Source organism: Chiloscyllium punctatum, chromosome 8 (assembly GCF_047496795.1).
Source record: "Chiloscyllium punctatum isolate Juve2018m chromosome 8, sChiPun1.3, whole genome shotgun sequence".
NCBI lineage: Eukaryota > Metazoa > Chordata > Chondrichthyes > Orectolobiformes > Hemiscylliidae > Chiloscyllium > Chiloscyllium punctatum.
In genome coordinates, this window is record NC_092746.1 from 51,163,070 (window position 1) to 51,430,163 (window position 267,094).

General features: G+C 41.2%; 3 protein-coding genes, 2 long non-coding RNA genes and 3 other non-coding genes across 10 annotated transcripts; 5 read left to right on the plus strand and 3 right to left on the minus strand.

Annotated features, from left to right (window-relative positions):
• Positions 1 to 9,987: 9,987 nt before the first annotated feature.
• LOC140480214 (semaphorin-5A-like) lies at positions 9,988 to 106,105 on the minus strand. The gene is given in 15 exon segments (XM_072574934.1): positions 9,988 to 10,155; positions 30,674 to 30,791; positions 35,695 to 35,902; positions 55,861 to 56,065; positions 56,244 to 56,373; positions 57,655 to 57,674; positions 57,676 to 57,941; positions 60,125 to 60,338; positions 63,819 to 63,917; positions 65,494 to 65,556; positions 79,513 to 79,558; positions 88,758 to 88,889; positions 90,153 to 90,204; positions 94,414 to 94,614; positions 105,997 to 106,105. Coding segments are annotated over 15 exon segments (1,866 nt in total). The 3' UTR covers positions 9,988 to 10,152.
• Positions 10,319 to 10,387, plus strand: LOC140480962 (small nucleolar RNA SNORD123). The gene has a single exon (XR_011961439.1). It is a non-coding gene; the product is annotated as a small nucleolar RNA SNORD123 (small nucleolar RNA).
• An 11,358-nt stretch (positions 106,106 to 117,463) lies between the features above and the next one.
• On the minus strand, positions 117,464 to 121,721 carry LOC140480549 (uncharacterized). Of its 2 annotated transcripts, none has more exons than XR_011961343.1 (3): positions 121,498 to 121,721; positions 120,860 to 120,997; positions 117,464 to 117,740 (listed from the first exon to the last, which is right to left on the minus strand). It is a non-coding gene; the product is annotated as an uncharacterized lncRNA (long non-coding RNA). The 2 variants fall into 2 exon arrangements; XR_011961342.1 differs by having other exon boundaries at positions 120,860 to 121,002.
• Positions 120,901 to 125,973, plus strand: LOC140480548 (uncharacterized). The gene is made up of 5 exons (XR_011961341.1): positions 120,901 to 121,030; positions 123,130 to 123,215; positions 123,571 to 123,973; positions 125,210 to 125,267; positions 125,855 to 125,973. It is a non-coding gene; the product is annotated as an uncharacterized lncRNA (long non-coding RNA).
• Positions 125,022 to 125,090, plus strand: LOC140480963 (small nucleolar RNA SNORD123). Its single transcript, XR_011961440.1, has one exon. It is a non-coding gene; the product is annotated as a small nucleolar RNA SNORD123 (small nucleolar RNA).
• On the plus strand, positions 125,703 to 125,771 carry LOC140480961 (small nucleolar RNA SNORD123). Its single transcript, XR_011961438.1, has one exon. It is a non-coding gene; the product is annotated as a small nucleolar RNA SNORD123 (small nucleolar RNA).
• Positions 125,974 to 189,163: 63,190 nt separating the features above from the next.
• atpsckmt (fATP synthase c subunit lysine N-methyltransferase) lies at positions 189,164 to 197,880 on the minus strand. 2 transcript variants are annotated; one of them, XM_072575519.1, is made up of 4 exons: positions 197,560 to 197,864; positions 192,109 to 192,246; positions 191,959 to 192,009; positions 189,164 to 189,585 (listed from the first exon to the last, which is right to left on the minus strand). In XM_072575519.1, exons 1-4 carry the CDS (start codon positions 197,803 to 197,805, stop codon positions 189,415 to 189,417), a joined length of 606 nt encoding a protein of 201 aa, XP_072431620.1. In that variant the 5' UTR covers positions 197,806 to 197,864; the 3' UTR covers positions 189,164 to 189,414. The 2 variants fall into 2 exon arrangements, with proteins under 2 accessions (XP_072431620.1, XP_072431622.1); XM_072575521.1 differs by having other exon boundaries at positions 189,481 to 189,632; positions 197,560 to 197,880.
• A 10,205-nt stretch (positions 197,881 to 208,085) lies between these two features.
• Positions 208,086 to 228,927, plus strand: cct5 (chaperonin containing TCP1, subunit 5 (epsilon)). The gene is made up of 11 exons (XM_072575522.1): positions 208,086 to 208,278; positions 209,450 to 209,510; positions 216,578 to 216,742; positions 217,070 to 217,268; positions 220,609 to 220,801; positions 223,022 to 223,171; positions 223,301 to 223,420; positions 223,524 to 223,709; positions 225,240 to 225,377; positions 225,633 to 225,813; positions 228,314 to 228,927. Exons 1-11 carry the CDS (start codon positions 208,174 to 208,176, stop codon positions 228,439 to 228,441), a joined length of 1,626 nt encoding a protein of 541 aa, XP_072431623.1. The 5' UTR covers positions 208,086 to 208,173; the 3' UTR covers positions 228,442 to 228,927.
• The last annotated feature ends 38,167 nt before the right edge of the window (positions 228,928 to 267,094 follow it).

The window sequence follows — 267,094 nt, forward strand, 5'->3', positions numbered from 1 at the left end:
TCGATTTCGAAGCACCTTGGATGCTGCCTGAACTGCTGTGCTCTTCCAGCACCACTAATCCAGAATCTGGTTTCCAGCATCTGCAGTCATTGTTTTTACCTCATTACTACCCTCATACTACCCAATTTCACCTCATTCATTTGTGTTATATCGTCGCCAGATAGAAACTCGATACCAAGAATTCCTGACATGAACTCAGGTAGCTGTTCACTCCAGATCGCTCTTCCTGCTCCGAAACTCCACCTTGGACACATGGCACTAACACGTGAGGGCACTCCTCCTGGGCAGAGGCTGCACAAACCCCAGATACAGAGAGATCTGACATTCACCGGTTGAACCACCTCATCACAATACCTCTCCAATTCATGTACAATATCCTTCTGCACTTAATATTGCACTTTGGGAGTACACTGGTACCTATTGCATCACATAGCACCTCTGCTTTCCTTTTCTGTGTTGCCCCTTAGCCAGAACCTAAAGACTTCGAGGGTACATGTGTTGCCTTTCTGTTCAGCATGGACTGAAAGCCAGAGAGCGTGTCATCAATCTAGGGATTGGACGTTTAGGTGTCCGAGATTGTCCTGTCTCAATGTCACACCTAAAGCATATACCAGCAGCCTACATAGCAAATACATTGTATATGCATCAATCAAATGGTCGTGTCTCCAAGTCAAAGTGGAGTAGTCCTCAGTCAAGTCTGGGAGGGCTGCTGTCAGTCAGAGGAGGGGGGTTTCCTGTATGGTCAGTCAAGGGTTTCATCCAATATTAATCCAAGGGTACAAGCACAGTTAGTCAGCACTCAGGGAGGTGCAGTACCAAAGATAGAGTGAGCATGAAGTGGCAGAGAAAAGATGGTGGCATTTATCCTGGCATGGCGGAGATGGAAATTGACCTTTCTATGACAATGCTGCATATTCCTTCGGATAGTTGAAACCTCTGTGACCGTGGCATGTGGGCTGACAAGGAATGGTGACTCTGCTGGTCCTGAGGGGAGAGGAAGGTCCTTCACTGCATTACCCCATCCACAGGACCTCAAGGTCCCTGTCTGCAAAATGTCACACCAATTTGCACTTATTTACCACGTCCAAAGCAAATGTCACGTAGTATGCTGGGAAGCTGTAGATGGCCAGTGATTGAGCAAGTGCAAAATAGCCTTTTAAATAGCACTGGTGCCAGGGATCTTGGAATTTCCTAGTAGTAGCAAGTGGCCTACAGCAGATGGGAGATTTGGGCTAGTAGGGTGCCATGGGGGCATGGTGAGTACTTTGTGTGAGAGTTTAGGGTGATAAATGAGAAAACTCAACAGGCCTCATCAAGCAAAATCCTCCATAAACTGACTGTTAGCCAATTTCGAGTAACATTCAGTCCACTGTTTATGACCACGCTGTACATCAACAATTACAGTTTATTTGTCAACATCTTTTCAAGCCACACCCAATTTTCCAGAATTCATTTAGTTATCTGCGCACAGTAATTAGTTCCCAGTCAGACAATCAGTTATTGCTAATTGAATGTTGGGAGCCAGTGGTGGGCACTGTCAGTTAAGTTTTGCCTAGTTTTACATTATTTTCAGTTCTCAAAACTGTAAATTAATTTTGAGAGGTTAAACTACATTTCAGTTAGAGATTACTTAGTCACAACTTGCCAGAAAATTCCCCACTCTCATCAAATTCTCAATTTTCATCCTTTATGATGCACACTGTTTATGACCACTCATGCTACAATGGTACAAATGATATTACATATCATTAATAATATTCCTTATAATCCACTCAACAATTTACAGTTCTTTGGATATATACATAAATTTACAATGTTATCATTATATTAATTTCACCATTTTCTCAAAGTATAATGTTCTGTTGAAGATGTTATTCTTGCATTGCTTTTTCACCAAAACAGAATCTGAAGTCAACAATTATGTAGCACAGTTGAACTCACATTTTGTTAATACACCAGGAACTGTAAAAATATTGATTGGAGAAAACTACACTCGATATAATAGCAAAGGCAACTTAAATATATGTCACATCTTTAAAATTGTAAAATGGGTGTGTAGTGATTGTAACAAGGTCAGCCAGGTGGACCTCATAGAATACGGGTTCCCTGATTGCGGCTGTTAACTTGATCCAATCAGGGAGCCCTGGCTGACAGCTATAAACAGGGTTTCCAAGGTTCTGCTCACTCTGAAGGCTGGCTCTGAGGAAGTCGGACAAGTACTATGCACACGTAAGTAAAGGGTGATGGAATACCATCCTCTGTGGAATTATTTCAGGGTGCTTTACTGGAGCATGGTGTGACTAAATTTGACACCAGGCCATGTAAGAAAATAAGCAGAAAGGATCCAAAAACTTGGTCTAACAAGGAAAATTAAGGAAGCCTATTAGAGGAGGGACATATAGAGAGATTTGGGAAGGTAATTCCAGATCTTTCGCTAAAGGCACAGTCATTAATGATGGGCTGAAGAAAATCGGTGTTGCGCAAAAGTTTTGATATGAAGAAACACAGAGTTCTTGAAAGGTTGTAGTACTGGAGGAAGTTACAAAAATATGGAGCGTGAAACAATGAAGGGATTTGAAATTGTGAATGAAAATTTTAAATTGGAGACATCACTGAACCAGGAAATGAACCAAATAAGGGTGATTGAATGGAGCCAGATATGAGTCAGAATATTGTACATAAGTAGCATTTAAAATGTTTATTTCCCATGTTAGTATAAAGTTAATTTGAAAATTTCAGTGGCAGCCTCATCAAACAAAAGTGTTAAAGTTGATTTGATTTTATTTCTCTGAAAATGATCTCAGGGATCTGAAATTACAACTATTCATCTATGAGCTTTAATGAAACATCCCTATAGCATCCGAGAAGCATTATACAACTAAGTATCTAAAGTAAACGTGCCATCAGTTTTCTGGTTTACAGCTGCTTCTCTCCAAGCTTCAATTAGAATACTTGGCAATTTGGCAATGAATTAATTCATTCTTAATTCATACGTTTTTATATGTGGATTTTATAGCATCCATTGTAAACCATTAGCACAATGGGATATGATCTCACAAACAAAAGAACAACGATTGCCCAACATTCAATGTTCTTAGAAGTATAATTTAATTTATTCATTCTGATTATACAAAGTATTGAATAAAACTTTTTCTTAGATATAATCTCATAATTTACAATTCTTTGGAATGATAAATTGACAAATAATGAACTATTTCAATAGCAATTACATTAAGGAGAACCATGTTAAATATAAAGGAGCAAATTTTGTTTCCTTGTGAAAATTATGATTCAGGGAATCTAAAATGATTTGAAGTTAAGATGCAATCCATGATCTAATTCACTTTCATTTTCTTTCAAAACAAAAACAATCAGTGAGGAAATGTGTTAATATTAATTGCTATTCTTTCCATTTGTTTTTTATATCTGGAGTTTGCAGCATGCCTAGAAACCTTAACTAAGATGGACTTAATCCTCAAGGTGAAGGTCAAGGTTGATTTGTGATTCTGAACACTGGCTTGAGAAGGTATGGTTTAGTTTAATATTCAAATCATTATTTAGCACAGGTAGACACAATTTATTTATATGTGTTTGATGTTCATTGTGGGAAAACTGTCAACATTTGTGACTCAGCCCAGATCGTTTGGATAAATATGAACTGACTATTGAGAGTCAGCATGGCTTTGTCAAGTGTAAGTCATGTCTGGTTAATCCAGTTTAATTCTTTGAGGATGTCACTAATAAGATAAGCAAAGTATCTACAAACATTATCCATTTGTACTTAGAGAAAACACTAAATATGATTTCACAAAACAAAATTAACAAAAAATGAGTGGACAGAGTTAGAGGTACATGTTGTCTTGGTTTGTAACTTAGCTATAAGACAGGATGAGAGTGAGATAAAGGGAGGTATTCTGATTGGCAAGATGTGGCAAATTATCTTCCCGTTGATTTTGTTCTGGAGCCTCAACATGCCACAATATTTAGAAATGATTTGGATGAATGAATGCAAAGTTGAAAATCTAAAATTACAGAAAAATGGGAGAAGGCAGTTTTAAAAGGGACATTGGCAGATTGATTTGTGGCAGAAGCAAATGGAGTATAATGTGGAAATGTACAAATCACCCATATTCAACCGAGAAGGAAAAATCAAAATATTTTCAAGACAGGCAGAAGATGTGGATGAGTGAAAAGATTTTGGAGTTCAAATGCACAACTCCTTAAAAGTTATAAGGTATAAAAAGAAATGAAAAAAACTAACGGGATATTGGCCTAATTGCAAAGGGCCTGACTTGCAAAAAATAAGATGAAGTTATGCTTTAGTTGCATTGAAACATTGACCCCATCCAAAGTACTAAAGTACTACATTCAGTTTTCAGTTCAACTCAGAAAAAATATATTGGTCTTTGAAGAATTGGAACACAGTGCAGGTTCATCAGATGCTGTTGCATTGTTTTGAAACTTTGTGAGGGAAAAAAGTCAAAACAATGACATTTTAAAGGGAAGAAACACAGACAAAGAAAGAAAGCACATGGTCAGGAGGGAAAGAGAGAAAGAAACCTGCTAACTGACACAGCAGTGAATCTGCACAGTTACTGCCTTTGCTGTTTGAGTTCATGTATCCCTGGACACCGGAGAGCATCTAGGAAAAACTAACAAACAGCGAAATTCACAGCTGACCTTGGAGGAACCAGCACAGGAACAGATATGTGCATAGTTTTTAATGTGTAACCTTGCTGAAAGTCTGCAGTACTGAGTAGAGTGGGTTCTTCCTTGATTATATGTTTTATTGAAATCTGTCTCTTCATTAAATATTAAAAAACATAAACCATAACTACTGAGTTAGCCTGGAACACTGTTTGTTAGGTCAAAAAGACGGTGCTATTTTCTGGGTCTGTAGATTGTGAAGGAGCAAATATGGTCTTTAGTAGAGTAATATGCTCTTCCTGTTAGATGTGGGAGTTTACTGTTACTGATGATTATGTCTGCAGTAAAAGTGTTTGGTTGCGAATCTTATTGGATCACATGGATCAATTGGAGGGACAGTTAGAGGCAATGAGGAATTTACAAGAGCTAGGGGGTATGATAGATGGCAGTTATAGGAAGTGAGAAAAATCACAGATATAGTCAGCTAGATGGGTTAACTCCAAGAAAGATAGGAGGGGTAGGCAGATAGTGCAGGAATTTTCTATGGCTATCCCCATTTCAAACAAGTATGCTGTTTTGGAAAATGTAGGGGGTGATGGACTCTCAGGGTAATGTAGCATGACCAGCCAAGTTTCTAGTATCGAGACAGGCTGTAATGCAATGAGGGGTATTTCAGGTTCCAAGCGATCGATTGTGATTGGGGACTCTCTAGTCAGATGCTTAGACAGACATTTCTGCGGCCAGCAGTGAAAAGTCAGAACAGCGTGTTGCCTCCCCAGTGCCATGATCAAGGATGTCTCAGAGATGGTGCAGAATGTTCTCAATGGGGAGAGGGATCAGCAGGAGGTCATTGTACACATTGGAACCAATGACATAGGAAGGGAAAAGGTTGAGATTCTGAAGGGAGAGTATAGAAAGTTAGGCAGGAATTTAAAAAGGAGGTCCTCAAGGGGAGTAATATCTGAATTACTCCCGGTGCTATGACCTTGTGAGGGTAGGAATAGGAGGATAGAGCAGATGAATGCATAGTTGAGGAGTTGGTGCGTGGGAGAAGGGTTCACATTTTTGGATCATTGGGATCTCTTCAGAGGTTGAAGTGACCTGTACAAGAAGGATGTATTGCACCTAAATTGGAAGGAGACTAATATCCTGGCAGAGAGATTTGCTAGAGCTGCTTGGGAAGATTTAAACTAGTAAGGTTGGGGAGGGGGCTAGGGAGGTAGTGAGGAAAGAGATAGTTGGTACAGTTGGAAAAGGGAGTGATTCAAACAGTCAGGGCAGGACAGAACAAAGTAGGACTGATCAGTTAGGATTAGATTAGATTACTTACAGTGTGGAAACAGGCCCTTCGGCCCAACAAGTTCACATTGACCCTCCGAAGAGCAACCCACCCAGACCCATTCCCCGACATTTATCCCTTCACCTAACACTACAGGCAATTTAGCATGGCCAATTCACCTAACCTGCACATTTTTGGACTGTGGGAGGAAACCAGAGCAAACCCACGCAGAATGTGCAAACTCCAAACAGACAGTTGCCTAAGGCGGGAATTGAACCCAGGTCTCTTGTGCTGTGAGGCAGCAGTGCTGACCACTGTGCCACCTTGCCGCCCATAAACTGTATTTATTTCAATACAAGAAACTTAACAGGGAAGACAGATGAACTCAGGGCATGGTTAGGAACATGGAACTGGAACATCATGGCATTACACAAATGTGGCTCAGGGATGGACAGGACTGGCAGCTTAATGTTCCAGGATACAAACACTATAGGAAGGATAGAAAGGGAGGCAAGAGTGGAGGGAGAGTTTTTGATAAGGAATAGTATTACTGCTGTATTACTTAGGGAAGATATTCCTGGGAATACATTCAGGAAAGTTATTTGGGCTTATTGGGATTGTATTATAGACCTCCTAATAGTCAGCAGGAAACTGAGAAACAAACTTGTAAGGAGATCTCAGTTACCTGTAAGAATAATAGGGTAGTTATGGTAGAAGATTTTAACATTCCAAACATACACTGGGACTGCCATAGAGTTAAGGATTTCGATGGAGAGGAATTTGTTAAGTGTGTGTACAAGAAAATGTTCTAATTCAATAGGTGTATGTACATACAGGGAAAAGGTGCAAAACCTGACGTATTCTTGGGAAGTAAGGCAGGACGGGTGAGGTGTCAGTGGGGGAGCACTTTGGGGCCAGCTACCATAATTCTATTAGTTTTAAAGTAGTGATGGAAAAGGATAGACCAGATCTAAAAGTTGAAGTTCTAAATTGGAGAAAGGCTAATTTTGAAGGTATTAGGCAAGAACTTTCAAAAGCTGTTTGGGAGCAGATGTTCACAGGTAAAGCGACGACTGGAAAATGGGAAGTCTTCAGAAATGAGATAATGAGAGTCCAGAGACAGGATACTCCTGTTAGGGTGAAAGGCAAGGTTGGTAGGTGTAGGGGATGCTGCTTGATGAGAGAAATTGAGGTTTTGGTTAAGAAAAAGAAGGATGCCTATGACAATTATAGACAGGAGAAATCGAGTATAGAAGAGTTAGAAGAGTATAAAAGCAGTAGGAGTATACTTAAGAGGGAAATCAGGAGGGCAAAAATGGGACATGAGATAGCTTTGGCAAATAGGATTAATGAGAATACAAAGGGTTTTTATAAATACATTAGGGACAAAAGGGTAACTAGGGAGAGAATAGGACCCCTCAAAGATCAGCAAGGCAGCCGATGTGTGGAGCTCTTGGAGATGGGGAAATAGATGGTGACATCTTGAAAAATGCCCATATTACAGAGGATGAGGTGCTGGATATCTTGAAATGCATAAAAGTAGATACATCCCAAGACCTGATCAGGTGTACCCTAGCACTCTGTGGGAAGCTAGGGAAGTGATTGCTGGGCCTCTTGCTGCGATACTTGCATCATCAGTGGTCACAGGTGAAGTGCCGGAAGGCTGGAGGGTGGCTAATATGGTGGCACTTTTTAAGATAGGTGACAAGAAAAAGTCATGGAACTATAGACCAATCACCCTGACAGCAGTGGTAGGCAAGTTGTTGGAGGGAATCCTGAGGAACAGGATCTACATGTATTTGAAAAGGCAAGGACTGATTAGGGTTATGCGTGGGAGATCATGTCTCATGAACTTGTTTGAGTTCTTTGAAGAAGTAGCAAAGAGGATTGATGGGGGCAGAGTAGTAGAGGTGATCTATATGGACTTCAGTAAGGGATTCAATAAGGTTCCTCATGGGAGACTGGTTAGCAAGGTTAGATCTCATGGAATACTAGCCATTTGGATACAGAACTGGCTGGAAGGTGGAAGACAGAGGGTGGTGGTGGAAGGTTACTTTTTAGACAGGAAGCCTGTGACCGGTGATATGTCACAAGGATCAGTGCTGGGTCCACTTCTATATGTCATTTATATAAATGATTTGGATGTGAACATAGGAGATATAAATAGTAAGTTTGCAGATGACACCAAAATTGGAGATGTAGTAGACAGCGAAGAAGGTTACCTCAGATTACAAAGGGATCTTGATCTGCAGATGCAGATCAGCAGAGTGGCAGATGCAGTTTAATTTAGATAAGTGCGAGGTGCTGCATTTTGGAAAAGCAAATTAGAGCAGGACGTATAAACTTAATGGTAAGGTCCTAGGGAGTGTTGCTAAACAAAGAGACCTCGGAGTGCAGGATTATAGCTCTTTGAAAGTAGAGTTGCAGGTAGATAGGATAGTGAAGAAGGGATTTGGTATGCTTTCCTTTATTGGTCAGAGCATTGAGTATAGGTGTTGGGAGGTCATGTTGCAGCTATACAGGACATTGGTTAGGCCACTTCGGAATATTGTGTGCAATTCTGGTCTCCTTCCTATGGGAAGGATGTTGTGAAACTTGAAAGGGTTCAGAAAACATTTACAAGGATGTTGCCAGAGTTGGAGGATTTGAGCTATAGGGAGAGGCTGAATAGGCTGGGGCTGTTTTCCCTGGAGTGTCAGATACTTAGGAGACTGAGGAGTGATCTTATAGAGGTTTATAAAATCATGAGGAACATGAATAGATAAATAAATAATGTCTTTTCCCTGGGGTGGGGCAGTGCAGAACTAGAGGGCATAGATTAGATTCCCCAAATCTGGAAGCAAACCTGGGTCCCTGGCTCTGTGAGGCAGCAGTGCTAACCACTGAGCCACCATGCCACCCCATAGGTTCAGGGTGAGAGGGGAAAGATATAAAAGGGACCTAAGGGGCAACATTTTCACGCTGAGGGTGGTGCGTGTATGGATTGAGTTGCCATAGGAAAAGGTGAAGGCCGGTACAATTACAGCATTTAAAAGATATCTGGATGGGTATATGAATAGGAAGGGTTTAGAGGGATATGGGCTAGGTGCTGACAAATGGAACTAGATTAGGTTGGGATATCTGGTTGGCAAGGACAAGTTGGACCAAAGGGTCTGTTTCCATGCTGTATATCTCTATGACTCTGACTCTAATTATGTGGGGATTTAAAGAGTTAAATTAGGAGAACAGTTTGCACAAACTTGGCTTGTATTCCTTTGAGTAAAAAGGACTGCGATATAATTGCATCAAAGTCTTTAAGTTCTTAAAATGATTTGGTAAGGCTTATTTCAAGAAACTATTCCCTCCAACAAGAGAATCAAAACTACACTGACATCATCTTAAATTTGGAATAACACTTTCGCACAATGGTTAGCAGAAATCTGGAATTCTTTCCCTTAAAACATTGTGGATTCAAGAACAGTTTATTTTCAAGGCTGATGTCTATACATTTCTTTTTTTAATCAGGTAATTAAATCAAGGATATGGAGCTAAAGCAGGTGTGATTTAATGAATGATGAAGCAGACTCAAAGATGCTTTTTCCTCTTCCCCTGTCTCAAAATGAGAAACTTCTTTATTTTTAACAAAATAGTAATTATTAACTGTAATTAAAAATAGTATTTTCCTGGTTAGCATAACCTTCAGTTGAAACATTGCAATAAAAGGTCGCATTAAAGAGGAGACTGTTCAAGTTGATGGAGCAGGTTGTTTTTCAGGGATCTGATATTGCCTGAAGTAACGATGCTATCTATTGCCTGATACACATTGTGTTTCTCTCTAAATTTTCATGTATCAGTTTGGAAATTTGTTTGTATTATTATTTCTTATTCCATCTGTTTTTATGTCTGGATTTTGCAACATCCCAGGAAATCTCTAACATATAGGACATCATTCTATAAGCAGTGAGGGAAACGGATTTCCCAACACTTACGCTTTTAAAAGGTATGCTTTCTATTAATGCAAACAATCTGAGGAACAGCATTCACTAATGATACAATGCATCATTCATAAAATATTGTCATGGACAGATCCCATCATTCACAAGTCTTCAGATTTATAAATAACAGATAACTTTACTATCATTGAACAGAGTATATATAACAGCACTATCAAACAGTAATCTTTCAATTGTCTATGTTGTCTCCTTTTTGAATGCTCATAGGTGTAGTGCATTGAATTCAAATCATTATTACTGGAAGAGAGAAAAAAATTAAAGTTGTAGTTATTCTTACCATATGTCAGAATCTATTTAAATTACTGTTTTGCTTGTTCATGTGAAATTAAGTTGAAACATTTTACCAACACTGTAAGAAAAGAGGAACACATTAATTATGTTGGAGCATGTTGTATTCCTCTGTGAAAGTGATGAAATTGGGGATCTGAAATCATCTGAAGTTAAGATGCCATCCATTTCCTGATTCACATTCTTCTTTTGTCTATACTTCTACTGGTATATTTATCAGATTTCTAATTATTTATCATGTTTATTTTATATCTGCATTTTACAAGGTGCTTGGAAACCCAGAAGATGATGACATCCTTCAGACAATAAGGAATTAAATTTAGGAGTCACTGGGGACACTGCCCAATGTAGAAGAAATTTTACTACATTAAATAAACATGCCCGGGAAATAATCAAGTTTTCTTGTTTGTCTTTCCATCAAGGACTGAATGTTTCTTGGGAAATGTCATTAATATTTTATCCGTTATAAAATTCTTGCTAATCTGCCACTCTCAACTCTAGGATGTAGGTACAATTACAATGTTTAAAATACATTTAGATAAGTACATGAATAGGAAAGATTTGGAGGGATATGGGCCAGGAGCAGGCAGGTAGGACTAGTTTAGTTTGGGATTAAGTTGAGCATGGATTGGTTGGGCTGAAGGGTCTGTTTCCGTGCTGTATGACTCTAAATAAGTTACTCGTTTGATGATAGTATTATGTATTAAGTCCAGTTCTTTACAACCTCAGTTGAATACAAAATTGTTGTCTTCATCTGCAAACTTCTCATTGTTCCATTACTTTTAATTATACAACTCATTAAGTCCAATGTGTCAATGTTTATCAATTGTTTTTTCAATATTAGCTATCTTTTGATACCTCTTTCTAATCTCCACAACTATTCATTGAACTTTCAGCCATTTTACCCCATACTCCACAGCTATTTTCCTGAACACTAATGCTTTGCTAATATTTGTGTCTTCTAGCTGTTAACTCCCCTGCCAGTGAAAACAGTTGGTCCTATTTAACCTATTAAAAACCTGGATTGTCTTGGAATGTAAGAACCTGTATTTAATACCCCCAAAACCTTCTATGCTGTAGGAAAACATTCCAACTTCTGTAGTCTTTTCACTAAACAGAAGACTCTTATCCTGATACAATTCCAGTAAATCTTGGCGCATTTTCCAAGGCCTTGGCATCTTTCTGAAAGAATGGTGTCCAGAATTGGACGCAATGTGACCGATTTTGACTTGTGCAAGTGGGTGGGCTTTGAATAGATTAAAATTAGGTCCAATGTATCCACTTATGCCTAACACATGAATTATACAGCTTTAGCATCACTTTTTTGCTTTCACAATCTACCAACGTTTATAAAACCCAGAATCTCATAGTCATTTAATAGGTTTATCAATTTGTCAGGCCACTTTTGAAGATTTCCACACCAGAGTGTTTTTGGTTCTTCTATAAATGACTGAGATTGCCAAGAGGTAAAAAGTGCTCTATTGCCATGTTCATGCAAATTAAAAGTTATTAGGCTCAAATATTCTCTGAAAATAAACAAACTGCCTTGGTTCCAGGAGTACACTGTGATAATTCTAATGTTTTTGTACAGTTATAATTATAGATATTGTTTTCATTAGATCTCCAATGTGTTATATAAGTATATTGCAATAATATTGAAACAGTACATCCCAAACTGGATTCAAATTGAAGACAATTTAATTATTTCACATTAATAGCTCTCACAAATCTTTGCATTTAACATATTTTTAACAATGTGAAAATTTGTTTTTCCTGCATTTCATATTCATTATGTATCATAGCTTGAAACTTTATTAATTTCTAAACTGTGTGCTATCTACGTAAAATAAAATGAAAAGTGAATAATTCGGTTTGCTGTCCATTAGAATGGTAGTTATCAGCATTAGCTGCCTCAGATCTTCTATTTCCTATTAATTCTTTAACTACATAATGAGAGGACAATTTATAATCTCTGGGATATGAAGTAAAATACAGAGTGTACTGTTTACAAGAGTCTCCAAAACCAAAAGATAAAGTTATGTTTTGTTATTATTTAGTTTTGGGATTGAACCCAAGAGACAGAGTATTTTTATTGACCTACTTTACTGCAATTCAAAACTGACATAGAGTCATAGAGATGTACAGCATGGAGACAGACCCTTCGGTCCAACCCGTCCATGTCGTGTTTCATGATTGCTGAGAACAATGTAATTCCATCACACAAAAAATCTTGTTTTTTAAGAAAACAGTTTAGTAGGGCTGACGCAAGTTCACAGACTCATCAATAAAATTGTTTCTGATTTCTGCAGTAGTGTTTGGCAATGTAATTAAAATAACATCAATGTTGGAAGACCGATACAATGATGGGAAAACTAAGTTTAATCTCTTTCAGTGTGATGGGGAGAGATCAAGAATATGAGAAAAATTTGGTAATAAAGTGGGAAAAATATAGTGAGAAAAATATGAGAAGAATTTGGTAATAAACTTATAGTGTAAGATACAGGAAACAACATTTAAATTGTGATTGTCTCTTATACTTCAAAAGGTCTGACAGAAGAAACAAGTCCTCAGCTCAGAACTAAATCTTTTAGTTTTCTCTTAATGCTCTTTTATTTCACAATGTAAACGCTTTCAGCACAGATAATAAGATACTAGACACTTCATCTATCTCAACCTAATTTTCTAATGAAATGTTTGCATGTAACATTCTCCACAAGAATTTGAGAAGTTCAACTTTTCAAATATTTACCAAATTCTTCCTTTACTGGCCTAATGCCAAAATGCTCCAAGAGAGAGATCCTGTCAATATAAAGTATTCTCTCAAAGCCTTCACATTTTTGGCCTTGTATTTCAAACTGAAAAAAAAGTATATTTCAAACTGTATAAAGAGACATGGTAATAATACCAAAATGCATTGAAAATTTCCATACCACAGTAAGTTTTGAGTAATAATTTTGAAAAATTGTTTAAGAAGCACTGTATTCCTTTACAATGGAACCCCTTCATCATTGACTCTGATATTGACAAATCTTCTAAACTGAAACCCTTACAACTGTATCTTTTAACATGAGACGTGCTTTTCTAATCAACCTATTTAAGGTTGTTATTATATACCTTTGGAGCAGGTGGGACTTGAACCCAGGCCTCCTAGCCTAGGAGTAGGATCACTACCAATGTGCCACAAGAGGGCCTGACTGTAGATTTTACAGAATCTTGAAAGAACTGCGGATGCTGGACATCAGTAACAAAAGCAGAAATTTCTGGAAAGGCTCTGCAGGTCTAGCAGCATCTGTGGAGAGACATAAGAGTTGATGTTTTAGGTTCAGTCACCCTTCAGAACAGTTCTGAGATGTTCCGGTACTGAGGAAGGGTCACTGAACCCAAAACATTAACTCTGATTTCTTTCCACAGATTCTGTCAGACATACTAAGCCCTTTCCAGTAATTTCTGTTTTTGTGTAGAATTTATAGTTCAATAAAAGATTAATGTCAGGTTTATCTTTTAAATTCGGATTAGATTGAACTTAGGTCAGACTAAACTGTCAGCACATGATTCCCACACACAAAGCCATGTTAACTAACCCTAACCAGTTCTTGTCTTTCCAAATACATGTAACTCCTGATCCTCCGGATTCCCTCCAACAACTTGCCCACCACTAATATCAGGCTCATCAGTCTATAGTTCCCTGGCTCTTCTTTACCACCTTTCTTAAATAGTGGCATCATGTTAGCTAACCTCCAGTCTTCTGACGCCTCACCTGTGACTATCGATGATACAAATATCTTAGCAAGGGGCCCAGCAATCACTTCCCTAGCTTCCCACAGAATTCTAGGGTACACCTGGTCAGGTCCTGGGATTTATCCGCCTTTATACGTTTAAGACATCCAGCACCTCCTCCTCTGTGATATGGACATTTTTCAAGGTGTCACTATCTATTTTCCCACATTCTATATCTTCCATGTCCTTCTCCACAGTAAACACTGATGCAAAATACTCATTTACTATCTCCTCCACCTCCTGCAGTTGCACACATAGGCTGCTTTGCTAATCTTTGAGGGGTCCTATTCTCTTCTTGTTACCCTTTTGTCCTTAATGTATATATAGAATCCCTTTGGATTCTCCTTAACCCTACTACATACAGATATGGACTGCTTCAGTGTTTGAGGAATCACAATTGGAGCTGAACATTGTGCAATCATTGGAAACTGTCCCCATTTGTGACCTTAATTATAGAGGGAAGGCCATCATCAAAACATTTAAATCTGGTTAGACTTAAAACATAGCCCTGAAGAACTGATCATTATTCTGGCACAGTAGTAATGTCCCTACCTCTCTGCCAGGACACCTGGGTTCAAGTCCCACCTATTCCAGAGGTATGTAATGATATCACTGAATGCATTGATTGAAAAGTCAATCTCTACCATGAGGTATTAGTGCAATGATGCCCTAAAGCTATTCTGCCACTTTGCACAAATGAGTTTTGCATTGACAAGCCTCTACAGAAGATTTAAACAGCACATTAACCATTCTGACAATGGCAGCAGTTTGAACTGAGTTATGTTAGATGATTGCTTTGCTGCAGTTGGAGCATCACCCAACATTGAAATCTAAAAGGTTGCTTTGTTATTGATTGTGAATAGTAAAGCTTCAAAATTGTTTGTGAACTTGCATTTGAACTTGAACCCTCAGAAGCAACTTTTTCACTGGGCAAGGAAGCCCATAATGTCTACCCGAAGATCATTAATCTGGACCTGGAAGCTAGGAAAAGGAATGAATTAGTGTCAACTGTAGCTGAGTAATAACACTCTTGTCTCCAAGGCAGAAGATTACAGATTTAAGACATGTTCCAGAGGCTTAAGAACACAACTCAGTAGTGAGGGAGTACTGCTTTCCCTTTTGCGGATTGCGCATCAACCTGAGGTACTGCCTATCCTGTCAGGTGGATCTGAAAGATTTCATGGGACCATTTGGAGGATGATCAGGAATATTTATCTCTCAACCAATAACACTAGAACAGATGATTTGGCCATTATATATTGTAATCGGTAGGACTTTGCTGTGCTCATATTGGCTGTCATGTTTACATTATTTCAGCGGTACTACAGGTGCACAACTCATTTGTAACCAAAACCCTATTGGCTGTAAATGAAGTTAACACCATTCCCGTTTACTAGTTGTAATTGCTGACAATTGTGAAGTTGTGAAAAGTTCTACATAAATGTAAGTCTTTTTAAACTTCTTTTGAGTAATTTTGACATTAATAAAAAAACTGGTTTATTACTATAACAAGCTAACTATTTAAACAGAAAATTCATCATTATCTTTAACAACACCAAGGATTTGAAATGACTTACTTTCAAATCAACACAAGTTGTTTCTGAAGTGTATAACACTGACATTATTGCCCAAAGTATTAGACTTATTGATTATGCAATATAACAGTAAGATCACAAATTTGGATCATAAAAAGAGTTTACTAAAACAAAATTATTTTGAAGCTACATTCTTCAAGTTATCTACTTACATTTACAACAATAAAATAGAACTGTTATGCTACAATTTCAGTTATTTGTTTGCACTAATAAATTGCCAAAATGGTCATGGCCACAGTGTAGGTAAAACTACAATAATCTTCATGTGGATTGGAATAGCCAATTGATAAAGGAACCCTGAGAAGAATTCATAGATTGCATTTGGAACAGTTTCTTGGAACAATATGTTGTAGATCAGCCACAACATTACTACTTTAGGCTATTTGAGATTTGGAAATGCATTGTGAGGCAAGTTTAATAAATGATGTCAGAGTAAAAGATTCTCCAGGAAACAGTGACCGTAATATGGTAGACTTCAGACGTCAGTTTGAGAGGGAAAAACATGAGTCAGATACAACTGTTAAGCCGAAATAGTAAGGAGCTTGTTCAGTGTTGGATGCAGCAGAGTGAGATAAAGGCTGAGTAAGTTACTGACAATACTGTTGGAAATTTGATCTAGTTTGGAAATTCTGGTCAAAGTGGGGCAGAGGTGCTTTTAACTAGTGTTTACTGCACAAAGTAAACTCTCCAGAGCTAGAGGTGAGTAGGATAGGGTAACAGATGTGGATCAAGAAGCTTGCCTGCAGTGAGACTATCAGCGGACTGTTGTCATGAACCACAACATGATGTATGCACCGGTAAAGAAATTGATTGGTGTGTAGGATTGATGATTGTTTCTAGTCTTTAAAGTAAAAGTAAAGTCTTTTATGTTTAATTCTCTAGTGTTTCGTTTTCTCATTTCTTTAAACTGCTCAAGTATTGGATTTCTCTTGTGGAGTTTTTGTTTTTAGTTTATAAGACTGAAATATCATTGCAGTAAAGTGTAAAGGGCAGAGAATCTCAAGTAACAAAGTCAAATACAATAGCGATGATAGAATGGGTGATGTGTTGCTGCTGAAATATGTACAAGTAGCTGGACACCAACATAATCCAAAACAAATCCATCCATATTGAAGGGAAAACTTTGGAGTGGAGTTGCAAAGCTGGAATTTCAGTTACTATGTCAGGGAAGGGCAAAGTTACCTGGACACTTTGATGCAGAAGGTGGTCACATCCCTCACACCAAGTTCAACAGGTAGGTGTGACATCAAGTGAGGCAAGTTTCAGGACCCAGGAGTAACAATTGAGGTGCCTTCGCCCCTTCAACTGTCCAACATTACAAGGTTCTTGTAAGCTGTGCAGACAAAAGTGTGCACTGCAGGGAGCATGAGTAAAGTGACAATGGCACCTTGGTACAGGGAACTATTGGAGAAGTGAGAGGAAACGGAAATGTAGCCATGCAAGGGAGGCACAAGGGATATAAATACTGTTCTCTGTAGCTGAGAGTGGGAGTCCTGAAAATTGTTGTCTGCCCAGTGCCAAGGTTAAAAACATTTAGGAGCTAAATTAGAAAGAATCACAAGGTAATAATCTCTGCACTACAACCTGAGCCACAGACAAACTGGCATAGGGTAAATAAAATTAAGGAGTTAAATGTGCGGCTATAAGGTTGGGGTAGGTGTAACGGGTTTTAGTTTGTGTGCATGAATCAGGTAGATGGGAGCTCTTCAAGAGGGATGGGCTTCAGTTGAATTAGTCTTCTGGTGAATCAAATAATTTGGGCTGTAAAGAAAGCTTTAAACTGATTAAACTGGGAGGATGGTTTGAGAGAAGGCAAAAGGATGTGGTAGCATTACGTAACAACTATTTGGATAATACTACTCAGAGTGAGACAGGATGGGACAGAACACACAAACATAGAAAACCAGAGTAATTAGTCAAAAGAGAAAATAATGGCATAAAGGCAGAATTAAGGGTTCTTGAGTGCTTGTAGTATTAGTCAGAGCAAAATAAATGAATTAATACTACAAATACAGACTAATAGAGGTAAAAACAATGACTGCAGATGCTGAAAATCAAATACTGGATTCGTGGTGCTGGAAGAGCACAGCAGTTCAGGCAGCATCCTGAATGCTGCCTGAACTGCTGTGCTCTTCCAGCACCACTAATCCAGTATACAGATTAATAGAGATGAGCTTAAAGCCATTACAGAGACATAGATACATGGATATCAAAAATAGGAACTAAATATTCAGGGGTATGTGAATTTTCAAAAGGACGGGCAGAAAGGAAAGTGTGATGGGTGGTATTGTTGGTATAGGAAGAAACAATCTTGAATCAGGAGACGTAGAGCCAATATGGATGGAGGTAAGAAATAAAAAGAGGAAGGTGGCGCTGGTCTGTAGGTCCACTAACTATTGCTAAATGATGGGATAGCACATAAATCTGGAGATTATGAAGGTGTATAAGAAGGCACTTTATTCACCATGGATGACTTTAATCTTCATGTAAATTGGAATAGGCAGATTGACAGCAGTAGTCAACATGAAAAATTCATGGAGTGTATTTGGGACAGTTTCCTAGAACAATACGTTGTGGATCCAACCAAGGATCAGTCTGTTTTGGATTTAGTGATATATAATGAGGCATGGTTAAAACTGATGTCAGAGTAAAATATTGCCCTGGAAACAGTGACCTTAACAGTAGAATTTAGCATTCAGTTTGACAGGGAGAAACTTGGGTCAGAAACAATTGTGCTATGCTTAAATAATTTGTAATTATAAATTTACGAGGGCAGAGCTGGCTGGAATGGATGGGGAAAGGAGTTTAGCAGCAAAGGTGGTTGAGGAACATTGACAAACATTCAAGAATATAGTCCATGACTCACAGCAAATATATAACCCAGGGAGCAATAAGAATTTTAGGAAAGGGATGAGCCAATCATGGTTAACCAGGAAAGTTAAGGATAGAACCAAATTGAAAGAAATAACATAAAATGTGGCAAAGGTTTCTGGTGAACCAGAGGATTGAGAAAGTTTTAAAACCCAACTAAACATGACCAGAAGCAAAAAAGGACAGGCTAGATAAACTTTGAAAGTAAACTTGCAAGTAATATTAAGACAGACTACTAGAGCTTCCTAAATAGATCAAAAGGTTGAGAGAAGCCAAATTGCATTTTGGCCCCTTAGAGACTGAGGCTAGGGATATAACCAAAAGCAGAAATTGATGGAGACACTCAGCAGGTCTGGTAGCATCTATGGAGAGAAAGCAGAGTTAATCTTTCAGGTCCAGTGACCCTTCTTGAGAAGTGATTGTAGATAGCAAAAGGTTGATATATCTGCTAGGCAAGGGGAATGGGAAGGAGTAAATGATAGGTGGAGATGGAGCCCAGAGAGAGAGAAAACAGTTGGGCAGACAAAAAAATGGTAAAGGTCAGCCCAGGAGAAAGAATGGTCTGAGACCATTAGTGGCTGACAATGTGATGACAAGGCCTGATGTGTGGGGATTGAGGTAAGGACATGGGAGAAGGTGCTCAGGCCAACAATTATTTAACTCAATATTGATTCCAGAAGGTTGCAAGATTCTCAAGTGAAAAAATGTCATGTGCTCAAGGGGTTAAAGATCAATAGGTCCCTGGACCTGATAGGATGCATCCTTAGATATTAAAAGAAGTAGATAGTGGATGCAATAGTTCTAATCTTCCAAGAATTCTCAGATTCTGGAAAATGCCAGAGGACTGGAAAACTGCCAATATAATATAATTCTTAAAAAAGGCAAGGAGATTAAAAAAAAGTAATAATCAGACAGTTAGCTTCACAACTGATTTGGGAAAAATGTTAAGAGTCTTTTATAAAGGATGTAATAGCAGAGTATTTAGAAATACATACTATGTTCAAGAATAGTCAACATGGCTTCACACTGCAGGATGGTACCAGACAATTTTTAAAAATCCTTTGAGGAGGTAACAAGCAGGATAGATAAAGGGGAAGCAATGAATGTGATTTATTTGGATTTTCAGAAGATGTTGGCTACTTAATATGATAAGAGCTCATTGTATCAGAGGCAGTATGTTTCAATCGATGGAGGATTGACTAACAAAGAAAGAGGAGAGTTGAGATGGAGAGGTGCATTTTCAGGATTGCAACCTGTAACTGTTGGAGTGCAACATGGATCAGTGCTGGGGCCACATTTATATCATTGACTTGGAGAAACAAGGTAAATGTACTATGTCAACATATAATCAACACAAAAATATTTGTAAGGGTGACTCAAACAGTGTACAAAATGACATAGGCAGGCTAAGTGAGTGCATAAAAATGTTTGCAGGTGTAATATAATGTGAGAAATGTGAAATAATGAACTTTGGCAGAAAAAGAGAAGATGAATATTATTTAAATGGATACAGAATTTGCAGAAAGCTACAACACAGAGGGATTTAGGAGTCCCTGTCCATAAAGGACAAAAGGCTAGCATTCACATACAGTATGTAATGGGGAAGGCAAATGGGAAGGAGTGCAGAGAACATTGGCCAAATTGATTCCAGGGGTGGCAGGACTGACATATGAGGACAGATTGAGTCAGTTGGGATTGTATTCACAGGAATTCAGAAGAATGAGGTGGAGATCTCTTAGAAACTTATAAAATGTTAACAGGACTAGACAGGCTGGTTGCAGGAGGAATGTTCCTGATGATGAGGGTCTCGAATCAGGGGTCATAGTTTAAGGATAAGAGATAAACCTTTTTAGAACTGAGATGAGGAGAAATGTATTCACCTAGACAGTGTTGAGTCTGTGGACTTCATTATCTCAGAAGGTGGTTGAGGCCAAAACATTGTGTGTACATAAGAAGGATGTAGATATTGCTCTTGTGGCTAAAGGTGTCAAGGGATATCGGGGGAGTGCGGGATTAGGGTATTGAGCTTGATGATCAGCCATGATCATATTGAATGGTGGAGCAGGCTCAAGAGGTGGAATGGCCTACTCGTGCTCCTAACTTCTATGTTTCCTCTCTGATAGTTTTATCCCTTTGGAGACTGTTCCAGGATATTTGCAAATTAGGGAGATGGTTAGACGTTATGGATCAGGTCATAGGTGTAAATCTTACCATTACATGCCTTCAGTAACAGAATGGCTGATAGAAAAAGATCCAAGTCAGTCTTGAATTTTTAAGCTGAGCTAGTTTCACGCTGCTTAAGTTTTTAATTATGTGCTCTGACAATCTGTTCTAAATGTCAATAAACCATCACTGTACATGTTCTGTAAGAAGCTACATGGAGTCTTGAATTAGCCTAGTCTTCAAAATACAACCTATAGGAAATAATGCATTATTATTCATGAACCTTGCTCGTTATTTTAAATTTTAAGAATCGCTGATACTGGTGTGTGATCTAGTGGGAGTTCTGAAGAAGGGCCACTGGACTCAAAAGTTAATTCTTATCTCTCCACAGATGTTGCCAGACTTGTTGAGTTTCTCCAGCAATTGCTGTTTTTGTTTGCTTGTTTGTGACTTGTGTGTGTTTTAGCATTATTTGTCACATTGTACATATTCTACTTAGACGTACTGATCACAGTTGATTCCTTGTGTATTGATGCCGGTATTTTACTTCAACCATTGAATTGCTTAAAGAATATTAACCATGATCAATCTCTGGAAAAGAAACCCTGGGGAGTCATTGGAAACAATACTTACTTTAAATCAGATAGATTTTGTTTAAAAAGTACTGGTTTGGGATACAGTGAGTAATTTGAAATGTGACATGGTAAAGGAAAGGTGAACTCGGGTCTATATTTTCCAAAGTTCTCCAACATTTAGTGGTTTCCACATGCTATCACAGGACACTGTTCCTGTCCAACTCGAGCACTTGGGATTGATGGAAAAGACACTAAAGTCTACCTTATTATGTACAATGTCAGCTTGTCAAACAAGACGGTTTTTAACAGAACATCAATGAATCTTAATATTAGCAAACAAAATTAATCTCTGAAATAAATTAGTTCAGAGGTCATATTGCAATATCATTATCAAAGAAGGCAACACTCTTATAGATTCAGCTTGTTTTAACTTCCTTCAAACTTCTGTATTAAACTACTAAACAATATAAATGGACTCAGACAACAAGTTGCTTCCTGCCAGATAAGATGTGGGGGAAGGCCAACTATTTGTTTATCTATCTGTTTGTTTATCCTTGTGTAAATAACTTCTGTAGCATTTTGTCAATGTATTCAGAGATAATGCACGTTGCAAGAACATTTGGGAAATCAGATTCTCATTGGGTTCATCCTAAGAGATTAGATTCCCTACAGTGTGGAAACTGGCCCTTCAGCCCAACAAGTCCACACCAACCCTCCAAAGAGAAACCCACCCAGACCCATTTCCCTCTGACTAATGCACCTAGTACTTTGGGCACTTTAGCATGGCTAATTCACCTAACCTACTCATCTTTGGACTGTGGGAGGAAACCAGAGCACCCGCACACAGACACAGGGAGAATGTGCAAACTCCACATAGACAGTTGCCCAAGGCTGGAATTGAACCTGGGATCCTAGCACTGTGAGGCAGCAGTGCTACCCACTGAGCCACCATGCCATCCTATCCAAAAAGCAAGAATCAGCTGTGTAAAAAAACTGAAAGAACTGTGGATGCTGGCAACCAGAAACAAAAACAAAAATTGCTGGAAAATGTCAGCAGGTCTGGCAGTATCCGTGGAGAGAATGCAGAGTTAATGTTTTGGATCCAGTGACCCTTCTTCCGAACTGATAGTAGCTAGGAAAAAAGTTGTTTTTTTATGCAGAAGATAGGATTGGGGGAGGTAGAGTCCAAAGAGAGAGAAAAACAGTTGGACAGTCAAAGGAGCGGATAACGGTCAGCCTAGGAGAATGAATAGCTACTAATGGGGACTATTAGTGGCTAACAATGAGTGGTGTATAATGGCAGACCATGTGATAACAAGGCCTGGTGTGTGAGGGTTAGGGGAAGGACATGGGAGAAGGTACCTCAAGCCCTAAAATTGTTGAACATGATATTGAGGCTGTAGAGTTCACAAGTGGAAAATGAGGTGTTGTTCTTCCAATTTCTGCTGAGGTTTGCTGGAGCACTGGAGCAAGCCTGAGACAGAGATGTTGGCCAGGGAGCAAGGTGGTGTTAAAGTTGCGGACAACTGGAAGCTCAGGGTTGTTTCTGCAGACAGAATGTAGGTGTTCTGCAAAGCGATCACCCAATTTATGCTTTGTTTCCCCAAAGTAGAGGAAACCACATTGTGAGCAGCGAATACAGTAGATTAAATTGAGTGAAGTACAGGTAAAGCACTGCTTCACCTGGAAGATGTCTTTCAGCCCTTGGATACTGAGGAGGGAGGAAGTAAATGGGCAGGTGTTAGAACCTTCTACAATTGCAGGGGAAAGTGCTATGGGACTGGGGGGTGTTGGGAGTGAAGAAGAGGTGGACCAATGTGTCTCGAAGGGAACAATCCTTGTGGAAGGCTGGTAGGGAGGGGAAAGAAATATGTGTCTGATGGTGGTATCCCGCTGGAGGTGGCAGAAATAGTGGCTAATGATCCTCTGGACGTGAATGTTATTGGAGTGGTAGGTGAGGATAATGGGAACGCTGGGAGGGAAGAAAGGGGGTGAGGACTAAAATGTGGGAGATAGGGCAGACCCAGCTGAGGGCCCTGTCGAATATGGTGCTGGGGAATCCTCAGTTGAGGATAAAGGTGGCCATTTCAGAGGCTTCCTTGTTGAAGTTGGCATCATCAAATGCAACAGAGACGGAGAAACTAGGAGAAGCTATAAAATTACAGGAAGTAGGGTGTGAGGATGTACAGGGCTAAAGTGGGTACTGAAGATGCTGGAGACTAGAGTCAAGATTAGAGTAGTGCTGGAAAAGCACACCAGGTCAGGCAGCATCCGAGGAGCAGGAAAACCAACATTACGGACAAAAACCCTTCACAATCAAGGTAACAATGCGAGTCAGTTGGTTTGTAATGTAAATATTTGCAAAGCAGAATTTACTTTTCAGTAAAGGAAAATGAGCGGGGAAAAATTAAAAAGAAAAATTAGGCAACATGCCTTAATGACCACCTCCCCTTGGTTCTGACATCCAACATTATGAAATTCTTTCAGAGATTAGTAATGGTAACATCAAATCCAGCCTCCCGATCACCTTGATCCTCTACAATTCATCTACTGTCACAATATGTCCATGGCAGACATCATCTCCCTGGACCTATATTCATGCCTGGAACATCTGGATAATAAGAACACCTATGTCAGACTAATATTTATTGCCTTTAGCTCTGCCTTGAACACCATAACCCCAGCAAAAACCCATCTCCAAACTTCAAGACCTTGGTCTCTGCTCCCCTCTCTGCAACTGGATCCTCAACTTCCTTACCCATAGACCGCAATCAGTTAAGATAGGCAACAACACCTCTTCCACAATAATCCTCAACACCAGTGCCCCACAAGCTGTGTACTCAGTCCTTACTATACTCCTCATTTACACATGAATGCGTGGCTACATTCAGCTGTAACTCCATTTACAAATTTGCTAATGACACCACTGTAGTGGTTTGGATCTTAAAGAACAGGACACAGTACAGGAAGGAGATAGCTCAGTAGCATGGTGTAATGACAGTAATCTCTCCCTCAATGTCAAAAAAACAAAGGAGCTGGTCATCAACGCCAGAAGCGTACTGAAGGACATGCCCTTGTCTATATCAATGGTGCAGAGATGGAGGTGCTTCAAGTTCCTCAGAGTAAATACCACTGACAATCTATCCTGGTCCAGCTACAGACAAGAAAGCACACCAACGCCTCTACTTCCTCAGAAGGCTAAGGAAATTTAGCATGTCCACAACTGGTGAAAAGTTTAAGGGGGATACACATGGCAAGTACTTTACCTGGAACACATTGCTAGCTGAGGCAGTAGAGGCAGGCATGGTAGATTCATTTAAGATGCATCTGGACAGATGCATGAGTAGGTGGGGAGCAGAGGGATACACATGCTTAGGAATTGGACGACAGATTAGTCAGTAGATTTGGATTGGCTCAGGCTTGGAGAGCCGAAGGGCCTGTTCACGGGCTGTAAATTTTCTTTGTTCTTTTGTTCTTTGTAATGCTTACCAATTTTTATAGATACACCATAGAAAGAATCCTATCTAGATGCATCGCAGCTTGGTATGGCAACTGCTACACCCAAAACCACAAGAAATTACAGAGTTGTGAACACAGACCAATCCATCATGTAAAAAAGCCTGCCTTTCATTGACTCCATCTACACTTCCCACTGCCTCAGGGAAGCAACCAACAGAATCAAAGTCCCCTTCCATCCCAGTTATACAAAAATAACAGAAGAAAATACAAAAATTGGAAAACATGTAGCAATAGATTTTAGAACAGTTTCTCCTCCTGCTGTTATCAGACTTATGAATGGACCTCTCATATATTAAAGTTGATCTTTCTCTGCGTCTTCTCCATAGCTGTAACATTATATTCTGCATTCCATCCTATTACTCTGATGTACTTATGTAAGATATGATTTATGTGGTTAGTTTATAAAATAATACTTTTCATTGCATCTCTGTATAGGTGACAATAATAAATGAATCAAATCAAATAGGTCACAACTCCAGCAGACATATCTTGTTCTCCTGTGCAGCTAGATCTCACCATCTGCTGTGGTGGTGGTTGAGAGTTGATATGGTGGCAAAGGGTGTCCCATTTCAAACCTCTCCCTCATCATGGATCCATAGAACTGTTACTGCACAGAAGACTATTTGACCTATCATGCCCAAGTGGCTATCCTAATGAGCAATTCATGTACTGCTACTCCCACATATTCCTTCTCTTTAGATATTTAGAATATTTAGCAAATATAGAAAAAAAAACAGGCATCGTGGTTCTGCCCAGCATAACGACCCAGCTTAATCCCATTTTTCGGTCCTTGCTCCATGGCCTTCGAGATCACACTTTAGGTGCATATCCAGACACTGTTTAAATGAATCAAGAGTTTCTGCTTCTATTCCCCTTTTCAGGCTGTGAGTTCCAAACTCCTATCACCTATTGAGTGAAAAATGTTTTTCTGATTCCCCCTGTAAACCTTCTATCAGTCATTTTACATCTATGCCCTATAGTACTAAACTCTCTTCTAAGGGAATTAGGTCCATCCCATTTATTCCAACCAGTCTCCTCAAAGCTTTGTAACTCTCAATCAAATCTTCCTCAGCCCCCTCTGGTGCAAGAAAAACAGCCCCAGCCTACCCAATATTTCCTCACAGCTATAATTTTCCAGTCCTGGCAACATGCTTGGAAACTCCCCCATCCCTGTTTAGGACAATTACTAACATAGCTAAATTTCGAAGACGTTGTATGAGGAAATGGTTCCGAAAGAGTTAATATTGAAGATGCACTGAGCTCCAGCCTATCTGATGATGTCACACCAACTTGGCTGAAGAACCAGGGAGTTTAGCACGAGTTTGTAATTCTGGCTCCTGGCCACCTTCGTAAATAAATCTAACAAGCCAAATTAAACGGCATCTTGATCAGATGGGCCAATGGGCTGAGAAGCGGTGTATGGAGTTTAATTTAGATAAATGTGAGGTGCTGCATTTTGGAAAGGCAAATCAGGGCAGGACCTATACACTTAATGGGAAGATTCTGGGGAGTGCAGGTTCATAGTTCCTTAAAAGTACAATCACACGTAGATAGGATAGTGAAGAAGACATTTGGTATGCTTCTCTTTATTGCTCAGTATGTTGATTATAGAAGTTCAGAGGTCATGTTGCAGCTACACAGGACATTGGTTAGGCCACTATTGGAATTTTGCATGCAATTCTGGTCTTCCTGCTATAGAAAGGATGTTGTGAAACTTGAAAGGCTTCAGAAGAGATTTACAAGGACGTTGCCAGGGTTGGAGAGTTTGAGCTATATGGAAAAGCTGAATAGGCTAGGGCTGTTTTCCCTGGAGCATCGGAAGCTGAGGTTTGTAAAATCATGAAGGGCATAGATAGGGGGAATAGCCATGTGTAGGGGAGTCCAAAATTAGGGAGCATAGGGTTTAAAATGACAGAGAAAATATTTAAAAGAGACTTAAGAGCAATGTTTTTACACAGAGGGTGGTGCATGTATGAAATGAGCTGCCAGAGGAAGTGATGGAGACTGGTACAATTTAGAGGGATATGGGCTAAATGCTGGCAAACGGGACTAGATTTATTTAGGGTCTCTGGTCTGGAAGGTTCCCCCTCCCCCCACCTCATTTTGACCATTGAGGTAGCAGCTATAGCAGAAGTAGTTAGTGACCCATTCTTATCACTGCATCCAAGATATATGGGAAGGTGATGTTCTTCCTCACGACCAGGTAGCAATGCACAAGGGGGCTTACTGTGGATGAGACTTTCCTGTCAATAGAATCTCTCTATTGAACACAGAGAGCTGCCTACCACATGTTCTGATCAGTAGATGGTGTGCAGTACCATGCCTGTAAGCAGGTGGTAATTATACGAAGGAACTGCCTCACACCTGAGGCAGCCACATCCACCGGGGCCGCTATGGCTGGTACCACCATAGAAGGGGACTGCACCAGCTGCCATTGTGGAATTTGAACCTGTGTCCCCAGAGCATTAGACCAAGTCTCTGAATTATTAATCCAGCTGACATTATCACTACACCACCTCATGCCCCTTATGCAATCATTTAAAAACAATTGGATTCAAAGTAAATAAGGTATAATTGTCCGAAATTTTGCACAATTATATCAATCTATTTATTCCAAAGATTAGGCTGAATATAATCATCCTATGATGCCCATTGGTTTGTAATTTGTGCAAACTCACTGCACAGCATACAAAACTAAAGCAGTTACTTTATTGATGGTTCAAACCAATGTGACAGCATTACAACATTTGATAGTTGAAAAGGTGAGACACCTCATGGGTTCCAAATTAAAATCATTTTGGACTCAAAACATTAACTCTGTTCATCTCTGCACAGATGCTATCAGACCTGCTGATTTTCTCCAACACTCTGTTATTAATTAAGATCTCCAGCTTCTACTTTGACTTTAATACACTTTATAAATGAACCTGATTCAGGAAGCTTCAACTCTATAGTCAACATGAAACTGAAGCACTCAAATTGCATCATCTGGGCTACAGATTAAATGCAATAACCTAAAAACTTAGTTTTATTTACTAGATGTGTAACAGAATTATTATTTTTCCATTTGTTAGTTCAAACCCTGTCTGTCATATCCTGTGATATTTTAGGTAAAGTCCATAACCCAATCTTTGCAATGCTTCTTCTGCACCCTTCACATGACAATGTGAATCGTGTAGCCATTGTACATAGATAGAATGCCATTTAGTTATTCTTTAAACTTCAACTCTATCCTATCCTGAAATCAAATGCACTATTTAAAGTATACTCTTTTGCAACCTTATATTTTTAAACACTTAACTGGGTCTTAGAACTAGTACATCCACCGACATCATAGTTGTCTTCACTACAGTATACAATGCACCCTTTTCCCAGTAAGATAATTTTAATAGGATCCTTTTTCAAGTAAAAGAATCTTGGCTGTCTTTTAATCTTGATCACTTATCTCCCAGACCTGTTGTCAGACCGACTTCAGTGCATGCTACCATACTCCTTTATTTCACTCTAAGTTTAAAGACGCAGTTCTAAAATATGATCTTATAAACCTAATAATTGTAATGTGTATATTGTGGAAGTACTGAAGCATTTTTAAGTTACAGAACATTAAGCTTCAATTTTCACTCAAGTGGAACTGTGAAGGTGCCAAGGGTAGATAAACTTACCTGTTCAGCATTCTTTACCACTTCCTGCACAGAGTTTCTTGAACTTGGATCATAACTCTAAACCAGCAAGACCTGCCCATACTTACTAACCACATTCCTCTGTCAGGAGCATTCAACTTCATTCTCTGGAACGTGTTTACTTGTGCATTGTAAACAAGCTTTTGAATTTTATTTAATGATTCTAAATAAACTGTAATCACTTCACTGACAACAACCAAGATATTGCTCAAGCAATGGGCATCCAACTAAAATCTGTCAGTCAATTTAAGGATGTTTGCTGTTTGGGTCATGCCACATAATTATAATTTTCCAAAAAAATAATTAATGTCATTCTTGTTGGATGTATAAATATTTTGAATTAACAAATGGAAAAATACTAATTCTGTTCCATATAGTTAAAAACTTAGCTTTACAACAAGAATCCAGGAGAGGGAGAGAAGCCACAAGCACCAAGATGCTGTGGTTCACCAGACAAAGCTAGTGGGAGCTTACGCTCATTAGTGAAACTAAAATAATGAGTTTAGGGCAGCATGGTGGCCCAGTGAGGACCTGCATTTGATTCCATCCTTGGGCAACTGTCTGAGTGGAGTTTAGACTTTCGCCCTGTGTCTGCGGGGGTTTCCTCCAGATGCTCTGGTTTCCTTCCACAGTTCAAAGATGTAGAGGTTAGGTGGATTAGCCATGCTAATTTGTCCATAGTTTCTAGGGATGTGCAGGCTAGGTGGATTAGCCATGAGAAATGCAGGGTTACAGGGATAGGGTACAGGGGTGGATCTGAGTGAGATGCTCTTTGGTGGGTTGGTGTGGTCTCAATGGGTTGAATGGTTTGCTTCCATACTGTAGAGATTCTGTTATTCTATGATAAACAGTCATAAAGTCATACAGCATAGAAGAGACCCCTTCAATCCATCCAGTCTGCACCAGCCTATCTATTAACCTGACTTTCCAGCAACTGGCCCATAGCTTTGAATGTTATGATATTTTAAATGCTAATCCAAGTACTTTTAAAGATGAAGTTTCCTGCCTCCACTCCCCTCCTAGGCAGTGCATTCCAGAATCCACCACTCTCTAGAAAGCAGCAGAGATAATGGTAGGTGGAAGGTCTGAGGTGCCCATTGTAATCACCTCAGTAGTTTTAGACATCTTGAGGATAAAGGAGTGCTTTTGTTTGTTTGTTTGGACTGCAGTATGTAAGTATGTGCTTGATGCGGTTAGACTCCCATTATCTGTGAATTATCTTTATGGATATCTCAGGAATTGGATCATAACAACAAAAGCTCGGATCCAAATACTGAGCTGTCAAGAACTCCATCACAAAGCTTCTTCCAGCCTCAAATGCACATTTAAAAATTATTTTTTTTAACCCTTTAGCTAATTTGGTATCCACATTGCTAATGTGCTTTTTATTGCACGAGCTATGCCTTTCCTCGCAAGTCTGTTGTGTAGCATTGTATTGAAAGCTTTTTTGGGAGTTCAAGTGCAACCATCAACAGCCTTCCCTTCATCGAGATTTTGTTACCTCTTCAGAGATCTGAGGCAAGTTAGTTACATGTAGTTTTTCTTTACTGAATCTGTGCTGACGATTCCAAAGACTTCACTTCACACTTTAGCCATGCCTCTCATTTCCTAGTGTAAATGCATTTTTTGTCCTTAATCACCCCTACACCTTTTTTTTTGGGTGCCAGTCTTTTCTCAATCATGGTATAAGGATCCTTCACTTCCTAGAAATCGTTTTATTCGAAAGGTGATGGCTATGTGGTAGAAAAAATTAAAATATTTAATACAACGAACCCAAGAGTTGGAAAGAGGGCAGAATTCCCCCTCCTCACTTGGTCATAACAAGTGTTTGCAACATTTTATTAAAGGATAAATATTAGTGTCTTTGGTGCAGTGGTAGTGTCCTTACTACTGAGCTGGGAGACCTAGGTTCAAGTCCCACGTGCAATAGCATTCTCTGAGCAAGTTGTTATAGAAATATAAAAAAATGATTTTTCTCCACATTTAATCATTGGTATACCTCTTCAGTGAAGAACCAAAGAAGAATAATGAGTCAGCAACACGTGAACAATTGCTTGAATCAACCAACTCAACTATGTTTCATCAAAATGTTTGAAGATTTGAAAAGATGTGGAAATTTTGTGAATGAAAATAAAGGTCAAGTCACCATTTTCCTACCACACCATTGGGATCCACTGTAACTCACATGAAAGAGAGAGAGAGAGAGAGAGAGAAACATGACTGGTGAGTGGAGAGGTTAAGAAAACGATTCATTCATGAATATCAGCCAATGTGGGAATATACTCACTGGGCACAAATCGAGTTCTTGCTCCCACTTATTCATATTTGTGCTTTCTTCTAACGTTGTGCATTTCTTTGCGGTCAGATCCCAGCCACAGTGAGGGTCATGAGCTCCCACACATGAACTGTAGGCACAGGATAATGAGATCAAACTTTACATCTCTGCTTTAACCCATACATACAATTGCACAGTACAACATTAGAGTACGTATACGCAATGTTTATTATCCATACGTGCACGTCTGTGCTTGGGTGTCAGCTTGAAATAAATTCTGTTGTTTGTCAGGGAACTGCAAGGACTGAAATTTGGGACAAAATCAATCTTAGAATCTATTTGAGAACAAGATTAAAAATTATATTTGCAGTGATCATGAACACTTTTTTAAATGTTTATTTTTGATAATGGCTTGCATAACAAAACAAATTGATCCGGCGTTTCTCCAGGGATCTAATCCCAATATTTATACGCTGATTGTGCCCTCCTATGACCTCCATCAGCCAAGAGCCTGGGCTACTGCATAGCTAATGAAGCTTGAGAGGGGAACTGCTAGACAGCCGGATCGCAATGGCAGCTAACATTTCTTCCTTGATCCAGGCTTAATTCAGGGAAACCCAGCAGAGTATTTTAGAATGCTTCTCAGTGAAAGGAAAATGTCCAAGTTAAATCATTACATAAGTCTGAATGGCCAGTGTTTTTTATTAGATTAGATTAGATCCCGTACAGTATGGAAACAGGCCCTTCGGCCCAACAAGTCCACACCGACCCTCCGAAGAGTAACCCACTTAGACTCATTCTCCGACCCTATATTTACCCCTGACTAATGCACTTAACACTTTAGTTTGGTCAGTGGATATGTGCACATGAAGAAACAGGTGATATTGATAATATTTAATTCAATGCAAGGTTAAATTGAATGCAATTGGAGCTTTGAGAACCTACAAAATACATGTTGAAGTGCAGATTCCATTGCTCCTTTGCATATTGGACATATACAGAAGCAAAGGTTCCATCCATTCCTTTCAGCTACCACGATCCTGGCTAAATCCCAGAGCCAACATCATTCAAATAATAAAAATGAACACCAAACCTGTAATGGTACAACAGAGAAACTTGTTCCACATCAGCTGGAGCATGGGATCATTGCCTAGCCATGAAGGTGACTGTGAGCCTGTCAGGAACATTCTCTGCTTGGCTTAATGAAAGTCCCACCTTTGAGAATTCCAAACTTACTATGTGAACACTCACAAATTTTGCTCCATTCCCAAGACAAATATTGACCTACAAGCAGAATGGCTAGACCCAAACCCCTCCACTGTTCCCTCTTCCTCAGACTGGAGCTTACTGTTTTCTCTGTGAATGAAATGGCAATCCACCAGATCTAGCTCCTGCTGCTGTCAGAATCATTCCTGAATTGGGCAGTTTCATTTACTTTCTGGAGAATTTTTAATAATGTGAGTTTAATGCTAACATGACAGAATGATTTAATGGTCTATAATCAACACTGCATATTTACAGCAACATCTATTTCATACATACAGTCAACAAGCAACCTCCGTCAGTGTAATGATTACTATGGATTCAACTCTCATTAGTATAAAACAAGTTTGTTTCTTCATTGACTTAATTAAAGCCTGTACCACAACAAAAACAAAATACATTCTGTAATAAAAGTGATAAAGTTTCAATGGAATGAAAACTAGGAAACTCAAAACCCAATATAAAATATTAACAAAGATTATATCAAGGTGCAATAATATGCAATTATCTTGTATTGGTAAATTTTTTTTTTTAAAAGTATCACCAAATAATTCAGAGGAGGTAAATTATTTTTGACAACATATGAAACACTGCCATTTGTAAAGTTTGTTTTTCATAATTCTTTCACATAATCTCTCGCCTTAACATTTCTGCTGATAAACTGTACCAGCACAGCCCAGACATGGCCTTTGTGATCCTTGCTTTGAAAATGCTAATCCAAATGAGGTTTAACTGCCTCAGAACTGTCTGACATAGAAAAATCAAAACATGGACTACGACTAAAAACCTGCAAAGATGCTTTGATGAGAAGCTGACTTGATGGGTGAAATGAAATGAAAAGTCAATGACTCGTCACTATATCATTAAGCACCGCCATGTGCTGGCTCAGTCAGCGTGTCCTATTGAGTGGTTCCTGCCCTCAACTTCCAAATAGCGGAGAAAAATTGAAAAGAGGGAAATTGGAATCATCAACCTCTGCTTTTAGTGGTCTCCACTCGATACCTACAAAGCGAACTGCAGCTGTCAGCATTGATCCACTCCAGACAACAAAACAAATAAGATAAACTTACCTATTACTGGAGCAGCAATCCCTTCAATATACCACTGTGTAACAACTGCAACTACATTTCTTAATGCTACATGATTGCAAACTGACAACATCTCTGGCCATTGTGTGCAATGCTCACAAAGACGTTCCTTTCCCCTGAGGCTGTTGCAATGGAGTAGTACAGGTTTTCTGTGAATGGTTTATTTTTCCATCATTGATGTGCACAATTTGCTGTACTTTCATTTTTGGAGCGATTGGGATAAACGCCAACCACCACAGAGAACTTTAGCATTATAACCCTATGTTATAATGTGAATCACATGTCCCAATAGATCACATCCATCTCTAACTACAACTGGTCTCTCCTTCTTACTATTTGGGGGGGTCTGTGATGTTAAACCTTAAGCTGCACTGGCTTCCTCTTCCTGATGTCAGATGGCGCACCTTTCAGGAGTGACCAGCAATAGCTGTCATTTGTGGAGAGGTACTGAGAAAGGCTGAGATGGATGAACAGGGACTAGGGGAAGGAGATTGGAAGTCCAAAGTTTGGACAGTTTTTGGAGTTTTTGAATGTACAAAACTTGAATGCTCAATTGCCTTTTCTAAACAGTCATTTGCAGAACCTTCATAATACAACCACACACCCCCACTCCCTCCCCACACCTGTATTTTGGTTCTCCTATCCTTTTGGACTTAAATGCTAACGTCACTTTATAAGGGCTTTCAGACTGACCACATATTTTTAATTTTTTTCAACCTTTGCAGTTTCTTTGCAATACAGTTTGGCTCTTTATGTTCATTTTGCAATCTATAAGACCTATACAGTGAATTCAAAAGGAGCAGGTACCCAATGAACACAGTCTGCCGATTTCTCAGCAACAAACTCAGACAAGCAGACAAAACAGAAACCCTAGCCAGTCTCCCCTACATCAAAGCCATCTTGGAAATGATTGCCAGACTACTCAGACCTCTTGGCATCATGGTAGCCCACAAACCCACCAACACACTAAAACAGCAGCTAATGAACTTGAAAGACCCGACACAGGCAACAAGCAAAACTAATGTCATTTACAAAATACCTTGCAAGAACTGTAACAAACGCTACATTGGACAAACAGGCAGAAAACTAGCCACCAGGATACATGGACATAAACTAGCCACAAAAAGACATGATCCTCTCTCACTAGTATCTTTACATACAGATAAGGAAGGGCAGAACCTTGACTGGGATAACACATCTATCCTAGGACAAGCCAAACAGAGACACATGCGAGAATTCCTAGAAGCATGGCATTCCAACAAACACATTGACTTGGATTCCATTTACCATCCCTGAGAAAAAAGAACTGGAAATGACATCACCACAGGAAATGACATCACCCAAACCAAGGAAACCTAAACACATAAATAAAAAGCGGGCCATACCACCAGGTGCTTCACCAGAGGCTCACTGATGATGTTACTTAGTATGGTGATGAAACATCTGAAAACGAACCTTCAAGCTGAGCAAGCAACTTACATCCATGATCTCTGAAATATCCTAAGAAGCAACTTCTGGGGATAATACTTGTGACATTTATATTACAATAGGTGCCCCCCTGAGAGGAAATGATACTTAAAGTGAGATCAACTTCCCTAATCCCCCTATTACCTTGCCATTGATGCTGAGCAACAAGAGCAAGAGTGTTAGAGAGAGCAGGTCTGTGCATATATCCAGCAGATGACTGCATATGCTGGATCTGGCCCTCGATGGTGGTAGTCAGCCTGTCCGTGGGGGTAGCTGAATGCATGCATGCCGCGGCCAGCACAGAATTGATAACAAAGATGGATCCCTCCAATCTTCAATCCAGCTTACTAGCTGCCTCTGACAAACTTGCCATGCTGTTGCTAAGCCTTTGTGTGCATTTTGATGAAGTAGAAATATTGGATTATCTCAGGCTTGTGCCTGGTCTCCAGCAATGCTCTGTGCATCAGCAGCCTGGGGCATTTTCTTCTTGAGCAGCTGTGGAGATGTGTCAATATTGTGCTCATTAGAAATGTGCTCCCCAGTCTTTGATAGATAAAGGTCCCACTGAGGTGAAAGTTCGTGAGCTGGTGGATAGTGCAGGTAAAACTTACCAGAACTTCCTCAGAGGGATCAGTGGCTTGCTCCTCAGTGATAGAAGAGAACTGGAGGTCTCCAGTACCTGACCTCTCTGTGCTGGTTCACAGGGCACTGTCTGTGTCTGCATGTGAGGGAATTAGTTGTGTAAGATGGATAAAAGCTTGAGCAGATAAAGAATGTGTTAATGGGAAAGCAGCACAATGAAGCTCACTGAATCAGTTTGCCATTGAAGTCTCCCTGTTCCTATATAAGCTGCTATGCTCTTTTCTAGCTAATTCAAGAATGTTCTTTTGGCACAGAATAAGGAGCCTGATATCTGCCACCACAAAATCTAACCACACCATGGTGTGAAGGACAGTTCCTCACTTGCAGTTGTGTGACATTTTGATCTCTCTTTTCTCAGTTTCCAAGAGAGTTGCAGAATTAATGAGGTGGAGAGCTGCTCATGAGAAAAGTCACTTGGAGCCACCATGGACTGAGCCATCACTCAATGGAACACTCCCTCAAAAAAGGAACATTCTGCCCATGTGTAACTTGTCATTAGTCAGAAGAGGAGAATGAAATTCTGTCACAACACAACTAAAACCTTCTTCATTCCCTAATATTCAAAAATCTTACCTCTGACTTCTGTAAAAGCTGCAGCGTTTCAGAGGGAATCTTATCACATGCTCCTGTAGTCCAACAAACAGAACACTCTGACTGTGTAGGATTTGAAGGTTCCTTTTACGGTCTCGCTGATTGATTGGAAAGAGTTCTATTTCCTCCAACAAACAACCACTCTGACCTTGATTCACAGGGGCAAGAGCTTTCTTAATAGTTCCATAGTCTGAAAGATATTAACAGGAAAAGGCAGAATAAATAAAGATAAACTATTTCCATTGGATGGTGATCCTAGACAGACTGAGAATTAAGGCCAGCTGAGATATTGGGAAGCATGTCCACACACAAACAGTGTTAGTGTTAGTTGTTTGAAACTCTGTTCCACAAGCAGCAATGGAAGCTGTTATTTTTAAATTCAAGATAATTTTTCGTAAACCAAAAATATTAAGGGTTATGGGCCAAAGGCAGGTATATGGAGTTAGACCGTGGATCAACCTCGATCACACTGAATGGTGGAACAGACTTGAGGGACTGATGGCCTCCTCCTGCTTCTATGTTCCCAAGGGTAAAGCATGAACAAGTTGAGTAGAAGGCAAAGTGGGAATAGTAGCTGGTCGGACAAAGATAATACCTCACTTGACTCCAATAGGAATCATGAAATAGAGGCCCATTATAAAAAGATAATGTTTTTTTTTCCATGGCTAAACAATGGCTCACTTTCTCTCTGAATTCTACACAGTCAAGAATTTACATATTGAACATTTCAGAATGGAGGCTGGATTTGCTGAAAGACTCAAGATCAGTAAGTTCATATTGTGTGATGTGTGTACAGTCAATATTAGGTTCTGCTTCACCTAGTGCTTCTGAAAATATATTGCTCCATAGTGGCATTCAGTAAAATCAATACAGCTCAGAAGTGTGTAAGTTCCAGTAAAAAGTAAATTGATTTACTTTTCAAGGCACAGAAATAAAAAGTTCAGCAGACTTTAGTGAGGATGTAAGGAAAACAGAGGTTCGGGGGGGGGCTGGGGCGTGCACCAAGACCTGGGAGGAGCGGATCAGGAAGATGAGACAGAAACTAGGCAGATGGGGGCAACGGTCACTCTCCATCGCGGGAAAAAACATGGTCATCAGGTGTGAGGTACTCTCAGTATTGCTATATGTGGCACAGGTCTGACCTATCCCCAGGACCTGTGCCGCCGCAGTCACCCGGGCCATCTTCCAATTCATTTGGAGATCAAAGATGGACCGGGTTCGAAGAGACTCTATGTACAAAGACCGGTGCAATGGGGGAAAAAACACGCCCAATGCCACCCTCACCCTGATGGCCACCTTTGTGTGTGGCTGCATCAAGCTGTGCGTGGATCCCCGGTACGCAAACACCAAGTGTCACTACTTACTGAGGTTCTACCTGTCCCCGGTGTTGCGAAGGATGGGCCTGGCCTCGCTGCCGCGGAACACTCCGAGTAGTTGGACCGTTCCGTATCACCTGTCCTTCATGGAGAAATTTATGAGGAAAAACACCTTTGGCCACAAGTCCATCAGGAAGTGGTCAGCACGTAGCGTCCTTGAGACCCTTCGGGAAAAGGAGAGGGCGGATCCTGTCGAGCGGTTCCCTGAGCAGACTGTCAAAGCCATTTGGCAGAATGCCTCATCGCCAGAACTTTCCAACAAGCACCAAGACGTGGCTTGGCTGGTGGTGAGAAGGGCTCTGCCTGTGAGATCCTTCATGCACGCCCGGACTCTCTGCCGCACCGCACGCTGCCCTCGAAGTGGCTGCGGGGGGGACGAGACTGTCACACACCTCCTTCTGGAATGTGCCTATGCAGAGGAAGTCTGGAGAGGAATGCAGTGGTGCTTATTGAGGTTCGTCCCGAGCAGCGCCGTGACGCGGGACTCCGTGCTCTACGGCCTGTTCCCCGGGACTCACACCGAGACGAACATTAACTGCGCCTGGAGGATCATCAACTCGGTAAAGGACGCTCTCTGGGTGGTCCGAAACCTGTTGATCTTCCAGCTGAAGGAGTTGACCCCGACCGAGTGTTGCAGACTGGCACATTCCAAGGTCCAAGACTATGTGCTGAGGGACGCGCTGAAGCTTGGGGCAGCTGCCGCCAAGGCGTGGTGGGGAAAGACCACCGTGTAAGATCAGCCTGCCTAAAGGAGAACAGGGGGCCCATGCGAACGTTTTTTTGGGCTCTGCTGATGCCTCAGCCAAATATATGTATATGTACAAGATTGAAAAATGCGCAGGCCTGTAAATGACATTGATAAATTCGAATCTGTGTTTGTAAATGTGGACATATGTATGGCATGATCAAATGTACAGACCATCAAATCATTTTATGAATAAAGTATATTTTTGAAATAAAAAAAAAGGAAAACAGAGAAATCGGGTTGTTACAATCCATATGTACAACACCTACGTTCCAGCGGCTGATGTCCTGACCTTCCTGGGAAGGTACGTCCAAGTTGAGGGAGAAGCCACTGATGTGATCGACCCCTTTGGGATCTGGACCAGTAAGCGGCAGGTCAGGGTAACTCTGAGGGCCGATGACAGTGGGAACATCCTCCACCCACCCTCGAGCTTCGCAATCGGAGGGAGCAGAGGCTACCTGACATATGCAGGGCAGCCGAAAGTGTGCCGAACCTGCGGGAAGTCGGGACACGTGGCGGTGGATTGCAAAGTGACCTTCTGCAGGAACTGCAAACAGGAGGGTCACTTGACTAAGGACTGTCGGGAAGAAAAGAGCTGCAACCTGTGCGAAGAGGCGGGCCACATGTACAAGGCCTGCCCAAGACGAGGAGCTGCCACCTACGCACAGATGGCTGGAGGTGGCAACACGAGCCGCGGACCGACAAAGTCCAGCGAGGAAACGCGAATCAGCAAAGGAACGGTGTCTGGAGGCACCCAGAAGGAAGGGAAGGTTGTAGAGGAGCAGGCGGCAGACAGCGGGGAGATGCAGCAGCCGACCCAAGCTTCTGCAAGACAGACGGAGGAAATGGAAGAGGAGGGATCAAAGGAGGCAGAGCAGTGGATTATCGTCAAAAACAGGAAGAGGAATCCTCTCGAGGGCCCCAAAGCCACCAAGCGAAGGGGGAAGAGACACCTCCTAGATGAGGATACAGGCAGCTTCTCCGAGGGTGAGGACGGGCGCAAGAAGGGTCGCCACCAGAGGAAGAGGCAGAGCGCCGTGGGGAGAAAGGAGGGCAGCACCGCCCAAGAAGGAAAAGACGATCCCTCTGAGGGGATGGGTGAAGGCCTCCCCCTACCCGGAGAGAACCAAGGGGTACCCACCGGCCCACAGCTCCAGGGAACTGGGAGCAGCGTCCCAGTGACAGCCCTGCTGTCAGATGGAGAACGGGGCGATGCGGACCCTGGGTCTGACACGATGACACCAGAGCAGGGAGCTGGACAACTACCTCAGCCCTGGGAAGGTCCAGCAGTTTGCTGTCACCACGGGGATGCACGCAGCTACCCCACTGGAGCAAGACCAGAAGAAAATGGACACTGGTAACCCCGTAAACTGGTAAAATGGGGTTTAAAATTGCCAGCATAAATGTGCGCAGCATTAAATCGGCTACGCGATGTGTTTCAACGCTGGCCTTCCTGGCCAACGTCAAAGCCGATGTCCTGTTTCTGCAGGAGTGTGGGATACCGCACCTCAGCAGTTACAGGAGATGGTCGAGCTTGTGGGCCCACGGGCCGTCAGTGTGGTCGGGGGGCAACGATAGCCGCGCCTCCGGCCTGGGTATCCTGTTGCGGGGAGGCAACTTCACCATCTCCGAGGTTAAGGAGGTGGTGGGCGGGCGCCTCCTCGTCGCGGACGTCAAATACAGAAACGCTCCCGTGAGACTAATCAACGTGTACGCCCCAGTGGGTAAGAGTGAACGGTTGGCCGTCCTGCAACAGCTTCCACTACTGCTGGCTACGTCCAGGCCGGTCATTCTGGCCGGAGACTTCAACTGCATCATTGATGCAGATGGACGATCCGGCGGGGGGGACAGTAAACCGGACGCTACGTCCAGAGCCCTGATGGAAACGGTCAAAGACGCCAAGCTGCACGACGTCTTCAGCACCCCTGCAGATGGAGCGCAGCGTAGATACACCTGGTCACGGGCAGACGGGTCTATCCGCTCAAGGATAGATTACCTGTTTGTGTCCCGAACGCACTCGGTCAGATCCACCGACGTCAAGCCGGTGTTCTTCTCTGACCACTGCCTCCTGCTGGCCGACTGTCACCTACAGGACGAACAGCGGGCGGGCAAGGGAACGTGGAAACTGAACACTAAGCTGTTGACCCCGGGAAACATCGAAGAGCTCAAGAGGGATTACGCAGGTTGGAGAACCGTGAAGCCCCTCTTTGAGTCTCCAGCGGACTGGTGGGAAATGGTAAAAGGGAACATCAAGAGGTTCTTTATCCTCAAAGGTGTCCAGGAGGCGAGAGAGAGGCGGGGAAAACTGTCCCAGCTCCAGGAAAGTATGCAGAACCTGCTCCTGCTGCAGACGATGGGGGTCGATGTCACGGAGGACCTCAAGGAGGTGAAGGGCCAGCAAGCCTCGCTCTTTGCCTCGGAGGCCTCCAGGATAATCTTCCGGTCCAGGGTCCGCTCGATGGAGCAGGACGAGACGTGCTCACGTTTCTTCTTCCAGAAGGTGCACAAAGAGAGCTCCGTGCTCAGCAGCCTGAAGAAAGAAGATGGCTCGGTAACGTCATCTCAGGCTGACGTCATGAGGATCAGCAAATCCTTCTACGCCAGCCTGTATGACTCGAAGCCAACCGACAGCGCGGCCTCCCAGTCGTTCCTGTCCTCTATCACGGAGGTCCTAGATGACAGAACATGAGAGAGGCTGGACCAGCCGCTATCTCTGGATGAACTGACCAAGGCCCTCGAGTCCTTCGAAAAGAATAAAACTCCCGGAAGCGACGGCTTACCGGTCGAGGTTTATTCCGCTCTTTGGGACTTGATCGGCCAGGACCTGCTGGAGGTGTATGTCAGTATGCTTCGGGCAGGTACCATGAGTGAATCCATGAGGAAAGGCATCATCACCCTCGTCTACACGCGGAAGGGGGAGAGGGAGGAAATTAGAAATTGGAGACCGATCTCACTGTTAAATGCAGACTACAAAATCTTGTCAAAGGTCATCGCCAACCGGGTCAGGTCTGCTCTGGGATCGGTGATCCACCCGGACCAAACCTGTGCTGTACCGGGCAGGAAGATCTCTGAGAGTCTCGCACTCCTCAGGGATACGATCGCCTACGTGCAGGACAGGGGGGTGGACACCTGACTCATCAGCCTGGACCAGGAGAAAGCCTTTGACAGGATATCGCATACATATATGAGGGATGTCCTCTCCAAAATGGGCTTTGGGGAGGGAATCGGAAATTGGATCAGACTGCTCTACACCAACATTGTCAGTGCAGTCTCAATCAATGGGTGGGAATCAGATAGCTTCCCTGTAAGATCTGGAGTCAGGCAGGGATGCCCCCTCTCACCCGCCTTGTTTGTGTGTTGCATAGAGCCATTTGCCGAATCCATCAGGAAGGATGCGAGCCTGAGAGGGGTGACTATTCCTGGCAGCGGGGGCCTGCAGGTTAAGGCCTCCCTGTACATGGATGACGTCGCTGTTTTCTGCTCGGATCCGCTGTCCGTGCACAGACTCGTGTGCATCTGCGACCAGTTCGAACGGGCCTCGGGGGCCAAGGTAAACCGAGGCAAGAGCGAGGCCATGCTCTTCGGGAACTGGGCCGACCAATCCTCTATCCCCTTCACCGTCAGGACTGACCACCTGAAGGTGCTGGGTATTTGGTTCGGGGGGGCTGGGGCGTGCGCCAAGACCTGGGAGGAGCGGATCAGGAAGATGAGACAGAAACTAGGCAGATGGGGGCAACGGTCGCTCTCCATCACGGGAAAAAACCTGGTCATCAGGTGTGAGGTACTCTCAGTATTGCTATATGTGGCACAGGTCTGACCTATCCCCAGGACCTGTGCCACCGCAGTCACCCGGGCCATCTTCCAATTCATTTGGAGATCAAAGATGGACCGGGTCCGAAGAGACTCTATGTACAAAGACCGGTGCAATGGGGGAAAAAACACGCCCAATGCCACCCTCACCCTGATGGCCACCTTTGTGTGTGGCTGCATCAAGCTGTGCGTGGATCCCCGGTACGCAAACACCAAGTGTCACTACGTACTGAGGTTCTACCTGTCCCCGGTGTTGCGAAGGATGGGCCTGGCCTCGCTGCCGCGGAACGCTCCGAGTAGTTGGACCGTTCCATATCACCTGTCCTTCGTGGAGAAATTTATGAGGAAAAACACCTTTGACCACAAGTCCATCAGGAAGTGGTCAGCACGTAGCGTCCTTGAGACCCTTCGGGAAAAGGAGATGTCGGATCCTGTCGAGCGGTTCCCTGAGCAGACTGTCAAAGCCATTTGGCAGAATGCCTCATCGCCAGAACTTTCCAACAAGCACCAAGACGTGGCTTGGCTGGTGGTGAGAAGGGCTCTGCCTGTGAGATCCTTCATGCACGCCCGGACTCTCTGCCGCACCGCACGCTGCCCTCGAAGTGGCTGCGGGGGGGACGAGACTGTCACACACCTCCTTCTGGAATGTGCCTATGCAGAGGAAGTCTGGAGAGGAATGCAGTGGTGCTTGTCGAGGTTCGTCCCGAGCAGCGCCGTGACGCGGGACTCCGTGCTCTTCGGACCCGGTCCATCTTTGATCTCCAAATGAATTGGAAGATGGCCCGGGTGACTGCGGTGGCACAGATCCTGGGGATAGGCCAGACCTGTGCCACATATAGCAATACTGAGAGGACCTCACACCTGATGACCAGATTTTTTCCCGCGATGGAGAGCGACCGTTGCCCCCATCTGCCTAGTTTCTGTCTCATCTTCCTAATCCGCTCCTCCCAGGTCTTGGTGCACGCCCCAGCCCCCCGAACCTACGGCCTGTTCCCCGGGACTCACACCGAGACGAACATTAACTGCGCCTGGAGGATCATCAACTCGGTGAAGGACGCTCTCTGGGCGGTCCGAAACCTGTTGATCTTCCAGCTGAAGGAGTTGACCCCGACCGAGTGTTGCAGACTGGCACATTCCAAGGTCCAAGACTACGTGTTGAGGGACGTGCTGAAGCTTGGGGCAGCTGCCGCCAAAGCGCGGTGGGGAAAGACCACCGTGTAAGATCGGCCTGCCTAAAGAAGAACAGGGGGCCCATGCGGACGTTTTTTTTTTGGGCTCTGCTGATGCCTCAGCCAAATATATGTATATGTACAAGATTGAAAAATGCACAGGATTGTAAATGACAAGGATAAATTTGATTCTGTGTTTGTAAATATGGACATATGTATGGCATGATCAAATGTACAGACCATCAAATCATTTTATGAATAAAGTATATTTTTGAAATTAAAAAAAAGTGTACTGCCTGCAGGATTTCCCTGGGGCAGGCTACTTTGATGTGACCTTCAGAAGCGTGAAGCAGTGCGAACAGCTCCTGAAGGTCTTTAAGGAGAAGGAAGGGGAGCCGCTGTTTTCCATCTTGTCAGCGACCCCATTGTGTGTGCTTCCTGCACAGAGAAATCGGGTTGTTACAATCCATATGTACAACCCCTACGTTCCAGCGGCTGATGTCCTGACCTTCCTGGGAAGGTACGTCCAAGTTGAGGGAGAAGCCACTGATGTGATCGACCCCTTTGGGATCTGGACCAGTAAGCGGCAGGTCAGGGTAACTCTGAGGGCCGATGACAGTGGGAACATCCTCCACCCACCCTCGAGCTTCGCAATCGGAGGGAGCAGAGGCTACCTGACATATGCAGGGCAGCCGAAAGTGTGCCGAACCTGTGGGAAGTCGGGACACGTGGCGGCAGATTGCAAAGTGACCATCTGCAGGAACTGCAAACAGGAGGGGCACTTGACTAAGGACTGTCGGGAAGAAAAGAGCTGCAACCTGTGCGGAGAGGCGGGCCATATGTATAAGACCTGCCCAAGACGAGGGGTGGCCTCTTACGCACAGATGGCAGGAGGTGGCAATGTGAGCCGTGGACCCCCAAAGACCAGTAAGGTCCACCTGGACAGCAAGGAAACGGAGTCTGGTGGCACCCAGAAAGAAGAACAGGCTGGAGTGGAGGAGGCGGCAGCCAGCGGAGAGACACAGCAGCCGATCCTAGCTCTAAACGGGCAGATGGAAGAAACGGAGGAGGAGGAGGTAATCAAGCAGGCAGAGGAGTGGATACCTGTTAAAAACAGGAAGAGGAAATCTTGCCAGGCTCCCAAAGTCCCCCAGCAAAAGGGGAAAAGACAGCTGCACGAGGGAGGGACGGCCAGCTCTTCGGAGGGGGAAGATGGACGCAAAGAAGGCCATCACCACCAGAAGAAGAGACAGAGCGCCGTCGGTAAAGAGGAGGGCATTTCCTCCCAACCAGGAAACGACGGACCCCCCGAAGTCCACCCTCCACCCAGGGAGAACCAGGAGGTACCCACTGGCCCACAACTACAGGCAACCGAGATCTGTGATCCTCTGACAGTCCCACTGTCAGACACAGAACTGGACAGGGAGGACCTTTGCCTTGGCTCAATGACACCAGAGCGGGCAAATGACCCCAGCGAGGAGCTGGATAGCTACCTCAGCCCAGCGAAGGTCCAGCAGTTCGTGCTCACCATGGGGATGTAGACAAGCTACCCCAGAGACAGGACAGTCAAATGGACAATGGTAACCCCATAAACTGGGGGTTAAAGAAGTTTCATTTGCTTTCATATAACAGGGCACCCACTCTTTAGGTGGGTTCCGCTGAAGCCACAGCCAAATACCAAGAGACTGGATAGTTAATAAAGGTAACTGTTAATAGGATAACTGTGAATTCGATTAATTCAGTTTGTTCTTTGTAATGTTAAGACATGCAATGTATATAACTATGAACAACATGGAAAAATTGTACAAGTACCAGAGATTTATTTACATGAATAAAGTATATTTTGAAATTAAAAAAAATGTAAGGAGAGCCTTTTTCACCCAGAAGGTGGTGGGAAACTGGAACTCACTGCCTGTAAGGGTGGTAGGCATAAACCCTCACAGTCTCTAAGTATTTAGATGTGCATTTGCAATGCCAAGGCATATAAAACTCTGGGCAAAGTGTTGAAAATTGGATTACAACAGTTAGATGGCTGTTTTTGACCTGTGAAGATCCTTTTCTGTGTGTGTTCTGTAGACCTTCAGTTCTAGTCTAAATTTAAAACCACTTTCTTCATTTGAAGGCTGTTATGGTATGATCTGGTGAGATTTGGTATGGAGTGCCACTATATTGGAAAATAATTGAGGCTTTAACATGTTTACAGTTGAAATTTAATAGAACACTGTCAGGTATGAGGATATACAAATACAAAGTATGATTTGAAGAATTAGGGCTTTGTGCATTAGAACAATTCAGATTACAGGGCTTTATGATACAAGTCTTTAAAGTTACTAAAGGATAGGATAAGACAGGTAAAAGTAAGATTGTTTCCAATATTTCAGAGAGAAAGAAGATGTGACAATAAATAAAAATCTAGCAAAAGAAAGTTAAAACAGAGAGAGAAAATTTCTCAGGAGTTGTGAGATTCACTTAAAGGGTAGTGGTTGAAACAAATAATGTCAATGTTCAGGATTAGATTGAATAAGAAAAGGAAAAGGATGATAATGGGATTTAGTTTTTTACCTCATCTTATTTACCCCTGGGAATAAGCACTAACATGGGTCATGTGAGCTGGTTCATGTTGATATTTTGTAATAGTTTCCCTTAGCTGATGGGGTAGCAGTGAGGCAGGACTTATGCCCATTTATTTGACTCTGTCATAACTTTGATCCATTGTCTTGGATCAGGGCTGTTGGGACATGCACAGCAGTCTGCCAGAGGCATCTCATCGCTGAAATCGTAGAAATTCTGCTGATCGTACAAGACTCTCAGTAAAGTGTCTGAAGAAACAGACAAAACTCAGAATGGGTAGACAGGTACTGAAGACAAGGTAAAAAAATGCAGATGCTGGAAACCAGAGTCTAGATTAGAGTGGTGCTGGAAAAGCACAGCAGTTCAGGCAGCATCCGAGGAACAGTCAAATCGACGTTTCGGGCAAAAGCCCTTCATCATGAATACATGCAGAGAGCCTGAAGGGTGGACAGATAAGTGAGAGGAGGGTGGGGGTGGGGAGAAAGTAGCATAGAGTACAATAAGTGAGTGGGGGAAGGGATGAAGGTGATAGGTCAGGGAGGAGGGTGGAATGGATAGGTGAAAAAGAAGATAGGCAGGTAGGACAAGTCATGGGGACAGTGCTGAGCTGGAAGTTAGGAACTGGGGTGAGGTGGGGGAAGGGGAAATGAGGAAACTGTTGAAGTCCACATTGATGCCCTGGGGTTGAAGTGTTCCGAGGCAGAAGATGAGGCGTTCTTCCTCCAGGCGTCTGATGATGAGGGAGCAGCGGTGAAGGAGGCCCAGGACCTCCATGTCCTCGGCAGAGTGAGAGGGGGAGTAGAAATGTTGGGCCACAGGGCAGTGTGGTTGATTGGTGCGGGTGTCCCGGAGATGTTCCCTAAAGCACTCTGCTAGGAGGCGCCCAGTCTCCCCAATGTAGAGGAGACCGCATCGGGAGCAACGGATACAATAAATGATATTGGTGGATATGCAGATACTGAAGACAAAGACTGGACATCTTTGTTAAGCTACAGTATTGTTAAAGACCAGCAGGGAGTCAAGGGCATTGAGAAGGAGGTGTTGGAAGAAAATGTATAAGCACAGAATGATTTTAGTTTGGGCCTGGAGTCCAGAGGCTGAGACCCTCCTGCTGCTGCTGGCAGTCCGTTAGGTTAAGTGAGGAGAGCCTCAGTAAGCATGAAAACCCAGAGGCTTTTAGATTCCCTACAGTGTGGAAACAGGCCCTTTGGCCCAACCAGTCCACACTGACCCTCCGAAGAGTAACCCACCCAGACCCATTTCCGTCTAAATGATGCACCTAACACTATGGGCAATTTAGCATGGCCAAATCACCTGACCAGCACATCTTTGGACTGGGGGACGAAACCGGAGCATCCGGAGGAAACCCACGCAGACATGGGGAGAATGTGCAAACATAGCACTAGGAAGGAAATTGAAGTACAGGTCCTCAAGGGTCATAATCTCTGGATTACTGCCCGAGCCATGTGCCAATTGGCATTGGGATAAGAAAATTAGGGAAGTAAACACGTGGCTAAGGGATTGGTGTGGGAAAGAGGGATTCCACTTCATGGAGCATTGGCATCAGTTTTGGAACCGGGGGGGATCTGTACCATTGGGACGGTCTCCACCTGAACCAATCAGGTACCAATGTTCTAGCGAAGAGGATAAATAGGGTGGTCAGTAGGACTTTAAACTTCTGAGTTGGGGGGAAGGGAAAGTGTAGGCGACAGGCAGTATGGAGTTAAATAGAAAGATAAGCGGCAGGATAGTATATGTGCAGACAGACTTAAACTTGAGACAGACTGGGAATGCAGCAAAAAGGAAGGATAACTTAGGACATCTTATGACTTCCAATATCTCTAATGATAGGAAAGTTAGCATTAAGGCACTTTACCTGAATGCTCGTAGCATTCGTAACAAAGCAGGTGAACTAATGGCACAGATCATCGTGAATGATTATGATGTGGTAGGCATCACAGAGACGTGGTTACAGGGGGGTCACGACTGGCAGTTAAACATCCAAGGGTTTTCAACTTATCGAAAAAACAGGGAGGTGGGCAGAGGTGGTGGGGTTGCTTTGTTAGTTAAGTACAAAATTAAATCTATGGCACTGAATGACAGCGTCGGATGATGTGGACTCTGTGTGGGAGGAATTGAGGAACCACAAAGGCAAAAAAACCATAATGGGAGTTATGTACAGACCTCCTAACAGTGGTCAGGACCAGGGGTGCAACATGTACCGGGAAATAGAAAAGGCATGTCAGAAAGGCAAGGTCACGGTGATCATGGGAGACTTCAATATGCAGGTGGACTGGGTAAATAATGTTGCCAGTGGATCCAAAGAAAGGGAATTCTTGGAATGCTTACAGGATGGCTTTTTGGAACAGCTTGTCATGGAGCCCACAAGGGAGCAGGCTATTCTGGTCCTGGTGCTATGTAATGAACCAGACTTTATAAAAGATCTTAAAGTAAGGGAACACTTAGGAAGCAGCGATCATAATATGGTAGAGTTCAGTCTGCAGTTTGAAAGAGAGAAGGCAAAATCGGATGTAATGGTGTTACAGTTAAATAAAGGTAGTTATGAGGGCATGAAAGAGGAACTGACGAAAATAGACTGGAAGCAGAGCCGAGCAGGGAAGACAGTAGAGCAAAAATGGCAGGAGTTTGTGGGTAAAATTGAGGACACTGTACAGAGGTTCAGCCCCAAGAAGAGAAAGATTATCCAAGGAGGGATTAGACAGCCATGGCTGACAAAGGAAGTCAGGAAATGTATTAAAGAAAAAGAGAGATCCTATAAAGTGACCAAGAGCAGTGGGAAATCAGAAGATTGGGAAGGCTACAAAAACAAACAGAGGATAACAAAGAGAGAAATAAGGAACGAGAGGATCAAATATGAAGGTAGGCTAGCTAGTAATATTAGAAATGATAGTAAAAGTTTCTTTGAATACATAAGAAACAAACGACAGGCAAGAGGAGACATTGAGCCACTTCAAACTAATGCTGGAAGCCTAGTGATGGGAGATAAGGAAATAGCAGGAGAACTTAATAAGTACTTTGCATCAGTCTTCACAGTGGAAGACATGAGTAATATCCCAACAATTAAAGGGAGTCAGGGGGCTGAGTTGAGTACGGTTGCTGTTACAAAAGAGAAAGTGCTAGAAAAGCTAAAAGGTCTTAAAATTGATAAATCTCCTGGCTCCGATGGTCTACATCCTAGAGTTCTGAGGAAAGTGGCTGAGGAAATAGTGGAGGCATTGGTTGAGATCTTTCAAAAGTCACTGGAGTCAGGGAAAGTCCTGGATGATTGGAAGATCACTGTTGTAACCCCCTTGTTCAAGAAAGGATCAAGACAAAAGATGGAAAATTATAGGCCAATTAGTTTAACCTCGGTTATTGGTAAAATTCTAGAATCCATCATTAAGGATGAGGTTTCTAAATTCTTGGAAGAGCAGGGTCGGATTAGAACAAGTCAGCATGGATTTAGTAAGGGGAGGTCGTGCCTGACAAACCTGTTGGAGTTCTTTGAAGAGATGACAAGTAGGTTAGACCAGGGAACCCCAGTGGATGTGGTCTACCTAGACTTCCAAAAGGCCTTTGATAAGGTGCCACATGGGAGGCTGCTGAGCAAGGTGAGGGCCCATGGTGTTCGAGGTGAGCTATTGGTATTGATTGAGGATTGGCTGTCTGACAGAAGGCAGAGAGTTGGGATAAAAGGTTCTTTTTTGGAATAGCAGCCGGTGACAAGCAGTGTCCCGCAGGGTTCAGTGTTGGGGCCGCAGCTGTTCACATTATACATTAATGATCTGGATGAAGGGACTGGGGGCATTCTAGCTAAGTTTGCCAATGATACAAAGTTAGGTGGACAGGCAGGTAGTACTGAGGAAGTGGAGAGGCTGCAGAAGGATCTAGACAGTTTGGGAGAGTGGTCCAGGAAATGGCTGATGGAATTCAATGTGAGCAAATGCGAGGTCTTGCACTTTGGAAAAAAGAATACAAGCATGGACTACTTTCTAAACGGTGAGAAAATTCATAAAGCCAAAGTACAAAGGGATCTGGGAGTGCTAGTTGAGGATTCTCTAAAGGGAAACATGCAGGTTGAGTCCGTGATTAAGAAAGCAAATGCAATGTTGTCATTTATCTCAAGAGGGTTGGAATATAAAAGTACCGTTGTGCTACTGAGACTTTATAAAGCTCTGGTTAGGCTCCATTTGGAGTACTGTGTCCAGTTTTGGTCCCCACACCTCAGGAAGGACATACTGGAGCGTGTCCCGTGGAGATTCACACGGATGATCCCTGTAAGGGTAGGTCTAACATATGAGGAATGGCTGAGGATCCTGGGATTGTTTTCATTGGAGTTTAGAAGATTAAGGGGAGATCTAATAGAAACTTACAAGATAATACATGGCTTGGAAAGGGTGGACGCTAGGAAATTGTTTCCATTAGGCGGGGAGACTAGGACCCGTGGACACAGCCTTAGAATTAGAGGGGGTCATTTCAGAACAGAAATGCGGAGACATTTCTTCAGCCAGAGAGTGGTGGGCCTGTGGAATTCATTGCTGCAGAGTGTAGTGGAGGCCGGGACGCTAAATGTCTTCAAGGCAGAGATTGATAAATTCTTGATGTCACAAGGAATTAAGGACTACGGGGAGAATGCGGGTAAGTGGAGTTGAAATGCCCACCAGCCATGATTGAATGGCGGAGTGGACTCGATGGGCTGAATGGCCTTACTTCCGTTCCTATGTCTTATGGTCTTATGGTCTTATGGTCTTATAGTATTGGGCAGAATACTCGAGAAAAATCAAGCCCCATATTCTCAGTGGAATAAAAATGTGCATTCTTCACTAATTCCATTACAATATGAAAGGAGAAAACATATTTCTACAGTATTACTTTATTCCAATATATGTGGGATTGATTTTCCTGTCCCTGAACAAAGTATTTAACAATTTATAACCTGACTGATGTTTTGTAATTAGATCAATGGCAGAAACAAGCTATGATAACTATCTTTACATAAGGAGCTGGACATATTCCACTTGTGGTTTTGTTACGTGTTAGTCATATTTTCAGCTTCACTTGTCGAGATAACATCCAGTCAAAACAATATACCTGAACCAGGATATCACCATTTGTTGGCAGTAAACAGTCAAATAGGAGAAAGTGAGGACTGCAGATGCTAGAGATCAGTGTGGTGCTGGAAAGGCACAGCAGGTCAGACAGCATCTGAAAGCAGGAGAATTGATGTTTCGGGCATAAGCCCTTCATCAGGAATTCCTGAGAGATGATACAGGTTTTATGGAGCATGACGTTGAAGCCATTTGGATGGATATTAGGAATTCCAAGAAGAAAGCGTCACTGATAGGCGTAGTCTATAGGCCACCAAATAATAACATCACATTGGGGTGGGTAAGGAAGGAAATACAAAAATGTTACTGCTATTATCATGGGGGATTTTAATCTGCAGAGATTGGTCAAACCAGCTCGGTCAGGGTACCCTTGAGGAGGAATTTGTTGAGTGTATCTGTGATAGTTTTCTTGAACAGTATGTAATAGAACTGACGAAGGAGCAAGCTATCCTAGATCTGGTCCTGTGTAATGAGACAGGAATAATTAATGGCCTCATAGTTAGGGATCCTTTAGAAAAAAGTTACCAGAGTATGGTTGAATTTAAAATACAGCTGGATAGTGTGAAGATAAAATCCAAGACCAGGGTCCTGGAACTGAATAAGGGGGACTATGATAGGATGAGGGAGGACCTGGCTAAAGTAAGACTGGAAACAGAGACTTTATGGTATGACAGTTGACGAGTAGTGGAGGATCTTCAAAGAAATTTTTCAAAGTGTTCAGCAAAAGTGTATTCCAGAGAGCAGGAAGGACTAGAAGAGGAGGGGTAATCTGCCATGGGTGTCTAAGGAAATTAGGCAGGTTATCAAAGTGAAATAGAAGGCATATAAAGTGGCCAAAAACAGCAGGAATCTAGAAGATTGGGAAAACTTTAAAGGCCCACAGAAAGCCACAAAAAGTAAAGAAAAGTAAGATAGAGTATGAGAAAAATCTAGCATGTAATATAAATACAGATAGCAAAGGTTTCTATAAATATATAAAACAAAGAAGAGTGGCTAAAGTAAATGTTGGTCCGTTAAAGGATGAGAAGTGGCAGTTAGTTATGGGATATGATGAAATGGCTGAGGCATTGAACAGGTACTTCGCATCTGTTTTCACAGTGGAGGATGCTATAACATGCCAGTAAGTGATGAAGAGACGAAAATAGGTAAGGACCTGGAAACAATTATTATTACAGAAGAGTTGGGTTGGGTAAGCTAATGGAGCTCAGGATAGATAAGTCTCCTGGCCCTGATGGAATGCATCCTTTAGGGTACTAAAAGAGATGGCAGGAGAAATAGCAGGTAGACTGGCACTAATTTTCTAAAATTTGCTGGACTCTGGGGCAATCCCAGCAGATTGGAAAATAGCAAATATGACATCAGTGTTTAGAAAGAGAAGTAGACAAAAGATGGGGAATTATAGACCAGTGAGCTTAACCTCTACAGTGGGGAAGATGCTTGCATCTCTTATCAAGGAAGAAATAGCAGGGCATCTCAAAATAAATTGTCCTCTTGTACAGCCGCAGCCTGAGTTTATAAAGGGCAGGTCATGCTTCACAAATCTTTTGGAATTCTATGAAAACATTTCAAGCAAGGTGGACAATGGGGACCCAGTGGATGTGGTGTACCTAGATTTCCAAAAGGCCCTTGACAAGGTGCTGCACATGAGGCTGCTGCATAAGAATGCATGGTGTTAGGGGTGGAGTATTAGTGTGGATAGAGGATTGGTTGACTAACAGGAAGCAAAGAGTAGGGATAAATGAGTGCTATTTGGCTGGCAATCAGTGACTAGTGGTGTGCCTCAGGGATTGGTGTTGGACCACAATTATTTACAATTTATATAGATGATTTGGAATTGAGGACCACACGTACGGTGTATGGTGCAAAAGTTGCCAATGACACTAAGACGAGTGGCAGAGCTAAGTGTGCAGAGGACTGTGAAACTTTGCAGAGGAACATAGATACATTGAGTGAGTGGGCAAAGATCTGGCAGATGGAATACATGTAAGTAAATGTGAAGTCATATATTTTGGTAGGAGTCACAGAAAAATAGATTATTACTTGAATGGTAAAAACTTGCAGCGTGCTGATTTGCAGAGGAACCTGGGTGTCCTTGTGCATGAATCGCATAAGGTTGGTCTGCAGGTACAACAAGTAATTAGGAAGGCAAATGGAATTTTGTCCTGCATTGTTAAAGGGTTGAGTTTAAAAGCAGAGAGGTAATGTTACAGTTGTACAAGGTGCTGGTGAGGCCACACCTGGAGTACTGTCTTCTTACTGAAGGAAGGATGTACTGGCACTGGAGGGGGTGCAGAGGAAGTTCACTAGGTTGATTCCAGAGTTGAGGGGGTTGGCTTATGAGGAGACACTTAGTAGGGTGGGATTATATTCATCGGAATTCGGAAGAATGAGGGGGATCTTATAGAAACATATAAAATTATGAAGGGAATTGATAAAATAGAAATGAGAGGATGTTTCCACTGGGGGGTGAGACTAGGACAAGAGGGCATGCCCTCAAGATTAGAGGAAGCAGGTTTAGAACTAAACTGAGAAGGAACTTCTTCACCCAGCGGATGTTAATCTGTGGAATTACTTGCCCAGAGAAGTAGTTGACGCTACTTCAGTAATCACTTTTAAAGCTAAGATAGATACTTTTTTGAAAAATAAAGGAATTAAGGGATATTGTGAAAATTGGAGCTGAGTCCATGAAAAGTTCAGCCATGATCTTATTGAATGGTGGAGCAAGCTCGAAGGGCTAGACTGCCTATTCCTGCTTCTAGTTCTTATGTTCTAAAGACATTTGCAATGAGCAGGTATTTTAAGTTTAAATGCTGGGCATAACAATTTCAGCTCTCTACAGTTTAAGTCCTGTGTTTAATATAACTCCACCAAATGGTTCTCCTAAAAATGTCAGCAGGAAACAGTGGAAGATAATGAACAGCACCCTTACAATTAAAATATATTTAAGCTTTCACAAAACACTTGCTCTCATAAATGACTTCTTTATATGAGACAACCTAATTATGAACCAGAATTTGCTTTGCATATCTGTATAAATCCATTCAATCTTAAAATATTCAGATTAATTCACTGGAATGGAAAGCCTTTACCTGATCAACACAGAAATAGCCAGGAAACATGGATAATATATGTCATGGACACCAAAATGGCACGGTAAATTATTTATCTCAACTAAACAAGCTGATTTGTAAAGATGTAGCACCACTGATACATATAAGCATCTTTAATTCAGATGATGTGAAACTGGAATTTCTACTCAAGTCAATCTGCTATTCATTTTGTTTCACTCTGCAATGACTAAATTTTTACTGTGATTTAATATTTTTCTTTACTCACAACGTACAGAACGTTATTCTAATGGAAGATTACACTGGGATTGCTGTCACAAGTAGACTAGTGTAATTGTATTGTTAGTAAATATAACTGTGTTTATAAGTTTGGTAAAACGGGCAAGACAGCAGGTCATTTTATCTTTAATAATGTAAAGTGTATATAATATTACCAAGTGATCGGAAGAGATGTACAATGCAACTGAATCTATCTCTCTTTTACACCATTGGCCAAAGTCAAAATTATATTCTAAACAAAAAACCAAAGAACTGTGGATGGTGAATCTGAAACAAAAACAGAAATTCCTGGAAAGCAGATCTGGCAGCGTCTGTGGAGAGAGAAGGAGTTAACATTTCAATTAACGAGTTCAGAAGAAGGGTCTCTGGACCCAAAACATTAACTCTGTTTCTTTCTATACAAATGTGCCAAACCTGCTAAAACAGCAATTTCTGTTTTTGTTTCAAAATTGTACTATTTCATATATTTATTTTCTCCCAACCATGATATTGTTTATAAATTTGTTGACTGACAACTGCTTTCGTTCAAGAGGGTTGACAATCTGCCTCAGAAACTTTCAATAACAAGTTAATGTGAGTAATAAATGCAGCAAAACCAGTGATATGTCTTGGCATGGGCATATACTGCACTGGCTCTGTTTTCGCAATTTCCAATGTAGAGTAAACTGGAAGTATTTAAAGAGGAAGTAGATAGTTTTTTTTAAATATCAGGGAGTTGAGGGCTATGATGAGCTGACACAAAGTGGGGTTGAGGCCTGGGTAAGATCAGCCATGATTTTGTTCAATGGCAGGACAAGTTTAAGGGGCAGAATGGCTTGTACCTTCTTCTATTTCTTATCATCTTATATTCTAAATGGCAAGACGAGGAGCCAGTAACTATCACTATCTGAGCTTTATCCACCAACTGGACATGAAACAATTGAAACAAGTACCTTCCGAACCCTCTGATACCAGTGGTGGATGGTTTTGAGTGACTGGATATAACAATGACTGAAACTGGAACTTTACAAACCACACAATCACAAAACCAAACAATAATGATTTAAATCAAAGATATGTAAATGAAACATAATATATTTATTCAGCAACCAGATAGTTTCATCCTATTTCACAATCTTTGTGACGTAAGCAAATGGATTGTTGTTAAAGTGACATGTTATACATAAATTACCAATTATATTGTGTCTACTAAGTGTCTAAAAGAGTACAGAGAAGTGGGAGGTGTAGCGACTGGGGAAAAGAGGTCTAGAGCTTAGGTCCATGCAATACAGCCAGAGTCACCAATGATGGAGCAATTAAAATGAAAATTCAGGAGGTCAGATGTAGATGTTTCAGAAGATCATGGGTTGGAGGAAGTTGTATCGAATGGGGTAGGAGAGATCGAGGCAATGGAGGGATTTGAAAACAAAATAGATAATTTTACATTTGTGTTTTTGCTTAACCAGGAGCCAATGTCGATCAGCCAGGATAGGGATATGAGCAAAGAGGATGTGGTGCACTTAAGACAACAGAGTTTCAGTAGTGGATGGGCTGAGACAGGACAAGTATCGGGCAAGGTCATGAAGGTCAAAATAGGCAGTTGTAGTGATCATATAGTTATGTGGTTGGAAATTCACCTTGACATCAAATGTGACAAGTCGTGAATAGTCTAATTTAGTCTCAAAGACAATTGCCAAAGAGAAAAAGTAGTCAGTAGCCAGGGAGCACTGTTTACAGTAGGGACTGATGAAAATTTGAGTTTTCTCAATGTTTAATTGGAGATAATTTCTGGTCATTCTGTCTTGGCTGTTGGACAAGTAGTCTGATAATTTGGCAAAAGTGGGGGAGTTTAAAGTGATGATTAAGGGGTTGAATTGGGTGTCATCAGCATATGTAAAAACTATTGTTGAATTTTTGCTAGATGTTATCAAATCTCCAAGTTTTGTGGATTGATATTAAATAATATTAATGCCGATCATTGACACAGTAATGTGAATTCAGATCATGCAATTTATTCATGAGCTGAGAGTTAACATATGTTACCTGTGGCCAAGTACATAACATGGAAAAGCATGTCCTTTCCTTGCACAATGTCCACAACTATGTGGGAAAACCGACTGCTGTTTTCCAGGAAGATAGGCATTGAAGATGTGGGCTCTACAGCTTCATTCATGAGAATAAATTTTTCAGCATCCTGGAGATTCCTCTCTGTGAGCTTCACAGAAGGACCAGAATCAATAGTACCACACTAATAAAGTAAAAATTAAAAAATGTAAGTATCTATTGGAAATTACAAAGGAACACAAATAAAAGAACGATGAGCAATCACTGAAATTAAAAAGTAATTCACAGAATCTTCCAGCAGTATCTGAAAAATTACTTCTACAAAATCATGAAAATTTTTATATCAATTGAGACAGAAATGCCTGAAAATTAGGATTAGGATTGGAAACAGTTTGCCATGCTGAATTTTCCTGTAACTTGAATGGTCCAGCAAAAGCTTGATTAATGGCGTTCAGATTAAACATGCAGACAGCTGAAAACGCTAAACCATTGCTGTAGGAAATATGCTCATGTATAATTAAATAATATCAACAAATATTACTTTACGTTTTAATATCATTTTTATTCTATACCAGTAAATATGGGGGCAACATCTGAAAGATGAAGATGCATCACGACAGAACACTATAAGCAATACATTCAGTTGTCTGTTATGAATATTAGAAATAGGAGCAGAGGACGCCATTTGCCTCTCAAGTCTGCTCCACTATTCAAAAGATCAGAGCTGGATTTTCCAGCCTGCCATCCATTACCATTAACTGCTTCATCAAGAAAAACTCTCTCCAACACAGTCTTGAATGTACTTCATGACCAGGCTCCACTGCTCACGTGGGAAGGCCACTCAATATACTAACAACCTTTACAGAAAATATGCCTCTTCATCTCTCCTGAATGGGAAACCCCTTGTTCGCTAGTTCTAGACACCCCCATTAGAGGAAACCTCCATTCAGCATCTACTGTCAAGACTCCTCAGAATCAGACATGTTTCAAAAGATTCCTTCTCATTCTTCTGAACTCCAGTGATCGCAGGTCCAAACTACTCAACATTTCCACAAAAGACAAACCGTCATCACAGGAATCAGTCTAATGAACCGTCTCTGAATTGCATCCAATGCAAGTATGTCTCCCCTTAAGTAAGTTTACCAAACCTCTAGACTCAGTCTCACCAATGCCCTTTTGAGCTGTAGCAAGACCTTTCTACTTTTATATTCTAGTCACATTGCAATAAAGGACAAGACTCTGTTTGATTTTCCTGATTACCTCAATGCTTCATTTTTGAAAGCCCCCAAATCCCTCTATGCTCCAGAGTTCTGCAATCTCTCTCTCTGTTGTTAGATGGCATTCTACCTTTCAATTCTTCTTGCCAAAGTGGATAATGTCACATTTTTCCACATTATACTCCATACACAAAATGTTTGTTTAAAACTTAAAACTGCCTATACCCCTTTGCAAGCTTTTTGATTCTTCATTGCAAATTATTTCCTATCTTTGCACCAGCAGCAAATTTGGTTACAATACTGTTAATACCTTCACCCTTAGTCAGATGACATTCAGATATAATATCATTCATTAATCTGATTGTTACATCCAGAAAAATCTCTAATAAATTTATCAAACACAGTTTCCCTGTCACAAAGCCATGATAACTCTCATTGACACTATTATGATTTTGTAATTGGCCTGCTACTAATAATAGATTCCAGTATATTCCAAACTACAGATTTAGGCTAGCTACCTCATACAAAAGTGGGTAATGTTTTCATAGTCACTTACATGTTAGTGGTGAAGACTCCAGATGAGGATGTCTTGCTCAGGTAAAAAGAAAGTGCTTATCACCTCCTGGTAATAAAAACGAACTAGGCCAGGGCGAGAACAATTTAATTGAGCTTTCATTAAGGCTGTCCAGGTATTCTCCAGGATAAATTGCCCTCCAATATCATTTTTACACATTCTGGCCACTCTGGGGAAAATATTTATTCCACAGTCAATTTCTACTGTATACTCCCGAAAGAAAAAATACGTGAATGTTCCAATTTCATTAGATGACACAAAATTTGGTTCTGCAAAAAAATAACAAAAATCACAGTCATGACTCTTTTTGGAAATTGTACATTTTTCTGTAGCTCCTAGAGTAGAATTATTTTTCCATTCAACTCACATCATCAGTATATAAAAACTAATATAGTAACAGTTACAAAATTCACTTGGTATAATCTCAGACATAACATTGTCATTGTGTCCAATGCTGTCTTACAATGTTGACCATACCCAAGTTTATGAAGTTAGTAAGGGGACATTTACTTAGCATGAGTCAAAGTGGCACAATGATTAATGTGGCTGAACCTTCAATTCCTGCATTAACAGTTCCCAGGCAGCCCAAGTCACATGACACTGAATAAAAGAGGCCAACTGGAAAAATGGCAACAATAAAACAAATTCTCGATTTGGAGGTCCAAGCCACATCTCAGTCCCAGCACACAATTTGTTTTTAAAGAGGATAAATGAAGGCTCTTCCCCCTTTACAACCTTTATAATGAAGATGATTGAGATATGCCCCATTTAGCCTTTGACATCTTTCCAGGGTTCGACCAAACGAACAAATTCTGCCTATTGACGATTTTTGGGGCCACTGTGCTTTAATAAGCACAATGGTTTGTCAGGGCTAACTTCAGAACTAAAATATATAAGGTAAAATAATATTCCCAGTTTGTCTTATGCCGAACTCATGGCAAAGAAGTAAGAGGGCCTCGTACTATTAAAACCAATGTTAATTTGGTATATCAAGTAGTGAATTTTGCTAAGTTGCAGCACCATGTTAAACTTGGGCAAACTGAGAAGTCTGTACTTGGCCATTGCCACATACATGTTGTCTGCCCCTGACAATATATGTTGCAAAGACTCCAGAAAAAAATGCTGGGTGCAACAGAAAATCTGGTGTGCTAACTAAAAAATAACTTAACACATGAAATAATTAACTGATAATTGAAATAGCCAATCCCTGAAATCTCAATGTACTGAAGTGAAACCAAAATTTCCCCAGTGCATCAATCCCACAGTAAATTGTTTTATCTATCTCATGAACAAATAAAAAATGGCTTTAGAGTAAATATGAAAAATTCTAATACCCACATTGGTAACATACACCACAATCTGCACTCTTACTCAATGCCCTATTTAGCTGATGCTTCCTTCCTACGGCAAAAATAATGAAGTTGTTAGTTGGCGTAAATGTGGCTGCTTAATGCAGGTGTAAACCACCAATATGGCAGGTACCCCTTGTAATTGGTCGGAAAGATGCCATAGCTTGAAAGCTTCAAGTTGCAGTCATCATCCTGTCAAAGTAAAGAACATCTACATCCTGAATGCTCATTATTCTTCAGCGGATGATACAATTTGACAGCAGCCACTTTTCAATGCAGAGGTCTCCTGTGAACTCTCCAGGTAATTGTGGGAACCTCCAACAATGTGGGTCTGAAGTAACATAATGTATTCATTAACCCTTTGTGAACTTCCCTTTTTGGAAAAACAGTACAATGCATTTGGAACTCCCAAAGAAATATTCAATCTCTCACTTTTGTACAGCAGGGCTTAAATAAGTAGCAAATAAAGATGAATTAAAACATTAGCAGGGAAAAAAATCCAAAAAAGCAAAATTAACAACTAGTTGATTGACTGAATTAATCAAAATGGAATTAGAATTGCAAAGAAATTATAACATAGACGTTTGGCTGTTTAACAATGTGAAAACTGACACAGTTTAGCAAAGATGAAAGGAATTATTGCAACCCACTACTCCTGATGCAGTAATTTCATGTGCTGTAATCATTGCACAATTGAAATTTCTAGTCTAAAGACCTTTAACAACAATTAATACTGCCATTTTACTCAAGTACCAGGATTTGCAGTTTATATTGACAGGGGGCATACAAAGTTGGAACATTCAGTCTGAATATTTTCTAATTTAATTTCATTTTGAATTTTCATTTTGAAATATACCCTCTACATGCTGGAATTGGCACATGTTGGTTCCCAAACCATTGCTTGGAAAATCAGGCACCATGCTATTCAATTGTACTAATTCCCTGGTGGGACGGCCTCAGAAAACGGATCCTTGTATAAAGTTGCTCAAGTTTTCCAACCAGTATTGTTCCAGTAATATTCAAAGGCTTTAAGGATCATTAGGTTCATAATCTTTTTGTAATACACTCTGACACCACAAGAGTCTTTCCCTGTCACAGCTTACCATTCAGCCATTTTGAGTTGTATTGAGCCGTGCGCAGAGGAGGAAGCTGGCCCAGGCTTCGATAGATGCCAACATCTCTCGCTAGGAAATCCATAGCTGTGGCAGCATACAGTTCTCCAGTGGATGTAATTAGAGCAGTGGAATTGTGTTGAGGATTGTATGGACAGCGAGCCATGCCACTGATGCGATCATGGATTGCTGTCAAGTCAGTTAGCTGCAAAAAGTAAGCATTTCAATAAAAATATAAGAATTGACCACTTTCAACACAATGGTAACATTTTAACATTTTTGATCATAGCAGTTCCACTCTGCAATAAACATGTTCCAAAGCATCAATGGGCACTCCTTTATACCATTTCAGACAGTAGTTACCTGTGTAATTAAACTCTAGGCTTCATATTGTTGCTTGTGTACAAAGTAGATGTTATAGTAGGGATTCTATTGAAGTACATGAAAATACACTTTAAAAGAATAGCAGCTCTTCAAAAGTCTCTGACCACTGGTGGCAGCCCCAGGAAGCAGCAGAATGAGGATGGAAAAGAAGTGAATTTAATGGGAATCTGGGCTCTGTCCCTGTAAGGAAGAATTGATCAGCAGTAGCTGTGCAATGCATTAGCTGGTCAGAGTAATAAGACAAGGATAAGTCCCATCATTCAAATTTCCCTTCATTCACTGCTTTTCAGCAGGACTGCAGAGACAACTTGTATGTATAGTTCAATATAACATTTGTATTGCATTGCAATCTTCAGTTACAATATGGTCCTCATGTTTAAAAGAGCATTTGATCAATTAAATCTAAAATAATCATTTCTGTTATATATCTACATCCTCTTGTTAGGGATGGAGCTAATAATGCTAAAGGATACCAAAGGGAAGAACACTTGCTCACATTTTTCCAATTGCAGATAGCAGTCATGGCCACCTCCAATTCAGATCTAAATTCAGAAAAATACACAATTAACCAGTGCTGAAACTTGAATTTCCAAGCCAACCACACTAATAAAAATCTGTCTGATAATTCAAGACAATCTTGAGCCATGGAAACTTCTAAAACAAATGTCATGTTGCTCTTCATGGTTGACACAGAGACCAGAGTTTTTTTGTTTCATAAGTGGTTCAAAAACAGAAAAATATGCTACCTAATCTGTCAATCACAATTTGACTTTCAACACAGAGAAAGTTGGGATAAAAGATGGCAAAACTATTTGCCAAGTATTAAATAACTGCCTTCAAATAACAAACTCTTTAAAAATGCACATTGGGCTAATTACTATTAACTTGAAGGAAATAAATTCTTATTCCTAACCATTTTTAGTGGTAACCTCTTTGAAAAACTACCCTAATGTCAAGAAAAGGCAGTGCCTATTATTTTCTAGTTAAAGCAAACACAATCCCTGGACCACATCAATTTCCTCATGGTATACTGGATTATATTATCTAGCTTTTTACAACAAATCCATTGCTAACCCTTCTAGATTTATAGACAATAGCCATATTATTTTGTATAACATTGTTAAAAAGACAAACAGTCATTGGGACACCAATTTATATAGGAGATGGTGATGTTGTCATTGAGATGATGCTGAATCTGTTAAATGACAATCTTAGCCAGCTGATTACCTCAAACCAAGCAAGTACCCTCTGATTGGTCAAGATGTTGCCATGGGGAATGCAGTAGGATTTGTAGTCTGCATAATCCTTTCTCAATGCAATAGGTGTAAGGTATATGCAAGCTTCTTTAGCATACACAGAAAGGTTGTGGTTCTGTTCGCCAAGCTGGGAATTTGGTGTTGCAGACGTATCGTCCCCTGTCTAGGTGACATCCTCAGTGCTTGGGAGCCTCCTGTGAAGCGCTTCTGTGATGTTTCCTCCGGCATTTATAGTGGCCTGTCTCTGCCGCTTTCGGTTGTCAGTTCCAGCTGTCCGTTGCAGTGGTCGGTATATTGGGTCCAGGTCGATGTGCTTATTGATTGAATCTGTGGATGAGTGCCATGCCTCTAGGAATTCTGTGGCTGTTCTCTGTTTGGCTTGTCCTATAATAGTAGTGTTGTCCCAGTCGAACTCATGTTGCTTGTTATCTGAGTGTGTGTCATTCGTTTCGTGGCTAGTTTGTGTTCATGGATGCGGATCGTTAGCTGTCTTCCTGTTTGTCCTATGTAGTGTTTTGTTCAGTCCTTGCATGGGATTTTGTACACTACATTGGTTTTGCTCATGTTCTGGGTATTGGGTCCTTCGTCCTGGTGAGTTGTTGTCTGAGAGTGGCTGTTGGTTTCTGTGTTGTTATGAGTCCTAGTGGTCGCAGTAGTCTGGCTGTTAGTTCAGAAATGTTTTTGATGTATGGTAGTGTGGCTAGTCCTTTGGATTGTGGCATGTCCTCATTCCGTTGTCTTTCCCTTAGGCATCTGTTGATGAAATTGTGGGGGTATCCGTTTTTGGCGAATACATTGTAGAGGTGTTCTTCTTCCTCTTTTTGCAGTTCTGGTATACTGCAGTGTGTTGTGGCCCTTTTGAACAGTGTCTTGATGCAACTTCTTTTGTGTGTGTTGGGGTGGTTGCTTTCGTAGTTTAGGACTTGGTCTGTGTGTGTGGTTTTCCTGTATACCTTTGTGGTGAATTCTCCGTTCGGTGTTCTCTGTACCATCACGTCTAGGAATGGGAGTTGGTTGTCCTTTTCTTCCTCTCTAGTGAATTGGATTCCTGTGAGCGTGGCATTGATGATCCGGTGTGTGTTCTCTATTTCTGTGTTTTTAATGATTACAAAGGTATCATCTACATATCTGACCCAGAGACTCTTTTTTATAGAGAAAGGATTTTTGAGACTTCTGTGTTCCCTGTGCTAAAAACCTGAATAATCAGAGGCTATCTGCCTGATCTGAGGTTAATCAACAGATAAGACCAACAGTTAATAGATCCTGATCCATGCCAACCATTGTCCAAATAATCAGCACTTTTTTTCCTATACAATATAAATTGGTGTCCTCTGTCAAAGATTAGGTTCTTGTGTCCCACTCCTGATGAATGCAAGATGAAAGGCTTTGATTTTGTGTTTCTTTTTAGTAAGCTTTAAATTCTGTACTAACAAGCAATGAGATCACATAACCTGGATACAACCAGCTGGAGAAGCTGGAACTCCCTATGACACACTTTCTTGGCAAAGAAGCAATTAAAGAGGATTCATCTATGGATGCCAATGCCTGTAGAACTGTAAGGAACAACCTGAATGGTATAAATGACCAGATTCTGCTTCACATTCTGAGCCTTACCCAACAGAAAATGCAATCCACCCGAAGCATTTTGAGATTATTCTGTTTCCATTGTTTTAACATCATAATTTTTATGAATACATGTAATTCTCCTAATAATTAAATCACTCATGTTGGTATCACCCCATAAATCACTTCAACTGCTCTGTCATGGATCAAAACATTGCCAGATGCCATTGACAAAATTACAGTCATATGTTTATATTTGTACACCTTTTTAGCCTGTTCAAAATGGATACACAATTAAAATAAAGTTATACTGTTTTGAACTAAATTTCAAAGAAATGACATGAAGATTGAAAACAAATCACATCAGGTATAGTTTTGTGATATATCATAAATGTAAATTTAAATGATGTTTATTTGAATGTAATCAATCACAATCTCACTTCATTATAAACACGTAATTTAAAATGCAAAGAACAAATTACCGGCGGAGAGGTACATATTGGATTAAACGCATTCATTCCACAAGTGAAGATCTTGGTGCTGTTTATGAGGAGGACCCGGATATAGTTCTGACATTCCTCCTGAAATGAAGTTTTAATACAAATGAAATCACTAGAATATGAAAGTTTTAGCTTGCATTGCATTCTTTCAACTGTCATATAATGGCAGACCACAATGAAAATTATTATTATGCGATTTAATGAATTGAAAAAATCACATCTCAGTTATTGGCACTGACTGAATCTTTAAGATTTCTTTCTTTATTTGTAAAGACGGTACATTCACAGCAATTTTGGTATCATTCAGTGAACATATCAGGTTGTATAGAAGGTTATGTGGGTGTTTTATGTAAGTGAGATGGATTGACAGTAATCAACATATATTCCTGATACCCCAATGCTAATTTGATGCTATAATAAAGCTGACTCAAAGCAGATCAAGGATGCAAGAGATCCTTAGTTCAAAGAAATAAAGGAAATGGGATCAGGAGTGGTTATTCAGTCCATCAAATCTGCTCCAGCATTCAGGATGGTCATGACTGATCCTTGATCTCAACACCATAATTCGGCCCTCTCCCCAGACCCATTCCATTAGCATCTAGGAATTGATCAATTTTTTTCTTAAATATACTCAGTGACTTGACCTCCACAGTCTTGGGTGGTTGAGAATTCCACAGGCTCACCACCCTGAGTGAAGCATATTCTCCTCATCTCAGTCCCAAATGCCTACTCCATATCCTGAGACCACGATGACTTATTGTGGTCCCCCAAGATGAGGAAAATATCCTGAATCCAGTCTGTCCAACTCAGTCAGAAAATTATATGGTTCAACGCAAATCCTTAACATGCTACTACACCGTTGTGAATATGGGCCTAATCGGCCCAAACTTTACTCATACAATAATATTCCACCTCAGGAGTTCCATCATTTTTATGCTTTACTTGGAATAAGGGCAACCTTTACACCCCAGTCAGTTGGCAACGGTTTATCTTCACCTATGTTAGGGCTAAAGCCTTTCAGTCAAAAGAATTTGAATTTACGCAGTGGCATTTAAAAATACAGCTCACTGTGTAAAATTATAAACTTTGGTTTTGAAACTGTCATGGCCCTCCCGTTCTTCCTTTGCTGTATCTAAAATAGCTTCACCCAGTGTGCAATCACAAACTTAGTTTCTTTTAAAGGAGTGAAGTATTGTTATCCAAATGATGAAGAAATTAAATCTCAGTTTGAGGGAAAATCAAGAAGAATATCAAATATTACTTTCTATATATAGCTAATTACAAAGGCTGAGATATTTAGACAATTGTTGAATGCCAATGACATTTATTTCAATACCGACCTGAAACCACTGTACCCAGATTGGAAACTAGCTCTGACATTAACATATTAAGAAGCGATGCAGCATGGGTACCCCATAACAGGTGCTGATATATTTCTTCTAAATTTTAAAATTTCAGAAATGTTACAATCATAAATGGTTGGTATGCATGGTATTAAAATGCAGTGTGGGGCCTTTCTAAATGTGCCCCTGGTTCTGGCTAGAAATTCTTACACGGCTGCTGGCAAGACACCAAACTGTGAAGGAGCTGCCTGAGCTCCCACTCACCTCACAGTACAAAACATTGCCTTATTCTCTCCAGCATAATCACCACCTACCTCCATTTTTCCTTTATTGAAACAACTCTTTTTTGATGTTTCATCTGGAAGCCATTCCACTCTCTGAAGAGAAGAGGAAAAATACCACAAGGTTATAATTAAGGCAACATCCGGCTCAGTAACACATTTCTCAGAGACTCCACTGACTGTATCCTGACCAATGATTGCTGTAATTGTGAAATATCTCATTGACTTTGTGAAAAGTAATGCCACAAATTTAAGGTAGCCACATACACACATTGAAAACACTTCAAATTAATTGATGCAATGGTGTGGTGAGAAGACTTCATTTATTGACATCAACAAGGACTGCAAATAGATGTCCTTTAATTCCTACACAAATGGCATAGCTGAATATTGCAAGGGAAGTCAAACACAAGTTTTGCAATATATTGCAAATGCAAGTGCAAATGTAGGAATCCAATGTAAGTTTAGCACATGGCTTTGTTCAGGGCATGAGGTCCATCCTCCCAGTAATGGAGAATGCCAGGAGAACATCCTGGTGGTTGATGCTTCAGCTTCCATTGCAAACACCGAAAAATATTGGAATTTTGTAATGGGAACTCAGACACAAGCCATGAAATATCTACTAGCTGCCATGAGGAGTCAGACCACTGCCATCATGGCTGCCAATACCAGCGCCAATGAGCTTTCATTGTGTCACAGCTGTGCAGAAACCTGTCCTACAATAACTTACTGGGATTACTGGGATCTCCGCTCACACAGAGGGGTTGACACTGCTTCTGTGAAAAAGGCCAGGATTTGTGTTCCCAGCACTTGCTACTCTTCACGCTTGTGGCCGAAGTGGATACTGCAGATGCTGGAAATTAGAGTCAAGAGTAGAGTGGTGCTGGAAAAGCACAGCAAGTCAGGCAGCTCCTCGGATGTGTCAAGGCAGTGCAATCTAAAATTAGACACTCAAGGTCAACTTGCAAGTATCCTGCAAAACCACTTGCTGTCTCCACCTGTAAAGGTCAGCACCTTCCAGGACCCACACTGTAGGCACTGAATTAACACACCACAGGAACACTAGGGCAGATAAAGACACCTAAAATACAGTCACAAACGGAAGGTACAAGGGCAATTAGTTGGGCACTACTTGGAACATTAGATGTTGTTGTGGAAAGTTTGTTTAGTCACAGCTTTTATGTCAACATTGTCACTGTGGGGAATAGAGCAATGGTCCATCACAGGAAGATGGTTGAGTGGAGAAATAGTGAACAATGGTGTTCTGGGTTTTCATGAGGGAGAACTGCAGTTTAATGGTGTTCTTGTGGAATGCCCATCTGAAAAGTGGATACATCAGCTGCCTCCTCCTCCTCCCTATGTGCAAGATGCTAGTGACAAGCCCTCATGGTAACCAGGTGCTATAGAATACAACACACCACCAGGAATCAGGCCACATGGTCCAGAGAGTCCTGGACTGCAATCTCCTGAGCAGTGATGACAGCAAAGTTGTTGCTTCCTGCCTCTGATGACCTGCTCAAAGGTGCGCCTTGTTGCTGGCCATATATGGAGAAATTGTAGAGCTGATTCATCAACCGGCTGGACAGTGAATAGTCCTTACCCATTCAGCTACCTTCCAGTTCAGCATTCTGCTGGAAGGATTACTGGATCAGTGGACTGGCACAGAATGAATGTATCATGACTGTTTCCAGGATGAGGTGCATTCTCTAGCATGATATGCTGGATGTGGTCGTAGAACAACTACAAGTGAGTGGTACACTTTGTGGTTTCAGTACATTTCCTATTGAGATGCAGCTGCCATAAAGTCAAGTGGGTGCAGGTCACGACTCCTCGCTTTATGGGGAAGTCTGTTCTCCTGAAGACATCACGGGTGTGCTTTGCCTGCTTCTGCACACAAAGCTTTGACGATCTTTTGCATTCAGAAATGGCTGGAGATCTGGAGACATTTGTTGAGTCACCTGCTCCAATCTGGCAGGATCCACTGGTGAAAACAGTCTGAGCCGTGGTCAATGTGCTGCTCTGAGAGTGCAGGTTCCAAGGAGCGAAGCACAGGCACTGAACCCAATGCCATTGGCCGAGATGCAGGGAGGAGAAACACTCTCTAAAGACCCTCAATAGGTAAAGCCTCCTGCTGAAAGTTCTCCCCTCCTCCTCTGTGGAGAGACTATCTTCTTGGTTCTCTCTGCTCCATATCTCTGAGGTGGGCAGGAGGTCTCCTGTATTGTCGAGCTGTGTTCAAGCGAAGGCATTCACTTTAGAGATTTTATCATGAATGACAGGTCAGACCCCCTATTATTTTTGAATGCTGACTGGCATCATATTTTGCTTACTCCCATACCTCTGACACTCACACAAAAGGGCCTTTTGTGGTGCTGTGACAGTGTTTCTACCTCTGGGCCAGGGGACCCGGGTTCAAGTCCCACCTGCTCCAGAAGTATGTCATATCATATCAGAACAGTTTAATTAAAAACACTCAGACTGAAACCATCAACAACATGACTAGAGGTAAGCACACAAATGGTATCACAGACATTATTTTCATCTAAACCACCTTCCCTAGCAGCATAACTACTGGTGCTCGGGAGACAAATAGCACTTCAAACACTGAAACTGTTTGATTGAAGCCTCTGAAACACATCTGAAGAAGGACACGAAATACTAACCCTGTTTCTCTCTCCACAGATGCTGCCAAACCTGCAGAGTTTCTCCAGCATTTTCTGTTTCAATCTCTAAAATACTTGCTCATATATTTGATATTTAAAATAAAGAAAGCAATGTACGTTTTACTCAGCATGCTTAATCAAGGGAGTGAAAGAAATCAGCCAGTCCTCCCGACCCTCACCATGACTTAGATTTGTCACTGGAAAGTTTAGTTGGAGCTACATTGAAGGAATCCTCCTCTGATAGGAATGAGCAAACTGGTCACTTTCTAGGAGTACACGTGAATCAGTAGCTGCCTTCAGCTGCCCCGCAGAACTCCAACTCAGTACCCTTCAGGAAAGGAGGGGCAAACACAATTTGAAGAAGTTCAAAGATGGATATTTGTATTTTTGATATTTCACCTTTACCATTACAGGCTTTGGTAGGACTAAGGAAGGTGTTTGTTGCAAGTCGATTCAGCAATGATCCATAGGTTAACAGCAAATTTAGGTAAAACAGTAATTGTACCAAAAGCACATTACACTTCTCAAACATTGCAAAACTATCAAAATACATAGACATCAGCTGTTTGAAATGATACCATGAGATCCCTAAAACAAACAAAATCCTGGCCACTAGAACACTTCATGAATACATTTACTGAACTGATTAACAGTGTGTCAGCTGTAAGACTTTCTTTTTTACAGAAGCATAGAAAAAAGAAGCAAGAGTAGCTAGGTGGCCCTTTGAGCCTGCCCCACCATTCTAAATCATCAAAGCCCGAGAACTAGAGCTAGTGATTTTTGAGAAGATTTGTAGCTCAGGTTGATGATAAGTATGGAAGTTAGCTCGCTGAGCTGGAAGGTTTGCTTTCAGACGTTTCATCACCATACTAGGTAACATCATCACTGAGAATCTCTGGTGAAACGCTAGTGGTATGTCCCTCCTCTCTATTTACAGTTCTTGGTTTCTTAAGGTGGGCAATGTCATTTCCAGTTCTTTTTTTCAAGGAAAGGTGGACAGGATCTAAATCGATGTGTTTATTGATGGAGTGCTGGTTAGAATGCTATGCCTCCAAGAATAGTCATGCATGTCTTTGCTTCATCTGTCCTAGGATGTGTGTGTTGTCCCAGTCAAAGTGGTGTCTTTCTTTGTCTGTATGTATAGAAACTAGTTATAGTGGGTCGTGTCTCTTAGTGACCAGTTGGCGTTCATGTATCCTGGTGGCAAGTTTCCTGCTAGCTTGTCCGATCTTGTGGTTTTTTTACAGTTCTTGCATGGTATCTTGTAAATGACATGAGTTTTGTTGATAGTATCTAATGGGTCCTTTAGGTTCAATTGCCGCTGTTTAAGTGTGTGGGTAGGTTTGTGGGCTACTATGATGCCAAGGGGTCTGAGTAGTCTGGAAGTCACTTCTGATATGTCTTTGATGTAAGGTAATGTGGCTATAGTTTTTGGTTGCGTTGTGTCTGCTTGTTTGGCTTTGTTTCTGAGGAACCAGAGGATTGTGTTTATTGGGTACCCATTTTTCTTGAAAGCATTGTATATATTTTTTGTTCTGCTTTTTGTAGTTCTTGGGTGCTGCAGTGTTATGTAGCGCATTGAAATAATGTCTTGATGCAGTTCCGTTTGTGGGTGTAATTACCAACACACTTAAACAACGACTAACGAACCTAAAGGATCCATTAGATACCATCAACAAAACTAATGTCACTTACAAGATACCATGCAAGAACTATAACAAACACTACACTGGACAAGCTAGCAGGAAACTTGCCACCAGGATACATGAACACCAACTAGCCACCAAAAGACATGACCCACTATTACTAGTTTCAACACATACAAAGAGGGACACCATTTTGACTGGGACAACACACACATCCTAGGACAGGCAAAACAAAGACACACATGAGAATTCTTAGAGGCATGACATTCTAACCAGAACTCCATCAATAAACACATCGACTTAGATCCTGTCTACCTCCCCTTGAAATAAAGAACTAGAAATAACATCACCCACTTTAAGAAACCAAGACCTGTAAATAGAGAGGAGGGACATATCACCAGCGCTTTACCAGAGACTCTCACTGAGACTCTCAGCGAGTCATGAGTTCATGGAATGCCCTGCCAGTAGCAGTGGTGGACTCTCCCTCTTTATGGGCATTTAAACGGGCATTGGATAGGCATATGGAGGATAGTGGGCTAGTGTAGGTTAGGTGGGCTTGGATCGGCGCAACATCGAGGGCCAAAGGGCCTGTACTGCGCTGTATTTTTCTATGTTTCTATGTTTTATGTTCTATGTTACCTAGTATGGTGACGAAACATCTGAAAACAAACCTTCAAGCTCAGCGAGCTAACTTACATGCTAAAGGTAGTTCTCCTATAACACGCATTTCGCAAACGGGATTTGGCTGCAATGCGATTTGTGAATTGCGGACTTTTTTTTATAAAGTGAACTCGTTTGCTGTTATGTGATTCTGTTCCCTGTATTACCAGCTGGTTGTGATTTACTCTGCCAGCACATCTATTGCATGTTGATTGTTGGCTGCATGTGTGTATTTTCTTGCTTCTATCTGCAACTAAGGTAAGGGAAGTGAACATTGGAATATTTTGTTGGAACGCTTACTGAGACCATGCATGGAGTTGGTGTGGTGGGGCTGAGGAGCAGAAACACAGAGAGAGAGAGAGAGAGAGAGAGAGAGAGAGTGTTAGGGGGCAAAAGAAGGTGCAAATACAGAGATGTCCAGCGACTGTTGGAGATTAAGCAGGACCTTTTGTTAAGCAGAGGCTCAGTTGCGGGAGCTTCAACACATAGCAACTTTACAAAGGAAAGGGAGCCCATGTGTGTGGAAGGGATGAGGTATGAAACTAAGGATGGACCACTGGTGACCTTCATCTCTCCCCACCCCATCCATTCCCAAGTTATGGCTGATCCAAGTCTCTGTTTGAGTAGGGAGTGGGGAAGGATCTGAGTGTCTCAGCCCTTCATTCTCTGAAACCCGAGTCCCATCAAAACCTCTCAACCCTTCAGCGACCCCCTCAAAAAAAAGGATATTTTACTTGCACCAAAAAAATTACTTCTGGAAGTTACACAAAGTTTAATGGCAGAGAGCTGGGTTTGGGATAAACTCCACTCCACCAGGAGACAGAATACAACAATACATTGGGAAATTTCACTTGTAACTAACCAAAAATGGACAGATTCACTAAACTGGTGTCCCTAACCCTGTATTTTCTATTGCACAATTTTCTATAACACAACGTGGCACAGGAATGCCACTACCGCACTATCAGAGAACAACCTGTATATCTAATTCAATCTTTAGGCTTAGCTGCTTTCTGGAGCAGAGACGTCCACAGGTTCATCACCCTTTCCTCATCTCACTCTTAAATGGCCGGTTAACTATCCTCAGACTGAAACCCCTTGTTCTGAACTCCCTGGTCATTGGGTGTACGTAGCTTTATGTATTTTAATGCCTTGTCAATGTTAAAAGTTACCAACAGGTCAAAATTAACATAATAGAAACAAATTAATATACTACCTGCTTGCTCCGCGACACTTAGCATATACAGTAGAAGGCCTATTTCCACGGATTCGCTTTCCACAGTTTCAGTTATCCGTGATTTATCGCGGCCCGAAAATATTACATGGAACATTCCAGAAATAATTCCAGGGGACTGCTGGGGAGGTAAGTTTCCCATATATGATAGAGTTCACTACTATTCGCAGTTTCGGTCATGAAATGTATCACCTGTGGATACGGGGGTGACACCTGTATTTCACTATTCATCTCGACTATCCTACTGCCCTCAATGAAGCGTATGTGGTTTCCATTTCAGCTCAACACTATATAGGATTACGATCATGACACAGACCAAATTATTTATCAGGCTATAGTTAAAAATGTGTAAAATCTGCACACTTCAAATCAATGTTTATATCACTTAATAGTTGTCATTATAAGAGATACTACCAGTTGCAGATGTCAGTAACTGCCCCTTAATTGCTACTATGTTGTATTCTCTACACCTATAATGTTATTTTGGTATACAGCCAAACTTTCATTCTGAAGATACCCAATTCTTTGAAGCTCTGTTTCCTTACTTCCATATCAACTTATTCAACAGCATCTTTTCAGAAGATCAGTACATCTATGTAATCCACATTTTAAACTTACATCTCTATCCCTACCCCTTCATAATTAATTTTCACAATCATTAGGACTACAATGGTTCTCACCAGCTAGTCTATACTCAATATACAAGTTGCTTTGGAAGAAATTGTATCGATGAGTGGGTAAAATGCACAGCACATATATTTTATTCATGAAGTTAGTTGTCTATCGTCCACCATACTACAGGAGGCTTGAATATAACATCTTCAATACAGCATATTTAACCACAACACATTGGTGATAACTTATTTCAATTTCCAGTTAACTAGGAACATATTATAGCCCCATCCTATCAATAAACACTTGTATGCACGATTATCATCACTTGCAGCACTTAATGCATCACAGGCCTCATCCATATCAGAATGCAATATTCTCACCAAGGTTGATTTAAGTATCACATAAATTTGTCCCCCACTAACTGCGTTGAGTAAGCCCTGAACTCCATGCATCAGTTGTGTGTGTGTGTGTGATACTATGCTTGTGGCTCATCTACACACCTGGTCACCTCTTCAAAAAATTCAAACAAATTGGTCAGACATGGCTTACCTTAACAAAGCCACACTAACTGTTCATGCTAATCCCTGCCTCTCCAAGTGTAGATTAATTCTGTTCCTCAGAATTGCTTCCATGTATCTCCACCGCTGAGGTCAGACTGACTGGTCTGTAGTTTCCTGATTTTTCTTTTCCTACCTTCCTGAATAGCAATACCACATTGGCTGTCTGCCAATCCTCTGGCACCTCTTCTGTACCCAGAGAAGAATTGAAAATTATTGGCAGCTCCCCTGCTATTTCCTCTCTTGTCCCACTCAACAGTCTGGGTTGCATTTCATTTGGCCCTGGTAATTTATCAACTTTTAAGCTTGCCAGACCACTCAGAACCTTCTCTCTGACTATGCTGGGTTTCTTCAATTATGCCACAGTCCTTCTCCCTGATTTCTATCCCCGTACCATCCTTCTCACTAGTCAGCTAATAGATAATAATTAGGTGTAAATGCATGCAAGTAGGCCCCCAAATGCTCATTAGCGAAATGTTCATTTCACTGTTACCATCTTTGGTGGAAAATCAAACTCTTTTACTTGATATTGAGAATTCCATCTTTCTGGTTTTGCCATCATTCAGGGCTGAAGAGATTCAGTCCATAAAGTTATACAATCATCAAACAGCTTGGCAGATTTATTTAAGAAAATAAGGTTGTTGGAATGACATTAAACAGCAATATTAATCTATTATCAAATTTTTTTTATAATATCAAATATCAAGTTGAATTTTATTCACTGATTTATTTTCTCTTTCACTTGAGCCACTGTTTCATCCCTATCTTATGTTGACCATAATTGTTTGTGCAATTCTTCCAGTTACTTTCAGATTAAGAATGAAGAGCCTTAGGTCACAGGTCAGGGCACTATCAGGACTGTAGATAGCCACAAGCCAAGAGTAATCACCAAGTAATCATGAGGTATCAAAAACCAAAGTTAAAGGATTGATGTAGGAGAACGAATAAGTAAGGTAATTTTAAAACTGGTGAACAAGGCATAGACAGGAAGAGAAAAATGCCACATTAGATACAAAACCAATATCTTTTTGTACAATTAATACTTAATCTTCTTAACTAAACCTTCATGATGGAAAGCAATCTCCAACCACACTGGTTCTATAGGTTCTGAAAACTTCTCTCAAATTTTCTCTCAATATTTTTCTTCTCCAAGGAGAACAGGCCCAACTTCTCCAATATATCGACATAATTGAAGCTCCTCAGGCCCCTAGAAAATTCTTGTGAATCTTTTCTGCACAATCTTGAATGTTTTCATGTTCTGACAGTGTGACGTCCAGATCTGGACTCAATTTTCCACTTAAGTGTGAAGCAGCTTATTTTACACTTTTGTACTCCATCCCCCCCTAATGATAAAGCCCAGGATGCATACTCTTTATTAATCACTCTCAGAACTCATCCTCCCACCTTCAATGAGCAGGCCTTCTGCTCCTACACAGACTTTAGAATTGTATCCCATATTTTCTCCAGGTCCAATTGTACTCTTCAACCAAAATTAATCACTTCACGCTTCTCGGCATTAAATTTTATCTGCTATTTAAATGGCCATTTCACCAAACTATATACAGTATGTCTTTTAGAAGCTCTACTCTGTCCTCCTCATGGTTCACAATGTTTCATGCCAGCCACAAATTCAAAGGCGGTGCCTTATTGTCAGTCAGAATGTATATCAGGAACAGCAAATGTTTTAATACCAATTCCAGTGACACTCCACCATAAACCTTTCTCCATGCTGAAAGAGAACTGTTCACAGCAATCCTTTGTTTCCTGTCACTTTTCAAAGAGTGTGTTGCTGAAAAAGCACAGCCGGTCAGGCAGCGTCCGAGGAGCAGGAGAGTTGGCATTTCAAGCAAGAATGACTTATGCCTAAAACGTCAATTCTCCTGCTCCTCGGATGTTGCCTGACCAGCTGTGCTTTTCCAGCACCATGCTCTTAAACTCTGATCTCCAGTATCTGCAGTCCTCACTTTCCTCTTTCCTGTCACTTGGTCAATGTCATATCCATGTTGCTACTGTGCTTTTTAATTCCATAAGCTCTAGCTTTGCTCTCAAATCTGTTGTAGTGCATTATATCAAATGTCCCCTGGGAGTCCATGTACACCACAACAGCATTACCTTCACGGTTAATGCAAGCTAATTAAAGATTATTTGCCCTCAACAAATCAATGCTGGCTTTTTAAAAATTAAACTAATTACGTGAGGAAAAGATAGGTTATCCTGAATTGTTGTTTTCCAGAAGTTTCCTAACCATTGAGGTTATCACAACTCATCTGTAGTTGTTATCCTGGCATGTTTCTTTGAACAAAAGTGTAACATTTGTCATTCCCCAATGCTCTGGCATCAGCCCTGAGTCTAAAGGAAACTGAAAAATTAATGTCAGTGCCATTGCAATTTCCACTCACACTATTTTAGTATCATTGGATACAATTATCTGTCCTTGATGCCTTATCCACTTATCAACTCTTCCATGTTTCAGTAGTGTTTTCTCGAATTCAGTTTTATGATCTTCAGCAATGAATTTTGTTTTGTCAAATCTTATTGATCAAATCATAACCAGTGAATCGTTCGCAATAGCTTCTCTTCTTGCTTCCACAGCATTACCTCTGATGTGCTCCAAGTATCTATCTTTGGTTCCATTCTAATTCTGATCTACATGTTTCCTCTTGGCAGCATTATTCAAAAGCACAGCATAATTTTCGCGTGTACACTAATTATACCTGCACTGCCACACCACCATCTCACTGAATTCCTCGACTGTTGTTATGTTTCCAGACAGCTTTATCCAAGATCCAGTACTGCATGAGCAAATTCTTCTTCCAATTCAATATCATGAAGATAGAAGCCATTGTTTTGATTCCATCTTAAACTTTGTTCCCTAGCCACCAACTCCATTCCTAGCAATTCCATTCTCTTTGGCAACAGTCAGAGGCTGAAGTCATATTTGATTTGAGGTGAGTTCTGACCATATGTTCATGGTTAACTCAGCCCTCCTATTTCCACCTCTGTAACAAAGCCCAACCTGTCAGCTACTGAAACTCTCATTCATTCCTGGACATTACTATTCCAACACACTCCTGGCTGCTCTCCCACATTCTATCCTTCATTAATTTGAAAACATCCAAACTTCTATGTATGCACAAGCTTAGTATGTGCCCTACGCATGTCGAGAGAGAGGGCTGGAGGGGCTGAAGGAAGTTACAGAAATATGGAGGAGTGTACAAGCTGGAGAGGGAATAGAGATAGGGAGGGATGTACAGACTGCTCATGACTTACATCACACCAAGTCCTATTCTTCTATGATTCCTGTGCTTGCTGGCCCACAGTTGTCCACTGATCAAGCAGTGTCTTCATGTTAAAATGTGCATATATGTTTCAAATCCTTCCATAGCCTTCTCCCTCTCTATTTCTGTGCTGTCTTCCAGCCCCACAACCCTCAGGAATTATATTAATTTAACTCTAGCCTTTTTAGCATCCCCGATTTTAACCACTCCATCACTGGTAATTGCCATTTCAGTTACCTTCATTCAAGCTCTGAAATTCCGTCCCTACATCTCTCCCACTTTCCCCCTTTAGAACAATCCTTAAAACGTAACCAAGTAGTTAGTCATCTGGCCTCTCCTTCTGTAATTGGGTCATATTTTATAACAAACTACCTTGAAATGATTTGTTACGTTAAAGGCTCTTTATTAATATAAGTTGCTACTATTTTATATCACAAGATCACACAAGGCAAATGAAGACGAGATAAGACATTCATATTCTCACATTTATTCATACCTTGAATGAATCTAAGTTTTCCACGCTAACCCATCTGGAATGTATATACTGAATAAAGTATAACTTGGAGGAATGCTTAAAGACATTTTCAAATATTCTAATGTACTCTTCAAAGATACTTCAAGCTATATCTTTCTTTTTCTCCTTATTCTTAAACTATTCAAAATGGTGCCGTTTGTGGCAACAAATGAAGACTTTTCACTGTATTTTATTACATTTTTACTGTAAAATACACATGACAAAAGAATTTAAATCTAAATCTAAATCTAAGGGGATCAGCAAAAGCATATATTTTGTGATCAGGACATTGACAGGGACTCAGAAATGGGAAGGCAAATAAGCATTTGGATTTAATAGCTTCACACAATAATTCATCAGCAATAATAAGAGATTGCTAAGTAGTTCATTGCAAAGTGACCACTTGAGGCTTATAATAGACAAGAATATGTAGGAGTTAGTGAGAACTGCAGATGCTGGAGAGTCAGAGTGGGTAGAGAGTGGAGCTGGACAAAGCACAGCAGGCCGAGCAGCATCAGAGGAGAAGGGGAGTTAACTGTTCAGGTCAGAACCTTTCATCAGGACTCAATATTTAGAATTCTTCCAATCCTCTCCATTTTATTTGCTTAAAACCTATTACATCACTTGCATTTCTTATCCTCTTACAAAGTAATTTACATGAAAAGTAAAATCAATTTCTCTCAACAAAGATGCTGCTCACTTTGCTGAGCGTTTACAGCATTTTCTATTTTCATTTCAAAAGTTCCAGCATTTGCAATTTTTTTTTAAAAGTACAATATGTTTTCATTTAACTTTAGCACAGGCCAAATGATTGAATGGATCACATGACGTTTTCTGTTTCTGTATTGAGATGAACCCAAAGCAAATTTAAATTCCACATTGTACCAAGAACGATTTATCTGTAAATATTAATATGAGCTACAGAGGTAGATGTAAAACCAATCTTCCCTCGACCTTCAGGGAATGCATGGAGCAACAAATTCAGACTCCAGATTCGTTCACAGATCTGCATCAGACCCTGGAATACTGTGACTGAGATACAGAGGGTAAACAGAAATGCTCATTTCCCTTTCGGGAGCAAGTGAATTTCTCAGAATTACCAATTTTCATTTTCCTGATCCTAAATCAGTTTAGGACTGGCTTTTAAGATATCCATAGTTATAAGGGTGACTGAAAGTAAACAAACTTGCATGCAAGTTACAGCACATTACCTCTGAATAAATTACTGCAATAAACTACTGCAACATGACAAATGCAGCTTTGTGTGAACAAACACAAACACAACAGGCAGGTCTATGAAAGCACAAACTCTAGCAAACAGAATCCTTTATGGTAATTTAAATTTCTTGCTTCCTTTAATCATTAGGAAATAGCAATATATAATTCTGCTGTTCCTTCAATGAATATATATACATAGTGGTATTCAGTCAAGCAGACAAGGATAAAATCAGATTTAACCTTTGGCCTATGCTCACTAATCTTACAAAGTACTTTCAATATTTTTATCATTCTAGTTCTGTAGTTAGAAGAATTGGAAGTTATTTATTTTTCTTCAGTTTTTAAATATCCTCATACTGATAAAACAATTGATATATATAAGAATTGTTGAAAAATAATAACTTGTGTGTAGTGATTATTTTTTGATTTCAATTTACCTTCTTATAGATCTACATAGAAGAAATGAATGTGGAAAAGAATACTGCCACCTGGTGGATAACTGCCTTCACAGCACGGCCAATAACTGGTTTAATTGTTATTAACCTTTTGCTTTCAACACTGCTGGTTTCAGTCAAAATACAAGTATCAAGCGATGAAGAATCAACAGAATGAAAACAAAGAAAACACTGGAAACAATATCAACACATTCCTGATTTACTTCCTTCAGGAACCGAATGTATAATAATTTTATAAAACAAAATGCAATTTTAATCATTCAGAAAGTACCAAAACAAGAAATAACACCTAGGGTTGGAATTTCATTCTCTGAATACAGTAGGTTCAGAATGGGGTGTGCCATGAGTTTTGCACTACTAGCTGGTGTGCCAGCCAGACTATTGGCACATTACTGTCACTGGTCTATTTTTAGTGAGATTACTTGCTGGAATGGTAGTGAGAGTGGCAGCTTGCTGCCAGTGACAGATAGTCATTAAGATAAACCAAAATACCAATTGAGGGCACGCATCATGTGGGCCCCGCCAAGGCTGCAATGTGCTATGGATGGAGGCAGCCTCCCAGTGACAGTCGCAAGAGGCACGGAGGCCTCCTTTAACTACCTCTCCTTCCATCCCTCCAAACCCTTCCCTACTTCCCTACTGATTGCCTGACAGCTGTGGAAATATTTTATTTTTAAACTTCCTGAGATCTTTAGAGAGCATCCCCCGCCTACATTAGCAACAGCCTCTTTCTTGATGGGTTTTCCAACCAACAACAGCATTGGGTATTTTCATTGGCTCTCTTGGCTGCACAGCTCACCAGCTATCCCAAATTGGATGAGGTTTCCAGTGAGTTCACGTTCTTGAAAATCCCCTCCATAGTCTGACCACAGCAATTTCCAGGATGCCAACCTGGTATATAGGATGGTCTTCGGATCAGGACTCTGGAAAGAAAATCTGGAATGATGCCCCCAGTCTCTTTAATGTGACTTGTGTAGGCCCAAAATAAGATGGAACATACTGACTGATGCCTTGAAATCTTGTTTAAGCCTTTAAACTTGCTGTCATCAATGACGGGAAACATCTCTGGTGTGAGAACCTACTTGGAGATCAGAAGCAGGGGAATAAATGCTGCTTTTCTGTGAAATACTTGTACATTGACCAGAGTACTTGCCAAAAATGTTATTTTAACATCAAAAACTATTCCCATGCAAAAAAAAAGATTTCACGCACCTGAATTAATGTCAGATCCTCCAATTTTAGCCTGTAGAGGTAGTTTCTGCAAAAAGTAATATTTACATGATCAGTGATTCTTTTGAAAGTGAATGTCCCTCGATGCAACTGAAATATTTTCTGCAACACAGACAGATTCAAACTAGTTCCATGTACTAATCACCTCAAATGCAATTAAATTGATTCCTAAGCAGAAAAGTTAAGTCCCCAAGAAAATCAAAACTCCACATGAAAATGTTAATTTTAAAATGGTCATTGAAAAATGAGACTATTGCTGTTACCTGTACAAGAAAGTGGCTTGGCCGCAATGGTGTACTTTAGTTCAAATGAAAGAGGTAATTGCATTGTGGAAAGTTTACAGCAAAATAAATTGGAAGAGGTACTGTAATTATAATGCAAGACAAATTCCCAGCTCGGCGAACAGAACCACAACAATGAAAGGTCCAAGAAATTGGTGACTTTTTGTCAAAGCAGAGAAGTTTGAGGAAGATCAAATAGGTTTCAAAAATATGGGACATTTTTAAGAAGGTGAGTAATGAAAGATTGTTTCCTCATGTTGGTAAACAAGGGAATTATGTATTCAGGATCATAAACAGAGAACAAGGAGGAAATTTGAGAAAGCTTTACGTGTAGCAAATTAATAAAGCAGGTAACTCTTGCCTGCAAATGATCTTTGAAGCAGAGTTTATAACATGATTTAAAAGGGAACTGTTAAGTATTTGAGAAGGAATGATACAAAAGGATATAGGGAACAGGGAGGGAAAAAGGTTTAGAGTTGATGGCCCGTTACAGAGGTGGCACAGTGGCTCAGGGGGTGGCGCAGTGGCTCAGTGGTTAGCACTGCTGCCTTATAGCATCAGGTACCTGGGTTTGATTCCAGCCTTGGGCGACTGTCTGTGTGGCGCTTGCACATTCTCCGTGTGTCTGCATGGATTTCCCCCAGGTGCTCTGATTTCCTCCCACAGTCCAAAGATGTGCTGGTTAGATGGATTGGCTGTGCTAAATTGCTTATAGTATCAAAGGATGTGCAGGCTACATGGATTAGCCATGGGAAGTGCAGGAATAGGATGGGTGTGAGTCTAGGTAAGATATTCTCTGGGGAGTCGGTGTGGACTCGATGGGCTAAATGGCCAGCTTCCACACTGCATGGATTCTATGTTGAAGATATATTGATGGCAGAGACATGAACACTTTATTATATATTCTATCACCTTGACATTAACTCCCCAATAATGTATGTAAGAGGTTTTGAAGCAGACAAATTTTAAAAGTAGTGCATGTCAATGAGACCTTAGATCCCCAATGGAGAAGCAGGCTGTTTCCTTAATTAATTTAAAATACTCCATTAACCATTGTCAATCTTTCCAATTCACAATTTGCCCCACACTGTTTCCCCAATCTCTGATTCCCACCATGAGCTCTCTTCTCCCCTCCCAATTATCCAAGATCATCCCCAAGGGGTCCAGCTCTGGATTCCTCTTGCTTGTGTTCCTATGTGACTTCCTGCTTTTGGATTGCCAATTGGAAGGTAGGCAGCAAAACGTTCAGACCGTTCTAATGGCAAGATTGGCAGAACTTCCACTTCTCCAGGACTTCAGCTGTTATCCGTCTCCCCCAGATCCTCCCTACAAATGTGAGTGCCTCTGATGTCCAGTTAGCAAAATTGCCAGTTAGCAAATCAAAGACCAAAATAAAAGAATGAAAACTCATGGCCACTCTACCTTTATGTAATCTTAATAAACATACTCTTGGTAATGCTGCCACATAACAATAAAACCATGAGAAATAGTAACAGGATTAGGCTGTTTGGCCCTTGAACCTGCTCTGCTATTCAGTAGGATCATGGCTGATACGCTAGTCCTTATGGCCATGTTCCTGTGTTTTCCCTGTAACTCTTGATTAACTGACTGATCAAGAACCTATCTCAGCCTTAAACATACACAAGGACTCTGTTCTGCAGCTATCTGTGCCAAGGAGTTCCACAGAGTAACAATCCTCTGAGAGAAGAAATTCCTCCTCATTTCAGTCTTAAATTGGCAAATCTTTATTCTGAGACTATGCCCCTGGCCCCAGATTCTCCCATGAAGGGGAACATCCCGTCAGCAATTACCTTGTCAAGCCCCTTAACTGTCCTACATGATTCATTCTGATCACCACTCAATATTCTCAACTCCAATGAGCAGAGTCCCAACCTGCTTAGCCTTTATTCAGTGGACAATCCCTCCATACTAGTGAATTAATTCAGGTGTGTGAAATCTATTTGTGTTTTTCTGGAGCAGGAATAATGTTTGATGTTAAAGTCTTTTCTGGACATTTCTAGAAAGTAATCTGGTCAATGTATAAGGGTTTCAAAGAAAAGCAAGCATCTATTCCCCTAATTCTGATCTCCTACATAGGTCACACTGAAGAGCCCAGGCATTCCAGGGTTCAGATCATCCTAGTGAATCTTGTCTGAACCGCCTCCAAGGAAGTGATATCTTTCCTTAAATAAGGGGACCAAAACTGCTCACAGTAGTCCAGATGTGGTCCCATCAACACCTTGTACAGTTGCAGTCAGATTTCCCTACTCTTACTCTCCAACCCCTTGAAATAAGGGCCAAAATTCCATTAGCCTTCCTGATTCCCTGCTGTACCTGTGAGCTAACTTTCTGAGTTTTGTGCACGAGTACCCCCAAGACCCTTTGCACTGCAGCTTTCTCTAGTTTTTCCCCTTTTTAAATAATAACTCTGTTCATTCCTTCTGTCTTCAAAAATGAACAAATTCAATTTTCTCATAATCGACTCCATTGCTAACTTTTTCCCCACTTACTTAATCTATCAGTATTTCTCTATACACTGTTTGTATTCCTCTGGCAATTTGCATTTACACCTATTTTTGTTGCATCTGCAAATTTGGCGAGTTTATTTGCTTCCTCCCTTCAAGTCATTAATATGTATTGAAAACAGTTGGAGTCGTAGCGCTGATCCCTGTGGATCCACACTGGTTACAGGTTGCCGACCTGAGTAAGAACCCCTAAACCCCACTCACTGTTTCCTGCCCATTAACCAATTCTTTATGTATGCCAATATGATGCTTCCAACACAAAGAGCTCTTACAACTTAGCCTTTTGTGAGGTACATTGTTGAATGCTTTCTGGAAATCCCAATATAAGATATCTAGTTCCACTCTATTGACTCTGGTTGAGACTTCCTCAAACAAATTCTAATAGATTAGTCATCACATGGTCCCTCTCATGAAGCCATTTTGACTCTGCTTGATTAGATTATTATTTTCCAAATGTGCGGCCATTACTTCCTTAATAATTGAATCCAATACTTTTCCAACAACAGATGTTTGGCTAATCAGTCTACGGTTCCTGCTTTTTGCCTCCCTCCCTTGTTGAATGAGATGTCATATTAGCAGTTTTCCAAATCTCTGGCACTTCTCCAGTATCCAGTAATTTTTGGAAAATTATAACTAATGTACCCACTATTTCTTTAGTTACTTCTATGATCCTAGGTGCAAACTATCAGGGCCAGGGAACGTATCTACCATTAGCTCCATTAATTTGTCGAATACTACTATTTAATGCCTTCTCCATATTCTTTCTGATTAAACTTTGGTATTAGTATCTATTCAGAGATCCTAAATTATACAGTTGAAAACAATGTAGGTAAGATATGATCACATGCAGGTTTGGACTGATTAATCTTTTTTCCATTTGCATGCAGCAATGTAGTTAGATAATTATTCAAAATAATTTCATATCTGAGCATGTGAAGGCAACATGGTGTCTTGCCTCTAGATTAAATGGAAGATGTTGTTTATTGGCACACACTCCTTTATTCTATGGGATATATGTTCAGTCATTTGCCACTCCTACCTTTTGATACGAAAATAAATATTTTGAACAGGTTGGGGCATCTTTGCAGCTACATTGACATCATGGAGACAATGTATTTTATCAAGTAACTTACACCTCAGTTATTTGGAGGGCAAGCAAGTGACCTGAAACATGAGTGACAGCTTTATGTGGCTTGGAATCGTACCCCAGGCCACCTCACCCATTATATAAATCCTCCAGTTGAAGACAACTTGAACCATGTTTACTTTCTTCTCACCCACCTAAAGATTAGGTTCCCTACAGTGTGAAAACAGGCCCTTTGGCCCAACCAGTCCACACCGACCCTCCGAAGAGTAACCCACCCAGACCCATTTCCCTCTGACTAATGCACCTAATACTGTGGGCAATTTAGCATGGCCAATTCACCTGACCCGCGCATCTTTAGATTGTGGGAAGGAACCAGAGCAAACCCAGGGAGAATGTGCAAACTCCATACAGACAGACACCTGAGGCTGGAATCAAACCTGGGACCCTGGTACTGTGAGGCATCAGTGCACCCAAGACTTTGCTTCATTGGATAAGAAGGTGTGGTGTAAGCCCAGGGTGGAAAAGGTTGAACATAGAACATAGAACAGTACAGTACAGTACAGGCCCTTTGGCCCCTGATGTTGTGCTGACTTTTTACCCTACTCAAAGATCAAACTAACCTACATACCCTTCATTTTTTTTTGAGTGCGAGCAGCAGCGGAGGTAAGACGAACCCGGAAGACTGCAGCTAAGGTGAGGCAGTTTTTTAAAATTACTTACCAGTGTTTTTCCTTTCACAGAAGGAGCGGGAGCAGCGGAGGAAGTGACGAGGACCAGAGGGGCAGCCGGGAAGGCGGCTATCAGCAAGGCGGCTAAACCCGAGACTCTATGACTATAGTGTCTCCCACCCTCCCTCCTCCTCTAGCCTAGTTAATAAGGTAAGGTTCATTCTAAACTTCCTCTATTGAATATAGGTTTGTTAGTAATTTTATAGCAACTTGAACTAAGCTTTCTACTTTAGTATTGAGTGGGTGTAAAGAAAAGTGGGGTTTGGATGCTAGGGCAGTTGTTTGCTCCTCCTGCAGAATGTGGCAGGTGGGAGACATGGCACACGTCTCCGCTGGCTACATCTGTGGGAAGTGCACCCAACTCCAGCTCCTTGAAAACCGTGTTAGGGAATTGGAGCTGGAGCTGGATGAACTGTGGATCATTCGGGAGGCTGAGGGGGTAATTGAGAGGAGTTACCGGCAGTTGGTCACTCCTAAGGCTCAGGACAAGGATAGATGGGTTACAGTTAGGGGAAGAAAGGGGACAGACAGACAGTGCAGAGATCCCCTATGGACATTCCCCTCAGCAACAAGTATACCGTTTTGGATATTGCTGGGGGGGATGACCTACCAGAGGAAAGCCATAGTAGTCAGTTCTCTGGCACTGAGGCAAAGAAGGGAAGGGGGCAGAATAGAAAAGTACTCATGGTAGGGGATGCGATGGTTAGGGGAATCGACAGGAGATTTTGTGGTCAGGATCGGGATTCCCGGAAGGTATGTTGCCTCCCTGGTGCCAGGGTCCGGAACGTCTCCGATCGGGTGTATACGGTTCTAAAAGGGGAGGGCGAACAGCCAGAAATCGTGTTACATATTGGCACCAATGATATAACCAGGAAAAGGATTGAGGATATAAAAAGTGATTTCAAGGAGTTAGGATGAAAGCTGCAAAGCAGGACGAACAGAGTAGTGTTCTCTAGTTTACTACCGGTGCCACGAGATAGCGAGGTGAGGAACAGGGAGCAGGCGCAGCTTAACACGTGGCTGCGTAGCTGGTGTAGGAGGGAGGGCTTCAGATATGTAGATAATTGGGATGCCTTCTGGGGAAAGTGGGACCTGTACAAGAAGGACGGGTTGCACCTGAACTGGAAAGGGACCAATGTCCTGGGTGGAAGGTTTGCTCGAGTGGTTCAGGAGGGTTTAAACTAGTATGGCGGGGGGTGGGAACCTGAGCTATATACTGGTGGTGAGAGTTGATGCAGATGAGACAATAGCAAGAGGTAGACCAGCTAGTGGGAAGGATTTTCCTGGAACCAAGGGATCAGTTAAAGTGTGTTTGCTTTAACGCAAAGAGTATCAGGAATAAAAGTGATGAACTTAGAGCATGGATCAGTACCTGGTGCTATGATGTTGTGGCCATAACAGAGACATGGGTTTCTCAGGGGCAGGAATGGTTGCTGGATGTTCCAGGGTTTAGAGCATTTAAAAAGAATAAGGAGGGGGGAAAAAGATGAGGAGTGTAGCACTACTAATCAGAGAGGGAATCACAGCTACAGAAGTTACCATTGTCGAGGAGGGTCTGCCTACCGAGTTAGTATGGGTGGAAATTAGGAACAGCAAGGGAGCAGTCACCTCGTTAGGGGTTTACTGCAGGCTCCCCAATAGCAGCAGGGAGTTTGAAGAAAGCATAGGTTGGCAGATTTTGGAAAAGTGTGGACGTAGTAGGGTTGTTGTAATGGGTGACTTTAACTTTCCCAATATTGATTGGAACCTCCTTTGAGCAGAAGATTTGAATGGAGCTGTTTTTGTAAGGTGTGTTCAGGAGGGTTTCCTAACTCAGTACGTTGACAGGCCGATGAGGGGAGAGGCCATTTTAGACTTGGAACTCGGAAACGAGCTGGGACAGATATCAGATCTTGTGGTGGGAGAGCATTTTGGTGATAGTGACCACAACTGCCTCACATTCTACATAGCTATGGAGAAGAGGAGGATTAGGCAAAATGGGAGGATATTTAATTGGGGAAGAGGAAACTATGATGCAATTAGACATGAGTTAGGAAGCATGGACTGGGAACAATTGTTCCATGGTAAAGGCACTATAGACATGTGGAGACTGTTTAAGGAACAGTTGTTGAGAGTGATGGAATAAATATGTCCCTCTGAGATAGGCAAGAAGGGGTTAGATAAAGGAACCTTGGATGATGAGAACGGTGGAGCTTCTCGTCAAAAGGAAGAAGGCAGCTTACGTAAGGTGGAGGAAGCTAGGGTCAAGCTCAGCTCTAGAGGATTACAGGCAGGCGAGGAAGGAGCTCAAAAATGGTCTGAGGAGAGCCAGGAGGGGGCATGAGAAAGGCTTGGCAGAACGGATTAGGGAGAACACTAAGGCATTTTTCACTTATGTGAGGAATAAGAGAATGGTCAAAGAAAGATAGGGCCAATCAGGGATAGCATAGGGAACTTGTGTGTGGAGTCTGAGGAGGTAGGGGAAGCGCTAAATGAGTTTTTTACTTCTGTCTTTACGAAAGAAACAAACTTTGTAGTGAATGAAACCAGGTGTGCATGCTGGAATGGATAGAGATCGAGGAAGCAGATGTGCTGAAAATTTTGTCAAGCATTAAGATTGACAAGTCGTCAGGCCCGGACCAGATTTGTCCTCGGCTGCTTTGGGAAATGAGAAATGCAATTGCTTCCTCGCTCTCCACTGGAGTCGTACATGAGGACTGGAGAGAGGAAAGGAAGGAAATAGGGAAATCCCCAGCAATTACAGACCAGTAAGTCTCACATCTGTCGTCTGCAAGGTGTTCGAAAGGATTCTGAGAGATAGGATTTATGACCATCTGGAAGAGCATGGCTTTATTAAATGCAGTCAACACGGCTTTGTGAGGGGCAGGTCATGCCTCACAAACCTTATCGGGTTTTTGAGGATGTGACTAGAAACGTTGATGAGGGTCAAGCTGTGGATGTGGTGTATATGGACTTCAGCAAGGCATTTGATAAGATTCCCCATGGTAGGTTCATTCAGAAGGTCAGGAGAAATGGGATACAGGGGAACGTAGCTGTCTGGCTACAGAATTGGCTGGCCAACAGAAGACAGCGAGTGGTAGTAGAAGGAAAATATTCTGCCTGGATGTCTGTGGTAATGGTGTTCCACAGGGCTCTGTCCTTGGGCCTCGACTGTTTGTAATTTTTATTAATGACTTGGATGAGGGGATTGAAGGATGGGTCAGCAAGTTTGCAGACGACACAAAGGTTGGAGGTGTCGTTGACAGTATAGAGGACTGTTGTAGGCTGCAGCGAGACATTGACAGGATGCAGAGATTGGCTGAGAGGTGGCAGATGGAGTTCAACCTGGATAAATGTGAGGTGATGCATTTTGGAAGGTCGAATTTGAAAGTTGAGTACAGGATTAAGGATAGGATTCTTCGCAGTGTGGAGGAACACAGGAATCTTGGTGTGCAGGTACATAGATCCCTTAAAATGGCCTCCCAAGTGGACAGGGTTGTTAAGAAAGCATATGGTGTTTTGGCTTTCATTACTAGGGGGATTGAGTTTAAGAGTCGTGAGATCTTGTTGCAGCTCTATAAAACTTTGGTTAGACCGCACTTGGAATACTGCGTCCAGTTCTGGTCGCCCTATTATAGGAAAGATGTGGATGCTTTGGAGAGGGTTCAGAGGAGGTTTACCAGGATGCGGCCTGGACAGGAGGGCTTATCTTATGAAGAGAGGTTAACTGAGCTCGGACTTTTTTTCATTAGAGAAAAGGAGGAGGAGAGGGGACCTAATTGAGGTATACAAGATAATGAGAGGCATAGATAGAGTCGATAGCCAGAGACTATTTCCCAGGGCAGAAATGGCTAACATGAGGGGTCATAGTTTTCAGCTGTTTGGTGGAAAGTATAGAGGGGATGTCAGAGGCAGGTTCTTTACACAGAGAGTTGTGAGAGCATGGAATGCGTTGCCAGCAGCAGTTGTGGAAGCGAGGTCATTGGGGACATTTAAGAGACTGCTGGACATGCATATGGTCACGGAAATTTGAGGATGCATACATGAGGATCAATGGTCGGCACAACATCGTGGGCTGAAGGGCCTGTTCTGTGCTGTACTGTTTTATCTATATTTTATGTTTTATTTTACTATCATCAGCCTCTGGATGAAAAGGCGGCCCCTTAGGTCTTCTTTGAATCTTTCCCCTCGCACCTTATACCTAAGCCCTTTAATTTTGGACTTGCCCACACTAGGTCTATTCACCCTATACAAGCCCCTCAAACCTTTAGAAACCCCTATGAGGTCACCCCTCAGCCTTCAATGCTCCAGGGAAAATAGCCCCAGCCTATTCAGTCTCTCCCTATAGCTCAAACCCTCCAACCCTGACAACGCCCTTGTAAATCTTTTCTGAGCCCTTTCAGGTTTCACAACATCCTTCCTGTAGAAGGGCAACCAAAACTGTGCACACGATTTACAAGTAATCAAGGCTGAACTGGGTCGAAAAGAGCAGTCAAGTGAACCTGAATGTTCTGAGAATTGAAATAAATGGCATTCAAGATGGAATCTCACAAACCTCAGTAAAGTCATCTTTCTAAAATGTCAATGACAGTCTTAAGTAAGAAAATAAATAAGTAAAGCAGTTTACTTTGCTCCAACGATGAGTTCTTTTTGGCTCGGGTCAAAGATCAGCTGTGAGTAGTCTGTTACATCTGCAGCTTGAAATGTGTGCAGCCACGGTGCAATATCTGAGAAGAAAGTAGAAATATCCGTAACCAAGCTGGCAACAAATTACATGGGAGGTGATCAATAGACTCCTGTCAATATCTGTAATTGAAATGCAGTGAACTGAATTAATAAATCCTGACAGGAGACCTCTGGATACAAGGCATGTCACTGAATGTGCCAGAACCGTGCCCTAAGTTTACATCAATCTGTTACAGAAGTGTCTGTCCTGACAGAATTACATCAACATTATCACCCAGGCGCCAGCTCCATCAAACCCCGAGAGACTGTACTAAAGCTCAGTGGGACAAGCAAAGGAAAACTTCCAGATGCACTACAGCTTAGCAAAAAATTCAACAGACAAGGTTAAAAGTGTATTTTTTTTTTAAATTCAACCAGTTTCACGATTTCCAAATCAATTTCTTGGAACATTTTCCTGCCTTTCTTGGAACATTTGTGAGAAAGCCACTAGGAGGATATTGTTCAGGACTTCTTAAACCACAAGGTAGACCGATTTGAGAAAATAATATGATGGTTTTGAACAACAAGTCTAAGTGTTTTGTAACGCCCTATTTGAACTTAATTTCTAGTATTATTGTTTGTCTGACTAAGTATTAAACATCCAACTTAACAGCTATTATGTTGGCCATAAGACTATCTGTCATTTTCTTACCAAATTCTTTGTGCAACCCACAAGTTTGAACACAGAAGTCTTCACACTACAATTGAATTCATGTACGCAAGGTTGGTTTTTCTGCAACAAGACATATTTTTGCAATTTATCTGAGACTCCAAGTGAATCTGTCACAATTCATGTTTCCCTGTTGATTTAGTTTCATCAGGTTCATTAATATTCTTGTTTGAAAAAAGTATGTCAATCCCATCTCTGGGGGCCATCAATGTCAATGTGGTGCACACTGGTTGTTTGCTGCTCAGTTCATACTTAACCTTCCTGTCAATGCTTAACATGTTGCTACAAACTCAGTTTTCTGCTATTATCCCAAAATAATTCTTTATCGTTTGTTTTTTGTATGAACAGCAAAAACAATTATTGTACCAGGCATTAAAATTTTGGGAAAGTATTGCTGAAATAACTAATTACAGGACAAAATATAAGATTTTCTTCCCATGTTACACCTCAGGAAATTTAAAGTGAAAATTAGGAGTTCAGAAAAGATACAGGCAAGAGAAAGCTTCAAACTCTGCTTTGATACAATCTTCACCTTTAGACACCCTAATGGCAGGACCACAATAGCAAGTGAAAAAAACAGACACCAACCAAACAGGCACTAATTTTAAATGTATATGAAGATAATACGGTAAAGTAGAGATAAACAACCGTTTGGAGACCTCTTCACAGTCAAATAATTCTGAAGAGCAAAAAAAAACTCAAAAAGAATGTCAACACAATGTTTTGGCAAGCTTTCCCAATATCTGCACAACTGACTGAAAACAAGTTTGGAGTTAATGCCTGAATTTTCTTCTTGCAGAATAACAGTGAAACAAGCGGGACAATAGGCAATGGTAAATTTCTTTAAATCCAATCTGAGCTGGCTAGCACTTACCCTTTTCCTTTACTGCACAGCATGTTCAAATATGGTAGCTTGCAGAACACAGCAAGTTGCCCCATTTTCCAGTTTTGTGCCCTTCTATTGCTTGTTCCCTCATCAGAAGTGTGGTGGTAATAACCCCTCAAGGGAATAATGAAAGGTTCTCTCGTGTCACTCTTTGGGAAAGAGGGCCATCACCTGAAATCAGTTAACTGAGTAATAATCATGTTCCATTGTCAGAGCTCTTGTAGCACAATGGTAGTATCCTTACCTCTCAGCCTGAAGTCCCACCTGCTGCAAAAGTGTATAATATCATCTCTTAACAGGTAGATGAGAAAAATATATTAATCAATTTCACATGGACAAGTAGTGGGATGGACAGGCAACAGGATTGCATTAGTATAGCCCAAATCCTGAACATTCATTCTAGTAAAAGTTAGGAACTGTAATAATATCTAGGTAGCGCTGAAGACTAATACTCCAAACCTAGCCATTTCCTTGTCAAACTATTCTCATCTTGCTATAACACTGACACGTGTCCAATACAGGGTATCACTCGCTAAAATTATCCTACACACAGAACAGATAAAATTATTCTGACCAATTACCATCCACTAACCTAATCATCAGCAACTGATGGAAGGAGTAATCAATAGTATTAGCAATCAGTAGTTACTGAACAAAAATCTGAACTTTGACTCAGTCCAGCTTTCACCAGAATCATTTGATCACAGAACATCCCATACTGAGATCTGAATGTGAGCACTGAAAGACAGTGGAGAGATGGAAGCAGCTATCCCAATACAAAATCAACATTAGACCACCTCTGCCATATGTAACATTCAGGTCAACAGGGATGAAGGTGAAATTCCCTATTATTTAGAGTGACACACACACACAAAGACAGATGGGGCTGTTTGTTGGATTCCCTCGAGGAAATGTCCTCTGTCTAACTATTGAACTGCTCTGCATAAAGTGAGGAGTCATGCTGTTCACCAACAATTCCACAGGGTTGATTGCTAATCACTGCTCTTCCAATCATGGAACAGCCTTCCATCACTTCTGGACAACATCCACACTTATATTCTCAAACAGTAAGTAATATTAATGCCACATTAATGCCATTGCTATCAAGTAAATGTCTAACTGCTTCTCCTAAGCTTCAACACGCCATGCTGACCAGAAGCACAGAGAGGATGCTACCTCATGGTGGCTACCTCAAGACAAGTAGACCACTCTGTAGTCCCCAACCCCTCTCACTATCTACAAGGACCAGGTCAGGAGTGTAATAGAATGCTTACTGCTTACTTTGATGGACACAACAACGTTCACATCTGCCAATTAGAGTCAACATTCCAACCAATCAGCACTCTCCTCACTCGCAGTATAAATGGTGGTTTCTTTTTACATTGGTATTGTTAGAAATTGTTCTGATGAGTGCAAGGTGAAAAACTTCAACAAAATGTGCTTTTCCTTCAAGTTATATAAATGACTTGGATACAGGATCTAATTGAATGGGAGCTAACTTTGCTGTTGACACAGTGTTAGGTTGGAAAGCATGTTGTGAAGACACAGAAGGAGCTCTCAAGGCTTAGGTTATCTGAGTTGGTGAAGATGTCACAATTGGACTATTACGTGAGGAAGAGTGAAATTATCCATTTTGGCAGAGTGAATTCTAAGAAATGTATTACCTAAATGACAAAAGGTTGCAGAGCGTTGGGCTGCAGAGAGTCTGCCCTCTAGTATGCATCACAAAAAGTTCATGTGCACGTATAGTAAGTAATCAGGAAAGCCAAAAAAATTGTGCTATTTATTGTGATTGAAGTTGAATACATAAGTAGGGGAATTGTGTTTAATCATTGAGTATTTGGGAGATTACACTTGGAATACCATGTACAATATTAGACCCCTCACTTCAAGAGAACAACAATGCTTTGGAAGTAATTCAGAGATGGTTTGCAAGACTTACACCTGTAAGGGATGATTTGGAGGTGCCGGTGTTGGACTCGGGTGGACAAAGTTAAAAATCACACGACATCAGGTTATAGTCCAACAGGTTTATTTGGAAGCCTTAGCTTTCGAAGTGCTGGGCACCTCACACCTTCAATGCATTATCTGAACTGACACGGCACCTATTGTTAATGTTCACTTGAGAATGTGACTTTTTTAAAAAAGTTATGCGATTTACATACGGAAGAACTGAAACCAACATGGACATTCTAAAAGATGAGAGACAACAAACAATCCAGGTCTCTTTCAATATATAATTTCAGTTGTTTCACACTGTAAACATTTGCTATAAATTCTGTGCTTTATGATCTTTTACTCCAAAACCACTTGATGAAGGAGCAGCGCTCTGAAAACCAGTGCTTCCAAAAATACCTGTTGGACCATAACCTGGTATTAGGCAATTTTTAACACTGAAATGGATAGCTTTGTCTAACAAGGAAAGGTTGCATAGACAAGGCTTGTATCCGATTGAAACACAAGACCCCAAGGGGTCTTGACTGGTGGATACCAAAACATCAGGTGTTTCCTCTTGCGAAGAATCTAGAACCAGGGGTCACTGTTTAAAATAAGGGATCACCTATTTTAAACAGAGATGAGGAGAAGCCTTTTCTTTTTGAATGTTTGAGTCTTTGGAACTTTCCTCCTCAAATGATGGTGAAAGTGGAGTCCTTGAATATTTTTAAAGTGAAGACAGACATATTCATAACAAGAACAGGGGTGAAAGGCTGTCAGGAATAAGGAGTAAACAGGTCAACCATGATTTTACTGAATGGTGGAAGGGCCAAATGGTCAGCTCCTGCTCCAAATACTTTATGCTTGTAGGTTCCACATCCAAGATGGCAAAAAATTTATGGAGCTTCACAATACATAATTGAATAACAAAGTTCTATGTCAAAAGAGATATTAGGAGGTACTAAAGTTTGGTCAAAGGAATAAGTTTTAAGATTGGTCTTAAAGGTTGAAAAGAGATAAGACAATGGCTGGGGTTTGGGGAGCCAATTGCAGATAGTTGGAGCTAAGCAACCAAGGGCATGACCGCTAACAGAAGGATGAAGGATGGGATGTAGAAGAGTTAGTGAAATCCAACACTTGCTTGTATGCTGGCATGTAGAGCTATAGGAAGTTATGGTGATAGGAAAGAGTGAGATGACAGGAACAACAGTTGGCTATTCAGCCCTTGTAATCTGTTCTACCATTCAGTTAGATCCTAGCTGAGCCGCATCTTAGCTCCATCTACCTGCTATGGTTCTGTAACCCTTACAGTCCTTGTCCAACAAAAATCAATCAATTTTTAAAATGTTTTAGGGCGGCACGGTGGCTCAGTGGTTAGCACTATTGTCTCACAGCACCATGGTCCCAGGTTCAATTCCAGCCTTGGGCAACTGTCTGTGTGGAGTCTGAACATTCTCCCTGTGTCTGTGTGGGTTTCCTCCAGGTGCTCCGGTCTCCTCACACAGTCCAAAGATGTGCAGGTCAGGTGAATTGGCCATGATAAATTGCCCATAGTGTTAGGTGCATTAGTCAGAGGGAAATGGGTCTGGGTGGGTTACTCTTCGGAGGTGTGGACTGGTTGGGCCGATAGGCCTGTTTCCACACTGTAGGGAATCTAATCTGATCTATATATTCATCGAATCGGGAAAGATTTACACCATGAGAAGAGGCACTCTAGCCCATCATGTCCATGTTGGATTTCTGTGAGAAACTCAGATAGTCCCAATCCCCATCTTTTCACAGAGCCAGTAGAAAAGCAGAGGCAATGCTTCCCACCTGGAACAATTTCCAAAAAAGAATGGCATTTTAGATGGTTAAATCAAGAAAGTAACCACTTTTAATTACCCTGAACACCTCACTCAGAGAAGCAAAATAAACCATTTTACTCCCGAGTGTCAGCAAAAAGTGGGTTTCCTTAATACAATCCAGCTGTACATCATATTTCAATTTTATTAGTTCTAACCAATACAAAACTATAGATTTTCAAGGCAATCAATTCATTCTGCAGTTGGAACACAGGATACGTACCGCTATAAGTTAAAATATGATGTGTTGCTTTCTGACACTGCTGGTACTCCAGTAAAACAGATGATCCACTGATTCCAAATGTTCCAATCACCACTCCGAGTAAAAATGCCCAAAACCAATTGATCTTTATTGGAACCATGGGATGATGAGCAATTTCTGTCAGACTGGCTTTACATTTTTCCTCTATGCATCTGAAAAGGCCTGTATAAAAAAATAAACAATAATGTACTCATTTGTTTCCACATCTAATATACTTTTGTTGCATATTGTAAGTTTTAAATACTGATCATTTTATCTGTTTATACGAATGGCTTGATGTTTATTTTTATTTACTCATGGGATTTGGGCATTGTTGGCTGGTATTTATTGCCCATCCCTAGTTGGCCTTGAGAAGGTGATGGTGACCTGCCTTCTTGAACCGACGCAATAGATAGATCCACAATGTCATCAGGAAGACTGTTCCAGCATCTTAACCCAGTATCTGTGAAGGAACAGTGATATACTTTCAAGTAGGATAGTGAGTGCTTGGTAGGATATTTTATATGACATCATTGATACTATTTTGAAACAACTTGGTACAAAAATGAAAATAATGTGCTGTTAATTGACAGATTAACACAGTAGGTTTATTGTTGCAACCCCTCTCCAGAATGTGTAAATCAACATTAGCTTCTTCTTAGCTGCATCTATCACGCAAAAGGCGTCCCTAAAGTTTTTTTTTCAGACAAGCCCACCACCTCTCAGATGTGGAATGCCTACTAAGTTCTTTTACATTTTCACTGCTATTTGCAATTTACAATTAAAAAAAGAAAAATTAAGCAGGCTAACATTGTTATTGTTCACTGGAATTGCTCTTTTCAATGTATTCACTGTGTTTCCATCTACCTACAGCCTGATTTGGTTTCAACACAAGTGTTTTATTTTGTTTTCCCAATATGATCTCTTTAACAGTCATAGAGTGTACAGTATGGAGACAGACCCTTCGGTTCAACAAGTCCCATTTGCCAACATTTGGCCCATATCCCTCTAAACCCCTCATTTTCATAGAGCCATCCTGATGCCTTTTAAATGTTGTATTTGTACACGCCTCCGCCACTTCCTCTCACAGTTCATTCCAAACACACACCACCCCCGCATGAAAAAATTGCCACTTAGGTCCTTTTTGGATCTTTCCCCTCTCACCTTAAACCTATGTCCTCTAGCTTTGAATTCTCCTACACTGAGGAAAAGACCTTGACTATTCATCCTAACCATGGCAGTCATGATTTTAAAACTTCTATAAGGTTAGCCCTCAGCCTCTGATGCTCCAGGGAAAATAGCCCCAGGCCATTCAGCCTCTCCCTTTAGCTCAAACCTTCCAATCCTGGCAACATCCTTGTAAATCTTTTCTGCACCCTTTCAAGTTGAACAACATTTCTCCTCCAGCAGGGAGACCAAAACTGAATACAATATTCCAAAAAGGGTCTAACCAATATTCTCTACAGCTGCAACATGACCTCCCAATTCCTATACTCAATGCACTGACAAATAAAGGCAAGCATACCAAAAGCCTTCTTCAGTATCCTGTCTACTTGTGATTCCACTTTCAAGGAACTATGAACCTGCACTGCAAGGTCTCTTTGTTCAGGAAGATTCCTGAGGACCTTACCATTAAATGTGTAAGTCCTGCGCTGATTTGCCCTTCCAAAATGTAGCACCTCACATTTAACTCGATTAAACTTCATCTGCCACTTCTTGTCACTGGCATTAACAAAGACTTGGAAACGTACCATTATATAGCTCTTCTTGATTACTGCCGACTGACAATTTCCTGAATGACTAACTAACCATTTGGGATGCTTCAGATCTTTCCCAGGGTTCAATGTCAATGCTGCGAAGGAATTGTGTGTTCGTGCACTGGTCTGACCCACCTGAAAAACTGCTGCTTCTTTTGATTAGAAAATCCAAGAAGCCACACTGTATTACAAATATCAAGCCACTCCCCACATGGAAAAAGGCTAACAAAACCCCAACAGATCAATCCCTTTGACTAGTTTTTCAAACAGTCAAATATTCTGGAAGGTTTCATTCTCAATCTCGGTCAATCTGTAACCACATCTCCGTAATGACTAATACACCTCCTTAATGACTAATACATCTCTTTAATGACTAATTTAACAATCCATTTTATTTCTATCTGTTAAAATTCACTTTTATATAATCTGATTCAGTGCCTTTGAGGAACTCTTTGATGACTCAACTATTTGCTCCCAAACCTACACTCCTCATGTTTGCAGAAATAGATGTTTTGGTTCACAGACATTCTGGTTAATTTGATTGAATTTTTCACCTCCCAAATCCATCCATGCCTCTCCCCACCAAATCCTGTTTATGAGTTTAAAGCTTTATCTACCATTCTAGTTATTCAATTTTCTTGTTTCTCAGAATGTGGGCATCACTGGCAAGGTCAGCATTTGTTAGCCATCCATAACTGGGTTTATGATGGTGCCACTAGGGCATTGGTTCCAGTTTGCTTCAAGCAGGGTTCTTGCCAATGGTAAAACCCTCATACAGTAAAACCCATGCCTCCCCCACCATTCTTTCAGCAACTCATGTAATCTTCTACTTCCTCTGCTAATTTGCACAAGGTTCAGGTAACAAGCCTGAGATCATCATCTGTATGACTCTGTGCTTCATCTTAACCCAGCTCCTCAGACTTGCTCAGCAGAATATCATTTCTAATTCTAACCAAGTTGTTGGACCACAACAACTGAGTACTTCTCTAACTTGTGGGAACCTGGGCTCCAGGTATGCAGCATAACTTACGGGTGTCTTCTTCATGGCAGCAGAGAGGCCTGGATATCTTCCTGTCTGTATTGTCCCCTATCATTCCCATGTTCCTTTTACTCTCTACACTTGAATGGTCAACTGTACCACAGTGTCCATCCATCCATCTATCCCGTAGACTTTGGTCTCATTAACAAAGATGTCAAAAACCTAGCCCCGCTAGATAAAATCAAAGAATGGGTATATCAGCGATGTTGTGACCTGCCCGATCCACGGACACAGCCTCCGTGTCTGACTACTACCCAGTCCAATACCACCACCTAACCAGGAGGGGGAGGGGTATGTGTCACCTGAATCCAAATGTCTGAATAACTCTCCTGGTCCTTGAAACCCCACAATATCTGCAGCTCCGATCCCAGCTCCACAATTCCATACCAAAGTTCCTCAACTTGAAGACCTTGCCTGCAGATGTGTTTGTACAGGGTTTTTAATGTTCTCTTAGTATTATTTATTTGTTTAAACAGTTAAAAAGTTTTCATTCATGTGACATCTTAATGCAAATAACTGAGTAGTTAATGAACCTTAAAGTATGGTCCTAGGCTAAAGTGTTAAAAACCATTAAAACATGCCAACCAATCTCTTTCCAATGTCTAGATTAGTTGTTAAAAGTCAAGTAAAGATTAAAGAAATCTGTCAACACTAAAGTGCCAGATGTCGCTTTAATTACAAAAAATGCTGCTTTTGAATGCTCGATGGTTCACAGTACATTTGTATATCACCAAGCTGCCAGTAGCTTGGCAACTTAATGTGGAATGCCTTTCTGGCCTCTGGCCAGCATGTATTAGTTTCAGCAGATTGGTGCTGTCTAGTCCCCCTCCCAAATAGTGCAGCTTATATTCACTACAGTATGAGTTCAACTAGTCAGCAGCATTGAGTTTCTCACTGAAAACAAAATTATTTATTCCAGGGAACTGAGGCAATTCTTTTGAATTCAATGGAAAAGATATATTATTTTGGCAGCATAAAAAGAACTTGACTCAACATCTAGTCTGCTTCACACCTAAACGGAGCATATCTGATGCTGAAAATGGATGTAAAACATAAAATAACACACCAGTCCTCATCATTTCAGTGATTATCTTGAAAACAAAGTTCAACCTCAAAAAAACTGGTATTCCTTGATTTTAAAGGATAACTTTTGATACAATAGTTCATACATTCTCATGATGTAACAATTCTGTTGTGATTATATTTAGGAAGTCAATAGTAAACTGTGAATTTTTTGATGACATAATACATGGCAGCAAAGTTTGTGTGGTTTATTGAGGTCAGATAAATCTCAACTTATGAATTTCTTTAAACATTACCAGCCATTCATTTTATACTGCAGTCTCATTTAAGAAACAATACTATAACTGATAGATAAGAGTTGTAATTACAAGATTGCTGCACTAAAACATAAATTATAATGTTTAATTGCAAAATTAATTATGGACAGAGAATGAACTGAAGAACTGTTTGTCACAAATTTAGACAGTTGTTTGTAGAACGTAATTAGCTCTAACGTGGTTCTGGTCCCATTAGTTTAAATGGTGCAGCTACAGTGCGATTTTCTTAAAACATGAGATTGCACGAGAATGGAGCTATCAGAACTGACTGGATTTTGTTTTCTTTTCCTGATTACATTTTTAAATACCTGCTCAAAAAATGCACGTATCTATAAGTGTATCAAATATCTTTTCACACTCTGTGTACTGAACAGTAACAGAAAGCGAACTAAAGAGTTCTTCCTCTGTGCATTATTTATATCGAGAAACGGTGGAAATACTGAAAATCTAGAACAATTAAATCAGAACTCTGTGAAAGCAACAAAGTAGATTAGTCAGAACCTGTGAAAGAAATGGTTACCACTTTACTTTTAGCATCCATGCTCATAATGAACTGGAAAGATAATCAAGTGTGGAAGAGGAAAAGAAATGGAAGGGAAATGCAAGAGGTGAAATAATCACAAGGAGAAGTTAATGGATGAGTGTCCATCAACAGCTTCATGGAAGAGCAAGAAATGTCAGACAGTATAAATCAGCGGATTAGAACTGGAATGAGTGGATTACCTTAGGAGGAAAGGCTAGACAGGCTTGGCCTGTATCCTCTGCAGTTTAGAAGAGTCAGAGGTTACTGAACTGGAACATATAAGATCCTGGGGAGGGGGGGGGGGGGGGGGGGGGACCTGACTGAGTGGAAAAGGAAAGATGGGCCAGAAATGAGGTTTAAAAAAACACACAGGTACCTTAAAACATTAAACAGAGAACAGTACAGCCCTTCAGCCCACGATGTTATGCCAAGCATTTACCTTAATCTAAGATCAATCTAACCTACACATTACTCAAATTACTGCCATCCGTGTGCTTGTCCAGTAGTCGCTTAAAAGTCCCTAATATCTGACTCTACTACCACTGCTGGCAGTGCATTCCACGCACCCACCACTCTCTGTGTAAAGAACCTACCTCTGACACCTCCCCATGCCTTCTTCCAATCCCCTTAAAATTATGACCCCTTGTGACAGCCATTTCTGCCCCTCATTACCTTGTACACCTCTATCAAGTCTCCTCTCTTCCTTCTTCTCTCCAATGTGAAAAGCCTTAACTCACTCAACCTCTCTTCAGAAGACCAGCCCTCCAATCCAGGCAGCATCCTGGTAAATCTCCTCTGCACCCTCTCGAAAGCATCTACATCCTTCTTATAATCAGGCCACCAGAATTTGACACAATATTCCAAACCAGAAACATCTGATTCCAAAATTGTGCAGTATGTCCATCAATCCCAAAAGGAGTAAAGGATCAACTCTCTCCAATGCAGAACACACTACTAGAGCTGAATTCAGATCAAATAGAAATCCTCAAATTTCTTCCCTCCCCACTGACAGTGACAGATTTACCCCACATCTCCTGAGCCCTCTGCTGAAAAGAAAATGTTCTCAATTTGCTTTATATTAATATCCAGAGAAGAGAGCTGCAAAGTATCCAAATATCACCAAGAGATATTGTTCCTGAAGTTCTAAAGATTAAGCAGTTCTAAAATCAATGAAAAAGGCAATAGGGTGGCAGCTAACCAAACAGTTGCCATTCATTTTGTGGCAAAGTTCAAACTTGGGGAATCAGGAGGTGGAGGGAAATCCAGGAAGGGAAGAAACCAGTCATCAAATGAAACTTTTAATAGAGTCATAGAGATGTACAGCATGGAAACAGACCCTTCAGTCAAAATCGTCCATTCCGACCAGATATCCTCATCTAATTGAGTCTTTTTTGCCAGCACCTGCCACATATCCCTCCAAACCCTTCCTGTTCATATACCCATCCAGATGCCTTTTAAATGCTGTAATTGTACTAACCTCCACCAATTCTTCTGGCAGTTCATTCTATACAAGCACCACCCTTTGTCCCTGATATCACTTTTATATCTTTCCCCTCTCACCCTGAACCTATGCCCTCTAGTTCTGGACACCCCCGCCCCAGCGAAAAGACCTTGTCTATTTATCCTGTCCATGCCCCTCATAATTCAGCCTCTCCCTGTAGTTCAAATCCTCCAACCCTGGCAACATCCTTGTAAATGATTTCTGAACCCTTTCAAGTTTAACAACATCCTTCCAATAGGAAGGAGACCAGAACTGCATGCAATATTCCAAAAGTGGCCTAACCAATGTCCTGTATAACCGCAACATGACTTCCCTACTCCTATACTTAATGCTCTGAGCAATAAAGGAAAGTATACTAAACGCCTTCTTCTCTACCCTATCTACCTGCAACTCTACTTTCAAGGAGCTACAATCCTGTACTCCAAGGTCTCTTTGTTCCCTAGGACCTTACCATTGTGTATAATTCCTGCTTTGATTTGCCTTTCCAAAATGCAGCACCTCACATTTATCTAAATTAAACTGCATCTGCTACTCCTCAGCCCGGCCCATCTGGTCAAGGTCCAATGTAATCTGAGGTAACCTTCTTCACTCTCCACTACACCTCCAATTTTGGTGTCATCTTTAAACTTACTAACTGTACCTCTTATGCTCACATCCAAATCATTTATATGAATGACTAAAGGTAGTGGGCCCAGCACCACTGGTAACAGGGCTCCAGTCTGAAAAGCAACCCTCCACCACCACCTTCTGGTTCTACCTTCGAGCCAGTCCTGTATCCAAATGGCTAGTTCCCCCTGTATTCCATGAGATCTAACCTTGCTAAACAGTCTCCCATGAGGAGCCTTGTCAAACACCTTACTGAAGTCCATATAGATCACATCCACCACTCTGGGTGAATAATTAATTCACTGAAATTTGCAAGATCAAAGCAAGAAGCTGCACTCACAAATTTGTCAATATAATAGAGGAATAGGACTGGAAGATCCTGCTGTATTGATGGAATACATTTTACACGTCCTGTTAAAAGCAGTAACTGGATTTCGCATGGGGACAACATTCACCCAGAGGGAGTGAGGAGAAGTTGTTTTGGTTAACAATCTCAGTTCGGCACAGGTGAGTACTGAGAAATAGGGACTGGATGGATTGCTCTTGAAAGAATCATCCCAATAAACCATCGAGATGCAAAGGGATTATTCATCATAAACTGCCCCTCAACTTGAAGAGGACACCTATTCAAAGTCTCAAGTTTCTGCCATGGGTCATTACGTGACTGGACAGGCTGATCTCTGACCTGTAGATCTTTGGCCAAATAGGAAAGTACATCTTTTACATGATAGAATCTGAAGTGCAGGATTTATTTCCTGTTCTTGGCTTCTCTGCTGCTCCTTTCTTTATTTAATTAAAATCTTGGGAGTCAAAGCTTGATGCAACTCGATGGACAAGTTGTCATCATCCTGAAAAATTCATAGCAGACTCCTCCCATTCATTACTAATAAATTACGCTTGCTTCAAGAACAGCTCAGAGAGTTGTGAAATGTTTTCTTTGTTCTCCCCTGGAACATTGGCCAATTGATAATTGAGGATTTACAGTTTCCAGCCATTTTGCAACATGTCCTGTCCATCAAAGTTCATATTGCAGAAGATATTCCTAAATACTCATGGAGCTGGCTTCAGAAAGGATACTTGCATTTGTTTCATGGAATTCCCATTGATTTGAGCAAATGTGTAGATGCATTGCTGATGGAATTTCTTTCACGCTCTGTACATTCTTTCACTCACTGATACATAGTCTGGGCTTCACTGAAATACAGGAGTGTGACGATGAGAACTACTCTGTACACCAGGGTTTTTGTCAACTTTCTTTGTTCTTAAAGACTCAATGCAATCATTTGTAAAAGGCTGAGCTGGTGCAAATGATCTAGTGTTGGATCTTCTCCTCAATGATAGCCTTTTGAGAGAGGCTGCCAAGGTATGATAAATGTTCAACATTTTCCACAGTCTCCTTCAACAAGGTGAGACAGTTCAGAGTTGGAGTTTACAAAAAGGAGAGGTGATCTTATTGAGATTTATAAAGTCCTGAGGAAACTAAGAAGGTGGATTATGAAAGAATATTTCCCTTGTGGGAGATCCTAGAATAGGGGATGGAGTGGAGTTTAAAATACAAGATCTCCCATTTAAAGTGAAGATGAGGATCCTAAATGTTTGGAAGTCTCTTGCTAAGAATGTTGTGAAAGCAGGTCATGTTTTTAACACAGAGGGCAACAGATATTTACTAACAAATGTTATCAGAATAGGCAGAAAAGTGGAGTTAAGACCACAATCAGATTTGTCATGGTCTTATTAAATATGGAAGCAGACTTCAGGGACAGAATGGCCTATTCCTGCTTCTATTTCACCTGTTAGTGTAGATGGTGAAATAACTCCTCAGAGTCCGATATACCGTCACACAGTTACCCTTCATTTACACGTGGAAAGTCTATTAAACTGGTTCAGTTCACTCAGAGCTAGCTCTCAGAATGTCAGAATATCTGACACTTCTCTTTTTATCTATCAGCCAGGGCTCCCTGGTTGGGCCAGGTTAACAGCCCCAGTCAGGGAACACATATTCTGTGAGGTCCACTTGACCTTGTTGCAATCATTACAAATGGGAGGTGGAATATTGGCTGACCAGATGTGGATTGATATATGGGTTTCATTTCAGCAACATTCAACAACAGATCGAGGTTACTGTATGCTGAAGTGAAATGATTGAAACTGGTTTGCAAATCTGGTGCAGAGTGGACAAGGTCACTGCAATCATTCACAAAACATAGCTCATATGTGTCTGTGGTGGTCAGTCTAGTTTTAGTATGCAGGCGACTGATTGAGATTAAAGAGTATTCCATCCAAATAGTATCTAATACTGACAGCAAATGGCAGCTGATCATTGATAAAGTCAATAACTACTGCCAGGTGGATCATAATGGGTGGGTTTACATCAGATTTTGAGAGTGCCTCTTTCAGATTTCCCTCTCAATTCAGGTAAAGTTGTATCATCATGAAGCAGTTGAAGGATTGTTAACCTAAATCTTTGGAGCACAATCCACAGATGCTCACGATTAACTTGGTCAAATACTGTAGTTAAATTGAGGAATACAACGAAGGGTTTGTGCTTTTGTTCCTAGCTTTATCTTGAAGGGTCTGGCAATAAAGGGTATATTGCAGATTCCATTGAAAGATCTGAGGCCACACTGTGTCACTGGGAACTTTTGTCAGTCACAGGACATAGCTGACTCAGGAGAGTGCATGAGAAATTTTTGCTTTCCATGGGCAAGAGAGAACTGCCTCACTAATTTCTTGCCTTCTCACTGGCTGCAGTGCACCAGGAAGGTGTATCTCACTGAGGGGAATGTCAATTTAGAATCTTGATACCTTTCACATGATGACTGCAGTTTGGCTTTTTAGGTGGTCACCCTTGAGATTATCCATAAGTATACAAACATTCCAACTTGCAACATTTAAAGTTTTCTGTCACCACAAAGGTAATGATCTTGCCAGGTGTGGGCATTCACACCCAAGCCAGACAGCTTATCATAAGCAATCAGCAGCCAAGGGGGTGGATGTGTTACTGTGTGATACCAGTGACATCACTCTCAATCCCGAACTATGTGCCAGTCACATACGTGGCAAATACATTGGATGTGCATTAAACAAGTGGACATGTCTCAATGTATATTGAGGGGCAACTCAGTCAGTGGTGTCAGCATTGTAAGTCAAGGGCAACCTCCAATATCAGTCAGGGAACTTGGGGGCAGTGAGGGTCAAGGGGTTTGTAGTCTGAAGTGTGTGTCATGGTCAACCCTGAGAGTCCAGTGCAACCACTCTGGGGATTGGCAGGAAGACAGACAAGAAATTGTACAGTTATCAGTCAGGGGCTGGCCACTCATCTTTTGGTGCTGTCCATTGAAGTCACTCAATAGGTTGGGCCACACTCAATTTGAGCGAGGAGGGTATTCACAAAAAATAAAGGGGGTTATTAGGGGCTAATGCTTTAGGAGAGATTTGGAGGCAGCACGCTAGGAGTTAGAGGGAAATATAATTGTGAAGGGGGTTAACTCAGTATAAAAGGGGCAAGAGATGATAGAGCTTAGAATGGAAAGGGGTCTTGCAGAAGTAGGGGGAATGGTTGCCATCGACAATCAGCATCCTTGCTTTAGTGGGAACACTGCGCACGACTAAATCTGACATGTTTATTCGATATAGTAGGCGCTGGGATGTAAAGTGGGCAGATGGGTTGAGTGGAGACTTGTTGAAGTTCAAAGTCTAGTGGGTTGATGAGAAATTCTACCAAAAGGGGAATATGTACATTTGGGGGTTCATCAATTGTAAGAGGCTGGACCTGCATCTCAATGATTGATCAGTGACCTGTTTCCTGTCTATAACAACAAGTGAGCAATGGAGATGAAAATGGTTGTAAATACATTGGAGTGGGTGCGATAAGTATTTCTTTCCGTGAACGAAGGGACTTCATTTTCAAGTGATGTGAGTCCCTTCAAAGGACAACAAAAGTATACACAGATACCCTACAGTCCAGGTGAAAACACCTGTGAGCATTATATGTTCTCTGAACATGATGCATTAACCTGCAGTGGGCATCTGAGAAAACTCACTTAAGTTACCAATATGACAGAGAGGCGATGGTCTAGTGGTATTGGTATCGGATTGGCAATCCAAACACCCAGATAATGTTCCAGGGTCTCAAGTTCAAATCCAACCATGGCACTTAGTCGAATTTGTATTTACTAAAACTCAATTAAAAGTCTAGTGAAATAACTGTCGTAGAAGCTCGTCTGACTCAGTCAGGGAAACTGTCTTCCTTTCAGTTGAATCACTGGTACAAAAGAGAACAAAGAAAAACAAATATGGATGGACCACCTAACATTGATAAACAGCCCTGTTGACCCTGCAATGTCCTCCTCCCTAACATCTGGAAGCAAGTGCCAAAATTGGGAAAGTTGGCTCACAGATTAGTCATAGTTCTACTCATGGAATCAATCCCAGACAGCCCCCCCCCCCCCCCCCCCCCGCCCTCCAATAACCATTTGCTGGATGTGTCCTGTCCTACTGGCTTAACAGATCCAACAGAGGTGGCAACAGAGGTGCGCAGTCAGGATGGTCAACATTGACTTCAGAACCCATGAAGTCTCACGGCATCAAGCCAAAGAGGGGCAACCCAGCCTAAGCTAATGTTAAACAGCTCTGAACATTGCAAACTAATAGAATGTAGTCTTGGTGGGGGATTTCAAAGACCATGAAGAGTGACTGGGCAGTAACATACTGATTGAGCCCTAAGAGTCATAGCTGCTAGCTGGGACAGGTGTGAGGGAACGAACAAGAGGGATAAATATACTTGACCTCATCCTCACCAATCTGCCCAACATAGAGGTATCTGTCCATGATAGTATCAGTAAGAGTGACCACCACACAGTCCTTCTGGAGATAAAGTTCTGTCTTCACATTGAGAATACTCTCCATTGCGTAACGGGGCACTATCACCACATTAAATGCGATGGATCTCGAACAGATGTCGTATCTCAAGATTGGGTATACATGAGGCGCAGGCAAATTGTACTCCAACACAATTTGCAACCTCATAGCCTAGCATATACCCCACTCAACTTTTTGCATCAAACAGGGGATCGATTCTAGTTCAATGAAGCTTTTTTATTCGCTTGAGGAAAGTGGGCATTGCTGCCTGGTCAACATTTATTGTCCGTCCCTAGTTGCCTTCAAGAAAGTGGTAGCACCTGTCTTCTTGAACCACTGGCAGTCCACATGTTGTAGGTTGACCTACACTGCCTTTGGGAAGGAGTTCCAGAACTTTGACCCAGTGACAGTTTAGGAATAGTGAAATATTTCCAAGTCAGACGATGAGTGACTTGGAGAGGAACTTACAGGTGGTGGTGTTCCAATGTACCTGCTGCCCTTGTCTTTCTAGATGGAAGTGGTTGTGGGTTTGGAAGCTGCTGTCAAAGGGTTTATGGTGAATTTCTGCATTGCATCTTGTAGACAGTACACACTGCTGCTATAGAGCATCGGTGGTGGAGGGAATGGGTGCTTGTGCATGTGATGCCAATCAAGCAAGCTGCTTTGTCCTGGATGATGTCAAGCCTCTTGAGTGTCGTTGGAGCTGCATTCATCCAAGCAAGTGGCAAGTATTCCATCACATTCCTGACCTGCCTGGATGATGAACAGGTTCTGGGGAGTCAGGAAGTGAGTTATTCGCTTAAGTATTTTCAGCCTCTGACCCGCTTTTGTAGACACTGCTTTTATGTGGTGAGGACAGTGAGACTCTGGTCAATGGTAACCCCCAAGATGTTGATAGTGGGGGATTCAGTGATGGTAATGATATTGAATGTCAAGGGCTATAGTTATATTGTATTTTGTCTCTGGTCATTGCCAAATATTACTTGCCATTTATCAGCCCAAATTTGGATATTGTCCAAGACCTGCTGCTTTTGAACATGGACACTTCAGTATCTGAGAGGTTGCGAATGTTGGTGAACATCATGTAATCATTGGCGAACATCCTCAATTCTGACCTTATGAGGGAAGGTCACTGTCAAACCTGGCACATAGGAAGTCAGTGAAGAATTTTCCCCGTTACCCATACAAACAGTTTCGAGAACAGTTTCTTTCTGCTGTTAACAGACTTTTGAATGGACTTGTCAAATGTTAATGTTGATCTTGCTCTCTGAAAATTCTGTGCAGCTGTAATATTGTATTCTCTACTCTGAGTTCTGAGGAAGGGTCACTTGAACCAAAATATTAACTCTAATTCTCTCCACAAATGCTGCTAGACCTGCTGAGCTTTTCCAGTAATTTCTACTGTTGTCTCAGATTTACAGCATCCATAGTTCTTTTGGTTTGTATTCTGCACTCTGTTCTGTTAGCCTGAAGCACTTTGTATGGTACAATCTGCCTGTACAGCATGAAAAACAGCATTTTTCACTGTATCGCCGTAAATGTGATAACAATAAATCAAACGCAACCCCACTAACTCCAGTTTTGCAAGGGCTCCTTGAACCACGCTCAGTCAAGTATGGCCTTGATGTCAAAGGGTGTCATATTCCCTTCACCTCCAGAATTCAGCTCTTTAGTCCATGTTCTAATCAAGGCTATATTGAGGTCAGGAGCTGTGGTCCAGCCGGAAATTAAACTGGGCAGGTTATTGCTGAGGTGGTGCGTCTTTATATCACTGTTGATGAAATCTTCCATCACTGTCCTGATGATCAAGAATAGACTGATGGGCCATTAAGTGGCCAATTGATTGGTCCTGCCTTTTGTGTACAGGACATTCCTGGTAAATGTTATAACTGTACTGGAATAGTTTGGTTGGGACTGCAGCAAGTTCTCAAGCACATGTCTTCAGCATTATTGCCAGAATGTCAAGGTTCATAGCCTTTGCAGTATCCAGTACCTCTAACCATTTCTTGATATCACATGGAGTGAATCAAATTGGCTGAAGACTGGTATCTTTCATCTTGGGTACCATTACAATATGTCAAGATGGATCATCTGCTTGGCACGTCTGGCTCAAGGTTGCTGTGAATCCTTCAGCTTTACCTTTTGCACTGCTATGATTGGCTCTTCCATCATTAAAGATGGGGATATTTGTGGAGCTTCCTCCTGCAGTGAGTTGTTTCATTGTGCATGACTGGATGTGGCAGGCCTGCAGAGCTTAGAACTGATCTGTTGCTGTGGGATCACTTAGCTCTTTCTGTCACTTGCTGCTTATATTGTTTGGCATGTAAGCAGACCTGTTTTGTACCTTCACCTCATTTTTAAGAATGCCTGGTGCTGCTCCTGGCACATCCTCCTGCACTCTTCATTGAACCAGGTTTGATCCCCTAGCTTGATGGTAATGGTTGAGTAGGGGATATGCTAGGCCGTAAGGCTGCAAATTATGCTGGAGTACATTTCTGCTGTTGTTGATGGCCCACAGCACCTCATGAATGCCCAATCTTGATAGTGCCACACAATATGATGGAGGGTATTGTCAATATGATGACAGGACTTGATCTCCACAAGGACTATGTGGTGATTGCTCTTACTGACACTGTCATGGATAGATTCATTTACAACAGACAGATTGGTATGGATAAGGTCAAGTATGTTTTTCCCTCTTGTTGGTTCCCTCATCCCCTCCTGTGGACCCAGTTTAGCAGCTATGTGCTTTAGGACCCGATCAGCTCAGTCATGAGTGCTGCTGCTGAGCCGCTCTTGGTAGTGGACATTGAAATACTCCACCCAGAGTGAATTTTGTACCCTTGCCACGCCTCAGTGCTTCCTCCAAATGTTGTTCAATATAGAGGAGTACCGATTCAACAGCAAAGGGAGGATGGTACAAGGTAATCAGCAGGAAATTTCCTTGCCTCTGTTTAACCTGAAGCCATTAGATGTCATGGGGTTCGGAGTCAATGTTGAGGATTTCCCAGAATATTATGGACCAGGCCAGACCCCCTCAAAACATTTCAAGATGGTAGCATAGACCCTAATGTTACTAGTTGTTTTGAGCAGGTGTAAAGTGGATACTCCAGGAGTGATGCAGCTGGTCAAAACACATCGGTTTTAAACAAAACAGAACTTATTTACAGAGTACCAAATGAAACACAAACAAAAGGGAACAGAATGCAGAATAACTTAACCTATCCAAAAACCCAACAGATTACCCCAACTTAACGATGCTGTTCCAAATTCCTGCAACAATCCCCATAAACACCACTTGGCAAAACAGGTAAAATCAAACACAGGGTCTTACAGGAGAGAAAGAGAGAGAGAGAGGGTGGGAGAGAGAGAGAGAGACGGAGAGAAAGAGAGAGGTGACAGACTGATTCAGCATGGTACACCTTCTTCCATGTAGCTGTTTCTTTGACCAGCTTAAACTGACCAGCAGCTCTGAACAGCCATTCTGCTAAAACCAAACCAAACCAGAGAAAAGCTGAGCTGGGAGAACTGGCCACTCCCCTTTCATTGTACAAGTGTTTTTTTTAAAGACTCGAAAGCCTTTTTTCCTGAGGCAGTATTTGTTAGCTATAACCAAACTGTCCTTAAAACCCATCCAAACCAGATACCCCGGAACCTCTGCGTTTACGACTACTCTGAAAAAAACCCAAGGACAATATAACCTTATTAAAGGAGCAGCAGCATCACACAGAGCAACTCCCACCCAACTGTATAACATTGTGTCACTACCTCTGCTGGGTCTGTCCTGCCGGTGAGACAGGACATGTCCAAGGATGGTGACAGTGTGTCAGGAACATTGTTTGTAAGGTATAATTCTGTGAGTGTGACTATGTCAGGCTGTTGCTTGACTGATCTGTGAAATAGCTCTCCCAATTTTGCCACAAGCCCCCAGATGGTAGTAAGGAGGACTTTGCAGGGTTGACAGGGCTGTTTCTGCCATTATATTTTCTAGTGCATAGGTTGATGCCAGGTGGTCTGGTTGGTTTCATTCCTTTGTTGAGACTTTATGGTGATTCATATATTCATAGTGAATGGCTTGCTATGCCATTTCATAGGGCAGCTGGAAATCAATTACATTGCTCTGGGTCTAGAGTCACATGGAGGCCATGCCAGTTGAGGATGGCAAATTTCCTTCCCTGAAGGGCATTGGTGAGCCAGATGGGTGGCAGGATGGCCTGCTGGGAGCAGCCCACGTTCCTGATGAAGGGCTTATGCCCAAAATGTTGACTCTCCTGCTCCTCAGACGCTGCCTGACCTGCTGTGCTTTTCCAGTACCACACTTTTCAATGCTAGGAGGAGCACCAAGCACATCTAAAATGAGGTGTCAACCCTGTGAAGCTACTAAACAAGACTACTTATGTGGCAAAAAGCACAAGCAGTAAGTGATAGGAGAGAAATGTCTATGATGAGATGGTATTTCCTGGTGTAGGGCTATACAAGGATTACATGACAGAGAGTAAATCCAGGGTTGGTTTGAGGTTTGATGTGGTATATCTTGAAACATGGGAGACACAAATATTTCTCACCAATTCAGTTTTCTGGTAACATAAAACGCTGCCTTCTCTCTCTCCCCAAAGATTACAGAATGGAAAACTCACATAAATTTAAATATATTGCGTCATTTCCGTAAAGTGCAGGAATATCACAAAGTAATACTTTGGAATGATAGCTGATGATAAATGTGTAAATTACTTTGAAAATATTTTAAAAACAACTTTGTTCTATCACAAAACAACTAGACATAAAAATGGATTTAAACTCTGAAATATGTTAAGATCATAGCTTTGTGAATATATTTGTATCTTGGTCTGTGAAAATATCAATCGACTCATGTTGTTAATTATAAAAGGAGAAAGATAATGATGAATGAGCCACCTGGAATGACTCATGTCTTTAGAGAATTATTTTACTTTTACATTTTCCTCTCATTGAAAATCCTGAAATCTTGGAGCATTGTTAAAAAGGCAGCAGAGCTATCAATTATCCGAAACAACCTTTAAAACAAATGAATCTATATGCTCTGCACAATTTGACATTTCAGTTATTACAAAATATTGGCAGTAGAAAATAGCTTGCTGACATGAGAATTCAATAGTTCCAGCTAATTAACTCTATTTGACAAAATCAGAAGTCAACATATTTTATTACTTTATGAAAGATGCTATACCAAACAACTGAACAGGTTATCAACCTCTAGAGTGGTATGATAAGAGAAGAACTAAGTGTCAATGTTTTTTGTTACATTTTATCCAGGAATTTGGCACCAAAATAGCCAATAAATGGCACACAGAAATCTATAGAATGTTAGTCATATTCTCAAAATAGTTTGTTTAGCTTAATTTTCTCTTAAATCACAGATGGATCTTGGATTAGTTGTTTAACAGTTATTCCCCACTTACAAGCTGATGCAGCAGTTAAAAAACCAATACCAACTCAGATTTAGCAACTGTTCCAGTGTAAAGCTGCTTTTATTTATACAGAAAATTGCTGGCTCCAACAACTGCATTCAGTTCTGATTTTGGAGTTATTTCTGTTGCACTGTTTGTTAAAATGTCTTAGTAATTTACAGATATAGAGTTTCAACTGTTCAGCTGACAGGTCAAAATGCAGATGAAGAAAGATATTTTCGAAACAATTGCATTGCAATAGAGGAATTTCACAAATTATATCTTTTCCAATCATTATTAGGGCATTTTATTCAAGAAGTTAGTAGCATTATTTGTTAAATGTAAGCTTCTTAATACAGTATGAGAATTAGCTCATAGGATTATTTCCCAGGTCAGCAACCTATGACCAGTGGGATTCCACAGGGATAAGTGCTGGGACTGTCACTGCTTACAACATATATTAACAATTTGAAAGAATGTACAGTAGCCAAATTTGCAGACCATACAAAAATAGGTGGAAAGGCAAGTTGTGAGAGGGTACAAACATTTTAAACAGAGTTAGTGATAGGTTAAATAGGCAAAAGGTTGTCCAATGGAGTATAATGTGGTAAAACGTGAAGTTGTTCATTTTGAAAGGAAAACAGAAGAAAACAATTTAAATGGAGAAAAACTGCAGAAAGCTGCAACATAATGGGACTTAAGAATACTTGTGCACAAACCACAGAAAGCTATCACACCGTGCATCAGGTAATCAGAAAAGGTAATGGAACGTTGGCCCTTATTTCAAGGGATTGTAGCATAAGAGTAGGGAACTCTTACTGCAATTGTACGAGACACTAGTGAGACCACATCACGTGTAATGTAAACAATTTTGGTCCCTTTATTTAAAGAAAGACATCATTTCCTTTGAGGCATTTCAGAGAATGTTCATGAGATGATCCCCAATGAGGGATTGTCAAATGAGCTAAGGCTACATGGGTTTGGACTCTACTCACTGGAGTTTAGAAGGATGGCAGATGATCTCATCGAAACTTACAGGATTCTTAAGGGGTTTGACAGGATAAATACTGAATGGATGTTTCCCCTCATAGAAGAGTCTAGGACCAGAGGGCATAGTCTCAGAATACAAGGGTGTCAATTTAAGATTGAGATGAGAAGGAATTTATCCTCTCAGAGAGTTCCGAGTCTTTGGAATTCCTTGACACAGAGAGCTATGGGGCAGAGTCTTTGTGTATATTTAATGCTGGGACAGGTAGATCCTTGATCAGCAGGAGACAGAAAAGTAGATGTGAGGAGCAGCCGATCAGCCATGATCCTATTGAATGAAGGAGTAGGTTTGGAGGGCTGAATGGCCTACTCCTGTTCCCATTTATTATAGAATTATATGCCATTATGTTATTTACTTTCATAAAATTCAAGGAATTATCAGTTGGTTTGCATGTAAATCTAACCACATGATATGTACATAATAAACATAAGTATCCAACAGAAAATACAAATGTGCTCAACTGATTAGGCAGCAGCTGCAGAGAGAGGAGCACAAATAAAGTTTCTATTTCACAAATTTGCCTGAAATGTTAACTTGCTTCTCTCTCCAAAGATATTTCCTGACATGTTGTATATTTCTAACAATTCTGTTGTTTTTTTTTTAAATTTTCAACATCCTTATATTTTGAGTTGACCTTAATTTCTAGCATTTCTTTTTCACCTTTAGTAGACACTATCCACAATTTATTACACAATTTTAAAGATATGCTTAAGGAAAATGGAGTTATGAAGACTACAAGACAGAATATGGACAGCGAAGGTTACCTCAGAGTAAAACAGAATCTTGATCAGATGGGCCAATGGAATTTAACTTAGAAAAAAGTGAGGTGCAGCATTTTGGAAAGGCAAATCAGGGCAGGGCTGAAACACTTAATGGGAAGGCCCGGGTAGTGTTGCTAAACAAAGAAATCTTGGAGAGAAGATTCATAGTTCCATGAAAGTGGAGTCACAGGTAGACAGGCTAGTGAAGACAGTCACATTTTGGTCTGCTTGTCTTTATTGGTCACAGCACTGATGTATAGGAGTCGGGAGGTCATGTTGCGGCTGTACAGGACATTGGTTAGGCCACTACTGCAATACTGCATGCAGTTCTGGTCTCCTTGCTTTAGGAAGGATGTTGTGAAACTTGAAAGAGTTCAAAATAACTCAAAAGGATGTTGCCAGGGTTGGACGGCCTGCAATATAGGGAGAGGCTAAATAAGCTTATATATATTCCCTGGAGCATCAGAGGCTGAAGGGTGCCCATATAGAGGTTTATAAAATCATGAGGGGCATGGATAGGGTAAATAGATCTGGATTTTCCCCCAGGGTGGGGGAATCCAGAACCAGAGGGCATAGGTTTAGGGTGAGAGCGGAAAGATTTAAAAGGACTTAAGGGGCAACCTTTTCACGCAGAGGGTGAAGCATGTACGGCACTGCCAGAGGTGATAGAGACTGATACAATAACAACATTTAAAAGGCATTTGGATGGGTATATGAATAGGAAGGGTTTAGAGGGATATGGGCCAAATGCTGGCAAATGGGACTAGATTTATTTAGTACATCTGGTTGGCATGGATGAATTGGACCAAAGGGTCCGTTTCTGCGCTGTAAACCTCTAAAACAGGAAATATCTTGACAATGATGGATAACAACACAAATATAATTAATAGACATTTGAACAATTTCCAAAATGAAGTCCCATGAACATTATTAGAATCAATATATTGTTAATAAACATTCACTCAGAATGTTTATTAAACCAGAAGTCATAAATAAAGAAAGCAAAATAATCTATATATGCTTTGGTCACTCATTGTTTAATGTTATCAAGTATTTCATGAAAATTAAAAGTCATGTCTTCATGACAGATCTTATAAAAATAAAGTACCCCTTAACAGTAGAAAATAAAAGAACTAAACTTTTACTTGGAAATAGTTTGGTTATTCTGATACTTGGTAAGGGAATTCACTCTAATTTGAATTTTAAATAAACAAACTTTCTTCAAAAAATTGATTTTAAAAAATTCAGAGATGTACTGCGACATTTTTTTTTATTGCATTGAAGCAGAGATGTAAATAAAATTAGATCAGGACATTACAGTGTATCGACTGATCCAAACTGCACCATGTTTCAGCAACAACAATTAATTCTTAATGCTACATTACATTCCGCTACACAACACCGCTGTGAAACATTGTGAACAATTGACTTATTGGTAAGCTGATTATTTCCAGAAAGTAAATTGTCAGGGTACTTGTGTAGAAACCCGCAGTGAATTGGAATGTAACAAAGCAACAAGTAACTGAAAGATATCTTATTTAAATTATGCAATGTATTATTGATGTCAAACCTCATATTACTGTCTAAAAAATTTAAGAATTTTACTGTTTATTATCCCACCCTCTTTGGGCCATAACGTGGAGGTGCCGGTGTTGGACTGAGGTGGACAAAGGCAAAAGTCACATACACCAGGTTATGGTTGAACAGATTTAGTTGAAATTCCAAGCTTTGGAAGCGCTGCTCCTTCGTCAGGTGAGGCCGGAGCGGCTGTTGGTCTATAACCTGGTGTTTTGTGGCTTCTGACTTCGTGCACACTGTTCAGGCTTCGCTCTCAGTAAATGAAGAACCCCAAGGTTCTTCCTTTTAAGTCCTTTCAAGTAGGCAACTGGGGAACAGGTGCTAGTAAAAGGGGAACTATAGCGTGCATTCAGCTACTACAAACCACTGAGGACTGTGGATACCACGGAGTTACCCTGGTTTTGTAGAGTTTGAGAAGATTCGAGATGCTGAAGATTCCCTGGGGTGGGGGAGTCCAGAACTAGAGGGCTTAAGTTTAGGGTGAGAGGGGAAAGATATAAAAGAGACCTAAGGGGCAACCTTTTCACACAGAGGGTGGTACATGTGTGGATTGCAGAGGAAGTGGTGGAGACTAGTACAATTGCAACATTTTAAAGGCAACTGAATAGGTATAGGAATAGGAAGGGTCTAGAGGGATATGGGCTGGGTGCTGGCAGGTGGGACTAGATTGGTTTTGAATATCTGGTCAGCATGGACGAGTTGGACAGAGGGTCTGTTTCTGTGTTGTACATCTCTATGACTCTATGATTTTATGTTGTTCATGGTTGGGGTGGCAAGGTAATTGGCAGCTCACCTGTTCCAGTAGAATTAGGTGGAAGTGAGTACTGCAGACGCTGGAGATTAGAGTGGCGCTGGAAAAGCACAGCAGGTCTGGCAGCATCCAAGGTACAGGAAAAATAGTCCTGATGAAGTCGATTTTCCTACTCCTCGGATGTTAGAGTAGAATTGTCAACCTAAATGCCACCCTGCACACGCCTCCAGCTCGCAAACCCTTTGGCCCAAATGATCAATGCTGTGAATATGGTGCTGATCACTGTCATCACTGCAGGACGAGATGGCGTTAACACTGCTGGGGAAGGAGGGCGTTACCCGGTCACTCTGCCGGGGAAGGAGGGCGTTACCCGGTCACCTTGCTGGAGACGTGCCTGGTCCAGTTTTTTTTTCTCCAATAAGATCTCGGTCATTCTTTCCTGGATCGATGTCACGGTCCCGATCCAGGTCTCTATCGAGGCAGAGAAGCCGCTCTGTATATCCCTGAAGAAGATCCAAGTCTGGATTACCGAGCCTAGATCACTTTCACCAAAGCGAGGGCGTACACCATCTGAAAACTCTGTTTGAAGGACAAGTGCTGACCGAAATGACTAAGTTGCAAAGCAAACTTTTTGGAATGAATTTTTTTTCGTTTCCATTCTTTTAGTTGCATTGGAATATTGATTCTTTGTGGGATTTTGATTTGATTTTAAATGTAATGGCTTGTCTCTAATTTAACTTTTCATGCTTGTCTCCCCCCCCCCCCCCCCCCCGTTAAAAAAAAAGCATTTGACTGTGTTTAAGAGTACACCTCCTGGCGTAGATTCTAAATCTCATCCCTTGCATTATTGTGTTGTATTCTTTTGTTCTATTATCATATTCCTCTCAGACCTGTTGAAGTGTATCATATTTTTGTATCTCGAAATAGAAATAAATAAATTGTTCTGAGAAAAGACAGTGGAAATGGAATTCTGATAATTCGCGAGAGAACGATTTTGTGTGAATTGTTTTATGGGCAAACCCTGATTTTTAAACACGGACCCTCAGTTCCCAATTCTTCAATATTGGAAACATCCTCCCCATGTCCAACTTCTCAAAAACACCTCAGGATCTTCGTATGTTTCAATCAAGTGGTCTCTTGCTCTTCTGAACTCTCCTGAGTAGAAGCATGGTCTGGTCATTCACTCAGTACATTCACTCCCGGTGTCTGTCTGCTAAACCTTCTCTGAGCTTTCAATCCATTTACATTCTTCCTGTAAATAAGGTAACCGTTACTGTTTACAGTATTCTCGATGTGCCTATGTCCTGTACAACTAAAGTATAACTTCCTTTCTTTTGTATTCAATTCCCCTTGCAATAAATAATAAAATCCTACCAGCTTTCATAATTACCTGATTCATTCTATAGGGGACCCAGCCAACACTGCAATCTCTCACCAGTTAGTTGTTTTTTATTCTTCTTGCTAAAATGGGCAAGTTTGCATTTTCCAACATCATACTCCATTTACCGCACCTTTTGCCCACCAAACCTTTTACGTTTTTTGTAGTATCCTTATGTCTTCTCATTGCATGCATATCTAATGTACTGTTATTTCCTGGTAGACTGATTAATATCTCCCAAAATGTGTTTAGCAGAATGTGGCATTGAAATAATTCATCTCCAAATCATGAAATAATTGGATTCAGTTGCAGTTTGCAGGTGAAACCCTTGTCATGTTTGGAGGTTGAATGGAACTAAAATGAACTGAAACAACCACATTTGAGAATTGTTAATTTTCAAACATCAAATGCAATGATAGAACATGCTCATTTAAACCATATCATGTTTAGAAAGTTTAGCTATTCAAGATTTAATCAGAAGTCATTCATCTAATTTGTAAATAATTACAACTCAGTGCTGTTGGAAGTACAACTGACAGTCAGTTTGGGAAATGTGAAACAATCAAGTGGGTTGCTGGAAGATTCTTGTGCAGCTTTTCTCTGTATTTGTAGAACCTCAGGATGTTCAGCAGTGACGGATCCTGCTCATTATACTGGTGATAGCTCTTTGACTGGCTCCAACCAATTCCATTTCTTAATTCTTTCCAGTTCTGATGAAGGATATAAGTAAATTATGGAAAGCTGCAAATGAACAAACATGTTAGCAGTAGGAATAGGACATGTGGCCTGCTTCCAGCCTGCTTCACCATTCAATAAAATCAAACCTGATCTGGTTCCTCTAAATTCCTGTCTATTCCCCAAAAATATACTTGATAAAGTTCTACTTTAGGTATAGTATTAAGTCAGACTCAAAGACTTGGGACAACTGTTTGGAATGAGTAAAAAATTTATCTGACAAAAAGATAACAAAGATTATTTGTTAGGAATTTTCCTGGTATTGGATGGGTGGTTCTGAGCAGAGTGTCTCAATTCCTTTATTTGGTCATTACCATTTCCAACTTAATGTCTTAGGTTCAGAAACTGATATGCGGTTGCAAAGTTAAGTGGGACAGTGAAATCTGAAAGCTCAGCAAATATGTTACTTCATTTTGACTATACTTATAATATTAACCTACATCATTTTTTGCAGATGCTGACTGAATGGCATGGTTTCCATTATTTTCTGCTTTTATTCCATTATCCAGCCTTTCCCTGAATTATTTTGTTATCTATTATAAAACATTCCTTTTTAAATGCTCATGTATTTTGTATTTTGACAAAAACAGAGTGTGTGTATGTGCATTGGTGAGGGTTTATCTTTTTAAAGCTTTCCTCTAACTTTGCTGGTAATAAGTCATACTGTATAAACTGATCATCCAAACCAGTGGAAACATATTTTCGCTGTTAATGTCATAAATTCTCATGTTTTAGAAACCCTTGCATAGATCTCTCTCAGCCTTTCTCTTCCAATGTAAAAACCCCAACTTTCTCAAAATTGCCTTTATCAATTTGACTTCTCAACCCCATCACTATTGTGAATCTTTATTTTGGCTGTACATTTTTCATGGATTTACATTATTCCTAGATATTGGAATGCCCAGATCTGCATGTAGTTTAGTGGAACTAATCTCTTCGGAAAAAAATATACAACTGTACATATACTGACTATGTTTAAGAACAGCAAGTTCTCTCTAATGCTTAACCATTCTATATTTTGTGGTAGAGGTTTATAAAATCATGAGGAGCATAGATAAGATGAATAGCAAAGGTCTTTTCCATAAGGTAGGGGAGTTCAAAATTAGGGAGATTTTTAAGAGTGGAGAAAGATTTCAAAAGAACATGAGGGGCAATGTTTTTACACAGAGGAAGTGATAGATGCAAGTACAATTATAACATTTAAACAACATTTGGATAAGTCCATGAATATGAAAGGTTTGGAGGAACATGGGCCAAAAGCAAGCAAGTGGGACTAGTTTAGTTTGGAAAACTGGTCTGCATGGACAAGTTGGACTGAGGGGTCTGTTTCTGTGCTATATGACTCTATGACTCTAAGCAAAAACCCTCTGACTGTGAATCACAATTTTAGGCTACATTGTTACTGCAAAAGTAATATTCCATCCTGAGTTCTGAGAAATAGTCACACCAGACTTGAAACGTTAACTTTGTCTCTCTCTCCACAGATGCTGCCAGATCTGTTGAGTTTCTCCAGCCTTTTCTGTGTTTGTTTCAGATTTCCAGCATCTGCAGTATTTTGCTTTTAATTGCATGTTGTAACTTTAACACTTTCTAGATTAGATTACTTACAGTGTGGAAACAGGCCCTTTGGGCCAACAAGTCCACACCAACCCGCTGAAGCGCAACCCACCCATTCCCCTACATTTACCCCTTCACCTAACACTACAGGCAATTTAGCATGGCTAATTCACCTGACCTGCACATCTTTGTGACTGTGGGAGGGAACCCACGCAGACACGGGGAGAATGTGCAAACTCCACACAGTCAGTCGCCTGAGTGGGAATTGAACCCGGGTCTCTGGCGCTGTGAGGTAGTGCTAACCACTGTGCCACCGTGCCGCCCCATAGTTCCCTGCTTTTTGATGTGGAATGAAGTATTTAAAAAGTGTAAGAGATGGGAAATTGTCTAAAACTGGATCTCAAAGCACTTATAAACTAAATGTGAAATGAACGGGCAAGGCACCGTTCATACACCGGAGAGGCAACCAATTCTTCATACGTTCATTATGAAGTAAACAATACCATTGTATTGTCCAGAAATTCACGCAATTTTCACTTGACATTAAAACCGTACTAGTATGATAATCACCAAACATATATGATTTTGTTTTTTGCATAAGAATAGCATTGCTTAATTCGAAATAAAAGAAGGAGCTACAGATGCTGGAAATCTGAAACAAAAACAGAAATTGCTGGAGAAACTCAGCAGGTCTGGCAGCATCTGTGGAGAGAGAAGCTGAGTTAAGCGGGCTCAAACATTGCTTCAATTAACCAGATTCCTAATACAACTGCAATGTCCACAAATACATCAGAATTACTTTTGTGTGCTTGTATCTATAAATAACAAATTGACCACCACATGCAGTACGGTCGGGACTGTGAAAGACTTTAAGGTTATGTTATTGTTGCAGAACTGCCCCACAGCAGCTCAGAGCACATTCTGCAAAATAATGCGCCTAACTATTGAAACATACACTTCATTGAACATATGCTTGACTCACCGACAAAATACTCCAACTTCCCAAACAAATTTAGTTATTAATCTACAATGCCATCAAAGTCATAACAAAAACAGAATTTGCCGGAAAAGCTCAACAGGTCTGATAGCATCTGTGGAGAGAAATCTGAGTTAACGTTTTGGATCAAATTACCCTTCAGAACCCTGTTTCAGGGTTAACTCTGATGGGATGCTGCCAGACCTGTTGAGCGTTTTCAGCAATTTCTGATTTTGTTCCTGTTTTACACATTCCGAAGTTCTTTTGTTTTTAAACAAAATCTTTCGTGAGGTCAAACTTGCTGATGAGTTTGGAGTAGTTGTGACCACTGCTTTGAGTGAGCGTTCTCCGCTTCTATCCTCTCTCTGAAGATCAGGATATCACTGCTCTGCTCTCATCCCAGCTCTGTCTGTGCTCTCTGACGCCCCACGCTGTTAAATGGTGCCGTCCCAAAACGGGGGTGTCACAAGTCACATAAATCAAAACATTTCTATCACCAACGCAAATGATATGTCACTTTCATCTTGCTGAATATTATAATATATAGCGAAATTTCACTCAGGGATTCTGTTGCTAACAGTCCAACACTCACCTCTTGATCCCGTGAGATTCCGATCTCTCCCCTTCAGCTTCTCTTTAGCACATTCCAGCAGTTTGCAGCTTCTGAGACGTGGCATTGCTCCGTCCCCTCAGTCTAACTCAATACTTACCGCAGGTACAGTCATTCAAACTACACTTGGGAAGAATTTATACAAAACTTCTGGTAATTATTAATCATTTGTAAAATAATGTAACTATTAAATTTGTATGCTGTTGTAATTCAGCTGAAAGTTTAGCGATGATCTTACCATTACAATTGAACATCTGGAAAGTTCAGCTTTGAAGGATGTTAACTTATGGTTTATTTGTTATTTTACTAATATATCCTTTATTATTGCAAACTATTATTTTATATTCTGTTATTACATTGAATATTTTATATGGCAGTATTGTCTAAATATCAATTTCTGAAACAGTAATTGAGACCAGATGCCATTTTCAACAATTTTTAAAACCTTCACAAAGTGTAGAGCAAACTTTATAAATAAATAAGTTAAAATGTATTTTCTCAGTTGGCAAACTAACTGCTTGAATTTGCAATTGTTACTTTTTTAAAGTGTATGTATATTTAAAAAAAGATTTTACATTGTGGCTATCGACTTTAAAACGGTAAATACCAACAGTACTAACATGTAATTTTCGGAATCAAATGTTCTTCGGTGGTAATCCTGACTTTGATTGACGCTTTACATTCTACGCTTTTTCTTTCATTTTTACGATCACAGTTGGGGAGCAAGATGAAAGTCTGGTAGAACAAATTGAAGCCTTATGTTTTACTACATACAGTATTCATGATACGTTAAGTTAAATTGAAGATTAATGATACAGTAGTGTTGTGCAGTTCTGGTCTCCTTCCTATGGGAAGGATGTTGCGAAACCTGAAAGGGTTCAGAAAAGATTTACAAGGATGTTTCCGGGTCGGAGGATTTGAGCTATAGGGAGAGGCTGAACAGGCTGGGGCTGTTTTCCCTGAAGTGTCAGAGGCTGAGGGGTGACCTTATAGAGGTTTATAAAATCATGAGAGGCATGGATAGGATAAATAGACAAGTCTTTTCCCAATGGTGGGGGAAGTCCAGAACATTAGGGCATAGGTTTAGGGTGAGAGGGGAAAGATGTAAAAGTGACCTAAGGGGCAAACTTTTTCATGCAGAGGGTGGAACGTGTATGGAATGAGCTACCAGAGGAAGTGGTGAAGACTGGTACAATTACACATTTAAAAGGCATCTGGATGGATATATGATTAGGAAAGGTTTAGATGGATATGGTCAAAATGCTGGCAAGTGGGACTAGATTAAGTTAGGATATCTGGTCAGCATGGATGAGTTGGACCGAAAGGTCTGTTTCTGTGCTGTACATCTCTATGACTCCATGACTCCAGGATTTTGAGCGACCAATTGGAGTTGAAGTGAGAATGAAGAGTGGTGTCAATGCAGTTTTCTCCCTGGGCAAAAGCCGTGCTTGTACATAACTGACTTTTGAGGGTGGCATTAGTGTCAGGGATCCCAGGATATCCCAGTGACAATGAGTGGAAGAATCGGACTAGCAACAACAAGCAGAGTGCCAGAGTGACGTAGTAGGTAGTTAATGTGAGAGTTTGTGATGATAGTGTGAGAAGAAAACTCATTAGGCTCTTAGCCAATTTCAAGCCACACCCAAGTTATCAGAAATCACTCAGTTATCTGCGCACAGTAGTCAGACAATCAGTTATGGCGAATTGACTGTGAACAACCAATGGGGTAGGTAATCTCTAAGTTTTGTGTAAATTGGAGGTTATTTTCAGTTGTTGAAGTTCTAAATTAAGTTCAAGAGGATAAACTACATTTCATTTGCCAGAAAATACCCACTCTCATCAAATCCTCAATTCTCACCTCATTCCATTTATGAAGCACACTGTTTATGACCACACTTCTATGTTGGTACAAATGATATTAAGTATCGTTAATAATATTCCTAATAATCCACTCAGAATTATTAATGATTCTTTGCAAACAGTGTAAATGTTAAAGGAAATCATTTTATTTCTCTTCAAGTGGTGATTTTGGGGATCTGAAATTACAACAACCATTTATACACGAGCTTTAAAGATAGATGTCACAGCATGTTAAATAAGCATTATGAGCAGAATATCTAAAGAAACGATGCCAGACATTTTCCAATTTGCATCTGCTTCTCTTCAAAGTTCTGTTAAAATATTTATCAATTTGGCAATGGGTTAATATTAACCATTCTTAATTCATTTGTTTTTACATCTGGATTTTGCAGCATCCATGAAAACCATTAGCACAATGGAATATCATCCTATCAGCAGAGAGGAAAAACGATTTCCCAACAATTTATGTTCTTAGAAGGTATGATTTAATTTAATAGAGACACTTTGAGTAACAGCATTTATTTATTTTTTCCTCCAGATGATACAACATATTGAAAAAAACTTTATCTTTGATATATCCCAGCATTTACAATTCTTTAGATATATAAATTGACAAATAATGAAGTACATTTAACAATTACATTACGGAGGACAATGTTAAATATCTTGTGAAAATTATGATTAAAGGAATCTAAAATGATTTGAAGTTAAGATACCATCCATGGTCTGATTCACGTTCAGCTTCTCTCTAAACATCCTTTATTGATCAGTGACGAAATGAGTTAATATTAATCATTCTTTATTCCATTTGTTTTTATATCTGGACTTTTCAGCATTCCTGGAAACCTCAAGTTTTTAAGATTAGATTACTTACAGTGTGGAAACAGGCCCTTTGGCCCAACAAGTCCATACTGACCCATCGAAGCACAACCCACCCAGACCTATTCCCCTACCTTTACCCCTTCACCTAACACTACGGGCAATTTAGCATGGCCAATTCACCTAACCTGCACATTTTTGGACTGTGGGAGGAAACCGGAGCACCCAGAGGAAACCCACGCAGACACGGGGAGAACGTGTAAACTCCACACAGAGATTCGCCTGAGGTGGGAATTGAACCCGGGTCTCTGGCACTGTGAGGCAGCAGTGCTAACCACTGTGCCACCGTGCCGCCCACCAAAATCCCAAAATCAAAGACTGAGGATGATTTGTGATTCTGAACACCAGGTTTAGAAGGTATGCTTTTGTTTAATATTCAAATCATTACATAGCAAAGGTGAACAGTCTATTTATGCAGTCTGTTTATATGTGTTTGCTGTTCTATGTGGGAAAGCTAATCAGCATTTGTTACTCAGCCTGGATTATTTGATAAATATGCACTGACTATAGAGAGCCAACATGGCTTTGTCATGTACAAGTCATGCCTGGCTAATCTACTTTAATTAGTCACAAATAAGATAAACAAAGTATTTATGGCCATTATCCATGTGTACTTTCAGGAATCATGAAATACGATTTCACACAAAAATATTGACAATGTGAGTGTACAGAGTTAGAGGCAGATTTTGTCTCGGTTATAACTTTGTTATGAGACATAATGAGAGTGAAGATTAAGGCAGGTATTCTGATTGTCAAGACATGGCAAATTGTCTTCCATTGGAATTTGTTCAGGAGCTTCATGCCACAATATTTAGAAATGGTTAGGATGAATGAACACAAAATTGAAAATCTAAATTTCCAAAACAATAGGAGAAGGCATTTGCAAAAAGACATTGTACAGTCCCCATCCAAAGTACTATGTTCAGTCTCCAGTTCAACTCAGGAAGGATATGTTTGTCTATGGCGATATGGAGTTCAGTACAAATTCATCGGAATGATGTGGGGTCTTAAAGAGTTAAATTATGAGAACATAATTTGCATAAACTTGACTTATATTCCTTTGAGTAGAAAAGACTGAGCTTTAATTTGATCAAGTTCTCTAAAGGATGCAGTAAGGCTTATATAAAGAAACTATTCCCTCCAACAACAAGCAGGTGAACTGAGTTGAATTACTGATCAGCTATGATCCATCTGAATGATGAAGCAGACTGAAAGGCTGAAATGCCTATTCCTTGTCCTGTGTCTCAAATTGAGGAAGTTCATTATTTTTAACAAAATTGTAGTTATTACTAACTGCAATTGAAAATAATGTTTTCCTGGTTAGCGTAACCTTAAGTTGGAACATTTCAGTAAAAATTGTGTTAAAAACTAGACTGTTGAGGTTGATGGTGCAGGTTGATTTCTCTGTGGAAATGATGATCTAAGGGATCTGATATTGTCTGAAGTAAAGATGCCATCCATTTCCTGATTCACATTGTGTTTCTCTCTAAATTTTCATGTCTCAGTTTGGAAATTTGTTTGTTTTATTATATCTTATTCCATCTGTTTCTATGTCTGGATTTTGCAACATCCCTGGAAATCTCTGGGACACAGAACATCATTCTATAAGCAATGAGGGAAAGGGATTTCCCAACATTTATGCTTTTAAAAGGTATGTTTTCTATTAGTACAAACAATTTGAGGAACAGCATTTACTTGTTCTATTCATCCTAATAATACAATGTATCATTCATAAGATATTGCCATGGACTGATCCCATCATTTACAACTCCTTAGATTTATAAATAATATAACTTTACTGTCATTTAATAGTGCATATATAATGACATTGTTTCCTCTTTAAGTGCTCATAAGTGTGGCCCATTGAATTCAAATCATTTACTATTCTGACTGAAGTTACAATTTGTTAACATGTCTAGAATTGAGAAATCATGTTATAAAAAAAGAGCTGTAGCTATTCTTATTGTATATCAGAATCTATTAAATTAGTGTTTTGTTTGTTCATATGAAATTATGTTGAAACATTTTACTAACACTGTAAGAAAAGAGGAACACATTAATTATGTTGGAGCATGTTGTATTTCTCTGTGAAAATGATGAAATTGGGGATCTGAAATCATCTGAAGTTAAGATGCCATCCATTTCCTGATTCACATTCTTCTTCTGTCTATACTTCTACTGGTATATTTATCAGTTTCATAATTAGTTATAATTTTTTTTATATCTGCATTTTACAAGATTCTTGGAAATCTAGAAGATGATGACATCCTTCAAGACAATAAGGAATTGAATTTGCAATCTTGACGGAGTTGTAGAAGATATTTTACGCACATTAAATAGACATGCCCTGGAAATAATCAGCTTGATGTTTCTTGTTTGTCTTTCCATGAAGACCTGAGGTTTTTTTTGAGAAAAGGCCTATTTTGTTTCATTTCAAAATATGGTTTTATAGTGTATCCCATTTCCTATTTAAAATACAGAAATTATTTGCTGATATTGAAAATATTGCTGAAGAAGCAGAACACTTTACAAAACAGTCACACTGCTGAATTAATGGAACAGTTTTCTACTTTCTCCTTCTCTAGTTACAGTGGGCTCATTGCCTGTAATATTAACTAGGAACCAGATAGGCATCCAACGTTTCAAAGAAACTTAGAAACATAGAAGATAAGAGCAGGAGGAGACCATTGGGCTTGCTCCGCCATTCATTACGATCATGGCTCATCGTCCAACTCAATAGCCTAATCCTGATTTCTCCCTATAACCTTTAACCCCATTTGCCCCAAGTGCTATATCTAGCTGCATGTTGAATACATTGGCATCAACTACTTCCTGTGGTAATGAATTCCACAGGCTCACCACTCTTTGGGTGAAGAAATGCGTCCTCACCTCTGTCCTAAATGGTCCACCCTGAATCCTCAGACTGTGACCTGTGGCTATGGGTGCACCCATCATCAGGAACATCCTCGCTGCATCTATCCTGTCTAGTCCTCTTAGAATTTCATAAGTCTCTGTGAAGTCCCCCCCTCATTTACCTGAACTCTGGCTGCATTTTGGGAAAGCAAATCTTAGCAGGACTTATACACTTAATGGTAAGGTCCTAGGGAGTGTTACTGAACAAAGAGACCTTGAAGTGCAGGTTCATAGCTCTTTGAAAGTGCAGTCGCAGGTAGATAGGATAGTGAAGAAGGTGTTTGGTATGCTTTCCTTTATTGGTCAGAGTATTGAGTACAGGAGTTGGGAGGTCATGTTGCAGCTGTACAGGACATTGGTTAGGCCACTGTTGGAATATTGTGTGCAATTCTGGTCTCCTTCTTATTGGAAAGATGTTGTGAAACTTGAAAGGGTTCAGAAAAGGTTTACAAGGATGTTGCCAGGGTTGGAGGATCTGAGCTAAAGGGAGAGGCTGAACAAGTTGGGCTGTTTTCCCTGGAGCATCGGAGGCTGAGGGGTGACTTTATAGAGGTTTACAAAATTATGAGGGGCATGAATAGGATAAATAGACAAAGTCTTTTCCCTGGGGTCAGGGAGTCCAGAACTGGAGGGCATAGGTTTAGGGTGAGAGGGGAAAGATATAAAAGAGACCTAAGCGGCAACTTTTTCACGCAGAGGGTACGTGTATGGAATGACCTGCCAGAGGATGTGGTGGAGGCTGGTACAATTGCAACATTTAAGAGGCATTTGGATGGGTATATGAATAGGAAGGGTTTGGAGGGATATGAGCTGGGTGCTGGCAGGTGGGACTAGATTGGGTTGGGATATCTGGTCGGCATGGACAGGTTGGACCAAAGGGTCTGTTTCTATGCTGTACATCTCTATGACTCTATGTGATCAGGAGCAACAAAGTGTAGTCACAGTGAGGGGCTAGTCCAAATCTAGGGTTTCGTTGGATTGAGAGTTGGAAAGAAAAGAGGAGCTAATTTCACATTGGATTCAGATGAGGGAAAGGCTGAGCTCAGATTTAACAACAATAAATCTTTTTTATGCCTTTAATAACTCAAATAGTGACTGAAAATAAACAAGCCACCTTGGTTCCAGGAGCACACTGTGATAAGTCTAATTTTTATCCACAGAGTTATAATTATATATATTATTTTCATTAGATCCCAGATGTATTATGTACATATACTGCAATAATATTGACACAATTAATCTTAAGCTTGAATCAAATGAAGAAAATTTAATTGTTCCCCCATTAATTTATCTCACACTCCTTTGCATTTAATTCATTTGTAATGAAGTGAATATAAGTTTTTCAGCATTTCAAACTCATTGCTGTGTCATAGCTTGAATCTTTTTAAATTTCTAAATTATGTGCTATCTACATAACAATAAAGTGAAAATTTTGTTCAACTGCACATTTGTAATTCCAATGAAGTAGTAGTTAAGTCCTTTAGCTCCCTCAGTTCTTCTATTTCCTATGAATTCTTTCACAAATATCATCAGGTGATATTAACAATTATCTGGTCTATGAGTGAAATACAGAATATACTGTTTACAAGAGTCTTTGAAATCAAATGAGTAAGTTATATTTGTTATTATTTGGTCCTGGGATTGAGACTAAATGACAGACTATTTTTGTTGACCTACTTTGCTGTAATTCAGAACTGACATAAATCAATACTTCATTATAACTGGGAACAGTGCAATCCATCACACAAAAAAATCATGGTATCTATTTTTAAGAAAACGGTTTATGTGAACTGTAGACTCATCAATAAAATTGTTCCTAATTTCTGTAGTTGTGTTTGACAATGTTTAAAATAACATCAATATTATTGGAAGACTGATATGATGATGAAAAAACTGTAAGTTTCATTTCTTTTAATTTAATGGGGAGAGATTGAGAATATAAGAAGAGTTTGGTAATAAAGGAAAGGTTGTACTGCAAAACACAGGAAACAATGTTTAAACTATGATTGTCTCAGGTACTTTAAAAGATCTGACAAATAAATCAGTCCTCAGCTCAGAACTAAATCTTCTAGACTTCTTTTAATGCTCTTTTGTTTCACAACATAATTGCTTTCAGTACAGATATTAAGATACCAGACACTTCAACCTACCTCAACCTGTTTCGAATGAAACGTTTGCATGTAACATTCTCCATTAGAATTTGAAAAGTCCAACTTTTCAAATATGCACAAACTCTTCCTTTACTGGCCTAAAGCCAAAATGCTCCAAGGAAGATAGAGAGGTCCTGTCAATATAAAGGATTCTCTCTCAGCCTTCACATTGGCGGTCTTGTATCTCAAACTGAGTAAATTAAGATATACAGAGACATGGTCATCAGACCAAATACATTGAAAATTTCCATACCACAGTTGAGTAATAATTTTTAAAAATTATTTATGGAGCCTGGCATTCCTTTACAATGGTACCCCTCCATTGTTGAATCACACTTTGATAAATCTTCTAAACCGAAACCTTTAGAACTGTAGCATTTTTGTTTAAATTATTTTTCTAATTAACCTGTTCAGAGATGTTATTACACATCTCTGGAACAGGTAGCACTTGAACTAAGGCCTCCTAGTTCAGGGGTTTGGACTTTACCAATGCACCATAAGAGGACCTAACTGGAGGAATTATAGATCTAATAAAATATTAATTTCAGGTTAAACTCCAATCAGGTTAAACTTAAATAGAACTAAACTGTGGGCACAACATTTCCCTGCCTGGAGGTGGCAAGGAGAGGAATTAATTGAGTGAGATGATTCTAGAGGGATTCTCACCCACTTCTCACCACCTCAGCAGTCAGGTGCTGGGTAGAAGCTCCATTGAGGTCTTTCCCAACTGACCAGGAGCTAAGGCTCTTAAGTGATCAGTTAGCAGTCACTTAAGAGCGTCAACTCACCACCTCCATCCATGACATGCCTTCCCAGTAGTTGACTAGATAACTGGGTTAAGGGGCATTTGTCACACTCTTAGGACAATCAGGGTATGACTCAATTTGTCACACTCTTAGGACAATCAGGGCATGACTCAAAGAGGTGCAGAGGGACATAGACAGATTAAGTGAGTGGGCAAAAACTTGAGATGATGCACTTTGGCAGCAAGGATAAAGGACCTGAATATTAATTAAATGGAAAAAGACTGCAGAACGCTTCAGCACAGAGGAATTTGGGGGTTCTCAGGCATAGATCATAAAAAGCTAGCACCCAAGTTTGACAGGTAATAAGGAAGCCAAGTAGAATATTGGCCTTTATTTCAAAGGGAATGGAGTATAAAAGGAGGGAACTCTTGCTCGACTGGATAATGCACTAATCATGCCAAAGTTGGAATACTGTGAACAGTCTTGATCCCCTTATCTAAGGAATGATAGACTGGTATTGTAAGCAGGTGAAAGATGCTGTAGATGCAGGTGAGGACTGTAGATGCTGGAGATTAGAGTCAAGAATGCACTGCTGGAAAAGCACAGCAGGTCAGGCAGCATCCAAGGAACAGAAAATGTAGACGTTTCAGGCAAAAGCCCTTCATCAGGAATGAGGTTGGGAGCCTCAGGGGTGAAGAGGTAAATGGGAAGGGAATGGGCCTAGAGGGAAGGTAGCTGAGACTGCAATAGGTGTATGGAGGTGGGGGTGAAGGTGATAGGTCAGAGAGGAGGGTGGAGTGGATAGGTGGGAAGGAAGATGGACAAGTGGGACTGGTCATGAGGGCAGTGCTGAGCTGGAAGGTTGGAACTGGGGTAAGGTGGGGGGAGGGGATATGAGAAAACTGGTGAAATCCACAGTGATGCCATGGGATTGGAGTGTCCTGAGGCAGAAGATGAGGCTTTATTCCTCCAGGTATTGGGTGGTAAGTGAGTGACGATGGAGAAGGCCCAGGACCTGTACTTCTGTAAGCGATCCTGAGAATATCCGCTTGGCTGATCCAGGTATAGAGGGACTGTCTCATGAGGAGAGATTGAGTAGGTGGGCTCATACTTCATTGGTTCCAGAACCTTCTTCAGGGGACCATGCTTGAGCTATTTCATGGAAATGACCTCTGGTCAGTCCTTCCAATTGCTGTAGAGCAGTTTCTGTATGGACTGCTGCTGCATACCATCCATTTCTCATTGATTTGCCACCTGGACTTGTCTTGGCATTCCATTTTTCCTGCCAGCCAGCATGAGTTCCCAGTGAGGGCTCTCTAAGCAGGAATCTTCCCGCTTTTCATTGGAGTCACCTTGTAGCACTTTGAAGTCAGTGATTCATATGTATGTTTATTGTGGAACACTACACCTCCTGTAGAGTTACTTTTTAAATCCTTAGTTGTTCGCTTTTGGTTGCACTTCAGTCCCATAAGCCTGATCTTTGATTACCTGGGGTGGAGGGGGGTGGACAGATCAGGGAATCTCCTTGTGTCCCTTGTTAAAGTAGGCATCTACACGTTCAGGCCAGGCCATAGGAAGGTCATAGTTCCTGACTGCCTCTGCCATGGCTACATTTGTTCCAGGGTGCTTTAACAGGAGCACATCGTGTCCACCTATGACACCTTCAGAGATGTGGGCACCACTGGGGTGCATTATTTATCCCTCTAATTCCATTTTAGTTGAATCCCCTCCCTCTTTTCTTTCCCTTTCCCACTTTTATTGTTGCACTGCCACTGGTGGACTGTGATTGTTAATTGTTGTTTCTTCGTTCATTAGTTAATTGGTGGACTTTCAAAAAGGCTTTAATCAAAAACTCTAGTGTACTGTCTCTCTGGGCCTCAAGGACTGGGTCCAAGTTCCACCTTTGTGTAATAGTTATTGATGCAATGTGATTGGAGCTGGTGCAGTGTAAGTGGAGTTGGTGCAGTGAGATTGGGGTGGCATGGTGTAAATGGAGCTGGTGGGGTGTAAGTGGAGTGGCTCAGTGTGATTGGAATTGGCATGGTGTAAGTGCAGCTAGAGCAGTGTGATTGGAATTGGCATGGTGTAAGTGGATCTGGCCTGGTGTAAGTGGAGCTGGAGCAGTGTGACTGGAATTGGCATAGTGTAAGTAGAGCTGGCATGGTGTAATTGGAGCTGGCGTGGTCTAAGTGGAGCTGGAGCAGTGTGACTGGAGCTGGCGTGATGTAATTGGAGTTGGCATGGTGTAAGTGGAACTGGCATGGTGTAAGTGGAGCTGGCATGGTGTAAGTGGAGCTGGCCTGGTGTAGGTGGAGCTGCAGTAGTGTGATTGGAGCTGGCGTGGTGTAAGTGATGCTGGCGTGGTGTAGGTGGAGCTGCAGTAGTGTGATTGGAGCTGCTATGGAGCATGCACTGCTTGTCAGCATGGTAGAGGCCTTTAGAGACCAGGGGAGGTAATGCGTCATCAGCCCAGACAATATTATTTTAATTTAGTAAGGAGCTGTTTCTGAATTACTGTCAAAACATTTACATCATTCTTTATGTAAGGTAATGACTTGTTGTCACAGTACTCCAGATGTGGAGTCATCATGCCCCAAATAACTGAAAAATTATCTTCAGTTCCCTGTCTATTCAGTTCCCCCTGTGATGAATGATACCATTATATTAACTTTCCTAATAGCTTGCTATACCTGTATTCTAACCTTTTCTGACGAATGCATCCAGGTCCCTTTGCATGTCAGAGCTCTCTAATCTCTCACTATTTAGATAACATGCTTTTTTGTTTTTCTGCCAAATGGGCAACTTAATTTTCCCACATAATACTCCATTTGCTAGGTTTTTGCCTATTCAATTCACCTATTTGTATCTTTTTGTGCCTCCTTTTGTCCTCTTTAAAATTCAGTTTGCTATCTCTATGTCAAAAGCAAATTTGACAATCAAAATTAGAATCAGATTTTATTGCTACGTTTACTCGAGTATAGGAATACGGGAATACGGTGAAAAGTGTACAGGTGCCATTCTCTGGCACCATCTTGGTTATAAAAGAACAATTTAAAAAACAAGAGAAATAAAAGAAACAGAATCAAAAGGAACGAAAATCATCCAGATCTTTTTAAAGTCTCATCTTAAAAGAGACATATGGATGGGATCTAAGATGGCGGGGATCTGAGAAGATCACACTGCAGAGCTTTACATCGCAGCAGGAGCAGGGCGGTCCTTCAACCCACTCAACCCAGGTCATCGGGATTTCTTGGGGTGTTGGAAAGTTTGTGGAGACCCAAGAAACATTTAAAAATTGACTTAACTGTATTTTCAGTCGTCCAGAAATGCCTAAAAAGGGAGGAGGAGCATCCAAGGCCGGGTCTACAGCTCAGCCTGCAGCAGCCTCGGAGCCGATTACTCTCCAGGACCTGGTGAACCAGCTCTCGAAATCTAACGAGCTGTTGGGGAAACAGATTGAAGAGAAGCTGGCTCCAGTCTCTCTCATGCTGCAGAAGCATGAGCAGCAGCTGGGAGACCTGGAAAAGAGGACGGATGAGGTGGAGCACAGGGTCACTGTGGTGGAAGTTGATGCCAGTTTATTCAAGGAAGAGATCCAAGCCGTGAAGACGCAGGTTCGTAATTTGCGTGACCAAGTGGATGATCTTGAAAACGGGGAAGGAGAAAAAACATTCAGATCATCAGTCTGCCTGAGGGTAAGGAGGGTGAGCGGCCTGTGGAATTTGTTGAAGATTGGCTTCTGAAATTCCTTGACTTGGAGACTGGCATGAGAGGATTGAAGATAGAGAGGGCTCACTGGGTCGCAGCACGGTGGTCGCATCTGGGTCAACGCCCTCGTCCTTTCCTGGTGTGGTTCCATCATTACCGGATAAGGAGAGAGTCATGGAGGCTTCCAGACTCCAGGGGAAGGATCCAAAGGCCCTAATTTACAGGGGGGTCTAAGATCATGTTTTTTCAGGACGTTTCAGCAGCGGTGATCCAGAAGCGAAAATCATATGATGGTGTCAAGAGAAGACTGAGGGAGCTCGGGATTCAGTACTCACTGAGATATCCAGCAGTGCTTCAGATCACCTTAGATGGATCCATGCATCTCTTTGACACATTGGAGAAGGCTTTGTGGACAAACTAACCTAATTTAAATAATTGTAGTATGTATAAATATTGTTGCTTGGGTATGTGTTTATCATTCTGTAAAAGAAATGGAGGAAATCCGGTTGGAGCTGTGTTTTTCCCTTTTTTTTCCCTCTATTGATAATAATTTGGCTCAAACTATGTCTGCAGTGGTTAAGATGTACATTTTAAATTTCTAAGTTAGGACATACCAAAGGATGGGTGGGGTATTTACTCCCCCTTTTTTTATAAAATAATGTTTTTTTATTCATATTGATATTCTATGGGGTGTCTATTCTTTTTAACTTGTGCTTGCAATGCGGCTCTAGCTGGGAGAAGTGAAGGTGGTTGAGATGGTTAGATGCCTATTTATGGGCAGTTTGGGACAGGTAGTTGTCCCCCTCCGGGCAGGGGGTGAGTTCCCCTACTCAGCGCTGTTGGCGCTTTATATGTTGATTTGTTTTCTGGTTTTTGTTGTTTTTTATTTTTAATGATTTTGTATGTTTGTTAAATGTAGTGGTTTTAGTTTATGTAGTTTTTATACTTGGTGGACCATGCGACACTAAGGCTCAGCAATTTGTGGTTCGGGTTCCTCCTCTCTGGAATTTAAATGTTATTGCAGAAGATTATGGCTAATGATTTGATTAAATGGTGTACCTGGAATATCAAGGGAACTCACTCACCAATTAAGAGGAAGAAGGTACTCTTGAGTCTTAGAAAGGAGAAGGTGGATACTGTTTTGTTACAGGAGACACATTTGGATGACAAGGAGCATCTGAAATTACATATGAATGGCTTTGACCGAGTTTATTTTCATCATTTAATACCAGAAGTAGGGGAGTGGCTATATTGGTTAGGAAAAATCTCCCATTTAAATTGTTGGAATGTGTTAAAGACACATATGGAAGGTTTGTAATTCTTAAAGCCTTGATAAATGGGGAAGAATATGATGTTTTAAATGTTTATTGTCCCCCAGCTCATCCTCTTAAATTCTTGGTAGATGCTTTTTCTAAACTGATAAGTCTCAAGTCCTGGCACATCATTATAGGGGGAGATTTTAACTGCCTCATGGACCCCACAGTAGACAGGTTGCCTAAAGGTCCCTCGATACCCTCTGCACAAACTAAACAGTTATTGGGTCTGTGTGGGCAAGTAGGGTTGGTGGACGTCTGGAGGTGTCTTCACCCTACAGGTAGGGATTCCACGTTTTTCTCCAATCCGCACAGATGTCACACGAGGATTGTTTTTTTTCTGACTCCTGCGGTAACCTGGTGGCATCTTGTATGATTGGTAATATTGCCATCTCTGATCATGCTCCAGTGTACCTCATGATTAAGATTAAGGATGTTACAATGGATTCAAGGTGCTGGCAAATGGACCACTTTATTCTCATGGACAGTAAGTTTGTGGAGTATTTCTCTAGGGAATTTCGGGCATTCCTAGACATCAACATAGGCTTGGTTGATAGCTCATCTGTTCTCTGGGAAACTGCCAAAGCTTATGCCAGGGGGTAGTTATTTCATGTTCCATCAGTAGGAAACAGCAGTAGGGTGAGCAGCATCGTCTCTTTCAAGCACAGGCAGCCGAGAAGGCCTATTTTGAAAGACCCTCATTGGTCAAACTACAGAGGATTATGGCACTGCGGTCTACACTAAATTCCGTGCTCACACAGACGGCAAAGAAGGAACTGGCTTTTGCAAAGCAAAGGTTATACGAGCATGGTGACAAGCCAGGCAAATACTTAGCATACCTTGTTAGAAAGAGGAGTGCCCCACAAACCATGACAGCGATTAAAGAGGGGTCTGGGAACCTAACATGTGATTCTAAAAAGATTAGTGTAGCATTCCAGGGATTCTACTCTAAATTATACCAATCTGAGAATTGTGAGGAGGGGCAGGCCAAAACGGAATCCTTTTTTAGAGACCTGAAGCTCCCGGGTGTGACTCCCGAACAACAGTCCTTTCTCAATGCCCCCTTATCAGAGCAAGAAATGCAGGAAGCTGTGAGGCAGCTTCAGAGTGACAAGGCGCCCAGACCTGACGGACTTCCCAGTGAATTCTATAAGGAATTTATAAGTATACTGTCAGGCTCGATGCTGAATATGTTTAATGATTCATACAGTCATGATTGTCTCTCACCATCTCGGAGAGAGGCCAATATTTCACTTATCCTTAAAAACGGGAAGGATCCGGAAGACTGTGCTTCATACAGGCCCATCTCGCTCTCTAATTTGGACTTTAAGATCCTTTCAGAGGCTCTCGCGGTAAGGCTATTATTAAAGAGGATTAGAAAGGGCTTCATAAAGGGTCGCAGATCCTCCAATAATATTAGGAGGCTGCTTAAGATAATTCAAGCATGCCAACAGCAGTCAATACAGGGATTGGTGATTTCTTTAGATGCAAAGAAGGCATTTGACCGAGTTGAGTGGCCGTACCTTTTCTGTACTCTAGACCGGTTTGGTCCGGGCAAAGTTTTCATAAGATGGGTAAAGTTTCTCTGCAGTGTACCTCTCGCAGTGGTTATTACCAACGCGGTACAATCAAGCAATTTTAATATTTCTCGGGGCAGCCGGCAGGGCTGTCCCCTTTCACCATTACTTTTTATGTTGGTGATTGAACCGTTGGCAAAGGCCATTCGTGGGGATCTCAATATATCAGCTCCAGAAGTGGGGTCAAAATTACATAAGATCTCGCTGTATGCAGACAATGTTCTAATCTTCTTGACAAATCCAGCAGTCTCAGTGCCTTGCCTGATACAATGCATTCATGCATTTGGCGCTTTTTCAGAGTATAAGATTAATTTTGCTAAATCAGAGGCTATGCCTATGGGTGGTCTTATGAAAGAGTTGGCTCTTGAGAGTGACTATAGATTCCCATTTAGGTGGTCACAGGGGGGTTTTGTGTATTTGGGCATATTCATTACTCCAGTTCTGGTTTGGCTGTTTAAAGCCAATTTTACTCAATTATTTGGAAAAATTAAACCAGATCTCCAAAGATGGGAGGCACTTCCAGTCTCGTGGTTGGGTCGGATAGCACTTATTAAGATGAATATTCTCCCTCGTTTGCTATACCCTATACAGATGCTCCCCCTGATTTTCAATAAACAAACACTCAGGAGACTGAACAGTTGGTTCAGCTCCTTTATCTGGCACCGTAAACGGCCCCTCATTAAATTAACCAAACTGCAGTTGCCTCACAGACTGGGGGGAGTAGACCTTCTGGACATTAAAAATTACTAATTAAGCTCGCTTTTGACCTACGCAAGTGATTGGGTTTGTGGGTACCCTCTTTCAATATGGCTAGATATCAAAACCTCCCAGGCAAGGTGCCCCCTTACCAGTTTGCTGTTTTTGGACAAAGTGAGGACAGTTAGGGAATATTGCCATAATCTAATAGTCATCAATACTGTTAAAACGTGGAGGGCAATTTGGCAGAGGGAAGGTAATATTGGCAAAACATCTTTGTTTACACCTTTAGTGGGTATGCCAGGTTTTCAACTGGGTATGATAGATTCAAGATTTAAACGTTGGGCAGCTAGGGGTATATCTTGCATGGGTGATGTATTTGAGGGACATGTAATGAAGTCCTTCAATCAGTTAGTACGGAAGTACGAGTTACCTAATAGAGACCTCTTTCGTTTTTTTGTGTCAATATTACTATCAGTATTCTGCCAACAGTTATATGGTTTCCATTATAAGGCATGGCATTGAACAGAAACATATTCCTAAAATATTTCTCCCAAAAGCAGCACTGGAATTCTTTTCCTGAACCTTTCATATTTTTCTTTAAAACTTTCCATTTCACCAAGCTTCTTCTTCATCACCTTCTTCAATGGCCTACAGTTAATTTTCTTCTTTGAGAAGTACTTTGAAATGTTTTACAATGTACTTATTAACAGTTGTCATAAGAAAGTGATACTGAAATGCCACTATGAAGCCAGGTTGGATGTTGTCCATTTCCTGGTTTTCTTGCCCATTATGTGGACTCTGGTTAAATTGGGTTCTGCATTTCTCTTGTTTTTAGATGCTAATAACTCTCTAATGCTCAAAAAAGGGTTTGAGATTGTGCCCACTGTTATTCTATAAGAGGATTGTGCACACTAACAGCTTGTCAGTAACATGGAGAGGAAGCAGATAAATCAATGTGCAATATTAATTTGACTCTAACACTGCGTTTTGAATGCAATGCTCCTGTCTATGCTCCACCTTAACTTCACACGAAAGAGCAACATTAACATTTCACTAGCACTATCTAGAAGGATCACGTACTATGTATAATGTCACTATGGTCACTGGTGCAAATGTGCATGATGCTGGAGCTTCCATATTATTGCCTAACCTTTAGATGCGAGAGTGTGGTGCTAGAAAAGCACAGCTGGTCAGGCAGTATTCAAGGAGCAGGAGAATCAACATTTTGGGCTAAAGCCATTTATCAGGAAGGACTTTGATGAAGGGCTTTAGCCTGAAACATTGATTCTCTTGCTCCTCGGATACTGCCTGACCAGCTGTGTTTTTCTAGCACCACACACTCAACTCCGATCTCCAGCATCTGCAGTCCTCATTTTCTCCCAACCTTTAGTTGTGCCAAAGTTAGTGGTCTGAGTGGTGACAGAGTGCTTAAGTTCATTTAAAAGCTTGTGTGAAACAAGTTGCTTACAGACATGAAAGGATGGGGGTCACAATTCGATTAGGTGCTGCTCAAAGTCAACTGAGTGATTTTCACGCCAACAATGTATGCTTACGTAGTATGGCTTTTTCCTTTGGTTTTATGTCGGCTCTGCTTCAAACTATCATTCGTACTTAGTTGGCCCTCCGCTCCTTCAGTCAGTATTTATTTTCGTATATACGTTTACCCTATTGCGCAGAAGATTTGCTGTATTTCAAATACACAATAATGCAGACAAGTATTGTGGCATCTCATCAGAAGTAAATGGTAACAAACCTGAAATGTTAATTCTGTTCCTCAATTCATAATTGCAACAAGGCCAGCTGAGTATTTCCAGCATTTTCTGAATTTATTTCAGATTTCCAGCATCTGCAGTATTTTGCTTTTGCCACCCTGAAGCCATAGTGCTCCTGACCATGGATGCACCCCCTCCAGCATTATCTTGTTCCCAGCCATGCTTTACTGTATCCTTCCCTTACAAATAAGTTGCTTTCACTTCACAATTGTCATACCGCCTGTGAGAAATGAAGCTCACTCACTTCAATAATTTCAGTCTGAGACAAGATCTGAAGCAGTAGTATCGTTTATTACGCTCTTGCAAGAGGGGTGTGGTGTCTATTTACAAAATAGTCACACACACACACCATGTTTAACGAGTACACAATATTTATATAATTCGTTCCTCTTTCCTCCTCCCATTGCTCCTCCCCTGTTTACATCTCCCACTTCTCTAAGACCAGCGCCCATTACTCTTGTTTATCTCTTGTCTTATCCGGCCTTGTCTGTGACAAAGTGCTTATTTCTGGCTTCACAAGGCCATTTGACCACATCCTGCTGTAGGTCATTGTTAGGTATATCCTCCTTCACTACCATCTGTTTCCCTCACTAGTAACATTTCCTCCCATTCTTCACCCATATTGAGCCTTATGACCTTTTAATTGAGGTTTGTTTTTGTTTTTGCACAAGTGGGAAACAGTTACTTATAACTACTGTTTGTACAGGCGTATCTGGCTTAACCTATACCCTCACAGCACCTTATCTATTTGTCTGTAACATCTACTATTGTTTGCAGGCACATTTCATTCTTGTATCCACATTTTAGCAAATACAGAAACAATTATGTATTTCCTTCATGTAGTTTTCATTCTTGTTAACTCATCTCTTGGCTGAAACAATTATACACTGGTGTGAGTTCATTTACCTTGCATAAGCGATTTATGATTGCAGAAGTAACACTGCTTTACCTATATCCCACACCGCCTTTCTCCAATCCACACAAATTGGCTCCTGAGTGTCCTTCCCATTGTAATAGTCTACCTTGTCTCCCCATCAACCACTTTCCCTCAATTCCTCTGGATAGTGTTGATGGACTGACAGTGACCCACGTGCTTGAGTGATCTAACTGGACAGCCCCAGACGAGGCATTCCCTGCCATTGATTGGTGCCTGTACATCTCCCTGACTGTGTTAGCTTTAATCCCAGAGTAGCTGCAGTGGTAAGAGACAGGAGGATGTAACTATGACGGAGGAAGATAGAGGGATCCAGGAGGCAGTGCTGAGGGAGCATTAGGCCTTGAGTTTGTCTAACAGGTTTGAGATTTGTATTCCCTGTGTGGATGAGAGTGGGAGCTGTAGGGAAGATGAGCAAACTGACCATAGCACCATGATAAAGGGAGCCATTCAAGACAGGGGGAGAAAAGACAAATGTAGTCGTAAGGCTGTGCTGCCTGCCTGGTGTCTGGGTTCAGGATATCTCCATCCAGAGGAACTTGGAGTGGGAGGGGAAGATCCAGTTGTTGTGGTCCATGTAGGTACCAACAAATACGTGTAGAAAGAAGAAAGAGGACCTCCTGAGGGAATATGAGTAGCTAGGGACTAAATTGAGAAGCAGAACCAAACATGTTGTGATCTCTGGATTACTACTTCAGTCAAGAGAAAAATAGCACCGGGTCAATAAGAATAAAGAGGTAAATGCATGGCTCAAGGACTAATGTAGGAATAACAGTACTGGGGAAGGAGGGAGCTGGTCCTGGTGAATCATGTAACTAGGACTGAAGATAGGGCTTTAAACTAAATAGGGGGGAGGTGTGTTCAGTTGCATGGAAAATTATGGAAATATTTAATAAGGGTGGGGGGAGAGCTGAGCAGAAGTTATTAAAGTTTCCAGAACAAGTAATAGGACAGAGAGAGTGGAAAGGGTCAGGAATCTAACTTCAGACATAGCAGATAAGGGGGTAGCTATGAGAAGGGGATTGGTCAACACAGGACTGAGGGTATTGTTATGAAGTGGAAGGCATGTTCTGTAACTTTAAGGAGAGTGAAAGCTAAATGCTAGCAGGCACCTGTCATGTGACTGACTAGCAATCACAGAGTGTCCTGAAAAATTGAAAGATATAACATTTTCTGTAACCTAGATACCTCCATTGTTTTCACAACAGTTCGAATTTAACCAATCAGTTTAAGTTATGCCCCAGGATAGTAAAACCTAATTGAATTTGAATTTTACTGTTTTGACAACATCGAACCCCAATGAGACAATCCGATGTTTGGAATATTAAAAAAGCAGGCATTTTAGACAGTTAGCCAGAGAGAGCACCAACTGCCATTGAAAGACTGCTATTCACTACACACTCTGTCAAAGGTACCTTTTTCATATGAAACATCTTTGCAGCAGAAGACCAAAGACAGAGATCTACAAACAGAGGAGGATTGACACCGGAGATGACAGCCGCAGTCTGGTTTTGAAAATTAAATTGCTATAAATTTAATAGGGACTTTATTGGATCAGTTTATTGTTATAGAGTGGGTAATAGATAAAAAATCTATAAGAGAAAGGAGACTTAGAGTTGTAAGTAGTTGTTGTTTAATGTTCACTTTTAATGTTAAAGAATAATATTAATATTTTTGTTAAATAGTGGAATTTGGGTAGATCTCTGTCACTCATACTTTTGTGTGAAGCCGCAGGAGATGGGGCAGATACTAAACGAGTATTTTGCATTGTATTTACAATGGAGATAGATGGTGACATCTTGAAAAATGTCCATGTTACAGAGGAGGAAGTGCTGGATATCTTGAAACACATAGAAGTGGACAAATCCCCAGGACCTGATTGGGTGTACCCTAGAACTCTGTGGGAAACCAGGGAAGTGATTGCTGGGCTTCTTACTGAGATATTTGGATCATCGATAATCACAGGTGAGGTGCCGGAAGACTAGAGGTTAGCTAACATGGTGCCACTGTTAAAGAAAGATGGCAAGAACAAGCCAGGGAAGTATAGACCAGTGAGCCTGCGGTCAGTGGTAGACAAGTTGTTGGAAGGAATCCTGAAGGACTGGATGTACATGTATTTGGAAAGGCAAGGACTGCTTAGGGATAGTCAATATGGCTTTGTGAATGGGAAATCATGTCTCACAAACTTGATTGAGCCTTTTGAAGAAGTAGCAAAGAAAATTGATGAGGGCAGAGTGGTAGATGTACGGTGTTCGACAAGGTTCCCCATGGGAGACTGGTGAGCAAGGTTCGATCTCGTGGAATACAGGGAGAACTTGCCATTTGGATACAAAACTGGCTCAAAGGTAGAAGATAGAGGGTGGTGGTGGAGGGTTGTTTTTCAGACTGGAGGCCTGTGACCAGTAGAGTGCCACAAGGATCGGTGCTGGGTCCACTACTTTTTATCTAAATATATAAATGATTTGGATGTGAGCATAAGAGGTACAGTTAGTACGTTTGCTGATGACACCAAAATTGGAGGTGTAGTGGTTAGCAAAGAAGGTTACCTCAGATTACAACAGGATCTTGATCGGATGGGCCAATGGGCTGAGAAGTGGCAGCTGGAGTTTAATCTAGATAAATGTGAGGTGCTGCATTTTTGGAAAGCAAATCTTAGCAGGACTTATACACTTAATGGTAAGGTCTTAGGGAGTGTTACTGAACAAAGAGACCTTGGAGTACAGGTTCATAGCTCCTTGAACGTGCAGTCACTGGTAGATAGGATAGTTAAGAAGGCGTATGGTATGCTTTCCTTTATTGGTCAGAGTATTGAGTACAGGAGTTGGGAGGTCATGTTGCCACTGTACAGGACATTGGTTAGGCCACTGTTGGAGTATTGTGTATGGTTCTGGTCTCCTTCCTGTTGGAAAGATATTATGAAACTTGAAAGGGTTCAGAAAAGATTTACAAGGATATTGCCAGGGTTGGAGGATTTGAGCTATAGAGAGAGGCTGAACAGGCTGGGGCTGTTTTCCCTGGAGCGTCAGAGGCTGAGCGGTGACCTTATAGAGGTTTATAAAATCATGAGGGGCATGGTTAGGATAAATAGACAAAGTCTTTTCCCTGAAGTGGGAGAGTCCAGAACTAGAGGGCATAGGTTTAGGGTGAGAGGGGAAAGATATAAAAGAGACCTAAGAAGCAACGTTTTCACTCAGAGGGTGGTACGTGTATGGAATGAAATGTCAGAGGAAATGGTGAAGGCTAGTACCATTGCAATGTTTAAAAGGTAGCTGGATGGCTATATGAATAGGAAGGGTTTGGAGGGATATGGGCTGGGTGCTGGCAGGTGGGACTAGATTGGGTTGGGATATCTGGTCGGCAAGGATGAGTTGGACCGAAGGTTCTGTTTCCATGCTGTACATCTCTATGACTCTATGACTCTAGATTATGAGGCAAGGTGAGCTTTTCTGTGTTTGATTTAATTAGCAGAATGGCTTACCGCTGTGTCATAACAGTTTGGGGGCTCGGGTCCATGATTTGGACAAGTTTAGAGAGATCCAGTCTGAGATTTGGACAGATTTGGGGTACGAAAGATCCCAACAAATTTAAACACTTGCCGATTAGTGTCCTAGACCTTTAAGTAAAACATAGAGGATACAATTTGCTTAATTTCAGTTACTTCTAGTTGATTAAATTAAAAGTGAGAGAAATACCTCTTGAAATTGCTAAAGAGGTTCTGGGGTTTGCAGATGATTCCCAAATTTGCCAAGAAAATTTAGAAGGACAGAAAAAGACCATACTTTTAGAATTAGCAAAGAAGTTAGAATTGGGTTTAACCAAGGACAAAAGTAAGGGAGTTACTCAAAGACGTAGCTATATCAGAGAAACAGACAAGTGCAGGAGAGTTAGGAAAACTTAAATTACAATTGAGGAAAATTGAGTTAGAAAATAAAGAATGGGAGAGAGGAAGAGAAAAAGAAGGAGAAGAAAGAGAGACAAAAAAGAGAGGAAAAAGAAAGAGGAAGAAGATTCTTAGCTGAGGAAAGAGAGAGAGAAGAAAGAGAGAGAGAAAAAGAGAGTAAAAATAAAGAAATGGGGAGAGAGTTTGAACTTCAGAACTTGTGATTTTGTCAGCAAAAGCAAGTTAACAGGATGGAGATAAAGAGAGAAGGTAGTGACATATACAAATATGTTAAAACACTGCCACAATTTGATGAGAAAGATGTTAAAGCCTTCTTTATTTCAGTTGAAAAATTGGCTAGGCAGATGGAGTGGTCAGAGGACTTGTGGGTAATGCTAGTTCAGAAAAAACTGGTCAGCAGAGCTAGTAAGGTATTTGCAGCGCTGTCAGATGAGGGGTCAAGAAATTATGAAGAGGTCAAACAGGCTAATTTAAGTGCTTATGAATTGGTACCAGAAGCATATAGACAGCAGTTCAGAAACATAAAGAAGGAACCAGGTCAGACCTATGTTGAGTTTGAAAGAATTAAACATAGCAATATCTATAGATGGTTGCAGGCCTTAAAATAGATAAAACCTATGAGGCTCTAAGAGAGATTATTCTGCTGGACGAGTTTAAAAACTCACTTCCAGAGATGATAAGAAATCATGTGGATGAACAGAAAGTTAAGAGGTGAGAAGAGCAGCAGAGATGACAGGTGAATATATGTTGGTGCATAAGGCAAAGTTTAGCTTCCGACAAGAATTTAATCCTGTGAGGGATAGAAATTGGAAGAAGGGGAGATCCTACATTACAAAACAAAGAGTAGAGAACACTGGTAATTGTTTACCACAGGTTAAAAAAGAACCCCAAGAGGGTGGAAAAGAGGTGAAAGGCCTCAGGTGTTTCCAGAGTGGTAAAGTGGGACATGTAAAGTCACAGTGCTGGTCATTAAAGAAAGGCACTGTCAGAAAAGATATGGTAAAAGAAGCTAAGCCAGTGGCATTAGTGAAAGTAATAAAGGAAACCCCAAGAAGAGCTAAGAAGCTGCAGGAGAGTGCACAGCCTAGGCAGGGACTGGGTATGGAGTTAGTACCTGATCTCTATTAAAAAAAATTGCCTTTGTGGGTAAAGTTTACTCAGAAAGAACAGGGGGAGAAGAGAAAGAAGTTATAATTTTGAGAGATACATGATCTAACCAGTCTCTTATAGTAAGAGATGAACACATTTGCACCCTTTCTGACCTGTTACATGAGAGAGTGCTAATTTGTGGGATAGATGAACAGAAATTTAGTGTTCCCCTATGTCAGATCAGGTTGGAGTGCCAACTCAAGACTGGGGAAGTAACAGTGGATATGAGTGACAGAGCGTCAATTCCAGGAAAACAGTTTGTTCTTGGGAATGATTTAGCAGGATCTTAGGTGGGAGTGACACACTTTGTTATGGAGAAGCCCAGGGAAGACCAGGAAACTGAGGAGTTAAAAGAAAAATATCCTGGAATTTTCTCAGACTGTGTAGTAGCAAGATCCCATAATATGGGATATCATAAGTCACAGCATGAAGCAAAAACTAAAGAGAAAGGTGAAGGAGTTGAAGTTCAGTTAGCGGACACCCTGTTTGATGCAATGGTGCAGGAAAAACCTGAACAGGCAGAGGGTCAGGCAGAAGTGCTTAGTCCTGAAAAGCTAATGGACTTAGAACAGAAAGATGAGACAATGAAATATATATATGTTGATGCATACTCAGAAAAGGAGTCTGAGAATATTCTGGAGTATTATTATCTTAAAGATAGAATCCTAAGATGAAAATGGAGACCACAGCAGGTTAGTGCAGAGGAGAAATGGGGAGAAGTGCACCAGATTGTGTTGCCAGTTGACAGAAGGTATTACGGATAGCACATGAACTACCTGTAGGAGGTCACCTAGGTGTACGAAGAACTCAGGCTAAGGTACAAAAACATTTCTATTGACCTGGAATGCATAAGGATGTAGTTAACATTTACTATACATGTCATACATGCCAAATGGTAGGTAAGACACAGGCAGTAATAAAACCAGCACCTTTGTTGCCAATTCCTGCATTTGAAAAACCATTCACACAGTTATGATTGATTATTTAGGACCCCTCCTGAAAACTAGAAGTGGGAACCAGTATTTGCTAACTATAATTGATGTGTCTACCAGATTTCTGGAGGCAATTCAATTACAAAATATTAAAGCAAAAAGGGTGGTAGAGGACTTAGTAGCTTTCTTCGAGCAGTATGAACTATCCAGAGAGATTCAATCAAAGCAAGGGTGTGATTTTACTGCTAGGTTGTTAAAGGAAGTCATGGATAGCTTAGGTATACAGCACTTTAAATCAAGTATATATCATCCTGAATCTCAGGGAGCTTTAGAAAGGGGCCATCAGACCCTGAAGACTATGTTACGAGTATACTGTCAGGATTACCCGAATGATTGGGATAAAGGTGTTGTTTGCCATTAGAGATACCCCAAATGAATCTGCCCAGTTTACTCCCTTTGAATTAATATTCGGACATGAAGTGAGAGGCCTTTTGACATTAATTAAAGAGAAATCTACAGGACAGAAATCGGAGATCTCATACTTGGATTATGTATTGGAGGTGAGGAAGACATTAAATCGGGTGGGTGAGTTCTAAACAGCACCTGAAGAGGGCACAACATAGAATGAAACAGGTAGCAGATAAAAACTCTAAAATTCGGACATTTTCCTGTGAGGATGACGAATTTGTATTGTTAACAGTGGTAGGAGATTCCTTCAAAACCAGGTTTAGTGATCCCTATCAAACTGAGAAAACGTTGAGTCAGGTAAACTATCTGGTAAAGATGCCGATTCGGAAAAAACTGCTTTGCATATATCATGTGAATATATTGAAACCTTATTAAAATAGAGAGAAGGAATGGGAGAAGCAGGGTGCTAGTTACTGACCCGCAGAGTGAGGAACCAAATTCAGATGTGTGGAGTTTGATGTACCTCAAAATACGTTAAACAATGAGGAAGTCCTTGAGGACTGGGATAGGTTAGTAAACTATCTGCCTTAGGAGCAAAGAACAAGTTGAAAGGATGTTGCAGGAATACGAGGACATTTGCAGGAATATGATGGGGAGGACATAGGGAATGCTGTTCCAATAAAACAACACCCCTATGTGCCTAAGGTTTATTAAACGATTTGTGAATTTTTTTAATAAAGGAAACTTCCATTCGCTGTTCCACATTGCTCATCCCTGGCACTAGGTGTTGTGGTGCGCAGAGGATAGGATTCCACATCAGCATGAGATAAATATACAATGTGGTAAAGATTAGTGGGAATCCAAAGGATTGGGAGGCATTTGAAAAGTACCAGAGGATTAAAAAAAGGGGAGAGAAGATGAAATATGTGAGTAAGCTAGCTAATAATATAAAAGATTGCAAGAAGTTTTTACTACTGGAAAATGAGACTGGAGAAGTAATAGGGAACAAAGAAATGGTGCAGGAACTGAATAGGTACTTTGCATCAGTTTTTATAGTGGAATATATCAGCAGTGTACCAGAACTTCAAGAGAGTAGAGTGCAGAGGTGGGTGCAGTGACCCTCATTAAGGAGGAGGCACTGGGGAAGCCATCACTAAGGTGCTGGGTAAGCTGAGAGGTCTGAAGGTGGATAAATCACCCAGAGCAGATGGACTACACCCTAAAGTTCTGAAGAAGATAGCTGAGGAGATTGTAGAGGCATTGGTGGTGTCTTTTAGGAATCACTGGGGTCAGGGAGGGTTCCAGAGGACTGGGAAATGGCTAATGTAACACCACTTTTAAGAAGGGAGGGAAGCAGAAGACAGGAAACCATGGGCCGGTTAGCCTGACCTCAGTCATTGGTAAGATTTTAGAATCCATACACTGTATTAAGGATGAGATTGTGGAGTACTTGTAAGTGTATGGCGAATGGGGCTGAGGCAGCATGGCTTCATCAAGGGGATATCAAGGGGCTACCTGTTTGTTAGATGCAGCATGTTTGCTCTGTAAGTTGCTGGTACATGATGCCAATTGATATAGCAGCATTCTGCCATACAGCAAGATCTCTGCTCCCCTGACTGGGAACTGCTGACACCAAATCAAGCTGCCAAGTTGTGTGACTTTGCTAATTAGCACAGCAAGGCAAGGCAAGGATGGATGCTGTGAACATAGAGGTAAGTGCTTAATGAGTGAGTTCTAAGAGAACAATCAACCAGCCCTGAGACGCAACCTGGTCAAATCTGTGAGCTGGGTGTCTGCTGGTGAATGCCAGGTGTCCTTACAGCATCCTTTCCATGCTAGTTGCTGATACCCTTGCACTGTAGGTTTGTGCTTTCTCCAAGTCAATTAGAGACGTGTATGAGGATCCTGAGGAGTTGGCAAATGTCTGTGCATGAGGGGTGCATGTTGTTGATGTTCATGGATCATTCCCTGAGGTAGTGTGCTATGCTGGGTAACATGGAGACTCTTCACAGCCAGGGGTGAGCTGAAGCCTCCAGGTACGCACTCTGACATCCATTTCAGGAATTCTTAGCACTTTGTTTTTGTTTTGGCTTGTTTCATAAGGGTGGTTAAGATAGATATTAATGAGGTGAATTGTGCCATTAATATGGTAGTTAACAAGCAGTGATTCCCCCTGAACAGGCAACTTGTTGCTACTTAATGATAAACTTGCCTCAATGCCCAGCAGATGCAGCAGGTTGCTTTTAATGTCAAGATAGGCCTTTCTGCACTTTTCATGCCATTCTGCCAACAATTTTTCCAGAGCTTGTATCATTTGCACTACCAATTATATTCCACCCATAGAATCACAGAACTGTTACAGTGCAGAAAGAGGCCACTTGGGCCATCATGTCCATATCTGCTCTCCGAATGAGTATCATTACTTAGTGCCATTCACTCTTCCCTTCCCCATAATCCCTGCACATAATTTCAATGAAAATAATTACTAAATGCCCTCTTGAATGCCAAATTTAAAAAAAACAAATCAAATACAAGATAAAAATCCAAAGTATACTAAGAATGTAAGTAAAAAGAGCAAACTAGAGTACATAAAGAGTTTGAAATGTGTATAAATTCATCATGGGACAATAATATATTTAAATAATGCAGATGGTATGTTGAATCCATACAGGTATCGAATCAAATGTCTTAGAAGGTGGTAATTATAATGTTCAACAGTCAATCTCCATCCCAACCTTGAATTCATTAATGTTGTGATGCTTATTAGCCAGTTAGATAGAAAAGGATACAATAATTATAAAGGAGGGGCACTCTAAATGGGAAGGATGGGACAATGAGCTTCTGTCTGACCAATCTCCATAGTAACAGTTAGACTTGTAAAGCCTGCAAGGAAAGGGTAGAACGTAAAAGTGATAACAAAGATATGTTAATTCTATCTTAATATACAACAGTCTGGTCATATAGGAACAGCAAGAAAGTCAGCAAAACTGGCCACAAATAAGCATGTCCCACTCTGATGCGTTTTGTAAGGATGGAAATGGTTTACATGTTTAATAATTCCAGCAACACATTAACATAAACTCTTTTCACATTGTCTACTTCTTTTTAAGTGTTGGTTTCCACAATAGTAGCAATTGTTTGCATAAAGTTAACAAAACTAAGGTGGGTAGTTAGCGCGAAGACACAGATCAACTAGAATCTAATTGAATGGGGGAACAAACTTCAGGGGCTAAATGACATATTTATGTTGCTATAAAAGATTTTGTACACAGTAAGTAGTTTATAAGTAATTTTTATTATTATTATAGAATGCCTACAGTGTGGAAACAGGCCATTCAGCACAACAAGTCCATGCCGACCCTCCAAAGAGCATCCCACTACCTTATCCCTGTAACCCTCCATTTCCCATGGCTAGTGAACCTAATCTACACATCCCTGAACACTATGGCAATTTAGAATGGCCAATCCACCTAACTTGCACATCTTTGGACTGTGGGAGGAAACTAGAGCACCAGCTAGACATAGGGAGAATATGCAAACTCCACATAGACAGTCGCCCGAGGGTGGAATTGAACCCAGGTTCCTACCGCTGTAAGGCAGCACAGAGCATAGAACATTATAGCATGGTACAGGCCCTTCGGCCCTTGATGTTACACCAACCTGTGGAACCAATCTGAAGCCCATCTAACCTACACTATTCCATTATCATCCATATATGTATCCAGTGCCCTTAAAGTTGGAGAGTCTACTACTGTTGCAGGCAGGGCACTCCACACGCTTACTACTCTCTGAGTAAAGAACCTACCTCTGACATCTATCCTATATCTATCACCACTCAATTTAAAGCTATGTCCCCTTGTGCTTGCCATCACCATCCGAGGAAAAAGACTCTCAATGTCCACTCTAATCTAATCCTTTGATCAATTTGTATGTCTCTATTAAGTCACCTCTGAACCTTCTTCTCTCTAGCGAAAACAGCCTCAAGTCCCTCAGCCTTTCCTCATAAGACCTTCTCTCAATTCCAGGCAACATTCTGGTAAATGTCCTCTGAACCCTTTCCAATGCTTCCACGTCCTTCCTATAATGTGGCTACCAGAACTGTACACAATACTCCAAGTGCGGCCACACCAGTTTTGTACAGCTGCAGCATGACCTCATGGCATCGAAACTTAATCCCTCTACCAACAAAAGCTAAAACACTGGGGTGATTCAAAATGGCAGTGACCCAGTAGGTCTGAGTTTGCTGAGCTCTGTCTAGGACCCAGGCAAAGTGGGGTACCTACCCTCCTCTCACTTTCTAAACTGCTAAAAGTAGCCTTTTTCTAGCAGCTTTGGTCATTCTGCATTAAACTTAAGCAGTTTGATACATTGTAAAATGACCAAAGGTAAAGGGTCACGGAGTTCACAACAGGCAGGGACCCCACCCCCCACAGGAACAGAGGTGTCTGCGGGTGCCCCAGGGGACTTACCTGCAGTGGCAAGCCTGATCTTGGAGTTTGTTAAGCTCCAAGCGAAGATCAACACATCAATTGAAGAGACCCAGTCCAGGTGGGAGTTGATCTCGGTCATGCTGCAGAAGCCATGCAGGTCATGCGCAGATCCGGGTCGGACGAATGTCCCCACCCACTCCTAGTTCAACTTCAGCACTACAGGGAAAAACAAATGCTGCTGGAGGCCTCCAGAGTTGTGGGGAAGGATCCCCACGCCATGGTATACAAAGGTTCCAAAATAATGCTGTGCCAGGACTTCTCTCCAGTTGTGGTTCGCAAGAGGAAGGCATTTTACGAGGTAAAGAAGCATCTGAGGGATTTAAATATTCAATATTCCATGCGATACCCAGCAACGCTGCGCTTCAGTCATGGAGGATCTGTATATAACTTCGGATCGCCGGAAAAAGTAAAAGAATTTTTGGATGCTCTCAAATAGACTGATGGACATGAACGATATAGATAATGACTTTATTTTACCCCCCTTCTGTTTTTTTCTCCTTCTCTTTCCCTCTTTCTCTTTTCCATCCTTCCTCGGGGAAGGGGGTGGGGGAGGTGTTCGTTCTTTCTCCTTTCTTTTGACTCTTATCTATAACTCGCTTGGTTTATCCGATTGTTGGGGAATGTTTCTGAGTTGTGTTTTTGTTCCTTAATATTTGCTGGGATTGTAATTTTATATATTTCATTGCATGTTGCTGTTTTGTTAAGAGTGGCTAGGTAATAATATGGAGGGGGTGGGTTGGCTGTCCACTTTGAACTCTTGTATTATAAGATATTGGCATTTGTTTATCTTACTTTGTAATGTCTGGGCTGAGTGCATGGCTCCAGTTGGGAGGTATTATGGTGGGATTACTGGAAGGTATGTGTGCCCCCTGTGGACAAGGGGCAAAGTCTCCTTTTAATTATGTCTTATGTTATTATTTTAGGAGTGGTTCTTAGCTGTTTTGATTTAGTTTTTTTTATAATATATTTTTATTGAGAAAAAATAGATTTTTTTTAATATTACAACAAGTACAAAACAATGCAATTCAAAACAGTACAAAAATAAACTTAAATAATAAAAAAAATCCCCAACCCACCTTCCTGTACAAATATTTAAACATATATAGAATATAAAATTTAAAAAAACATAAATTAAGTAAATAAACCAACAACGAACAAATAAATAGTAATAACTCAGACCAGCTAAACAAAGCACTCATACATTCACAGTTGCTCCTCCCTGGATATTGGACTCGTGAAACACAATCGTTACGGCCATATAAAGGCCCTTATTAGTGTGGCAGATAAATCTGTATCCAGGTATTCCAAAAAGGGCTGCCATGTCTTGGAAAAGTTCTCAGTTTTGTGGTATACCATATCTGTGAGAAAATCCAGGGGAATATGCTCCATAACAATCTTCCACCAACCTGACAGGCCTGGGAGTTTTTCGGATATTCAACCTAGCAAGATATTCTTTCTTGCACAGAACGTGAGAATATTGAAAAGCTTTTCTTACGCGTGTCTGCAGGAAGTACAGTGGGTAGGCCCAACAGGAAAGAGATAGAGTCCTTCTCCACCCCTATATCCAAAATCGTCTCCATTGCACCCAATATGTTTGAAGCCTATTGCAAGACCAAAGACAATGGGTAAGAGTGCCTGTACAAACCTTACACTTGGGACATGCTGAATATACGCCTGTTTTAAATTTTGACAAATGGTCTGGAGCCAAGTGGACCCTGTGGAGAATCTTCAACTGTAAAGCACGGGTCCTATTGCAAATTGATATCTTCCTTGCATTGTCCCAAATATCCTCCCATGCTTCTGAGGAATCTTCAACACCCAGCTCTCTTTCCCACATCTTGCAGAGTCAATCAGATTCATCTGAGGTGGCACCCCCCAATTGATGATATAAAGTACTGACAGAGAGTGTACTCTTAGCCCTTAGCACCCCCCCCCCCCCCCCCCCCTCTGTATGTCAGATTTGTAGGGATCAGTCAAAGGTGTGGACTTTTTTGAAATAAAATCCCTAACTTGAAAAAACGAAAGAGGTCTCTATTAGATAACTCGTACTTCTGTACTAACTGACCAAAGGACATCATTGTGTCTCCCACAAATGAATCACCCATGCAAAACATACCCCTAGCTGCCCTTTGTTTAAATCCTGAATCTATCATACCCAGTTGAAAATGCGGCATATCCACTAAAGGTGTAAACAAAGATGTTTTGCCAATATTACCTTCCCTCTGCCGAATTGCCCTCCATGCTTTAACAGTATTGATGACTATTAGATTATGGCAATATTCCCTAACTGTCCTCACCTTGTCCAAAAACAGCAAACTGATAAGGGAGCACCTTGCCTGGGAGGTTTTGATATCTAGCCATATTGAAAGAGGATCCCCACAAACCCAATCACTTACGTAGGTCAAAAGCGAGCTTAATTAGTAATTTTTAATGTCCGGAAGGTCTACTCCCCACAGTCTGTGAGACAACTGCAGTTTGGCTAATTTAATGAGGGGCCGTTTACGGTGCCAGATAAAGGAGCTGAACCAACTGTTCAGTCTCCTGAGTGTTTGTTTATTGAAAATCAGGGGGAGCATCCGTATAGGGTATAGCAAACGAGGGAGAATATTCATCTTAATAAGTGCTATCCGACCCAACCATGAAACTGGAAGTGCCTCCCATCTTTGAAGATCTTGTTTAATTTTTCCAAATAATTGAGTAAAATTGGCTTTAAACAGCCAATCCAGAATTGGAGTAATGAATATGCCCAAATACACTAAACCTCCCTGTGACCACCTAAATGGGAATCTATAGTCACTCTCAAGAGCCAGCTCCATCGTAAGACCACCCATAGGCATAGCCTCTGATTTAGCAAAATTAATCTTATACCCTGAAAAAGCGCCAAATGCATGAATACATTGTATCAGGCAAGGCACTGAGACTGCTGGATTTGTCAAAAAAATTAGGACATTGTCTGCATATAACGAGATCTTATGTAATTTTGACCCCACTTCTGGAGCTGATATATTGGGATCCCCACGAATGGCCTCCACCAATGGTTCAATCATCAACATAAAAAGCAATGGCCATTCAACTCGGTCAAATGATATCTCTGCACCTAAAGCAATCACCAATTCCTGTAGTGACTGCTGTTGGCATGCTTGAATTACATCAAGCAGCCTCCTAACGTTATTGGAGGATCTGCGACCCTTTATGAAGCCCGTCTGATCCTCTTTAATAATGGAAGGTAACACAGTCTCCAGCCTTAACGCAAGAGCCTTAGAGAGGATTTTAAAGTCCATATTTAAGAGTGAGATGGGCTTGTATGAAGCACAGTCTTCCGGGTCCTTCCCTTTTTTAAGGATAAGTGAAATATTGGCCTCTCTCCGAGATGGTGGGAGACAAACATGACTGTGTATGAATCATTAAACATATTCAGCATCAGGCCTGACAGTGTGCTTATAAATTCCTTATAGAATTCACTGGGAAGACCGTCAGGACTGGGCGCCTTGTCACTCTGAAGCTGCCTGACAGCTTCCTGCACTTCATGCTCTGATAAGGGGGCATTGAGAAAGGACTGTTGTTCAGGAGTCACACCCGGGAGCTTCAGATCTCGAAAAAAGGTTTCCATTTTGGCCTCCCTTCCTCACAATTCTCAGGTTGGTATAACTTACAGTAAAATCTCTGGAATGCCACATTAGTCTTTTTAGAATCACATGTTAGGTTCCCAGACCCCTCTTTAATCGCTGTAATGGTTTGTGGGACACTCCTCTTTCTAACAAGGTATGCTAAGTATTTGCCTGGCTTGTCACCATGCTCGTATAACCTTTGCTTTGCAAAAGCCAGCTCCTTCTTTACCGTCTGTATGAGCACGGAATTTAGTGTAGACCGCAGTGCCGTAATCCTCTGTAGTTAAATCCAATGAGGGACTATCAAGGTAGGCTTTCTCGGCTGCCTTCAACTGTGCTTCAAGGAGACATTGCTGCTCACCTTTCTGCTGTTTCCTACTGGCGGAATATGAAATAACTAACCCCCTAGCATAGGCAGTTTCCCAGAGAACAGATGAGCTATCATCCAAGCCTATGTTGATGTCTAGGAATGCCCAAAACTCTCTAGAGAAATACTCCACAAACGTACTATCCATGAGGATAAAGGGATCCATTCGCCAGTACCTAGAACCCACTGTAATGTCTTTGGTCTTAATCATAAGGTACACTGGAGCATGATCAGAGATGGTAATATTACAAATCGTACAAGATGCCACCAGATCCAGGGTTACCGCAGGGGTCAGAAAAAAAACAATCCTCGTGTGACATCTGTACAGATTGGAGAAAACGTGAAATGCCTACCTGTAGGGTGGAGATGCCTCCAGACATCCACCAACTCTAATTCCCCACACAGACCCACTAACTGTTTAGTTTATACAGAGGGTATCGAGGGACCTTTGAGCAACCTGTCCGCTGTGGGATCCATGCGACAGTTAAAATCTTCCCCTATAGTGATGTGCTGAGACTCGAGACTTATCAGTTTAGAAAAAGCATCTCCCAAAAATTTAAGAGGATGAGCTGGGGGACAATAAACATTTAAAACATCATATTCTTCCCCATTTATCAAGGTTTTAAGAATTACACACCTCCCGTATGTGTCTTTAACACATTCTAACAATTTAAATGGGAGATTTTTCCTAACCAATATAGCCACTCCCCTACTTCTGGTATTAAATGATGAAAAATAAACTCAGTCAAAGCCATTCATATGTAATTTCAGATGCTCCTTGTCATCCAAATGTGTCTCCTGTAACAAACCAATATCCACCTTCTCCTTTCTAAGACTCAAGAGTACCTTCTTTCTCTTAATTGGTGAGTGAGTTCCCTTGATATTCCAGGTACACCATTTAATCAAATCATTAGCCATAATCTTCTGCAATTACATTTAATTTCCAGAGAGGAGGGACCGAAACCACAAACTGCTGAGTCTTAGTGTCACATGATCCACCAAATACAAAAACTACATAAGCCAAACCACTACATTTAACAAACCTACAAAATTATTAAAAATAAAAAAACAACTAAAACCAGAAAACAAACCAACATATAAAGCACCAACAGCGCTGAGTAGGGGAACTCACCCCCTGCCCGGAGGGGGCAACTACCCATCCTGAACTGCCCAGAAGTAGGCATCTAACCATCCCAACCACCTTCAACTTTTCCCAGCTAGAGCCGCATCGCAAGTACAAGCTAAAAAGAATAAACACCCCATAGAATATCAATATGAATAAAAAAACATTCTTTTATAAAACAAAAAGGGGAAATAACTACCCCACCAATCCTTTGGTATATCCTCATTTAGAAATTGAAAATGTACATCTTAATCACTGCCAGACATAGTTTAAACCAAATTATTATCAATCGAGGGAAAAAAAAGGAAAAATAAACATCTAACCGGATTTCCTCCATTTCTTTTACAGAATGATAAACACATACCCAAACAACACTATTTATACATATTACAATTGTTCAAATTAGGTTAGTTTGTCCACAAAGTCTCTTCTAGAAGAAAGTGAGGACTGCAGATGCTGGAGATCAGAGACGAAAATGTGTTGCTGGAAAAGCGTAGCAGGTCAGGCAGCATCCAAGGAGCAGGAGAATCGACGTTTCGGGCATGAGCCCTTCTTCAGGAATGAGGAAAGTGTGTCCAGCAGGCTAAGGTAAAAGGTAGGGAGGAGGGACTTGGGGGTGGGGTGTTGGAAATGTGATAGGTGGAAGGAGGTCAAGGTGAGGGTGATAGGCTGGAGTGGGGTGGGGGCGGAGAGGTCAGGAAGAAGATTGCAGGTTAGGAAGGCGGTGCTGAGTTCGAGGGTTGGGACTGAGACAAGGTGGGGGAGGGGAAATGAGGAAACTGGAGAAATCTGCATTCATCCCTTGTGGTTGGAGGGTTCCTAGGTGGAAGATAAGGCGCTCTTCCTCCAGCCATCGTGTTGCTATGGTCTGGCAATGGAAGACTCCAAGGACCTGCATGTCCTTGATGGAGTGGGAGGGGGAGTTGAAGTGTTGAGCCAAGGGGTGGTTGGGTTGGTTGGTCCGGGTGTCCCAGAGGTGTTCGCTGAAACGTTCCACAAGTAGGCGGCCTGTCTCCCCAATATAGAGGAGGCCACATCGGGTGCAGCGGATGCAGTAAATGATGTGGGTGGAGGTGCAGGTGAATTTGTGGCGAATATGGAAGGATCCCTTGGGGCCTTGGAGGGAAGTAAGGGGGGAGGTGTGGGCATATGTTTTGCATTTCTGGCGGTTGCAGGGGAAGGTGCTGGGAGTGGAGATTGGGTTGGTGAGGGGTATGTACCTGACGAGGGAGTCACGGAGGGAGTGTTCTTTTAGGAACGTTGATAGGGGAGGGGAGGGAAATATATCCCTGGTGGTGGGGTCTATTTGGAGGTGGCGGAAATGACGATGGATGATATGATGTATATGGAGGTTGGTGGGGTGGTAGGTGAGGACCAGTGGGGTTCTGTCCTGGTGGCGATTGGAGGGGCAGGGCTCAAGGGCAGAGGAGCAGGAAGTGGAGAAGATGCAGTGGAGGGCATCATCGACCACGTCTGGGGGGAATTTCCAGTCTTTGAAGAAAGAGGCCATCTGGGGTGTTCGGTATTAGAACTGGTCCTCCTGGGAGCGGATGCGGCAGAGACGAAGGAATTGGGAATATGGGATGGCGTTTTTACAGGGGGCAAGGTGGGATGAGGTGTAGTCTAGGTAGCTGTGGGAGTCAGTTGGTTTATAGTAAATGTCCGTGTTGATTCGGTCACCCGAGATAGAAATGGAGCGGTCTAGGAAGGGGAGGGAGGAGTCTGAGACGGTCCAGGTAAATTTGAGGTTGGGGTGGAAGGTGTTAGTAAAGTGGATGAACTATTCAACCTCCTCGTGGGAGCACGAGGCAGCGCCGATACAGTCATCGATGTAGCGGAGGAAAAGATGGGGGGGGGTGCCAGTGTAGCTGTGGAAGATGGACTGTACCATATATGCTACGAAGAGGCAGGCATAGCTGGGGCCCATGTGGGTGCCCACAAAGTCTCTTGCCTTCTCTGATGTGTCAAAGAGATGTATGGATCCATCTAAGGTGATCCAAAGCACTGCCGGATATCTCAGGGAATACTGAATCCCAAACGTCCTCAGTCTTCTCTTGACACCGTCGGAAGATTTTCGTTTCTGGATCACCACCGCTGTAACGTCCTGAAGAAACATGATCTTAGAGCCCTAGTAAATTAGGGCCTTTGGATCCTTCCCCTGGAGTCTGGAAGCCTCCATGACTCTGTCCTTATCCTGGTAATGTTGGAACCGCACCAGCAGATGACGAGGACGTTGACCCAGACCCAGTCTCCACGCTGTGACCCAGTGAGCCCTCATTATCTTCAATCCTCTCATGCCAGCCTCTAAGTCAAGAAATTTCAGAAGCTAATCTTCAACAAATTCCGCAGGCCGTTCACCTTCCTTATCCTCAGGCAGACCGATGATCTGAATGTTTTTTCTCCTGCCCTGTTTTCAAGATCATCCACTTGGTCACACAAATTACAGACCTGCGTCTTCAGGGCTTGGATCTCATCCTTGAATGAACTGGCATCAGCTTCCACCACAGTGACCCTGTGCTCCACGTCATCCGTCCTCTTCTCCAGATCTCCCAGCTGCTGCTCATGCTTCAAAGAAACTGGAGCCACCTTTTCTTCAATCTGTTTCCCCAGCATTTCACAAGATTTTGAGAGCTGGTTCACCAGGTCCTGGAGAATAATCGGCTCCAAGGCTGCTGCAGGCTGAACTGCAGACCCGGCATCGGATGCTCCTCCTCCCTTTCTCAGCATCTCTCAATGGCTGAAAATACCGGTAAGTTAATTTTTAGACGTTTCTTGGGACTCCACGATCTTTCTGGAGTTCCAAGAAATCCTGATGACCTGGGATGGGTGGGTTAAACTGTGATGTGAAGCACTCCAGTGCGATCTTCTCAGATCGCCGCCATCTTAGATCCCCCGATTTATTTGTTTTAAAGGTTGTTTTTATGTGTGAATTGTTTATAGTCTCTACTCAATGCCTTTTGAGTGGGGTTCTTCCTCCTGGGGGTCTTGGACTTGCTTGAATGATCATGGCTAGTCATTCATTTAAATGGTGCACCTGGAATGTCAAGGGGAGCCACTCGCCAATTAAAAGGAAAAAGGTATTATCAAGTCTTGAAAGAAGAGAAGGTTGATGTAGCCCTTCTACAGGAGACACATCTACTTGATAAGGAGCATTCGAAGCAGCAACAGGGTGGATCTGGCCAGGTGTCTTTTCGTCTTTTAGCTCAAAAAGTAGGGGAGTGGCCATTCTTATCTGGAAGAATCTTCCCTTCCAAATGCTAAGCCAGATAAATGACGGTATATATTACTTAAAGCCCTAATATATGGTGAGGAATATGGGATTTTGAATGTTCATTGCACCCCGGCACATCCTTTTAAATTTGTAACAGATGTGTTCTCCAAGTTGATGGCTCTCGGGGTGCGTCACACAATTATAGGGGAAGATTTTAAATGTATTATTGACCCCAAGGTGGACAGGATACCCACGAGCTCTGCGGGTATATTTCTGCGACCTAGGCAGTTGGCGGATCTGAATAGGGAGTTGAGGCTGGTAGCTGTGTGGAGGTATCTTCACCCTGAGGGTAGAGATTTTATTTTTTATTCTAATCCACACAAGTGTCATAGCAGAATCCTTCGACCTTTCTGAATTTGATATTGTTTTGTAAAATAGGTAATATGACTATTTCTGACCACTCATCAGTGTATATGGAGGTTAAGACTAGTGATGACAAAATGGGTTCCCGACATTGGCGTATGGACTCTTTCCCATTGAAGGATATAAGCTCATAGAATATTTCTAGCACGAATTTACAACTTTCTGGGATATCAATTCAGGCATGGCCAGTAACCCATCGGTGATATGAGAGACTGCTAAGGCATATACGCATGGCTTGGCTATCTCATATTCTGCGACTCGGAAAAGACAAAAGACAGAACAACAGCATCTGCTCGAGGCTCACCTGAAGGCAGCTGAGACAGCATATGCCGATAGATCCTCCATTACGAATCTACAGCAGATTACAGCCCTCAAGGCTACTTTGAATACCGCATTTACTCAATCAGCAAAGAGGGAGATACTATTTGCGAAGCAGAGATTATTTGAATACGCCGATGCGCCCGGCAGGTATCTAGCATACCTTGCCAGAAAGAAAAAGGCTTCCCAATCCATTACAACTACTAGAGAGGGTGCTGGTACCCTGACTTGTGATCCTAAAAAGATCAATGCAGCCTTTAGAAAGTTCTATTTCGAATTGTACAAGTCGGAAGGCTGGGAGGATAGAATGAGGAAGATGGAGTCTTTTTTTAAAATCTGGCCCTTTCAGGCCTAACCTTGGAGCAGGTGTTGCTTTTGAATGCCCCCCTGACAACCCAGGAAGTCCAGGAGGCAGTGAGATAGCTCCAGAGCGGTAAAGCACCCAGACCAGATGGATTCCAGGCTGCGATTTATAAAGAATTTACAAACGAATTGGCCGGACAACTTATAATTATGTAGAATTATTCACACAGTCAGGGTAGCCTCCCGCCTTCTCTGAGAGAAGCAAATATCTCTCTCATTCTTAATTAGAAAAGCCCCAGAAGACTGTACTTCGTACAGACCTATATCCTTATTGAATGTGAACTTTAAAATTCTCTCAAGAATGTTGGCATTAAGATTGGAGAGGGTTTTACCATTCATTATAAAACAGGATCAGACAGGGTTTATTAAGGGTATAAGTCTGCTAGCAGGGACCGATATTAAGATTAGCCGTCTCCCTAGATGCAGAGAAGACATTCGATCGGGTAGAATGGCCATATCTCTTTTATACTTTGGAACTGTTTGGTATTGGAGAGGTCTTTACTCAATGGGTTGCAGTATTATGTAATGACCCCAAAGCAGCTGTGATTACCAACAACATAAGATCGGATAGCTTTAGTGTTGGCAGAGGTTGTCATTAAGGATGTCCTCTCTCACCACTATTATTTACATTCGTGATTGAGCTGCTGGTGGAAGCCATACAAACTGACCCTAATATAACAGCCCCGGAGGTAGAATCGGGTAAGTCAAAAATCACACTTTATGCGGATGATGTCCTTCTTTTCTTAAATGACCCATTGATGTCTGTGCCCCACTTAATTCAAGTGGTTAACTTATTTGGTATGTTCTCAGGTTACAAAATTAATTTTATGAAATCAGAGGCCACGCCACTAGGAAGTCTTACCAGTATATCCAATTTTCCGCATGGATCCCGCTTCCCTTTCGGTGGTCACTGGGAGGCTTTCTTTTTTTAGGTAGTTTTATTACCCCGGTATTTGGTCAGCTATATAAAGCTAATTATACACACTTATTAAAGAAAATAAGGCAGGACCTCCAATGCTGGGAAGATGTCCCAATATCCTGGCGAGGAAGAATAGCTTTGGTTAAGATGAATATTCTATCTCCCCTATTATACCCTACGAGAATGCTTCCTTTGATGTTGCCAAGACAGGCACTATGTAAGCATTATGGTTGGCTTGGCTTCTTTATTTGGAGTCATAGACGGCCCCTTATTAAATTAGACAAGTTGCAGCTCCCACAAGTAAGGGAAGGTCTGGATTTTACGGATTTCAGGAGGTACCAACTGAGTTCTCTGTTATCATATGTAGCTGATTGGGTCTCCTGTGACCCACAATCAATCTGGTTGGATATTGAGGCCGCCCAAGCAAAATGTTCCCTCATCAATCTACTATTCATGGATAAGATGAGAGTTATTATGGATCAATGTAAAACTCCAATTGTATTAAATACAATCAAAGCTTGGAGGATGAAGCGACAGGATGAGGGTAATTTACAAAAAATCTCCCCTTCTATGCCTATAGTGGGAATGTTTGGATTTCAGCTGGATTTAAAATCTGGGAGTCCAGATGTATCTCCTGTGTGGGAGATCTGTTCGATGGGGAGGTCATGATGTCCTTCAAACAGTTGCACCAGAAGTTCGGTTGCCTAGCAAGGACCTTTTTCGATATTTTCAAGTATGAGACTTCATACAAAAAAAGACCACATTGATGACTAATCCTTATAAATCAGATATAGAAAGGAAAGTGCTTCGGCCGATGGGTGTACCCTCGGTCAATACTCTCTACCACTTGCTAGTAATAAGGTATTGAAGGACATGGAAGGGTTATATAAAACCTGGAATCAAGAATTAGGCTTGGAAATCTCCTTAGAGATGTGGGAGGGTATTTGGGAAAATGCCAGGGAGATCTCTATCTGTAACAAAATTCAGGCTATTCAATTGAAGATACTTCATAGGGCTTATATGGTACCAGAGCGACTTGCAAAGTTCAAGGCAGGAGCATCCCCAATGTGCCCTAAATGTAAAATGGAAGTTGGTACTCTCACTCATTGTTTGTGGATATGCCATAAGATTCGTAGATATTGGGACAGCATAGCAAATGCTTTGGCAAAGATTTTGGGAACGGAAGTTGGGTTGGACCCAGTGTCTCTTCTTTTGGGTTTTCCAAATCTCCCTTCTCTAGATGCATACGGGAAGTCCACCAGGACTTTCGAATTGGCATAGGATAGTTATGGAATATGGTGCACCAAAATATGGAATTATTTTATAGAACATGGCAGCCATTTTTGAGCTACCCTGACGCAGATGTATCGGTCATACTGTTTAGGGCCTTTGTTTAGCTGTGAGGATGGGAGGAAGAATCCATATAAATATGGGTTTTGTTATGACTTGATATAACTTTATTTTGAATGCGTATTTATTTATTTATGGTTATTGTTAGTAATGTACGCTACTGTGGTCTTTTTTTTATATACACAGTCTTCTCTTCTATACTTTATTTTGTGTCTTGGTAGTTTGTAGAGTAGATTAGTAGTTAGGTTTCTTAATTTTATATTGGTGCTGTTATACTATTTTGTACTAATTTTGTAATTTTTGCAAAGAAAATCACAAAAAACTTATTTTCAATAAAAATATTTATTAAAAAAAAGTTTAACACACTGTACACTTTCTTGACAACCCTATCAACCTGGCTGGCAACTTTCGGGGATCTGTGCACATGGACACCAAGATCTTTCTGCTCATCCACATTACCAAGAACCTTGCCATTAGCCCAGTACTCTGTATTCCTGTTACTTCTTCTAAGTGAATCAAAGTGCATTAAACTCCATTTGCCACCTCTCAGCCCAGCTTGCAACTTTTCTATGTTCCTTTACAATCTACAACATCCTTCCACACTTCCACAAATCCACCGACCTTAGTGTCATCCACAAATTTACTAACCTATCTTTTTACGCCCTCATCCAGGTCATTTATAAAAATGACACAGTGTGAGAAGTTTTACTAATTGTTTTACAAGATTGGGAGGGTTGACCAGTGTGTTTTTGATCACGAACAAAATTATGAAGTCAAATTAAAAGAATTGTTGCATACTCTCCTGGTTTAATATAACAGAGGACAATGTACAGTTCAATTTTCAATTCAGTTTTCCTTTGACCTTGGGGAAAGCAGAGTCTTCATAAAAAATAGCTTTGTATCCAATGGTGTGTGTGGGCAAATAAAACTTGCTCATTTTAGAGTTTAAAAAAACCCACATTTGTTAGAAAATTGAGTGAACAAACTGTAAAAATTAGGTAGAATGAGAATGATTAGATCAAGTAACCTTGTCAGTGCTTTTGACCATGCCTTGACTAGATGTTGTAATACTGCTTTCGAAAGCAGTATCAGCAGTGGGCAGAACTTGCCTCTTACTAAAGAGTTGTGGGAAATAAAATTCAAATACCATACATTGCGGCAACCATGATGACTGATAGGTGGTTCCCTAGAACGCAGGAAATGTTAATGGATTGATTTAACTGGAAAATGCAGATGAATGGATCACTAACTGGCAAAGTTCAGCATTGAGTAGATCTTTACTCAGGAAGGATAATGTTGCAGGCTTGCTGGTCAATAGTCTGCTTGTACCAGTTTGCAATTGTGTCAGCACATTCAAATCCTCCTGCCTGCAAGTGGCAGTAAAGATTGTTGACATAAATTCCTGAAGGAGTTTGAATTTGTTGTTTTATCTACAAACACAAACAAACCAGCTCAGTCAGCAACAGCAATATTAAACTTGGAGCAGCAGTTCCATCCTAAGTCATTATACGTGTTTCACAAGGGAGCTTCCATCAGCCTTTATTGAATAAGAGGCAAATATGGCTTCATGGGCTATTTTTTTCTCCCTCTGTAACCTAATGGCATTGAGGCAATTTACCACTGCCCTGATTGAGATCAATCAGCTCACCCCAGTACTGAGAGGGGATAAAGGCTGCGATTATTTACATCTGTATAATAAATTAGTCACTGCTTGAATTCAACTGAGGCATGGTCATGCTTCAGCCAGTCACTACAATCCTGATACCAAGTTCCCAGCTGAAGGACAAGGGTTTCAATTCCTCAAAATGTCACCCAGACACTGGTCACAAAGCATTTATTTAATTGAACGTAAAGCTTTTTTTTTATATTGACTTGAAGGAAACGTTAATGTCGCCTGGGTTTCTGATGCATGGCACTTGTGTGATAAATACAAGCTCAGAGAAAGCTAAGGTTGGCCAAGGAAATTATCCAACATCCCCTTGTTATTTTTTTTTCTGCTGCATGGACATTCAAGGTCTGTACATAGCAGTGGCTTCTGTAGGGGAAGCCGATCAGTCTATGCAGGTACACAGATCCTCCCAGCAGCTGTGCAGTTGCACAGCTTAAAGGGAACATTGTCTCATATAAAGAAAAGCAAAATCTGTAAATATTGGAGATCTGAAATAAATGCAAAGTTCTGAAGAAATCAAAGAGGTCTGGCAGCATCTGTGGAGAGCAACAGAGTTAACTTTTTGAATCCAATAACTGTAATTTAATTTTGTGTCCCAGGAGCTACACCAGGGCCTGTGATTTCTGACCCTGGCCTTGTCTCTGAGCCATTCTTGGAGATGGACACTGAAGTCCCCCATCCAGAGGATATTCTGAATCCTTGCCACCCATGGTGCATCTTCCGCATGGTGTTCAACACAGCTAAGGAGGGGTGGTAAGTGATAAACTGCAGGAAATTGCCTTGCCCATGTGATTCAGTGACATGAGATGACATGGGCTCTACAATTAACATTGAAGACTCCAAGGCAACTATGTCATAACAGAATACTACTGTGTTGCCACCTCTATTGGGGCAGGACATACCCAGACATGGTGATAGCAGTGACCAGGATACTGTTGACAATATATGATCCTATGAGAATGGCAATGTAAGGCTCTTGCTTGATTAGTCAGTGAGACAGTTCTCTCTATTCTGTCACAAGGCCGTAGATGTTAGTAAGGAGGACTTTACAGTATTGAAGAGGCTGTATACCAATGTTGTTTCTGGTGCCTAGTGAATGATAGATGCTCCATCAAGTTTCATTCCTTTAATCAGACTTTGTTGCAGTTTGATTAAACAGGGTGCCTTGCTATGCCATTTCAGAGTAAGCCACACCACTGTGGATCTGAAGCCACATGTAGGCCAGACCAGGTGAAGATGATACATTTTCTTTCATGAGGAACATTAGTGAACCAGTTACCACAATGCTGACTATTAGACTAGCTTTTAATTCTAGGCTTATCAATTTAAATCAAATGTAATGTGCTATAGAGCCCCCGAACAACGGTCTGGGTCTCTAGACTCCTGCTCCTCCCCCTCATACTCATCTTATCTTCTTACATGGCTCAGTGTCATGTTATGGTTTATTATGGCTCTGCAAAGCTCCCTGTAAAGTTTCATTATGTTAAATGTGCTATATAAATATAAATTGTTGAATTATGCAGGGCACTCAATGCTGGCTGCTAATGTACTCAGCAATGGGTTGAGTAGAGTGCGCTGAGAGCACACAGTTTACACAGCCTGCTCCTCCAATAGGTGACCTGCATTCAGTAAAAGGGAGCTGTGGCCGACAGCTTGTCTTGACACTGGTTGTAGGTAGGAGTTGCACAAATACCACACCAGGGAAGCAAGCGGTTCATTGACATATTGCTTATAATCATAATGCTAAAGGTTAACAGGGATAAAACATTATGTTGGAGATAGGTAGGCATCAAGAGAAACCCTCATAAGTGAATGGGAATATGTGATCATGGAGGTTAATGACTTCAGTCATTGGCTTCAAGTTCAAAAAGCAATGCTATAAGAATTTCAGTGTTCGCACACAAATAGTCAAGTTAAATGAATGCATCTTCAAAGGACATCTGCTCCCCAAAATAGCATCATATCTCCAACCATTCAATGCACCACACCCTCATCATTAACTCACCAAAACAACAGCAATTGGCCTTAACAGTCAAATAGTCCCACATATCACCATGAAGCCAGGCTTACACTGGGTTCCTGAAAGCGGAGCTGGAAACACCATTCTATTTGGAGGCCTTCCGGCTTCCATAACCCCACCATTACACTACTATGCAGCTGAATCTTTCAGCCAGAATATTTGATAACAGCTGAGAGAAAGCTGATGCAGATGCTGAATTCCAAACATTCAACAAAAAAAATGTTTCTGATCCTGGACAGAGAGTCCACAGAAGCTGTTAGAAACAGGCAAGTGCTTGTCAAGTGTGGGCCCATATGATCATATTCTTCTCTACAGAGAATCATAGAATCCCTACAGTGTGGAAAAAGGCTGTTTGGCCCATCAAATTGGTACCAACCCTCTGAAGAGCATTCTACCCAGACCTAGCCCCCAATCCTATCTCCTTAAGCACCACTCTCCCCCATCACCATTTCCCATGGCAAATCCACCTAACCTGCATAACTCTGGACAGTATCTGCAATTTCGCATGGCCAATCCACCTAATCTGCATATCTTTGGATATGGGAAGAAAATGGAGCACCCAGCAGAAACCCACACAGACCAGGAATAATGTGCAAACTCCACATAGATACTGTGAGGCAACAGTACTAACCACTAAGCTACCATGCTGCCCAATAATTTTACTATAAGGAGAAATCAAATAGAACAGATCTACAATGTTTGGAGTTTAAATGAATAAAAGGTGATTGCATTGAAACACGCAGGATTCTGAGAGGGCATGATAGGATAGGTAATGACAGGTTGACTCTTCTGGCTAGAGAGTCTAGAGCTGTGGGGCAGTGCCTCAGGATAAGGGAGCAATTTTCTAGTGATCATATTGCAGAAACATAGATTGGTCACATAAAGAATGAGGTCATTTGGACCATCACATTACTGGCTCACTGAAAAAGCATCTCACTTCATCTGCCTCACTCACCTGCTCCCTCAGCTCAACACTTTTTTTATGTTTAGATAATTGACCAATTCTCTACAGAAGACCTTGATTGAATCTGCCTACATCACACTCACAGGTAGACATCCCAGATCCTGAAAATCAGTCATGATCTTAATAAATGGCAGTGCAGATCCAAGGGTATGGTCTACTCCTCTGTTTGTCTTTTTACAACTACACCTCACATTGTCCATAAATCATACCGTTGAAGCCGCCAGTTTACTGTGAATTACATGTGTACATTGATCATCCCCTTTTTCTCCTCCAGTTGTGCAGTAAAAGTTACTGCCATCCCCAATGTCCAGGTCAACCAGCCCTGCAGCCACAGAATAATGCTGACTTTGCTTATGTGGTACATAATTACCAAGAGACTAAGAATAGACAAAATGGTTTTGGGCTGCATGTGAATACAGGAAGGAATTTTGGAAGTACAAATAGAAAGCTTATTGAAGCTAACAACCAGTATGGAGGAAGACCAACTGGACTGTATAGCCAAGGAAATAAAGACCTAATCTTCCAAGTCCAATGAAACAGACTTGTGCTGATATTGAGGAATGCTGCATTCACTAATTGCGGTGCAAGCCCTTCCCATTAATTGTAATTGGTTCTTTTCACAATTATGAACAGGGAATTCATCCCCTGAGCTGGTTGGTTGTAAATTATAAAATTGGGGAAACCATCCATTCATAAATGGATGCAGCTTAGCTTCAGTGGTAGGAGTTACCTACATCTGTTATCTTAGAGACTAAAGAGAAAAACAGAATTGGCACATGGAGCAATAATACCAGCACCATAGAGTATGCCATCTGGCGAGAAATTATTCAGTATGCTTGCATGTAAACAAAGGTAGTTCAATTTTGAAAAGTGAAGGAAGACTGGAGATGTGCCTCATCCTTTATTGGCCAGGGATCAGTTGGTGCTACCTTTTAGAATGAGATTGATTGTATGGAGTTACTACCTTGCGACTAACATTCAGGAATGAGTGATTCTGGGCCACTTTAATACTGAGCAATAGCACGTAAAAGTGAGAACAGTGTCTACAAGATATAGCCCACTTAACACAACCTTGATTGCATTAAAAAGCTGCCATGAGGTTTTGATATTTTTGTCCCAAAAACATTTAGAGAATGAATTATGTTTAAGTCTTGTGATTTCAGATAAAATGAATTGGCACAGGTGAAAGTCTGAGATTTGCAGAGGCTTTTTTGATTTTAATTCCAGCATGACTGGAAAGATTAAACAACTATTTTACAAATTTCACATGGCCTAAAATCCACAACAAAAGCTTGAGCTTTGAGCTTGATCCTGTTCCTGAGTTCAGCACAAGGTATCTACTGTGAATAACACCTTAGGAGGAGGGACAACTATTTGATTGAAATGTTTGTAGGTGAACCCTTTTGCAGAGAAAGAATGAAGGTATCACCATTCCACTTCCTCTGAATACATAGAAGGACAGGAAATAAGAGAGATATTTGGCTCTGTTCCTGCCAATCTATGGTGTTGACACTACTGGTTTGGTGGCACTTGAACCAATTAGTGGATTCTGGAGAGAACCTCATTAAAAGTAAAAAAATCTGCTGGACCTGTAAATCAGACCTCCCTTGGGATTACTCTCTGTTTCTGACAGCTTCGTACTGGGAGTTAAATGCTGTTTTAAATAGACTTAGAAGTGTATGTCTGGTGAACTTTTGTGAGTGAGAACTGGACTAGATGGAAAGTAATACCAAAATTAAGTAAAAGTAAGGGGTTTTTTTCCTCATGTTCTTAGGAGATGACTGAATTTGATTGAAGGAATCAATTTTTGATTATAATAGGTTTCTGTTGCTTGTAAAATATGACAGTTTCATGATACTTTACTAAGGATAAAGTTAAAAATCACACAACACCAGGTTATAGTCCAACAGGTTTATTTGGAACCACTAGCTTTCGAAGCACTGCTCCTCCATCAGGTGGTTGTGAAGTATAAATCATAAGACACAGAATTTATAGCAAAAGGAGTACAGTGTCATGGACCCCCAAAGAGGTTTCTGTTGGCTTGGACAGTGGTGGATGTTGCTGGCACTGTCCCCAGTTGGGGTCTCAGCTCTCCAGCCACTTTCCATCAGTACATGGAGGTTCGTGGATGAGAAGATTGCTTGCTCTCCTCCTGAGTCAGCGACTGGCTGTGGCAGATTCTCTTCATGCCAGCTGGACCTCTTGCTGCTCCACAACCATTTGATGAAGGAACAGCACTTTGGAAACTAGTGCTTCCAAATAAACCTGTTGGACTATAACCTGGTGTTGTGTGATTTTTAACTTTGTCCACCACAGTCCAACACCAGCACCTCCAATTCGTTACTAAGGCTAAACAAACACTTAAGTGCTTTTCTGTTTCCTAATAATACACTGGAGAAGTGCACATGAGCGAGATATGGAAAAGATGTAAAATTCTGGCTCAGATCAAAATGGGTGCTATGTTACTAACCCATGAAACATAATAACCAAATGATTTCTCAGAGCACTGCTGCCTCACAGCACCAGGGTCCCGGGTTCGATTCTGGCCTCAGGTGACTTTGCACATTTTCCCCATGTCTGCGTGAGTTTCTTCTGGGTACTCCGGTTTCCTCCCACAATGCAAAGATGTACAGGATAGGGGCGAATTGGCCATGCTAAATTGTCCATAGTATTAGATGCATCATTCAGAGAGAAATGGGTTTGGGTGGGTTACTCTTCGGAGGGTCGGTGTGGACTGGTTGGGAATCTGATCTAAAAAATACCAAAATGATTCTATATTCTTCTGTCTTTTACTTTAGCACAACTCCAAAACAATACAAATTAAATATGAATTAACTAGCAAATGACAGTTCATGTAATGAATACTTCAAACAGTTGACACAAAAATATGTCCCTAACACAACTACAAACATTTTGCTATAAATTCTGTGTCTTATGATCTTATTATCATTAATTGCACAGTTCCAAATATGATGTTCTATATTGACAAAGCGTACGTCAGGAGTACTATCTGATAGCACCTTTCATCTTCAAGTTTCATACATGCAAGTATTATCAGCAGGGCACATGATGACTCTTCTCTGCCCTGGGTTATGAAAGTCCTGATGGGGAAGTCCTCTAGAGTTCCTTTTCAACCAAACAACCAATAACATCTCAGTTTATAGTTTGGTTGCTTCTGAGAAACCAGCTCTTGAGCCTCTCCAAGCTACTCATAAAGCTTTCAGGATTTTAGAACTTTTTAATCTACTTGCATGTTCCCTCTGAGAGCTCCTGCATCCTTTTCTGTCAAATAGAAAAACTGAACTTTGCCTGCGAGTGATTTTTTTTCCTTCTCCTCGCAAAAACTTTCTGTGTTCTTCTTTCTGTTTTTACCCATGTACTGGTCACCTTCACCTCTGCATGTGGCTTTGTGTCTGCAACTCTCCTTTGTTTTTGCTAACCACATGGCATCTTCCTTAACTCCCTTCTTGTTGGGACTGATGCAATAAAAGATAATAATAGCTTTACTCAAAGAATAGCCTCCAAGTATGTGCTTAAGGAATCTTACCATAGTGATGTCAAATCAAATGGGCATAGGACCCAAGCAGGTGTCTTTCCTTACCATCCTTTACATACAGTGATGTTCAATACAGTTTTCAATGTTCACTCATATTGAGTGTAGGCCTGATGTTACAACAGTACTGGTTCTAGGTCAAGGATCACCAGGTCGCATAGACCAGTATTACTCATCAGTCGAGAAAATTACCTTGGTGTAAAACATTTAAAGTTCTTCTTCAAATTCTCTGAAAAACAATTTTGGATACAACAGATCTTTTAAAGAATTTCCAGGATTTGCTTGTCAAGGAGCAGGAAAATCGACGTTTCAGGCATGAGCCCTTCTTCAGGAATGAGGAAAATGTGTCCAGCAGGCTAAGATAAAAGGTAGGGAGGAGGGACTTGGGGGAGGGGCGTTGGAAATGCGATAGGTGGAAGGAGGTCAAGGTGAGGGTGATAGGCCGGAGTGGGGTGCGGGCGGAGAGGTCAGGAAGAAGATTGCAGGTTAGGAAGGCGGTGCTGAGTTCGAGGGATTTGAATGAGACAAGGGGGGGGGAGGGGAAATGAGGCCTTTTTCAGGCTCATGCCCGAAACATCGATTCTCCTGCTCCTTGGATGCTGTCTGACCTGCTGCGCTTTTCCAGCAACACATTTTCAGCTCTGATCTCCAGCATCTGCAGTCCTCACTTTCTCCTTGAAAAACATTCCTGTCAACATTTATCTATGGCTATTAGGAGCGATAAAACACTGAAAGACAAATTCTTTGTTTTTCCCGATTAAATTCCACTGTAGGAATTGCAGCAGTGCAGTGAAGGCCCAGAAAACTGGTTTAATAAAAGTCACCCAAAAAGGCTTGGTCCCAAATGTAGTTGGGATTTTCAGCTTGGTCTTGTTGGAGACAAGAGGCTGAATTTTCTCAGCCCCTGCACAATGTGGGCAATGGCGAGATATATGATGAGGTCAAAAAAATGAGGTTCTCAACGACAAGAAAAGCAGTTTGGTTTTCTACCTAAGATGAAATGAGAATCTTGGTAGTCAGTGGTGAGAGGTACATTTGTATGCATTAACATCTCATTATTATCTATACTTGCCTCATTTATATGCAGTTTGCTATTCTCCCATTAAGCGGAGAGAAACTAGAGGGTGACATTTCAATATGCAAGTCACAATGGGTACTTGGCAGATCACCACTTGCTCCTTCAAGGCTCCATCTAGTTAGCAGTCCCCAACACCCCACAGATAGCCACAACCTGCATCCGCACCCCCCCCCCCCCCCCCCCCACCGCATCCATGGAGGTTGGCAACTGACATTATACCCACCTCACTACATCATCATGGCACAACTTATTTAGAATACTATTACTCATTGCTGAACATGAGAGTGCATTGCATTGTAATGCTTTGGAGCTTTTCACAAACTAATTAGGCAAGAGATATTCAGAGATTTAAAGGAATCATGGTAAATCCAAAGTTTTGCACAAACACCAGTTTTCACTTTTCCCTTGTGGATCCTTTCCCAGTTGAGAAAACAGCCCCCTTGCTGGAAAAGAACTCAGCTCAAACACAAAGTTTATGAGCATACCGCATGTTCTCAATCAGCTCTGGAACTATTTACCTTTAAAGGTACCTGCATTTCTCATACTGACGGATTCCTTTTCTTTTTAAGAAAACATTATACTAATACAAGGTGCAGAATTAAAATTCACAATTCCAGAATTTTCAATATATCCATCATCTCAAGTCTTCAACAATTCTTCTATAGAGGCATTCATCTCAGTGAAACAATCTGATAGGTCAGTGGATGCTAATCACTACCTATACCTAAGAGATTTATTTCTTCTCCAATCTCTACTTTAAACTAACCATATCTTTCCTAAGCCCTTTTTTCACTTTTTGTAGAATGTATATTATCCCACAAAGAACAATTACCTATGTAACATTTTATTGGGTTTGTTCTTTTGGCCCCTTTTACAGATAGCATTTCCACCAATATCTCAGACAAAATAGTCACCATGTCAACTGCATCAATAAGAGCCAGAGTTTTAATGGCGAATGTGCCCTTCATCACTTTTTTTTCTCTGCCTCATGCCAAAGGGCAACATTTTCCATTTTCTCCCACAGGAAATGCAATAAAGCTTTCTGCACTGGAAAATCCATTACCAACATTTCCACCGAAAATGATTAATGTTATTGCAATCACCCAAAGTGGAGAACGTCATCATACACTTCGCTATTTTAACTTTTTAACATACTTTATTTGCTTACAAGATATCCTCCACCTTTGGACTTTACATGGCCAGACTAATTTCCAGCATATCAAACTTGCATATGTTCTGGAGTATGTGTCTAATCAGTTGAGCTTTCCGATGAGACTTCATCTCCACTTCCATCTCATTCTTTGTAGCCGCCTTGTCTTTCTGCTCAGATCTGGCACGACTAATTGCAATTGGATTGATATTTTCTAAGAAAGACTCAGTGTAGAATTAAATTTAATTCATCCTGCTTAATTTGTAATCCTATATATTTGGCATCTTCAAAGGTTTGAATGTCATTTTTGAGTTCTTTGATATTTTGATTTACAATCTTTTCTTCAAAGACTTTTGTACCTTCCACAAAATATCATCAACGTGCATCATAAAGAAGTGAAAATTTTCTATGACGTTGCAAGGTCTGCCTTCCGCTGTGAAATACTCTTATCATTAACAGAAGTGCCGTTACTGAAAACTACTACAGCTAAGAAGCATCATTTAAACCTGAAATGCTTTATACAATTTCTGAGCTTCTGTTCCTGGAGCTTCCTTTGGGTGCTGTAAGATTATGAGCTTCTCAGTCAGGTTACCCTGAAGGACTTTGATTTGATATTTATAGAGTTACAATTCCAAGAAAACACTCAAATAGTTATCAAAGTTACTTCCCCAGCTGTTGGAAAGTCTATCTTTATTTTGCTTTACCCTAATTATTCCTCAAAGTCTCTAGCTACAAAACTAGCCTTGGTCTATAGGTCCCACCTGTTGAGATGTTTTCTGGACAGATCCATTTGTGGCAAAGTAGGTTGATCTCAATCATCAACTTCCAAATAAATCTCTTAGTTTAGCCTTTTTCTATCTCCCTACTTCCATTCTACTAGTAACCACAAGTACCTCTTTTATTTGTTGTCTGGGAAGACTTTCCATTATCCTATGCTATTTGGAGGCTTTGTCCAGCTGCAGGTTCTTCTATCATGTTGTGATCTGTCTGGATTGGTCCAACAATGCTGTTTGCTGGAAATCCTCTTCATTGTCTGCGATGTTTTCTTCCTAAATCCATCTTCCAAATCGTACTAGTTCACCACTTCTTGTGCCTCTGCTACCAATCCATGATCCTCATTTTATCTCCCTCATCTTGGACATTTAGCTAGTTTTCATATTTTCCCATTGATTGCCACCATTTCCCACCCTCATGACCACTTTTGAATCATCTGACTTCTGTCTGGTAAACTATCCAACTACCCATGACCCTATTTTGGACAAATGATCGCCACATCAGATTATCTTTCATGTTATCCATGATCAGTATACCTATTGAATTGTATTTCCTGAGCTCTTATGTCCTGCTCCTCTGCATCCAAATTCTCATGGATGTGCAAAATACATGGTGCGTCATCATTCACACCTTCTCCCACATTCTCAGTATTTCATAACTCAAAATTCATAACTCATCCCCACTATTCATGAGGAAGATGTCTTTGTGGTCTGATTCTTGTGTTTTACTGTGGATGTTTTACCATCGAGTCCGGTAACATTTCCTGCCTGTTAACATTCCTTGTGAAATTCTCTATGTCACCAGATCTGAAATCACCCCCAGAATGTCTGATGCACATCTCAACATTATTATTTTGATGCCTCAACTTTATTGAACACTTTTCTATCAGTGCGCATTAAGACAAGTGCAAAATAAAGTAGCTGGTAATCTAATGCTGGACGATTGTCCTGCACTATTGCAAGCAATTTTGGGTTCTGACTGCATACTAATTGGTTTAGACTATACCCACCCCAACCATCTGTGATGGGTTTTTTGCATGTACTGTCCATGTCAGCATTATTTGTATCTTACCGTCTGGCTAATCTACTTGTATTTTGTGCAATCTCATTTTTTGCACAGCCATTGCTGAATGGACTTTCAACAAAGGGCATTACTATAAAATTGACTTTTTATACATCCTAAAATACATTTGCAAATTCACCTCCATTATCCATTAAGAAATTTGTTCGTAATCTAAGATCTGTGTTGACCCACTTTTCGATGACTTTGTTCACTATAATCGGTCTGTCTTTATTGCAATCATCATGGATATACGATATCTGGTCACCATATTTATAAAAATATAATAGATAAATATTTGGTTCTTTGTCCCACATCATCAAATCTGCAGCTACCACATTATTTAATTCCCAGGCTAAAGGACACTCAAAACTGGCAATGGTGTTTGATATTTAACACAAACAACACACTGCAATGTGAACAGTTCTACAAGGAATTTATATTCTTCACCCATAACTCCAACATCTTTTAACAGTAGCCTTCTTTTTTGAGAGAAGGGATGAGCAAATAGTTTGTGCAATGTCCATATAATTCTGTTCTCATCAGCCAGATTCCTATTTTGCAGAGATCAATATCATTCTTGGACGTCTTCACAAGCAATGGCTGTTTCCCTCAAACAAATACGTTAATGTCTGGATCATGTGTATTGCATGTTTAGCACTTTACTGAATACAAACACTTTATAATTCTTCATGTTTAAATTCGTTTTTGCTTTATTCAAATCAAAATTTACTTAGTATACTATTTATATGTCCGTTTGTGAAATGATGCAGTCCTGCAATTTCACAGGGGAGAAGCACTCTCCTCAAAGGTGATAAAAGTTTATCATCCACAAATTGAAAGCAAGGAGTGCTTTCATTTTGTTAACCATATTTTTATCTGCTTTGACCAGAGTTTCCAAATAACAATTCACCCCATCAATACCATGCAATGCTGACTTACAACAAATATCCAGTATGGTACGTTGGAATGAATCAGTTACTAAGAAACACATGGGTGGATTTACATTTTCACCTCCTAACAATATTTTTCTTGCAATTCATCATATTCATCCTTAACTGAAGGAGCAGAAATATATTTCCAAGTTAATATGGTGAGTGGCTTGCAGGGGAATTTGCAGGTGGCAGTGTTCTCATGTATCAGCTGCCCATGTCCTTCTAGATGTGAGTGATTGTGGGTTTGAAAGATGCTGTCAAAGGAGCCTTTGTGAATTTCTACAGTACACACTGTTGCTATTACGTGACAGTAGTGGATTGAGTGGATGCGGATGTGCTGCCAATCAAATAGGCTGCTTTGTCAAGCCTTTTGACTGTTGTTGAAGTTACATCCATACAGGCAAATGGGTGTATTCCATCATAACCCTGACTAGTGTCTTGTAGATGGTGGACAGGCTTTGGGAGTCTGTAACTCACTATAAACTCATGCTAAATTGCCCGTAGTGTTAGGTAAGGGGTAGATGTAGATGTAGATGTAGGGGTATGGGTGGGTTACGCTTCGGCGGGGCGGTGTGGACTTGTTGGGCCGAAGGGCCTGTTTCCATACCGTAAGAAATCTAATCTAATCTAATCTAATCTAAAAAAAATAAGGTACTCGCTTCAAGATTCCTAGCTTCTGGTCTGCTGTTGTTGTCACAGTATTTATATCGATTAGGAGAAAGTGAGGATTGCAGATACGAGCCACAGTGTTGGAGGTAGTATATTGGCATTCTTAGAGAATTGGCTAATGGGCAGGAAACAGGACTGGGGTAAGGGGTTCTTCTTCAGGATGGCAACCTGCAACCAGTGTGCTTCCACAAGGATCATTGCTGGGACTCCAACTGTTTACATTATATATTAATGACTTGGAGAAAAGATGCAAATGTATTGTAACCAAAATTGCAGACCACACAAAACAGCAGGTTGTGAAAGGGATACAAACAGTTTACAGGAAGAAGTTGATGGGTTATGTCAGTCAGAAGAAGAATTGGTAAGTGGAATATGGGGAAAATGTGAATTTGTTCATTTTGTAAGGGAGAACAGAATGTCATTTAAATGGAGAAGAACTGAAGAAAGTTGAAACACAAAGGGACTTGAGGATACTTGTGCAAAAAAACACAAAAACTCGAGCACAGGTGCAGCAGGTAATCAGGAAGATTAATGCAATGTTGGCCTTTATTTCAAGGGATTGGAGTATTAAAGTCTTTCTGAAGGTCCGGGAGGGGGTCACATCTGGTGTACCGTAAGCAGTTTTGGTTTCCTTATTTTAGGGAAATATATCATTTCCCTGTAGATAGTTCAGAAGAGATTCACAAGGATGATCTCTGGTATGGAGAGATTGTCTTCTGATTAAAGGCTAGGCAGAATGAGACTCCACTCACTGGAGTTTAGAAGAATGAGAGGTGGTCTCATTGAAATATATTGGATTCTTGGGGTTTGACAGGGTAAATGCTGAAAGGAGGTTTATCCTCATAGACAAGTCACAGAACACGAGCGCAGAGACTCAGAATAAAGGGGTGACAATTTAAGACTGAGATGTTGATGGATTTCTCTTCTCAGAGGGTTGTGGGTCTTTAGAACTCTTTGCCACAGAGAGCTGTGGGAACAGAGTCCTTGTAAATATTTAAGATTGAAATAGGTAGATTCTTGATCAGTGTGGCAATCAAGGGTTATGGGGAAACCAAAGGAAGATGGACAAGAGGAATGTACAATCAGTCAAGATCCTAGTGAATGGAAGAACAGGCTTGAGGGGTCAAACAGCCTATTCTTGTTCCTATTTCTTCTGGTCTTATGTAAATTATCAGGCCCCGGGGATTTATTAGCTTTAAGTCCCATTAATTTCTCCAGCAATTTTGATTTTTTTTTAAACTCCTACTAGTTGATTTCAATTCTTCCTTCCTAAAAGACCACTGTTTCCCTAGCATTTCATGGAAATTATTTGCCTGTTCTTCTATAAAGACAGAACATAAGTAGTTATTGAATTACTTTTCCATTCCCTTGTATCAATTATTAATTCTCCTGTTTCAGACTAAAAAGAGCCTTCAATTGTATTCACTCTTTTTTTTACATGTACTGTCCATGTCAGCATTATTTGTATCTTACCGTCTGGCTAATCTGCTAGTATTTTGTGCAATCTCAATTTTTGCACAGCCATTGCTGAATGGACTTTCAACAAAGGGCATTACTATAAAATTGACTTTTCATATATCCTAAAATACATTATTTGCAACTTAAAACAACAATTAACTTATCTTTGTCTACTCCCTCCTTAAAACAAACTATAAAACTCCAATCAGAAAGTTACAAATGAATTTGCCTGACTATCACAGTACCAAAGCAGTCGATGAACATAAGGCGGTATCAATGCAAAACCCTCCCAACTTTATTAGGAAAAACATTAAATTAGCTTTTACTAAAAACAATTATATCTCCAATTCTATTCAGCCCCCTAAGTTTACAATACTTCGAGTCTCCTGTAGATTTGTGCAGTCACTCTGTCTCTGTCTGTCTCTGTGGGACTGTGACGCTGCTTTTGTTCTTCCTTTCTCTCTGCACAGTTAGCTGGTCTCTGCCTTTGGCCATGCTGATCTCAGAAGGCCTGCAGGTTATACCTGTTTTTGTTATTTTTTTGATGGTTTCCTTTAAAACTTTCTATACTTCTGACCAATCAGGGACACTCCCTTAATAGTTTGAAACAGTGTCAATCATTTGGATGGCTTGCTGCTGTTTGTTTCTTTGTTCAGCAGAACCCAGTGATTTTCTGCCTAGGCCCTCCTTTATTTGGTGGATAAGGTATTGGGGGTATGTTGACCAGGAAAACTGTGGGCTTTTACATTATGCTAATATCATTAGCACCTGGCTTCTGTATTTTCACAGAGTCTGGTCTGTGGATTTTGTGATTTCAGCGTTATACTTGGCCAATGTACCCTGCATTCCTTGCTGTTTGGTCAAGTTAAGAATCTGCATTTTAGCAACAGGAAGCTGCCACAGCTCTGACAAGAGAGAATTAAAGTCTTCAGTTGTGTCAAAGTACAGAGCCTCAGTGACCTCCTTCTTGCAACGGTGAATGATAAGCTGGACAATTTTTCAAATATCACCTGCTGCAGCCTCACAGCACCAGGATCGCAGGTTCGATTCCAGCCTTGGGCAACTGTCTGTGTGGAGTTTGCACATTCTCCCTATGTATGTGTGGGTTTCTTCCCACAGTCCAAAGATGTGCAGGTCAGGTGAATTGGCCATGCTAAATTGCCCACAATGTTAGGTGCATTAGTCAGAGGGAAATGGGTCTGGGTGGGTTACTCTTCAGAGGGACAGCATGGACTTGTTAGGCCGAAGGGCCTGTTTCCACACTGTAAGGAATCTAATCTAGTCTAATTAGCCACATCCATAAAGGCTCATTGCTAGTGGTTATCAGGGTAACAGTGGCCATGTTCCGCTGTGGCTGCAGCAGGTGCTAGATTTCTGGGAAGACATCTGGAGTGAAGTGGAGTTATCTTAAACCACTGCTCAAAATACATGGGGGGGATCAAGTGAACTTGCACCTTAAATCCCCCAAAGCCTTTGTGAAAATTCAATCATAGGTTCAACCTAAAAAAACAGTTTACTCCATCCCCATGAGTAGAATTGACAGAATTTTTAGTTTTCTGCCTTTTATTTGTTGCTGATAGGTTCCTAAGATCAGCTTGATGCTGGAAGCCACCAAATACTTCCGCACACCAGTAATCAACCCTTCTGACATACCTCTAGGGCAGATGGAACCTAAACTGGGACTTTCTTCCTGAGAGAAAGGGAAAACTTCAAGTCAGCCCCAACAAATTCTTGTCCTGCATTAAAATCAAAATTAACCAGGTTAGAGCGCCCTCTGGTGAAGTAACCAAATACTTCTACAATTGCAGCTGTCGCCAGTCAAAACCAATCAATCAATCAGCAACTAAACTAAATTCAGCAGAATATCCTTCTAATTGGTCCCATTCGGTTGCATATCTATTCAGATAGGTTAAGGAAACATATTTCATGGAAGCATTGATCTTCAAAAACACCACTGATGTCATTATGCATTGCCTATTGATTGACATCACAATTCTTCTGACGTTTTATGTATGTTTCAGAACTTCTAGTTTGCAGGCTCCAGCTGCCTCCTGTTCATCACATGCATCTCTTTACACATCCAAACCCATTAGGATGGTCTCAGGGCTTGCTGTTTCTCTGAGAAAAGTCTGAACTGTCTCCATCCACCACCAACCTCGTCTGCCTCGCCAAGCTTATCCTCAGTTTGAACAATTTCTTTTCGTGTGGCCACTATTACCCACATGGACCTCAGTTATGTCCCTCTCTTTGTGAGGTACATTGAACATTTCTTTTCCTAATTCTACCTGGGCCCCTCTCACAACTCTTTCTCCAGTATATTGATGACATCAATGCTATTTCCCTTTCTCAACCAACATTGGAAACATTTCTCAATTTCACTTCCACATTTCCACCCTGTTCTCACCTTCACCTGGTCCATCTCTGACTCTACCCTTCCCTTCCCCGACATCTGTTTCCATTTCTGGGGATAAGTTGGCCACCAATATCCACTACAAACCCACTGACTCCCACTTACCTTGATGAAAAATCCTCACACCCCACTTCCTGTAAAAATTCTATTCTATAACTTTCTCTGTGTTCATTGTGTCTGTTCTGATGATTCCAGATTCAACAAGGGGGCCTCTGAAATGTCCACCTTCATCTACAACCAAGATTTCCCATCGCAATGATTAACAAGGCCCTCAGCCAGGTTCAACCAATCTCCCTTACATCAGCCCTCACTCCTCCTCATCTCTCCCACAGCCCTGTCCTGACTTATCATCTGTCACAAAGCTAGTCCCTTTTTTTCTGAAAGCTGTTCCTTGGCTCAAGGAGACTGTCCTTGATTTTTGAGAGGGGCAATAAACCGGGCTAGGCTCCAATCTTTCTTGTTTGGTACAGAGATGAAAAGGATTTTGACAGGCCTTTTGTTGATATGTAAACAGATGAGACTTCAGGCCAAAGCGGTCATGTTTTAGAGGTGACCTGTATAATGAAAGGGGAGTGGTCAGCTCTTTAGCTTAGATGAGCTGAGCACTTTTAGTTCAGTCTTGAACTGGGAAGTTCAACTGGGAGCTATGTGGAAACTCTCTCTTTTATCTGTCCTTCAACTTCAACCTGTAAGCATGTGTTTCATTTTATACTGGTTTTTAAAGGGAGTTTGCTTATTGGGACTGTTCTGTATTTGGAACAGCATAACTAAGACTAGTTGGATAGGCTGAGTTCTGTATGGGGTTCTTTATGTTTCATTGTGTAATATTGTGAATAAATTTTTGTCTGTTTTAAAATCTAGTAGTCAACCTAGCTAACTTAATCTGGGTAATTTTCACTGTACACTTAGTGAAACAAATTGCCAAGTTATGGTCTGAGCTGCCCTGTTTGGACTATGTGTCAAATTTTAGGGAACGATTAAATAGAGCTGGAGAGTTGGTTAGACAGTATTAACAAGTATCACAACATACAATGAAACAGGAAGCAGATAAGAAATCACAAATTCACAATTTTGCAATTGGGGATAAGGTATTGGTGTTACTTCTAGTAACAGGTGAGCCTTTAAAAGCAAATTTTAGTGGACCGTATCAAATTGAGAGGAAATTGAGTGAGGTGAACTACTTGATAAGGACACCAGACAGGAAGAAATCTCACAGAGTATGTCATATGAATATGCTCAGAAGGTAGTTTGATAGGGAAGGAAAGCAAGAGGAGAAGGTGTTCATGATTACAGCACAGAAGGCAGAACCAAGTTCAGAGGATTCTCAATTGGATGTTCCTCAAATCAAATTGGACAATGAGGATGTTGTAAAAAATTCGGATAAATTATTGAGTTACCTTCCACAAGGAAATCGAAATAACCTGAAAGAGTTATTACTATCACATGGGGAGATTTGTGGAAATAAACTGGGATGTACTAACCTAATTGTGCATGATATAGATATAGGAGATGCTGTTCCGATTAAGCAATATCCTTATAGGCATAACCCTCTAAAGTTGGCACAGGTTCAGAAGGAGATAGAGTGCATGCTCCAAAGTGGCATAATCGAAGTGAGTTACAGTGACTGGAGCTCACCTGTAGTCATGGTGCCAAAGCCAGATGGTACCCAACAGTTGTGTGGACTATGGCAAAGTCAACGTTGTTACAAAGACTAATACAAATCCAATTCCACGGTTGGAGGACTGTGTAGATAAAGTGGCCAAGCAACTTATATTTCTAAGTTGGACTTGCTCAGAGGCTACTGCCTAGTACCTCTGCCAGAGAGCAAAGGCAATTTCGGCTTTCTTAACACCAGATGGACCATGTCAATTCAAAGTCATGCCATTTGGTATGAAAAAACGCTCTAGCCACATTTCAGAGACTGACTAATAAGGTCATTGTGGGGTTGATGACCTGGTGATTTTTAGTCACTCATGGAAGGAGCAATTACAGCATTTATCAGACTTGTTCAACCAACTTCAGAAAGTAGGCTTGGTGGTAAACCTAGCTAAAAGTGAATTTGCCAAAGCCCAAGTCACCTTCCTGGGCCATGTTATTGGACATGGACAAATGGTGCCACGAAATGCAAAAATGAAATTAATTGGAGAACTTCCCACACCATCGACGAAAAGAACAGTTCCTGGGGTTGAGTGGATTTTACTGAAGGTTTGTGCTGAACTTTACTCACTCGCTGATTTGTTAAAAAAAGAGCAAGGGGGGATCCAAGATGACAGCGATCTAGGAGGATTACATTGCAGAGTTCAGCACTTCAACACAAGCAGGATGAATTTCTAACCCACCCAACCCAGACCATTATGATATCCTGGGACTCTAGAAAGGTCATGGAGTCCTAGGAAACTGTGAAAAATGGACTTACCTGCGTTTTTACTATCCAGAGATGCCGAAGAAGGGAGGAGGAGTGTCGGAGGTTGGGCCCTCAGACTCGATTACTTACCAGGCCCTTCTGAAGTAGCTCACGAAATCTCGCAAGATACTGGGTAAGCAGATAGAGGAGAAGCAGGCCCCAATCTCTATCATGCTGCAGAAGCATGAACAGCAGCTGGGAGTCCTGGCAAAGAGGACGGATGAAGTTAAGCACAGAGTCACAGTGGTGGAGGCTGATGCCAGTTCCTCCAAGGATAGGATCCAAGCCCTGGAGACACAGGTCCGTAGTTTGCATGACCAAGTGGATGATCTTGAGAACAGGGGCAGGAGAAAGAATATTTGGATTGTCGGTCTGCTGGAGGGTAAGGAAGGTGAAGACTGGCCAGCGGAACTTATTGAGGACTGGTTGCTAAAATTCCTTAACATGGAGGCTGAAATGAGAGACTTGAAGATCGAGAGGGCTCAGAGTCATGGTACAGAGATCAGGTCTGAGTCAATGTCCTCATCCTCTCCTGTTGCGGCTCCATCACTACAGAGATAAGGGGTGAATCATGGAAGCTTCCAGAATCCAGGGGAAGGATTCGAAGGCCCTAATTTATGAGGGTTCTAAGATCATGTTCTTCCAGGACTTCTTAGTGGCGGTAATCCAGAAAAGAAAATCTTATGACAGTGTCAAGGGACGACTGAGGGAGCTTGGGATTCCGTACTCTCTGAGGTATCCGGTGGTGCTTCTGTTCACCTTAGATGGATCTGTACATCTCTTTGATACGTCAGAGAACACAAGAGACTTTGTGGACAAATTAACCTAATCTGACCAACTTAGTATGTACAAATAGTAGTGTTGTTTCGGCATGTCTTTTTTTAAAAAAAGCAGAGGTAGTCCGGTTGGAGCTTTCTTTTCCTATATTTTTCTGTTGGCAATAATTTGGTTTAAGCTATGTTTGGTGGCATTTGAGATGTGTACTTTCAATTTCTAAGTTATACCAGAGGATGGGTGGGATATTTACCCATTTTTTCCTTTAAAAAAATTATTTTTCTTTATTCATATTGCTATTCCATGGTGTATTTACTTTCCTTTCTGCTTGTGTTTGCAGTGCGGCTCTAGCTAGGAGGAGGGAAAATAGTTAGGATGGCTAGATGCCTACTTACAGGCAGTTTGGGATGGGTAGTTGCCCCCTTTGGGCAGGGAGTGAGTTCCCCTATTCAGCACTGTTGGCACTTTATATGTTGGCTTTTTTTTAGTTTTTGTTGTTTTTAATCTTTAATAGTTTTGTAGGTGTGTTAAGTGTAGTGGTTTTAGTTTATGTAGTGTTTATGTTCGATGGATCATATGACACTAAGGCTCAGTGATTTGTGGTTCGAGTTCCTCCTCTCTGGAACTCAATGTTACTGCAGAAGGTTATGGCTAATGATTTGAAGAGGTGCACCTGTAATATCAAGGGGAGTCACTCACCAATTAAGAGGAAGAAGGTACTTTTGAGTCTTAGAAAGGAGGTGGATTTTGCTTTGTTACAGGAGACACACTTGGATGATAGGGAGCATTTGAAACTACAGCAAAATGACTTTGATTGGGTTGACTTTTCATCGTTTAATACCAGAAGTAGGGGAGTGGCTATATTGGTTAGGAGTAATCTCCCATTTAAGTTACTAGAGTGTGTTAAAGACACACACAGGAGGTTTGTAATTCTCCCATTTATCAGGCTTTGCTGATAAATGGGGAAGAATATGGGGTTTTAAATGTTTATTGCCCCCTAGTACATCCCCTCAGATTTTTGATAGATGCATTTTCTAAACTGATCAGTCTCAAGTCCTGGCATATCTCATTATAGGCAGAGATTTTAACTGTCTTATGGATCCCATGGTAGACAGGTTGCCCAAAGGCCCTCCGATACCCTCTATACAAACTAAACAATTAGTAGATCTGTGTGTGGAGTTAAGAGTTGGTTAACGTCTGGAGGCGTCTCCACCCTACAGGTAGGGATTTTACGTTTTTTTCCAATCCGCACAGATGTCACACCAGGATTGATTTTTTTCTTTCTGACCCCAGTGGCAACCCCTGGATTCCGTGGAATCTTGTATGATTGGTAATATTACCATCTCTGATCATGCTCCAGTATATCTGCTGGATAAGATTAAGGATCTTACAGTGGGTTTGAGGCACTAGTGAATGGATCCCTTAAGGATAATAGGCTTGTGGAGTATTTCTCTAGGGAATTTCCAGCGTTCCAAGATATTAACTCAGGCTCAGTTAGTAGCCCATCCATCCTTGGGGAAACTGCCAAAGCCTATGCCAGGGGGTTAGTTATTTCCTACTCTGCCAGTGGGAAGCAGAATGGTGAACAGCAATGTCTTTTTGAAGCACAGTTGAAGGCAGCCAAGAAGGCTTACTTTGACGGGCTCTCATTGGTCAAACTACACAGGACTACAGCGCTGCAGTCTGCATTGAACTCCGTGCTCACGCAGACAGCAAAGAAAGAGCTTACTTTTGCAAAGCAAAGGTTATATGAGCATGGTGACTGGCCAGGCAAATACTTGGCATATCTCGCCAGGAAAAGGAGTGCCCCACAAGCCATTATGGCGATTAGGGGAGGATCTGGGAACCTAACATGTGACTCCAAAAAGATTAACATGGAATTCCAGAAATTTTACACTAAGTTATACCAATCTGAGGGTTATGAGGAGGGGTAGGCCAAAATGAATTTTTTTTTAAGGATCTGGAGCTCCCAGGCGTGACCCCGAAACAAGACTCCTTTCTCAATGCCCCCTTATCAGAGCAAGAGGTTGTGAAGGAGCTCCAGAGTGGAAAAGTGGCCAGTCCTGACTGACTTCCCAGTGAATTCTATAACGAACTTATAAACATACTGTCAGGTCCGATGCTCAATATGTTCAATGACTCATACAGCCATGATTGTCTCCGGCCCTCTCTGAGAGAGGCCAATATTTCACTTATTCTTAAAAAAGACAAGGCCCCAGAGAACTGTGCTTCATATAGGTTCATGTCACTCTTAAATGTGAACTTTAAAATCCTCCCTAAGACTCTCGCGTGAAGGCTGGAGACTGTGTTACCTTCTATTGTTAAAGAGAACCAGACGGGCTTCATGAATGGCTGCAGATCCTCCAACAATGTTAGGAGGCTGCTTAATGTAATTCAAGCGTGTCAACACCAGTCAATACAGGAATTGGTAATTTCTCTAGATGCAGAGAAGGCATTTGACCAAGTTGAGTGGCCGTACCTTTTCTATACGCTGGAGCAGTTTGGTTTGGGCGAAATTTTTATAAGATGGGTAAAGGTTCTCTACAGTGACCCTGTTGCTGCGATCATCACCAATGGGCTAGAATCAGGCAATTTTAACATTTTTAGGGGCAGCCGGCAGAGCTGTCCCCTTTCGGCATTGCTTTTTACGTTGGTGATTGAACCATTGGCGGAGGCCATTCATAGGGATCCTAATATATCAGCTTCAGAGGTGGGGTCAAAACTACATAATATTTTGTTGTATGCAGACAATGTCCTAATTTTGTTTTGTCAAATCCAGCAGTTTCAGTGCCTCACCTGATACAATGCATCTGCCCATTTGACGCCTTTTCAGGATACAAGATGAATCTTGCAAAATCAGAGGCTATGCCTATGGGTGATCTTATGAAGGTGCTAGGTCTTGAGGGCGAATATCAATTCCCATTTAAGTGGTCACAGGGGGTGGTTTGTGATTTGGGTATAGTCATAACTCCAGTTATGGATTGCTTGTTCAAAGCCAGTTTTGTTCGATTATTTGACAAAATCAAACAAGATCTTCAAAGATGGGAGGCGCTTCCAGTCTCGTGGTTAGGTCGGATAGTGCTTGTTAAGATGAATATTCTCTCCCATTTGCTTTTCCCTACACAGATGCTACCCCTGATTTTCAATAAGCAAACAATCAGGAGAATGAACCTAATAGTTATCAATACTGTTAAAGCATGGAGGGCAATTCGGCAGAGGGAAGAAGGCAGTATTGGCAAAACATCTTCTCTTACACCTATAGTGGGTATGCTGGGTTTTCAATGGTGGGGGGGGGGGGGGGTGATAGATTCAGGATTCAAACATTGGGCAGCTAGGGACGTGTCTTGCATGAACTATTTATTTAAGGGAGACACAATGATGTCTATTGATCAGTTAGCATGAAAATACAAGCTATCTAAAAGGGATTTCTTTCGCTTTTTTAAAGTTAGGGATTTTATTCAAATAAAAGACTACACTTTTGATTGATCCCTACAAATCCAACATAAAGAGGAGGGTTCAGTGCTAAGAGTACACTTTCTGTTAGCACTTTATATCAACTGGGGGGGGGGGTTCCCTTACATGAGTTTGATCGACTCTGCAGGATGTGGGACAGAGAGCTAGGTTTTGAAATGTCCTCAGAGGCAGAGGAAGATATTTGGGAAAAGGCAAGAAAGATATCAATTTGCAATAGGACCCATGATTTACAGTTGAAGATTCTCCATAGGATACACTTGGTTCTGGACTGTTTGTCAAACTTTAAACCAGGGGCTTCTTCAACATGCCCCAAGTGCAAGGTTGGTACGGGCACTCTTACCCATTATCTCTGGTCCTATGGTAGACTTCAAACATACTGGAGTGCTGTAGCGGATGCAACAGAGAGGATTTTGGATGTTAGGGTGAAGAAAAACCCAATCTCTCTTCTTTTGGGCCTACCCAATGTGTGCCCTGCAGATGCTCACAAGAAAAAAACTTTTCAATATCCTCACTTTTTGTGCAAGAAAGAATATCTTGTTAGGTTGGGTATCCGAAAACACCCCAGGCCTGTCAGGATGGTGGAAGATTGTTATGGAGCATTTTCCCTTGGATTTTCTCACCAATATGGTACGCCACAAAACTGAGAATTTTTATAAGACATGGCAGCCCTTTTTGGAATACCTGGACACATTTATCTGCCACAGTAATAAGGGCTTTTATATAGCTGTAATGATTGGATTTCACAAGTCCAATATCCAGGGAGGAGGAACTGTGAATGTAGGAGTGTCTTGTTTGGATGAGTTGAGTTATTACTATTTATTAGATTGTTGTTGGCTATTATTTATTTAATTAATAGTTGGGTTTATTATATCTTTTCTATATATTTATACATTTGTAGATAAGGGTGGGTTAGGTTTTTTCTTGTATTGTTTTGTATTTGTTGTAATATTAAAAAATCTATTTTTTCAATAAAATATATTTTTTAAAAAAGGCAAGAAATTTCAGTGGACAGTCAAAAGACATTTGATAGCCAAAAAACTTTTAACCAGTATTAGCCACACTGGATTACATAAAGCCTTTCAAGGTGGCTACCGATGCCAGTGATGCAGGTGCTGATGCGGTGCTCCTATAGGAGGATGACAAGGGAATAGAACAACCCATCAGGTATTTTTCCAGGACGTTGAATGTTCATCAACAGAAATATTCAACGGTGGAGAAAGACACTTTAAGCTTGGTGTTAGCATTACAACATTTTAGTGCTTATATTACCAGCAATGCATCTGAGAATTATATACACTGATCACAACTGATTGACATTTGTGGAAAAAATTGAAGGACAAAAATGCCAGACTGTTTAGTTGCAGTTTGTTTTTGCAGCCATTCAATCTGACAATTGTGCATCTGGCAGGCTGTGAAAACGTGATTGCCTTTGCGTTATCAAAACTCGAATGAGATATGGAGGCATTCGGCAGCCTGAATTTGCATGTGGTTGTGCATGTTTATAGTTAGTATTGTGTAGATGGGTGTTTAGACTACTAACTGGATTTTGAAAGGTTAAAAATGAAGTCATCTTTTGATATTGATGGTTCACTTTTTTTAAAAAAAGGGAGAGGTGTCAAAAAGCTGGTCCCTCTTTTCCTAAAAGCTGTTCCTTGGCTCAAGGAGACTCTGTCCTTGATTTTTTTCAGAGGGGCAATAAACCAGACCGGGCTCTGATCAGTCTGGTTTGGTACAGAGATGAAAAGAATTTTGAGGGGCTTTTTGTTTATAATGTAAACAGATGAGACTTCAGGCCAAAATGGTCATGTTTTAGAAGTGAGCTGTGTAATGAAAGGGGAGTGCTCAGCTCTTTAACTGAGCTGAGCAGTTTTAGTCCAGAATTGAACTGGGAAGTTCAATAGGGAGCTGTGTAGAAACTGTCTTTTCTGCCCTTCAACTTCAACCAATAAGCATTAGTTCAATTTATACTGGGTTTTAAAGGGAGACTGCTGTGTATATTCGGAACAGCATAATTAATTCTAGTTGGATAGGCTGACTTCTGTAGGGGTTCTTTATTCTGTTATTTGTGATTCATTGCGTAATTTTGTGAATACATTTGTCTGTTTTAAAATCTAGTAGTCAACCTAGCTATCTTAATCCGGGTAATTTTCACTGTATAGTTACCGAAACAAATTGCAAAGTTATGGTCTGGGGCTGTTTGCTGAAGAATGTTTTGAGTGGTCTGGCCTAGTCCATAACACATCCCACCAACACCTACAGACATTTGGAGGATTAGTTGAAGGAAGATAGGCTGGAGGAAACTAAATACCCATAACATATCCAATTAATTTTCACCATGCACTGAAAGACTGGTGTCAGTTAGCTCAATTGACTGGAAAGCTGGTTTGTGATGCAAGGAGGTATCAACAGCATGGGTTCAATTCTTGCACCAGCTGAAGCTACCATGAAGGATTCTCCTCTCAACCTCTCCCATGCCTGAGGAGTGGTGACCCTCAAATTAAATCACCATCGGTCATTTTTCTCTAATAAGAGAGCATCCCTATGGTCTATTGGATTTATGGCAACTTTACCAAAGTCATTTACAACCAAAAGACCATTGGACAATAATAAAAAGCTGGGCATGTTGTTCCTATATTGTTACAACAGCTAGGATTGAATATCTCAAAAGTAAAAAAAAAAGTTATATGGTTAAACACCACACCCTACATTATACAAACTAATAATCCCAGAGAAAAGCTACTGGTTCTGAGAGATTATTTGAAGAAGCCAACAAACCAAACAATTAAAGGTTTAACTAGCAACATTTCTGGTATTGTATTAAATATCACACCTATACACTGTTCACTTAAAATGATACTTTTGTAAACTGAATCTGCTAAAGTAGAATCAGATATTTTTGCACATAAGTTCAATTAACTGCAAGCTGATTAGATCACTTCCACTGATGATGTGCCACCATTTAATTCTTGAAAACAATCTGTAGTCACTCTGCAGCAAATGAAAATTATGCCTGTCTTGTCCATTCATTTGTTTTTAAGACTTCTTTCCTGTGGTTTTAAATGATTTTGCATCATACAACCAGGCTGTATCGATTCCCTTTCCAGATTCACGAACAGCTGTCCAGTTGGGAAATGAAAAACGACAGGCTACAACTCTAGCACTGCTCTTCAACTCACTCTGAAGTTTCTCCTCCAAGGACTTCATCTGGAACATTGGAAAATGCAGTCAGAAATTCCCTGATAATAGTGTTCCTAAATTAAGAAAAATATTCAATCCTAAAATTGTATTTCAGAATAAAATTATATTGACTCATTTTGCATCTAATACAGAGACAGTTTTTTTTACTAAAACTGCTTTCAGATAGACAATTATATTGTGGATACCTAATTTCTTAAGTTAATAACAAAACCAAGTTTAGGGGCACTGTCTCCATGAACCCATACACTTTAAAAACATTCATCCAATGATGACTGGTCCAAGATCAGGAGTTTCATGTTTACTATTTCTTCAAGTTGACTGAAAACATGCATTTCCTTCTTTTTGCTTTACAATCTTGCATGCTACCAGTCTTGCTACTCCACTGAAACATGCCTTGGGGTTGAGGGGTGGAGCTATGGAAAATAGAAGCTAAACTAAATTAAAACAGGTCTCCAAGCTGTTGTATAAGGGATTGCACGGCGTTGTATGGCACAGTGGTATTGTTACCTACCTCTGAGCCAGGAAGATCAGGTTCAAGTCCCACATGTTATATAATAAACAGACTGGTAAGAAAATACCTATAAGGGAATGCTTTTGGCTTCAATCAATCTAACTATGTCATCATAACTTGGGTGGGGAAAGTTTCAACATTTTGAAATCTTTAACAGGACAAACCAATTATTATAGGGCTCCCCATAGTAACAATACCTATCTTATTAATGTACAAAGACTATGTACCCAATCACTACCATGCAATAAATTTTCTTGTTTAAGACAAAAGCTTCTTATTAGACTGTTGGCTGTTCTCTACCACTTTAAACAAAGTTAGTCCTGTAAACTCAGTCAAAACAAGAGAATGGTGGCTGCATTCTCACATGACACAACAAACATTGAAAGAGAGCGAGCTAATAGAAATTTATTTCCATTTAGATAAACCAAAACCCCAAGTACATTATTAATCAAACATGGAAAAATCATTTTTTAAGAACCACATATATATGGGCTCCCAGTATCAGTCATACCATCAACAGGCTGATGGGAAAAAGAAATTTTTAAAAAGCAGCAAGCCATGCCTAATTGCGAATTGCTATATTCAGGACAAATGCTGAGAAATGAAACAACCCCCTTAAATGCAGATTGTGTAGGCCTTAAAGTAGAGTTAAAATACCTTTATATGCAGAAGAGATCATTTATCAACTCTTTTTCTTCCAATAACCTCATGGATTTCTTACACAATGCATTGAACACCAAACAATCTCCAAAATCTGGTACAAGATGACCATTTATGTACAATCTAAATGACTGACCACAATTTTAAAAGTTATTTTAAAAGTAAGGTTTAGTTGTAAGTTATTGCTTTCTACTATCAACCACAGGGTCAGGGGAGCTACTGCTATTGTTATTTTTATATATTCATGGGATCTGTGTGTCACTAGACTATACTAGCATTTGTTTCTCATCCCTAATTATCCAAAGGGCAGGTAAGAATTAACCACATTACTGTTGGTCTGGAGTCACAGGCAGGCCAGATCAGGTAAGGATGGCAGATTTCCTTCCCTAAAGGGCAGTAGTGAACCAGACCAGCTTTTATGACAACTGACAATGTTTGTCATTGGGCTAGCTTTTCCCTTATTCCAGGCTTTTACTGAATTAAAATGTTAAACATCTGCCACTGTAGGAGTTAAACCCATATCCCCAAACATTACTTGACTAGGAATCCAGAACCCAGGTTAATGTTCCCACTACACCACCACCTCCTTTAATTGATTTTCTTTTAATCCAGTCAATCCCTGTTTAATTAATGCCAATTTGTGATATGGGCTTACTGCCAATAGAAACTAAATTTGAAGAGAATAAAACGATTTTTTAAAAAGCAAAATTTTGCAGATCTGAATTAAAAACAAAGTGCTGGAGAAACTTAGCATATCTGACAGCAATGATGGAGGCAAAAACAAAGTAAATGTTGAGTCCAATAATTATTTTTCAGAAATGAAACAGCTCTTTCTCTTTTACTGAAGAGACTTATCAGAAAAAAGGTAACTATAATCTAATCATTCTGCACTAGATTCAAACCCAAGGTCTAAGGCTTGAAATAGTGTGCCATTGTTTTTACAACTGACTCTTCCAAAGTATTTTTTAATTTTAGTGGTAAGACATTAATAAAATTAACCTTCAAAACATAAAACACTCCAGTTTTGCCTGTTAGAAAAATCACAGACTTTGGCAGGACAATTTGAAAAATTATTCTTTCCCCCCAGTTCTCTAATGCAGACATCATCCAGTGAGGTACTAGAACAGGAACAGGATTTATCAAAATGTACCTTCATATACACACGTCACAATAATTTTTAAGAACTAAATTATTAAAATCAAACTCACCATTTGAGGAACTCCAAATATGACAACATTATTATATTCTGAGAAATCAACCTAAAAAATACAGGACAAAAACAAAAAGAATTATCCACATTGTAAAAATCACAGTATTTAATACATCAGTATTGTTCTGCTGTCCAAGAGTGCTTGTACCTTCCATAAGTCAGAGATGTAAAATCTGGTATTGTGGTGCACTCCTTCCTGCCATGCTTTGTATCTAGCATACCAAACCAACCAAGGATTCAACTCATAACCCACAGCTCGAAACCCTTGCTTCGCTGCTGCAATTACCTATAAAGTTAAAAGAACACATTATCAAAAATGGATTGCCGGTTTTTCATAACTCATAAATAGAGTGATATAATTTATATGATGAGACAACAATAGAAGCTGGCCAGAACCATGTCGCTATGAATGTTTTGCCTACAAGTTCCACAACACAATGACCAATATAGTACATTTCATATAGAAAATATTGGAAAATTTGAAGTTCTTCCTAATAAAACATTTAACACTCAATGTGTTAAGATATTTTTAGAATGATAAAGGTTGACCTTTTTTACTGAGAATATTACTAAGTCCATCCCAAAATGTAGTCAAAACCCACAATCTCAAAGTGTCTTGAACATTACATTTATAAGCCAGATTCGATTAGAATTTTTTTTGCGGTATGGGTGCATCAACTAATCAAAAATTCACTTCTTAGTACAGAACTTGAGTACTGCTGGAACAAAAAACATAATGCCAAAGCTTTGTTTTGAACTCATCAGGACAGTTGTAATAATGCCAAATTTGAAAGGGAGCAAAAATTTATACATGAGAAAAGCGATTCTAATTGGTTGCCAAGTGGACTCAGATTGGCTGAGACATGCCATGGTAATATACCAGGTAACAATGTTCCACAGGCATGTAGATTCATAGAGATACAGCATGAAAACAGACCCTTTGGTCCAGCTCGTCCATGCCAATCAGATATCCCAAACTGAACTAACCTATTCTAAGATAATCTCATTTGCGAGCCTTTACCCATATTCCTCTAAACGTTTGCTATTCATGTTCCCACCCAGATGCCTTTTAAATGTTTTAATTGAACCAGCTTCACCACTTCCTTTGGCAGCTCATTCCATACACACACCATCCTGTGAAAAAGTTGTGTTTTAAATCTTTCCTCTCTCACCCTAAACCTATGCCCTCTAGTTCTGGACTCTTCCTTGGGGAGGGGGAAGTCCTGATCTATTTATCCTATCCATGCCCCTCATGATTTTATAAACCTCTGTAAGGTCACCCCTCAGCCTCTTACACTCCAGGGAAAAACAGCTCCAGTCTATGCAGTCTCTCCCCACAGCTCAAAACCCTCTACCCTGACATGCTTGTAAATCTTTTCTGAACTCTCAAGTTTCACAACATCCTTCCAATAGGACGGAGGTTAGAATTGCACACAGTATTCCAAAAGTGGCCTAGTCAATGCCCTGTACAGCTATAACATGACCTCCCAACTCTGATACTCAATGCTCTGACCAATAAAGGAAAGCATACTAAATGCCTTTTTCACTATCCTATCAACCTGCAACTCCACCTTCAAGAAAGTATGAGCCTGCACTCAGTGGTCACTTTGTTTAGTAACACTCAGGACCTTACCATCAAGTGCATAAGTCCTGCCCTGATTTGCCTTTCCAAAATGCAGCATCCAATATTTATCTAAATTAAACTCCATCTGCCAATCCTCGGCCCATTGGTCCATCTGATCAAGATCCTGTTGTACCCTAGAGGTAACCTTCTTCACTGTCCACTACACCTCTAATTTTGGTGTCACCTGCAAACTTACTAACTATACCTCCTGTGTTCACATCCAAATCATTTATATAAATGACAAGAAGCAGTGGACCTAGCACCGATCCTTGTGGCACATCACTGATCACAGGCTACCAGTCTGAAAAGCAACCCTCAAGCCACTTTTATATCCAAATAGCTAGTTCTCCCTGTATTCCATGTGATCTAAACTTGCTAACCACTCTACCATGAGGTACCTTGTCGAATATCTTACTGACATCCGTATAGACCACATCCAATGCTCTGCCATTAATCCTTTTCATTAATTCTTCAAAAAAAACTCAATCAAGTTCATGTGACAGGATGTCCCATAAAGCCATGTTGACTATCCTTAATCATTCCTTGCCTTTCCAAATATATGTAAATTCTGTCTCTCAAGATTCCATCCAACAACTTGCCCACCACCGATATCCGGCTCACTGGTCTACAGTTCCCTGGATTTTCCTTACCACCTTTCTGAAATAATAGCACCATGTTAATCAGCTTCCAGTCTACTAGCACCTCACCTGTGACTACTGATGATCCAAATATCTCAGCAAGAAGCCCAGCAATCACTTCCCTAGCTCCCCACAGAGTTGTAGGCTACATCTGATCAGGTCCTGGGGATTTATCCACTTTTATGCATTTCAAGACATCCAGCACTTCCTCCTCTGTAATATGGACAATTTTCAAAATATCACCATCTATTTCCCCAAATTCTATATCTTCCATATCCTTCTCCACAGTAAACACTGATGCAGAATACTCGTTTAGTATCTCCCACATGTCTTGCAGTTCCAAACATAGGTTGCCTTGCTGATCTATGAGGGGCCCCATTCTTTCCCTTGTTACCCTTTTGTCCTTAATGTATTTGGATTTTCCTTAACCCTTTTTGCCAAAGCTATCTCATGTCTCCTGTTTGCCCTCCTGACTTCCCTCTTAAGTTATATTCCCACTGCCTTTATACTGTAAGGATTCACTCAATCTCTGCTCTCTATATGCTTGACATATGCTTCCTTCTTTTTCTTGACCAATACCTCAACCTCACCTTTTCTAATCATCTAGCATTCCCTACAACTACCAACCTTGCCTTTCACCCTAGCAGGAACTAAATTAAGCCAGCACTGCCTAATCACAGAATCATATACAACAGTAGGTGCTTTATTTTGGGTTTTGCAATGCAGGCTGGTTGAGAACTGTGCCTGTTATAAACAGCTGGAGGATGGTCTTTGATTACACTGGTATTGCAAACCGCAAATAAAATATCAAGCATTAGGTGTGATTCTGCATTGGGGAATACTTTCTGAACATACCTAAGTGTGCTGATAATTAGATTAGATTAGATTACTTACAGTGTGGAAACAGGCCCTTCGGCCCAACAAGTCCACACCGCCCCACCGAAGCGTAACCCACCCATACCCCTACATCTACATTTACCCCTTACCTAACACTATGGGCAATTTAGCATGGCCAATTCACCTGGCCTGCACATCTTTGGACTGTGGGAGGAAACCGGAGCACCCAGAGGAAACCCACGCAGACACGGGGAGGACGTGCAAACTCCACACAGTCAGTCGCCTGAGGCGGGAATTGAACCTGGGTCTCAGGCGCTGTGAGGCAGCAGTGCTAACCACTGTGCCACCGTCTCACTAACAATCAAGTCAAGTTCACATTGTAGTTCACTTACACTTGTTAGAAGTGGCATATAGGAATATATATGCACACACGCACATATTAAAAACCAGACACAAATAAGATTAAACATTACACCTTTTCTGAGTTACCCAAAAAGTAAGGGAGTTTATAGTTCCTGGTGCTTTCTCCATTAACAATGCCAAAGCCAGTCAAAGTCAACTTACCAACAAATCAGCACCATTTTCCTCCCTGTGGTATAGATTACTGCAATCATTTGCAATTTGGTACTCTTGCATTTATCTCTGGATGTGCAAAACAAAAATGCTTCGGCAACATGGCTCTCACTTTAGCAATATGGTAGTCCTATACTAGCAAGCAAACGCTATATTAACTGACCTCTTACACAAGAAGAATCAAAACCAAGTTGGGATTTCACATGGAGCAGGGATGGAGAACACAACTGACCAAGCACCATTTTTCTAGTTACATATTCAGACTTTTATTTTTATAATAAATCACCATGTCCTATGTCCACAATTATAACTCAAGTAACATACATTAATATGCTATAACTACAACTTCCCATGAATGGTTGGACTTTGGGACATCATGAGAATGTGCTGTATTAATAATAGTTATTTTCGTGTTTTGTAATGTCTTCCTGTACATGAGATGGTAATTGTTGCCAATTAATGAACTATTTTCTTAACCCTTGCCATATAAATCCCTGCCCACCATATTGTGACACTGTAATCTTCAGAACTTTAACTGTTCGTGGATTGAAAGTATGAACAGTAACTCCCTCTGGAATAAACTGTTTCTGGAGATAAAGGGTTAAGAACAAACTTTATATGAAAAAACAAAAAGCAATATGCCAATTAACCATCCCTAGGAAAAAGGAATCAAAACTACATAAACGATTTAATTGCTTGATAAATGGCTACCTTATACCACATGAGAATTTAAGGAGTAAATGGCAAGACAGGCTTTATTTTGAACAGACAGCCAACACCAGTATGACATTAAATAAAGAATCTGTGCCTGATAAGAAAGCAAGCAAGCTACAGACTTCAGAAGTGTCATAAATATAATGTCACACCACAAGCTGAACAAGACAGAAAATCCTATAAGAATTCAGCCTTCAGGAATCTTCAGCAGCAGAGCTCCAGGGAACCATACTTCACAAGAATCAAACCTTGGACATATCCAGAAAGAGATGTTCATTGGTGTTGTGGCTAAATTCCACTAGTAATACTTTATGGTACAAAATTCCTTAAGTTTTATGGCAGTACATGCTTCTTCTTTTTTGAAAAAAAAACAATCAACATAACTTATACCAGAAACTCATCATAGCGATTTCTATACCTGTCACTTCAAGTCACACCCACAGTAAGCCAGAAGCAAAATAAAAAGGAACTATTATTTCCTAAAATGACACCAACTCTGAATAAGTCCAAACTTTATGCACAAATACCATTCAAACTCAAATCAGCATTATTAAAGAGTTTTAATCTTGGAAAGGCCTCAAACACATTTTTGCCAATTTACAGTTTTCTTGGTGTTTTTTTTCCCAAAACTAAATTCTTATTACTCCCTCACTCCCGTTCCTTTCCCCCACTCTTCTTCTCAGCCCATACTTCTCTTCCACCTTCACCCCGTTCTCTGACCCTGCACTCTACAATCCCCACCCAGCCTACTCCCATTTCCCCAACCCACCTTTCCCTTCCTTTCTACCTTGTCACCCTTCCCTACATTTTTTACCTAACCGTCTCTCCCCTTTACCATCTTGCTCCCTCCAACTCCACCTCTTCCCCTTCCCCCTTCCTATTTTCACGGCCACTTGTACCCCTGTTTAATCCATCTTCCTATCCTCTTCTCACTTCTTTTTTCCTTTCCTCTCAACATCTCACCCTCCCCTCATTTTCCCTTCTCATTTCCTCCCCATCTCTTTCCTTCTCTCATACTACCCCATTCCCTACTTTTTCTCCTGTATCTTTTACCTCCCTATCACCCCTCTCCCATCTGATCTTCTCCCCCAACCCTGCCCCTTTCTTTACTCCTTTCCACTCCTCCTTTACCACCACCCCTCCCCGGCCTAGCGCCGACTTTCTCCGTCCCCCTCCCCTAATCCTTGCTTGTCCACCTCTGTCGATCACTTACGATCCTGCCGTCGCCGCTCCCGATGTCCACCAGTTCTCCCCTGCGGCCTTTCAGTAGGCGCAGCACTACCTCCACCTGAGCCGGGCTGGCAGGGACAAAGGGGAGACAGACCCTCCTCAGAGCCGGGGCCACAAATGGGGCGGCGCCCAGGGACAGTGCGAGTCCAGTTCCACTAACAATTCCGAGGAGGGCTAGGCCCCAACGCCGCTTGCGGCCCGGTGTCGCCCCGGGAACCAGATCCGACATTCAACGAAAAGAGCGGACCCCAGACCGGACGGAACGATTGGAGTCGGTGTCACATTGAATTGGGTCCGGGCGGTCACCGTTTGTGAGCCGTAGCCATGGAAACACACTAGCTTCACGTGTGGATCAACTCCCCAGACCTCCCTCCCAACCACAGACTTTCCTCTCACTATAATTTTGAAGCTAACGACCCTCACGATGCCGGTGCTAGACTGGGGTGTACAAAATTAAAAATCGCACAACACCAGGTTATAGTCCAACAGATTTATTTGGAAACACTAGCTTTCGGAACGCTGTTGCAATTGTGGTCCACAACCACCTGATGAAGGAACAGCGCTCCAAAAGCTAGTGCTTCCAAATAAACCTGATGGACTATAACCTGGTGTTGTGGGAACCTCACAATGCACAGCTTTAATAATTGGCATCAATGTGGATGTCACCAGTTTCCTCATTTCCCCTCCCAGCCACCTTGCCCAAGTTCCAATCTTACAGCTCAGCACCATCCTCATGACCTGACCCACCTGTTCATCTTCTTTCCCACCTATTCTGCACCACCCTGCTTTCTGACCTATCACCTTTACCCCCACCTCCATCCACCTATTGTACTCTCAGCTACCACCACCCTCTTCCATTTATCTCTCCCTCCCTCAGCTCCCAGCCTCATTCCTGTTGAAGGGCTTTTGCCTGAAACATCGATTTTCTGGCTCCTCGAATGCTGCATGACCTGCTGTGCTTTTCCAGCACCATACTCTTGACAGCTTTAGTGATGTCCAGTTTAGTTGTTGAGAGAGTGCAGGAGAGGTTTACAAGAATGGGAAACCATAAGGGTGATGATTGGAAAATATGTGACTACCTTCCTGAGAGGAGATTTTCTGTGTCTGCTTGCTGGAGTCATACCTAATACCTAGATGGTTGTGGTTGTTGGAGATCAATAATCCCAGCCCCATAACAACAATGTAGTACTTCCTCAGGGTAATGTCCTCAGCCCCACCATTTTCAGTAATTTCATCAATGACTTTCCCTCAATCCTAAGGTTACAAGTGGGGATGTGCACTGGTGATTGCACAATGTTCAGCACTATTAATGACATCTCAAACACTGAATTAGTATGTGTTCTAATGCAGCAATACCTGAAAACACCCAGGCTTGGGCTGATTAAGTGGCAAGTAACATTCACATCATACAATTGCCTGGTAATGGCCATCTCCAAAAGACTATTAGACAAAGAAGCTGAAGTAGGCCAATTCAGCCCATCGAGTCTGCTCTGCCATTCAATTATATTGTGTCTGATCTGAAAATCTGCAACTCCACTTTCCTGCCTTTCCATATAACCCTTAATTCTCTTATTAATTCTTAAAAATGTCACCTTGCCCTTGAATATACGTAATGACTGAACCTCACAGCCCTCTGGAGCAAAAATTCCAAAGATTCATAACTATCCATATTAATGTACTATTTCCAACACCATGGGTTATTATCTTATTAAGTAGGCTGAGATTGGTGCCGTATCAACAGCTTTGAAAATCCAAATATATTATACCCATGCTTCCCCTTTATATATCCTGCGTGTTACCTCCTCAAAGGATTCTTGTAAATTTGTTAGGCATGATTTCTCTTTCATGAAATTATGTTGACATTGCTTGATCATATTACATAAATGCTATGTCATTACATCATTTTATTAGACTTGAACATTTTCCCAACAACAGACAATAAGCTAACCGGTCTATAGTTACCTGTGTTTTTTTTCTTTTTCCATTTTGAAATAAAGGTATTACATTAGCACTTTTCTAATCCTTTGGAACTTTTCCAGAATCTAAGGATTCCTGGAAGATTATTACCATTGCAGCCCTTATCTCTGTAGCTACGTCCTTCAATACCCAGGATGTATTTCATCAGATCAAGAGAACCTAGCAGTCTTCAGCCCCACTAGTTCCCCTAAAACTCCCTTTCTAGCCATGGTTATTCTATTTATATCCATGCCTCCTCTTGTCCCTTGAAGAATTAGTCTTTTTTTTTGCTACTCATGTCTTCTATTATTCAACTCTTTTGCATTTTCCTGCTTTCTCATTATTATTATTTCCTCAGCCTTCTACTGTAAGAGGCCCATGTTCAAATTGTGGCTTCGCTCTTTTTATATACTTAAAGCAGCTCTTGCTATGTATCTTGATACAACTTGTGAATTTTCCCTCAATGTTTATTTTCACCCTTTTTAAAACTGGCTTTTGTTGTTTTTTTGAAATTTTCCCAATCCTTTGGCTTACCACTAATCTTTGCCACATTTTGTTTTTTCTTTCAATCTGATGCTATCCTTAACTTTCCTGGTTAACTGTGGTTAGCTTTTCCTTTCCTAGAATTCTTCTTCCTCACTGGTATATGTATTTGCTGTGAACCATGAACTATTTTCTGAAACATCTGCCATTGTTCCTTAACTGTCATTGCTGCTGTTTATTCCCAATTCCTCTGCCTCCACCGCATCTGCTCCCAGGAGGACCAGTTCCACCACAGAACACACCAGATGGCCTCTTTCTTTAAAGACAGCAAATTCCTTTCCCATGTTGTTGATGATGCCCTCCAGCTCATCTCATCCACTTCCCGCACCTCCGCCCTCGAACCCCTCCAACCGCAACAAGGACAGAACCCCCCAGTCCTCACCTTCCACCCCACCAACCTCCATATACATCGCATCATCCTCCACCATTTCCGCCACCTACAACAGATCCCACTACCAGAGATTAATTCACTCCCCACTCCATCCGCTTTCTGTAAAGACTGTTCCTTCCCCAACTACCTTGTCAGGTCCATGCCCACAACCCCCCCCCCCAACCCACCCTCCCCTTCTGGCACATTCCCCTGCCACTGAAAGAATTGCAAAACCTGTGTCCACACCTTCCCCCTCAACTCTGTCCATGGCCCCAAAGGAGCCTTCCACATCCATCAAAATTTCACCTGCGCATCCACACATCATTTACTATATCTGTTGTTCCCGATGCAGTCTCCTCTATACTGGAGAGACAGGACGCCTACTCGCAGAGTGCTTCGGAGAACATCTCCAGGACACCCACATCAGCTAACCCCACTGCCCCATGGCCGAACACTTCAACTCCTCCCCCCACCCCACCAAGGACATGCAGGTCCTAGGCCTCCTCCATAGCCACTCCCCTAGCACCCGACGCCTGGAGGAAGAACGCCTCATCTTCCACCTCGGGACCCTCCAACCCCATGGCATCAATGTTGATTTCACCAGTTTCCTCATTTCCCCTCCCCCCACCTTATCCCAGTTCCAACCTTCCAGCTTGGCACCTCCCTCATGACCTGTTCTACCTGTCCATCTTCCTTCCCACCTATCCGCTCCGACCTATCACCATTATCCCCACCTTCATCCACCTATCGCATCCTCAACTACCTTCCCCCCCAGCCCCAGCCCCAACCCCTCCCATTTATGTCTCCACCCCCAAAGCTCCCAGCCTCATTCCTGATTAAGTGCTTTTGCCCGAAATATCGATTTTCCTGCTCTTTGGATGCTGCCTGACCTGCTGTGCTTTCCTAGCATCACACTCTCGACTGCTATTGCTGCTAACCTCCTTACCCTCTCTTCCTATCATATTTATTCCTGCTAGCTCTTCCATTTGTCCTTTCTAGTTACCCTGAGCGACTGTGAACCCAGGTTCCTCCTTCTTAAACTGAGTACGAAATTCTACCATCTTACGGCCAGTTTTCAAGGGGGTCTTTTACTCAGACATCATTTATTAAACTTGTCTCATTACACATCACCACAATTAAAATAACCTGATTTCTGGTTGGATCCATCACATACTGACCTAGAAAATGTTCTGAATATATTCTTATGAATTTGTCCTCATGGCTTCCTCTGCCAATCTAATTACGGTAAACTACATGAAGATTAAAGTCATCTACGACAAACGTATGTACTTTTTAACCTGCCCTCATTATCTCCTGATTTATTCTCTGTCCCCTCCATATATCTACTTTTAGGCGGCTGAGAAACTACTTCTACCAGTGTCTTCTTTTGCTTTTTCATTTTTCTTTTACCTCCACACGTATGGAATCTAGATCATTCAAGACCATTTCTTTCTATCATACATAATCCAGTCCACACCAATAATGTCACCCTACCACCCTTGGTTTTTCATGCTTTTGAGAAGTCACATACCCCTCAATATTTAATTCCCAGCTTTCATCTTGTAATATGTCTCTGTAATAGCTACAAGGTCATACCCAAACCTATACTTTTCTTATGAATACAATACACATTAAAGAGCCATTAATTTTACCTTTTCACCATATTTTCCCCCTTTGACCCTATTTAGTGCTGTAGTCTATGTTTGTATACTCTATCCCTTCCTGTCCCACTTTGGGTATTGTTCTGCCCTGTAATGCTACCATATCCTATTATTGTATAAATTAACAATTTACCCTCAGTTAAACCCGACCCCTCAATATGCCACTGTCCGCAATGCTAGATATTCAATTTGTCAGGACACTGTTAAATGAAGTCCATCTCACAAGAATAGCTCCCTTTCACCCCACTACTCATGGTAGTGCCTCATGAACTGAAGCTCATTTCATCCACACTAATATTCAAATATGTTTTTAAGTCATTGACTTTATTTACCCTACACCAGTTTGTGTGTGGCTCAGGTAGTAATCCAGAGATTATTTTCTTGGAGGTTATGTTTCTTAATTTAGCTTCTAACTTCTTTCAGCAAAGTCTCCAATCTAGTCCTATCAATATTGCTGGTACCAACATGGATGATGACCACTGCATCCCTTCCCTAACTCACTGAGTTCCTCTCCAGCCCCAAGATGTTCTTAACCTCTGTACTGGGCAGGCAATGCAGCCTTTAGGATTTCTGCTCACACCTACACAGTTTCTATTTTCCTATTTATACTGTCCCCTACTACAACTGCAATATTCCTTTTTACTCCCCACCACTTGAATGGCTCCCTGTATCAAGTTGCCATGATCAATTTGCTTGTCCTTCCTGCAGTTCCTGCTCTCATTCACACAGCTTGCAAGAAACTTCTAACTCTTGGACAACTGCAGGAGCCAAATCCCCTTAATTTTACTCTGTTGGGTGCTCATATCTGCCTCACCTGCAGTCACACTCTGGTGTGCCTGATTAGAGACCAATTTTAAATTATCTAATCTGAAAGGTTGTGACTGCCCTATTTTAAGAATGGAAAGAAGGAAAACACTAGAAACCTAAACACAAACTGAAAACTTTAATTTTATATTAAAGACTAGGAATTTACACCAAATCTAGGCGGAAGTGGGTACTGCAGATGCTGGAGATTAGAGTCAAGATTAGAGTGGTGCTGGAAAAGCACAGCAGGTCAGACAGCATTCGAGGAGCAGGGAAATCTACTTTTCGGGCAAAAGCTCTTCATCAGGAACGATCTACTCACCAAATTTTCTGCTATCATGCTGTAGTTCATGATGTCACTCTACCACTGATCTCACTGCAGGTCAGCTTCTTTATACTCACCTTTTATCCTCTACTACTCACCTTACACTCTGGAGAGTTTACTTCTTGCAGTAAACCCCAGATAAAACACCTCTTCCCCTCTGCACAGAATTTCCACTTTGAACCAAATTTCTAATAGTAGTCAGTCAGTACTCACTCAGCCTTCATCTCTCACTGCTGACCTTTCACCTTGCTCTGTACAACAAAGAGAGAATATAACCATTGCCCCTTGACAATAACTTATATCATCTCTAAATTTATCACTACCAACATCCAAGGGGGTTATCATTGATCAAAAGCTGAACTGGGATAGCCATATTAATACAATAACAGCAGGTCAGTGGTTAGGAATTGTGGTGAATCCTGACTACTGTCCACAATCTTTCAGTCGGGAGTGCAACAGAATACTTTTCATTTATCTGGATGGGCAAAACTCTATCAATACTCCAGAAGCTTGACACCATCCAGGATAAAGCAGCTCACTTGATTGGAACCATACCCACAAACATTCGCTATCTCTACCACCAAGACACAGTAGTAACAGTGTGTATCTACCATCTATAAGATGTACTGCAACAACTCACAAAGGCTCTTTTGACAATACCTTCCAAACCCACAATGTCGACCATCTAGGAGAACAGCCACAGACGTGTGGGAATACCACCGTCTGCAAGTTACACACGTAACCATACATCATCCTGACTTGGCACTGTCACTATTCCTTCATTGTATTATGACATGGTAGTGAACCCCTCTGATAATTAAATTATACACCCAGAGAAGTTTACCTCACCTCATAATCTGTTAAAATATATGAGTGACAGAGAACTCCCACATTCCAGTATTTAATGAAAATAACATCAATGTATTAACTCTAAATCTGAAAATGTTGATATTCATAAAGGCTTCAGTATGCTTGTGTAAAGAATGCAGAAAATTAATATGAAGTCATAGCAAATAATTAGGAAAGTAAATGGCTCACTGAACTTTATTGTTAAGAGCATTGGAATATAACAAAGATATCTTGCTATAATTGGACAGACCTTTTGAGAGACCACATTTGGAGTACTGTGTGTAGTTTTGTGTTCATATTTAAAGATATGCTTTTCTTTCCAGGTATTACAGTGATGGCTCACCAGATTGGTGCCTTGAATGAAATGATTGTCCTCTGAAAAGTTGAATAAATTGGGTCCATATATCAATTCTCATTGAAACTTACAAAATTCTAATGGGATTGAACAAGTTTGACAGAGATTGTTTCTTGATCAGGGTTTAGGGTGACACAGTGGCTCATGAGTTAACACTACTGCCTCATTTGAGGACTGGGGTGGACAAATTTATGGTTCTGCAGGGAATTACGGGTTATGAGGAGCAATTAGAAAAACAGAGTCAAGGCCACACATCAGCCATTATCATCTTAAATGAATGGAGTAGGCTCAGCAGGCTATATTTGTAGTCTGTCAGCATTCTGAAGCAACCATTAGCTCAAACACCCTTGGCTCAATCACTTCACCCTTTCCATGGCATTTATCCACGCAAGTGCAGGAGGTACAACAGAAGGTTATATTCCTCCCTTTTCATTATCCAAAGTTTCAAGCATTATTTCCAAATGAAACAGCAATTTATTTGCACTTTTAAGATACTATGTTCACTGCTAATGATGTGGTCTTGACTAAGTAGGGAGACGAAATACAGACTCAGTTTTGCAGAATATGTCATTAAGTCTGCAAAAATAGTCTCGAGCTTCCAATAACCTGTCATTTAAATTTTTGACCTAGCTCCCTCTTTGAACTGGTGTTCTAGTGGAGCTTAAGGTAAGTTAGCAAAATAAGACTTCATCTTTTGACTAGGGCACTTTACAACCTTTTAACAACAATTTTAAATAACATGCATTGCACTTTGTTTGGTGCTTCGTTAATGAATTTTCTTTCCCTTCTTGTTTTGCATATTTTCTTTTTGCATTCATATAACAGGTCAAGGTCCCTTCTTATACACTGACTTCAGAAATTAAGCACAAATCCAATTGCAACAACAGCAGCAAATGTGGCCCATAAAGGATTTAGGTACTGTTTATTTCGGTTGCCCCTTTTTGCTATTTTGCATGAGCCTGAGAGACACAATTGGTGACATCCCAGGAAAAAGGGTTAAAAGGTCATACATTTCTCATGATTTCATTTGTGCTTCTGTTTCAGGATATTCCAATGGTTAAGATAATCATGTTTGCAGTAGATGAGATTTGTGCATACGGACCCTGCATAATCCCCATCGTATCGTACTCCAAGTAAATTATCCAAGAAATTGAGGATTTTGCGATGCAATTCCCCTCACTAGGACCCTCTGAAAGTATCAATTTAAATCAGAGAACTTGGAGGGTGTTGCTGCAGTAAAGTAAATATGTACCTATGGTGTAGGTTTGCTCGCTGAGCTAGAGGTTTGATATCCAGACGTTTCATTACCTGGCTAGGTAACATCATCAGTGGCAACCTCCAAGTGAAGCGAAGCTGTTGTCTCCTGCTTTCTATTTATATCTTTCTCCTGGATGGGGTTCCTGGGGTTTGTGCTAATGTCATTTCCTGTTCATTTAGATGGTAAGGTGGTTAGGGTTTCTGGCTGTGTTTTGTCTGCTTGTCGTGGTTTGTTCAAACCACGACAAGCAGACAAAAAACACAGCCAGAAACCCTAACCACCTTACCATATATCAAAGAAGTTTCAGAAATGACAGCCAGACTACTGAGACCCCTCTGAATCCTAGTAGCACACAAACCCACCAACACTCTCAAACAAAAACTAACAAACTTAGAGGACCCAGTACAACCCATGGACAAAACCAACATCATCTATAAAATTTCATGCAAGGACTACCACAAACACCACGTAGGACAAACAGAAAGAAAGTCAGCCACTAGGATACATGAACACCAGCTAGCCACAAAAAGACACGACCCCCTCTCCCTCATAGCCCTACACACGGATGAAAAAAAACCCACCATTTCGACTGGGACAACACATCTATCCTAGGACAGGCTAAGCAAAGACATGCCAGAGAATTCCTAGAGGCCTGGCACTCCAACCACAACGCCATAAACAAGCACATAGATCTAGATGCCATCTATCAACCCCTCAAAACGAACAGGAAATGACATCACCACAAACCCCAGGAACCCCACCCAGGAGAAAGAAAAAAATAGAAAGCAGGAGACAACAGGTTTGCTTCACTTGGAGGTCGCCACTGATGTTACCTAGCTAGGTAATGAAACGTTTGGATATCAAACCTACACCTTAAACCTCAATCTGAGCTACAAACCTTGTGAATACTTACCTAATTAAACACCTAACCTAACTCCTGAATAACTATTTAGCTGAGCCCCAACATAACATTCAATCACAACTCACCCAAACCCCTGAAACTCCCCCAGACCTTGACTGAGACACTCTCCTCCATCCAAATGCCTTATTCTGTCCCCAGCATCCCCTTTCCCCAATCATTGGATCAAACATCAGTACCAAATAGAAGCATATAGCACCCCATTCTCACTCACTGGGTTCTTCTGCAGAACCCAACCACACCCCTCTGACACAACACAACCTCCTCCACTCCAGACCCACCAAACCCTTCCCCCTCACCATTTGCCAAAGATGAACCACTGTGTACCTTTGCTAGACACAAAGCTCTTTGTCTCACTACTCAACCAAACACCTCTCCTCAACACAACATCAACATGACATCAGCCCCCATACACAATTTCTCCTTTCCAAAGCTAAACACCATCACCTATTTGGTCCCTTGCTACCTATAGCTTAGCACCCTACAGGAGCTGTCAAAGTCATTGTCTAGGAGGCTGGGTTACTGTGAAAAAGGAGATCTTAAAATCATAGAATTGCTAGCATTGGAAAAGGCCATTTGGCCATCAAGTCTGCATCATCCCACCCAAACTCAGCCCTTAACCCTATACCCTGCAATTACCATGGCTAATCCACCTAGCCTACACATCCCTAGACACTACAGGACAATTTAACATAACCAATCCATCGAACCTGCCCATCTTTGCACTGTGGGAGAAAACCTGAGTACCCATGCAGATATGGGGAGAACATGTAACACACACAGTCACCCAAGGCAGGAATTGAGTCCGTAGCGCTATGAAGCAGCAGGAACCCAAGCCACCATTCTTTACCCGAATGTCTTTTCTATTTTCCGATAAACCAGCTCAGTTATTGTAACACGCAAGTGCAGTGGTTATGGCCGTGCCTGTTAGCTTGAAGGACCAGGTTTCAGGTCTGGCACCACAAGAGCCACTGCCCCACTGTACTACAATAACGGGGATCAGAATAGAAGTACGGATCTGTATTTCTGAAGGGCCCGGACTGGGACTATCCAAGCAGAAATGTAGGACTGCGCCGTCTTGTTAATAGAGGAGCAATCTACTTATGATATCCACTATCAGAAAATCCAACCCAGAAAGCTAGAATCAAACAAAAAGAGAGACGGAGAGTGGAAACAGAAACATCTTCAATGACCCGAACCCACCCGCTCTCTCTGGCGGCAGTTCCCGTTAATCTCGCGAGAACAACGGGGGCCTCGGATCAAACCATTACCCCCGCTACATTTCACTGAATTTTTTTTATCCAGGTATAGAATTATTAATTTGACATTTGAATTATATTTTATTGGTTAAGAATGGAAACTCGGCGTTGTTAGTGTTGAGCCATTGATACATGTACATCTCCTCCCATTCCCTCTCCCCCCTCGCGTTGTGAATGGTGTGGTCTGTTGGACGGTTCCAGAAGCCGGAGCTCGAGCCTCCTCCCCTCCCCTTCCCTCCTCCTGTCGGGCGGAGACGAAACTGCCGTGAAAGGAGTTTGATCCGCTCCGATCGCAAACATGTCTACTCTGGGGACTCTCGCTTTTGATGAATATGGTCGACCCTTCATCATCATCAAGGATCAGGAAACCAAAACTCGACTAACCGGGTTGGAGGCGCTGAAGGTAACAGTTAGATGCAAAAGCATGTGAGGCCCGGGCCTGGCTGCCGTTAGCTGCTCACCCACATGTGGGGTGTCCGCGGCCTAGAGCGCCGGCGGGCTCTATTTGTGTTTGATTAGGCATCTCGTCTCTCGGTGTCCTGGTCAGCCATACACCACCACTCTGCTCCCCGGTCTCGTTTGATCTGAGGCACGGGGGTGAAATGGCTGACTTGGGAGCGTCGATTTAAATGTATTTTAAAATATATATATGCTAAAACATAATCATGGCGGTTTCCTCCATGCTCCGCCCTCTCGGCGTTGTGATAGTGTGCGGCCGACACTCGGTGAGTAACAACCAAAAGATGGGAGTTTGACTCTCACTGTGTTAATGTTAACTACTGGATCGCCATCTCGTCCTAATCGATTTATCCATTTGTAGAAAAATCCCTCGGGAGGATTTAAAAGATACTCGCCTATTCGCAAAGTCTTTTGTTATAAAGCTCATTCATTGAGACTTAATACTGAAAACAGTTTTCATTATTATAGTGAATTCACATCTGGAAGGAGAAAAATGACAGATTTATCTAGCACCTGTCATGCCCACAAATGTCCCTCAGTGCTTTACAGCCGTGAATTTAATTAAAGTGCATTCACAAATTATTCTTGATCTCTTCCCCACCCCACCCCCCAACTCAAGGGAAATAGTAAGCAAATAAAATTTACACATTAAGTATCTAACGCCTTGTATTTGGATGATGGAGAGATACAGTGTGGTAAGAGTGCTTTGAAGTGAAAGGAAACTTCTGGAATATAAACATGAATAGACCATTTGAACCAAATGGTTAATTTCTGGACTTTATTCTGCATTGATAATAAATTTGAAATATAGAGCATACATTTTGGAAAAAGCAGAATCTTGATGTTAATAACAGCTTTACATTGCGCATGATCACTTCTTCTGTTTTTGATATTCTGATGCAGATTTTTCAATTGATGTTTTTTAATACCAGCACTAGTTTCTGTAAAATAAGCAATCACCAATTTAGATAATTGAATCAATGAATAACTAAAAATAAAATGTCATTTCATTTTCAATATAGTAACAAGTAGAGCTTTTTTCAAAAAATTAGACTTTTGACAAACCTCTATAAACCAGTTTTTGAAATAGAATTCTGATGTTGCTTTCATTACAGTCACATATTATGGCAGCAAAAGCAGTATCCAATACATTGAGGACTTCTCTTGGACCAAAAGGTAAGATCACAATTTTTGAGTTTTAGGTAAATCTCAGTTTTGAAGTACTGAAGAATGTGAGGCAAATAAGCTTCTCTTACGTTAATTAATATATGTTTACTTGTAAATATACAAATTAGGAGCATAAATTGGCCATTTGGCTCCTCAAGACTGCTGCAGCATCCAGTAAGACCTTGACTGATCTGGCAGTGTTTTGAACTCCACATTTCCAATAATCCTTAATATTGACATATCTGTTTGGAAAGGATTCACTTTGTTTTACATCTCATCTGATGTTATCTTTCTGAACTGCCAGAGAAAGTGGTAGATGCATGTATAGTTACAACCTTTTTAGGTAGATACATGAATAGGAAAGGTTTGGAGAGACAGGCAAATGGGACAGTTTAATTTGGGAAACCTGGTTGGCACGGAAGAGTTGGTCCAAATGGTCTGATTCTGTGCTGTATGACTATTTAATGTAACACTAACAATTTTAGATTTCCTACAGTGTTGAAACAGGCCCTTCAGTCCAACAAGACTACCCTTAGAGTAACCCACCCAGATCATTTCCCTACATTTATTCCTGACTAATGCACCTAACACAATGGACAACTTAGCATGACCAATTCACCTAGCCTGCTATTCTTTTGAATTGTGAGAGGAAATCGGAGCACCCGAAGGAAATCCACACAGACACGGGGCAAATGTGTAAGTTCTGCACAGACAGTTGCCCGATGCCAGAATTGAACATGGGTCCCTGGTGCTGTGAGGCAGCAGTGTTAACCACTGTGCCACCCGTAAATTCTTTTACACGGTTTGACAAGTACTAAGCTTTACACGTTGTTAAAATATTAAAGGTATGCCGAATATTTTTTCTGACTGAGCTCCCCTCCAGGTTTTAGTTTACGTGCATTGCTACACTGGACCTTTTACTACATTTTCAAAATTGTTTTACCATCTACTGATGATGTGAAACAAATCCTCATGCAGGATTTTGATATAGATGTTTAATGATTTTGTGGTAATTGCACATATATTTCATGTGTGTCCTCTCTAAAGAAACATAGGAAAAGGAGTCAACCATTCATCTAGCCTGTTCTGACACTCATTTATATCATGATTGATGTGTGGCTTAAGTCCACGTGCCTGCCTTTGGCTCGTACCACTTAATATCTTTGTTTAACCATCTCAATTTAAGTTATCCATCTCGGGTTTAAAATTAACAGCTGTTCTAGTACTGCCATTTTTAAGAGTTCCAACTAAAGTACCGTTTGAAGTGCCGCCTAACATCACTCCCGATGTCTGGCCCTAATTCTCAGATGATGCCCCCAAGTTCTAGAATCTCGAATCAATGGAAATAATTTATCATTATCTACCCTGTCTTTTCCTATTACTATCTTCGAATAGATCAACACCTAACTGTCAAAGTTCAAGAGAAAACAGGCCTAATTTATATAATCTCTTGTAACTTAACCCCTGAAGGCCTGGTATAATTCTTGTAAACCTACATTGTACTTTCTCCAAGACCAGAAGATCCTCCTGACTAGTACAGCAGGAATGTAACTGGTGTTTTGTATAGCTGCAGCATAACTTCTGCATCCTTATACTCCAGTCCTCTGGATGTATAGGCCAGCATTCCAGAGGCTTTCGTGATTATTTTCTACACTTGTTTGTGGCATTTTAAAGATCTATGGATGAACACCCAAGTCCCTTTTTATATGTACTGTATTTAGCTTCACACTGCCTTACTTTGAATTCCATCTGCCACAGATTTGCCCATTCACCTAGTCTATCAATATCTCTTTGTAATTTTATGCGATCATCTACGTTGTCTACAATGCCACCTAACTTTGTGTTGTCAGCCAATTTGGATATGCGACTTTCTAATGTGTTATCCAAGTAGTGTGAATAATTGAGACCCTAACATAGATCCTTGGGGAACACCTGTCAATCTGAGTACCTACTCATTATCCCTACTTTCTGTCGCCTGCCACTCAACCAGTTTCCAGCCATATTTATCATTTTCCATCAATTCCATTGGTGTTTGTCCCTTAATTAACAGGGTCTTAAGTGGGACTTTATCAAATGGTTTCTGGAAGTCCATATCAACAACATTCATGAACATCCCTGTCCACTACCTCAGTCACCTCTTCAAAGAATTCATTGAGATTTGTCAGACACGGCCTATGACTGCTTATTAGAATAAATTGCATGTATCAATAACGTGGCATGACAAATATTGTTTCATTGTTCTTGTCTGTCGTTCTATTTTGCAATCTTAGAACAAATAAAGCTAGTACCTTATCTATACAGAATGATCCACTGTTGGCCATTGTTGGTCTTTCTAATATTGAACTAGTGAGAAGACAAATAGCAACAGTTTCTACTTCTTGCCTTTTTGGAGGTTGTGCAGTTGAGAAAATAACTTGAGTGTGGCTATAATGAATAATATGACAGCTTTAAAATAAGGTAGTCTGAATTTTGGAGTTAATGAAATAAAAGCAGTGCAGGAGAAACCAACAGATTTGATAGCATCTGTGAAGAGGAAAACAAAACTTTCAATAACATTATTCCCTTACTGATTATTAAATCGTAATACATAAGAACAGAAGTAGGCCATTCGGTCCATCAAGGAAGTTCGGATGGTGGTAGAGAAGTGGCGTAGGTACAGATTAGGTGTTAATAGCAGGATGCAAGCAAGATATGTTGTGGGGCAGGTGCAACATACAAGTTGTTGAACTCAATGTTGAGACCTGAAGGCTGTAAAGTTTCTAAGCAGGAATTGAGTTGCTATTCCTCCAGGTTGCATTGCTCCATTGAAAATGGCAGCATTGCCGAGGGCAAAAGTATTAGCATAACAGCAAGATGTATCATGAGGGCCGGTGATCAGAAAGTTATTCCTGAGGACAGAACAGAGGTATTCAACAAAACTATCACCCAATCTTTGGTGGGTCTTGCCAGTATAGAGGAGAGCATGTTGTGAGCAATGAATATAGTGTGCTAGATCAAAAGAAATGGACACAGACCCTTGAATCCAACTCGTCCATGCTGACCAGATATCCTAGCGTAATTTAGTCCCAAGTGCTCGATCTCTGTGACTCTAAGTATGGGTAAACTTCTTTGCTTGGAATGTGTATTTAGTGCCTTGGAGAGAGAGGAATTAAAGGGATAAGTGTTAAACTTTCTATGATTATGTGGGTAGATACCGTGAAGAGATGTTGGGTGTGACGGGAGAGGAACAGCATCTTGTGGGAGGAGTAGCCCCTGAACAATACTGGCAGCTTGTGGCATCCTGCTGGAGGTGACAATTGTGACAGAGACTGAACCTTTGAATGTGTAGGCTGGTGGGGTGGTCAGTGAGATTAAGGAAACCTTATTGTTGGTCTAGGAGGGAGGAGTAGCGGTGAAGATAGAAGTGCGAAAATGGGTGGACATGACCGGGGGTGATATCCTTGATTGAGGAAAAAAGGAAGCCATGTTGGAAACGTTCCCGTAGAAAGCTGAAACATTAGAACTAGTGTGATGGAGATCGTGAAATTGGGAGCATGTAAGTGAGTCCTTATGGGAAGAAGGGTGTGAGGAATAGTAGTCAAGGCAACTGAGAGTTTGTAATGGATATTAGTGCATATTGCTGCTCTTGCGAAGCAGTTAAGAGGGAGTGAACCACTGAGGTGGTTGGCCCCAAAGTCCCGTACTTCCCCCGGGATCCTGGGCCCCACAGCCTGAGCTGCCTATGGAATTTTAGTTTTGTCCCTTTTAAGGAAGTATCACGGTGAGCCTGTATCGACTGCTGCTGTACACCATCCACCTCTTTTCCCTCATCCACTGCCCAGACGCGCCTTGGCGTGCCCATTTGCAGTTGGACAGAGGGGATCCCCAGTGGAGGGCTCTCTATGCGCGAGTCCTCACCCTTTCTCTCAGGGATCTGGGGTGGAGGGTGCTGCACGCGGCAGTCCCATGCAACCGCAGATTGCAGTGGTTCGCAGACTCCCAGCCCAATTGCTTGTTCTCTGGTGGTGTGGAGTCTGTGGACCATGTATATATTGGATCTGAGCACTTGCATTTCCTTTTTGATTTTCTAAAAACCTTCTTCTCTGTTTTTGGTTAAACTTCAGTCCCATGCTCCTGATCTTCGGGCACCCGGTATGGAGGAGGGACAGCAGATCTGAGGGCCTCCCCATGGGTTTGCTCCTGGGCCTAGCCAAACTGGCCATAAACTGGTCCAGGCAGCAGGCCTGGAGGGGGTCGTTAGGTCTGATTGCCTGCTCCTCTTCTGCAGTTATGTTAGAGCCTGGGTACCTCTGGAGAAGGAGCATGCAGTGTCCTCCAACACCCTTGAGCTGCTCAGGGAGAGGTGGGCACCACAGGGAGTGGAGTGTATTATTTCCCCGTCCAAATCTATTTTGATTTAATCCCTGCCCTCCCCTTCACTGTTTGATCACACAGCATTGCTCTTTGATGTGAAGGGCACTGCTTGTCACTGGCCACTTTGGTGTATCTTTTCTTCCTGATGGTGGAAATTGAATAAAGATTTGCACACCTCCTGTCTTTCACTGTGTCTCACATCTGCACACACACACAGGTGCTGGGGAAAAATAAGCATTACTGCAGTTAGGCGATAGTGTGGGGGTTAAAAGAAGGGTTAATTTTTTTTAATTAAAAAAATAGGATTTTTTTAAAAAACAGGAGTATCAGGTATCTTCTTCACTCTGAGAGCTGGTTCTGAGGGAGCTGGATCAGTGAGTGAAGGATTCTATCTTGTGTCAGGGAGGGGACTGACTCTTTAAAAAAAACTAAGGTGGTGAATGGGTGATAAACCAGTGAAGCCTCCTCCTCCCCAAAACCTCCTTTGACATAATGATCCCAAGGTGCTTCTCAAAAACCTAAATCAGACTTATCTTGATACCAAACGACAACAGATAAAAGTCAAAAGATGGAAATTATGATGAAGGTTTATAATATATTCATGTTACTTTGGAACCTTAATTCTAAAGTAAAAGGCTTTTGAATATAGTTCTGAGAATGTGAATCTCTTAAAAGAGATCAGAACAGTGAAATACTGACATGCTTTCTTGTAAATGATATGACTTAGAAAAAGTGACCAGCAAACTATCTGGGTACTTAACAGCTTTGTGTTGGAGGTTGATGGTTGTGGATCGGCTATTCAATCTTCCTTTCAAAGAAAATGGTGAAGAGCGAATTACTTCTTTCTATCTAGTCTACTGTGTTTGTTGCTGATAATGTAGTCTCCTTCCCACAGCCCATCACAAACTGGAAGGACAAAAAGCCATTTTCTGCTTTGGCACTGACCGTAAACTCTGCCTTCCACTTTGATCTCATTACATACACATATCACACAACACAACCGTATCTTGTTTGCTACGTTGAGCTGACCTATTTTCTGCTATTAACACGTACTCTTTACCTATAGCATTTCTCTACTACCATTTGTACTTTTTTTATATATTGGACCAGAAATGTTACTTTATTTCTATCTATGCAGATGCTTCCAGACCTGAGTTTCTTCAGTACTTCCTGTTTTTACTTTAGCCTGACAACACCTTTTCATTTATCACATGAGCAATGTTCATTTTGGCAGAATAGTAAAAGGCAGTTGACCCATGTCAAGTATATTTGCCTATCTTTGTGTGGATGGAATAATTTAAAAACTTTTTGTCATTTATGTAAATGATTTGGATGTGAATGTAGGAGGTGTGGTGAGTAAGTTTGCAAATTACACTAAAGCTGGTGCTGCAGTGCAGTGAAGGTTATCTTAAAGTACAACTGGACCTTGGTTATAGCGCCAATGGACTGAGGCATGACAGATGGAATTTAATTTAGAATTATGTGAGGTGTTACATTTTGCTGAGGCAAATCAGACTTGACTAATACAGCTGCTGGTACGGCCTTGGGGAGTGTTGCCGAAAAAAAGGGATTTAGGACTGCAGGTGCAATGTTTCTTGAAAGTGGAATTGCAGGTAGACAGTATGGTGACTTGGCTTCATTGGTCAGTGCATTGAGTATATGAGTTTAGATGTCATGTTGTGGCTGTACGAGACATTGGTTAGGCCACATTTAGATTGCTGGGTTCAATTCTGGTCATTCTGCTATAGGGAAGATGTTATTCAACTTGAAAGGTTCAGAAAAGATTTACATGGACATTGCTGGGGTTGGAGGGTTTGAGCTGTAAGGAGAGGCTGAATAAACTGGGGCTACTTTCCTTGGAGCTTCAGAGACTGAAGGGTGACCTTAGAGGTTTGTAAAACCATGGGCACAGATTGGGTGAATAGCCAAGGTCTTTTTCCTAGGCTAGGGAAGTCCAAAAGGAGAGGTCATAGATTTAAGGTGAGAGGGGAAGGATTCTAAAAGGACCTGAGGGGCAACATTTTTTGTGCAGAGGGTGGTGCATATATGGAACAAACTGGCAGAGGAAGTGATGGAGGCTGGTCCAATTATATCACTTAAAAGGCATTTGAATGGGTTTAGAAGGATATGGGCCAAACGCTGGCAAATGGGACCAGATCAGTTTAGGATATCTGGTTAGCATGGATGAGTTGGAACAAAGGATCTGTTTCCCTGCTATATAACTCTGACTCTACAATTAGGGTGTGATTATGTGTTCGCAAGTTGTGAGGTTGCACACCCATGTGCCTTGTTGTCTGAAAGTGGTGGAAGTGTGGCAAATTCTACCACATCAACAAAAAAAAGAGTTCTGGATCACTTAGGCCATCAAGGGATTTGGAAACAATACCAGTGGATAGTTTTAAGATACAGCATAATGATGATTTTATTAAAGGTTTCAAGTGCTGAAAGCTCTTAAGAGTAGGCCAGTGTTCCAGTACTTGTAATTGCTATCAATTTAACAAACCCAAATCAACTCTAATTTAGAACCAAGAATATCAATGGTTATACCTGAACGACAAATTATACTAAAATTTTTAATTAATTGTAGATTATCTTGGTAACATTTTGTGTGGTATCAGCTACATAAGCTTGTAGATGCTGACTGATGATCTGCACTAGCAATATGAGCTAAGTATTTTGTTCTGTTAAAAGCTGGTCATAAAGTTGCTTTTGTTCAATTTCAGGTCTTGATAAAATGATGGTAGACAAAGATGGAGAAGTGACAATCACCAATGATGGTGCTACTATTCTGAGTATGATGGACGTGGAGCATCAAGTTGCCAAATTGATGGTCGAGCTTTCTAAGTCTCAGGATGATGAAATTGGTGATGGCACCACAGGTGTAGTTGGTAAGTTGGAGACTAATGCTGTAAGCACTTTTTTTGGAGTTTTCTGAAATCTTTTGTTGGTGAATTCAGAGATTTTGAGCAATAAGAAAGCAGGAAACTTCTGTTATTTGATGGAATCTGTTCTCCCTTTTCAATGTTGATTGCATCTTCACATTTTATGTACATTTACAATTTTTTCCATATAATCCTTAAACAATTACTTGTAAATTGTTACACTAGGATTTTAGTTGTTCCCCTCGATCTCTAACCCCTAGTCCCAGAATATGATTCACATGGAATTAGTCTCTGTATTTTTCAGAAGTTTATGTTGCATGATCTCTTTTTCAGTTCTTGCTGGTGCCCTTTTGGAACAAGCTGAACAGTTACTGGACCGTGGTGTTCACCCTATTCGCATAGCTGATGGTTATGAACTGGCTGCTCGCCATGCCATTGAACACCTGGACAAAATAAGTGATAGTTTTCTGGTAGATCCGAATAACAAAGAGCCTCTTATTCAAACAGCTATGACAACACTTGGCTCTAAAGTGTGAGTACAAATTATATGAACTGTATTGATTGTTTCAGCAATTCCCATGTAAATATTGTAGTTTTATGCAGATTTCCCAAATGCAGCTTGCAGTTGTGACCATTTACAAAGGTGTTAGGTAGCCATCTTGCCACAGAGAAGGTTAATGTGATGCAAGACTATTGTCATGTTGTACCTTGTGAATCATTTATTAGCCTGTCCAATATTACATTTGAAATATAGTAGTGATGAGGGAATTCTGCAATTAAGGGGGTAGATAAGGATGTCAGTAACCATAGCTACTAATTCTGAAGAAATGTGTTGTTTACACATTGCAAGGGTAAGGGATATCTTAGCAGCAGACAGTAATATTGTTGTCCGTATTAGAACAAACAATATGGGGAGTGGAATAAAACAATAGCTTGTATTTATATAATTCCTTTCAATCTTTTGGGACATTCAGAAGCACTTAACTGTCTTTCAAGTATATTTGAAGTATAGCCACTGTTGCAATCTCAGAAATATGGCATCCAATTTTTAAAAACCATGTTCTCTCAAACACCAATGTGATAATGACCCCAACCTGTTTTATTGATTACCAGTATTGGCTGTGACATTAAAAATTACTTGACTACTTCTCTTTGAAAAGGGTATATTAGAGAGATATTTTGCATCCAGGTAAGATCAGAAACAGGACATCAATTTTGACAACTGTAGAAAATGGTTCAGCCTTTCATGTAGTACTCGCTCAATACTAACCTGGATTGTCAGTCTAGAATTTTGTGCTTGAGTCTCTGGAGCAGGACTTTACCCATAATTTTCTACCTCCTGAATCTGAGCCATAGGTGGTGAGCTCCTCTTGTGATTCTGTAGGGAGTTAGGAGCTAGCTTAATAAAGCAGGAACTTGAGGTTATTCTAGACGATGATTGAACCACATGCAAATGTGCCATGGAGAAAGATAGATGGGAAGACTTCATCTAAGACTTGGCGCTAGACTTGACCCCACAACTAGGAAACAAAATTACATATCACCTAAGAAAATTACACAATTCCAGACAATTAAACAAGACGGAATTCCAGAAAATGAAACCCGACGGGACCGACACCCCACGATTCTACGGACTACCAAAAATCCATAAACCAGGAGCCCCCCTCAGACCTATAGTCTCACTACCCGGAACACCAACTTACAGACTGGCCAAAGAACGACACGCAACACCTAGTAGAAGAGTCACCACTCAATCCACTCCACCCAGGAATTCCTAAAAATCATCCAAAAACACCAAAATAGAGGAAGACGAAGCGATGATCTCATTCGACGTAACAGCACTGTTCACCTCCATCAACATCAACCTAGCAAAGGAAACACTCGCCACGCTTTTAGAATAGACCATCACACACACGCCAACCACCATCAAACACATTACCAACGAAAACATCATGAAGCTAGTGGACCCGTGCCTCACCACCCCCTTCACTTTCAACAATATAGTCTACAAACAAACCAACGGCACACCCATGGGATCTCCGCTACCTGGAATCATAGCAGAAGCGGTAATGCAAAGGCTAGAACAAACAGCCCTACCAGTCATCAAACCAAAAATCTGGGTTCGCTACACAGATGACACCTTTGTCATCACAAAACGAAACAAAATAGAAGAGACATTTAACATCACCAACAACATCCTCACAGGCATAAAGGTCACCAAGGAGGAAGAAACTGGCAACAAACTCGCATTTTTGGACGTCACAGTGGAAAGAAAGGACAAGGGAGAATTACAAACCTGCGTATACAGAAACCTGACAAACACTGACCAAATACTCAACTACACCAGCAACCATCCCAACACACACAAACGAAGCTGTATCAGAACACTATTCCAGCGAGCCACCACAGAGTGCATTACAGACGAACTTCGAAAAACAGAGGAGAACCACCTTATATGACGTATTCAAGAAGAACGGATACTCAAAAAACACCGTGCGCAGATTCCTCAAGAACAAACCATGACAAGCAGACAAAACACAGCCAGAAACCCTAACCACCTTCCCATATATCAAAGAAGTTTCAGAAATGACAGCCAGACTACTGAGACCCCTCTGAATCCTAGTAGCACACAAACCCACCAACACTCTCAAACAAAAACTAACAAACTTAAAAGACCCAGTACAACCCATGGACAAAACCAACATCATCTATAAAATTCCATGCAAGGACTGCCACAAACACTACGTAGGACGAACAGAAAAAAAGTTAGCCACCAGGATACATGAACACCAGCTAGCCACAAAAAGACACGACCCCCTCTCCCTCAGCCCTACACACGGATGAAAAAAACCACCATTTCGACTGGGACAACACATCTATCTTGGGACAGGCTAAGCAAAGACATGCCAGAGAATTCCTAGACGCCTGGCACTCCAACCACAACGCCATAAACAAGCACATAGATTTAGATGCCATCTATCAACCCCTCAGAAAACGAACAAGAAATGACATCACCACTAACCCCAGGAACCCCATCCAGGAGAAAGATATAAATAGAAAGCAGGAGACAACAGCTTCGCCTCACTTGGAGGTCACCACTGATGATGTTACCTAGCCAGGTAATGAAACGTCTGGATATCAAACCTACAGCTCAGCGAGCAAACCTACACCTTAAACCTCAACCTGAGCTACAAACCTTACGACTTCATCTAAGAAGTGGTGTAGAAATGACAGATTCCTTTTCATGGGATATTAATGAAGAAACAAAGCCGGCAGCTTTACCTTTTGTCTTGCCTTTACTTTAGTGTGATCACATCTGCCTTTAAATTTCAAGTGCCTTCTTGTTATGACCTGCAAATTGAATGACTGTGCTATGTCTTTGAATCTAATTCATTAAGAAATTATAAATTTTAACAGTTGCATTAGTTTTGCCTCACAACTTTCATCTCTCATCCTATCCCTTTAACAAAGTGCCTGTCATTTTTTACTGTTAAGAAATAATAAATTACCTTAAGACTTGTGACTTCCTGTTGCTTTTGAGCTTAATAATTTTGTTTTTGGCTGGAACTTCATCAAATGCATTTTGAAAAATCCAATGCGTATCATTACAGAGTTCTTCATAATTCACTCCTCAACAATGTTAGTTGGTAAAACAACTTTTCAATTTATTGTGGTGATCATTCTTTAATGTTAAAATGTTTGTAGAAAATATTGGTGTAATTCAGTGGTCAGCTAGAATCTGCTTAATTCAGTGACCTGGTGGCCATTAACTTGGGTTCCAGAGCTGAATAGTCAAATGTTGTAAGCCATCTTTGCAGGTGTCTTTCTCTCTTTCTCTATTTTCTGAAATTATTTATTTCCTGTTTATACAGTATTAATCGTTGCCATAGGCAGATGGCAGAGATAGCCGTAAATGCTGTCTTAGCTGTTGCTGATATGGAGCGCAAGGATGTAGATTTTGAGCTGATGAAAGTGGAAGGTAAAGTTGGTGGAAAACTAGAGGATACGCAGTTAATTAAAGGAGTCGTGGTGGACAAAGAATTCAGCCATCCACAAATGCCAAAGGTTGGATATTTTTGCACTAACATTCAGTTCCAAAGCGCATATGACTGACTTATGCATATAGCTTTTAAGTGGCAATTTGGATACTATTTTTGTTCCAGTAGCTTTGTGTTCAGAAATGTTCATTTGCAGGACAAATTACAACAGCTTGCATTTCTTTAATGTTTTAATTTATCAAAGCATGTTTAGATGCTTTGTGCGAATGTTTTAAAATAAGTTTGTTACTGAGCCACATATTGTGGCAGATGGCCAAAACATTGGTTAAAGAAGTAAACATTAGGGAATTTGTGTCAGTATTTACTGTGGAAAAGGACGTGCAAAATATAGAATGTGGGGAATTGATGTTGACATCTTGAAAAATGTCCATATTACAGAGGAGGAAGTGCTAGATGTCTTGAAACACATAAAAATGGATAAATGCCAAGAACCTGATCAGGTGTAGCCTAGAACTCTATCGGAAGCTAGGGAAGTGATTGCTGGGCCCCTTGCTGAGATTTGTGTCATCGATAGTCACAGGTGATGCGCTGGAAGTTGGCTAATGTGTTGCCCCTATTTAAAAAAGCTAGTAAGGAAAAGCCAGGGAACTATGGACTAGTGAGCCTGACAGTGGTGGCGGGCAAGTTGTTGGAGGGATGAAGAGTGTAGTGCTGGAGAAGCAGAGCCAGTCAGGCAGCATCCGATGCGCAAGAGAGTTGACATTTCGAGTATAAGCTCTTCATCATTCCTGATGATGAGCTTATGCTCGTAACAGTATCTGCTTTTCCAGCATCTGTAGTCCTCACTTTCTCCACATTGTTGGAGGAAATCCTGAGGGACAGGATTTACATTTGCTAAGGCAAGGATTGATTAGGGATGGTCAGCATGGCTTTGTGCATGGGAAATCATGTCTCACGAGCTTGATTGAGTTTTTTGAAGGAGTAACAAAGAGGATTGATGAGGGCAGAAAGGTGGACATGATCTATATGGACTTTACTAAGGCGTTCTACAAGGTTTCTGATTAGTAAGGTTACATCTTATGGAATACTGGGGGAACTAACCATTTGGATACAGAACTGGCTCAAGGGTAGAAGACAGAAGGTGGTGGGGGAGGGTTACCTTTCAGACTGGAGGCCAGTGGCCATTAATGTGCCACAAAGATTGGTGCTGGCCTTTTCATCATTTATATAAATGATTTGGATGTGAACATAGGAGATATAGTTTGCAGATAACACCAAAACTGGGGGTGTAGTGGACAGTGAAGAAGCTTACCTTCGAGTACAACGGGATCTTGATCAGATGGGCCATTGGGCTGAGGAGTGGCAGATCCAAAATGTGAGCTGTTGCATTTTGGAAAGGCAAATCAGGACGGGGCATTTACACTTAACGGTAAGGTCCTAGGGGATGATGCTGAAGAAAGAGACCTTGGAGTGCAGGTTCATAGTTCCTTGAAAGTAGAGTCGCAGGTGGATAAGATAGTGAAGACAACATTTGGTATGCTTTATTAGTCAGAGCATTGAGTATAGAAGTTGGGAGGTCATTGTTACGGCTGTACAGGCCATTGGTTAGGCCACTTTTGGAATATTGTGTGCAGTTCTGGTCTCCTTCCTATCGGAAGGATGTTGTGAAACTTGAAAGGGTTCAGAAATGATTTACAAGGATGTTGCCAGGGTTAGAGGATTTGAGCTATAGGGAGAGGCTGAATAGGCTGGGGCTGTTTTCCCTGGAGCGTCGGAGGCTGAGTGGTGACCTTATAAAAGTTTATAAAATCATGAGCATGGTTAGGATAAATGGACAGGTCTCTTCCCTGGAGTGGGGGAGAGTCCAGAACATAGGGTAAGAGGGGAAAGATATAAAAGAGACCTAAGGGGCAACATTTTCATGCAGAGGGTGATGCGTGTATGGAATGAGCTGCCAGAAAATGTGGTGGAGGTTGGTACAGTAACAATATTTAAAAGGCATCTGAATGCCTATATGAATTAGAAGGGTTTAGAAGGATATGGGCCAAGTGCTGGCAAATGGGACTAGATTAGATTAGGATATCTGGTCAGCATGGACAAGTTGAACCAAAGGGTCTTTCCATGCTGTACATCTCTATGACTATGAATTCAAGAAGTTTATTTCCAGATGTCACATTAAAATAGTGACAAATATTTTTGATTATTCTGAGCCTTATATTTAGCTACTAAAATGTATATATTAGTAAGATTTTAAAGGCATTCTGTTTTAAATTTATCTTTGATTTAGGTAATAAAAGATGCAAAGCTTGCTATTTTGACATGTCCATTTGAACCACCAAAACCCAAAACTAAGCATAAGCTTGATGTGACTTCTGTGGAAGACTACAAAGCCTTGCAAAAATATGAAAAGGATAAATTTGAGGAAATGGTCAATCAGGTCAGTAGTTTGATATCTGGTGGACATGGATGAGTTGGACCAACGGGTCTGTTTCCATGCTGTATATTTCTGACTTTTAACACTGGACTTTGTATCAAGTCTTATTTTTGCATTTCTTTCTTTGCCAAGATAAAAGACACTGGTGCTAACTTGGCTATTTGCCAGTGGGGATTTGATGATGAAGCAAACCATTTGCTTCTCCAGAATAAGCTTCCCGCTATACGCTGGGTTGGCGGACCTGAAATTGAGGTGAGTATAGTTGCCTCGAATTCTAGTGTGTGAATCATGTATTTTGCTTGAATATCTATCTTTATAGCACGGGGCAAAATTAATACTTCTGTCTGTGATGCAGCTGATTGCTATTGCCACTGGAGGGCGCATTGTTCCTCGGTTTTCAGAACTTACCTCTGAGAAGCTTGGGACTGCTGGTATTGTCAAGGAAATTTCTTTTGGAACTACCAAGGATAAGATGCTTGTGATTGAGGAGTGCCAGAACTCTAGGGCAGTGACAATTTTCATCAGAGGTGGAAACAAAATGGTATGTATGATATTTGGGAATGTCATGTTTGAAGTAAACTTTGTTTTAGGTGAAATTTGTTTTTTCCTGCAGCTGTTTGCCATTTGGTCTTCTATGATATTAATCAACTCTCCTTATGATTCAAGATTTTAACAAGACTTTCAAATGCAACTCTAAAATTGAGTGACATTTGCTTCAGCTATTACTGGCTTTCTCACCTCATTCCCCTCAATTCTGTGCATGTTTAGAATATCGGTTGCCCCATATTTATTTTGGTGGTCATGTGCTAGATCTGGATTGATGTCAAGTGCTACTGTGCTTCATACTCTGTCAAAACTACTTTTTTACTCCAGGCTGACCAGAAAGGCTAAAGCAAAACCTTCTTTCCTCTTGTAAAACTGTTTCGCGAAATATGTCCCGAAGAAGGGTTAGCATCCGAAATGTTAACTTCTCCACCTCCTGATGCTGCCTGGCTTTCTTTGTTGTTCCAGCTTCCTGTTCGTCTACTATTACTATAAATACTTCCCTCTACCCCATACCTGCAGGAGCAATTATGAAAAACTTATAGCTGTCTCAAGTCACTGAGTTAAATGTTTTAGTAAGGATGGAAGTAAGATCTTGACACTTGTTTCGCAGTTGCTCACCTGTATATCTTTCCTTCCTCTTCCTACCATTTTACCGAATCCCTCTGGTCCCAATCAATTATTTTAGGCAAACATTAGCTTAAACTAACATTTTAATCACTATTTTTATTTCTACTTAGAAAACTCTTCATCTCTCCTGTACAACAAATCTTAAACCTTTCTGTTTTGTCCTCAAATGGGTTGCTTCATGCTTATTGTTTTTTTTAAATTTCATTCACAGAATGTGGGCGTTGCTGTCTAGAAATAGCAATATTTTCTTTTCTAAAGGGCATTAATGATAATTGTAGGGTCACCATTACTGAGACTAGATTTATATTCCAAATCAAAACGTGAATTCAAATGCTTAACAACTGCCATTGGTGGCATTTGAACCCATGTCGCCAGGCCTTATCCTCACGCTTTTGGATTCTAACCTAATGACATAATAACTATGCCACTGTCCTCTGGTATCTGTTCTCGCACACAATCTATTATTTCTGGTCTGGGTAAAATCTTCGAAACTAATTTGCATTTTTAGGTAATACTGCCTGCCTTTTTTAACTTCTCAATATATTTTGCTTCAAAGCAACTACCAAATCTTAATCCTTTTATTCTAAGTTATTTCTGTAGTCCATAACATAAAACAGTGTATTCAATTTTATATAATTGGAAAATACTTCAACATAATGTTTTTGTTTTATCCTTACCTGTTGTCTGCTGAGTAGAATCTGAATAAATTTGTGCTGTTGCATAGTTTTATAATGTTTGTAGGTAAGGTTTACTATCAACAAAAAGATGAATTATTGATGTTTTCTTCATCTTATTCATTTTTAAATGAGATTCTGCTCTTCATAGTGTGTATATGTGTCTGAGCATAGAGCTTAGTTTCTGCATTGAGTTTATTAGTGATTACAACATTTTATTCCAGATCATTGAAGAAGCAAAAAGAGCACTTCATGATGCATTGTGTGTGATTCGCAACCTTGTGAAAGATAATCGCATTGTATATGGTGGTGGTGCTGCAGAGATTGCTTGTGCTTTAGCTGTCAATGAAGCTGCAGATAAGGTAAAATGAACATTTATTCACGTTCTGAGTAGTTTGTGTGATTGATGTTTTGGATCATGGATAGTTAGGATTCTCTTACTTTTCATTTAGTTTTGTTTGTATGGAGCAGGATGCCAAAAATCACAAATTGCTGGGTGGTATGAAGAGAAATTGTGTTACCAGCTATTATCACTTTTTTTTTCCCAAGCTTTGTATTGTACCTGTTACTGGTGAGTGGTTTTTAATTTGCAGTTGTTTTGTTCTGTTTCTGTACAGTGTCCTACTTTAGAACAGTATGCTATGAGAGCTTTTGCAGATTCTCTGGAAGTCATTCCAATGTCACTTGCAGAAAACAGTGGTTATAATCCAATTCAGACAATGACAGAGGTTCGAGCTAGACAGGTGAAGGAGAACAATTTTGCACTGGGTATAGATTGTTTACACAAGGAAACAAACGGTAAGTAGCTTTTCCTTTTTGATTATTGTACTGACGTAAGTCTATTTAATCATTGTCTTGCAATTCAGTTACAGTTTTTACTGTGGGTATCTTATTCATTGTTATCAAATTTTAGTAGATGTGCTCTGTAACCCTTATACTAGTTTCAGTGTCACATTACGTTGACATAATACATTTAAAATAGGAAATTGACTGAAGGCTCATAGGAGTTATGGAAACCAAAAAAATGGCAGAAAAATGTTGGAAAAGTTTGGAGTTGGGTTCAAGAGGAACATTTTTATACTTCCTAAAAGGAGAGGGGGAAAAAACACAGAATGAGAAAGGAAGGAGGTGCTTCAGAATTTTAGAGTTTATAAGACTAAAAAATATCATCGCTAGTGGTGCAACAAAAAAGATTAGGATTCACAAGGGACCAGAATTGGAGAAACAAAGCATTCTTCATTGCAATGATTAGATGGACTGAAGTGAGCCAAATTAGCTCAACCAACAGAGAGTTGGTGGATGTGCTGGACTTGGTGACAGTTGGATTATATATACTTGAGTTTTAGATGTTGTTCCTGGTGGGTATAGACCTGAGAAGCCAGCCATCAGAAATTGAAATAGTTTGGAAGTAACAAAAGCGTGATGCAGGTTTCCACAGCAAATATGCAGAGACAAGACAGTGATGGAAGTAAAATGGTCTTATATGTAGAAAGGATATGGGATCAGAAGTCCTGTATTGAATAGAACACCAGCAAGTTTACGCAATATCTAGTCCAACCAGAGACAATAGCAAAGAAATTGGAATGATAATGAGAACAGAGTTCAATGGTTTCAGTCTGCCAAGTATTTAATTGGAGAAAATTGCAGCTAAACAAAGACTTAAGTGTTGGTCTGGTAATCCAAAAACATAAGCAATGACAATCATGTTATTTGGTGGTAAAAATGAGTTCGTATTGGAGTACAGTTAAAACTGAACAGCTCTTTCTTGAGTAGTTGTTAAATTAGAGGGGATTAGCGATAGATTCTTGAGGAATTCCAGAACTAACTGCTAAGAAATGTCCAGTGCAGAAAATAATCTGGATAGATAGGAATGGAATCAGATGACCACACAAGTAGTAAACATAAGATTAGATAGTGGCCATTTGCATCTGAGGTGCAGAATGATGGAACTGGAAAGTACAATCGCAGAGAATGGTATTTCTCATTTGATTAGAATAATTTTATTGCAGAGGTTAAGCGGAAATCTGATATAAGAGGAAGGTATAGAATTGTCAGAAAGATGGGCATGAATTTGGAAGGTAATATGATCAAGGCTTTGAAGAGGAAAAGGACATTGATACTGCAGTTATAGAGAAAAAAAGCATGGAAACATGTCCTTTGGTCGCACTCTTCCATGTTCACCAGATATTAATCTGGTTGTATTTTAAAGAACTATCTGGTTGAATTAAACTTTTTGAGAGGGTGTTGATCATAAATTTGCAAGGGAAGTGGGGTGGCAGTGTCTTAACAAAATAAATTGCCTGGTATCAGCCATGAACAGAGGTCAGTGGGAACTTGGTCTGAATTATTTTAAGTAAACAAATGGGTCCTTTTACAACGGTGAAAAATTGGGTTATGGTTCATTTATATTGACCTCATGTATCTGAGTTGGTTCAAGTATCTCTTTGTTGCTTTTTAGGAAAAATCTTGACATATGCAGTTACCAACTTGCACATCAAATGAAATAAATTTTCTAATTTTTGTGTGGCTTAATTGACAAACGTTGGTCAGGTCGCTCATGGACTGCTTTAAATGGTGCACATCTACGCGAGGGGACAGCAAAGCTCTGTTTAATGATTCGTCCAAAAGGCTGAGATGTTTCACATATTCTATTCCTGACAAAATATTGGACTATTATTTTGGGCCTGGTTTCATATGCTCTTTCAGTGCAAGTTCTACACACACATATATTCATTTCTTTCCTGTGAGACTATTGTATTTAGTTGGCCTTGATTGTAACAGACATTCATGTAGATTGATAGTTGTAAATGATAACTGCATGTTGTGACTAGGTATAGCTGTTGCAGTTTTAATATTTCGAGTAAAAGTTCCAATATTTTTTCACATTTTTGGGCAAAGTTGTTGGTGTTACGTGATGGATCTTCACAGCAAAGAGTTTGGTATGTAGGAACATTTGTCCTTCATCTGTAGGAAGGAGTAACTAGTTTCAACCAAAACTACCCACTTTGCAGATTGATATTGGGAGACTTTCCTTCTGATGAAAAAATGAACACATGAACCCAGATACAATAGGAAGAGAAAATCTTTTTCATTTAAGAACTAATTGAATATTGCAATGGATTTGTCAACCAAGATAGCCACTTTCCTGTAATTATCTTGTCATTCTGCAGTGTTCAGTCAATCTTAGAAATGACTTTATAAAAAGCTTCTAAACCTTTCAGCAAAAGTGCATTGTTACTGTTTCATTGAAATGACGTTGTTTAACTCAGTACACTAATACCTTGATTTTTCATTCTAGATATGAGAAAACAGCATGTCATAGAGACTCTAATTGGAAAGAAGCAGCAGATTTCTTTGGCTACCCAAGTTGTAAAAATGATATTGAAAATTGATGATATTCGGTGCCCTGGAGAAATGCAGGAATAGATATGTTTTACTGACAGGAGAGTGGTAAAATATAGAATATGCCACAATTAACATTTTCTGTTGAGTTATTTATTTTTGCATTACACTGTAAGCTGCATATATTTGTTTAAAAGAACTGAATAAAAGCTTAGACCATTTCTGGGTTAATCTTTCACTTACTATATGCAGCACACAAGTATATTAACAGTTTGACATTCCTCAGATAGAAGACAATAGCAAATTTTTCAAACATCCCAAATAAAATGTTACTTATAATGCACGAAATCATAAGGAATTGCGTAGTGCTAGAAGTTGAGGTCTTTTGTTTATCAATGTATGTTTCTTTTGGTCATAAATGTGAAAGGAAAATTATGACTGGTAAGTAAAGGAGCAGTAAACCCTGGCCATCAAATTTTGTTAGAATAAACTGAAAACGTGTTGATCAAACTGTACAAACCTTTTTTCAAGAGGTTTATTAAAAAAAAATAAAAGTCTTCAGTTACTCTACCTTTTTGACATGTCTTATTGACAAATATTGAAAAAGGCTCCCATTAAACCTTTTCTCTCTGCTTATAGTGTACTATTAGGAATAAATTGTGTGCTAACGTGGCAATAAAAAAAAAGCTCAAAATATTGCATAATGGCAATAATTCATTCAGTAATATTTTGGGTTTCTTACAGTCATAAGATGACATGCATATTGCTGCAATCCATCCAATTCATAAGGTAACAATGTCCTTGTCAGTACTGTCCTTCCATTCCCGGTTTCCAAATGTATGGAGTAAGTTAACTAATTCTATTAATACTCCCTGCTGCACTGGGCACCCATATAGGATGTCAGTCATTTGATTCCCAATGGATGTAATAGAGTTGTCCTAAACTGGAATTGGTGATAGGTTTTTTTATATATAAACCTGTTCGAACAGGATATTACATGAGTTTTGAGAAGATTTGTAGCTCAGGTTGACATTCTGGATGTAAGTTTGCTTGCTGAGCTAGAACGTTTGTTTTCAGGTGTTTCATCACCATACTAGGTAACATCATTAGTGAGCCTCCAGTGAAGCACTGGTGTTAGTGATCTGCTTTCTATTTATGTGTAGGTTTCCTTGGGTTGGTGATGTCATTTGCTGTTCGTTTTCTCACAGGATGGTAAATGGGGTCCAATTAGATGTGCTTGTTGATAGACTTCTGGTTGGAATGCCATGCTTCTAGAAATTCTCTTGCATGTCTCTTTGGCCTGTCCAAGGATGGATGTGTTGTTCTAGTCAAAGTGGTGTCCTTCCTCATCTGTATGTAAGGATACTAGTGAGAGTGGGTCATGTCTTCTCATGGCTAGTTGATGTTCATGTATCCTGGCGGCTAGTTTTCTGCCTGTTTGTCCAACGTAGTGTTTGTTACAGTTCTTGCAAGGTATTTTGTAAATGACATTAGTTTTGCTTGTTGTCTGTATAGAGTTTTTCAAGTTCGTTAGCTGCTGTTTTAGTGTGTTGGTGGGTTTTTGGGCTACCATGATGCCAAGAAGTCTGAGTAGTCTGGCAGTCATTTCCAAGATGACTTTGATGTAGGGGAGAGTGGCTAGGGTTTCTGGACACGTTTTGTCTGCTTGTTTAGATTTTTTTTGCTGAGAAATCGGCGGACTGTGTTCATTGGGTACCTGTTCTTTTTGAGTACGCTATATAGGTGCTTTTTCTCTGCTCATCGTAGTTCCTCTGTGCTGCAGTGTGTGGTGGCTTGTTGAAATAATGTTCCAATGCAGCTTCGTTTGTGGGTGTTGGGATGATTGCTTCTGTAGTTTAATATTTGGTCCATTTGTGGTGTTTTCCTGTAGATGCTGTTTGAAGTTCCCCATTGGCTGTTTGTTCTACTGTGACATCTAAAAATGACAGTTTTTTGTAGTTTTCCTCTTTAGTGAATTTTATGCCAGTAAGGATATTATTGTACTGGAATAGTGAGGGGAAAGCTCCCTGATGAGGTGCTAATATCCGAAACTTTGATTCTTGGATGCTGCCTGACTGGCTGTGCTTTTCCAGCACCACAATGTTCGACTCTAATCTCCAGCATCTGCAGTCCTCCCTTTCTCCTAGCTGATTATAACCTTTCTGCAAAGCCTCTTCCAAGGATGCCTACCTTGAAGGGGCTTATGCCTGAAACATTGACTTTCCTGCTCCTCAGATGCTACCTGACCAGCTGTGCTTTTCCAGTACCATACTCTTCAAAGATGTTCATAATCCAGGCTGTGTTATTAGAATATATTAGGGGAATGGCACACAAACTCAGTTAACAGCACATGTCACATTATCTGGGAGCCAAAACCATTATATAGGACTGACTTGTTCTGAAACATGCCAAATAGACAAAACAAAACTCAAGGTCTGGTTAATGTTACCTTCATCAGTTCACTCTCTTCATTCTCTCTTTACCATAGAATGATATGAATTGTTTTGCTATTGTAGGTAACCTTAACTGAGATAAATGTTTTTGATTTCCTGATCTGTTTCCCACTCCTTCCTAAAATAGTTATGTTAATGTTTGTTGGGTGGGTGGGGAAATCTTCTGTGTTGGTGTTGTGAAGATGATTACTGCTGTGACCGTCCAGGTTGCCACTGTTCTAGAGATTCACCTCCAACAACATCACTAAGTGAGCAACAGGTTGCATTCCTACTGGCAGATACAAATTTAGGTCTTCACTTGTGACTTAAGCTTCCATTTTCTGCCTGCCATTTTTAAATTTCACACCTATCGCTCATCACGATCCTTACCACCTTGAAGTGAACCTGGGTGAGTCAATTGAAAACCTTTGATTTAATTACCATAATGTTTCCCTCAATTTTGGTAGCTCTCCTAATTTAGATCAGGAAACTAGGGAAATCCTATCATTTCATGTTGTTTCCTAACTTAGGTGCTTAATTCCTTAAGCTGTTCACACTATGCTATCACATTTTTACCCCTCCATGTTCTCACATGTTTACTTTCCATTGTGGTCTGTGGGAGTAAAGCCATTGTTGATTTGTATTGTTAGAGACCACTATTTCCCAATTTAGGCAGTAAATGACTTGGAGCAGTTTTCTGATAGTTTATTTTTGTTAAATAGCATTTTAGATATGATACATCCTTTCATTAGGCAAAGAAAGGACATTGACGGATGAGAACACTTTACCAGTGCCAAAGCTATCCTGCAGAATAGTGAAGTGGGGGTGATGATGTTGAAATGATATCTTTGTCTTTTTCGTCTTTCCAAAGGCTGATGTAGGGGAAATCCTGGTCTTCTCCCTGATCTGGTAGATCATTTCCCTCTATCCTCTTGCTCATAACAGTCTCTCTACATGTGTCCCTGATGATATAAATGCTTTTGGGAGATAGCAGAGATGGCAATGTCAATCACCTGTCTGAGAACTCAAGCAATGACTGACCATGTGTAGGTAATCATGATGCCAGGATGATGACCACTTTTCCACCTCCATTTGAAGGGTAGTTCTAATTTCTTATAAGTATAAAGATCTTGTTTGTTCAAAACACTGCATTGGTAATAGGTGAGAATGGGTCTGATCAATCTTTGACACAGTTGTGAACTTGGTGGTCTTTATATTTTCATATACCAGAAGTCTGTTTATATTTGGGGAAGTATTGTGACTGATGTAACACTCAACTTAGAAAATATTAACTATAAAACAATTTCAGTTTTTAAAAAGGACCCCAATTTCCCATACCCTCCCTCAATTCAAACTGTGTTAGTCCAGTTTGAAATTGAATATAGCTGGGAGTAGTGCTATTCACCTAGTTCTGTCCTATGGCCTTTGCAATGGCAGTTTTCAGTATCTGATTTATTTGTGCTGCAATACTTTAGCTTTGAAATAGCACAGAATATGGAATCTCTGCCTTACACCCAAGATTAGTGCACTTTCTTCATTAAAAGCAACAATACTACGGATGCTGGAAATCTGAAACAAACAGAAAATGTTGGAGGAACTCAGTAGTCTGACAGCATTTATGAAGTGAGAAACAGTTAAAGTTTCAGATCCAATGTGACATAACAATGAAGAAAAGACAGATGTACCGTATGGAAACAGAGCCTACAGTCCAAATCATACATGCCATCGTTGACCAGATATCCTAAATTGACCTAGTCCTATTTGCCAGCACTTCATAATCTTAAACCTCTGTAAGGCCATCCCTCAGCCTCTGGAACTCCAGGGAAAATAGTCCCAACCTATTCTGGCTCTCCCTATAGCTCAAACCCTCCAACTATGGCAACATCCTTGTAATTCTTTCTGCACCCTTCCAAGTTTAGCAACATCTTTCCTTATAGAGGTTTACAAAATTATGAGGGGCATGGTTAGGGTAAATACGCAAAGTCTTTCCCTGGGTTCAGGGAGTCCAGAACTAGAGGGCATAGGTTTAGGGTGAGAGGGGAAAGATATAAAAGAGACCTAAGGGGCAACCTTTTCAAGCAGAGGGTGGTACGTGTATGGAATGAACTGCCAGAGGAAGTGGTGGAGGCTGGTACAATTGCAACATTTAAGAGGCATTTGGATGGGTATATGAATAGGAAGGGTTTGGAGGGTTGGGTGCTAGCAGGTGGGACTAGATTGGGTTGGGATATCTGTTCGGCATAGACGGGTTGGACCAAAGGGTCTGTTTCCATTCTGTACATCTCTATGATTCTATATAGCAAGATTGAATGCAGTATTCCAAGAATGGCCTAATCAATACCCTACATAGCCACAAAATGAGATCCCAACTCATGTGCTCAATGCACTGATCAACAATAGCAAGCATGCCAGACGTCGTCTTCACTAACCTGTCTACCCTTGACTTAAGAAATGTTAACTATTTTTTCTCCACAGGTGCTGCCAGATCTGCTGAGTTTCTCCAGCACTTTTTAATTATGATTCCAATAAAGTGGATTCTTTGGACTGAATCTGTTTTGAAGGGCATTCGCGACCTCGCTATGAATTTGACAGGATTCTGGCGACAATAAGGACAGAATAAAGTTAGGACTGTTTATTACTTAAACTGCAAATAGATTTCCCCCTGCTCCTAGTAGAGGAACCATAAAGTCGGTTTGCAGATTGTCCAAGGTTTCCTTTGGTCTAGGTTGATTAGCATCTTAACTTTCATGGCTCTTTCTGTTATGTTTAGCACAGATTAAGCATCTCTGACTGTACTGAGCCAAGTCTCTCTCTAAACTCAGCCATTGCTATAATGCTCCATGAACTTCTCTGTTGTGTTTTTATGATATATTCCCAACAGGCTGACCCTGATGCATAGTAGAACTGCATCTCTACCTTTCTTTTGTTAAAACATCATCTGCCACTCCAGCAGCTCTAAAAGATGAGGCCTCTTTTTACTAGTTGTTGAATGCTCCACAAGTGCTTCCGAATTAAAGCTGATGAGTATCAGGTTTCATAACATACGTTCACTATCTTTGCTGCCACTTCCTTCAAGAACCTAGGATGTAGGTCATCAGACTCTGGGGATCCATCTGCCTTCAATCCCAATAGTTTCCTCTGTACCTTTACCCTTGTGATGACAAAATTCAAAATTCCCTGGATGCAGGAAAGGTTCCAGTTGATTGGAAAAGTGGTAATATAGTGTCCTTAATCAAAAAGAGAGGGAGGTGGCAAGTAGGAAACTTTACATCAGTTAGTTTAACATGTGTTGGAAAGTTTTTAGAATATTATTAAGAAAGTAATAACAGATATTTGGAAAGTCAAAACACAATCAATCAGAATCAGCATGGTTTTATGAAGGGTAAATTGTGTTTAACTAGAGATCTTTGAAGATGTAACAAGCAAGGTGGATAATAGGGATCCTATAGAGATAGTTTACCTGGACTTCTGGAAGGCATTTTGATAAGGCGCTGTGCAAAATGTTAATACACAAGGTAAGATTACGTGAGGTTAGAGGTAATTTATTCACTTGGAGAGAAGATTGGCTAATCAACAGAAAGCACAGAGTGGGGATAAATGTTCCTTCTGCTATTGCAAGATGTAACTAATGGGTTATTGCATGGTTTGGTTATTGGGGCCATAACTATTTACAATCTTTAATAATGACTTGGATGCAAGGAGAGTACAATAGCGAAATTTGCAGACAGCACTGAAATAAAAAGGAAGGTAGTTGCAATGAAGAAATAAATTTACATATGGGTAGGGAGGTGAATGTGCAGAAGTTTGGCAGATGAAGTTTAACATAGATAAGTGTGAGTTTATTCAATTTACTTGGAAGAATAGAAAGGCAACTTATCTAACTGAAGAGAAACTACAGACTGCTTTGGTAAAGAGAGACCTGGGCATGAATATTAGAAAACTAGAATGCAGGTACAGCAGGTAATAAGGAAGGCAAATGGATTTTTGATTTGGAGATGCCACTGTTAGGCTGGAGTGTACAAAGTTAAAAATCACACAACACCAGGTCCGACTATAACCTGATGTCTGATTCTTAAAAATGGATTTTTTGCATTTATTGCTAAAGAAATAGCAAATAAAAGTAGGGAAGTGTTGCATTCATGAGACCACACCTAGAGTACTATATCCAATTTTGGTGCCCTTGAGGAACGGATGTAGTTGTATTGGAGTTAGTTTAGAGGATATTTGTTAGATTGATTCCAGAGATGAGGAATTATCTTTGGAAGAGAAGTTGAGCAGGTTAGGCCTTCAGTTTCTAGAATTGAATTTATTGTCACGTGTACTGAGGCACACTGAAAAACTTTGTTTTGCGAGCAATACAGGCAGATCACAGAGTTAAGTAGCAGAGATAAGTAAATAATAGGTAAACAGTGGCAAAAACAAAAGTACAGGTACAGGCGAATGCTAAGAGTTTGAGAGCCCATTCAGTATTCTAACACCAGAAACTGTTTCAAAACCGGCTGGTGTGTGTGTTAGAATAATTTAGAAGAATGAGAGGGGTTCAAATTGATGTAAATAAAATGCTAAAGGGCATTGATAGCAGACGTAGAGAAGATGATTCCTCACGTGGGGCAAACTAGAATGAGATGTCACAGTTTTAGGACAAGAAGTAGCAGACTTAAAACAGAGATAAGGAGAAATTACTTCTCTTAAATGGTTGTGGAGCTGTGGAATTCACTGCTCCAGAGCGTGGTGGATGATGGGACTTTGAGTAAATTTAAGGAGGAGATAGAGATTTTTAATAATGGGTTGAAGGATTATGGAGAGTGGATAGGAAAATGGAGTTGAGACAAATCAATCAATTTGGCATCATGACTTTCCCTTATCAAATTGATACTGAGTATCTTCGATTAATCTATGTCTCTCCAAGTGCAGCACCATTCTGTCCCTCAGTTCTTTCTTACAAATTCCCCACTAATGAGGTGAGACAGAATGTCCTGTAAAGTTCTAATGTATCTCTTCTTTTATTTCTTCATAATATGACATCACTAGCAGTCTTCCAGTCCTTTGAGTGGCCAGAGAGGATTTGAAAATTGCTGCTAGAGCCCTGATATCTCCTCTCTTGCCTCCACCAACAGATTGGAATACAATTTCATCCAAACCTGCTGATTTAATCACTTTTCGGGCTAATAAATCCCACTGTTATCTCCCTTCTCTATGTTAAATTATTTTAATATTTCACTGTGCTCCACTCTAGCTGTGTCATCCTTTTAAATTGTGAAGGCTGATGCAAGGTATTATGATAATATTATGGCTTTAAAAGGTGTATTTTGTCCTGTTTTTTATATGAAGAGAGGTTGAAACAAAGTGGTCTGTTTCAAACCTATAGAGTAAGCAGCTTCTCAGGCCTTGGGTTTTTAAAAAAACATTTGGAGCTGTACAGGCAGCTGAATGGGTGAGATCAAGTTCCCACAGAATCAGGATTTTAGCTTTAGCCTTCAGTAGATGTTGGGGTTGCTACATTTCTGAGTCCTTGCTACAGCTAAATGCTTGGGTTCTTCTCCTTCTGCTAGAAAAACATGCAAGACAATCTATGTTACTGAATTTGCCTATGCCCAGGGTGTGCTTATGGGATGTTATCATATTAGGAGAAAGTGAGGACAGCAAATGCTGTAGAAGTCAGAGTCGAAATAGGTGGTGCTGGAAAAGCACAGCAGATAAGGCAGCAACCGAGGAGCAGGAAAGTAAACATTTCAGGCATAAGGGATGTGGGGTGGGGGGGGGGGTGAACGGGCATGAGAGATAAACGGGGGTGGGGTGGGGGTAGGGCTGGAGAAAGGTAGGTGGAAAGGTGATAGGTGAATGCAGGTAGGGGTAATTGTGATAGGTTGGTGGGGACGGTGGAGCGGCTAGGTGGGAAGGAAGCTGGACAGGTAGGACAGGTCAAGACGGTGATGCTGAGTTGGAAGGTTATATCTGGGATGTGTTGGGGGAGAGGAGATTTGAAACTAGTGATGTTGATGCCCTGTGGTTATTGGATCCCAAAGCAGCAGCATTCTTCCTCCAGTTGGCGGGTGGCTTTCATTTGTTGGTGGAGGAGGCCCAGGACTTGCATGTCCTTGGTGGGGTGGGGAGGGGGGGAGTTGAAGTGGTCGGCCACAGAGCAGTGGAGTTGTTTGGTGCATGTGTCCCAGAGATGTTCCCTGAAATGCTCCGCAGATTGGTGTCCTGTCTCCCCGTTGTAGAGGAGAGCACATCAAGAGCATCAGATGCAGTAGATAAGATGGGTGGAAGTGCAGGAAAATCTCTGCCGGATGTGAAAAGATCTTTTGGGTCCTTAGACGGAGGTAAGGGAGGAGGTGTGGGCGCAGGTTTTATGCCTCATGCAGCAAGGGAAGGTGCTGGGAGTGAAGGGTGAGTCGTTGAAGGGGTGTGGACCTAACCCCAGACATTATCATATTGGAACAGTTAATGAGTAGTTTATTATTTTATTAAACATTTCAACAAAATTACAGTTAAACCAATTATTTTAGTTTTATTTTGTCTATATTTTAATTATAGTGCATGAATAAAGTGTGTTTTGTTTCAAGCCTGATAGTTTTACCAAACAAATTGCTTCTGGAGCACAATGCCTGTCACTTGCCTTTAAAATTGGAAAAAGTTATGGTGTAGATTATCTCCCTGACATGTTTTGAGGGGATTTGGTCTGGTCCAAAACAGTATTCATTAAGGACTGTGCTCCTCCCTTCTAAGTTCAAACACATTACTTCTACGGTCCATATTTGGCTCTATTATTTACACAGTTATTTTTATGTACTTTGTATATTAAACCGTTTTTGCTTTGCCTTTACTCTTCCTGCCAATGCTTTCTCATGCAATCTCTTAGCTTTCTTAATTGTCTACAACTCCACTCTTCTTTTTCTCTTCAAGGGCTCTACATATTGAGCCCTTGGCATTTGCTCTAAGCTTTTTTTTTCTTAATTTTAACCTTCACATACATTGTTTAGCTTCATTTGATGTTCCTTCAAAGATATATAAATGATGTAATTAATTCTTTGATCAATATTCCAACACCTGTAGGTCTTCTATACCCTTCACTATCTCATCTGAACACCCTATAACCAGGAATATTAAATTGCCAGTTCTCCCCATCTGTCAGCCAAGTCTCAATCATAGCTATAAAATCAAACTCTGTGTGCCATCTGTTCATCTAAATTATTCTTCAGACTCCTTGCATTAAAATATATTCACTTTAGCCTTTTTAAACTCACTTCTTCTTTATCATGCATATGTTCCCTCTGCTTTCCAGTTTCACTCACTTCTAATTCCAACTCAGCTTCACCCCACTGTGGTGTATTTGACAGGATCCCAACCCCCTGCCAATCTAATTTAAATCAACCCTAACAGCATTAGCAAACATCCCCTCAAGGGTGTTCATCCCATTCTATTCAGATGTAACTTGCCCAACTTGCACAGGTCCCACTTCTCCCAGAGGAGGTCTCAGTGGCCTCTGGAATCTAAAGCGTTCCCTCCTGCACCATCTCTCCAGCCATACATTCATCTACTCTATCCTATTCCTATTTTCATGATTGTCTGCCACTCAGAAAAATACCTTTGTCATCCTACTTTTCAATTTATAATGTGGCTCTGTAAGGTCTGCTTACAGGACTTCATTTCTCACTTTCTTCCTTATCATTGGTCCCAACATGGGGGGGTATTCTTCAGAATGCCCTGCATCCCATGACATACTTGTCCCTGACACCCAGCAGCCAACCTACCAGCTTGGAGTTACACCTCATAGAATCATAGAGACATAGAGTCATAAGATGTACAGCATGGAAACAGACCCTTTAGTCCAACTCATCCATGCTGACCAGATATTCCAACCTAATCTAGTTCCATTTGCCAGCACTTGGCCCATATCCTTCCAAACCCTTCCTATTCATATACCCATCCAGATACCTTTTAAACGTTGCAATCGTACCTACCTCCACCACTTCCTCTGGCAGCTTGTTCCATATACACACCACTCTCTGCATGAAATATTTGCCCCTTTGGTCCCTTTTATATCTTTCTCCTCTCACCCTAAAACTATGCCCTCTAGTTCTGGACTCCCATATCCCAAGGAAAAGACTTTGTCTATTTGTCCTATCCATGCCCCTCATGATTTTGTAAATGTCTATGAGGTCACCTGTCATTCTTCAATGCTCCACATTAAACAGCCCCAGCCTATTCAGCCTCTCTCTCTATAGCTCAAATCCTCCAACCCTGACAACATCCTTGTAAATCGTTTCTGAACCCTTTCAAGCTTCACAACATCTTTCTGATAGAAAGGAGACCAGAACTGCACGCAATACCCCAAAAGTGGTCGAACCAATGTCCTGTACAGCCGCAACATGACTTCCCAACTCCTATATTCAATGCTCTGACCAATAAACAAAAGTATACCAAACGCCTTTTTCACTATCCTATCTACCTGCAACTCTACTTTCCAGGAGCTATGAACCTGCGCTCCAAGGTCTCTATTCAGCAACACTCCCTAGGACCTTACCATTAAGTGTACAAGTCCTGCTAAGATTTGCTTTCCCAAAATGCAGCACATTTATCTAAGTTAAACTCCATCTGCCACTCCTCAGCCCATTGGTCCACCTAATCAAGATTCTATTGTAATCTGAGGTAACTTTTTTCACTGTCCACTACACCTCCAATTTTGGTGTCATCTGCAAACTTACTAACTATATCTCCTATGTTCATATTCAAATCATTTATATAAATGACTAGTGGACCTAGTACCAATCCTTGTGGCACTTCACTGGTCACAGGCCTCCAGTCTGAAAAACAACCGTCCAGCATCCATCTTTGTCTTCTACCTTCGAGCCAATTCTGTATCCAAATGGCTAGTTCTCCCGATATTCCATGAGATCTAACCCTGCGAATCAGTCTCCCATGGGGAACCTTGCCTAATGCCTAACTGAAGTCCATATAGGTCACATCTACCACTCTGCCCTCATCAATCATCTTTGTTACTTTTTCAAAAAATTCAATCAAGTTCATGAGGCATGATTTCCCATGCGCAAAGCCATGTTGTCTATCTCTAATCAGTCCTTGCCTTTCCAAATACATGGTAATCCTGTCTCTCAGGATTCCTTCCAACAACTTGCCCACCACTGAGGTCAGGCTCACTGGTTTACAGTTCCCTCGCTTGTCCCTGCTCCCTTTCTTAAACAATGGCACCACATTAGACAACCTCGAGTCTTCTAGCACCTCACCTGTGACCATTGATGATACAAATATCTCAACAAAAGGCCCAGCAATCACTTCCCTAGCTTCCTACAGAGTTCTAGGGTACACCCGATCAGGTCCTGGGGATTTATCCACGGTTATGCATTTCAAGACATTCAGCACTTTCTCCTCTATAATATGGACATTTTTCAAGATGCCACCATCTATTTCCCCACATTCTATACCTTCCATGTCCTTCTCCACAGTAAACACTGATGCAAAATACTTGTTTAGTATCTCTCCCATCTCCTGTGTCTCCACACAAATGCAGCCTTGCTGATCTTTGAGGGGCCCTTCTCACTCCCTAATTACTCTTTTGTCCTTAATGTATTTGTAAAAACCCTTTGGATTCTCCTTAACCCTATTTCCCAAAGCTATCTCATGTCCCCTTTTTGCCCTCCTGGTTTCCCTCTTAAGTATACTCCTACTGCCTTTATATTCTTCTAAGGATTCACTCGATCTCTCCTGTCTATACCTGACATATGCTTCCTTCTTTTTTGTAACTAAACCATTAATTTCTCTAGTCATCCAGCATTCCCTACACCTACCAGCCTTTCTTTTCACCCTAACAGGAATTTACTGTCTCTGGACTCTCATTATCTCATTTCTGAAGGCTTCCCATTTTCCAGCCATCCCTTTACCTGCGAACATCTGCAACCAATCAGCTTTTGAAAGTTCTGGCCGAAGACCATCGAAATTAGCCTTTCTCCAATTTAGAACTTCAACTGTTAGATCCGGTCTATCCTTTTCCATCACTATTTTAAAATTCATATAATTATGGTTGCTGGCCCCAAAGTGCTCCCTTCCCCCCCCCCCCCCGATACCTCAGTCACCTTGCCCTGCCTTATTTCCCAAGAGTAGGTCATGTTTTGCACCTTCTTTTGTTGGTACATCCACATACTGACTCAGAAACTTTTCTTGTACACTCTTAACAAGTTCCTCTCCATCTAAACCCTTCACACTATGGCAGTCCCAGTCTATGTTTGGAAAGTTAAAATCCCCTACTATAACCACCCTATTATTCTTACAGATAGAGTCATAGAGATGTACAGCATGGAAACAGACCCTTCGGTCCAACCTGTCCATGCCGACCAAATATCCCAACCCAATCTAGTCCCACTTGCCAGCACCCAGCCCATAACTCTCCAAACCCTTCCTATTCATATACCCATCCAAATGCCTCTTAAATGTTGCAATTGTACCAACTTCCACCACATCCTCTGGCAGCTCATTCCATATACGTACCACCCTCTGCGTGAAAAGGTTGCCCCTTAGGTCTCTTTTATGTCTTTCCCCTCTCACCCTAAACCTATGCCCTCTCGTTCTGGACTCCCCTACCCATGGAAAAGACTTTGTCTATTTATCCTATTGATGCCCCTCATAATTTTGTAAACCTCTATAAGGTCACCCCTCAGCCTCCGTGCTCCAGGGAAAACAGTCCCAGCCTGTTCAGCCTCTCCCTATAGCTCAAATCCTCCAACCCTGACAACATCCTTGGAAATCTTTTTGGAACCCTTTCAAATTTCACAACATCTTTCCGATAGGAAGAGGACCAGAATTGCATGCAATATTCCAATAGTGGCCTAACCAATGTCCTGTACAGCTGCAACATGACCTCCCAACTCCTGTACTCAATACTCTGACCAACAAAGGAAAGCATACCAAACGCCTTCTTCACTATCCTATCTACCTGCGCGACTCCACTTTCAAGGAGCTATGAACCTGCACTCCAAGGTCTCTTTGTTCAGCAACACTCCCTAGGACCTTACCATTAAGTGTATAAGTCCTGCTAAGATTTGCTTTCCCAAAATGCAGCACCTCGCATTTATCTGAAGTAAACTCCATCTGCTGCTTCTCAGCCCATTGGCCCATCTGGTTATCGAAGAGTACATCAAAAAAGCGCAACAACTACTTGCAGATACCAACACCTACCAAAAGAGGGAGTTTGACCCCACCCATAGGACAGCTCACCAATAGGATAAACAACACACTGAGGAACCCACAAAAAAACAGACAGATAACCAGGTTTGACCTACAAAGAATGAAACCTGAAAGCAACAACACCCCCAGATTCTATGGACTACTGAAAGTGCACAAACCAGACATCCCACTCAGACCCATAGTATCACTACCAGGGACACCATCACACAAACTGGCTAAAGAACTACAGCAGAAACTGAAACACCTGATCAGCGGATCCAGGCACTCTATACAGTCAACACAGGAATTCTTGGACATCATCAGAAATATAAACATAGACAAGGAAGAAACTATGGTCTCATTCGATGTAACGGCACTGTTCACCTCTATCAACAAAATCCTAGCCAGAGAAACAATAGCCAACCTGCTGGACATACAGAACAGACAACAGGATGGTGAACCTATCAACAAAGACGGCATACTCAAACTACTGGACCTGTGCCTCACAACACACTTCACATTCAACAACCAAATATATGAACAAATCAACGGCACACCCATGGGCTCACCCATCTCTGGACTCATAGCAGAAGTGGTAATGCAAAGATTAGAACAAACAGTCTTACCACAAATTCAACCCAAACTGTGGGTCAGATATATGGATGACACCTTTGTAATCATTAAAAATACAGAAATAGAGAACACACACCAGATCATCAACGCCACACTCACAAGAATCCAATTCACTAGAGAGGAAGAAAAGGACAACCAACTCCCATTCCTAGACGTGATGGTACAGAGAACACCGAACGGAGAATTTACCACAAAGGTATACAGGAAAGCCACACACACATACCAAGTCCTGAACTACAAAAGCAACCACCCCAACACACACAAAAGAAGTTGCATCAAGACACTGTTCAAAAGGGCCACAACACACTGCAGTACACCAGAACTGCAAAAAGAGGAAGAAGAACACCTCTACAATGTATTTGCCAAAAACGGATACCCACGCAATTTCATCAACAGATGCCTAAGGGAAAGACAACGGAACGAGGACATGCTGCAACCCAAAGGACTAGCCACACTACCATACATCAAGAGCATTTCTGAACTGACAGCCAGACTACTACGACCACTAGGACTCATAACAGCACACAAACCAACAGCCACTCTCAGACAACAACTCACCAGAATGAAGGACCCAATACCCAGCATGAGCAAAACCAATGTAGTGTACAAAATCCCATGCAAGAACTGCACAAAACACTACATAGGACAAACAGGAAGACAGCTAACGATCCGCAACCATGAACACCAATGAGCCACGAAACGACATGACCAGCTATCCTTAGTAGCCACATGCAGATGACAAGCAACATGAGTTCGACTGGGACAACACAACTATTATTAGACAAGCCAAACAGAGAACAGCCAGGGAATTCCTAGAGGCATGGCACTCATCCACAGATTCAATCAATAAGCACATCGACCTGGACCCAATATACTGACCACTGCAACGGGCAGCTGGAACTGACAACCGGAAGCGGCAGAGACAAGCCACTATAAATGTCGGAGGAAACATCACAGAAACGCTTCACAGGAGGCTCCCAAGCACTGAGGATGTCACCTCGACAGGAGACGAAACGTCTGCAACACAAATTCCCAGCTCGGCGAACAGAACCACAACAACTATTTTAAAACGAATAGAATTATGGTTGCTGACCCCAAAGTGCTCCCCCACTGACACCTCAGTCACCTCCCCTGCCTTATTTCCCAAGAGTAGGTCAAGTTTTGCACCCTCTCTAGTAGGTACATCCACATATTGAATCAGAAAATTGTCTTGTACAGACTTAAAAAATTCCTCTCCAACTGAACCTTTAACACTATGGCAGTCCCAGTCGATGTTTGGAAAGTTAAAATCCCCTAGGAGAAAGTGAGGACTGCAGATGCTGGAGATCAGAGCTGAAAAATGTGTTACTGGAAAAGCGCAGCAGGTCAGGCAGCGTCCAAGAAGCAGGGGAATCGACGTTTCGGGCATAAGCCCTTCTTCAGGAATGCTTATGCCTGAAACGTCGATTCCCCTGCTTCTTGGATGCTGCCTGACCTGCTGCGCTTTTCCAGCAACACATTTTTCAAGTTAAAATCCCCTACCATAACTATCCTATTATTCTTACAGATAGCTGAGATCTCCTGACAAGTTTGTTTCTCAATTTCCCTCTGACTATTAGGAGGTCTATAATACAATCCCAATAAGGCGATCATCCCTTTCTTATTTCTCAGTTCCACTCAAATAACTTGCTTGAATGTATTTCCAGGAATATCCTCCCTCAGACAGCTGTAATGCTATCCCTATCAAAAATGCCACTCTCCCTGCCCCCTTTCTATCCTTCCTGCAGCATTTGTATCCTGGAACACTAAGCTGCCAGTCCTGCCCATCCCTAAGCCATGTTTCTGTAATTGCTATGATATCCCAGTCCAGTGTTCCTAATCATGCCCTGAGTTCATCTGCCTTCCCTGTTAGGCCCCTTGCATTGAAATAAATGCAGTTTAATTTATTAGTCCTATCTTGTCCCTGCCTGCCCTGTTTGACTCACTTCTGTTCTCAACTGTACCAGTCTCAGATTGATCTCTTTCCTCACTATCTCCTGGGTCCCACCCCCACCAATCTTACTAGTTTAAATCCTCCCAAGCAGTTCTAGCAAATTTCCCTGCCAGTATATTAGTCCCCTTCCAATTTAGGTGCAATCCGCCCTTCTTGTACAGGTCACTTCCACCCTAAAAGAGATTCCAATGATCCAAAAATGTGAATCCTTCTCCCATACACCAGCTCCTCGGCCATGCATTCATCTGCTCTATTCTCCTATTCCTGCCCTCACTAGCTCGTAGCACTGGGAATAATCCAGATATTACTACCCTTGAGGACCACCTTTTAAAATTTCTGCCTAACTCTCCCTTCAGAATCTCAACCTTTTCCCTTCCTATGTCATTGGTTCCAGTGTGGACAATGACCTCTTACTGACCCCTCTCCCCTGTGAAAACATTCTGCACCCTCTCTGAGACATCCTTGATCCTAGCACCAGGGAAAAAACACATCATTCTGCTTTTTCTCTGCTGGCCACAGAAACGTCTGTCTACCTCTGACTACAGAATCCCCCAACACAATTGATCTCTTGGAAGCCGACGTACCCCTCTTTGCATTAGAGCCAGTCTCAATACCAGAAACTTGGCTGTTCGTGCTACATTCCCCTGAGAATCCATCACCTCCTACATTTTCCAAAACAGCATACCTGTTTGAAATGGGTATATCCACAGAAGACTCCTGCCCGAGGTGCCTATCTCTCTTACCTTTCCTGGAGTTAACCCATCTATGTGACTGTATCTGAGACTTCCCCCCTTCCTATAACTGCCATCCATCACATACTGTTGCTGTTGCAAATTCCTCATTGCTTCTATCTGTCTCTCCAACTGATCCACTCAATCTGATAAGATTCGCATCCAACACCAGTTATGGCGGATATAATCCACAATAACCCTTAAACTCTCTTCAAACTCCCACATCTGACAAGAAGTACATATCACTGGAAAGGACATTTTTGCTCCTTCACAATCTACAGACCCAGAAAATAACACCGTATTATTCCTCTACAAAACACTGCACCAGGTTAAATTAGTAGCTATGGCTTATATTTTAAGTTTAATCAAGAGACTTATCTCCAAAAACATATAATCAAGAAAGAACCCAATGTACTCACTAATACAGCCTTTTGCTTGGACAGACTTAAAACAACAATTAACTTTTCTTTGTCTACTCCCTCCTTAAAACAAGCTATACAACTCCAATCAGAAAGTACAAATGAATTTGCCCGACTATCTCACAGTACCAAAGCAGTCAATGAACATAAGGCGGTATCAATGCAAAACCCTCCCAACTTTAATAGGTAAAACATTAAATTAGCTTTTGCTAAAAACAATTATATCTCCAATTCTATTCAGCCCCTTAAGTTTACAATACTTCGAGTCTCCTGTAGATTTGTGCAGTCACTCTGTCTCTGTCTGTGTCTGTGGGACTGTGAAGCTGCTTTTGTTCTTCCTTTCTCTCTGCACAGTTAGCTGGTCTATGCCTTTGGCAATGCTGATGCAGCCTTTCTCTTGGACAGACTTAAAACAACAATTAACTTTTCTGATTCTGTATTTTGAACTTCGCCCAAATCAGTTCCTCCAAGATTAGTTGTGAAATTCACTGTTTGTTAATTTTCCCAGATGCACTCTGATGTCCAGCGACACATGAATTCAAAAACAGCCAAGGCAGTAACTGCAGGTTTTCTCTCTCTCTCCCTCCTGCACTGTCCTCACCTAGCTGAGATCTCCTTACAAATTTGTTTCTCAATTTCCTGCTGACTATTCCGGCGTCTATAACACAATCCCAATAAGGTGATCATCCCTTTCTTATTTCTCAGTTCCACCCAAATAACCTCCCTGAATTTCCAGGAATATCCTCCCTAAGTACAGCTGTAATGCTATCCCTTATCAAAAAGACCACTCCCCCTCCTCTCTTTCCTCCCTTTCTATCCTTCCTATAGCAGTTGTATCCTGGAACATTAAGCTGCCAGTCCTTTCCATCCCTGAGCCACGTTTCTGTAATTGCTGTGATATTCCAGTCCCATGTTCCGAACCATGCCCTGAGTTCAACTGTCTTCCCTGTTAGGCCTCTTGCATTCAAATAAATGCAGTTTAATTTGTCAGTCCTACCTTGTCCCTGCCTGCCCTGACTGTTTGACTTGCTTCTGTTCTCAACTGTACCAGTCTCAGATTGATCTCTTTCCTCACTATCTCCCTGGGTCCCACCAACCCCCCCCCCCCCACCTTACTCGTTTAAATCCTCCCGAACAGCACTAGCAAATCTCCCTGCTGGTATTTAGTCCCCTACCAATTGAGGTCCCATCCATCTTTCTTGTACAGGTCACTTCTAGACCTAAAGACATTCCAATGATCCAAAAATGTGAATCCTTCTCCCATTCACCAGCTTTTCAGCCATGCATTCATCTGCTCTATCCCCCTATTCCTACCCTCACCAGCTCGTAGCAGTGGGAGTAATCCAGATATTACTCCCCTTGAGGACCTCCTTTTTAAATTCCTGCCTAACTTTCTATGTTCTCCCTTCAGAATCTCATCCTTTCCCCTTCTTATGTCATTGGTACCAATGTGTGCAATAACCTCCTGCTGATCCCTCTTCCCTTTGAGAACATTCTGCACCCTCTCTGAGACATCCTTAATCCTGGCATCATGGAGGCAACACACCATTCTGATTTATTGCTGCTGGCCACAGAAACGTCTGTCTGTGCCCCTGATTGGAGAGTTCCCTAACACAATTAATCGCTTGAACCCAATGTACCTGTCATTAGATTATGGCCTGTCTTGATATGAGAAACTTGGCTATTTGTGCTACATTCCCTGGAGAGCCCATCGCCCTTTACATTTTTCAAAACAGCATACCTGCCTGAGATGGGGATAGCCACAGAAGACTCCTGTAGTACTTTTCCTAGAGTTAACCTATCTACCTGACTGTATCTGTAGCTTTTCTCCCTTCCTATAACTGCCATCTATCAAACCCCCTAGCTCTTGTAAGTTCCTTGTTGCCTCTAACTGTTGCTCCAACTGTTCCTTTCAATTTGACAGGATTCACAACCAGTGACATTTATTGCAGATATAGTTCTCAGTAACCCTTAAACTCTCTGAAACTCCCATATCTGACAAGAAGAGCATATCATTCTACTAAAGGCCATTTTGCTCCTTCCAATGTACAGACCCAGGAAATAACATTGTCTTATTGCTCTACAAAACACTTGCTCCAGGCTAACTTAATACTTATGGCTTATATTTTTAAAATTTTATCCAGAGACAGATCCCAATAAAAACATGTAATCAAGGAAGAGTCCACTCTATTCACTATTGTAGATTCGCAGCAAGGCCATATCGAAAACTATTTACTTATCTGTTTCTCTGTGACCTCTCCCATACAGGTTCCTCCAAGATCACTTGTGAATTTCCCTGTTTGTTAAGTTTTCCTAGACACACTCCAATGTCCAGCAATACATGAATTCAAACAGCAAAGGCAGTAACTGTGCAGATTTAGTGCTGTGTCAGTTAGCAGTGTGGGTTTCTTTCTTTCTCTCTCCCTTACAGACCACATGCTTCCTGCCTTTGTCTGTCTTTCTCCCTTTTAAAACTGCTGTTGTTTTGACTTTTTTTTTCAAAAGTTCCAAAACAATCGCACACAGCATATAAAACACTAATTGCTGCTCCTGGAATGCGAGGAAATCATTTCCAACACCTAAATTTCTTCAAAAAAAGGGCAGCCTGTTACAGCCAGAAATTTTTCAATCCTCCATCTTGGATTACCCAGAATATGCAGCCACAAAAGAGCTTGTCTACTTTCCTCACTAATGAATCCCCTACCACAATCGCTGTTCTACACTTCTCCCTGCCCTTTGAACAGTTGGACCACCCAGACTGTCATGAATGTGTGTTTGGCTGGCTTCCACTGAGGAAGCAGCACTGCTACCATTTACCAGGCCAAAAATATGATTTTCAAGTGAGGTGCACCTGAGGGATTCCCTCACTACTTGCTTGATTCATCTCTTGATTGGCAGTCACCCTTTCCTTCCGTGCCTGCACTTTCTAAAGCTGTAGGGTGACTACCTTCTGAAATGAGCTGCTCATGAACTGCTCAGCGTTGTGAATGGACCATTCACAGGTCTGAACAGGTTTGCTCTCCATTTCTCTACATTCGCAGATTGGCTGTTCGGGCTAGAGTTGTGGAGTCCTGAAGAAGGGTTACACCTGAAACATTGATTTCTCCACCTCCTTATGTTGCCTGGCTTCCTGTGTTCTTCCAGCCTGTAGCTTATCCACCTTGGATTCCAGCATCTGAAGTATTTTTTTTGTCTCTAACTGAGTCTATCTGTGATGGCCATCGCTCAGAATATTCAGCTTATAGTTACTTGTGACTTGATATTTGTGACTTGATCTGACAGTACTGGAGTTATGGTCTGGATTGGTGTCAAAAAGTGGAAGGGGCATATAGCCAAGGTGAGGCAGAAACTGGGCATGTGGGAACAACTCTCCTTCTCCATTGATCATAAGAATCTGATTATCGTGTGTGTGATGCCTGGACGTTGCTGTCTGTTGTGTAGGTCTGGCCCATTCCCTGACCTTATGGGCCAGTGGTCACTCGAGCCACCTTCTATTTTGTCTGAAAGCACTTGTATCATGTCCAGAGGAACATCATGCACAATACTGTATACGGAGGGAAAACACAATATTTTCCTCATCTGAGACGGTAACAGGTGGGTGAGGGGTTTGGGTGCAGGGAGGTCAGTGAGGGGATAGGATTGTAGGTAAGTGAATGAGGTGACAAGGTGGCAATTGGATAAAGAGATAACATGGCAGGTAAGTGGGTATGAGGGGAGTGTGTGTTGTGTATTGGCAGAGGTAAGTGTGGGTTAGTTGGGTGTTCTTGGATTGGGAAGGAAGCCAGTTTTAAAGTTAACCTGGAGTCAGAGAAGGTTTTAATTCTTCTAACCTTTACAAGGTAACTATTCAGCTACTCCATGGGCAAAAGGTTGAAGGCATTTCTATCAGAATGCCTCTTTGCTGGAACATTCAACACAGGCCAAGATGTAGCACGGCTGCTGGTGAGAAGGACAAGCTCTGTCAAAATGTTCATACATGTCTGGACTCTCTGCACCACCGCACATCGATCATGAGATTACTGTAATAATGAAAAGACTGTTATATATCCCTTATGGAACGTTCCTTTGCAAAGACGATCTATTGAGAGATGAATAGTCTTTATTGAGCTTTATCTTGAACAACTCAGAGATGCAGGACTCTGAAATTTAAGGGCTGTTTCCAGAGACAGACACAGAAAAAAACATTATCTGCTACTAGAGGACCACCAGCTTAGTGAAAGTAATTTTTTAAAATTAGAATCATTGTCACAGAATCATAAAGTCATACAGTAGTTTCAACTCATCCATGCTAAGTTTCCCAAACTAAACTAAACCCATATCCTTCTAAACATTTCCTATTCAAGTACCTTCCAAATGTCTTTTAAGTGTTTTAGTTGTACCTACATCTATCATTTCCTCTGGCCATTCATTCCATATATGAACCACCCTCTGTGTGAAAACGTAGCTCCTCAAGTCCCTTTTCAATCTTTACTTTAAACTTGCTGGGCTTCCAATCCAAAGAGTTGTCCTCAACCAGGTTTGCAAACTGGCACATTCCAAAGGTCCAGGATTATGCATTGAAGGGTGCACTGAAGCTTGGACAGCCGCCATAAAAGCCTTTCAGCTATAATGTGCTGTGGATCTGATGACTCATTGGATTGTATGCTTGTCACTAGTGTAAAGACTTCTTAAATTTCTGTGTTTTACTAATGACTGAAATGACAAAAGAACTGTTTTGAAAGCCAAGAATTGTTGAAAAATAACTGGATGTTTTTGAAAGCAATGACTTGATACTTATTGAAGGCACTGTATACAGTCACTGGTTCAAACAGTAGTAGGAGAAGGTGCAGACTAGCTGGATCCAAGGGTTTGAGAAATGGAGATTTAGCCAATCATAACTATGTGATTGGTTTGTGGATTAGTGATCAATTATTGATGACCAAGGTCTTCTGCATGCCAACAGCTAAGTGATTGGTTCTCAAGTAACCAAACAGATTGGGTCAGTGAATAATACAGGGAAAAACCATCAGATCTCCAGCAGCTCTCTCTGTACTCTGCAGTAAAACCTGTAGAAATTGGACCCTGAAGAAAACCAGTTTATATTTCCTTCAGCAATCACTGTAATCTGTGATTTTAAATATTGTCTAGTTATTCATACGATGTAAGTGTCGTTGGCTGGGCTAGCTCATCCCCAATTTCCCAGAGAGCAGTTAAGAGTCAATCATAATTCAATAGATGTGGAGTCACAGATAGGCCAGACCAGGTAAGAATGACCAAATTCCTCCCCTAAAGGACTTTAGAGAAACAGATTGGTCTTTAATGAGAATTGATAATGGTTATATGGTCAGCATCAGGGTAGCTCTTTAGAGACATACAGCATGGAAACAGACCCTTTTGTCCAACCAGTCCATGCCGAACCTAATCCCAAATTAAACTAGTCCCGACCACCTGTTCCTGGCCCATATCCCTCCAAACCTTTCCTACTCGTTTCCTTATCCAGCTCTCTTTTAGAAGTTGCGATTGTACCCACATCCATCACTTCCTCAGTAAGTTGATTACACACATGAACTGCCCTCTGTGTAAAAAAATTTGCCTCTCAATTCTTTGTTAAATCTCTCTCCTCTCACCTTAAAAATGTGCCCCCTAGAATGGCATGGTTGCTGTGATTAGCACTGCTGCCTCACAGTGCCAGGGTCCCAAGTTTGACTCCAACCTTTGTAGGACTTTGGCTCAATCTACCAGCTTACTTTCTTCTATGTGTGAGCCTAGTCCTGTGTGTTCTTTAAATGAAGCAACAGGAGAAGATGTTCGGTCTCACACTCTTAGTTTATATTAGCAGTAAGTGGACAAAGTATACAGAGCTCTGGGTCTAGATCTTTCTGTCCCTGACAAACTACAACGTGTGTCAGTTCCCAAAAGTAAGACCTCTTCCTGTCCCTGCCCCAGTCTTTTATACAATAAAAAACGTCATGCAATCACTGAGGTGGGATTGTCTTCTGATTGGCTGTTGATCCAACTCCATTCTCCGCCTCCTTGCGCTCCCGGATGTCCGACCCCACGTGACCTTCTTTTGCCCGCGAAACAGAGCCTCACGTGACCTCGCGCGCGAAACAGAGCACCACGTGCCCTCCTCGCACTCCTCCGGCGGTCGAAACAGAGCATCATGTGACCTCCTCCCACGCACGCAACAGAGCATCACGGGACCTCCTCCCACGCACGCAACAGTGCATCACGGGACCTCCTCGCACTCCTTTGGCGCTCAAAACAGAGCATCACGTGACCTCTTTCTGCGCGCGTTACACAGCATCACCAAAGTCTTCTGAATGCCGAGTACATTTACACTCGCAGCCAGCCACCTATTTACAAGCAAGCCATATATATACAAGTCCCCCTTTTGGTCTCATAAAAATGAGACCAATGAACCAGTTCTATACATCACATTCGCTCTCCGATGCATAGTCTTCCCTTCTTGCCAGAGCCATGGTTTCCGTCTCCATTTGTGACATCTGGTAGGGCGGCGGAGCCTTCCCTTCAATTGCTGTAATGATTACCCTGTTCAACAAAGATCTAATACAGGGGATACAACAACATCCACACAACACTAACACAATGATCATACCAATGAGGGACATAAACACAGACACAATTAATCCTTTCCAATTCCCAAACCATGAGTCGAAAATGCCTCCTTGAGGATTGTCAATACCTGAATGTTCATGCATTTCTTCAGACAAGGTTCTGAGTCCTTCCAGAGCTCTATTTACCGAGCCATCAGGTGCCGTATTGTTGGGGATGAATGTACAACATTGGTCTCCGAACATAGAGCACACTCCCCCCTTTTCCGCTAACAACATATCTAAGGCCATTCTATTTTGTACTGTCATCAATGAGGTCGCTGCCAATTGTTCAGAGAGTCCCGCCACCACATCTCTAGTTCTATTGGCTAGCCTGAGTACATTGTAATGTACATAATTAATTCGGTCAACGTTTTTATTCGGCGTGACTAGAAATAGAGCACCGATAATTGGGATATTCTCAAATCCTGCTGCTATCTGGTCTGCCAATTTATATTCATCAGGTACACCACGGGGAACACCTATTGCATCTATGTAAGTGGTTGAGCCAGATGTGACATCAAACAAATCCCTGCGTGTTCGTGTATACGGATTTATTCCCTGCTGTCGTTCTCCTAAGAGGAATAAGGGTACCCCTCAACTGACCATTGCACAGGTTCCAGACCAATCTGGAAGTAGACTAATATGCAGTGTTCTATCTCTACGGTACCAAAAAAGATCAGCTCTGGCCCAAACCATTGTGCAAGCATTCTGCCAGCCGGTTACATTAATCGTATCCTGACACCAGTCAGCGGGCATGTCTCCCAAGATTATATTCGACCTTCGAGCGAAACAAGTGTAATTGTTGGCCCTTGGGGTAAACACTGGAGGTAACGTGGAAGTCTTTACAGGTGGGAAAATAGCACTTAAGGTGGTACAATTTGGAGGGTCCGCCTGCATGGTGAGGGCCATCATGCAGTGAAATCCTGTTGGGTCTATATTAGGGAACAATGGGGCTGGGGTAGTAAATAGGGTTGGCCTGGCCGAGGAACATGCGATGCAATTACTCATATTCATTGAGGTTGCGGTCGCTGTCATCCAGTCCAGCCATAGGTTCTTATCCCCATATCCGGTGGCTAATTTAATAATGTCCCTTCTCATGAGGTTGTTGTGGTCTATTACCATGACTCCTGAACTTGGTCCTACCACCATACTTGTGTTTTCAGTTTGTGGCTGGCTCATAGGAGGGTCCACTAAGGTTACCTTCACTAATCCCATGTTATCCACTCCAGATTGATCTACACCTATTACAAAATAAAAGCTTCTGTCATCACTCCCACAGTAAATCTGTACCTCTTTGGGACTAGGATTAATATTGAATTTTGTCAGGGTTAACAAAAGTGAATTTTTAGCTCTGAGGAATGATTGAGTTGCCCCTTTGTCAGGCTCACATGGTCTCGAATGTTCCATCTATTATCTGAGGGTGACGACTTCTTGGGGGTCCATCGTACCCCAGTCCATGTTAATACATTATCCCACGATGGGCACGGGTCATAGTGAATGGCATAGAAGCAAAGATATACATCATACTCCCTTCAGCTCCCTGTATCTTGGCCACAATCAATTACTTCGCATAAGTCAAACTGGTATGTTGTACCATGGCTGCTACCATGTCTGATATGTACCTGGTTCCCCGTCTCCCTTAAACATTTGTCCGCCTCTTATCCTATTGATCGTTTGTTCCTGGGACTTCCTCCCTCGCCTGTGTGTTTGTCCCTCGTGGTTAATACCCCTATTAACAGCGGCATAACACTTATACATAAAATAATAGCAAAAACTCCCAACCTCAATAGCCCAGGGTAATGTGGGCTGCTTACAGAGATAGACATTATATCCTTTACACAACTTTCCTATATGTTTTAAACCAATTCTTCTTGTGTTCCGGTCCGGTCCTCACTTATGCTCTCCAAAGAATCTTTCCTTGGGGATCTTGAGAACCTCTCCCCCTTTTTCCAGAACCCTCTTCCTGCAAAAATTAAAAGTTTAAGATCCTTCTACTCTTTTTCTGTTCTTAGTTGTTCTAGAGTTCTCATTGGCAGTTCTGTAGCTGCAGACTGGCTCCAATGGTACCAGCTTTCTCCTTTCCCGTGTAGTCTGACTGCATGAGATGTCCTCTCCACCATCTGATAAGGTCCTGCCCACCTTTGCTCCGACCACTTCCGTTTGATTACCTTCAACAGGAGCCAGTCTGTGGTAGATGGTGCCTGGCTCTGTAGATCCCCCTTTTCCGATCCAACCCGTTTGGGGAAAGCTGACACCAGAGCTGTTAGTTGGTCATAGTAAGGATTGTACCTTAGAGAGGCTCCTCCTCCCTCTAACATCTGTATTCCAGCTCCTGGTCCCGGGAACTGCTGCCCTGTTGTTAGCTCGTACGGGGTGAACCCTGTGATAGAGTTTACTGAGCTTCTAATGGACGTTAAAGCTAAGGGTAGGGCATCCACCCAGCTTAACTTTGTTTGTGCACACACTTTTCCTATTTTTCCATTTATGGACTGATTCATTCTTTCCACTTTTCCCTGTGACTGAGCATGGTACACTGTTCCAAACGCATGTTTCAGTCTTAAAGCTGCTTCAACTTCTTGCATGTCTTTGTTCTTAAAATGTGTGCCATTATCTGACCTGACTCTCTTTGGAAACCCATGCATTGGAATGTATTGGTTTATCAAGAATTTGATCACTGTTTTTGCGTCTTCCTTTTTCGCAGGTATCGCTTCTGGCCAACCAGTGTATGCATCCACTGCTACCAAAAGGTACCGGTATCCTTTTCCTCTCTCTATCATGTCAGTGTAGTCAATCACTATTTCCTGACCTGGCATTCTTGGGAGAGGGAATTTTCCCTTGTGTGGTTTCACTGTTGCTCTCACATTATACTCTGTACATGTTCTACATTCTCTGATGTAGTTTTCGATCATTGCTGGCCAGAACGGATGCCACCAATGTGTCAGATACCTCTGCATCTGTGTTTTTCCACAATGTGTTAACCCATGAGCTTCCTGGAGCATGGAAGCTATCAAACCTGGTGGTAGCACTGGTCTACCGTCCGGTGACCTCCAAAACCCTTCTGATTCTGTGGCCCCTCTCTCTCTCCATACTGTCAGTTCATGAAGAGAGGCTTTCTGCATGCTCTTTTATTAACACATTTGCATCGCAAGCAGGCAGCAGGTCATACACTGTTCTTTCTGTTTGCATCATTATATACTGTGCTGTATACCCTGCTGCTTTCTTAGCTGCTGAGTCTGCTTCCTGATTACCCTTTGCTACTACTGTATCAGCTTTATCATATCCTCTACACTTGACCACCACCACTTCGGCAGGTTTCATTAGGGCCTCCGCTAATCTTTTCATATCTTTTTCATGTTTAATTGGGGTTTTTGCTGCTGTTAAGAATCCTGCCCTGATCCATTGACTGAGTTCTACTTGTATAGCCCCTGCCACATATGCAGAGTCGGTGTAGATATTTACTCTTTTTCCCTCTGACCATTCTAACGCTGTTATCACTGCCTGCAATTCAGCCAACTGGGCTGATTCTTTGCCTGTCACTTTTCCTGTCAACACTTCCTCAAATCCCTCACTTGTCTGTCGTACCACCACATAGGCTGCTTTAAGTCCTTCAATTGGATGTCTGTAACAGCAACCATCTGTGAACAGCACTTCTTCTGGGTCTACTAGTGGAATTGCCTGTAAATCTGCCCTAACTTTGGCATCTCTCTGTACCCTTTCCTCACACATGTGTGGCTCTCCTTCTCCCAGGTTGTCAGCCATGTTAATTCCTTCGTGTGTAAAAATTATGTGTGGTGCATTCAGGATTTTCTCTAACCTGGTTTGCCGCAGTGATGTCATTGTGAAGGCTATTGAGTTCACGTAGGCCACTATACTATGTATTGTCAGTACTGTTAGTAAATGGCCCATGACTATATGTGCTACCTTTTGGAGAATTTTTGCTACCCCTACTGCTTGTCTTGTACATGGCGGGTGTCTGTCCTCTATGGGGTCAAGGGTAACACTTACATACATCAGCACCTGCCTGCCTCCCCCTTTTTTCTGAAAAAGAACACCATTTATTGTGTGTAATTTTTCAGAAATATCGAGGAAAAATGGTTCTTTGTAATCCGGGACCGCTAAATCAGCAGCCCGCGTTAAGGCCTGTTTAAGAGGTATGAAACGTTCGTCTGCCTCTGTGGTCCACTGCAAATGGGCCGACAAATTTCTCATGCCTTGTTCATTTACCATGGCCCTTAGAGGGAAAGTGAGCTCCCCATATGATGCAATGAATTGTCTGCTGTATCCTGCCAACCCAAGAAATGAGAGCATGTCTTTTACAGTGACTGGTTTGGTATGATGCAGAATGGAGGATCTATGGGACGGAGACACACCTGTTCCCTTAGCGGAAATAACTCTACCCAGAAAAGACACCGTTTGTCTGCAGCATTGCAATTTAGCCCGTGAGACTTTGAAACCGACGCTATACAGTGAAGCAGCAACAGCTTTGTGGCTGCCAAACAAGAAACATGGTCGGGTGCCGCCAAAAGAATGTCATCCACATACTGGATCAATACCACCCCCTTTGGGAGTGTCAGATCCTTCAGCTGCTGTTTCAGTACCTGATTAAATACCCCAGGTGACAAAATGAACCCTTGAGGGACCCTTGTATAACGTAGTTGTTGGCCTTTGTAAGGTGAACAAAAAAATGTCCCTCAGATGATCAGCTAGGGGCAAACAGAAGAACGCGTTGGCCAGATCAATGCACGAGAACCACTTATGGTCAGGGGTCAGCACAGACATTGCAGTGTAGGGGTTTGGAACTGGAACTGTTGGAGTGGAAACGACACTATTGATCCGTCAAAGATCATGTGCCATCCTATATTTACCTGTATTCTGCTTCTCTACAGGTAAAATAGGGGTGTTTCAGGCTGACTGGGAGGGTTCTAGCACCCCTGCTGCTAACAATCCTTCAATTGTGTCGGCAATGCCGGCTTCAGTCTCTGGTTTGTGTGAGTATTGTCTCTGCCAAATCGGAGTGTGGTCTATTAAATCGAATGTGATTGGGGTGACGTGTTTGCAGTGACCAACGTCCGTTGAACTTGCTGACCACAAGGTATCTGGTAGAGTGTCAAGCATCGCTGCAGCCTGTGGATGGTCTGTTTTTTCCCTGCCATGAAATCTTTCAATCTGCCTATGTTCCAGCAGTACCTTGTCAGTTGTCCTGCACGTAATTCTATAGGCTTCCTCAGATGATGAATATTGTAAACCGGGTAACTGAGTCCAAACCCAGTCAGTTGGCACCATCAAGCATTTGGACATAGGTCCCAGATCCTTGGCCTGATGTTTAGCATGCACGGCCAATGTGACATGAGGTATAGCTTCTTCATACATTTCATACCATTCCAACTGTTCTGCAGTTAGTTCAACAATACCCGCCACACCTTCTTTCCCTAGCAGAATGCAAATGGAGGAAATATCCCATTGAGTCCCTTCTAGGTGCTGATAGAATGCATGCTGATAGATTTCATTATCATCTCTATCATAATATAGGGTAACATGAAGGGAATCTGCAGGAGGAGCATAGGGATGCAGCATCTGAACTCAGGGTCGCCATTGGTTGTATAAGGACTGTATGCCGTTGCTCTGCCTGTTTTCGGGTTCGAGGAGTCCCCAGTATATATCTGCCCACTGCCCTTCTGCCATTGGTGATGTGTCCGGTGATAGCACCATTTGGGATCCAGAGTGAATCATTGTCATAGAACAGTTGACGGAGTAGCCATTTGGAAAGGTCACTACCAGTCCGTCTGGTCCACACAGAACCGAGGCCCCGCATCTCACCAGCAAGTCGCGGCCCATCAGATTCACAGGGCATGCAGGTGATGAAATATACTGGTGACGAAAGGTCTGTCCGGCCACTGATGTGATCAGTGGCGATGTTAAAGGCAGATTTTCTGGTTTACCCGAGAACCTTACTAACTGGATGCTGGAGGATGACATGTTTGACTGAGGTATATCACAAGTGATGGTAGAAAATCTTGCACCCGTGTCAACCAAAAAAGACAGATCCTTGTCCATTACCTTCATTTGCATATAGGGGTCTGCCAACCCCACATGCCTCTGGGTTCTCGGGCCCCGTCAATATTCGTACCCCTGCCCTTCCGGCATAGTCTGGGTATACTGTCCTTGCACTGGGGCTGCAACTGCATTTGGGGCTTGGTAAGGCTGAGCAGTCTGTTGAAAAGGAGGCTGACTTGAGCGGACATACTGTCCTCGGATCAATCCCTGGCCTCCCTGGGGTCCCCACAGCATGGGACAATTTCTTCTCCAATGCCCGGGTTGGCCACATTCAAAACAGGTATTGGGTGGCTGACCTCTGAGTCCTCCGCAGCCCCTTCCTCTACCACGCATTCCTCCTGGAACACCTATAGGCCTGCCCCCATAGTGGGGGTAGTGTGGCATCCAATCAGGTATTGGGTCTAGATTCGGCAGGTTGTTTTGTGGCGACGGCTGCTGAACCATCTGATGAGTCATCTTTTCGGAGGCCTTCTTTGTATCATTAGCCTTCCTTCTAGCCTCATCGAGCTGTAACTTCAGCAACTGCACTTGAGCTGACTCGTTGCTCTGTTTATCTTCATCCTGTTTTGTCCTGTAATGCTTCATGTGGTGCGTCAAGTGTTTTTCCCACTGTTCTGTAGAACAACCTGGGATATCAGGATTACTCTCCATTGCCTCTTTAACTTCCTTAGGCATCCCTGCCATAACAGCATTTCTAAATAATGTGGTCTGTAGCTGATCCGACCCTGGATGGCTCCCCGCAGTATCTGTCCACGTGTCCTTACACCTAGCCAAAAAGGCAGGCATATCCTCACCCTCCTTCATTGTGAAGGTGAGTGAGTGCATTGCTCCGGTGGAATCGGAAATCTATCCCTCATTGCCCTTCCCACACAGGTGGCATGCTGCGCAAACGGGTCTGAATCAGGTAGTAAGGTGGTCCCCACAGACGCTTCAATTGCTTGCCCAACAATGCTCTCCAATCGCCCATAGCTAACTTGTGCCCGAGTGTATATTGGCAAAATTTAGTCATTCAGGGCCCACCTCCCTCCATGGGTGGGGGCATTTTATCCAGGATGCAGTTCATGTCAGTATATGTGAAGGGCTGATAAACATCCCCCATATAAGAGCCTCTGTAAATTAATGGCATTTGGTGGTGCTGATACTGTATGGGTTGTCGTAATGTGTCTCTTTGATGCAGGTTGTAACTTGTTTCAGGTAGGGGCTTCAGTGGAGGGCCATGTTTGGTATGCATTGTGAGTGAGCCTTTCAAAGTGACGGGATAGGTGTGTGGTTCATCCTCTATCAGGGACTCTTTGTCCTCAATGTCTGTACTATTTTTAGACTCCTCCCCATCCAATTTCTCTCTATCTCGTTCTTCCCTTAAATCTCTCCTTCTTCTGTCTAAGAACCCATCATCCAATAACTGACCTGAGTCATGTAATCTTCCCCTCTTTTCATTCTCAGCACTATACGGTGTTGAGTGAGCATCTGGCTCTTGCACTGATGAATGTCTCCCCTTTTTTGGCTGTTCTTTGTTTCTGCTGTGTATCATTATCACCCTGCTTGCTTCCTCTGCTTCCTTAACTCTCTGTTCAGCTTCTAGTGTTAGCTTTTCTACTTTTCTGATGCTTTCTTCTACTGCTTCTGCCAGTCTCTCTTTTACTACGTTGTACTCTCTTGTTCCTACTTCTTGCACATCTAACACCCCTTCTTGAACATACATAAGTGGCATTTGTAATACAGGATATGGGGGCGGTGATTGTACCCCAGGGAATTTAGAATGTAACGGCGCGGATGGTCCTGCCTTTTCTGTCTCCTTTGCCAGTTTTGTTTTAGAGGTACCACCTACCCTCTTTTGTAATGTTTCTACTGCCATACAGGCTAACGTCATGTTGTGCAGATGAATCCTCCTCTCTTCTTTCTCCCCGCCTTATTTTGTCCACTTTCTTCTAACTAATATTGACCCTCTCTTTCCCTTCATGTGCTCTTCTACTTCTAATTTAGCTTGCTCTTCTGCTTTTCCTAAAAATGGTGACAATTTCTTCCTCTCCTCATCTTTAGGGACTTTGCCCTGTTTTTGTAATTCTTCCCAAATCTTGTCATATTTCTCCATCATTGTTTTTTGTTTGTTCTTTGCAAGCCCACTGACTAACTGACTTCTGGCTTTACCCCACTGATGTTTTACGGGCAACATTAAGTCGGAAGAACATCTTCTGTATTCTTCACACTCTTTATCAAATTCCCCTTCCATTTTCTGTATTTTTGTTTTTAATCCTCCCGTCCAGTAGTCAGTTGGTTTGGATATAATATAACCGAGCAACCAACCCAATCAGAGATAAATCCGGTGGCCAGTCAGTTTGTATGGAGTACACCTGAGCAACTGACCCTTTCAGCGAGATTTATCTGCAGTTTCGTTGTCACCGTTAGGTTTCCACTGCCGACTCTCTCTCGCTGAGACACCACCGTCTCTATCTTCAAGACACTACTGGCTTTTCTGCCACCCTCCGTACATTCCCCAATAAAATTTTTAAAACTTACAACACATCAATCATACACCACAATTTGTGAGTGTTGCTTTTATGAGATCCTGCTCAATGGACTTTAAACCTCCTCACACTTGCGTATCTTGTTGCTTTTATGAGGACTCTAATCCCACGGGACTTTAAACCTGTACGTATCAAACTTTGTTGCTTTTATGGGGACTCTAACCCCATGGGACTTTAAACCCGTACGTACCTTGTGGCTTTTATGGGGACTCTAACCCCACGGGACTTTAAACCTGTACGTACTATAATATCAATACTTTATCCACTTACTATTACTAGGACACTTGCAGTATAATGACAACAATCAATTTAGTATCTCCAGTTGCAGAACTTCGATATAAACAGGCGTCTGCTCACCTTTTTATGCGGCGTCGCTTGTTGTTTCATCAGACGTCAGTTGTCCGTTGTTTCTATCATTTTTTCTCTTTTTCGTCACTTCTCCGTCTTCATCACGTTAGGCTCGCCAAATTGTAGGACTTTGGCTCAATCTACCAGCTTACTTTCGTCTATGTGTGAGCCTAGTCCTGTGTGTTCTTTAAATGAAGCAACAGGAGAAGATGTTCGGTCTCACACTCTTAGTTTATATTAGCAGTAAGTGGACAAAGTATTCAGAGCTCTGGGTCTAGACCTTTCTGTCCCTGACAAACTACAAAGTGTGTCAGTTCCCAAAAGTAAGACCTCTTCCTGTCCCTGCCCCAGTCTTTTATACAATAAAAAACGTCATGCAATCACTGAGGTGGGATTGTCTTCGGATTGGCTGTTGATCCGACTCCATTCTTCGCCTCCTCACGCTCCTGGATGTCCGACCCCACGTGACCTTCTTTTGCCCGCAAAACAGAGCCTCACGTGACCTCCTCGCGCGCAAAACAGAGCACCACATGCCCTCCTCGCACTCCTCCGGCACTCGAAACAGAGCATCACGTGACCTCCTCGCACTCGAAACAGAGCATCACGTGACCTCCTCCTGTGCGCGCAACAGAGCATCACGTGACCTCCTTCTGCACGCATTACACAGCATCACCAAAGTCTTCCGAATGCCGAGTACATTTACACTAGCAGCCAGCCACCTATTTACAAGTAAGCCATATATTTACAAGTGGTTCCTGGCCCATATCCCTCCAAACCTTTCCTACTCGTATACTTATCCAGCTCTCTTTTAGATGTTGCAATTGTACCCACATCCACCACTTCCTCAGTAAGTTGATTACACACATGAACTGCCCTCTGTGTAAAAAAATTTGCCTCTCAATTCTTTGTTAAATCTCTCTCCTCTCACCTTAAAAATGTGTCCCCTAGGATGGCATGGTTGCTGTGATTAGCACTGCTGCCTCACAGTGCCAGGGTCCCAAGTTTGATTCCAAACTTGGATGATTATCTGTTTGGAGTTTGCGCATTCTGCCTGTGTCTGCACGGGTTTCCTCTAGGTGCTCCAGTTTCCTCCCACAGTCCAAAGATGTGCAGGTTAGGTGGATTGGCCATTTTAAATTGCCTGTAGTGTACAGGGACATGTTGGTTAGCCATGGGAAATGTGGGGTTATAGGGATAGGTTGGCAGGGTGGGTTTGTGTGAGATACTCTTCGGAGGGTCAGTGTGGACTTGTTGGACCGAATGGCCTGCTTCTACACAGTAGTCATTGTGATTTTTGAAATTCCCCTATCCTAGGGAAAAGACACTACCATTAACTCTATCTATACTCCTCATTATTTTGTAAACTTTTTTTCCCCAGTATTTTAAAAATTGAATTCAAATCTCATTAACTACAATAGATATCACCCGAACACTGGTCTGAGGTTCTGAACTGATAGACAAATTATACTACCATTGTGTCTTTGCCTCTCCAAAATAATGACTACTTTATTCATAGACCTTTTTAAAATGTGAACCTGTTATGTGTGGTCTGCAAACAGTGATCGCTTCCACAGAAGGAACACAGAGAAGCAGCTTCCTGATTAACATAAGAATCATTACAGCAGATCCTTTGAACAGAGACCATTGAACTATTCTCCATTTTCCTCTGTCTGTTGTATGGATGTCTTTTTTTGAATGTGTCTGTCTTTGTGTATGTCTCAGAGGGAGTTTATAAGGGGGTTAGAGATTTAACTAAGGTTAAATGCTTACAATTCATAATTGTTCACCTATAGCTGGAATCAATTTACATGCAATAAATTGTAATTCTTTGTAATTGCAGAAACATGACTGCTGTCAACTTCGGTCTAAAAATTGAGTAAATTGGGGAATTCTGATTAGTTATATAAAATCTTTTGAGATGATTGTGGAACAGCGGGTTTTATTTTCAATACTTTACCCTTTGAAGCACAACACAGACTGCATATACAATAATAAATGTCATATGTATTGGAATTGCATTGAGGCATTTAAGGGTGCTCCATTCTTAAAGAAGAAAAGTTGACTTTTATTGTGTCTTCCATGATGTCCAATTTGAAATTTTTTGGAAATGTTTTTAGACATTTGATGAATACAGTATATTTCAGCAACAAAAGAAAATGTGGTTTTGAAAACAGTTATTTGGTGGTATAGCATGAGATAATTTTCTCTGTCTGGAAGACTAATTGCTCAGATGTATACCCATTGAGTTTTGAGAAGATTAATAGCTCAGATTGAGGTTTGGGATGTAAGTTCGCTCGTTGAGCTGGAAGGTTCGTTTTCAGTTAGTTATCATGTTTAGTTATCATACTACTGTTAGAAACAAAACTCACTTATAAATCAGCCGGAGACAAATCCATGGAAACAAGGACAATTTATTACAAACTTGCAAGTCCGGGCACCCCGCTAGCCTGGCAAAAAGTGCACAGATTTTAAGTATGCAATTATTCTTATCCAGTTAGTGTTGCAGGCTCACATCCCCTTTCCCTATTCTTGTCCTATATAATCGTTTATTTCATTTCATTCCTTTATTTGGCCTTTACTTGTGACTACCCCTAAGATAATTACTTCACTTGTTTTTCTCTAAACTTTTCTTATCTAGCTGTCTTTGTCTGTCTGGAATTCCTATACTTGTTATTACAGCTTGTTCTTCTAACCAGTTTTCTTATCATATTGAAATACTCTTGCTACAACACTTCATAGTTATTTCCTAGCTTAAAACTATTTCTTTAAAACTAATTTTTTAAAAGACCCTCTATATTTATTAAAGTCTTAGCTTTAGGTATGCTACATGTTACAAGAGTTCCGCTCTCCCCCGCAACACCCCACCCCCATCCATAGAAGCTACATTCCACTACCATCTACAACAACTACATTTCTATATCGCCTGCAGAAACTACATTTCTTATTTCTCACACTAGGTAACATCATCAGTGAGTCCCTGGTGAAACACTGGTGTTAGTGATCGGCTTTCTATTTATGTGTTCAGGTTTCCTTGGGTTGGTGATGTCATTTCCTGTTCTTTCTCTCAGAGTGGTAAATGGGGTCCAATTTGATGTGCTAGTTGATAAGAGTTCTGGTTGGAATGCCATGCTTCTAGGAATTCTCTTGCATGTCTCTGTTTGGCCTGTCAAGGATGGATGTGTTTTTCTAGTCGAAGTGGTATCTTTCCCCATCTGTATGTAATGATACTCGTGAGAGTGGGTCATGTCTTTTTGTGGCAAGTTAATCTTCATGTATCCTGATGGCTAGTTTTCTGCCTGTTTGTCCAATGTAGTGTTTGTTACAGTTCTTGAAAGGTATTTTGTAAATGACAAGAGTTTTGCTCGTTGTCTGTATAGGGTATTTCAAGTTTATTAGCTGCTGTTTTAGTGTGTTGGTGGGTTTGTGGGCTACCATGATGCCAAGAGGTCTGAGTAGTCTGGCAGTCATTTCCAAGATGTCTTTGATGTAGGGGAGAGTGGATAGGGTTTCTGGACATGTTTTGTCTGCTTGTTTGGATTTGTTGTTGAGAAATTGGCGGACTGTGTTCATTGGGTACTTGTTCTTTTTGAATACGTCGTATAGGTGATTTTTCTCTGCTTATCGTAGTTCCTCTGTGCTGTAGTATGTGGAGGTTTGTTGAAATAATGTTCTAATGTAGCTTTGTTTGTGGGTGTTGGGATGATTGCTTCTGTTGTTTACAATTTGGTCCATATGTGTTATTTTCCTGTGGATGCTGTTTGAAGTTCCACATTAGCTACTTGCTCTACTGTGACATCTCGGAATGGCAGTTTGTTGTTGTTTTCCTCTTTAGTGAATTTTATGCCAGTGGATGGTAATGCATAGGTTGATTAGCTTGATAATGTCCTTGCTGGTGAAATTGGTGGTGTTCGGTGTATGTGTTTTTGGATCTTCTAATAGTGTAGTCAGTGTTTCCTTGGCCAGGTTGATGTTGACGGAAGTGAACAGGACTGTTACATCAAAAGAGACCATTATTTCATCCTTTCTATCTTGGTGTCTTTGATGGTGTTGTGGAATTCTTGGGTGGGGATGGATGGAGTGGCATGAGACTTTTACTAAGTGTTTTGGTCTTTGGTGCAGCTCCTTGGCTAATCTGTACCTTGGTATTCCAAGTAGCAAAATTATGGGTCTGATGGGGTCTCCTGGTTAGTGAACTTTGGGAATCCGTAGAAGCGGGGTGTGTTGGATCCATCTGGTTTCATTTTTTGGAAGTCTGCCTAATTCTTCAGATTTCTGAAGTTTTTATGTAGGGCTGTGATTCGGTTCTCTCGTGAGGGTCAGATCTATCGCCACCTATTGGTGAGTGTTGGTATCTGCAAGAAGTGCATTCGCTTTCTGAATGCAATCTGTTTTTTTAAATGAATGTCAAGCATCCTTTGTCTGCAGGTAGATAGCAAAGTTTTTATCTTTTCTGAATCCTTCTAGTGCTTTCCTTTCTTCTGTATTGAGTGTCTTTCCATCCTTTTTCCTGCTTAGTGTTGGTGCAACTGTCTGTCTAATAGTTTCTGGGTTTCTTCTGTGGGTTAGTTGCTGCTAAGAAATCTTTCTTGTTGCATCCTGGAAGTTGTAATTTAATCCACTTACTAAGATGGCTTTTTCAGTGTCTGTTAAGGATCAGTCAGATAGGCTTTTTTATCCACACTTGTGTTGTCTGTGTTGTTATTTTGTGTGAGTTTGTCTAGTTTTTTTTCTGCAGGTCTGGGTTTTTTCATTTTCTGTGTTTGTCACTGTCAAATGTCTATGGTTCATTGTACTGCGTCTGTCCATTCATGGTCTATTGCATTAGTGAAGTATGGTGCAAAATTTCCCGGTTGTATTTATGGAGTCTGCTGTGGGCATCATTAATCATTCCTCTAAGCATACTGCGGCTGTTTTGCTCTGCTTTCTTTTGGCTAGTGGGGTGTTAAGGGAGAGGTTTGTATTTAAGACATTTCGAGAGTACCTGTTTCCTTAGGCATTGTGCAGGAAATACAGCTGTTCATGGGTGGCGGTCTGTCGGATGGCATTGGTTTCCTAGTGTTTCCGAAGAAAAGCAGGTCACTAACACCAGTGCTTCACCGGAGGTTTACTGATGATGTTACCTAGCAGGGTGATGAAACATCTGAAAACAAACTTTCCAGCTCAGTGAGCAAACTTACATCCATGTATACCCATTGCTCGGGCAGTGTAACCATGCAAAGTCTTTCTCTAAGTAAGTAAAAATAAAATACAACTGGTGCTGGAAATCTAAAGTAAAAACATAAAATGCTGGAGAAACCACAGTATCCACGGATAGAGAAACAAGTTTCTTTTTCAGCATGGAATGAACTGGTAGAGGCGGATAGTAACAAAATTTTTAAAAATCTAGATGGATATGTGAAATAGGAAAGGTTTAGAGGGATGTGGGCCAAATGCTGGGAAATAGGATTAGGTTAGTTTAAGATATCTGGTCGGCATGGACAGGTTTGACCTGAAGTTCTGTTTCCGCTCTGTACATCTCTTTGACTCTATAACTGAACTTCCAGATCTGCTGAGTTTCTCCATCATTTTCAGTTTTTACTATACTCTAGGGTTGCTTTCAGTTTTTATGTTTACAAAAAAGTCAGTGGATGAATGGATTTCTTAGTATTAATAATTTGAAATGACGCTGGAAGAATTCAAAGCTTGAACGCAACTAATGAGAGACGCCGAGTCCATGACAGATTGTTTCCCATGACTTGTCCGACCTGCCTATCTCCTTTTCCACCTATCCACTCCACCCTCTCCTCCTTGACCTATCACCTTCCCCACTCACCCATTGTACTCTATGCTACTCTCTCCCCACCCTC

Coding starts and splice junctions, on each gene's coding strand:
- atpsckmt (XM_072575519.1), bottom strand. CDS start 197,805: ATGTCGGATCTGGTTCCCGGGGCGACACCGGGCCGCAAGCGGCGTTGG. Junction 192,247..197,559: donor GGAGCGGCGACGGCAGGATC/GTAAGTGATCGA, acceptor TTAACTTTATAG/GTAATTGCAGCAGCGAAGCA. Junction 192,010..192,108: donor ACATCTCTGACTTATGGAAG/GTACAAGCACTC, acceptor TGTATTTTTTAG/GTTGATTTCTCAGAATATAA.
- cct5 (XM_072575522.1), top strand. CDS start 208,174: ATGTCTACTCTGGGGACTCTCGCTTTTGATGAATATGGTCGACCCTTC. Junction 208,279..209,449: donor CCGGGTTGGAGGCGCTGAAG/GTAACAGTTAGA, acceptor CTTTCATTACAG/TCACATATTATGGCAGCAAA. Junction 223,172..223,300: donor TTGAGGAAATGGTCAATCAG/GTCAGTAGTTTG, acceptor TTCTTTGCCAAG/ATAAAAGACACTGGTGCTAA.